General features: G+C 29.4%; 12 protein-coding genes across 16 annotated transcripts; 6 read left to right on the plus strand and 6 right to left on the minus strand.

Annotated features, from left to right (window-relative positions):
- Positions 1–4,670: 4,670 nt before the first annotated feature.
- Positions 4,671–16,999, plus strand: LOC123305517 (pyruvate kinase-like). 4 transcript variants are annotated; one of them, XM_044887260.1, is made up of 7 exons: positions 9,425–9,582; positions 10,021–10,138; positions 10,567–10,790; positions 11,921–12,745; positions 13,361–13,583; positions 13,701–13,857; positions 16,569–16,999. In XM_044887260.1, the coding sequence occupies exons 1-7, from the start codon at positions 9,535–9,537 to the stop codon at positions 16,582–16,584; spliced, it is 1,611 nt and encodes a 536-aa protein (XP_044743195.1). In that variant the 5' UTR covers positions 9,425–9,534; the 3' UTR covers positions 16,585–16,999. The 4 variants fall into 4 exon arrangements, with proteins under 4 accessions (XP_044743196.1, XP_044743197.1, XP_044743194.1 ...); XM_044887261.1 differs by lacking the exons at positions 9,425–9,582; positions 16,569–16,999 and adding an exon at positions 4,671–4,832 and having other exon boundaries at positions 13,701–13,924; XM_044887262.1 differs by lacking the exons at positions 9,425–9,582; positions 16,569–16,999 and adding an exon at positions 8,824–8,961 and having other exon boundaries at positions 13,701–13,924.
- Positions 17,000–18,128: 1,129 nt separating this feature from the next.
- Positions 18,129–23,262, plus strand: LOC123305521 (pyruvate kinase-like). Its single transcript, XM_044887266.1, has 9 exons — positions 18,129–18,234; positions 18,295–18,430; positions 19,547–19,773; positions 20,145–20,325; positions 20,706–20,915; positions 21,002–21,183; positions 22,033–22,278; positions 22,343–22,565; positions 23,040–23,262. The coding sequence occupies exons 1-9, from the start codon at positions 18,211–18,213 to the stop codon at positions 23,231–23,233; spliced, it is 1,623 nt and encodes a 540-aa protein (XP_044743201.1). The 5' UTR covers positions 18,129–18,210; the 3' UTR covers positions 23,234–23,262.
- A 5,081-nt stretch (positions 23,263–28,343) lies between these two features.
- Positions 28,344–29,230, minus strand: LOC123305538 (guanosine-3',5'-bis(diphosphate) 3'-pyrophosphohydrolase MESH1-like). Its single transcript, XM_044887289.1, has 2 exons — positions 29,040–29,230; positions 28,344–28,973 (listed from the first exon to the last, which is right to left on the minus strand). The coding sequence occupies exons 1-2, from the start codon at positions 29,155–29,157 to the stop codon at positions 28,546–28,548; spliced, it is 546 nt and encodes a 181-aa protein (XP_044743224.1). The 5' UTR covers positions 29,158–29,230; the 3' UTR covers positions 28,344–28,545.
- Positions 29,231–32,171: 2,941 nt separating this feature from the next.
- LOC123305516 lies at positions 32,172–53,236 on the plus strand. The gene is made up of 8 exons (XM_044887258.1): positions 32,172–32,608; positions 32,674–32,991; positions 35,309–35,513; positions 36,182–36,534; positions 44,543–44,738; positions 50,178–50,393; positions 50,468–50,677; positions 53,128–53,236. Exons 1-8 carry the CDS (start codon positions 32,242–32,244, stop codon positions 53,216–53,218), a joined length of 1,956 nt encoding a protein of 651 aa, XP_044743193.1. The 5' UTR covers positions 32,172–32,241; the 3' UTR covers positions 53,219–53,236.
- Positions 53,237–54,645: 1,409 nt separating this feature from the next.
- Positions 54,646–57,373, minus strand: LOC123305532 (Y-box factor homolog). The gene is made up of 5 exons (XM_044887279.1): positions 57,217–57,373; positions 56,692–56,755; positions 56,448–56,481; positions 55,728–56,384; positions 54,646–55,658 (listed from the first exon to the last, which is right to left on the minus strand). The coding sequence occupies exons 1-5, from the start codon at positions 57,272–57,274 to the stop codon at positions 55,614–55,616; spliced, it is 858 nt and encodes a 285-aa protein (XP_044743214.1). The 5' UTR covers positions 57,275–57,373; the 3' UTR covers positions 54,646–55,613.
- A 3,814-nt stretch (positions 57,374–61,187) lies between these two features.
- Positions 61,188–69,875, minus strand: LOC123305508 (nuclear pore complex protein DDB_G0274915). Of its 2 annotated transcripts, XM_044887243.1 has the most exons (7): positions 69,485–69,875; positions 68,607–68,759; positions 68,163–68,383; positions 67,171–67,328; positions 66,249–66,513; positions 63,958–65,367; positions 61,188–63,924 (listed from the first exon to the last, which is right to left on the minus strand). In XM_044887243.1, exons 1-7 carry the CDS (start codon positions 69,676–69,678, stop codon positions 62,351–62,353), a joined length of 3,975 nt encoding a protein of 1,324 aa, XP_044743178.1. In that variant the 5' UTR covers positions 69,679–69,875; the 3' UTR covers positions 61,188–62,350. The 2 variants fall into 2 exon arrangements, with proteins under 2 accessions (XP_044743178.1, XP_044743177.1); XM_044887242.1 differs by having other exon boundaries at positions 61,190–65,367; positions 69,485–69,874.
- Positions 69,876–77,651: 7,776 nt separating this feature from the next.
- LOC123305507 (uncharacterized protein PF11_0213-like) lies at positions 77,652–85,490 on the minus strand. The gene is made up of 2 exons (XM_044887240.1): positions 81,192–85,490; positions 77,652–79,836 (listed from the first exon to the last, which is right to left on the minus strand). Exons 1-2 carry the CDS (start codon positions 84,605–84,607, stop codon positions 77,847–77,849), a joined length of 5,406 nt encoding a protein of 1,801 aa, XP_044743175.1. The 5' UTR covers positions 84,608–85,490; the 3' UTR covers positions 77,652–77,846.
- A 36-nt stretch (positions 85,491–85,526) lies between these two features.
- LOC123296183 lies at positions 85,527–197,004 on the minus strand. The gene is made up of 9 exons (XM_044877679.1): positions 196,845–197,004; positions 170,602–170,645; positions 123,038–126,669; positions 99,902–100,036; positions 87,277–94,872; positions 86,689–87,174; positions 86,251–86,625; positions 85,622–86,061; positions 85,527–85,556 (listed from the first exon to the last, which is right to left on the minus strand). The coding sequence occupies exons 3-9, from the start codon at positions 125,850–125,852 to the stop codon at positions 85,527–85,529; spliced, it is 11,877 nt and encodes a 3,958-aa protein (XP_044733614.1). The 5' UTR covers positions 125,853–126,669; positions 170,602–170,645; positions 196,845–197,004.
- Positions 197,005–198,892: 1,888 nt separating this feature from the next.
- LOC123305519 (heat shock protein 60A) lies at positions 198,893–204,433 on the minus strand. The gene is made up of 5 exons (XM_044887263.1): positions 204,298–204,433; positions 203,785–203,945; positions 201,410–201,935; positions 199,839–200,707; positions 198,893–199,484 (listed from the first exon to the last, which is right to left on the minus strand). Exons 2-5 carry the CDS (start codon positions 203,938–203,940, stop codon positions 199,329–199,331), a joined length of 1,707 nt encoding a protein of 568 aa, XP_044743198.1. The 5' UTR covers positions 203,941–203,945; positions 204,298–204,433; the 3' UTR covers positions 198,893–199,328.
- Positions 204,434–205,056: 623 nt separating this feature from the next.
- Positions 205,057–212,479, plus strand: LOC123305513 (exocyst complex component 8). Its single transcript, XM_044887253.1, has 11 exons — positions 205,057–205,166; positions 205,229–205,384; positions 206,463–206,838; positions 208,494–208,647; positions 208,948–209,080; positions 209,140–209,339; positions 209,399–209,536; positions 209,604–209,784; positions 211,054–211,407; positions 212,003–212,190; positions 212,260–212,479. The coding sequence occupies exons 1-11, from the start codon at positions 205,112–205,114 to the stop codon at positions 212,443–212,445; spliced, it is 2,121 nt and encodes a 706-aa protein (XP_044743188.1). The 5' UTR covers positions 205,057–205,111; the 3' UTR covers positions 212,446–212,479.
- Positions 212,480–214,136: 1,657 nt separating this feature from the next.
- On the plus strand, positions 214,137–215,763 carry LOC123305525 (zinc finger protein 888-like). The gene is made up of 2 exons (XM_044887272.1): positions 214,137–214,350; positions 214,477–215,763. The coding sequence occupies exons 1-2, from the start codon at positions 214,216–214,218 to the stop codon at positions 215,737–215,739; spliced, it is 1,398 nt and encodes a 465-aa protein (XP_044743207.1). The 5' UTR covers positions 214,137–214,215; the 3' UTR covers positions 215,740–215,763.
- Positions 215,764–273,543: 57,780 nt separating this feature from the next.
- On the plus strand, positions 273,544–274,154 carry LOC123305539 (transmembrane protein 14 homolog). Its single transcript, XM_044887290.1, has 2 exons — positions 273,544–273,620; positions 273,847–274,154. Exons 1-2 carry the CDS (start codon positions 273,545–273,547, stop codon positions 274,131–274,133), a joined length of 363 nt encoding a protein of 120 aa, XP_044743225.1. The 5' UTR covers position 273,544; the 3' UTR covers positions 274,134–274,154.
- Positions 274,155–288,358: the final 14,204 nt, after the last annotated feature.

Here is a 288,358-nt window from a genome sequence, read left to right on the forward strand (position 1 = left end):
TTACTTTCGCATCCAGGTACACCACAATTGATTCCCATTTTTATTTATTAAATATTTTAATAATTCACAAATAATAAATTTAAATGTATCTATCAGTATCTATACAAAAATTATTTTGTAAATAAACATAATGACAGTAGACAAAACTATTTATAGTCGATAACATAGAGTACAACATATATTTTTTCTTTGTTTTTGTTTAAATCAGCGCTACAGGTAGCAGAATCGGAACTAAATTTATCTAAAAAGTTCCCATAATGTAACAAGGATACGAGATTTCAGCGTATGCTTGCAATCTAGAAGACTGTCTTTCTTAATGTTTGCATGATTTCTTGTTGGAACAATGCGACCTGGCAACTATCTAATACAAAATCACTTTAACTAAATTTTATGATCCACAACTTAATTATGATTACGGCTAATCGATTCACCATGCTTTGAACAGCTGAATGTCCATTGCATGAGAAAAATTTACCTGACTCTCGAAAATGGTAATTTAAATGTGACAAATAAATTTTGCGAACTCAATGAACAACTATTTGTCGTTGTACGTACAAAGAGAGAAAAAAAATTAATAATTGAGCATTCGTAAAAAAAAAAAAAAAAAAAAAATGTGCAATTCGTGCGAATTAACTTTAACTTTGTTCTCGTGTGTAATTGACAAATTATGGGAGTATGAAAAATCGTGGTAAACCGTGGCATATGGAAAGAGGAAGTCCAAATAAAATTTTAGATTAAACATGTACTTATTTTTTACAAAAAGCTCAATATTCCATATTCCTTTGGTTTCTAAAATAATGCTTAGAAAAAGAAAATTTTATTAAATATCTTAATAAATTTTGAAATAGAGTCTTTTGCGATCTAAGTTCGACGTTAGCTCATCACTAAGAAAATAATTTTTTAATGATACTGCAGTGAAGTAATTCAGAGCGCACCATTAAGTAAAAAAATATTTTAACATCTAAATACATGAGGCTTTCGGCAATCCATCAAATAAAACGATTTTATTAATATTACAACCATTTTGTTGGAAATCTAGATTTATAGCATGCTGATATTCTGACCCTTAATTATAGAAAACTTGAATTTTAGATCGTAAGAAGTACCCATTTTCAAAATCACATTGAAATAGAATTTGATGAGTTATATGAAAGAAATCTTTCTATTTTTAAAAACAGAATATGAAAAACGATTGTGTGTTTTATACCTAACTTAAATAAAGATTAAATTAGCTTGTATTATATTATAAAAATTTAAAATAGTAAATATTAAGATTTTTAAGTATCGTCTTGTTATTTATAAATATTACGAAATTTAGTCTGTATAAAAAACAAAGTGTTCTGCCTATATTTGAATTAAATGTGTAATTGTTCATAAAAATAAATTCTAAAAATTTAATACCATTTTTTCTTACTATCATAAAATGTATAGCGTTCAGCTGTTTTACTTTAACTACAAGTCTGGTTAGAAAAAAAGTTAAGATAAAAATAGTTGTCAGTCTCTTAAAAAATATGATTGAAGGCATAGAATTGTCAAGGATTCGAAGTTTGACAATTTGTGTTTATGATAAAAATAATATTTGCAAAAGTTATAAGAAAAATACCAACAGAAAACAAGGAGTGCCAATTTTTTTATTTTTAAAAGACTCAAAATTAAAGTTTTTTGCAATAATGGCATTATTGAGACACGTTAATAAAAATGCCTCATAGAAAAAAAAATTATCATCGACTAAAAGTATCTAATGTATACTAAATAATTTTTCTTGAATTCTCTTTTACAGCTAAAGTCGTTTATTCATTATACAAAAGTAGTTAAGTTATATAAAAGTAGTTAAATTATTTTACTTCTTACATTACTGTACAATTTATTATATTTCACAAAATTACAACACTGCGTGATTTATTTATTTTTTGTTAATTTCGATTGTTAATAACTAGTACTTATAGACTTAATAAATATTAAATATAGATCGGTATGTTGTTAGATCCGAATGTTATTTAAGTATTATTATTAACATTTAAGATAATTTATTAATAGTTTTATACTGTGTGTTTTTTAAATAATTTCCCTTAGTACATCACTGAGCGTGAAAGAGTACATATACATTAAGCAATGTGTATAAGAAAGATACTATTTTATATGCTTGCAAACAGTAGCAGTACAATAGTATCAATACAAGTATCTGATAGTATCATTCTTATACACATTCCTTAATGTGTATGTCCTCTGTTATACTCATAGCGAAATGATTTAAGAAACATTATGTATATTCGACATTGCATCGTGCTTCTACTTTCCTTATGCAATGCCTAAAGCTGAATTTTTATGTTGACACTGAGTTTTAGTGTTAAATTAGGTCACGTGGTCAGTTTAGACGGTGCTGCCATCTGGAGAAAAACAAAGCAGTATCAAATCGTAAAAAACTAAACATGATATAGCTTGTTATTCTCAGGATTGATTTTGACAGTATTGGGCTAAATAAATTTATATTCAATTATCGAATAGATGCATATTCACCAGGCATTATGAATATAATTGTTAATTTATCCTTACCATGTGTTAAAACTTACCATTAAAAATGAGGTAAGGAAATTACTTTTAGTATGCATATCGCGAGATATCGACTTTCGATATTAATAAACTTTTAGTCGGTCATTTTTACAATTTGACGCTGACGCTTGACATAACTATTAATTGTTTGTCTGCTAAGTAGAACACTAATTTGACGTTCAAAGTCAGCGTCAAGCGTCATCATGATGTTACATTTTAATAATATTTCTTCCCATATAAAAGAAACCTACGAAGTCCCTATTATAAATCTGTGCAAAACATTTTAATATGTACTATTAAAAATGTACTATTTAATATGTACTATTAAAAATATCGTTATAGTGTTGTAATTTTGTTAAATCTAAACCGTCATAAGGTTTTCTCGTAGCAAAATAATTTTAGTCAACAATTGCTCGCCTTTGGCAATTGTGATAATGAAGCCAAATTTATTGAAACGTTGAATAAGTAAATTGTAGTCTAATAGTTATTTTTTTAATATGAATTTTAACAAATTTTAATTTATTATATCGAAAATATGTAATTAATTAAATTTTTATCGGCACACGCTTTAAAATCGTGATTTGAAAAATTTGAATACAATCAATCTTACAATCAATTTTTAAATAGAATACAATCAATGCTCAATAGATTCTAGTCAAAAGAGGGCCACATACACGAAGATATGTTATAAAATTCGAGAATCAGCTGATGTTTGACGAATTTTTGGTACAAATTGTTGACAGATTTAACATGATATGATTATGATATTTTATTATTATTAACATTATACATTAGAATACCATAATATGCTATAATATCGAGTCACGATGGTAACTAGAATGAAATAAAGCTGTAATACAACGGGGTTTAGCTTAGTAGAAGAGCAAATATTTGCGTATACAGCTGTTTTAGTAGGAAACTTCCTATTTAATAATCATTTATTTACATGGATTAATTTTATATCTGAATTAATAATTTTCGATAAAAATTATCATAAAATTGATTTTTACGTATGTTGCAAATCAAATAGTTACAGTATAATAGATTTTATCAAAAAATTTAGCGCGGAAGACACTCACATGACTTCTATATAATTGAACTTTAGAGACAAAATGGCTGCATCAAAGTCGATTGGCTCAAAATATCTGTAATCTTCCAATTTCGATTAAAGCAATTTGAGCCTTCAATTTATCAATATTTGCACTTGTGGTTTGACCTATTATAATTAAATAAATCACCATCTTAATAAAGCAATAGTTTTATCTTATTTTCTATAAAACGATTCTACTTGAGATTATACAATCGAGAGAGCTGTAATCATTGTAGCTCTCTTAATCATGTTTTTTTTTTTTTTTTTTTTTTAAATTTAATATCCCAATTATTCGTTGCTTACAGAACGACGGATCTCGGAAATATCTAGAACTTCACTCTACTATTCATTATTATCAAATGTTATTAGGTAAGATTCTATATTAATAAAATTCTAAATGCTATGAGTTCATATACACATTAATTTTATCATTTGTAATTATATTACCTACAATTTTTAATAAATGGGAATTATTTTTTACAATGGGAATTTGTCAAATTATTCTCTTTGGAGCTAACTTTGTTCTGCACCAGTGCACCCAACTAATAGATCAAATTCAAAATTGAGGTATATATAAGGACTATTTTTCGATGAGAGTAAACTAATCATTCACCGTTACCTTTCGAATATAAATTCCAGTTTTTTATAAAATCATCGGACTTTATCATCGTTTTTTATATTATAAACGAAAAAAAAACGCGATAAAATTTGCTGTATGGGGAATTGCTCACAATATGATCGATATATATCATTCATGATTTCGATAAAACGTGCAGCAAAAATTTATGATCATAGTACAAATAACCATTTAAAAAAATTTACATTCATAAGCCATGAACTATTCAGCCAATAAAAATTAATTTAATGATCATATAAAAAATTAATTTAATAAAATCATATACACAAAACATTATTGAAAGCTCTATTAATGATAAGTGATGGGGGATTTCTTCTGATAAAATTTATCAATTTTGAATTTCTGTTAGGTATCACCTTGCAGAGTAATCTTTGTCGACAGCACATTATAAATATTTGTGATTAGTCAATATTTATGTGTTTAATCGTGTGTGTATATCATATTTAAAGGCTTACAATAGTTTAGAATTTTTTTTTTTAATTGTATTATTTTCGTGAAAAAATATTATTATAGTAATTAAATATGAAGGCTGTACATAGAAATACAGTTCAAACGGTTAGTAATTTTCATTTTATATGTAGAAATAGCATATTACTTTTACTGGAATTATTTAATCTAACAATAATATTTATCCTTTATTTGACCTCTATGTCATGTCTGTTATATGAAATTGTATTATTATATTTATAAATCATTTCTTAAATTATTTAGACTTAAATCATCATATTGATGTTAAGTTGTTCTAAAATCATTATGCCACGGAATAATTATTTGCAAAAATTGTTTATTTTAGACAGAATTTGATGAAATTTTGGTTTGTCTGTATTTATTATTTTCAAATGTTATTTGGTTGTAAAAATATCAGGTGATAGAAAATTTTGAGATTACAATTCAATTATGAAAATTTTTTGATAAAAACTGTGAAATTGTAAATTTTAAACGAACCGCCTCGAGCCATCTACATAATGGATGTTTTACATGTGATAGTTTGACCACTGATTGCCCTCCAGCACCGGTCTAATCCGAATCACATTGTATTTGTATTTTTAACTTTATAATTTGTCTATTTGTTTTAAGTAAACGACTAGATCTCTCGTATGCTGTAAAGATATGAAACGGCACGCGGCAATAATAACCGGTTGCGTCAATATTTCACGGTCGTGACTCATAACGTTAACTTTGGTACGACACGACATTACGTTATGAAATAACTAACCTACAATTTTAATTTCGTCATTGATTCGACAAACGCAAAGTGAAATTATCTTTATTTTATACGGCCACGTCTTCACGTGGTGTAAACTGGTATCGTTGAGTTAATTCTTTTACGTAGTAAGTTATTAGTCTTACAGCCACCCGTGTCAGGGCACTCAGGGCTATATAGAGGCATCGAGTCATATTTAACATTAACACGCTGCAAAACATCTGGGTAACGTGTAAGTCTGTAAGGCGCATTATAATTTTTAATTCCCTAAATATCAAATTTTTTTTTTATTGGAAGTTTTACTATTCTTCGTAGTCATAACGACATTTTTTCACTTCACACCACAAAGCGTATCCTGTCTAATTATATTTTAGAAAAAAAAATCAAATTTTTAGTCCTCAATATACCATTTTTGTCAATATATTGTCTACCACAAACAAGATGAGCCAGACAGCAAGTGCGAAGGGGGTAAATAAAAATTTTATTTTCAAATTTTGAAAAATAAAAATATTTTATTTGACGTTTAAAATGAAACTATCAAAAGTCGAATAAAAATTTTCCATTTCATTAGTTTATCAAATATCGTAAAGCTAATAATTTAAAAAAAAAAGTAAAATATAATCTGATAAATAACAAATTGATAAGAAATTTCCTATTTAGCAATGTAATCAAAATAATGAGTAATATATAACAAAAATATCTGATGATGGAAGTCGGAAGATTTTCAAAAATTCTATTTATGCTTCAAATGCGTATTATTATTTACCATAGGGGAGATTACGATTTCCGTTGCTCCGCAATTTAACCTCGATACACAATTTCACAGCAAATTTGTATAACTTCTCGCAATATACTTTCAAGATGATTTTTTGAATTAATTTTTGTTTTTTGAATTCGTTTAGGTTGAATTATTTTTGTCCTTGTGGTTGAGTTTTGTGCCGTCTAAATAGAGTATTTCTTAAAGCAACTGGCAATCCAAACTATTATCCCAGAATCACGAAATACTACCTTGTCTTGATAACTGGCTATATCTCTGAAAGGTTTTTCTTTTTATTATATGCCAGACTCTATATTTTCAGTATAATACATATAAGAGTTAAAAATAGAATAAAAAACTTTTGAGATACACTCTTTTATCAAAACTCGGCAGAATAGTAGCCGAATGGCCGAATCTCTCTTTCATGGACATACCGAGAGAGAGGATAGTTAGGGCAGCTGCGCCACTGGGTCTAAACTTATCATTGATTTAGTTAAACAAGTATGTGTTTATGTCAAAATACTGTTGAATTTATGCAAATTCATAGCTAAATTTCTCATTTGTCCCTCTCTCCTTAAGCCAAAAGTTGCCAAAAATATGCTCTTGCTGACGTTCATGCGTAATTTAACGTATGCGTAATTTTACGTATTGCGTTAATTTACGTCATGTTTGTATGAAGTCAGTGTTACCAATGTGCGAGTAGAAAGTTTTTCCCAAATACTACGAAAACTTAAGTTTAATAATACTGTGCACTAAAATGTGGAAAGAGAAAAACACATTGTTGCATGCAATCAATTTTTGATATATCGGTTGCTGGTATGTTTTATAAAAGAAACAAATCGTTTAAAAATTAATATTTACTATTGACCTTCATCTACTATAGTGATAATAATGTATCATTCAAATTACAATTTAAATCTATATTTTACTCAAAGATATGCTAAAAGTTTTACTTTAGAATTTCGCTCTATTGGAGTTTGAAAAGCACGTGAAAAAGCAAATTTTAATTGAATTTATTTACCAGCATTTGTGCATTTAGCAAACTAATCGATCCTGTTTTATTTAGTATACTCTGCCTTCTGCATTTTTTTATGGTCGCCTGGTCTTGTATACCTTCCTTCATCTCGATCGTGATCATAAATTCATAAGAGATTTAATAATTAACTACATGCCGTTTGGTTTATTCGAATTTTTTTGGGATAGTTGGGAGTAAGGGTCAAAAGAATCGATACTAAATCATATTTGAGTATTTTTTATAATATAATAAAACAGAAATTTTACTTTCGTATCGTACAGAGCAGATTTGCTACCAGAGAAAGAGAATATAAAAATCAATAATGTATATTATTTTTCAATCAATAGAGAATATTCATGAAATATAAATTTGGTTCAAATTTTTTTTTTCCGTAACTTTATTGGCTTTTTAATTACTTAAAATTAATTAATAAAAGTACAAATTCAGCGAGAGAAATTTAAATTTCTAAAACGGAAATTCAAATTTTGAAACGGATGTGACGTCATACTATATGGCTTGTCAGATTTGTTGACATACTGTATGGTATTAATTACTTATTTTGTATGGTATTACATTGAGTTATATTATTCTACAGCTTTTTATTAGAAAACTTAATAACGCGTGTAAATTACGTTATTACGATGTAAACAATGAATTAAAAAAATACTCCCTATGAAAACTATCGCAATTATAAAAGACTCGAGGAACAAATATAGCAAAGCACATTAAGAAGTAGGTATCTTTAGTCTTTTTATTCAATGAAAAAATCAGCTGAGTTTTTAAAGTATGGTTTACATCTTTTACTCGTGGCGTTGACATATTAGCGTTAAATTTGAATAGGGTGAAATTTTTTTTCTTCGCATAACACCACGAATTACGTATTCAAATATGAAGCCACTTTATGATCGTATCTTCAATAATAACGTTTAATTAATATTCAAATATTTGAGACTATTAGTCGTTTATCCTCTTAATATTTCAGTTAGTTGCTAACCAGGCAGCACGTGGATATATGTCAAACTTAATCTCAAGGATCAATCCAATTCGTCGACTTAATAACTAAATGGCTATCTATAGCCTGTAGTTGATGTGTACTTAATATAAACTTTTATATATAAATTATTATAAATGTTATCAATTATTAAAAATTTGAAAATCAGTTTTTTAAGTTTTTAACTGTCAAAATATGACTGACGGTGAAGTTTTTTATATGCAAGCACACATTAGTTAAGTTCTTTCTGCATCGTTGACTTACCGACAAATCAACGATGCAGAAAAAACGACTCTACTATTTTATTTCGCTATGTCTAGAGTTTATTTAAGATATTTTATCTACTCGATATTGTGAAGTATTTATAACTAATGTTTATGTTTTTCTAGTTCTACCTTGATAACCTTCTTCATATTGAGAATGAACCTTTATAATTACATCAAATTTACATTTTTAAAATTTCTTTCATTTACGCAATATACCAACATAAAATTTATTTTTTTGACAAATCTTTAAATAAAATACAAATTATTTCAACAGTTTACCCTATTTTACGTATAATATTAAAATTTTTAATCATTCATTTTGCACTGCTCTCCACTAGTAGGTGTTATTACCGTGTTTATAAAATAGTTTATGACCTTCTCTGTCCTTTGTTGCCCTTAATAAAGTTATAATAACTTTACACAAAATTTGTTAAACCGTAAACTTAAAAAGGTAAGTTGTATACAAATTAAAGTTTAATTTTTTATAACATTTAGTAATATTCCTATTTTAACTACAGGAAATTTTAAATTTCAAGGTAATATAAACTAATATGCGTAATTCGTAACTTTTTACTTGTTAACCGGCAAATGCAAAAAAAAAATTCAAAAGTTTTGAATAAAAAAACTTTTAAATTAATTAACAGGCGTCGTGACGCTGTTAGTTTATGCGTCGACGTCGAAACCTATTTTTATATTATACTCACATGGACTAATTTTATGGTCTCTTAATTTTCATTAAAAAAACTTATATAAAAAATTGTGCCTTAGCAAATAATAAAAATTACACCGTTAGTGCTTGAATTGAATGCAATTTTTCTCGAAATAAAATTACCTTCTTTGCATTAGAAAGAGAACCGTGCATTTATTTTATAATTGAATGCGTCTGTGCCAAATTGTAAGATATACACATTATTTTCAACAGAAAGTCACCGTGAAACGTACTATTCGATCATATTGTTACCGAAAGTCAGATTGTTTTCATTCTCTTTTAGTTTATAACAATTTTTTAAAAAATTTTTTAAGAATGGTGTATTATACGGTAGATGATAAACTCCCCGCGACCGGTGGTAAGGTATTGTCTTTTTTTTATTTAAATTTATTATTATGTAAAAATTGTAAATTTTTTAAATATATTATTTTATTGGCCTCAGTTCAATAATCAACCTTGAATGTATTTAAAAAAAAATCAAATGATATAATTTTACAAAGAAATCATTAATTTGAAAATAATTACAGATAAACCAATTAAAGTATTAAGTATACCGATCTTTCAGAAATTTTATATTTTAGGATTAACATTTTTTTTTTTTTTTATTTAGAAGGAAAACCCTATATCCATCCTATTGATATTATCGAGCTTCTGAAATTATTTTTTATTTTTAATTTATAAAAAGCGAATTGGGTTTTAAGTTTTTAACAGCTGATACTTTGTTATACAAAACATGATTTTAAAATATTTTACCATATACGTTAGATTAGAAAGTAACATTAATTGTATAATTTTTATTAGATGTCATCGACAGCCGTATTCCACCAGGATGCAAATTCATACTTAGATCATTTATGCAGTTTGGATTTCGATTCCCCAACCTCATACGTACGATTATCTGGTATAATATGTACAATTGGTAAGTAAACATTATAGGTTATTACCACTTTTAACTCCCGAATGCTTGGGGGCTAAAAGCACGGTTTGTAGAGGGATTAAGATTATCTTACTATCTTTGGAATTGTACCCCCAAACCAGATTGACCTATTTCAATATTCTTTTTATTTATAAATACTGATTTAAATGTTAGGGGTACGATATATATTTTATGAGAATCTAATTTGTTTGAAGATCACCTCTTTACCTAGTTATGTATGAACTAATTACAATGTGGAAGTATTGTTAATTTTGTATTACTTTCCGTGATTCTATAATAAAAATATAATAAATAATTAACACTCGATGTAAAAAATGGTTTCATTCCTGCTTTACAACGAGGGTTTTTTAAATTTTATTATTTTCACTTGTAAATCGTTTTAATAAAAATCATTTTATTATATTTTTTAGGACCAGTTTCAAAAGATGTAAACACTCTGGTAGAAATGATGGAAGCCGGTATGAATATCGCTCGTTTAAATTTCTCACATGGAAGTCATGAATATCATGCTGAAACTATCGCCAATTTACGTCAAGCTGCCTTAGTATACAGTAAAAAAATTGGTACAACTTTCCCATTAGCTATTGCTTTAGATACTAAAGGACCTGAAATTCGTACTGGATTATTAGAAGGAGTAAGAATGATTTTGTAACATTGTATGTCTCTTAGATGAAAATTTGACTCCCCGGTGCTATGTTCTTACGGTAATATGTAGGTACTCACACTTTTCGGTTATAAAATGGTTAATGAATCAGTACACACGTTCTCCAAATCTCACCCGTAAATCAGGAAGGGTAATAGAGATATAGAAAAATTTATAAGTTATAAAAACGTTTCTCATTAGAATACTATCACGTTTTGTTCGAAACATTTTCCCGAAAACGAATAAATTCGGCCCAAACCGAAAGAAAAAATAACATTACCTATTTTTTATGTAAATTATGGTAAAATTCAATTTCAAAGGATGATCTGTACTGAATTAAATTCTCGAAGTAATGTTTCGAACTATCGTTTGTTAGAATTTTCATGTGGAATAGTTTTGCACTCTGTCTCTTACTGCCGAAGAAGTTGCGTGTCTGTTTATTTTGTAATAATTTTAAAATTTAATCTACTTTTGGAGACCTCGAAAAAAGTAATAATACAGTAACCTTATCGCCTGAAAATACGGGGTAGTTTGCGTCAAATCCGGTAGTTTTGATTTATGCAGACTTGTTTATGATGTTAATCTAATGAAGCGCCGAACGCAACCTTGTCAAAAATTGGTAAAACCGCGAAAATTTCGGCTTTTTTTTAGATTTCAATGTAATAATGTAAGAGACTTGCAATTTGAATTTACTGTAGGGCCCCAAACAAAATACACTGAGCTATAAGGAGCGTAAATACAATTGTTTTCCATTTTCTAATAAAAGCATTCATCATTATTAAATTTTGAGTGTTTGTTTGTTTCTGATGAATACATTTCCGCTAGTTTTAGTTCAAACAAATATATTACTTTCTGTGTTTTTTATATGTGAAATCTTTTTTCTATGATAACGATACAATTTCAGTTGAGTAATTATTAAATCATAATTTTACTCATCACATTTTTACTTTTTTAAGTTAGAAAAAAGCGGCATTTTTTCTGTCTAATCAAATTCAATATATATTAATAATAATAATAATTATATAAACAGAATAAGTAACCGTCTAAAGCGTCTCGGACTAATTATAAATTAACTCTTATAAATTAGATTTTCCATTAATTATTTATTCCGTATAATTTAGGGCGGTTCAGCTGAAATTGAATTAAAAAAAGGTGCTACAATCAAATTGACCATTGACAAAGCATACGAAAACCGTGGCAATGCCGATGCGATTTATGTTGACTACGAGAACATCTTGAAAGTTGTACAAGTTGGCACACGTGTATTCGTCGATGATGGATTAATGTCATTAATAGTAAGATCTATTGGACCAACAGCATTGACTTGTGAAGTTGAAAATGGTGGTACGTTAGGCAGTCGTAAAGGTGTTAACTTACCTGGAACACCTGTAGATTTACCAGCTGTGTCTGAAAAAGATAAATCAGATTTACTATTTGGTGTTGAACAAGATGTTGACATGATCTTTGCATCATTCATTCGTACTGCTGAAGCCGTGCATGAAATCCGTAATATATTAGGTGAAAAAGGCAAGAAAATTTTAATCATATCAAAAATTGAAAATCATCAAGGTATGCAGAATATTGATGAAATTATTAAAGCTACTGATGGTATAATGGTGGCACGTGGTGATTTGGGTATTGAAATTCCACCAGAAAAAGTATTTATTGCACAAAAAACATTAATCGCACGTTGTAACAAGGCTGGCAAACCTGTTATCTGTGCCACACAAATGTTAGAATCAATGATTAAAAAACCACGATCAACTCGTGCTGAAGGTTCCGATGTAGCTAATGCTGTATTAGATGGTGCTGATTGTGTTATGTTATCTGGTGAAACAGCTAAAGGTGACTATCCAGTTGTATGTGTACGTACAATGGCTAATATTTGTAAAGAAGCTGAGGCTGTTATCTGGCATCAACAATTATTCCGTGATTTAACTTCTATAGTAAGTAATCCACATTTTCTTTTATTTACCTTTTCAAAACATTACTTCATTCCTAAGGGTATACTAGCTGAGCGTCGATGTAATCGGACGTTTGGGCTTCTGTTAAAATAACGTAGTAAAAAAGAAGTAAAGTAAATAGAGATTTAACAGGCGTTAAAATTAATGTCTGCGTGAATAGTTATTTAACACATTGAATTGTTAAAACATTAAATATTCGTTATGAAACATTCGTTAATAAGTTCGTATGACTGAAGCCTGAATAATATAATGAAGTATTTTTGGAGGTATAAAACTTTAAAATGAAATAAAACATATTATTGGGTTGGGTCCATTTGAAAGATAATTATATAATTAAAATTGAAAGATGATTTCTTACGTATATGGAGTATAATTTTCAATCACATTTTCGATTAGCTGAAAGATCGTATAACGGCAATATTGCAGCGAATGTTTGCTTTAAAATTAATCGCCTTCGTTATATTAACGTAGGTAAAGCACTGAAATCAATTAAATATTCGATCCATTCATACGAAAATTTCTGATTCATTCTGATTCTTAAATAAATCATTGAGGAATAGCCCTTTTTATAATGTTATAATTTATTTTGCAATTTAGGTTCAAGTGCCAACTGATGGAGCACAAACCGTTGGTGTAGCCGCTGTAGAAGCAGCCAACAAATGTCTTGCTAGTGCAATTATCGTTGTAACAACATCTGGACGGTCAGCACATCTTATTGCCAAATACCGTCCAAAATGTCCAATCATTGCTGTAACTCGGTATGGACAAACTGCACGTCAAGCAAATTTGTACAGAGGTGTAATTCCATTACAATATGAAGGTAAAAATTTATTAATCTTACTGAGATTTCTATTCTAGAAAGATTATTTCAGTTTAGATAATGTAGTTGAATAATGAAAAGAATGCAAACTACAGTTTTAATTTTTTATATTTATAGTTCCTCCAGCATCTGATTGGTTGAAAGATGTCGATGCACGCGTTCAAGCTGGTATCGAACTTGGCAAAAAAGGTGGTTTTGTTCGTGGCGGTGATTCAATTGTAATTGTGACTGGATGGAAACAAGGCTCTGGATTTACTAATACAATCCGTGTTGTGTATGTATCATCAGATCATAGAGAACGAGAATTCACTGGCATCATTGGCTAATTTTAAATCCCTTCCTATTATTTTGAGTGTTCTTTCCTAACATTTGTGAGTGTTCTTTCCTATCTTCACCTTTACCTTCCTTTTTTAATTCATATCATTGGTTTGTACATTATTGCGTCATTTCGATTTGTTTAAATTCTACAATCTCTCTCAGTATTTTAGACAGGAAATTTTATTATCCTAATTAATAGTTATTACAATTTTTGGCCTAATGTACACGATTACGGAAATTTGGGCCGAACGGTTTTTATGAAAATGGCGATACTTCCATCCTTTAAATTTGTAAGGATTTTGTGCATTTCATTCATTACGTGATACTGAATCTATTTTTTTTTATTAACTCCTGTGATTTAATACAAGAAACAATTCTCTATTATCTATCTTAAAGAAAAAAATGTTGAAATAATATTTAATTTAACTGTATTGTAGCAATAATGAATAAATTTAATGTTTATAATATCGCAAAAATAGATTAAAGTATACAAGAATTCATAAATTGGCCTTAGCCAAATAATATTAATATTACAACATCACAGTTTCAGCTTTTATAAAAGATTTCAAAACGAAAAATTCTGTGCGATTTTATAAACTTAAATTAGCATTCCTAAATTTTCGATCCTGTTCCTCCAATACTAAAAAGAAAACGTTTATGGTTGTTACTTTTATCGTTTAATGTTTGTCATTATATTCAAACGAAAAAATAAGAAAAAAACGAAATTGGGCCATAGATAGATACCATTAAAATATAAATCCATGAGTCTGTCCTTCCATGAGCACTATAACTCAAAAACGAAAGATATCTTTTCAATCAAAAGGTTACTTTTTAGATCGTTAGAGATAAAATAAATTTATTTAAAATAACTATTTAATCTTAATTTTTCCCCCGTGAACAGAGTTGTTTTAAAGGTATTTATCCATGTTTTAAACTACAATTTAAAATATAAATGCGATTATCATGTTTCATTTTGGGAAAACAATCTATGTAATATGCATTCATAAATTAGAAACTTTTTTTTATTTTTTTGCATAATTTATATAAAATAGGGTGGCCAGTTTACTGGAAAATTTGGAACTAAGGGAAAAATTTTATTGGGAAACTGTGGGAAATGTCACAGACGTTGATACCCAATAAGGTAATTTTTAAAATTTTTTTAATATTACAGGAAATTCTGTATCACAACTATAATTTACAATGCTATTCCAGATAATTATTTAGCCACCCTATTTAAAATATTTTGCATATTAATGCTGAACAATGGTGATTCAGGGTAGTTAATTTATTTTATTTTAACAGAATGAACTTAATAAAAATATTCATTTTAGTATCGTCAATTGATAGAATCAATTCTTGAATCAAAATTGCTTAGTCATACTTTAGCTTTAGAATCTATTATGTTAATTCATAATTTGAGCGAACTAATAACTTTAGAAGAATGAAATTGTATGGCATTTAAGTATTTATTTACATGACCTTTTAATTCAACGTTCGATGCGTTTAACTTACGTTTTAAAAAATATATTGTTCAAAATACGATTCTAATTTCAGTCGAATATCGTGTTTTCTGATTATGGACGCCGGATGCGTGCACAGTAAAGTATTAATAACCAAAATTTTTTTTTTATTTTTTATTGCGCTTGTGTCTGACATCCGATATTCGGTTCTATCTATCCTCTATCCACACCGTTTTAGTTGTGTAATCGTTTTGATTTTGTTATCTGATATTCAGGAAGTTTCCTAGGTACAAAAAATTTAAGAGACATTCTTGAACCAATTTTATGAAACAAGTGTTTCTAAAATATAGAGTGGAAAATTTTTAAGAAAAAATTCTTTTTTTTATATGTGTGATATCACTCTGTATATTTATGTTAAAGGTTCACACATTCTAGAAAGTGTAAGTGATATTAGAAAAGAAAGATTTTTTCTTATAACTTTGCCACTGTCTCTTAGAAACGAATCATTTACGAACATATGTCTTTATGAACTTTATTTCGTAAAATTTTCTGAAGAATAAGCTCTGAAATTTTTTAAAATTAGTAGTACAGTTGAAGATGTTACAGATTAAAAGAAAATGAAATATACCGCTCAATTTTGAAAAACCTGCTGGAATGTGTTTCTAAGGTGTCAAATGTCATTCGTTGTTAATAAACAATAAATTACTCAAAAAATGAATAAATAGGCAACTTGTATTACATAAATGTTATACATATATAATAGTTTTTCGATTATTTGATAAACATTTATATACGTAATACAAGTTGCCTATTTATTAACTTTTACATGTACCGTTTCATTTAGTTAATTGATTGTTTATTAAAAAATAGACACATTTGCGCAACTAACTCATGGTTTACGAATGATGTTTGACACCTAAGAAATACATTCCACCAGGTTTTAGCAAAAATGAGCGGTTTATTTCATTTTCGTTTATTAACCGGTTTTTGTAACATCTTTGACTGTACTTTTAGGCAACACTCTTTATATTGATAGTAATGTAGTAAATACAAATCTAAAAATTCTAAAAACTTACATCATTGGCTCAAATTACGAAACTAACGTAATAGCATTACGTTATTAGAAATATAATGATAAATATTTTTGCGTATTCAACATTTTGACTTAATTTGTTATAACTTATTGTTTTTTATTGTTATGTTACAGAACTTTAGAAAATTAAGTGGATTTGAAGAGATAGTTTGAACGATAAGTTTGAAGAACCAAATTTATATTCATGAAGGAGAAGATACTGATCAAACAAAAATGAATATAAAAATAGCAAAATTAAAAAATCTTGTATATACATATTTTACATATATTTATTTGTCAGTGCCGTATTAAGTAAGGGCTATCCTTTAAAAAGGATTGAAATTTGGCGCCAATAATAATAAACGATTTATTTATATATAATATAAGAACATATTTTAATATTTAAAAATGTTAAGTGTATTATTATTATATATATAAATTGAACAGGAGAGGTTGGGATATTCAGGCTCCAAAGTTCCCCTGAAAATACGGCACTATATTTGTTTGATGTAGACCTCGAATGATTTCATATTAATAAATAAGTTCGTACTAAATGAATATATTTTTCTTTTATTATTCAATAATTAAATAAGCATTTTCTCCAATTTCCTTTTATTTTATTTACATTTTTTAAAAAGGTTATACCGCGAAAAATTTTACAAGATCGTATAGTATTTTAAAAGTCATTCCTGCTGCTGTTTACGCCGATGTCTGAGATCTTCTATTGCGGCATGCACAATGGCTTCAAGAACTCGTACAGCTGGCATTCGCCATCCTCCTCTGCTGAGTGGCGTTTCGCGCTAATATCTTAGATATCTAGTATTTTTAATAGCTAGCAACTCTAATTTGTAGCTACCTTTTCTAGCTTTATAACATCATAAACTAATTTTAGTACAAAATCTAATATATCTAAAATGAGATATACATCCATTGTTTTGAGGTTGTTCTCCTACCCCGACAGGTTGCCTTCTGTGAATCTGTACTCTTATACTTACTCAGATTCACAGCGTTGCGGAAACTAGAAATTAGAATTCATAATATTTTGGCATTGCCTTAGGTCTTTTAAGAGGTAAAATATTAACTAGCAGTCACGCGAATAAATCAGACATTAAAGTTACCATAATAACAATCATTGAAATATTGTGAATTTTTGTTGGAAGTAGAACATTGTAATCAGGTCGTAACAATCTCTATAAATATTAGACTTACAGAATAAATTATCATAAAATTTAATCTCTACAACTATGCTTATAATAAATATTCCCATTTTCCTAATATCAACTAAGAAATTTTACTTTCTTTCCTTCCTCTGAACCCTCTATTCCGCGAACCAATTTCGCTACCTCGCTCGTTAATGAACTCGATCTTTAAAATATCAAAACCACTTGATGTCAATACCTTTTGAAGTAGATACCAATTCTAGGTATATGTACTCCGGGAGAAATTTATTCTTTTTAATGTCTTCTTCAATAAAGATAATTTTTCGAAGAAGTAATCAAATTTGATTAAACGCTTGAAACGTTTTTACCAACATTTTATTTAGAATAACTGTTTATAAAATTTTCTGAGAATGTCAAAAAATAACAAATTCTAAAAAGTGTATATTTTCTATGAGGAAACCTCTAAAATAACAGAAGAAAAAATTAGAAGTAATCTTAGAAGGCTATAAAATTGATTAGTTCAATAGTTAATTTTGGGCGAAAATATTTGTCATCAAAATTTTTATTAGTTATTATTTTTTTGGAAATTTTCTGTTTTTGTTTAATTTAAATTAAAAATGGGTACTCAAATGATGCCATGGGTAAATATCGAAAAATAAATACAAAAATCAGTACAATAAATGATTTGAGTGTATTTGTAGCTTGCAGGATTGGATGAAGATAAAAAACAAAGGTTGCAAAGTGCATTTGCAAAATCTCACATGGATAATATGGCATCTCTTCCACCTTTTGCTGCTACACCGATTACACAATTAACATCAATTATTTGCACAATGGGTTAGTATTTAACATAAAATAGATAATTCAAATTGCATCGCTTATCGGAGCATACAATTAATATTTTTACCGAAATTTTTGGAATTGAAAATAAGAAATTATTATATCTGTTAATTATAATAAAACATAAGAGGAGTACCGCAAGAAGGTTCCTGGCACCTAGACCATGGAGTCCTCGAGACGTCACGCAGAAAGGACACAGCTTCGGGATCTCTCCCAGGAGATTTCTGCAGGTGCAAATACCATGTAAGGACGTTTCGTCTTCCTCCATACAGGCCCCACAAGTGGGATAGTCAGATATCCCCATGTTATGAAATGTGATAGTTCAATCGACAGTGTCCTGTCGAGAATCCCACCGCCCTTATCAACTGTGTAACCAGTAAGTTTTAGGTGACCACAATCAAATGGCCTAGCTGTGACTATACACAGTTTGGCCTGTCGCATGCCCTGTGCAAAGTCACGGTAATCAAGACGGGCTTTCTGTTCCCATATTTTAAGTTATAGTTGAAATCGATGACCTTTATTAAAACAAGTTAAATTGATATATATTTAACGTTGATTCGATACCCATATTTATGAAAATTAGAAAATTTTGCAAATCACTTCTGGTAGAATCTAAAAGCTCATGGGATTAATTTTTATGTACCTAACTGTATTATTCTTCAATTAAGGGCGAATTTTAATATCTAAAATATATAGTCATTCGGGACCAATTAGCCCTTTTCCCCTGAAGGTTACAAAAAGATGCTCTAGATGGCACGATATATTTGTACCCCCTCCTAGTGTTGCCATCTAGCGGATCTTTTTTTAATCTTCAGAGGAAAAAGGCTAATTAAGTAAAATCAACACATCCATATACAGACTATCATCCATAAACATGATATTATTGGATTTAATTAGACGACCGTAAAACTTAAAATCCGTTGAAAATTCACCAAATTTTCGGGCGGAAAACATCACATTTATACCAGATGGAAACGAAGCGAGTTACAATTTTTTTAAATAGATATCGTATACATAAAATTATTTAAAAAAACGCTCTAATTAATTAAATAATTAATGCAGTAATTTGTTATAAATATTTAAATGACTATATCAAATTATTAATTTTTTTAGGTCCCGCTACAGCTGATATTGCAAAATTAATGAAAATGTTTGATGAAGGTATGCGGATTGCTCGATTTAACTTTTCACATGGATCATATGAATCACATGAAAAAATGTTGGCTACTGTACGAGAAGCAGTTAGCGAATATAGTCGTCAAATTGGTCGAATATTTCCACTTGCAATTGCACTTGACACGAAAGGTCCTGAAATTCGTACTGGAAGTACTTCGGATCCTGTATGTAAATATATCTTTTTAATAAGTTGAAATAGTACTTCAAATAAAAACACCAATGTATCGATAATATAAATTTAATTTTATGAGGGATTATTTGTCTTATAAAACCATGTCAATATACCCAATTTTAGGAAAATAGCATTTCACCTTTGAAGTTAACACAAAAAACTATTTCAAAATTTTAACTTTAGGGCTGTTGAGCTACCAATCGAAGCACCTTGGTACTGAGGCAAGTTTAGCTAAATCGACTTATTTTGAGTCGTAGCTTATGTTTGGTAGACCGCGGCGTTGTTCAGACATTTTAAGTACGCTCTGTGCTATTGAGTGTTCTTATATGGTAAATATTTCACAAATTTAAATATTTTCCGTAGTCTGGTAAATTTTTTGTAAACGCTGGAGATAACATAAAAGTAACAACCGATGAAGCGTTTAAAACTCAATGCAGCCCGACTACCTTGTATGTTGATTATAAAAATATTGTAAAAGTTGTAAAGAAAGGAGATTTAGTTTACATTGATGATGGTTTAATTTCTTTAAAAGTGTTGGATATTGGTAAGTGAGCTTTGATTTAGAGGTGCATACCGTGTTCCAAAATCATTGCCCAGCAATCGAAACTAGGTTTTAAAATATGATGCTACCGCGATGGTGGGTAGTTTTTACTGACTCTTCTCGCCAATCGGAGTTCTCAGAGACAAAATATTTCGTATTTTTTGAAGTAGGCATAATGTCCGAAATAAATGGAATAATTTTTTTAAACCTATGGAGACTACCAGGTGAAAAATAGTCATACCCGATCTCTCAAGTTTTGTTAGAGTTGTTTTCAAAGTAAAAGTTGTTGTAGGTTTTCGATTAAATGCCAGCACATTATGTATCATTTTAGTAATTTTTTTCTTAGTAATTGCATACTTAGTCATTTAAAAGTTTATTTTCAGGTGATGATTATTTACAATGTGTTGTAATTAATTCTGGTCTAATTGGATCCACTAAAGGATGTAATCTACCTGGTGTCCCCGTTGATTTACCAACGTTATCACCTAAAGATAAAAATGATATACTTTGGGGTGTTGAGCATGACGTTGATATGATTTTTGCATCATTTATCCGATCAGGCGAAAGTGTCAAAGAAATTAGACAATTATTAGGTATATTTATTATAAATTATGTAATTCAATTTCATATTATTTCAACGCCAAAATATTTGAAAATTGAAAATTTGTTCTTTAATTAGGAGAAAAGGGTAAAGGTATTTTAATAATTCCAAAAATTGAAAATCATCAAGGCGTTTTGGATATTGATAGTATCATTGACGAATCTGATGGAATAATGATTGCCCGAGGTGATTTAGGTATTGAAATACCGCCACCAAAAGTAGCTGTTGTTCAAAAACAAATAATTGGAAAATGTAATAAGGTATATGTTATATAAATTTAACTACCAAAAAGGTTTAAAGGGGAAATCTTATTATTCTAAAGAAAGCTATTCCCACACTCATTTATAGACCATAAAATAATATTAGATCAGTGTGTCTATAATTTTTTCTAAACTTTTTTACTAGGATTTTCACGAAATGAATTTTATGTTAGAAGGACATAAAAATGAAATACGATAGGCATAAGGATTTCAAGCAGTCAAAGGGTTCAAACGTAATTAAATAAGGTATTCCGCCGGACAGCTTTCTCTCTACGACTTTTTGAAACGTCATCTTTAAGCTATTGTTCTGAAAAAACGCAGCAGGGAATTTGTCAGACACTATGATCACTTGATAACGTTAATTCAATTATTAAACAATTCAACAAAAGTGAACTATATATGTATTGAAAAACAAAAATACTGTATTGAAAAACCAAAGTACGGGCATGTTCGGGGTGGTAGGCAAGCTCATCGGTGAAGTATTTTTGTCGGACAAAATATTTTATTGTTTCATAATTATTAATGTTATGAAGTGGAATAATTATTAATGTTATGAAGTATAGTATCCGGCAAATATCCTCCTACATTTTTTCAAAACGGTAATTTAAATATGACGTCATCATGCTCATTTGAAAGGCTGCATTTTCGAAAAAAGTCGTGGAGAGAAAGTTAGACTTCCAAAGGGAAGTTACTCGTGAAGTTTTAAGTATGTATTAATCATTTAACAAAAAGGGTGCTGTTCCGCGGAATAAGGGCGAAACCTTGAAAGTATGAAAGTTGATAGTGAAAGTAATTAAAACGTATTGTAGTTTTAATTTTTCTCCCGAGTTAATTTGAATATATTTTTAGAAAGGTAAACCTGTTATTTGTGCAACACAAATGTTAGACTCTATGATATCGAAACCACGACCAACTAGAGCTGAAATAACAGATTGTGCTAATGCGGTATTAGATGGTGCTGATTGTACAATGCTTAGCGGTGAAACTGCTAATGGAGATTATCCAATAGAATGTGTCGCAATGATGTCGAATATAGATAGAGAAGCTGAAGAAATGCGTTATTCAAAACAATATTTTCAAGAATTATGTGATAAGGTAATTTTTTAACAGTAACATTCATACTTGACGAAATTTTTGCTATCTCATGTCACTTTTGTAGACTTCACCACCAATTGATCCTGCTCATGCTGTAGCAATTGCTGCTGTATTAACTTCATTAAAGGTTGCAGCTTCAGCTATTGTTGTAATTACAACATCGGGTCGTTCAGCAAAATTACTATCACAATATCGTCCACGATGTCCTATATTAGCAATAACACGATTTTCGCAAATTGCAAGGCAGTTACAGCTATGGGGTTGTGTTGAACCTGTTCAATATATTAGTAAGTAAAGTATTTTTTCTTGCTTCCTATTTTATTGAAATGACAAAGGCAGAGGTAAATTGTTAATAGGACATTTTTCAACCATTATTCAGTATTACGTAAGAAAACAGACGGAGATCATTCAAGTATTACTTAAGCAGGCTTAGGGGGCGTGGTGTTTCTTCGTATTCTTCTTATACAGGGCGTTGGGGGTATAAAATAATAGGAAGTTTTCTTACATAATATTAAAACGTCCCCACACACAATTTTCTTAAATTCCTGTATTTTTTTTTTATTAAAAAGTAGTCCAATAACCTTGTTGATTACCATTAAAAATCGCTCGATCAATAGTGTAAAAAAATTTTTTTTATCAAATTCGAATTTTCAACACCTTCTTAAGATTTCGTGAATAATCAATTGCTTCTAAAATTTTGTTCTCTGTATAATTTTTGATCATCTGACTGACTCTCCTTATGAAAATTTTATTATTTTCAGCAACACCATTAGCCGATTGGCAAAAAGATGTCGATGCTAGAATACAATTTGGCATAACAGTTGGCAAAAGAATGAAATTTATTAAACCTGGTGATGCACTTGTAGTTGTAAGTGGATGGAGACAAGGTGCTGGATTTACAAACACGTTACGTGTACTTTATGCATCTGCTCAAGATTGTACACCGAATCCCTAAAATAATTTTTGTTCCATATTGTATTTTGTGCCAACAATTTTTTTTAAATAAAAAGAAGCTTTAAAAAAATATTAATGTATTTTAAATTGTTTTTCTTACAATAAATTTATAAAGTACCACCTGAGGTTAAAAAGCAAAAAGTCATTATAGGAAACAGATAATATGCTTTTATACATGAGAAATCGATCTACACGTTTACATTCTGAAAATGCTTAAAAGCCAAGTCTGTAAATCGTCTTGAAAAAGAAAAGAAAATTAATGTAAACGAAACAATTTTTCATGAAATCTAGTTTTTTTTTAATCCAGTTGGTTCAGAAAAATAGTACCCAATTTTACTGAAACCTTCATTGAAATCGAAACAATTTGATTTGAAAGACAAATTTCTATTCAAGACAATGGGAATTAAAAAATTCATTTTAATAAACTAAAAAATAGAAAATTAATGTTTTTCTTGGTTTCGTCATCAGAACTAAAAGTGTGTGCAATATTTCCAAATTATCGCTCTATTTTTTAATTAATTTTATCGTTGTAACGATTGTGTACATTTTTCCGAAATTTTGAAGTTGTTCAGTTTAATAGGTTTTTTTATTTGTTTAATTTCTTTCACCATATTCGAATATAATACAGCAAACAAGAAGGTACTTTTAAGTTTGTTTTACTTGGAATGTATAAATGTATTCCTGATTCCTGATAGCATCATTAATATAATTACCATAGCATAGAAATTATCACGGAATAAAATTTCAAATTAGTTCAATCAAATATTTTGTATAACAAATACGTTTTTCGGCTATAAAATTATCACCAATCATTAACCAAAGGTATATGATTCACATTATCACAGATTCAGATAAAAAATCAAAAACAAGCACGGTCGTGATTAGAAGATACAAAGACACGACACTTAAACTGCTCTCTCCAGATTTTAGCTCGACATATCGATAGCATATTTTTTATATACTCAACCCCAGTCTTAAAGAAAAATAGTTTAACATAAAATTTTATCAAAATTTAAAGCAACTGTATGTATCTCTGCGAAAAATCATCGAATTTGAAACCTCAATAGCTCGTTTGAAAACTTATACTTTTAAAAGTTTTGGAATTTATTGCTCAAATATTTTTGTTACCCTTGACCGCTTTGAGAGAGTTGAAATGGTGAGAAATATTATCCCTAAATTTTACATAAAATTTAGAAGCGTACCAAAATTTAAGAAATTATTTTATAACAAATTTGTTAAGACCACTGGAAAGCGTGTTTAAGTTTCTTGAAAAATAGGCATAAAAAACTCCCGTACATCAGTCTCCCACTTTCTATTTTAGGCGTTTTTCCACCTGGTCGCCATTTTATAAAAAAGCGTTATCTAAAATCTTATCATGCTCATTAGAAACCCTCCGTGCTAATTCCTCCGTTTTCAAATGATCTATTGCGGTTTCAAATTCGATGAGTTTTCGCAAATTCGATGATTCGGAATAAAGAGGTTGTTTGAAATTCTTTATTATTATATATTAAATATTAACTACATAAATGGCGCTAAATCACTTAAGAGACTTCTTCTAATCACGATCAATGTCTCTTCAGAGAGTCACTTTTAAAAAATAATTTAGTCAATTTGAAATTTTATAAAAGAAATCTATGCTCTTCTACAGACTATTTAATTAAATGCGTCATAAATTTTGATCACATTGAATATAGTAACTTAAATCTTAATTCTAAATGAGATGTAGCGGAATAAATGTAATGAGGCATTCTAAAATTTTTATTTAGCATTTCTATTATTTTGAAAATTACATTTATCCTCACTGCACCTTAGTTTAATAATTGTAAAACCCTGTGGCCACGATATGATTGCATTGAAATTATGATTACAAGTTTCACTATTTAATTCGGATAATCGGATACAACCGATGTGATACTATTTTCAAAAAGGCCTCAATCTGATCGATTTTTAAATTTTGCAAGCTTAATCTCAAAACAGTCGTATCGTGTGTGTCTGGCAAGTATTCTTCCATTATTTTCTTAAATGGAAGGATTATAGTTGTTCAAGTTTGTTGAGGTGCTACAGAAAAAAAATCATCATTATCTTAAACTTTTGAGAAATGGTTCTTAAACATGTTAAGATGTCACATTTAAATTTGTTTAAAGATAATCTGAAAGTTTTTCAGAAAATAAGTTATCGTAAAGTCACATGAGTTCTTATGAGAATTAATAAAATTTATATTTTTTTCTTCTTGTTTCTCCTAAATATCAATTGTAATTTTCAGTAAACAATCCTTTTTATACCATGTATATGAAATATATATAGTATATTAAGTTTAGTCCCAAGTTTGTAACGCTTAAAAATATTGATGCTACGAAAAAAATTTTGGTTTAGGTTTTCTTAGAATCACCTTCTCACGAATTACTCAAAAACGAAAAGAGATATCAAGCTGAAATTTTTATAGTGTGCTTAAGACGTAAAAAGTGAGATCGAGTTCGTAAATGAGCAACATAAGTCAATTGGCTCTTGGGTCCGTAGGACCCATTTTGTAAACCGTTAGAGATAGAACAAATGTTTAAATGTACAAAATTCCTTATAAAAAGGGCGCTAATTAGGTGAAAATTTTGTAGCATTTATGAATATGGGAATATCAGTTATGTGTGTGTAGTTATGCGGCTATTTAAGAGTGGAAATCTTTCTTTATTTAAGTGACGTCATAAAGCAAACGATTGCGTCATCAAAACTGTCTATACATGGTATTTCAACAATTAACTCAGTTAATTGTTTGCTTTCACTTGTTTATATAAAAATTTAAAGCTTAAATTATTTTTTATAGAATAAATTTAAAAAAACTTGTTTTTTTAACTATGTTAAACCTTTAAAAAGTATGACAAATTATTGCTTTCATATAAGAACAAATGTTAATTTACGTTAATTTATTTTATGAAAAACTTGCATAATTTTCAAACAATCTTTTAACAAAAATTTAATTGTGACTTCTTAACGAGTCTGTAGCGCCTAAACAACGTTAAGCATTCATACATTTTAGTGAGATAATGTAAATTTTTGTTCACGATATTGAGATTCCTGTAATATATAATTTATGAGAGACAACTTCACTCTTAAATTATGTCAGTATTTTAAATTATATACTAAGCCCTACTACTTTCAATATATTAGATAATAAGAGATATAAATTATCAATAATTGTACTAAACCTTAATTGCACGTATTTTTGGAAGACTGGAAAAAACGATTAAATTGATCCAAAAAATTATGATTTCAAGTACTTATATCACAGTTATAATAATACTGACGCCATAATTGCCAATGTAAGCGAATGACGCTTTTGCCATGTTATACAAACAGTGTTTATCCAGAACAGATTAGCTCTATTAAAAATAAAATTTTTGATTTAAAAATCTGTTTAAATTCTTATTTCGACCTTTTTATGTCGAAATTTCATTGTCAAAATGAAATAACCGATGCTAATACACGACAGGAATTTTCTATATGTACTAATCTCATTCGAGGTAGTTAATAAGATAAATTTTGTATTCTGTTTACTTTAAAATATATAAATACTTAGATAATGAACAAAATTGATTGTTGGCTTACATTGACAACTACAACACAACAATCGAGGGCATTATCTTTTAAATTTGGATCTGTCGCAGTCAATTACCTTAATTAGCCGTTCAGTTAACATCCTAACGTCTAATACAACATTTAATGAACTAGCTGTCTTAAAAGGTTTAAATATCTGACATTTAAAATTTTTTATTTTCGTAATAACATATTGTTATTTGGTAATCAGAAGATCAAATAACGCAACTTAACGCAAGTACAAAAGTAAGTAATTAAATAGTGTATTACACATCTAGGGAGCAAAAATAAAGAATGTCTCAGATCTCATGTAATATCTGAGACATTCTTACTTTTATTCCTTAGATGTGTAATATACTATTGTTAACGCAAGTTAAACATCCATGGAATTTTGACCCGGAAAGCCTCTCTCAAAGAAATTAGACTTTCTGAAATTTCGTATCCATAATATTGCAACTCTTTCAGTGAAAACCATTTTTTAATAGTAACATAAATTGTCACTACACTCTTCCATTGAACCTTTTATACGGAAACTCAAATTGTGAAACATCAACAAATTTGTGCCTTTCCAACGCCATATTGACAGTGTGTGTTTCAGCGCCAGATATCAGAAAGTGGAACTAAATTTAAATAACTTGATTAGGCAAGTAATTAAACGTTATTGATCCAAGTCATTTGACTAGTTGTTAGATTGAACGACGCTGTTTAGTAAACTGGCTAGGCTGTTATTTGAACGGCTAATTAAACTAGTTGGCTAAAATTTTTGAAAAAAATATTGCTTTTTCTCGTTTTGTTATTTACCAACACTTTAAACAATGTTTCAGCTCAAAACACAAAGTGCTTCGTACGTTAAGTAATGCTTTCAGAATATATAACTAAGTTTAAATACTATTATTTTGTCTTGAAGGAAAACTTAACGGATAACTTAGCTTTATGGAATGTAGAGGTAAGGAACACAATTTTATATGGCTGTTTGAATAAAAAAGTGTCCACAAAATAACATTAAATAAAGTGGCTATAATGGCGCTAGTGTAGCATAGGATATGCATAATATGTGACATGGACAAAAGAAAAGAAGGGACGGAGCGTAATTGTACCAGAGAGTGAGAGAGTATTATACAACTTTAAACTCCTACTACTTTTCCTATGTCTATGATGTGCATGGTACCAAAGTTACACCAATTCCATCTTAATTTAATGCAATTTTAGGGTCATTTTTTTAACACAGACATTGTGTTCTTTATCTCTACATTCCATATGTTCTGATACACTCACATTATCTAACTAACTTTTCTGATCATAGAACTATAATGTATGACAAAACTATGTGTTTTTTGTCATGGGCAATGTTCGTTTGGGACGTTTACACACTTTTAACACTTTCCAGCAATGCTTAATTAATTTTAATGACATAAGTAGTGTAAAATTTTAATTATAAAATAAATAACAAACAAAACATTTTTATTTTCATTGAAAAAACAATTTTACTCTTCATGACCGATAACAAGTGCTATAAACGTCCAGAACGAACACAGGAAATATAACTATTTCATCATATTTATGCTATAAGTCTATAATTCTAGTCAAAAAGTTGTGTATGTTTCTTTAAAATTTTTATTTATTTATTTCACGAATTGACATTTTTTAAACGCAAGTACACAACTTTATGTGGAAAATATATTTATGCTATTGTTATTTTGATTATTGCTATTATTTTGACGAAAATTATTAGGGTATTAAACCATATTTTCTAAATAGCTTATCTAATTCTTTTTCTATACCTTCATTCGTGCCCCGTAATCCATCCACAACCTTTTTACTAAATAAAAAATATTCATATGCTCGTGAACGAGACCATCCCCGAGGTATTGCACGTTCAATATCACGTAAATTATATAATTTATCAGCTAATTTTACCAATTTTGCTTGATGACTGGAATGTCTCGCACGTTCAATTTGTAAACGATTTTGTTCTTCTTTTGGTAATGACTTATCATCGGTTAATTCTTTAACAATATGCGTTACAGTTGGACCAAAATGTTCTTCAAGTTCTTCAAATGTTGTTTTTGTATCTTCAACGGTATCATGTAAAAGTGCTGCTTGGATTACTTCCAAATCGCCGATATCGCCTTCATTTGTTAAAATATATGCAACACCTGTTGAAATGTTTACCGTTAGTTTATGATCGATTTTTTTTATCAAATTTAAATAATTTCAAATACCAATTGGATGATTAATAAAAGGCGTAGATTGAGGATCACTTCTCCGTTGATTTCGGTGTTTTATTGCCGAAAAATTAATACATTTCATCATTTTTTTAACAATTTCTTCATTATTCATTTTGGTACGTCATAAGAATACAATAACATACACTTTAGGTAATTTGAGTATTATATAACCAAAGTTTTTTTAAAAAGAGAAATGAATCACATAGGAAATTTTGACAATTACGAAACTGACTTATTATAATTATTAAAAATTAGTAATCCAACTTAACATTTTGAAATTAGTTAATTATATTTTTTATAGATGGCCAAAATATAGATCCTCATTATTTATTAAACTGGAATGATCTATAATCTATATAGATCCTCAACAAAGAATACTTTCATTTATTTGCAAAGTGAAATTAGTTTTCATGCTAAAATCATTGATACGAGAAATTTTTATAATTAAAAAATGCAAAAAGAATTTTTTAGAAAAAAAATCGCGGTATTATAAATAATCTTTAAAAAATCTATTAAATATCGAATATGAAAACCACACGACCTCTATATACAGATTTAAAAACATCCGAAATTCCAAAAAACTAAAAAATTCAATTGGACCAGATATAGGAATATTATACAAGATATCTCAAAAACGTGGATACGACTTAAAAGGATATTATTAAGTTATCACAAAACAACAATGTATATGTCGCTGCCAATTTTAGCTTAATTACTCGTTCTGCAATTAACATCCTAGCCTTTTTACTAAACGGCGCCGTTCAAATAGTGGTCAGAACGATATTCACTCATTTCATTTTCATTTTGTCATTTAAATTTAGTTCCACTTTCTAGCTGTTTTGTAAACTGCTATTTGCAAAAAACCAATCCAACTAGCTCGAGCTCAACACCTTAACTATTAACGAAAATCAACTCATTGCGTCATGCTTAGTTGGTCTGGGTGGAGTTAGCACGAGTTAAAGTAGATTTTGACCCCTTTTGTTAGTAAATATTACAATTTTACTAGTCAGTTTGCAATCTTACGAAATTAAATTTTACGGTGACATATATAAACTAAGTTTACGTTGCGGTCTGTATATGGAGGTAACAATACAATTTAAAAATTAGAATGTAATATGAAATAAACACAACAAAACATTTTACCACATTACACAAGATAATTAATCGATTGTTAATAATAATGAAAACCAAGATAAAACATCAAAATTGTTTATTTTACACTAAGTTCCCATTTTAGTCATTTTTACGTATATTATTTGTGGTAGCTTAAAATCACCTAATAGTATAGTCCAAATGTATTTTATTTATCACTTCTAATCACTTGTAGATAAATTATACTTTTGAATTGAATTTACCAGTGGTTTTATAGGTCACTTCCTCTGATTTCTACAATTTTTATTTCTTTTATAAATAAATAATATTGAACAGAAAATTTTTATACAAAAATTGCTTATTTTCTACAAAAAAAATTCCTTTATACGGTTTTACCTGCATAAATAGGCTCCTACCTGCGTACCTGCATTTAGGTTTACCACAAAATACCAACTCTTTCCGAAAAAAATATTTCTCAAAATTTTTAGGTTTTCAATATAAAAACAAATGACGGAGTTAATTGTTGAAATACCCTGTGTTGAATGTCAGTGCTTCTTGCATTATTTTTAATAAATTAGAAAAGTTTAAAAAACCAATACAATTATGACATCTTTCAGCAGCCATCTAAGTTTTTGGAGTTTTTCGAAACTATTTTCGAGAATTTTTTTTCGTTTTTCGAGAATCTTTCACAAAGACCACTAGTTGAAGCTACTTGCAAATTTTCAATTCTCTATCTTTTATAGTTTTAGAGAAAATGGACACCAGAGTTTTGTCCTCTTTTGCGCCCTCACGGGTAAGTGATGATGTTTACGAAAAAATGTTTCGAACCAAAATTGTTTATTTTTTATATAGAAAATTTAAATTTTTTATCTATTTTTGACGGTTTACAAAATGGGTCCTACCCAAAATCAAATTGACCTATGTTTCTCACTTACGAACTCAAACTACTTTTTATGTCCTTTTTATACCATGTATATATGAAATAAAATAGTATATTAAGTTTAGTCCCAAGTTTGTAACGCTTAAAAATATTGATGCTACGAAAAAAATTTTGGTATAGGTGTTCATAGAATCATCTAATTAGTCCATTTCCGGTTGTCCGTCCGTCCGCCTGTGCACGATAACTCAAAAACGAAAAAAGATATCAAGCTGAAATTTTTACGGCGTACTTAGGACGTAAAAAGTGAGGTCGAGTTCGTAAATGAGCAATATTGGTCAATTGGGTCTTGACCTATTCTTGTAAACCGTTAGAGATAGAACAAAAGTTTAAATGTAAAAAATGTTCCTTATCAAAATATAAACGACTCTTGTTTGAAACATTTTTTTGTAAACATCATTGTTTACCCGTGAGGGCGCAAATTAGGCGTAAATTGTGTAGTATGTATTAATATAAATTGTATATGTATGTGCAATGTGATAGAATAATCAACACTATTTATGCATGGTATTTCAACAATTAACTCAGTCAACTGTTTGTTTTCACTTGTTATATCCAAGTTTTTTACGTTTGCTGATTTTCTGAAAAAAAAGTCAAGAATTCGATGTATTCTACATTTTAATAAATATTTCTTTTTGGATAGAATGTAAATATTTTTTCTATCACCTCCGTGTAGAAAGTGTCAACTTTCTGCCCACTGTGCAAAACCAAATTGCCGCTTTCCGCCTCCGTCGGGGATAAAAAAAGTATACACACCACGGGAGCAAGCAAGGAATGTCTCAGTTCTTATGTTTGTACTATTAAGTTAATTTTAGGAAAACAATTCGGCAACTATGAAAATAGATTAATAGGGTATTATGTGAACAACCTGTAAGATTAAAAACAAAAATTTAATTCGATATATTAAATTGGTCCCGAAAAGGTTATTTAATTTATAGAAATAACTTGAAAAATTAATAATATTAATTTGTTCAAACGTTATTATTCGGTTTATATCGGGAATACGTATTCCACACTTATTTTTAGATACAAAAATGAATACTTTATATATTTATTTTTAGAATAATTTTGCACGCTTCATCCACTTAAATCACTTTTTCAAATGTGTATGCTTTGAAACGTATAAACTATAGATTTTAATTTGTTTTAATTATTTTAGAAAAAAAAATGTCTAAAACACAAGATGATCAATATAAAACAATTTGCAATACTAAAACATTACAATCTCAACAAAGAGGATTTTTCTTAGAATTCGCTCATCAAATATTAAAAGCAGGTGGAGATGAGTGGCTCAATACGGCATTCGATAAAATAAAAAATGATCATGATCGTATTCAACATATTTTCAAAGAACATGAAATCAAAACGTATGTTTGTGAAATGTTAAAACATGTCACACATTTGTATCGACAAAAAAATGCAAAAATATCACAAGATAGACGTCTTCAGGCTGAAAAAATTTATGAATTTGAGAAAGATTTACAAAAGGCAAACATGATTTTTGGACAAGCAGTGTTACGAGCTCCTTCAAAAGGTAAAATGTACAAAGTATTGTTTTTTTTTTTTTAAATCATGTAAGTGTTTTTAACAATTTTGTAGAAGTTGATATCCATGTTGACGGAGGTTTAAGTTTAGCATTTGCACTTTGGAAACGATCAGATGTTTTATTAGAGTTAAAGGAGTACGCTAAAGCTCTCTCGGATTTACAACTTGCACTCAAAGAAGGCTTACCAGCTAAACATAAGGCGGAATTATATTGGAAAATGGCTAGATGTTATATGGGAATGGGAGAATTGAAAAAAGCTGAAGTTTCATATACTCTAGCAGAAAAATTAGAAACTGATAATGATAAGAAAACGGCATTAAAAAAAGAAATTCAAGAAAAGAGTAATATAGATCAAAATTTGAAAAAACCTGGTAAATATTTAGCATTAATTAACTATTTTGCCTGAAAAATACAAAAATAAAATCCAGAGAGTCAACCTTGAAAATTTTTTTCTAAATTTTGTTTTTTTAGAGTTGCTTTTATTTATCAATTTACAACTTTTGATTCAATGAATTTTTACATTAATAATTCGCCTTCGTAAGCTTTTTGGTTTAAATTTTATTAAACTTATCTTTAATGTCAATAAAAAAAATTGACATGCAATTTATACATGAAAATTACATGAGCATTGAGCAATAAATAAACCGCGATAAAATCCAATATGGCCTTCCTAGTTGCTATTCAGCCATCAAAGTAAAATTTTAAATCCTAAGTACTCAATATGCTCAAAATAGAGTAAAAAAAAATCCATAAAATTACAATGACATTTTTTTCAGTTGTTTCCTTAGGTTCGTGATAAATATTCTACAACTTCATTAATTATTTTTATATTTCAAGTAGGTTAGATTGTTATTGGCTGTCCATGAGAGTAGGCTTGCATGAAGGTTATAAGAAGGAGAACGATCGCTATAGAAAATATTGTCCCCGAAATATGGATAAAATAAGTGAGGCGCTGCGACCGCTAAGTAGTATCAATAAAAGCGGGCTGTTGTGCGCTAATTTGAAATGATATATCAATTTGTACATTATGCAACTAACTTCATCTACTTGTACTCATAAACAGCTAACTTCGCAGATACTACTTCTTGATGACAGCGCGGCTGGTGGCTGAAAAATGAACTATAAATTCTACAAATTTTCAGGGACAGACGCGCTAATGCTTTAACACGTAGCGATCGTTCTTCTTTTTTATAACCTTCATGGTAGGCTTGGGTAGTTCGCGAACGACCTAGTTCGTAAGAGCGCTCCTTTTGGCAAACTACGTGAACTACGTGAACGTTTTTAGTTCGTTAGTTCTTTTTTACAAATAAGTTATTTTTAAAGTGTCTGCGTGCGAGGTGACGCAAACTTTTCAACGAAAGTTTAAATATCCGACTGATGACTTTTACATTAGCCATTGACCATTGTATGGAGTGTAGAGGTAAAGGATCATAATCTCTTGTGTCTCTTTGGCTCAAAAAGTCTCCACAAAATACTAATAAATGGCGCTCGTGTGTCGGTGTGTGCGATCTAAACTGAATTACTGTATGTAATTGTATGTATGGTCCTATGGAACATCAACGCCATCTTAATTTAATGCAACTTGAGGGACACTTTATTAACACAGATTGTGCTCCTTTATTTCTACACACACGAACCCATATAACAATGACTTGAAATTTGCGTGGAGAGAGAAGAAGGGAAAGAGGCACCTATCTGGACGAGGTCTAGTTTTGGCTGTCTTGAAAGTGATTGAAAACAATTTCAACACCGCTTTCTCTCTCGTTCGAGAGAAAGATAGCCTGTTGCGCGGTACAAAGTACGCAAAGACCGAAGACTAGACAGGCGGGGTCATTGAAATACCATAGGTACAGTGTTGCAAACCAAAAATCTGTCTAGGTGGTAGATATGATTTAAAAAGGATGCGAAACTCAAATGGAGAGGGTAGCAGAAAAGGCGCCTGACTGGGTGAGGTCTAGTCCTCGATCGTTATATACTTTGTACTACGGAAAAGGCAAAAACAAAAAATTTCAATCAATTGAAAGTTGGTAGATCAACCTAAAAATTGATAAAGTTGGCAACACTGATACCATATACGTTATATCACCTTTTCCGCTGATAATTTAATTTATCAGCTCCTCATAATTATATTGAGAGGATGAGTGTACCTCCTTCATGCATATACCATGCACTACCAGCCCATCACAATCATTAAAAAATTAATTTTTGTTGTGATGGCGGGAAGCGATTCTGCTACCCTGAGCATACCGCGTACGGAATTGGTTACTAACGCTTTAACTGAGTTACTAGAGTTGGCATATTGTTGGCATAAATAAGATTTGTTAGTTTATTTCAAAAAGAAATTTTTTCGTATTTGTTCATTTACCCTTAACCATAATTAAGATTTAAAAAAATTGGTCTCATTGACTCACAACTCAAATGACGAATTTAGCGTGAAAATTTTCTTAATAGAAACTTTTTAAAAGTTACAAACACTTTAAATCAGTTGTCGATAATTGAGGTCTAGGAAAAGATATTTTCAGTTAATTGCTTTGCTTTAAATAAAAAAGTTACTTTAAAAAAAAAATTCCCCAAAAAATGAACAACCATTTGCTTTCTAAAATGTAAAGATGAATTTTTTTTTAAATCAACTTGTTTAGATCTGTATACAATTGTTTGTTTGTAAAAAGTTTCTTGTTAATATTTTAGAAGAACCCAAAATAAAAGGAGGATCAAATAAGAAATATAAAAATGCATCGAAGTTAATTCGCCTTCTGGAAACTCCTAAATTAGGTCGACATTTTGTGGCCAATGCAGATATAGAGACCGGTGATACCTTATTAGTCGAGGAACCATATGCTGCATGTTTAATGCCAGAATATGCGGGATCTAACTGCCATAATTGCTTTAAAAGGTAAACCTCAAGTTAACATATATTAAATAAATAACAAGACATTTTTTAAAACTTTTAATATCAAATACATAGAGTTGCCTACAAGGTTACGAGGTATTGAGATAGTTGTTATTTTGTTAGTCAACTATCAAATCTTATATATTTAAACAAGCAATTATTGTATGTATCAACAATCTTGGAATTGGCTCCAACGATTTTCATGAAATATATTTTACAGAGGTTTCGGGGGCAAAAAAACGATCTAGCTAGGTTTCATTTTTAGAAAACGTCGTTTTATCCGCGTTTTCAGGAAAAACTGGAACATCAACTGCCAAATATGACTCTTCCTGCCATCTATTGGCGAGTATATACATTGTACGTGGTTCGCTTCGTATATATTGTATAATATGAAGTCCATGTGGCTTTGTCAGTTTTGGTTGATATATACATGTTGTGATATATATGTATATCGTAGTTAACGAAATAAATTATATTACCGGGACATTCAAATTGGTATTTGTGTGGAGTCATTTTAGCAAAGCTCGGTCATCCAGGCACTTTTACTTAAGTTTCTAAGAAAACTCTTGTAGCCTCTGTTAGTATAACATAACCTTACAGGCAACTTTAGTAACAATTGACGGAAAAATTGGCCATTAATTCATGAAGTAACTAGATAATTGGTTTTTTAGAATAGTAGCACCTGTTGGATGTCCACAATGTTCTGGAATTGCCTTTTGTAGTACAAGTTGTCAAGAGATTGCTTGCAAAACGTATCATAAATATGAATGTAAAATTATGGACTTTCTAATTGGTTCTGGTATGAGTGTATTATGTCATTTAGCACTACGAATGATTACCAAACATGGTTTAGAGCAATGTTTGGAAATGTATAAGAATAAGGATAAATTACCAATATACAAATTGTGTACGTTAAGTAAACAGCGTGATTCGAAAGATTTTTTGTATCGAACGTTAATGGCTGCATTTATGTTACGTTGTTTACAAGTTGTCGATTTTTTCCCAAATAAAAATATCAATGAAGGTAAGTCGATAAAATATTACAAATTAAAAAACTCTTGTTCATCTTACGTTTCATGTGAGTGTACGTACGTACCATCCAATATAATATTTTAAATAAAAATTTTAATAAAAAATTATTTTTAAGGGACAAGCTTTTATTGTACTAAAATTTTTTCTATGAGTCACTCATGCCGATTATTTGTAAAAGCTTGAGCGCTCAATTTAAAATATCAAGAATAAATTGGAGCTCATACATACCAACTTATTTTTCGATTCCTTCTTGATATTGAGCCCCTGATCAAGCTTTTACAAATAATCCTGTATGAGTGATTCATAGAAAAACTTAATTTCTACTTTTTAGTACAATAAAAGCCTGTCCCTTAAAAACTTTTTTTATTGAAATTATTAATTTAAGACTAAAATATATATATATATATATATTTTTTTTTTTAATAAAAAAAACTTTTTAAGGGACAAACTTTTATTGTACTAAAAAGTAGAAATTAAGTTTTCAATGAGTCACTCATACAGGATTATTTGTAAAAGCTTGAATTAAAAACTTAAATTAAATTTTAAACCTTTTTAAAACTGTCAAAAACGCGGGCATCCAACTTGGTGACGTAATATCGGTATCATTATACAAAATAACACAAATAAGTTTGACAGATATATTCATAGACAACTGATTATAATAAATATAAATACTTATTATCTATGGATATATTATACCCAGCTGTCTAGATTGAACTAACTAAAGGTCTATGGTTCATGCCGATATGACATCACAGCAGGTCTTGCTCGCGTTTTAGGTCACGTGATATACAGTTTAAAAATTACTATTTTTAATTTTAATATTTTAAAAAGTGCTTTTATGAATCGAAATCAGAATATTTAAGAATATTTTTACATAAATATTAACTTTTTTTAAATTTCATCCTTTATTTTTGACTAACGATAATACCCTATTACCCTATTAATAATATTTGAATTCAACAAAACTCCCACTCTCTGCATGCACACAACAGAAGATCAACACATGTATATAATACCTCTCACTTAGATGCTTTGCTTAACGCATGTCTTCTGTCATACTAGTAATCAGTGTTGCTAATAATTTTTTTTTTCATTACCTGTTAGAGCTCGTCGAAATATCCGAATTTACGTATCAATTCTTTATCGTGTGATTGACTCATTTATTACTCCAAATAATTATTAGTAAAATTTATAAGCTAAATTTATTTATTCATCGAGGGAAATTTAAATCAAGAATAAAGTAACAAAGACAAAGCTATGTTTAGAATGTAAAAGTACAAATGTGTAGTATAACAAGTGAAAACAAACAATTGACTGAGTTAATTGTTGAAATACCATGTATAGACAGTGTTGATGCGCAATCGTTTGTTTTTTTGACGTCACGTAAATAACAAAAGATATTCACTTTTAAATAGACACACACACAACTGATATTCCTATATTAATACATACTATAAAATTTGCACCTAATTAACGCCCTCGTGGGTAAACAGTGATGTTTACAAAAAAATGTTTCAAACAAAAGTTTTTTATTTTTTTATAAGGAACATTTTTTACATTTAAACTTTTGTTCTATCTCTAACGGTTTACAAGATGGGTCCTACGGACCCAAGACCCAATTGACCTATGATGCTCATTTACGAACTTGACCTCACTTTTTACGTCCTGAGTACGCTGTAAAAATTTCAGCTCGATATCTTTTTTCGTTTTTGATTTATCGTGTCCACAGACGGACGGACGGACGAACGGACGGACAACCGGAAATGGATTAATTAGGTGATTCTATGAACACCTATACCAAAATTTTTTTTCAAGCATCAATATTTTTAAGCGTTACAAACTTGGGACGAAAGTTAATATACTATGTATATTTCATATATAATGGTATAAAAATATAACCTGAAGCTTTCAACGTTGGATCAAGATGACAATTACTGCTTATACCCTAAAATTTCCTATGATTGAAATACCCACTGTCTTACCCGCAAGAGATAAATTTACCCACAGTTCGGGTAATTGCCCGAGATTTGGTAACACTGCTAGTAATATTTATATATCTAGATGGTACAAACACGCATTGTATACTGATGGCAACATTAATCCGACCTGTTTTTCGTTTCATTAATAGAGCCCTAGTAGAGTGCTCATCAGTATTAAAAATACTTGACGATCACCCAGGCTCGTCCAAAAATTATGAAATCGTCTTCATACGACTTCTACCATAACGACAAATATTGAATATATTAATAATAGTAAAGTTCAGTGTTATATATACGCACATATTCAGCATACTTCTAGCGAGAGTTGATATAAATTTTGCATTTGTCTAGAACCAAAGAGCATAGGGTAGAGGAGAAGCAGCCCATATGAGCTAATGTAAAATCGTAGTATACGAGTTTCAGCGCCTCTACCGAGTAAGGCTTTTAAACTTAATAGATAATAGTCGCCCCCGCAAAGTAGTTAAACTTAATAGTCATACCCGCAAAGGCCTACAAACTTAATAGTTGATCGCCACAGACTCCAGATGTCACTTAAAATTATATTCCTGCTTCTTCTCTACCCTATACTCTTTGTCTAGAACCTTATCTATCTTCCTGCATACTAGCTCTACGTTCAACTTATTGAACTAATAATAATAATCCTAGTTTATAATTTAGGCTGAACGTTGATATATCAATCTGGACATTTTCTTTCCTCCTTCCAGATAATTCTCCCCTTTGAAAGGTTTCTGATTTTAAATAATATCCAAAAGAAAAATTTTTTTTTAATTATCAAAATCGGAGCTACTATTGAGGACTTCCGAGTAAAAACATTCATTAAAAGTGATACTACGGTAATATTTCTTATTAACTAATAAAAAATTAAAGTTTAGAATGAAGTAATATGTAATATCTCTCTAAAACCCCGTTTGTTTAAAAAAAATGTCCATATTCCATTTAAGAATTCAAGCAATTTCAAAAATTAAATTTGGTCACATTATTTTTTGGCTTTGAAAAAAATACCAAATTTACAATCCCCTCTTCTCCCTCCCTCGTGGATATGTAAAAAACAATCGAAAATTATTCCTCACGAATGCGAACACATTATAAATAATAAAAGAAGGCAAGCGTGTTGATATTCCTGGAATTACGATACACTAACACTACCTGTTTTTTAGTAAATTAGATACCTAGTATTTGATAACATCGTTATGACCCGTTAATTTAGTAGAATTATATAAATATATTACAAACATATTTCGGATGACACGAAGTAACGGATCGGTTTCGCAAAATTCCAGGCAAGCATTTTTCTTTTTAAAGTTTTCATGAGGCCCTTGAAATTCAACTACAAATTTATAATATTTTTTTTCAAAGGGGTTAAAATGATTCTTAATGTTGACATTTAAGGTTATTTGAGGGCTAACTTTCTTTTAAATTCTTTTTACCTTTGATAACTATATGAATATAAAATTTTCCACAATTTCGGTTAACAATGTACAAAAGGGGATATGTATTTATTTCGTTTTAACCAATCTTGATAATAACAAATTAATGTTATACAGGCTAGACCATTTTAATATATTATGGCTAATTAGCTCGTTTTGTAGTTAGTCAATAAAAAAATAACTTAAACAAAAGTTGCAGAGTTTGATGGGGGACATCATGTTCTGACATCAGATTCGACCTAGTTCTCCGGGTTGCTTTAATAATCAATTAAGATCCTAAAATGTAAGAGAACACTTTAAATTAGAAAGTGGATCCTTATAAAAAACTAGCATTTTTTATTTTTCTCGAAAATTGTTAGTTTTCGGAGGAAATACGACTTTTTCGAAAAAAATTTTAGATAAAAGTTATCAAGAACAATAAAGGCCATTCGTCTGTGTTACTAACTTTTAAGTCCAGGTAAATTTTCCAGGTTATTTGGAGATAAAGGTCAAGTGACCTTGGAACTAAAATTTCAGGTCAAAGTCATAGACACAGACGAATGTTCTCTATTGCCCTTGACAACTTTTGGCTAAAGCATTTTTCTGTAGCTTATGTATTTTTTATCGATTAAATGCAATAATGACATTTTTTTCAGTCGATTTTCGAAAAAATGTTAGTTTTTTTATTTTTATGAAGATCTATTTTCTAATTCATAGTGTTATTCTATCTCTTAATTTTTAGAATCTAAATTGACTATGAAAGTAACCCGAAGAACTAGGTCCAATCTGATGTGTGAACAAGATGACCCACATCAAACTCTGCACTTTTGTTTATGTTATTTTTAACCCCCGAATTAAAAAAAAAGGGTGTTATATGTTTGGCCGCTATGTGTGTGTGTCTGTCTGTCTGTGGCATCGTAGCGCCTAAAGGGATGAAAGGTAACTTAATGGAGAGTGTTCTTAGATATGTTTTAAATGCGAGTTTAGAGTTCCGTAGCCGAAAAATTTGTGGAGGTTTATTTTTAGTTTTGTAAATTTCACTTGTTTGACTGGTTAACTACAAAACGAGCCATATATAACATATTTAAATGATCCACCTGTATATTAATATCAAGATCAAATAATCTAGTAACCTAGAAATGATTTAGAAATAAAAGTTCGTCTAATTAAATTTCAAGGTGTCCTGCTATTTTAAGGGCACAGTTTTGCTTTCGATTTATGTCAAAACTATTCAATTTACAAATAAATTTTTTATTGGGCAATATGGGCAATAAAAAACGTAATTTCCATTTCAAGGTCACACAGTCCTTGTTAGTCCTTGTAACTTTTCGAAAATAACTTTTAGAAAAATTTTCATAAGAATGCTTGCCTGAAAAGGCCGTTCCGTTACTTATGTGACATTGCATATGTCACACTATAATACAAAATGAAATCGTTACGATAAATTGCGTAATTATTATATAAAAAAATGTTCATAACATGCTGAATAATATTAATCAACCTTGAATACCGGATAAACTTTTGACTAATGAAATTCATTTGTCCTTGAAAGTATCAATCATTTTCAAAATAAAAAAATACTGCAAATGATTACACTCCAACTTCTATTCCCATAATGCATCTTCTATTTATTAGAAAAAAATAATTTATTTAGTTTTTGATCAATAATTTATACAGAAAAAATTTCAAAATTTAATAAGAATTTAAAATTCGTTTCATACTTTCGTAGTCATAGTTTCATAGTCATATAAAATTAATTTAAAACTATCGTGGTTTATGACGTAAATAATCCGACTATTCGAAACTCCATCCAAATTTGCAACTTTCCCTCTTTAATCATTTCCTCTGAAAATAACCTTGGAAATCAGATGGAGTTGCAGCTATGAAATTAGAAAATAAAAAATAACTAGGGGAAAGTGGTCTATAATGATCCCTCAGGGTAAAATGATCCCTCGTTGTTTTAAGTAAACCACTAAAGCCTTCTAGTATATTTATAGATCGATGGTTTTCGCACGATCAAATTAATCGTTCAACAAAGACTTATAATGGTGATGGATAAGCTAATTTGTGTTTCGTACAAAAAATATTAATTTTACTGCTGATTATGATTTATGGTAATACAAATTTCAACGTAAAATTTCTTTTTTTGTATTAGTTTTTGCCGGCTGGCTGTTTTTTTTTACTCTTGGCTTTTTATTTTAATAATATTATAATGCATTTTCATAGGTAATATACCATGTCGTTACGGATAAAATGATCCCTTTTATATAGGCGAAAATGATCCCTATTTTGTGTGTAAAATTATAATAGATAAAATGATCCCCCATCATGTAACGGGTCTTGAATGTGTTGATTTAGATGAATTTACCAGTGATTTTTGTTTTCATACTAATCGTTGATGCGATGTAAAAGAACAATTAATATTTTATGTTAACTGTTTGATAAAAAATGGAATGGGATCATTTTACCCACTATCCTTACAAGGTCGGTCAAAACGATTCCTTTTGGGAAATATTGAATAGTTCTAAAAATTTGAACATATCAAAAGAAATTTACATACCAATATTGTAATATTTGAATAAAGACCTCAAAAATATTTCGACGTTGCACATATGTCGAATAGTTTGGCTATAAATTACATTTTTTCTTAGGGGGATCATTTTAGACCGCCTTCCCCTAATAGCTATTTTTCAACCTTTATCTTTTATAGTTTCGAAGAAAACTTCTGGCAACTAAATTACGTAATTCAGTGCTGTGAGGTACGAAGATTTTTTCCGAAACTGTAAGAGATAGAAGACTTCGTTTGGTAGGGAAGTTCAAGTTATAGATTTATTGTGTTACTAAAAAATTCGATTACAATAACTTCTAGAATAGCTATTTATCTTCTTTTTTTTCAAAAATGTAATTGAAGTTAAATCGACGTTGATTCGGATTTTATTTTTAATTTGTTTTTGATTTAATAAAAAAATGATAATGTTCAATTTTGTTTATTTATCAAATTTTTATTTCGTTTTACAATGTGTTGTTGAAAATACTGAATTCTTATTACCTTGAATTAAAAATTTTAAATTTTAGATAACATTTTTACTACATTTTTAATTGCGTCGAATACAATTAATAAAAATAAATAAATTTAAAAAATCAAAAAATCCGACTGCGTTAAATAAAAACTGAAAAAAAAGTCCAGCAGCTTACATTGTTGGGAAGATTTGAGATGGTCTAGATTTTAATGGATTCCGACTGTTAAGGTTTTTCTTTTCAAATTTTTTTTGAAAAAAAAAAAAAATCAAAAACGCAGTCGGGTTTTTGATTTTTTTATTTAACACCTTTTAGTAAGGATTTTCAAATACCTATTCAATGATACGAGTAATAAATTCACTTATATTCGCCGACTTTCATTTTCAGCCTATATATGTTTGGTCCTTTGTGGCACTCTAGAGACCAAACGCGTGAGCCGATTTTAATGATTCTAACGTCAATCAATTTGCTTATTGAATAGCTATTCAATGATACCCACTTAAAATAGTTCGTGGTAGTCGCCATATTGAATTTCCATTACTGCCATATCTTCAGTGACCCTCGGAAGATTAAGCCAAATCGATTGACGTAAGAATCATAAAAATCACTCCATCAATTAATCATCAGTTTAGTTTCTAGTGTGCCACATAAGAACACACATATTTCTGTGTCACAAAAAATCCACGGATTACATATATACACAATACAGTGTGTTCATATCAAAAGTATCCACCCTTAATAACTTTTAACCTGATTTGATTATTGTTTTGAATGAAAACACGTCGATTTTGATATTGAGGGAGAAGTTCAAAAATGGTATCTGGAGAATTTTGGGTTTCACCCCTTCACTCCTGGCCACCTCAACTTCGAAATTTCAAATGGCACCCCATACCTTTTTATGCATCATTTGAAATCGTATACAATATTCTATCCAAACATGATAAAAAAAATTAAATCGATTGATTGGTTCTTAAGATAGACTGCACAGAAGATGGAAGGTATCCACGCTTAATAACTCTTGACTTGGTGTAATTATTGGTTTGAGTAAAAAACACGCCGATTTAGATGTCACGAGATTTAGAATAAATTAAAGCCTATTAGAATTTGAACTATCGATTTATATAGGAGATTTTCAAATCCGCAATGACCGGTCTTTTGATGTCACCGGCTTACGGACTAAAATACTCGTTGGCTTCGGAAACAAAAGGTTTTCTTTTAACGTAACGTTCATTACAACTTAGTACCTGCCTAAATCCATAATTTAAAGTCGAATTTTTAATCAAAGAAATCAAAATCAATGTTATATGAGTAGAGGCAAATGGCGTATCCAACTGCTCTGACCTGCCCTCCAAAAACTGTTGAATTTATTAAATATTTGGCAAAAAATTTCAAATTTATAACCTCCTCCCCTACTTGGGACCGAAAATTCGATTTTTCAAGCGGAATTACGATTTGAACCATAAATTACTGGCATTTTTGTTACTTTTTCTTTAGGACAGCTGCTCCTCCTGTTTCCTTTTGGCAACCATCTTTCCTGTCGATATTTTGTATATATTGAATTCGTAATTTTCAGTTGAGCCCACCACAAATGAATTACAAATAGCCGAACTTTTATTGTTACAATTACAATTTTTACAATTTAATGCACATGAAATTATGGAACCAAGAGAAACTGTAAACAAACAAACAGTTAAAGAACAGCCAGTTGCGATTGCAGTTTACCCAACAGCTTCGTTATTTAATCATGACTGCCATCCTTCTGTTATAAGGTTAGTAATTTTATACAAATTAATCTATTTTATATTCAATTTGGTTCACAATTATCATATATAGGTAATCAATAAATATATATAATACTAGCAGTAACTCTCCCACTTTGCTAGACAATGTCACTTATTCACCACCCACCACCCCCCATGCATAACTCTCGAAATAAATGTGGCTTTCTATAATGAAACCAAATTTTTTTGCTTCTAGAATCGTCCAGCGAAGCGGGTGGGTAACTGCTATCTTTATAAATTATAGCCCATGTGCTATATTCTTATGTATGAACTATATTATTATAAAGTTTTATTAAAATTCATCCAGTCGTTTTTGAAATCGCCCAGCGAAGTGGGCGAGTAATTGCTAGTATCTTTATAATTAATACTGTTTTATTCTGATGTATGAGCTACATTATTGTAAAATTAGTTAGAAATGCTTAGAATTATTCAATAGTTCTCGGCAATAACTCGGTATTTAATGACTTTGGTCAAAACAACTAGGGCACTATAACTCTGGTAAAAACAACTCGACCAAAACCCGGCATCAAAACAATTCGGGTTAACCCTCCGACTGCATTCTCTCATTGATCCACGGGTGGTCATGCCTTTAATGGGATCGAGTTAGCACGGGTCTGCGGGTTTTTTTGTCCGCTTTAACCCTGTGAATGCGTTCACTCACTGTTCCACGGGTTGACCATACCTTTAATGGATTCGAGTTATCATGTGTCTACGAGTTTTTTGGCTTTTTGGCTAACCCTGTGATTACGTTCATTCACTAATCCACGTGGGTGATGCTTTTGTAATGAGTTTTTTTTTTAACCGAGTTGTTTTTGTGCCGAGGGTTTTACCGGAGTTGTAATGACCGAGTTGTTTTGGTGTATAAACTGGAAAGAGAATCAGTCAATTTTACTTTTAATTGTTTGGAATGGAAATAAAACTATTTATTTATTTAATATTACGAAATGGTTTATTACTAAGGTTTGGTATTATAACTGATACAAAGAAAAAGCAACCAGTATCTAATATACTCTCTATTTAAATTGACAGTAAAATAACGAAAAAAGACTATAACGTTATAGTTTTTTTTTAATGATTATTAACTTTAATTGAAGTTAAAATGATTGAAGTAAAAGTAATCAAAAATCAGTTAGTCAAAGCCACTATATTGACAACCTTCAATGGGCAAAAGTACATTTGACTGATGTTGCCAGTTAAAAGTAGTTTGGATCGGTTAAGAGTTTTGACTGTAACATATACACATAAAATATGCAATGTTATTGTTCCATAATGTTCCATATTTGCATTCATCTGCCAAGGCAAAAAATGTTGAGCAATCAGATTTAAATTCAATATCCAAACACGTATCTCATCAGATATATATTTGAAATTGCATTAAAAATATAGCCATATAAAAAAATATACAGTAGAACCTCGATAACTTAAACCTCGGTAACATAAAAACCTCTGTTACTTCAAAAAATACTATGTTCCCTTCCCATCAGAGCCCAAAACCTCTATAACTTAAAATACGCAACCTCTATAACTTAAATAAATAATCTCTGTATAGGCCCTCAGTAACTACATAGAAACATGTACATACCTCTATATTAACCTTTACCTAACATAGACCCTTGATAACTTAAAACCTCTATAACTTAAAATATTTTGTGTTTCCCTTTGACTTTAACTTATCGAGGTTCTACTGTATAAACAAACATTTAATAGTAAATTCAGGTAGCATTTGATTTCAATGTTAGAAATTTTAAAGACCATTGAAAATGTTATTGAAGTATTTAATATACAGGATGATCCAAGTTATAACAGCAGGACTTAAGCAAATGGTAGATAACGTTAAAATACTGATAATTTCTCATTACACTTACATACAGGTGTTGCAATTTTGAATTATATCAATAACGGTTGTTTAAAAAAATTGGAAATTTGACACACAGTATGGACTAAGGATCCTTCATGATTTAAAGCTAAGTAAGAATCCTGATTTGTACATAAATTATGAAATCCAGTGGTGAAAATATGGGTGTTCCATAACCCAGTTTTGAAGAAATTTTAAGCTATTGACTTCATTGCAAATATACAGTGTGTCCCCGAATAGAGGTAACTATACTTGTAAATTTTCTTATTTTGCATTTTAAGAAAAAAAGTCATTCTTTATAAAAAATTTTGTTTATTCTGAAAAGTATGTAGGAATATTTAAAACTTCTAAATAATGTATAGGTAGCCAAAAATTTGGTATCACTATTTTTTTTTTGGTAAACTACCCATCCTTTTTATTATTAAGTTGACAAAATGTTACTAAGAAAAATTGCTCGAAATTAACAATTATGATTCAAGATTCAAATTCATGACTGAATTTCAAGAAGATCTTTCTAACTTTGACAGTTCCATTCTTAGTGAATGTTTATCCGAATTTATAAAATTTCTTTTTAATTTTCTAAATTAGTCCACAAAAAAAATACACTCTCGAATAGTACATGTTAATTGATTTATTATTATTTTCTTTGTTACGTTTTTTTTTATAACTTTTGTTCAAATAAAAAATGATGCTATAATTAAAGTACACGGATCTTCTCGATATTTTGTATAAAGTTATAATTGTTAATTGCGAGCAACTTATCTGAATAACATTTTGTCAGGAAGGGTAGATTAACAAAAGGAAAAATAGTGGTTTCCATTTTTTGGCTACCCTGTACATTATTTAGAAGTTTTAAATATGCCTAAATACTTTTCAGTATAAGCAAAATTTTTTATAAAGAATGCTTTTTTTTTTCTTAATTTTCTTAATAAAATTAAGAAAATTTACAAGTATAGTTACCTCTATTCCGGGGACACACTATATATAGTTTTCACTGTTGGTTTTCATTATTTATCACCATAATCTTTAAATGATAAAGGATCCTAAATTCGTGCTGCGAATGTCAAAATTTAATTTTTCTAAGCATCCAAGTTGGTAGTACCACAAAAATTTCCTTTTTTTTCCAAAATTTCAACACTCTGTATCAAGAAAAGATGACTTTTTCCGACTATAACAGTATTGAGAAACTAACATTATTTAACGTTATTTACCATTTGCTGAAGTACTGCTGTTGCAACTTGGATCGCTCTGTATTATACAATGCTACGAGCATGAAGGTTATAAAGAAGGAGAACGATCGCAATAGAAAATATTGTCCCCAATATTTTGAAAAAATAAGTGAGGCGCTGGGATCGCTAAGTTGTATCATTAAATGCGGGCTGTTGTGCGCTAATATACTACTTACCGACGACAGCGCGGCTGGTGGCTGAAAATGAACTATAAATTCTACAAATTTTCAGGGACAGGTGCGCTAATGCTTTAGTACATAGCGATCGTTCTCCTTCTTTATAACCTTCATGGCTACGAGTATAATGCATATCATTTTATTAATTAAGCTGTAAATACAGACGTTGAGTCGTTGATTGACTTATCATAAAACATCCATCAAATTCAATTTATATATAAAATTTATTTATTTATTTATAATATGTTTGTACAAGTATAAGTAAGTGATAAGATTATTTTTAGCCTCCCTTATACTTTATTTTACCTACCCTGTGCTTTAATAACAAAAAAAAATCGTGAGCAACATAGCTCAATCACTAGAGTTATATTTCCTTCTCATTATAAAGGACCCTGCAATATTAGATAGGAAAATCGCCACAAAAATTTGTTAACAAGTAGTTTTCGAGCTACGGGCTATATAACTATAAACGTATGTGTAGCTTTGATTATCCGTGGATCGAAAACTACTTGTTAAAAAAATTTGTAGTCGTGAGAGTTTTTGATCAGTACGGTCCGAAAAACATTTTGGGGAGTTTTGCAAAGGTATCACCGAAAGTCTTTTTCCTAGTCGTATAGGTTCAATAATATAATATATGTATAGCTTTGATCGCATGTGGATCTAAAACTACTCGTTAAAAAGTTTTATTAGAGTTTTTTATCAGAACGATCACAACGACCCGAAGAACATTTTGGGGCGGTTTGAAAAAGTTTCACAGAAAGCCATTTTCCTAGTCATATACTGAAATTATAATTATTATTGTTAAAGTAGTCGTATAGTCACAATAAATATAATATATGTGTAGATTTGACCACTCGTAGCTCGAAAACTATTCGGTAAAAATTTTGTAGCCGTGACAGCTTTTGATCATAATGATCGAAAGAACATTTTATGGTGGATTAGAACGAGTTACACAGAAACCCATTTACCTATCTAATATTGCAGGGTCCTTTCTTATTAAAAGATTTGTTTGTCTTTTGTCAAAAACGTTATATGTCTGCAAAAAACTGCTTTAAAAACATGATTATGTTGTATAAAAAAGGGGGAACAGGAGTATAAAAGTTGCCACCCAAAAAAGCACATTTTTGACACTAACATCAGCTTAAATGCCAATTTTTAAACCCTCTAGCTTAGTCTAGTCGGGCTTTGGTGGTATGCAAAGGTGTAAAAACCACGAAAAAAACATAATTTTTTTGCCCCCAAAAGGCACATTCTTCACACTAACTCAACTCACATACTGATTTTCAACCTCGTAACTCAACTTGGTAAGGCTGTACAGATGTGTGGAGCCATAAAAATGTCTAAAAAAGCGGTTTTATCCATGGGAATCTCTTCCTAATTACCTTCCAAGTTCCAAGTTGCTGAAATAAGTTTTAGGGATGCCCAAAAATTTAAACAATACGAAGGCGTTGGGGAAGTCCAAAAATTAGCGCAGAATATATAATATATATTCAGTGCTGTAAGCTACGAACAGTCAAAACATAGGAAAGAGGTGGAGATGCTGGATAATTGACACCCTCAATACGATTTTGAGCCACCGTAGATGCACAAGGTCCTTAAAACGTCCAAAAATACCCTTTTTGAACAGATTTTTTTGAAACATAGACACTCTCGATCAAGTCACCTTTCAAAAAAAAAAAACCAAATCAAAATCAGTTCATCTGTTAAGGAGCTAGGATGCCACAGGCAGAAACGCTGATACTCGGATTCACACGTTAGTCTCATAAAATCTCTATTTTTGATGCGCCCGGGAGTTAAAAATGTAATAATTAAAAAATTAGGTTTCAAATTACTTTTCTCTTTGCGTGAATATTTAAGTGATAAAATCTCCTAAATTATATAATAATACTCCCTCCAAACCTAATGTCTAAATCACACATATGACGTAACAAGCACAGGAATCCCGACGGAAAAGCTGTGGTATTTCTGTTTCCTCTGCTTAAAATAGCTCCTCTTATACAGAAACGTTTCGCCTCCGGGTGACAAGCTGTTCTCAAGGAGTTTACAGAGGACCCCTTGTCTAGGTGGTAGAGACCCATTTGCGATACGCCTCTTGTTAGTACTTAGTATTTTTAATATTTTCAAATAGTGAAAATAAAATATTTAAAAAAAAATTAACACATTACAGATATTTTCACGACAATAAAATTGTCCTAGTTGCAAGTAGAATTATAAAACCTGGTGAAATGGTATCAGAAAATTATGGTCCAATGTTTACACGGATGCCAAAAGAACAAAGAAGTCGTAATTTAGAATCACGTTATTGGTTCAAGTGTGAATGTCAAGCATGTATTTTAGCATGGCCAATTCTATCAGAAATCGATGACTCATTTGCACAATTAAAGTGAATATTACCTCATTATTATTATTATTAAAATTTATCATATTAAAATTTCATCATGTTTTTGTTTTTTTTAGATGTCCAACATTAAATTGTACAGGAATATTCATTTTACCCGATGTCAGTGGTAAATGCCGTAAATGTGGTAATGAACCGAATTTAGATGATGCATTAATTCAATTAACTGAAAGTGAGAATAAATACCGTCAAGGGTATGATTTCATGATGGAAAAAGATTTTGAAAATGCAATTAAAGCTTTCACTGATGGTTTAAATATGTTTTATAAGTAAGTTATATAGTTAACTAGCATTAAACTACCCGCTCGCTGGGCAACTTCAATTTTGAATACAAAGATTAATTGTTTTATAAAACCTTCACTTCATATGCCGTCACTTACTTTTCTTTTGTTCACAATTTCGTTTAACCTTTAAAATTATCAGTGTTTCTCCACTAAATTATGCAAGTATTATACATAAAAACCTTAAATCACTCCATTTATTAGAAAGAACCGCATTAAAATCCGTGGCGTAGTTTTAAAGATCTAAGCATGCGTAGGGACATAGGGGCAGTATGTATTGATAGTAAATATAGTTGATAGTGAAATTTGTGAATGTGGCGATGAACAAGATCGAAATTGCCTATAAATACTTCGAGAAAATAAAACTTCTGGAATTGAGTGTAACGTACATCAGGCTGATTTAGAAAAGTTGCTTAAAACGCTTTTCTGCATTTTGAGCCCTTTTGCCATGGAAAAAATTCAGCTAAGCTTGAAAATTGTCTATAATAGAACTAATAACCAGAAGACATTTCTGTGTCCGGGCAATAAACGGTACCGAAAAAATACATGGGCTCTATCCGTGCTTCAGTTAGCCATCTCTTTTAACTTGTTATTATTATTATTAAAGCTCTGGTACGTATTCTTAGATACGCAAGCTAAATTGACTTTTAACTAGAAATATTATAACAAGTGAAAATAAATATAACTGATTGAATTAATTGTTGAAATACCCTATATATAGACAGTGTTGAGTTAATAAATTTAAAGAAACAAAAATTTCATGTAGTATATTAAAGACGCGGTCATTTTTATCCAAAAATTTCGAAAATGTACCTAAGTATTAACCACTTAATACTATCGGATGGGCTTAGTATGAACCAGAATCAATAGACTCACTCTATTCAACCATTCCCTTACCCCCTGTTAGGGGTAGGGGATGCAACTAGAATAAAATCAAATGGATAATAATAATTATCCATTTTTACTCTCTCACTCTTTTTGACTGTTTAAATTTTGGATTTCCATTGGTAAATATCGTTTCCATTTACAAAATTATTATTATCTGGTGCCTGGACGGGTGGTCTGGAACACCGTGTATATATGGCTATAACAAACACATACATAACACATAATATGTAACGTATAAATTTAAAATATATATTCAACACCTGTATACATACTATATAATGTTTCTAACGTAATTTGCACCCTCACGGGTAAACAGTGATGTTTACGAAAAAATGTTTCAAACAAAAGTTGTTTATTTTTTTATAAGGAAAATTTTTTACATTTAAACTTTTGTTCTATCTCTAACAGTTTGCAAGACCCAATTGACCTATGTTGTACATTTACGAACTGGACTTCTTTTTTTGCCTTTTAAGTACGCTATTAAAATTTCAGCTCGATATCTTAAATTTTTTCGTTTTTGATTTCTCGTGATCACAGACGGACAGACAGACTAGCAACCGAAAATGGACTAATTAGGTGATTTTATGAACACCTATACCAAAATTTTTTTCGTAGATCATTATTTTTAAGCGGTACAAACTTGGAACTAAACTTATTCTACCTTGATATATATTACATATATAAAGGGTATAAAAATACGGTCATAGAATTTAATTTACTTGAATTTTACATATAGAGAAAGATGGGTAAATACAAACCCTAAGAAAAAATACAGTGTTTTGTATTCATCATAACAAATTAATTACATTCTAGACAAGTGAAAACAAACAATTGACTGAGTTAATTGTTGAAATACTATGCATAAATAGTGTTGAATACTCTATCACATTGCACATACATATATAATTTATTTAATACATACTAAAAAATTTACGCCTATTTTGCGCCCTCACAGGTCAACAGTGATGTTTACGAAAACTTTTGTTTTATCTCTAACGGTTTACAATATGGGTTCTACGGACCCATAGGTCAAGACCCAATTGGCCTATGTTGCTCATTTACGAACTCGACCTCACTTTTTACGTCCTGAGTACGCTGTAAAAATTTCAGCTTGATATATTTTTTCGTTTTTGAGTTATCGTGCCCACAGACGAACGGGCGGACAACCGGAAATGGACTAATTAGGTGATTTTATGAACACCTATACCAAAATTTTGTTCATAGCATTACAAACGTTTTAAGCGTTACAAACTTGGGACTAAACTTAGTATACCTTGCATATTACATATATGCATGGTATAAAAAACGTAAACATGGAAGCGAACAACTCTGAAATTATATAGATGTCATATTATCATTATACCTATGTATCTTTATTTCAATTTGCATATTAAAATTATGATTAAACTATCTTACATTAAAATATGAATGACACATCTTTTAATAATCTTGGCACAAATACATTTATAATATTAATTTATTTTATCCGTATATAACCACAACACCGAATTATATGTTTAGAATTTTATATTAAAAAATCTACCTTTTAGGATTGGAGCACCACCGCATATGGAAACCCACAAGGCTGAAGATTATTTAAAAACATGTTATTTAAGACAATTAAATACTATTGTTGCTTAATATTTTTGTTAAATATATTTGAAAGTAAATTGTTTTATTTTACTTATTAAAATTTTTGTGTTTTGCATATTGCATTTATGTTTGTTTATCGATTCAACGTGTGCGATTTATTTGTGTACGTAGTTTTTTATTCCAGGAAATCGTATAGTAGTAAATCTCATTAAAATAAAGATTGGTTCACATCTTCTGAAGTTGAATTCAAATGTTTAATTCAGTTTCAAGGCACCTTATAGTAACACTGTACGAAAGGCAACTTAACCTTGAATAACCCTAAAATTATCTTCCAGGTTCTTTGTAAAGCAATATTAAAAGTGGTGCAAAATGTACCTACAAACAATGACTACCACCAAATCACATTGTGTGCGAAAAGGTTGCTTTTGGTTGCACTAACATATTTTCTATTTTTAGTTTTTTCGTCAGCAAATTCTAAAATAGAATGTTTGGATCTTGAAATTGATCGAAATTTTTGAAGAAAGCGGGGAAATGTTTTTTGTTAATTTTAGAATTTTGAATAAACATATCTTCCTAAATTGACATGGCTCCTGAATTTATAAAGACTAAAAATAGTACAGATATCATACACTACATATAGCTTTGTTTCTTTTTAACTTTTACCACGCACCCGCCGACCGGCAAATATAGATCAAAACTCACATTTCTCCTTAATAAAATTATGAACTTTTTTGTAAAACGTTTAAGAATGTCTAGCTGTATAAGCGTGTATGATTTAAAGTAATTTATGGTAAACAAATTTAAAAAAAATATTTTTTTACTTTTGATAGTGAATTGTAAACTTGACGATATAAGACGAAAAGTAAACATTTTTCGATACCTGACGTAATTTTCAAAATATTGAAAATTTTCTTCAATTATTCAGCTTTCGATATTTCGAAAACCAAGCCAGATATCGAAAACTTTTATTCTTATTTTTCGTCTTCATTCATGAAGTTGTAATAAAATTCATCAAAGTTGTAAATAAAATAAAAATAATATCAACCCTAAATCTACCTATAGTTCGTACATCTCTTATATGAATGGAGACACTTGGTTTTTTCTTTTCTATGTCATTGCTAAAAATTTGTTCCAAGTGAAAATTTTCACTTGGGGGGGAATATGACACAGAAATTCGAGGAACCTTACAGGACGACTTGGAACATTACCTACTATCATTTTTGAAAAGCCAGAGAAATGTTTTTATCGATTTGTTATTTTCATATTGGGACGGATTTTTCAGATATTTTCACAAAATTCTACATAAAAAACGAATTTTTTCCTTGTGAAATACACTCGGATAAAAAAAACCCAAATTATGAAGAAGTTATTTTTTTCAAATTTAATTAGATATTTTTTTTGATCCGGTGATATTTTCTCGAACTGTCAAGACTATTAAATTCTGAAATATAAAATTTGAAATAAAAAAAACGTGATTTATTAAGAACAGATTGTTTATTTCTCTCCAAATGGGGAAAATACAAAAATGAAAATCAACACAAATTATTATGATCGTTCAAAAAATTTTTTTATAAATTAAAGCTTAACTTTGAATTAATTAATTGTGGTATGTACAATTGAATCTTAATTTACAAATACAAAAAATAAATTAATTTTTTTTATCTTATTTTTTTTTTTCAGTAATTATAAAAGTTCTCCAAAATGTACATACAAAAAAAAAGAAGACACTTAAAAAACTATTTAATCTTTCCAGCAGATAAAAAATAAAAAAAACACATTCACAAATAATTTAAATAATATATATAAATATATATATTTTTCCATCTAAATTAAAAGAAAATTCGAAAAAAATTAGCACAATATGAAAAAAAAAAAAACTATCAATAATCAATTTGAATGCAAAAAGAGAGAAACTCTTACTATTCTTTTAAAAATATTTGTTACTTTTGAATCTGATTGCAACGCTTGTATATTAATGCCATTTTGAGTTTACTGGCGATTTATTAGGTGTTGAATGAAATTCACAATTTTTTTGGGTCCTTCCGTTACCCCGAACAGGTATCGAAAGGCTTTTGATTTTTTTTATATTTAATTTTTTTTTTTGTTGTTTTTAAATTATGAAAGGAAAGATGTTTATTTAAAAATTTCTTGCAGTCAGACTTAAGGTCTTGAAAGGCATTTCATGAACACACGAATAATTCAAAAATAATTGTCAATTCTTACATTTACATATTTTTTTCCTATAAAAAGTTCCATATAAACTTTACACTGTTATTATAAGTAAAAATCAGTATAAAAAATAACGTACAAAACAAAATCTAAATTTACTTTACGTTATGAAATGCCTTGGTCTGCATTACTTTGACTCACGCACTAAATAGTTGTTTAAACAAAAAATTATTTTAATAAAGTTTTTATAATTGGTCTCGCGTGAGCACTAACTTCAAGCTGTGCTCTCTGTAGTGGTGTTCTGAACGGGCTGGCTCTCCTATCAAAATAAATAACATTTTTAGATTCGACCTGTTAAAAAAAAGGGGGTGTTTAGTAGTTTTTATACCTTTGAATCAGTTGGTTCAGATTGACTGGTGCGACCGCCTTGTTGACGTTGACGTGGCATACGTCTACGATAGCGAATACGGGGGGGACCACGAGGTCCATCACCTTCTTGTCCTTCACCCTGGTTGTCCTGACTGCGAGGTCTTGGTCGTCCACGACCTCCACGGAAATTTCGTCTGAAGAATCGACGTGGAGGACCGCCTCTTACTCCGCCGCCTCCTTGTTGATTTTCACCATCTGTTTGTTCACCTTCGGTGCCTGTATCTAGACGACCTTGGCCGCCACCACCACCTTGACGACGTGGTCCACGGTAATATCCATAGCCACCACGTCCACGACGGGGACGATAACGTCTTGGTGGGCCGCCTCCTTCACCTCCTTCATTAGAGGCATCACCTTCTGTTTTACCATCTTGTGCATCTCGCTGACGACGGTTTCCGCCGCGGCCTCCGCCACGACCTCCACGGGGATAGAACCATTGACGAAATCCACGGCGCTTATCTGCAGCATAAGGTGAGCCTCTAACAGCTGTGCCGTCAGGACCTGTCACTTGTGCCGCTTCGTGCCCTTTCTCGCCTATCACTACATTAAATTCCACCACTTCACCGTCGCCCACCGATCGCACTGCTTTTTTGGGATTGTTTTTCACAATGGCTGACTATAAACAAAAAAATAAAAATTTTAGTTCAAATATTTTTTTTTTTAAATCTTCAATCATTACCTGATGTACAAAGACGTCTTCTTTGGTGTCATTTCTGAAAAGAAAAAAAAATAGGTTAATTTATTTAACAAGAATTTCCTTAATTATGTAATAAAACGAAAACAAAATATAGGTAAACTATTTACCCATGATCTAAATTATAAACAAACTATTTGTATACCGAGGTCAATGGACTAATAAACGTTAGCTATAAATATCTAACGCGATATGTGATTCAATTTAGAAAAAAAAATATTTCACTTACCGGTTAATAAATCCATAACCACTTTTTACGTTGAACCACTTTACAATGCCGGACACTTTGTTAGCTAGAATTAAAAAAAAAAAATTTTAATAATTATTTTATGTATTAATAAAACGAGACATGTGTAATTCGCAACACAAGGTAATATATTAAAACATTAAAATGAAAGACCTTGGGTTCAAATTGTTTTAGCATCCAAATATTTTATTGAATATAATATAAACTAACAGCGTCATACTGGCATCTGGCCACGCGAATTTATTAATGCACAATTTTCCACATGTTTATAAAAATTCATAAAAAATGTTTATTAACGTTATTTTCAAACAAAAAATAGCAGGAATACATTTATTTAAAAACCCAAAACACATTTTGTAATCAGAAATAATGAAATGAAATTAATATTGTAGCCATGTGCTTGAGACGCTTTAAGATGGACGCCGGTTTAAAATGAACCCACATTTAAAATTGATCTTTTTGACAAGGTTTTTTTACAAAAATATATTTAAAAAAATATGTATTTACCGATGACTTGCTTAGTGGCCGCCTTGGGTTGTTCGGGCGCCTGTTCCGGTTCAGCCATGGTGTTAATGGGCCGGTGGGAAGATGTTTTCACTCCGCTACCACTCCTGGTGTTAACTGCCTTCCTGTCTGTACGGTTGTTGAATGCTTCTTGAAAATACAACGTACACAGCCTCTTTAGTTCTATAATTATATTTTCCTGAATCTAGTCAACATATATGTGTTACTGTGCACTTTGTCTAACACATTATTTGTATGTACTTAACTTGATAGATAGTGAATAAACAATATGTCGTGGCTATGGATATAAATTAATACTTTCATTGCGCAAGTGTTTTTAAACAAAAGAGCTATTGAATTCATCTGATTGGATAACTTATCGCAGCCATCGATATATATAACTAAATTAATATTTTATAATTTTCCAAATAAAAATATTATTTTTGTAATTTTTAATGTTTGTTATTATTTTTTTAAATTGATATTTACAAAATTTCGCGCAAAATATTCCCTAATATATTTATTGTTTAAGGATGGTCATATTGGAATTGTTCTATGTACTGTTTCATTTTTAGGGCTCCGTATAGGTATATTCAATGAAAAATCAAATAAACCTTCTAAGGCTTCTTTTGATTAAAAACTAAAAATACAAGCTCCGTATTGTTTTATCGTTATGAGAGAATGGGTAATAGAAACTCTTGTCAATGTCAACGATAAAAATTAACTTTGAGAGTACATATACAAGAGACCGAGGAAAGTATTGCTAAAAAAGTTTCCAAGACTTGAATAATATCTAATTAGCAGACGTTTAACAGATGCTTCATGTGTACCTTATACTAATTAGTAACATTTTAGCAATATTTCGGTGCTCTTTAGGTGTACTGTTATTCTAGATTTTAAATTAAGAAAACTGTTTAATAGTACGCTTTAGCGCTTCAGTGTTAAAGGGAAAATATAGTCAAATATTAATATCCTAATTCACAACGCACGCGATATGAAAAGGACGACAGGCGAATATTAACAGAACTTTATGATTGAACTCTATGAAAGTATGATTGGATAATATATTTTTGAATGAATTATTATAAGTCAGGTGCTGATCACTTATCCCTCGGAACCTACCACTTTGTGTGTAAATTCACTTGTAGAGTCGCTTATAATATGTTCCAATATTAAGCAGCTCTAATTATTGTTTTTCATAGAATAGTATAACCTAACGGATTGTTAATATTCAACAATATATTTATTAAATTTATATTAAACAATGGCATTATTCTATGATGAATTTATTACATTTTGATATGAGTAAACGGCAAGTTAATCTACGTACGCAACAGTTTATTGGTTATTTACGTAAAACGTGTACTTTTTCCGCACGAGTAATAAAAATATTAAAATGATAAATTGCAAATAACTATGATAGCAATGAAATTTTTCTTTTGTATATTGAACATACTACTGAGCCCTGAGTGCAGAAGCTGAGATCACACTTTGCTAGTTTTTTTTTTATTAGCTAAATATGTATAATGATATAAAAAAATTTACGTTTTTCCACATTTAATTCGAATATTATAAATAGGATTCATTATATGAAGTACTGATTATTTTATAAATATGAAAAAAGTTTTTAAGACGCAAGAAAATAATTTTTTATTGGGAAAATTTTTGTTTCAGAACAAACCTAACACTAGAACATATAAATAAATAAAAAATAGTTCAACGCTCTATTAATTTGTTCTAGAAGTAGAAGATTCGTTCATTTACCTCTTTCTAGAGTTCATTACGTTTATGATTTTTTTTAATAGATGAAATAGGGAATAGAAAAAAAACTAAAAAAGTTTTGTTGGAAATTTATTTTTTTAATTGCACAACTTACAACATTATAATTGAAATGTACACATTTATTAATGTATGTATCTGTAAGCATGACTAAGGATTTTTTTATTAATATTTTAATAAAAATAAGTATAAAATTTTTCATATTTTCACATTTATAAAATGTATAACTTTTCAATAATTCTTCCTCTCTTTTATGAAGAATACTTTTATTTTTTATATAAATTTTTTCTCATTTTTCATACATTTTTGAAACAAAAAAAATAAATTTGTAACAAAATTACAAAGACAGCCTTCGATTTAGTAATTGCTTTGTATATTAATCTCTAATACAATTTTATTTTGAGTCCAAATAAATGCTAAAAACTAACTTAACTCATAAATAATAATTTATTTTCAAGAAACATTTTAACGATAATTATCGAATGGCGGACCCATATTAGATATCCAAACCCCCAATCCAAAATTTAAAATTGCTTAATAAACGATAAATATCAAAACCAGATATTAGAATGAAAATCTACAAAAGACCGACGAATTTTTACAGTCATTCTGTGTTAAATCCACCCGTTTGCGAAATTTTTAAAATAAATAATTTTGAATAAAGTGTTTTTAAATGCTCCAATAATTATGTTTTAGGCATTCCATAATATAAAAGCCTAATAAAATTATTTTAGAAATTAATAAAACAAACAAAAATTTATTCGTAATTTTGTTTTTTCATATTCACAAATAAAGTCATGCTAACGTCGCATAACAAGATCTGTCAAGGAGTAATATCACTCTAGGAACAAAAAATTTCACACAAATCTTATTGAAAAGAGACCCAAACGAATTGGTTGAAATTTTAATATGTAGTAGTTTATGCTTTTCCAATTAAACATTCGTAAAAATTGCAGTCTCATCGCCGCAGGGGATTGTAGTTGTAAGGAATAATACAGAAAAATGTCCTGTAACACAAACCCATTCGAATTTCACACAATTATCTGCTAAGGATAACTTCTAAAAAGAGACTTATCCATGTTATGTCAACCCTTCTTTTAGCAATAATTCGGGATAGCCATTTTTTGGTAGTTCGAATTAAGCCACTGGTAGTTTAAATTCACATAAATTCACCAATTCCTTACTGCTCTGAAATAATCTAAAGAGCCTATATTTGTTATGGCTAGTTTTCGAAATAAAGATGATGTTGCTAGGAGTCAAAGCGAACTATATTTTAATAAATCTGAATTGACCATAAATAAACTATTGGATCAATATTAATGAATTCAAAAAGTATTCTTAACAGTCAGTGACACACACCCGACAAAGCGATGGTCAGGCATTTCTTTAATACAAAGTAGGTAGCAAATATTTCACTGAACTGACTTTTCCGCTCGTGCAATGAAGTGTGTAGACGGACTTTTACGTGAAAGGCTTTAAAGTTAAACCTTAAAATTTTCTACACTTAAATTCAAATATTGCTAATCCGTATAAACTCTTGAATACCTTAATGATTAAAAGAATATTTTTTTAAATGGTGTTTTAAGCAAAATGTATCGATATTTTTTTTAATTCAATTAATAAAATATGTGATCGAGAAATTTTTCTATAAAAAATGCAATATTAAAGAGATAAAAAAAAATTGTAGCTAAATATTTTAATTACAGATAATTCTAATGCAATCCGTTTTTCATTAGATTTGTGTGAGATTCTTTAAATTTTGTATCAAATATGGGTAAAATATTTTACAAATTCTTGTTAAAATTCGAATTGTACCTTATTTTGAATACCTTAAGATACATATTTGAAAATTCTATAATATTACTCCTTAAACTTATTCAACGTAACTGATAGGAATAAGTTTCCTTTTTAATATAAATTAATTTAAATATTATTTTTGAAATAATAGAGCCTAACTTAAGGACTTTTTTTACTTCACTTATATTTTAAGTACGTACATTTGTGCGTTATTTCTTCAGTGAAGATACATTTATAAAATTTTATAATTAAAAATATATAACAATTTACAACATTTTCTTAAATTAAACTCTATTAAATACAAAATCAATGACGGATTTTTTAATAATAAATATCCAGTATTATCCGCCAAAGACTTTTAATAAAACAATTGATATTACATAGTTTTTACGAGATTTTTCAATAATCAACATGTATTCAAAAATTACAATAAAGTTGCCACAAATTCTTTTTACTTTGATTATTAAAACTCTTGTCTTAAATTTGATGTTAAATTTAACACTATCTATAAGATAAGACTCATCTTAAATATTTATTTTGATCATTTTTGAGTATTCGAAAATGAGTCATTTAATTTTTAAACACTGATTAGTACCCTCATGGAATTATAGTGGGTACGATTATTATGATATTACGCACGGAATATGTAAAAAATTTCAAAGAATGGAAAAAAAAATTATTTTTCTGAATATATCGAATAAAACCCATTAGAAATCGCGTCTTATTATTTAATAAATTATATTTTAGCCCGTTTACGATTCGATTTTTTAATAAAAACTGAAATTGATGGAAATATTAAATAAGGCTTCGTCAATCTATGATTCACGGACCACTTATCACATTTGAGTTTCGAAAAATATATAAATAAAAATTATAAAATGAACATGAAACGAATACTAAGAAAACGTAGAATACTAAGTAAACTGTAAATATATATTAAGATTTAACATATAATAAATTTTTTACAAAGTTGTGGTAACGAAAATTAGGCGGAATACAATGCTATTTTTTGAATGAATTTAAGAATAGTATCGGAATGATATATAAATATTGAGGTAGTGAAATATTTATGAAGGATTTTGCAATCATATTTTTGTGAGTTGATTTTACATCCAAGCAGAAAAATTGATATTGTCTGTTGATTAAATCGCTACGAAATTATTCAATGAAATGATCCTTGAAATTTATTTCATAATATAACTCGCGATGCCTTTCTTAATCTATCCATTTCTAAATATATACAGTATAAAGTTTTGTATCCATGGGATAGCAATCACTGTTTAATTTTTGATCAGAATCTAAGTGTTAATCAGTCAGTTATGTTGTCACATTTAGATTCTGATTGAACAAATTTATTTGATTATAGAATAAACTTAGATTATATAGCCCTCAATTAATTACCCTAAATTTGTATTAGCTTTGATTTTCACTTTTGATGTTTATGGATTGAAAAACAAAAACTTTTTATGAAATCATATAAAAAATAATTTAGTCAGATTTAAAATTACAAAAAAAAAAAAAGAATTAAACGTTATTTGTTTTTTTAAATTTACATAAACAATCATTTTTTTCTATTATATCGTGCTGTTGCGCGTGGTCTAGGTGCCGTTGAACCAGTACCTATACTGAACATATTTGGTGCACCTCCAGTTGCACCGAATTGATTTGCTCCAAACGCTGCAGGTGCAGTTCCTCCACTACTACCAAATGAAGGTGTCGTTGTGTTTGCACTAAAATTAAATCCTCCACTTCCAGCTGGTTTTGGTGCTCCAAATTGGAAAGCATTACTATTATTTGTTGAATTAGATGCTGGCTGTGATCCACCAAAAGCAAATACACTACTCGGTGAACTTGCCTGTGAACTAGTTCCGAAACCTCCAAATGCTGCGGGTTGTTTATTATCGGGTGTTCCGAAAGCAGGCGTTTGATTTGTTGATCCAAATAATGGAACTGCAGTGTTTGTTGTAGTAGAATTTGTACTTTGAGTTGTTGATCCAAATACATTATTATTATTATTATTTTGAGCACCAAATGCGGGAGGTGAAGATGCACCAAAAGCAGGAGTTGTTGTATTTCCAAAACCTCCAGTTGTTGATCCAAAAGTGTTATTGTTTTGTGTAGTTGTGCTTGCTCCGAAAGTGAAAGCAGAGGTTCCACCAAACGGTTTATTTGTCGCTGAATTGTTACCAAATGTACTTGTATTGTTTGTCGAGCCAAATGCGCTGGGAGTACTGTTGTTATTATTTGATCCAAAAATATTTGTAGTATTTCCTGTAGAGGTAGAATTACTTCCAAAAGCATTAGTAGGTTGTTGAGTTGTTGAACCACCGAAAATTGGTGTGGATTGCGTTCCAAAACCAGATGCTTGTGTGGTTTGTGCCCCAAATGCTGGAGTTGTTGATGACGTGTTTGATCCAAATGGTGATGCCACAGCTGATGTTGTTGATCCAAATTGAGCTGTCGTGGTTGGAGTACCAAATCCTGTATTTGTTGCACCAAATGCATTTGAAGTTGTAGTGGGTGTTCCAAATTGTGGAGCGTTATTGCCACCGAATGGAGATGCAACATTTGAAGTAGATCCAAAGGGAGTGCTACCAAAAGCGGAACTTGTGGTAGTTGGTGCTCCAAATCCTGATGATGTGGATCCAAATGCAGAAGTTGTGGTTGATCCAAAAGATGGAGTATTAGCTGTTGTATTCTGAACACCAAATGCTGGTGCGGCATTAGTTTGCCCAAATCCTTGATTAGTTGTAGTGGGTTTTCCAAAGGCTGAAGTTGTATTTGAGGAGCCAAAAGCAAAAGTATTTGATGCAGTTGTTGTACTTCCAAATAGCGGAGCGTTACTTGTGGTAGTGTTAACGCTTCCAAATGATGGAACTGCTGGTGCACTATTACCAAAAGAAATACTTGCAGTTGTAGCAGCAGGTGTCCCAAATGTTGGTGTATTTGTGGATCCAAAAGCGGGTGGATTATTTGTAGTAGGTGTTCCAAAAGTAGGCGCACTACTTGTAGTCGATGTTCCAAAAGTAGGAGCATTACTTGTAGTTGATGCTCCAAAAGCAGGTGGATTATTTGTTGTCGATGTTCCAAAAGTAGGTGCATTGGTTGTCGGTGTTCCAAAAGCAGGTGTATTACTTACAGTAGATGATCCAAAAGCAGATGCACTACTAGTTGTAGATGCTCCAAAAGCGGGAGTAGTACTTGTTGTAGATATTCCAAAACTGGGAACATTGGTTGACCCGAATGGTGAGGTAATACTTGAGGTAGTTTTAGGTGTACTAAAAGCACTATTTTGTGTATTAAACGATAAAGTGGTGGGGGTACCAAATGTATTCGATTGTACTTTGTCTTCTTTATTTGTAGCACTTCCAAAAGAAAATGATGGATTTGTAGCTGTAGTGATTGGTACACTTTCACTAGTAGATTTTGGAGAGAATGCGGCAGTACCAAATGGTGTTGCAAATGTGGATTTATTCTCCTCTATTTTATTGGTATCTTTTGTAGTACCTCCAAAGCTGAATGAAGGTGTTGTAGTTGAAACATTCGTTGAAGTCGATGTTTCTGATTTTTTGTTTAAATCGAAACTAAATCCTCCAGAAGGCTTAGATTCAGATGCTGGAGTCGTACCAAAATTAAGTGTGGGTTGTTTGTTTTCTGTTGGTTTAGCCCCAAAATTTATAACTGGTGTAGTATTAGTCGATCCAAAGCTGATAACAGGCGTTGCTGAAGTAGTTGCCGTAGCAGTAGCGGGTTTACTGACTTCGGGTGTACCAAATTTAATTGGAGCTGTTCCAGCGCTTGTTTCATTATTTTTCGGCGTATTTTCAAACATAATATTATTCTGAGTAGTTGCCGGAGAATTTATACTCTGACTTTCTGATGTAGGTAAACTATTACTTGTGCCAAAACTCATCGTCGAGGAAATTGGTTGAGTAATCGAAACGGATGTAGTTGTAATTTCTGGTTTACTCGCTACAGGACTCTCCGCTGAAGATGTTGAAACAGGTGTTGATGGTATATTAAATGTGACATGTTTTTTAACGGCATCTGATGGCTTACTAGTGCCTGGAGACACTAAGATTCCAGTAGATTTAGGAGAATCAACGGCATCCTCCTCGTTATCAGGTGGAAAGAATTTTTTTGTTAATGTCTTCACATCCCAATCTTCACCACTTAACGCACCCAATAAAGCAGCTAAGCGTTTACGTTTTGATTCTTCTGTTGGTGGTTTGAATGGCACAAATATGTCGTTTTGTTTTTCTGGTGGATTTGAGATGAATGTTAAACGACACACACCATTTTCATTGACTATAGTACCCTCATTAAAGTTTTCAACTTGTTTTTTATTAATTTCATCACCGTTGTTATTCAATGATTTTTCTTTTGTATTTTTCGAATTATTTTCTTTTGAGTTTGTTGTTTTTGTTTGTTTATTAATTGATGGTGATGTATTTTCCACAATTGTTACAGTATTTTGTGCTGAGTTGTATATTGTTTCTGGTGGCTTTATTGGTGATGATTTCATACTGCCTAATTTAATTTGTTTGTTTATGTCGGTATCTTTTGGTACCGCCATTTCTGAAACAGATAAATATATTAATTAAACGAATGTTAAAGTAGTTAATTAAAAAAGATGGCGAGTGGGGCTCCTTCAAAAAGTTATTGTCAATTAAAAGATTTTTTTATACACACTTAAAATTTTTTAATATACTACACTGGGTGTCTGCAAGAGCATAATATTATGCCATTGATAAATAATACCCGTGTAGAAAATCTAAGTAAGGTGTGTTTTTGTTTATTCTAAACAGTAGATATGGAATCAAGCACAAAAAACATTTCATCTGATAAAAATGTTGAAGATTTTCGCACGCGCTAATAATTTAGTGGACGTAGGCGATTATTTCATTTGTTATTTTATTATCTTCTTATTAGAATAAATGAAAAAACAATATGAATTTTAAGCTTGTCATTAAATTGAAAATTTTCCAGGTTTCGTGAAAGGAATAGCTCCATTTACGATAATTTTCGTACAGGAAAAATTTGGTAGGTCAAACATAATAAAGCCGCACAATAATTTCTGGAGATATATGTATCAATGGCATATACGGTCGGATACTCAATTCTAGCACACATTCTTGTTAAGACACCACACAAGGAATTTACTCAACACAACCAGGTTTACATCAGAAGAAACAATAGTACTTTTTCACTACATTGTAGCATTTATGTAAAAAATTATGTCAAAACATAGAAATACGAATAGTGGACTAATTTGTGGTCATTGTAACATCACAAAGACCAGCAATTACGATCTAATTTAAGGTTTAAGCGCAACTTTCATTTCTCAAATACTGTAATCATACTAAAATTTTCCCTTTATGACACCCGATTTGAGTCGATAAAGTTTTAAAATAAAATACATGGAAATTATCTAAATTTCTGAAATAAAAAATGCTTACCAGATTTACGTTTGTTTGCATACTGTTGTCTTAAATGTATACTTGAACTTAATGAACTAATAATATCATTGTAACCATGTTTGACTTGTTTATACTTCTTTGGGGATGGAGATGACCCATTTGATCCGTTAAATGATTGTTCGTTATTGACATCAATGTCACGAACACGTTTTGAACTTAAGGGTGTATCAATTGATTCTGTATGTCCATGTCCACTTGACAGCGAACTTTTTCTTTGTCTTTTATTCTTTTCTATACTATCGTCCTAGAAAACAACATAAAAGTTTAAAATTGATTTTCTCTTATTTACGTGGGCAGAGAAAGTGGGGACTCCCAGTGACGAAAACATCTTCAAATGAGTTAATTTTTGCTAATCAGAGAAGAAGCATCAGTGACACGCCGATTTTGTCTATTCTTAAAAGGTTTAAATTTTTAGCTAGAACAAGCTGTGAATTTTGAATGATGTTAGGAAAAATTCGTCTTCTGTTAGGATAATTTTTTATCAAGTGTGGCAACTTTAACCTCTTCTACGCGAATTAAAACCTCTCTTCGTATTTTTTTGAAAATATATACTTTTTGTAAAATCAATTTTTGTATAAGTTGCAAAAAACGAATTTTCATCATGTTAGAACGCCAAACTTTTTCATAGGTAATGAAATAGTCCCAAGATTCGATCAAGTATACTTGATGTTTACGATTTCACAGCTAAAAATTAGATTTGTGTATAAATGCAATACTTCGCGCATTAAAATCCTATTTTCAATCTGATAGAAAATCTTCTATAAATGATACTGAAAAGTTTATGTCCCGGGGCGCTTTCTCAACGCAAATTGGGTATCATTATATTATATAAATTAACTTCGCGTAGTTTTGGCACGGGAGTGCTGCTGAAATCAAAATTTAGGAAAAAAAGTGCACTTACTCTTGCATGAATTCGTTTTCTTGATATTTCTTTTAAAGCATCTAAAACACTTCGAGTACTAATTTCAGATTGTGTTGCTATGGTATTATTTACTTGTTGGTTTGGTGATTGTAATGATTGGTTTAAAATTAAACTACGATCCATATTATATGAATTATCTGCAAAAAAAAAAAAGGAAAAAGTTTTTGAGATTTAACTATTGATAAGTCGATCAAAATCAGTTAAAATGGATTATAACGACAAAATATCAAGGTTCAAGTCCAAGGACATATCATTTACGGAGACCAATCATCATTAAAGCTAATGGTCTATAACAGGGACGGCGAGCCAATTTTCACTATGAAGTATCAATATATTAGGAACTAGTTTTGTGTTGATAGTATAATAATAATAACAACAAAGAACAAATTTTTAGAAGAAAGGGGCGCCAAGTCGATTTACGAAGAGTAAAAAAAAAGCCAATATTTATGAGAGGCCGCACACAAGTTGGAGCCAAGTTGATTTATGAATACTAAAGAAAAAGGGGGGAGGGGAACAAAAAAAATTTGTAAGGAAAGGCGCCATATAAGGGAGCGGCAAGATAATGTATGGGCACGTCTATGGCAACATTAAACATGTTTTATAAAAAATGGCAAGTTGATACATAAAGATTCATCACCCCTGGTCTGTAACGTTCAAAATGTTATATTTCGAACACTATTAACTGAATTTTGTATCGTATTCACTTTATTTTGAATCAATCATATAAACAGAGTTCATTTTTTATTGGGAGCCCAAACTTTAAAAAAATCAGAAAAATTACAAACAACTATTTAATTTATAATCAAACTAGGTATATAGAATAATTTTGATACAAAATATTCAAATATAGGAGGTTATGAACCAAAATAATTTATGAAGCCTTATTTGAATTTATCAATTTCATAAAACAATATCAATTTTTAACTTCTTCAAAATGATGAAAATGAATTAATAAACATCAAAATACTCACCAGGTGGAGCTATTCGTACAGTAACTGGACGGTGCCCAGCCACTTTAACTGATTTTAAAGGTGTCTTATTTAAATTAACAACAGGAAATAATCCAGGACTACCATATTTAGCTAAATGTGTTAAACGTTCTCGTTCTCGTCCATGTTCACTTTCACCATATTCTCCACTATATTGTACTATTCGTGAGGCAAAGCCTGGACTGTGCATATCAGTATATGTGCTAAAATATATATACAAAAAAAAAATTAATACAATTCATGAGTTTGAAAAACATCTTAGACACAGCAAATTATGTGAACTACATGATTTAACTGCTCGTGTGTGTAAGAGACAATCCGCATTAATATCACAAATTTTTTTTTACGGATACGGATTTATCTCCACCTTTCTGCACGATTTTACAAATTTGGTGCTAATTGCTAAGTTAAAAAGTAAAAACTTACCCCATTCCAATATTGTATCGTGAATTTGCCAATAATGGTCCTGCAGCATTTGGTATTGATTTTGGTGAATTTTGGCGATCTGTTGTGGGTGATGTTGATGAATTCAATTGTGACGTGTTATAGCTAGTGTCTGATAATGAATATCTTTCAGGTCTAGAAAAATACAAATTATTATAAATTAATTTATTCAGTTCCAACAACCAAACGTTAATAATAAATTTGCTGGAATATGATTACGGTTTTATCAAATTATAATTTAAAAAATCATGCTTTAGACCACAGCGATTTGAACAGATACTTTGTTACACGGTTCGTAGTAAAGATTAGTTAGCGATTTATAATTATTTTGTAGGCTTACTGCAGTAAATGATCCCTACAGAGTCGCACCTTTACTAACGGAGGATATTAATTTCTATTTACTTAAATATTAAATGATATGCCTAGTAATTAGAACATTTTGGACATAAATGTTGAAATATTTAGATGATTCTCACTCAGATACATAATTTCAAATGTAACACTTACGTCATGTTACTCTAATTTGCTCAAAATGATTCAATTTTAAGTCGGCTAATGAAATAATCAATCTAATTATTTTTAGTATAATAATATCAACTAAGCTATGGTTGATATTTGTATAACTTTCAAACATGATGCTCGGCATTTAATACATCAACGTAAGAGTTATATACTAATTTTAAAGAAGCTATTTTTAAATAGCTTCGTCATGGACTCTTAAGCAAAAAGAAATTATAGGAAATCTGTATCAAATAAAGACAAACTTCTCTAAACATTCCTTTCCTTTCCAAAGATCTTGTATAATTAATTTCATGGCGGATTAAAATTAACTGATTAAAAATAACGAAAAATCTACTTACTGTTTGATTCTGTTCGGTCTAACCATTGATGAATTTGATGTTAGATCAGCTCCCCTATATATAATCGGTGAGATAGGTGTTGATGTATGTTTGCCAATATTTGCCAATGAATTCGATCCAATACATGGTATTGGTGTTAAAACACTAGCACTACGATTGACCCGTTTATTATCCCAACCACTTTGTGTGAACATTTTTGTAGTATTATTTGGTACAGTGTAATCAATATTATTATAAATCGAATATAACGATGGTATCGTTTGTAATATAAATATTCTAACCTTCACAATAATATTCTTAACCTTAGTAAAACCATGCCCTTGTATACTATTCGTATTCGGATTAAAATCGTAATAAATACCTAATAATATAATAATGTATATGAACAAAACAGACCAAATATAATATAAACTGAGCGACACAACACTTATTGAAAAAAACAACAGAATTTTATTGTCTATTTTCATCATTTCAAGGTAGACCGAGACATCTTGTACGATTACCAACCTCTAAAAATTACGTTGAACGCGGGAAACATGCGCAGTGTATCTTTCTTTTTTTAATTTCAAATTATAGGCGTTTATTCAAATTTTTTCATATTGTTCGTTTAATTGATTTTATAAATTAAAAAAAAATTAAATTATGTTCAAAATCCATGAAAATGCAAATTTTTCGAAATTACGTAGTTGCCATGATTATATCATGATATATTCAAACCGAAAAAATAGGATAGTTACAACTTTACTAGTAGGTAAGTGGCTGAATCAGTACAGTACTAATGAAATTATAATAAATTATGTATACAATATTGGTAATAAAATACAATAAATCCCATATTGCTGACTGTGTACTTTTCTCGATGAAAGGTTATCACCTGACATTTATTACATTTGTTTAGCCTTATATTTTGTTCCACTTTTCAGGATTCCGTAGAACATGAATAGCTAATGTCAATAGCTCTTGCCTATAAAAGTTTTATATTATATTAGACTCTAAATAATTGTATAATATAGAGATTGTATAATATGTATAGTCTGAAATAGAAAAATATACACCGTTTAATTATAATAAAGTATAAAAGTAATCAGAATAAATGGTTAATAATCTAGGAAGAGATAGGGTACACCGAAACAAGCATTTTGGTATGCGCCCTATCACCAGGGCCGTAGTCAGATATTTGGTCCGAAGGTGGCCCAGGACAGAAAACAGTTGCTGACCATGGCTAGATATCATCCCACAGGGTATTGATAATTTATTCTGATACACTCTATATAAGTTACCTTTGCCATCTACACAAGTTGGTATTATGCATAATGCCAGCAACTAAATATAAAATTTATTAAAATTTACTCAAAGATAATTAATCATTTTTTGCTGTTAGAAAAAGAAATAATGAATTTAAAAAATAAATTTAATTGTACCTACTAAATTTTTTAATTCAAATTTCGTCATTGGCATTTGTTCGTAGCATAGCATAGACACATATACGTAATAATCCTATATGGTCAGCTTGCTATGGGACAGAATGTCCCAACAGTGCGATGCCGACCATATATTATTCTCTCTATCCTCCGAGACGTTAAGCACGATGCGCAGGCTTATCAACTTGGCAGTTCTATATTCGTTGTGTGCGTAGTCATGGTAGGGACAATAAAATCGATGCCAGCGCTTCCAGTGAAAAATTTTGGCGTTAAAGGGGCCTGTTATTACTAATTTGCAGTTCTTTACATGTTAATGTTATAGAAATGTCAAATTAAAATTATTGTAAAACACGAATTAATTAAACTTAATGCATTAAAAATTGTGAAAATAAGAAATCAAATTGCACAAATATTATTTTTCAAATGTAAATTATCATAATTATTTATTTAAATTTGTGAGACAATAATATTAAATTTTCAATGTAAGTCTTAAATGCAATCCATAGGTACAATTATATATGCATCCATACAATTCTATAATTAAAGTAGTGTATCGTTACGATGGAAACGAAACACACGCACGGAGCGAATAAGAACCAAAGAGTTTATACAACTAGAGACCCTCTGTCCTTGTTTAATCTATATTTTTATTAAGTAAATAGTTAAAAAACGATTTATGGAATATTATTTAATACATTAAAATTTATTCAAAAAATAGAAACGTCAAAAGAAACTCAATACAAAAATATTACAAAACTGTATATAACCTCTTTGTACGAAATAAATAGAATATCAGACACAAAATCTCTGTGCTTCATATGATTATGACATATGACTATGACAAGGACACAGGGGAACTCACTGGCAGTCTTATCTCTCATTCATCATATCGCATCCACTTACAGGCTAGCAGATCCCTCGCGTTCTCTATGTATATAAACTCTTTGATAATAATAGTAGCAGATGTGCAGAACAGTCTTAGTCACTCGGAGATCAAAGAATAGAACACGAGACACCTTTTGCCTCACTTTATCGGAGCAGCTTCCACTTACAGAAACTAGCCATTTAGGAGTATTACATATATGTATAGACAAATATCCTAGCAAAGTATGTAGAGTTCGTACAAAACAAAGTGGCACTGAACAAGAGAGAGTGTAGATACGAGTGCACATACATATACATCATACACTCTCTGTTGCTCGGTGCCACTTCGTTTTGTACGAACTCTACGTTATAACATAGAGGTAGATATATACTTATAAAGAGAGTATGTTTCACAAAGTGTAGTCATTAAAATATATGATCTAAGGTAGTCATATTGGCTTGGCAATGGGTACTGTCTTGAACATTACTAGACAAGTGTATGGAGTATACTTTGCCCTGACCTGGTGGTTCTGGATGAATCTAGCAGAGAAGAAAAAATAATCGACATTGCATTTCAGGATGCCCTAAATGCTCTAGAGATTGCTCGGTAGCAAAAGCTTAAAAAATATAACCAACTTGTTGCTGAGTTAACCATGAAAGGCTACATGGTCTCGCTGGATGTATTTGTCTTTGGTTCGCTCGGTAATCAAGAATATCACCCAAGTATACGCAAACCATGGCTCGGTTGATGGTGTCGAACACGATCCGCTGGGTATCCGCAATAATTGGATGATCCGAACACCCGAGCCACTAAATAAATACTGATTAGAAAAGCTGTTGTAATAATAGAAACCACCAAGTATCAATACGAAAAATGTCCGATTTTAATATATGGAATTTAATAAATTTTTTAATACAGTTAAACCTGGTTAAGTGATACATCAAGGGACCTACAAAGTCACACTTAAAGAGGTATTCCACTTACCTAGTGTCTCGGATAGCCAGGTATAAATAAACATCTGTCTCATTTACAGAGAGTTCCATTAATAGAGGTCAGAATACAGGTTATTTCAGTTTTAGAGGTACGATTACCACGGGAACTAAAATTAATGCTTGCTGCTTTATAATTTACTTTAACTAGTCAATTGATTCTTGTTTAGAAAAGCTTATAGATTAATATTGTGGATCTTGCCAGAAACCCTATTGGTCCAATTTTTGCATAACCCCCTCCCCCTCCACAAAAACAGTTAAGGTTCTTTGGGTCATTTAACGTTAAAAAGGCTCTTTGTGATTTTTTCGTAAAGTTCTCCGTTTTCGGGATGTTAACAGTTTAATGTTTGGAAAAACTCCAAAAGGGCCATTTTAAAAGCCGAAAAACGGGGCTTAAAATTACAATTTGAGCTTATCAAAATTCTAAAATAATGTTTGAACATCCTTTATGAATTTCTGAAGAGTAATTACAGATTCTTTAATGCTACTAAAGCCTCAACCTTTAATTCTTTAAAGATGTTATAATTCTTATGAATAACAGTGTGTAAAACTGAAATGTTTAGTCTCTCTGTCTTACTCATTGTTAATGATGGGAATTAAACACCTTTTTAAGAATTGAAAATTGAGCCTCTAGAATGAAATAACCAGTATTACTCTTCAGAACTTTATTAAAGGATGTTCAAAATTTATTTTATAATTTTGATAAGCTGAAAAATCTAAATTTATGCCCCTTTTTGAGCTTTTAAAATGGCCTTTTTGGAGTTTTTCCAAACATTAAACTGTTAATGTCTCGAAAACGAAGAAGTTTATGAAAAAATCACTAAGAGCCTTTTTGACGTTAAATAACCCATAGAATCAAGAGTAATTTTTAATTGATCCAAAAAAATGTCATTGAACTGTTTCTTTGGAGGGACGGGGTATGCGAAAATTGGATCAATAGGATTTCTGGCAAGATCCAGAATATTAATCTATAAGCTTTTCTGATCAAGAGCGGTTCTTATATTTTGCACACTCAGCCCCATCCAGCGCCTGCTCTAAATTGGTTATATTCGTGCATAGAATGGATATTATTTCTAAAAATTCAATTAAACTTACCAGAACACTTTAACCCTAAATGTTAGAAAAATTATACTAAGAGGTAAATTATGTAAAACAAAAAAAGCAAGGTTTATATGAAAAGAATAACACAAATAATATAAAATAACAAAATATTAATCAAAATTTTTTCTTAAACAATTTACAAATTTTTTGTTTACTGAACACATAACTGGAAATATTAAATTCTAAAAAAAGAATAAAATAATAAGAAAAAAAAATAAACACATTTATACTGTCGCGATACGAGAAAATTGAGTAGCAAAAAAAAAAGGGATTAAGAGTCTATATGTGAAAAGGAATTCGTTTATAGAAGACAAAATTTTTATATTTACAAATACGATATAATATATCTTGATTTTTGATATTAATTTTCTTACAACAGCGTTAATTTTACAAATGATCTTACATTATTACAGAAAAATTAATCATTAAAAATAATTACAATTATCATAGGGACCTTATGTAAAAAAATATACGCAGACTTGAAATTAATTTCATTTATATAATCGATGATTAAATAAATGAAATTTTATTTAAAAAAGAAAGTGTATCTTGAAATAAATTGTATTTAATATCGAAAAGTTGATTTTATAAATAAGAAAAAATGGAATTATATTTACACACAGGTCTCTATATTAAATGCAACTAAAAAATTCCGTAAAACTAGCAATTAATCGTTAAATTAAATAAACAAAATTACCTATAATCCATTATTACAAAAATATTTCATATATTCTCAATCCTTTCATCAATCAATTCCTTATTTAAAATTTTTTTTTATAGAAAAGATAATTAAAAATTTTTTTAACTACATTTTTTAACGATTAATTTTAAGTTTTACAATATAAATTTCCATTGTTATGTCTAAAAAATATGTATATAACAAACGTATTAACACTGACGTCATTAGCTTGTATATATAGCACTAAGCCTTACAGAATACATCAAGGCTATATTGAAAGGGTACATTCACCAAACGCAAGCACGTATTGTAACATGAAATAATTAAACGAAGGATTCCTTAATTTTAGAGAAAAAATCCATACGCTGTGATATCTGTGGCCCAAAATATAATTTGAAACGAAATTTTAAAACGAAACAAAAAAACGAGCTGTTTAGTTTAATTAAAATTTTTATTTAAAGTCAGTTAAAAATTTAGTTACATTTTGAAATTGTTATAGTTACTATAACAATAATAATAACTATAGTTACTTTTGAAGTTACTTACCGAGATTAAAAAGCTTCTCTTCAAGTTATAGAGACGGATATTCAGAAAGTTTTAAAGCCCCCTTTTATTTGAGATGAATAGACATTAGACAACATTAAGAGATTTATTAAGAACTTAATTAGCTAATATATCTAGTATTCGAATTTCGATGTTTTTCTGATTCTAATTTAGGTAACACGAAAGTATATTTGACATGGATAAAAAAAAATGCTGTCTCGAAAAATATTTTTTTAGCTGATTATTAGCAAAGATATTTTGGCAAATATGTACTGTTTACTTTTTTCATCTCTATAACTCGAAACTTGATTATGCTACAAGGTTCCCTTCGGTCTCGTAAATTTTAATTTTTTGTATCGCCAAGTCGCAGTTTTCCCGGTCAAAAATTCTCTGATCTCCACCCAAATTTACGCAATATTTAGCACGTTCTAAATGTATAAAATTTCAAAAGACATTTCCCTAGCGCATCGCTGTTTATATTGTACCGGTAGATATAATTCAATTTCCTCTTCTTTAACCATTTTTCATTTTAAAATTAATTACTTTCACCACTAAAATTGTTGCTATTATAATTGTTATGAGGAAAGTATTTCGAACTACATCAACAAGGAGATATGGAAAAGTATATTAAAACTTGAGCTAATTTTTTTTTTTTAAATCGGGAAATAAGAATTCTATAGTGGAAGAAACATTATTCATGATAAAAGTAAGGTAAATGAAGTCACCAAAATTTTGCTGGCCACGTTCACGATTTTATTTTTTCCTCTTTACAATTTCTTTTTTTTTTCCTGTATAACAATGTAAATTTATAATTATCGAAAACAAAATGTAAAATAAAACAAAAGAGTTTGTTCTTGATGTAAAAATGGTTATCTTTGATATTTTTATCCCATAAATAATATAACATCGGATTCACGATGGCGACAAGTAGAAAAAATACTATTATAATTTTTTTTAAATGTAAATCCATTTATCCTGAGATATAAATCTAATAATATAATTTTTCATTTATATACATTTTTATCTTCTTTTTTTTTAAATACGTTTTTCTCTCTAGATAATAATTATTAATAATTTGCTAAAAATCTATCAAATGTGTTTTTTTTTCTTTTATATAATTATAAATCTAGACGCCATAAAAAAATGTTTCAATAATTAAACGATTGTATCGAAATCTTTTGTACGAATTGATACAAATTTGAAACATTTTTTGTTTTTCTAAACTAAATATATTTTTTATACACTTTTTTTCTGGTAATAACTCACATTTACTTATGGAAATTATTTGATACCGTCTGTGTGTGTCTTGCACAATTTCTATTGCACCAAAAAATAAAAATTATATTCTAAGTGCCCAAATAAAAAAAAATTTCTCTATATAAATTCAAGGCAATATACAAAATTAAAAATTACTTTTTTTGTCAATGGCAGTTAAATCTGTGAAACACATTTTTTTTTTGACTTAGTAGAAGTTTTCCTCACGCATGCGCCTTTTTAATTATTATTTATATGTAGTTTTAGGTATGAGAGTATATTTAATTGCTCACATTAATTAAAATTATTAACAATTACGTAATATTAGCAAATATGCATACTTAAATAATTGATTTTTTTTAACGAAATATGTCTACGCATACGTGATAAAAAATGTTTTATAATAGTTTTAGTTTTATTTGGTGTTACAAAAATTACTTCTATTAGATTAACTTTTACTCATCGAGCCCCAGGCAAATAATTTATATTTAATCAATACTAAAATTAAGTTTGAAACTTTAATGTAAAATTTCAACTAAACAAGCAATAAATTCTAAATTTGGGCGATTCTACGAAGAACTTAAAATGGCTATAACTCACGTATAAAAGCCTATTCTCGTAAATAAGTGACTTAAAGGCGATCAGTGGACAAAATAACATAATAATATAGAGCTAGCTAAACAACTGATATCCAAGCGGAATTTTCACACACATCCGGCGAAGGCTTTAATCAACCTGAAGTTCTCAAAGTCGAAGTACTCTTCAAGTGCCGATTTCTCACAGACGTTAAACATTCTCATTTTTACAATTTAAAAAGTTTATATAAATATTCGATAAACTTATTATCTTACATTTTATAAAATTTATTGTTCGAGAAAAATATTTTAGGAAGAAATTCTATGTTTAAATTTATGTTTTTAAAATTTTTTTACAAGTGATGCGGAACTGTTTCAATATGTAATAGGCATAGCACAGAAATTTGGAAGCATCCAGAATTAAAATGAAACTACAATTAAATACTTTCAAGTAAATTATTATGAACTTTTCAATATTTTAGTGAAAAAAATATACTCCGCTGAGATTGCAAACAATTTTTTATCTTTCTACCCTCAATTTATTTTTAAATCTAATTTTACTATTACCGAACTTGTGGAATTGTTAAATTTTCCATTAAGCAATGGTTACTAATTTTTGTAACATCAATTAAAGCTAAAGTTTACATAAACATAAATTAAATTTTCAAATCATTTTTCAACGATTGAAACGAAAAAAAAAAAATACAATTCAGTTCAAAAACAAAATAAAATTTGTTGGAAAATTTTTAATTACATCGAATAGTTTAAGCCCCAAGGCTGTAAATAAACTTAAAAAGGTTCATTCTTCAACATTTAAATTTTTTTAGCCTAAGATTAAATATTATATTTTTTCTCGACGCAAAAACAAAATATTTTTTTTATTCTTATTTTTTCAAAAATTTCAATGTCTCTATAATTAAATGACCACTACTATGTTATAAAGTAACACGGTTACGTTTACCCTGTTCTTTCACATACACTGCATCAACTTTCTTACTACCCTTTGCTTGTGCTAACATAGTCACTAACTTTTTGGGCGATTCACCAACAATCCAACCATGATGCATCGGACGATCCTCATCGTCTGGTGGATCATCACGTATTGGTTTCACTTCAATAAAATCCTCAAACTCGTCATCACTTGAACTGGACCAATAATATAATTTTTCACTAGCACTACGTTTACGTCGTGTCACCGCTAAACTGTTTGTTGTCGTAGTCTGATGATGATTATTCTTTTGTGTATCTAAATTATTATTATTTGGTAATAATTTTTTTCTGCGCCCACGCGCTTTAGTTTTATTCCGTATTTTCGAACATTTACGACTCACTTTATTCGCTTGTACACGCGATGGTTTACGTTTCGCATTTGTTACAGTTGTACCATTTCCTTGACCACCCGCTACTTTCGGATTTCGTATGACTTTTCGTTTAACATTATCTGGTTTCGCTATTTTTTCATCATTTATATTTACAATAGTTTCATTTAGTGGATTGTTTTCAATGGTAGGTGGTTCTGACAAAGGTTTATTATTCAAATTTTCTTCAATTTTCTCATTTTCTTTATTTACATTATTCTCATCAACAACGTTATTTTCGGAACTGTCTTTTATTCGTTTCTCACCATCAGACATTTCATCTGAACTCCAAAATTCAACTAAAATATTTTGTTTACCGCTTGTACATTTTCGTTGACTTTTACGTCCAGCAACTCCAATACATTCACGAATTTCTTGTTCTAAGTTAATTCCGCTTCCTGATTCATTTTCATCTTTTGTATTTGTATTACCCTTCTTTCGACGATTAATTTTCTTTGATGGTTTACGTGTTAAAGTGAAATCATCGTCGGAACTAGAATCAGCTGGTTTTGTACGTTTACCCGGTTTTTTACCTGTTTTATTTGCACTAGGTGCTTTCTTAACAACTGGAGCAGGCGTTTGTTGTTGTTCGGCAATAGGTTCAGGAAAAGTTTCTTGATTTGATTTTTCCCCAATTAAATTGTCAAAAAGAGTATTTGCGTCTTTTGTATTTGGTGAAGAACCAACTTCCGGCGTTTTCGATTTTACAACATGTTTAAAGATTCGTCCCATAATCATACCTTTTTTATTTTCATTTTTAACACCCTTTACTGAATTTTGTGCTTTCTTTATTTGTTGAGGTGGAGGTTCAATTTTTGTTGTTTCAGTATTTTCTTCATCGCTGGAATGCGACGATTCATCAACACTGAATGAATCAATGTAATCATGATGATCATCATCGCTATCGGAATTATTCTCAACAACGTTTGCCTCAACTGGTGCAGGAGGTTCAACATCTTTGGTATCATTGGGTGAGAATAATTTTTGATCACGATAAGTTTTAAAGTTTAATTGTTGATCAACTTCAAATTCATCCTGGGAATCTTCAAAATCGTAGATATCCTTTGTTTTTTGTGTTGATTTTGTTTTTGCTGTTGATACTGTGGATTTTTTATCAGATTTAGTGATTTTCTTTTTTGTACCAGATTTGTTCGCCGAACGTTTTGCTGATGAGGTTGTTGATAAAATAGTTGTTGATTCTTCTTCATCATCTTTGTCAATATGAGACGATGATGATTTTTTCGTTTTTAATATACTTTGTGATACTTCAACACCGTTTTTATATAGTTTTAGACTGTGTGAATCAACACTGTTACTGTTACTGTTAGTACTATGCAACTTTTTGCTATTTGCATCGTCATAATCGTCGATATTTTGTTGTTGATTATCAATTTGTAAGATTTTATTTTGTGTTGAACTTAAAACTTCAGCTAAATTGATTTCTTGTGTTGGGATTGATACTTTTATACCTTCAAATATTTTTAATGCACCTTTTGTTGGTATTTTCTTTGAATCAACAGTAGAATCATCTTGTTTTGATCCACAAAAATCGGATAAATCGTCAGAGCTAGAAAAGGAAACAAAAAATAATTTGTAACAGTTCAGAAATTAGCACCCGCTAACAAAAATTTTGTTTCAATCGAACCGCGTCTGCCCTTCAGGGTTTTTATTGTTTGAAAGTGATTAATGATTACGATAATTTGAAAACGTACAACGGAGTTTTTTATTTTCATGTTTCCAGGTTTTTTTATTGTATTTGGCATATGTCAAAACAAAAGTTATTGAGGACACAATACGTAAAAAAAAATTGCATTAAACATGGAATGCAATTTTAGCAAAACTAAAAACAATTTATCAACCCTTATGAGAGAGTTTCAAACTTAATTATTATTTTTTCTATATTGCGTTATCCCCCATTTATTAATCAATACCTTTCAAATAATACAAATACTGAAACGTATACACTTTTGATTAAAGCAACATTTTCGTTAAATTTTCGCTGGTCTAATAAAACGAATGAAAAGTCCGCCATGAAAACATTTTTTAACTGTGAAAAATTGATCAACTAGTCGCATCTGATTTTTATGAATCATAACTCATTAGTTTAGGCGGGCCCACGGGGATGATAATTAACGTTTGTTAGTCACAATCTTTGTATTACTGTCATTATCAAAGAATATATACTTAAAACAGAATAGAAACGTTTTTGGCAAAACGTTGACCCTTTCTTGCAATTCAATTAAAAATAACCCCAAAATTTATATAAAGGATATCTTTTTTAACTTGACATTTGAAAAAAATTAAAAAATAAGACAGATACAAAGAATTAATTGTTTCAAACACAATTTTGATCATTTAAAAGCATCGATCAATTCCAAATGCATGTTTTTTTTAGGTTGATATGTTCTATGTTAAATAGTAGTCAACATCATTTTTTCGAATGAAACCCTACGTTTTTTGTAGCTGATTTTTATTTTTTAGAGGCAAAAATATAACTTTTTTATCTGAAAAAATATACAGATATAAAATAACAGATATTTTCATTGATTTCTTTGGCAAAAACTGTTTTTTTTTAGCATATTCGTAGAATGTGGAGGTGTTTCTTATTTAAACACGAAATTATTAAGAACTTTTTCTTTCTTCCATATATTTTTTGCAAATGCTAAGTTAAAAAAAAGGCACTCTGTTTAATATTATAAATTGGAAAATTTGTTCGTTAAGTTTTGCTAAATAGCAGATGTAGTAAAAAATGATTATAATTATTTATAAAATATCAAATTATCCTTCAATATTTGAATATTGGCTGACTATTCCAGCAAAATGGCGTCTCTACTAATATATAACCCCTAGATTTTCCACTTTGGTTTAAATGTAAAGTCTTTGGTATTATTAAAATTTAAAAAAAAATTGTTTTCAACTTACTTATTCAAACTATCCTCATTTGATGTTGTTGAATTCGATAACGATCTTTCATCATGAATGCTACTTCTTCCAACAGATGTTTCCGAAGACGTTGATAGCAATGAATTGATTTCAGAAAAGTCATCTTTCTCTTTACTTGAATCTTTTTGATGTTCTGAGCCTTGATTCACGTTAATATTACTAAAGTCCATATATTCATTAACATTGAGAGCCATCGATTTAAATGGAATTTCTTCAAAATTCTGTGGTTTATTCTTCACAGTACCATCAACATCATCTACAGCGGTATTGGACATTGTGTTGAATTTAAATGAAGACATATTCGTCGATTGTCCTCTCTTATTGAAAGACGTATTATTATTGGAAGTTGTTGAACCACCTTTTTGTGATAACCAATCAGATGCAACGGAATTCGAATTAGACCAATCATCAATTCTTGCTGCTGTTGATTCTTCCACACTATTCGCAATCACATGATGTGACGAACTTTGTGGTTGTAAATCATTATTTCGCCCGTCGAATATTTTACGCGATTTTGAATTGTTTTTCAATAAACTACAACATTCCAAAAACAATTCTTCATCGCGATTTAACTTTTTACGGGTGAAATTCTCTTCAAATTGATTTGTTTGTGATATGAATTCAAAGGTTGATGACGTCGGATGATCGGATGACTTCTTTAGATAATCAAAAACAACATTATTTTGTGATTTTGGACGTGATTGTTCTTGAGTTGGAGGGATTTCAAATGTGGATGGTTCAATTTCATGATTTGATTCGTTATCTTCGTCTTCATCATCTTCTTGGATAATTGAATCAGGTATTTGTGGTGAGTTTTGTTCCTCTAGTAATTGATGATCTGGTGATAAAATTGATTGATTCGAATCAAAACTCTTGCGTTCACCTAAACTACGATATCGTTTTGGTTGATGTGATGTTACTAAATCGGGATAATTCACACCATTTCCAAGGTTGAAAGCATCTGTGGATGATGAAGCTTCATCACTGTTACCAATGGAATCGTCATCCATAAGACGATTCTTTCGTACAATGAATTTCATTGCTAATTCATCTAAATCGCGACTTGCTACATCATTTCCAAAATTTGATGATTCTTCAAATACATCGTCGTCATCATCTTCGTCGGTCATATTGTTATCATTTAATGGTGTGGTGTTGTTTTCTTTATTATCTCCTGATGATGTTGTAGGAATTGCTTCCACATTTTCCTCTTGTCGTTCCTCTAATCGACGCTTTTCCGATTCTTTTGCTTCAAGCTCAGATAGTTTTGCAATATGTGTAAAGGTCATCTTATGTTTGATTAGATTATCAGCGCGACAAAAATGTTTATTACAAATTTCACAATAATTTTCTGTATTATCGACAGCTATTGAAATTTTTTTAACTGGTGGACGCCCACGTTTACCTTTTGCTTTGAAGTTGGTTTTGATTCGTAATAGTAATGGAGAATGCCGTTCTAAAATAACTGCTTCAGACGGTTCAGGCACAGTAGTATCCGATAGTGAACTTACATCAGTACGATTGTCAAAACCATCATCACCACCACCAAGGCTAGAATTTCTGGACGCTTCATCATCATCCTCAATATTTTCTGTTGTTTTTTCTAAATTATCATTCTCAACAATTGGTGGAGTGATTGAACGTATTGTATCGATCGATTCAAAATCTGGAGTATTCTTAATACTTTCTTCAATAGGAATTGGTGCTTCAATTTCTGGTATGTGTTCAATAATTTCTGGTTCTTCGATAATTATTTTTGAAAGTACTTTCTTATATCGTCGATTTGTAAATTTCAATTTACCTTTACGACGTTTCTTTCGTATTTTAAATATTTTCTTGACTGATGATTTTTTCTGTTTGTCCGCATGAAGTTTTGTTGTAATTTTCTTTGGTGTGGTTTCAATTATTATTTTTGTTGGTAATTTTGAGTTAATTTTATTAGATAGTTCTTCGATATTTTGTATTTTCGATTTATTTCGAACATCACCAAGAGAATTTGAAACAGGACTATCTGGTTCATTAAAATCAAAAACGTCTATCGTCTTAGATTTTTCGGTATTTTCCACATGTATTTTTGTACAATCGATACTTGGTTCGTTTATATCTAATGTTGTCGATAAAGACTTTCTCCGTTTTCGACTTTGTAGTTCGGTAATTTCAAGTTTTGTTGAAGATGATTCATCTAAGCTATTTTTACGTTTTTTTATATTTTCTTCCAACGGTTTTGGTAGACCGAATCGACGCGCTAATGGCACATCACCTTCTTCGTCTGTCGTTTCATCAGCTGGTGTAAATATTGCTGGTGGTACTACAGTTTTACGTTTTTTCTGGTATGGTAATAATTCAGGAATTTCAGGTTCTTTAAATTGAAAAGCATCCGCCACCGTTTCTTTTTTCTTTGCAATTCTTAGCGCTAAGGGTATAATTCTTTCTTCATCTTCCGTCTCATCCGCTGGATTAGGAATTGCAGCAATAGGTGTTGGTTTCGGAGCTTCTGATTCTTGCCATGCTTTATTTAACTTAGCAATTCGTTCAGCTAACGGTATAATTCTTTCTTCATCTTCGGTTTCTTCAGCTGGATCAACAGGTAATTTTTTGAGATTTATTTTTGTCTTCAATGATTCAGTTTCTAATTGTTTTTTATTTTCTCTGGCTATACGTTCAGCTAAAGGTAAAATTCTATCTTCATCTTCAGTTTCATCTGCTGGATCGGGTAATTTCATGTGTAAAGATTTGGCCACTTGAAGTTGTCTTAATTTAGCTAAGCGTTCAGCTAATGGTATAATTCTGTCTTCATCTTCGGTTTCTTCAGCTGCTGATGAATTCTTATAGGAAGGAATTTCAGTTTTCTTACGTAATTTTTCAAGACGTTCAGCCAATGGTATAATTCTATCCTCGTCTTCTGTTTCTTCAGCGGCGTTTGAATTGAACACAGGTTTTTTAATACCAAAACGTTGAGCTAATGGGACATCAGCTTCTTCATCTGTGGTCTCATCAACCGCACTAAAAACAGCTGGTAGTGTATTTCGTCGTTTAGCTCGACTAAATGGTAATCCAGGCTGTTTAAATTGAAATACATTTTTATCGTCGGTATTTGATGGTAATTTTGGTTTTTGTAAGAATGTACGTTCAGCTAATGGAAGACTCCTTTCTTCATCTGTTTCCTCATCTGGATTATGCGATACGGATTTTGAAGGAGTTGCGGTGGCAGTCGATTTCTGTGCTGAATGGATAGTATCAGCTTTTGGTGTCGTGATAATCTGAACATTTTCAAAATCTGTTAATTGTAATCCAATTGTTGAATTCAATTTTGAAACTTTCTTAAACGTAATTCGCATTCGCAAATTTTCTTCACATTCTTTTGGTGCTGGAGGCGGAGGTGGTGGTGGGGGCATTGATATTTTTCTTGGTTTCTTTAATTTATGAATTATCGTACCCTTTTCAACTTCCGATTTTAAAGCATTTTCTTCATTATAATTCGTAACAACAGGCGCATCAACTTCATCAACTGGTGCAAATTCATTTTCTTGTGTTTTTAATTTTTCCCCGGTTTTAATTGACAATTTTTCTATTTTTTTATCTGTTTTTTTATTATCAATTTGCTCTAAATTTTCTATGTTTTGATTATTTTCAACCAAAATGTTACTCAAAACTACATTGGCATTTGTTGTAGATTCCACAGGATTTTCAGTTGTTATTTGTGTTGGTTGATCTTGTATTATTTCTCCCGCCACATCCTCAAAACTTCCATAAATTGATGATGAAACAATTGAAGAATTACTTCGCCGTGTAATTCGACGAGGAAATTGATAATCTTCATCGCTAATAACGTCTTTCTTTTTTGGACGACCTCGACGTTTTTTATTTTCCGAATCTTTATCAGACAAATTTTCTTCAGCCGTAGAACTTACATCTGTTTTATCTGAGTCTTCATCAACAGTTTCTTCTACTATTTTTTTAACTTCATTAGTTTTATCTTCGATTACCTTAGTTTCAGTGTTGTTTGAATTTGTGCTTCCAATTTTACTTATTCCAAAACGCTGCGCTAATGGAATGTCTCCTTCATCATCGGTAGTTTCATCACCTGGTGTGAAAACATTTGACTGATGTGAAAATATTTTGATTGTTTTAACTGGCGATAACCGAATTTCTGGCTCTTTAAATTGAAATTCAATTTGTTTTGTGTCTTGTTTTTTAGGTTTTTCTGGAAGAAATTCGTTTTCATTAACTTTATTTATTTTTACACTCAGTTTCTTAATTTTTTCAGGAATAACTTCGTTTTCATTAATTTTTTCAGTATTTGCACTTTGCTTTTTATTTTTTTCTGGAATAATTTCGATTTCCCTAAATTTTTCAGATTTAGCTGTTTGCTTTTTAGTTTTTTCTGAAATAACTTCGATTTCATTCACTTTTTCAGATTTTGTACTTTGTTTTTTAGTTTTTTCCGGAACAACTTCAATTTCATTTACTTTTTCAGATTTTGCATTTTGTGTCTTAATTGTTTCTGAAAGAACAGCAATTTTATTTTCTTTTTCAGGTTTTGTACTTTGCTTCTTAGTTTTCTCTGAAACAACTTCCATTTCATTTACTTTTTCGGGTTTTGCACTTTGCTTTTTAGTTTTTTCTGAAATAGCTTCGATTTCAATATCTGTTTCAATTTTGGCACTTTGTTTTTTAGTTTTTTCTAAAAGTTTTTCAATTTCATTTACTTTATCCATTTTTGCACTTTGCCTTCTAGTCTTTTCTGGAATAACTTCAATTTTTTCTAGAACAACCTCTATTTCATTTAGTTTTTCTTTGAATTCAGAATCTTTGCAATTAATAGTTTCTTTTTCAATTACAGGTTTTTCTATATTTTTATCAATTTGATTAACTCTTTCATTTTGTTTTGATAAAACAGCCAATGGAAGCTCATCTTCTGAATCAGATGTCGAAACTTTAGAAATTTCCAAATTATCTTTAGCAGAAGGTTCTAATAATGGTTTATTTTCTAATTCTTTAAATTCTTTCTTCGATTTTCTTTCCATTTTTAAAGTACTATTATCGATAGAAGCTGCTTTTTCAGGATCACTAAGTTCTGAATTATCAATAACAGGTTCTAACAATCTTGTTGATTTTCGTCGAAGTGTGATACGAGAGCTTGTAATTATAGGTTCCTGAACAATGCTTTCAGTTGGTACATTTTCGATTGTACTGTTATCGATTTCTTTTTCTACATCCTTTGATTTTTGCACAAGTTTTGAGCGAGTAGTTTTAGGTTCTGATGGTTGTTCCAATTCTGATTCGTCTTTCGATTGTTCTAAGAATTTTTTGGATGTTCGTTTCGATTTTGAACGTGAGGCGACTTGCTCAGAAGTACCTTCGTCTTGAGAAACATCTACTTCAATAGAATCAGACACTGGCTCCGAATTTTCTAAATTATTTTCTGACAGTTTTGATTCTAAAATTTTTTTGGGCGTTCGCTTAGATTTTGAACGTGTTGAAGTAGGTTCAATTATATCTTCGTCATTAGAAATATCCATTTCTGTGGATTTGAATTGTAAATCCAAATTTTCTGATTTATTTTCTACCAGGTCGGATGTTTTAATAGGTTCAATATGCACTTGAGGTATTAATGAATCGTTAAATACTAAATTTGAATTATTAATATTTGATAGATCTGAAATATGGGGCTGCTCCAAAGAACTCTTCGAAATTCGTCCAGATTTTCTTCTTGAATTATGATAAAACTCGTTATCTTCAATATTTTCAAATTCAGTAACATTTTCAACATGTTCAAATATTCTCTTAGATTTTCGTCCAGATTTTCTGGAATATGTTGAACATTTACTTGTATTTGAATCTTCACTAATTTCATTATCAATTGTTTCTGTTTGTTCCAAAATAATCTTTCTGAATTTTCGACCAGAGTTTTTCCCTTGGTATGAATTATCACTTAAATCATTTGAATTTTCACTTATTTCTGAATTAATCGTTAAAATATTTTCGTCTTTATTTTCTAATTGTTCACCAACAATTTTTTTGGATTTCCGTCCAGATTTTTTTATTAGGCTTGAATTATCACTTCGTTCAATTGAATTTTGATTATTTTCATTTTGCTCAAGTGAATTTTCGAGGATATTTTCAATTGTTTTTGAACTTTCTGGTTTATTTTCCACTATTTTTGGTTGATTATCTGAAGAAATTTTATTTTCGATTATTTGTTCCACTGACTTATTTTGTTCTAAATTAGGTTTCACAAATTCATTTGTGGTTTCTTTTGAATTCTCAATTGACGATTCGAATTTATTTTCTGATTGTTCCAGTGATTTTTTAGATTTGCGATTGGTTTTTTTCAATTGTAGAGATTCAATTGTTGGATCGATATCCAGTATATTGTGAATATCTATGTCTGAATTTTCAATTTTTTGTGGTCTTTCTAAGGAAGAATTTTTAGATCTTCGACCAGATTTTCTTACCAGCGTTGATTTGAATTCATTTGAAATTTGTTCTATTTCTGCAGTTTTTACAATTTCTTGTACATTTTCGTCTGACAATTGTGGAGTCTCAATTACTGGAACATTATCCAATATGTTTTGAACATCAATGTCCGCTTTTTCAACTTTTTGGCATCTTTCTAAAGAAGAATTTTTGGATCTTCGACCAGATTTTCGCACCGGCATTGATTTGATATCAATTGAAATTTGTTCCAATTCTGGAGTTATTACAGTTTCTTGCACGTTTTCACCTAATGATTCTGATTTTTCTTCCAATGAGTCTACTGTTAATTTTCTAGACCTTCGTCCAGGTTTTTTATTAAGGACATTTTTCAGCAATTCTTCTTCCTCAATATTTGGTATATTATTAATTTCTGAATCAAATAGTTTATCATGCGAAGTATCATCTTTTTCTGGCTGTTTCAATGATTTTTTGGGCTTACGTCCTGGTCTTTTAAATTGCGAGGAATCATTTATAGTTATATTTTCAGTTGATTCATTTATTCCAGTTTCAGTATTTTTGAATACTGAAGTATTAACTTCGAATGGGACTGAAACATTTTCATGATTTGAGATCTCATTTCTAGTCGAAATATTTAAATTTTCAGGTAAATTTTGTAATTTGTCGGGAACGTTAGAAGTGTTTTCATTTGTTAATTCTTTCGAAATGTCAGATTCTATTATTTCAGAAGAAACATTTTTAATAGATTTTTTATCTTCCGTATGCGTAACACTTTCAGGTTCATTCAAATTGTCATTTGAAGTGTTAAAAGATTGGGATATTTCCTCAAAAACTTTTTTCTGTTTACGTCCCAGTTTCTTCTTAGTAGCAGTAGGCGATTCACTTGTTAATTTATTCGTAATATCAGATTCCATTATTCGAGAAGAATCATTTTGAGTGCAATTTTGGTCTTCTATATTAAAAATACTTTCAGGCTCTTTCGAAATGGTACCAGAGATATTTAGATTGTCCGATTTATCTTCTTCTACGATTTTCTTAGATTTACGCCCAGGTTTCTTAGATTGTGAAGAATTTTTAGTAATAGAAGTTTCAATTGTTAATCCTTTCGAAATATCGGAGTTCGTTATTTCAGAAGGATCATTTTGGATGGAGTTTTGATGTTCTATCTTCAAAACACTTTGTGATTTTTCCAAAACGTCCGTTAAATTGTCTCCGTCTTTTGGAGATTCAGATTCTTCAACTGGTTTCTTATGTTTACGACCAGGTTTCTTATATTGTGAAGAATTATTTTCCGGAGACGTTTCAGTTAATAATTCTTTCGAAATATTGGATTCCATCTTTTGAGAAGAATCAATTCGGGAGGAATTCTGATCTTCTATGTTCAAAACATTTTCAGATTCTTTCAAAATATCACTCGTAACATCTTTGGTTTCCAATTCGTCTGAAATGTTCTTAGGTTTACGTCCTGGTTTCTTTGAATGTGAAGAATTCTTTACAGTAGACGTTTCAGCTAATAATTCTTTCGAAACATCTATTATTTGAGAATCAATTTGGGTGGAATTTTGATCTTGTGTGTTCAAAACTTTTTCTGATATTTTCAAAATGTCACTTGAAACATCTGTGGCTTCCATTTTATTTTCATCAACTATTTTCTTTGGTTTACGTCCAGGTTTCTTAGATTGCGAACAGATCGTAGTAATAGCATTTTCAGCCGGTAATTCATTCGAACCATCGGATTTGGTTATTTCAGAAGAGACATTTATGGTATTTTGATCTTCTAAGTTCAAAACATTTTCAGGTTCTTTTAAAAAGTCATTTGAACTGTTTGAAGATTCAGACTTTTCCTCAAAAACTTTCTTTGGTTTACGTCCAGATTTCTTCTTACCAGTAGACGTTTCAGTAATAAATTCTTTCGAAGCGGTTTGTATTTCTTTTCCGGAAATTTCGGATTCGATTATTTGAGAAGAATCATTTTGGCTGGAATTTTGGTCTTCTATGTTAAAATTATTTTTAGGTTCTATCAAAATTTCACTTGAAACATCTGATGTTTCCAATTGATTATCGTCTACGATTTTCTTAGGTTTACGTCCAGGTTTTTTCAATTGTGAAGAATCCTTAGTAACAGTAATTTCAGTTGGTAATTCTTTCGAAATATCGAGTTTTGTTATTTCAGAAGAAACATTTTGGACAGATTCTTGATCTTCTGTGTTCAGAACACCTTCAGATTCCTTCAAAATGTCATTTGATACGTTTGCAGATTGAGATTTTTCTTCTAGTACTTTCTTAGGTTTACGTCCTGGTTTCTTCCTTCCGGAATTTTCAATTGTTAATTCTTTTGAAATCTCAGTTTCTATTATTTGGAAAGAATTATTTTGATCTTGTGTATTCAAAACGATTTCAGGTTCTTTTAAAGCGTCATTTGAAAAATTTAAGTTTTCCGATTTATTTTCGTCTAGTTTTTTAGATTTACGTCCAGGTTTCTTAATTTGTAAAGAATTGGCTGCTGTTAAATTTTCAGTTATTTTCTCTGGAATATCGGTTTCTGATATTTGAGACGAATCAATTTCGTTGGACTTTTGATCTTTTGTCCTAGGAATATTTTCAGGTTCTTTCAAAATATCATCTGAAATATTTGAAGTTTCGGATCTTTCAGTTTCAGTATTTTCTACAGGTGTCTCATTTATCGTACTGCTTTGTAATGTGATAGAAGGCTCTGAAATATTCTCTAACTGATTACTTGAAGATTCCGATTTATTTTCGTCTAATCCTTTCTTAGATTTACGTCCAGGTTTCTTCGATTGAGAAGAAGTTATGTTTTCAACTGATTCTATTTTATCAATTTCAGTACTTTCTACTGTTAATTCATCTGCTAAGCTTTCACGTAACGTGGCCGAAGTTTCCGGTACATTTTCTGACTGAACCTCCTTCATTTGGGATTCCGTCATTTGGTTAATCTGATTATTTTCAATTACTGGAACTGGAGTTTGAATTTGCTCCACCTGTTTTCTGGGTTTACGACCTGGTTTTTTTACCTGTGTTAACGCATTCGAATTTTCAGTCGAAATATCAGTTTTTGGAATATTCGAGGAAATATCTAAACTGTCAGAAGGTTTTCCATCAATTATTTGTGGTGGAATTGAATCACTTGAAATATTTGTACTTTCAGTTTTATTCAATATTGATTCATTTTGGACGATATTTGAAACATTTTCAGATTTATTTTCAATTTGTTCCAGTAATTTTTTGGGTTTTCGTCCTGGTTTTAAGCGAGGACGTTTTGTTGTGTCAATTCCACTTGTTGATGGAGTTGTTACTTCAAGTTGACTTTTTATTGTATCAACCATTAATGTTTTTGGATCTTGTACAGAAACTTGTAAAGGTGATATTTTACCAACCGTAAACAATGGTAAAGCATTTTCTAAATCAAAATCATCTGTTATACAACTTGAATTTCCACCACACATGTCAGGAGTTTTAATTTCCGGTGTTGAATGGTGGATTACAACATTTGCTATCACTGTTTGTTCAGTAATTACTGTTTGTTCAGGTTTTGGAATCTCTGGTGTTTTATCCAAAGGCTCGAAAACACTTTTTGGTTTTCGACCCGGTTTCTTTCGTACCTTCATTAAATTACTTATTTGCTCTTTACTCTGACTTGTTTCCGATAATTTTTTAGGTAAATCAGATTCGATAACTTCTTTTGGTTTTTCAATTTCGATGATTGGTGGAGGAATTATTTCAATTCTTTTCTTAGAATCGTCTTTATTAATCGTATTTTCAGCAACTTGATTGATAATTTCCGTCAAATTATCTTTCGGTTTATTGATAGTATTTTTCGCAACTTGATTAATTATTTCAGTCAAATTATCGACGACGGGTGCTAGAGGCGTAACTTTTACTAAATTTTGAGGAATATCCTCTGATGAATCTTGTGTTTGAACTAATTTTATTAATGGCACATCTTCAAACGATGTATCAGATCCAATATCCTCGTTAGGTCGTGGGATTAACGCCACCTCTGGTTCTTCTTCATTTGAGTTACATTTTCTTATAGGCCTAGTGCGTACTGCACCAATTCTTCGATTAGTACCTCGTTTTCGACCACCTCGTTTATTATCATTTTCTGTCATTTGGTTATTTATTAAATTTTGGACATCCAAAACATGAGACGATGTTTCCTGAATTGGATGGGATGATAAATCGATAGGAATTTTCGCAATATTATCATTCGAACCGAATTCTGAATTTTTTTCTATTGAAGTATTATTTAGAGATAATAATGTTTTTGTGACAAGATCATTTGATGGTGGGATGAGTCGCTGTAGAGATGAGGGAGGTAATGATGTTATATTTACTAAACTTTGTTCACTTCCATCTTTTGTTCGATTTTCTACGTCAACAATTTCATTTTGATTCTTTTGTAATTCAATATTTGATATTGAAGCTGATTCTACAACTTCTGGTACATTTAATATAATGGGATGGTGATGTGTAATTAATTTTTCGGATACAATTTCTTGTTGTTGATTTCGTTCAGCTTCACGACGTTCATTTTGATTTGCAAGTAATTCCATTTGTCTAGGTAAATCTGAAAAATTGATTGAACCTTTAGGTTTCGTTGGTGGTTTTTGTATACTTTTTGTCTCGATAATATGCTCCACTTCATTGGCAATGGGTGCATCTACAAATAATTTCTTAGATGTTGTTGAACAAGATAAATCAATTGGACTTGTTTGATCGTCTTCAGGGACATTTTTTGGTAAACTAAAGTCTAAACCTTGTGAAATATCAACAGGTTTTTTAACCGGTGTTGTTGGAAATGGCGCTTCAGTAATTTTCTTTGGAATTGGATCAGAAAAAATTGGAGGTTTATTAAACTTCGGTGTTGGAATTTTTAATATATCACCACGCGGATTTGTGTCGGAATTTTCGGTGGATGAAGATGACATTAATTTTTGTTTTAACATATTTATACAATCGTTTAATTTCTTTATGGGTTTTTTTAGACCTTTAGATTTATTTTTATTATCTTTTTTCGTCGTGTCTTCAGATGTCGATGAATTTTGTGTTGAATTTTCACCACTGGTTTCACTTATTTGAAGATTATCAAATGCAACATTTGGTATACTATTCGGCGGCAACACTGGATATAAACCATTTTGTATTAACTTTTGCATTGGTGTTTCAATAACGTAATTATGATATTCTTTATTTCCCACAGGTGATTTTCCACTTAAATCACTATCAAGTATTTTCTCACTATTTTTACCAGCACCTGGTGATAGTGTATTTAATAATGGATTTGTTTTATCATTTGGTACAATATTATTTAACTGAAAATTATTGATCGAAGTATCCATAATTTTTTCGAGTAGATTACTGTTAATTTGTGTTCCTGTTGAAATAATAACATGCGACACAACAGGTAACAATATTGGTATGGTCACTATGCTATCTCCTCGTTTTAAGTCGTTCGGAGGACCGACGGCTTCTAATATCGGCATGGGAAAATTTTGATTTGATAAGTTTTTTGGAATTGTATCACATTTCTCTGAGCCAATTCCATTTGTATTGACTTTTAATTTCTTATTTGATTTTGTAAGCAAGTCATCTTCGGTGTCAGATGAAGATTCTACTGTATATTTTGCGATGACTTCTTCAATTGTATCCGATATTGTATCATGAATTGTCGCAGTGGTAACTGGTGGAATAATTGGTACTGGTAGAGCTGATACTGGTGGTACTAGCGGTAAAGGTGGGGGTATAGGTATTTGTGGGAAGAGTAATGGTGGTTGCTCTTCTTCGGGTAAACTTGGTGTTATATCTGTTTGTGTACTTATTACACGTTTTCGTTTACCCAATTGTATTTTCTCGGCGGCAGCGTCATTTTCACTAACTTCTGGCGCATCAGCTGCTAAATTAAGTGGTTCGTTCTTCGAATTATTTGTTATTTTTTTTCCAATATTTCGCATATTTTGTGTAAATGTTTTTAAGCTAAATGATGATTTTTTGGGTTCTTCCATACTTGAAACTGTGGTTGATCGTGGATATTCTTTATATGTAACTTGTCCAGTAATATTTGCTACGACACTCTCGATACAATAATCAATATTCGATTTTGGTTTTGTAGGAGCTGTAATTTTTTCTAAAACTGGAGGTTGATCAAAATTTTCATCTTTTCTTGTTTCTTCAACAGTTTTGAAAGCTTCCACATTTTCATTCGTTTTGTCTTCTGATGTTTTATCGATATTTTCATCAGAAGAAGGTTTTGTAGAATTTTCTTCAGTGGGAGAGTTATCCTTTTCATTTTTCTGTCCTTCATTTTTATCTTTATTACGTCGATTAAATGATGGTAATTTCCGTTGGATACGAGATAATATTCGCATACGATTCGAACGTCGTGCTGGCGATGTACTCGGTGTATTTTGTAAATTTTCACTAACTTCATTAATTTTTTTCTGAGATCGTAAAGTTTTTGTTAAAAATTTCAATGAACGCAATCGTCGTTTTGTTTTTGGTACGTCGTCTTCACTTTCTTCAACGGTTGTTTTATTATCATTTTTATTAGTTGATTTCTTTTTCTGGTTACTGTCTGGGTTGTCTTTAATAATTTCTTCGTCAATTTGTTGTTTTGCAACATGTAAACCTCTGGATCGTGTTAAACGCACAGTATTATCTGAATTAATATATTTTTGTGCTAATAATATTTTATTACGTAATCGTGTAACAACTGTTTCACCAAATCGTGTTTTTTTCCTACTAAATATTTTTGATTTTGGTCCCAATGCAGTGTTACTATCAATAATTTTACTAGCTAAAACTTTTTGTACTTTTGTTTTCCTATTATTATTAACAATATTTGTATTATCTGGAGTTTGTTTTTCATTTTTCGGTGAATTGGATGCTGAACGTCGTGTTGTACGTGGACTAACCTTACGTTCTACAGTTGATGCAGTTTCATTTTTCACGTTATTTAATTGATTTCTGGATCGTAGATTTCGTTGTAATGCTTGTTTCATTTTTTGATTAGCAGCCTTGATTGTTTCATTTTTATTGTTAGTTTTTGGTGATTTTAATAATTGTTTTGTACGATTTGAATTCACGTTTGTTTTATTTGGATTTAAACGATTTGGTTTACGTAGACCTTGTTCTTTTAGACTCATTATTTTTCGCGTTGCACGTTTCGGTGGTAAATTTGCCAGCATACGTTGAATTGTGTCAGCTATATTGTGGAGAAGGGGAGAACGTATTAAAAAAAAGAATTATTAAAATTATTTTTGAATACGATTCGTGTGTAAGCATGCACATGCAAATTATTAAGCATCTAAAATATTTTTGTGGTTTGTTAAAAATTTTCTTTTGTATTACGACTTTCAACTTTTTTAATTATTATGTTTAAAAATCATGTTCAAAATCACATTTAAAACACACAAAATAAAAACTATGTTCGTTTTGTAATTAATTATTACGAAACGGTTTTCCACACCAAATCTACAATATTGGAATATATTTTTGGGAAAATTCGTTAATATATTTATTAAATATGTGTTTTTTAAGTGATGAAAATTATCAATTGGAAACTTTTTAAAACAAAGTTAAGCAAATATTTACCTTCTTTGTTTGTTAAATGAAAATTTAATGAACTATGTTCCGAAAATATTATCAATCTAAGAGCCAATTTTAATAATTCCAAGTTGTTTTTATTTATTTTACTCCTAGATTATTGATGAAATAACAAATATATGTGTCGGTTCGTTAAATATATAATCGAGGGGGCTTATTAAAAAAATGAATATAATGTATTTCATGGATTTTTTAACGAATGAAAATTGAAAAAGTTATTAAGAACGAAAGAAATGAAAGTACCTGATACTCGATGATTTTTTCAATAACTTTTGCAATTTTATATTACTTAAAACATCATCCAGTGTATTTCAAGAAGTCGCAAATTTTGCAGAGGTTTTTCAATCTGAAGTACTTTTAAATCGAGAGAACTTTGTTAATTGTCTTAGCTAATTTCTCGATAAATATTGAACTTTTTATAGAAACAAAGTTGGACAAAATTTTAACTGCAACTCAACACATTATCATTTAGTTCCCTAAGTTTCATATTTACAGAGACTTTTAAGTTCTAAGAAATTCTAAGTTCTCAAATACAAAATTAGAATTTTTACTATTTTGGTGCATTGATGTTACCGGGCGATTATTTAAGCACTTAATGCCTGTTTATTAATTAATTATCTAATTAAAAATAAATTCCATTTCTAATTATTTTTGTATTGATTGCCTCTTAGAATGAAAAACAGAACTTTTTAAAGAATGCTACAATAAATTATTGTCATTTTCAACTTTTTTGAACAAATTTCGGAATTCCAATTTAGATTTATTATTCTTTATTTTCGACTTATTTTAACCTCAGAAATCCCCCTGCATATACATTATTCAGCTTTTCAATCCCGAATTCATCAGACAAATCTCCATTTTCCTATAGAAATCATATTTTCTCTAATTTCTAAGAAGATAGAATTTTTGATGACATGAAATTAGTAGCTCATAAAAGTTCGGTTGTTTGTTACGCTTTCACGTAAAAACTACTGAAGGGATTTGAATGAAACTTGACAAAAATATAGCTCATACATCAGAATAACACATGAGCTATAATTTATAAAGATATATTTAAAAAAATTATGCTTACTGTTTTGACATTTCATAAAACAGGGTGAAGGAGATACAATTTATGGACATTTGTTCAACAAAGTCATTAGACATACTTACATTTAAAAAAAATGGAAAAATAATTATTTGGATTATTGCATACTCATTGAAAAGTAGTAGTTTAAAAGAAATAACCATTTTTACATAATACAATAAAAAAATTGTTTTTTAACGGTTAGCTTTATTACTATTTTCTCTTTATTTATTTTCATTTTTTTAAGCAATAGTTAATAAGTTTCTAAACAAATTAATTTTTTTGTAAGAAGTATATCTGATAACCTTCGTTGAACGTATGTCCATAAATTGTATCTTCTTCACTCTGTTTTTTTCATATTATTTTATTTTCTCTTAATAATCTTTGCCAGTTATTTAAGCTTTTAAAAAAGTTTTTACGGCGAAGTTTAATATTATTAAATGATAAAAAATTGAAATAAAATACAAAAATTGATGATTATTTTTTATTCAACAACCCAATTGCCATTAGACTGTGGTTATTACTTGATCACAGCCTATTATAAACCTTAGAACATGGAAACTATTAGAATTGGCTATTAGATATTTACTAAAATCAAATGTTCAAAATAATATTATGAACGAAGAGCTTTTGTAGTCGTAATTCAAATTTTGAAAAAAAAAAAAAATTATTACACTAAGCATTAAAAAAATTATTTCTAAGAATGCATTACAAAATAAAATATTGAATGATTGTATACATAAAATAACAATAATTTTACCCTACATATGTTACATATTCTTTTTTTTTTTTGAATATAGGAAGAGGAACAAAATATTTTACACCGGGTGTTCAATACAAAGCATTATATATTTTTTTATCAATAAATACTATTGCTTTTACCACTAATTTGAAAATGTTTTAGTTTTAAATAACTGAAAAGAACAAAACCAAAAATTTTTTACTTTCCGGTATAGAAAGTTATTGAAAATCGAAATTTTCAGCATATCTTTACGTTTTATGGTTAGGACAAGACTTTAATAACAAGACCAATTGTGTGAGTGTGTGTGTGTACGTACGTACGTCCGTAGACATTTTTTTCGTCGTTGATATCGTGCGAACAAAAAATGATATCGAGCTCGTTGAGGTGTCGATGGAAGCGTATTAATAGAAATATGATCCGAAAGTAATTTTATAAAATTCGATCAAGTCGTTTCGAGTCGAGTGAGTTTTTTTTTCCCGATCGATATCGCGCGAACAAAAAATATCGATTTCTTTGAGATGTCGAACGAAGCGTATTAACGGCAATATGACCCGAAAAGAATTTCATAATTTCGATTCGGTAACTATTTATTATGTAGGGAAGTTATTTGTGTGGACCTCTAGGATCGCACCAGACCCACGGTTTGTTTTTATTAAAAATTGAATCAGACTACTTCGTCCCCAGTGGACGTAACAACTTCCAAAATATGTATTTTACAATTAGAAAAACTGTTTTGAATAAAACTAATAGAAAATTAAAAAGATCCCTACCAATTTTTCTTATTATTCTGGCAATTTCCGAGATATTAAATAAAAATACATTTTTCAAAATGTTGATTGAAGCAATGATATAGATACTTCTTTTTCAAGGATTCTAGATAAATTCATTATGGGAATCAATAGTCTTTGAAATTCGTTGTGTGACAGTGAGTCACCGTGTCTTGTCAGCTCAAAATGAACCGAGTTTTTGTTACTAAGAAATCACCTTCTTTTTGGAGTGCTATTAACTGTTTTGACAAGTATTCATTGTAAGTGTAAGTTAAAACATGTAGGCTAAGATCTTATAAAGGTCATTTATAAAATAAATTGAACCATGAATTTGGAAAAAAAAATAAATGATACATTTAAAAAAAGGCATTGTGTTAGTAATGGACAACCATTTGTATTAGTTAAAGTCGTTTTTTTATCTAATTCGAAATTAACAAAGTCGCTAACTTCGAATTCTCTTCAAGTTGCCAAATTTTTGTTTGTGTTAAATATTTTTGTTATTTTTTCATCGTAATTGAAATTCTGAAATGGACATTTATGGTCTAAAGCATTTTAGATTTTCGTAATTCTAAAAACGGCGACCATATTGATTTTAAAATCCAATTTAATGCTGAATTTTGATAAAACTTTACAGCGGTCATCAGACCGTCAGTCAGTCGTGCATTTTACATTTTGAGATACACGAGCGTATAAAAAGAAGCCGAATTCAACAAACATTGAATGTATAACGCAAACTTTCTTTCTTAACGTCTGTAATTTTCAACAATTGGTGAGTTTTCAGCTATTATTAATAACAAAAAGGGTAAATTGGCCTTATTTGAAACGGTGCTGATTAGATAAGATAGTCAACTTTTGAATAGTTAATATTTGAAACAATATTTATATTTATAATATATTTAAAACGCAAGATAGAAACAAAGCGTTTTAAATAAACATTTAAATGTCACATTGACAGCCTGTTTCGGGTAAAACTCGTTCGTACTCAAGGTAGTTATTATTGATAGTTGACAAAATTGATAATTTTAATTCCGTAAATCGTAATTTAAATTTGAAAAAAAAATTGAGGCTTTAAAAGTAAAGCATCGTGCTATACAAATAGGTAAAATTTAGAATTACTAAAACAATTATTGTGTCAATTTTTTAGTAGATAATTATCGTATATACAACTGGAAACTCCTAATTATGTCTTAGATAAGGAAATAAAGCATTAAAAACGGGCCAACTGTCGATTTTTTCAGCACTAATGATGTACGAGCGCCAGTGCAATTTTGGATAAAAGCCTTGGTTTTTTTGTTTATGAAGTTGGACTAAATAGAAATCAATTTTGAAAAAGACTCCGCAATATTAGAGAGGGAAATGGCTTTCTGTGAAACTTTTTTTAGCTCACACTAAAATTTTAATTGGATCATTCTGGTCAAAAGCTCTCACGGCCGCAAAAATTTTTAACGAGTAGTTTTCGAGCTACGAGCGATCAAAGCTACTCATATTTTTTACTCATAGTACCCATATGATTAGGAAAATGGCTTTCTGTGAAACTCTTTCAAACCGCCCCCAAAATGTTATCCCTGTGGTCCCTCGAGGACCCAGGGAATAGCAAAATTAGAATCATTTCCTTCGATATTTAGCTTTACTTTTCTTCACAAAGTTTGTAGACGCCCATGAATCAAATGCAAAAAACCGCATCCTTCCTGTCTTACTACTAAAAAAATCAGTTCATTCCCTTATTTCTCGACTATTTGTCAGATTATATTAAACGACGATAAACATTTGATAAATTTTGAATTAAACAGAGAATCTGAATTTAATCTTAAAAATTTGTTAAATTTATTTTTTTGCAAAATTGGTGGTTCAAATTAAAAGATTTTATATTTTATTAAAACTACTTATTCATAAAAATTCATAACACAGTTTATTGAACACCCTGTATAAAAAAAAAAAAAAAAATATATATATATATATATATATATATATATAATATTTTTTGAATATGGGAGAGAAAGAAATATTATATAGAAAGAAGCATTATTATATAAAATAAGGGTAGGGGTCTTACCGTCACTTGGTCGAGGTGGGCGAGGACCCTCCAGCTTGGATCGATTTCTGCGACGTTCAACAACACTCCGTGTTGTGTTCTCGCCAGTTGAGCTACTACCACCCTCCAAACGTACCCGCAACTTCCTCTTCAATTCTGTAAAGCATAATATACCATATACAGTTAAAGTATAATATTCTATGTGTATATACCACACGTTATAACAACGAAATGACATACATTTATATTTTATATATGTGTGTGGTGGGTACTGTACTGCTTTGATACCCTTAGTATACTGTATACTCATTCGATGTGTTTTATAGCTAGCAAGTAGTACGTTATTTCTCTTTTAACTTACACACAAAACTCATGTTCTTGATGCCTAATAACAAACTTTGTGAGATGTGAGAGTTTTCAAGAAATCAGTTCAGTAGAACCTATCAAAGTTGAAATTCTTAAAGAAAATACTAATAAAATAAAAAAGATTAGTCAAACACATAAGATTCACTGATAATAAAAGATAATAAATAATATGGTATTTAGGAGGACGTAAGATAAGGGTAATTTTTGGAAAATTGGAAAAGGGAAATCGAAATTAAGCTGCGTTAGCTAAGCGAATTCATAGAAAAGGTGCCTAGAGAAAAAATCACAAGAGTACTTTTTTGCTTAAGGTAGTACTATCGGGAATAGACTTTGCATTCAGAATTTAATGAAACTTGACATAGTTGTTCATTATTATATCATAATTAACCAATTAAATTTTAACGATGGCCATTTTTAGATACGGCTCAAATACGTTAATTTTTACGATAAGTACTTTTTTTCATAAAGCGCAAAATCCTAAATTTTAACAGTTTCTCGCAAATAACTCGAAAATCGTACATTCAATTGAGAAAATTTATTATGATATCAATATAAAGGTTTATTATATAACAAAAGATTCTCTTGTTTTTCGTTATTGTAAATATAATACTTTGCGAGCTGTGGTTTATTGAATGTAACATTTCGTCTTCCTAAAAGTTAGAAAGCAATTATATTCTCGTAATAATTCTGTGAATTGTCTTACTACTGACATCTAATATAGTTCATTTTGAACTTTAAAATACGTCCTGTAAATTTATACCGAATTATATTCCATTTTTCCACTATTAAACTTTGAATAATTCGACTTCAGTTGTCGGTGAAAACTGTTATTTTTACAGAAATGAAAAGCAATAGAATCGGGTTCATATTACAGAAAAATTATTTTTTCAATTTTTTTTTTTTAGATTTCCTAGCTTTAAAATTGACCAAGATATGCCAATTTTAAAATAAAATTTTTTTGCTCATTCAATCAAATGAAAAATAATCCATCTTGTAAACCGTTAGAGATAAAATAAAAATTTAAATGTAAAAGTTAATCCTTATAAAAAAAAAATTAACAACTTTTGTTTGAATCATTCTTTCGTAAGCGTCACTGTTTACCCGTAACCTAGGAAAAAAACTTTGGTGTCCATTTTCTCCAAAATTATAAAATTTTCAGGTAACTTCAACTAGTGATCTTGTAAAACGAAAAAAAATCTGATAAATATTTTCGAAAAATATTTTTACCCTCACCATTTGATTAAACGAGCAAAAATTTAGAAAATACTTCGAAATTTCAAAATTTTATTTACTTATAATTTCTTTTTGTTCTTCTAGAATGTTTTATAAGATCGCTAGTTGAAAGTACCTGAGAATTTTCAAGATCAAAATTTTTATAGTTTTGGAGAAAATTGACACCAAAGTTTTTTCCTTAATTGCGCCCTCACGGGTAAACAGTGAAGTTAACTGAAATAACTTTTACATTTAAACTTTTGTTCTATCTCTAACAGTTTACAAGATGGATCATTTTCCATCACTTATATTTATTTGATGCACAGTTTTTTATAATTTGTAAAAAAACTAATTAAAACCCTCAACTACTCGCCCCTGAGAGATCGAATTTTCGGTACGAAGTTATTACAACCTAATAAACAACTGTGGAAAATTTCAATGATGCATGACTTTTTTCTTTATTACCATGATTTTTTATTTAATTTTGTTGTGCTAGTATGCAATCAGTTTAAATAATAGCACGAAAGAAAGTACTTATCGTAAAAAGTAGCATATATCTTATCTTTCCAACTTTAATGGAAGAAAGTGGATTAAAAATTGAAAATGTGCAGAATTATGTCGAGGACAACTTTTACATTTGAGGTATCTATATTGTATTAGAACTAAATTTGATCCTCACATTTTTAAGAATGTGAAAATTATAGTTGTGCCCTTGCATCAAATGTAAATGCATCAAAAATAAGGTATTTTTGTTTTTTTTAATATGTTGTTTATAAAAGCAAAGTTAAATACTAGTTTTCGAACTCAACAGACGACCGGATCATTCTAAATTAAAAATTTTGAGCTTATTCCAGTTTTTGTTGATTTCTAGAAAGTCATTTTTTATCAAAGTTTGCTGATTAATTTTTAAAGTATGTTAAGTTTGTAAAAATTTGAAGCCTACGAGAGAAAGGGTTTCCAAGGAAATACTAAATTTTCATAAACTTGAATGGTATCGAAAATGATGAATTTTGTTAAATTGCTAAACTATTAAAAATTCCCAAAGCGAATCTGCGTTAGCTAAGCGAATTCCCTCAGAGATTGAAAAAATTTTTCTTTTTTGTTTAAAACTTATCAAAAAATACAAAAATATTTTTTATTTTGAAAAAATTCAAAATTTTGTACTTTGTGCATTATAAATGAAATTATCAGCGGAAAGGTGGTAAAACGCATAATGGTATCACAATGGAACCTATGGCCTAAGTGTGTCTTTCGCGGACAGCTAATATAATCTAACCTTACGTCAATGGCTTAGCTTCAATTTTATGGGTTTCTATAAAAAAAAAGTTTAGCTAAATAGTCATTTTTTAAAACTGTATCATTAGTCGGATAAAGGAATACATAAAATAGCCATTCTTAGGGAATCCCCAATAACAGCTTCGATTTTGATGATTTTATTTTAGACAAATATATCGAATCGAATTTTTCGAAATTTATCCCCTAAGAGGCATTCTATAGATGAAAGAGTTATTAATATCGGTTACGTAGTGAACTCAAAAATGTCAGTTACACTATTTAATAGATTTTTACCTTTGGGCGCGGAACCTTAATTTTTTTGAAAATAGTGTATAGCCCATTTTACTTGCTGATAATGTAGCATTCTATAGGTGAAAGAAATCGGTTAAGTAGTGAACTCAAAAATGACGATTTGTATATATTTCCATACAAACTTTCATCCCCTATTTCACCCCTTTAGGGGATGAATTTCGAAAGATTCTTTCTTATGTGACATTTACTGTATAAAATCAATATCTTCTCGAAATTTCAAACTCTTTCTCCCATCTGAAATTTTTCTGCTTTTAAATAATATACAAAAAGAATCATTTAAAAAAAAAAAAAAAACAACAACAAAAAACATCAAAATTGGAGCTTTTATTGAGGACTCCCGAGTAAAAACATTCATTGATGCGACTATATGTCTGGTAGAGCGTTGTATAACCCTTTTATAGATACCCCGTGTAATGTCTTTATGTTTAAACTCGGTCAATTTAATGCAAATTTACTACAAATAACGTATTATTCTATCTCATGAACATGAATAGACAGATTTTATGAAAAATTTTTTAACATGAAAGTTTTTCAAGTACCTGCGCATATCTTTTTTCCAGAAATATATTTTCGTTGTTCAAAATTTTATTAAAAAAATGTTTTTTTGATCTCTATATTATCGATACCACAATTTAAAAAAATAAATAAAAATTCAATAAATCGTGATCATGAGAGGTCATGAAATAAATAGATTTACATACACCTATCCTTTTCTGTTGACCTACAATACAGTACATAAGTGTATATTTTCTGGAAAAATATATAGATATTTTGTAAACGTATTTGAAGTTTATTGAAAAATACGGAGAAACACAGAAGTGTACTAACGCAAAGGCTAATTGGGCTGTAGTTCAGGGAGGCAAAAATTTTTTTTGTTCTATAACATTGAGCAGTTAATTTTGAGAGACTAGATTCATTAGTTTTGCTGTGGAAAGAAAGTAAGCTAAGGAATGATATGGATTATTCGATTTAATCGATTAATTCGCTTAACATCAGTTCCAAAAGTATTTTAAATTTAAATTAAGTATATTTATAATAGTTGAATAAATCTACCGAATTTTGATAAAGAATTCGATAAATTTTTGCAAATGACTAGTTGTTTTTAAATAGGGTTATTTTGTTGTAAAAAATACAGAAAATGTGTTTTTCGTTTGGACGATCCGCGCAAGCTTCTGCACGCGTTTTATCTAAACATTGTTTGCTTTGGTAACGTCTTCTTGAATATCTCTGCTTCTATTGAGACGAGTAAAAAAAAAGAATTGTTTATTAAGAATTTCTGCATTGACATTGTCTGCTGAACATAGTAAAATAACCTTAAAATCTCAAGAAACCGCTGTAACCTCATATTTTCAACTTTCTCTGATAACTTTTCTCTAATAACTCTGAAAATGAAGGAATTAAGTTGAAATTCTGAAAAAACATATACTTTGTAAATTTTATCCAAGACATTTCCTCCATTTTGTGAAAATCGAATTTTTCTGTGAGGCAAAACATCGTGTGAAATCAATTTTTGGGTTCAAAAACTAAGAAAATATGAAGGACTAGCTTTATACCCGCCCGCTTCACTGGACTTAAAAGCAAAAACCACCGCTTTATAGCCTCCAGTTTTCAATTTTTTAAATTGTAAAATAGTCATAGTTCACTGAGTATTTCAGAAACGTGGCCATGAATTGCGACATTTACTCCTTTAAATTTTTACATAAATCTTTAATTTATTGTTCAAAATGATGATCATTCTGCTCCATCTGTGATCATCATTTTGAACCACAAATTAAAGATTTCTGTAAAAATGTAAAATAGTAAATGTTAGATTAAATTTAATTTAATTTTTTTTTAAATATATATCTTTAAAATTTATAGCTCATGTGTTATGGCATCATAACGTGCGACTGCCATGGAAACTATTTATCAAAAGATGTTTTGCAAGAAAAAAAGACATCAGGACGAAGGCCTATTGCGATAACTAAGGCCAATAGGCGGCCAATTTAAAAAGCCCAGAATGGAATATATGGAATATTACATTTTATACTTGGAAATAGTAATATACCTACTATCTATCTACATAAATTGTTGTTGTATATAAAATGTGTTTAGTATGTTTGTGACGAATACTTCACAGCACTCTTGAGTATCATAATAATTTTAATGCGAGTTTTCAGCTGAAAAAATGACAGTAATGATTCTATTCAGCAGCATCAATCAATGTTCTTCAGAATATTTCATAGAATTTTAAAAAAAAAAACGAAGATAATAAATAGTTCAAGTAATGTGCATTCTGTACATGGGGTGTAAAACAGATACATGTACGTATGGAAATATGTAGTTTAAACAGTATTTTAAGTTTTTAAAGATCGATCGTTTACGAACGAATTTACGAACTTGACCTCACTTTTATGTCCTAAGCACGCTATAAAAATTTCAGCTTGATATCTCTTTTCGTTTTTTGAGTAATCGTGATGACAGAGGGACAGACAGACGACAGACAAACAGACACACAGCCGGAAATGGACTAATTAGGTGTTTTTATGAACACCTATACCAAAATTTTATTCATAGTATCAATATTTTAAGCCTTACAAACTTGGGACTAAACTTAATATACCTTTATTTTCATATACATGGTATAATAATGCTAATATAGCTCAAATGTTTCTTTGTATTGACTTGCATAAATTAAAAAAATTATCTAAAATCCTACCCGTCATGTTTCAAACATCAGTTTCTAGCCGTGTCCGTGCATCAAATTTTAGTATCTGAGGCCGTAAATTTCGATAAACACTAAATTAATAAATATTGTAAATGATTAATTAGAATCAGGAACTTGGCAAAAAATAATGCGAATGTTAAGTTGTCAAATGTTACGACGTTTCCGTTATATTTCATAACTTCATCAGGTAAACTACATAAAGAAAACAAAATGTTATTGACACTAAATTAATAACTTTTAAAAGTTAATAAGACTAATAAACATAAAATAATTCATCTATTATCAACATTTAATTTGAATTCTAATAACATTCACCGTACTTGCTCAAACAGTCGAATTACTTTAATCTAAAAATTTAATATCGTTTCATTCATGTTTACTTCGAAATATAACGATTATAAGCGCCATTTATTTATATCAATAATTAACTTACAATACTTGATAAATCTCTTATCTTATTACTTAACTTAAATTTAAAACCGTTATGAAAAAGAATCGAAACCTTGATATACATAAATTTTTAGTTGATAGTCTGTCTCACTCTAGAAATGCTAAAATATATAAAAACCATTCTGACGCCATTTACCAGTTATGCATCATTATCATTATCAAAACAAAGCAACCTTAAATCGGTATTTTTCGAAGTGAACGTGTTTGAGAATTGTTGGGCTAGGTTAGAGATGTTTTATTTTGAGTGATTCTAACATTTGATGCGGGTAGCGTCCAGATTAGAGTTCTGATTCATTTTTCGAAGTAATACCATTCAAATTAGCTCTTCTTAAAAATTATGTTAGTGTTAAACCATGGTGCCCCCCATCAAAGTCTGCAACTTTTGTTTAAGTTAATTTTTAATTGGTTAACTACAAAACGAGATATTTAGGTGTGTAGATTGAAATGGCATACCCTTTATATAGTTTTTTTTTCTTTTTTTTAAATTTTGGTATTTAGGGACTAGAAGACGATATTACTAATCCCATTTTAGAGCAATCACCGCCAACGTGTTTTACCATGTGTTTTTAGTCGAAAAAAAATCATATTTGTTATACTCTTTCTTTAATACTTGCATATTAGATAAAATTTTTTTTTGCCATAAATACTAGTTTTTTCAAAAATAACAATCCAAAAAACGTCAATTTGTTTTTTGTCTAAAAAACTGAAAAGAAAGCTTAAATCAATTTATAAGTTTAGGAATACTGAATTGTAGCTAAGGAATAATAGGAATATTCATGAAATGTATGTGAACTTTATACATTTGAACTACGTAGTATAACGCGTTGGTGGAGAAGTAAATATATAAACAACCAAAAATCGATAACTTACTATGTTGTTATGATGTAAGGACTAGAAGCAATATGCCCTTGTGTATATTTGGGTTGGATTATGTGAATATAAAAAATAATTTTGTGAAATATAATGCTATTTATAAATATGTTTGAATCCTGAAAATTAGTTATTTATTTGATCAAAAGACCCTATCCACAGCCTATTTAAAACAAGCCGTAGAGAATATGGCTTTTGGAAACCAGACCAATAAATATTGGATTCGTTACATTGTGGTATTCATTGATAAATTATAGGGCTCATGCAAGAAACTTATAGAGATAGAACTGTTGATAAAAACCTCTAGGGCTTATGCATGTTTAAAAATAAAAATAAAATTTTTATTTTTTCATCAACTATAGTGTTTAATAGATTTCATTTCAGATGAAGAATTCTCACTTCACGAATAGAAAAGTGAATTTGGGTTTTTAAAAATCTTTTCTACTATGCAAAATATGAACGTTTAAAATTTCTTATTAAACAAAGAGAAAGATAACCACTAGTGACGACATACCCCACAAATGGCGTGGATATCGCTATAGAGATTACATATAAAACTATGTTTTGCTAAAAGGAGATGGAAACCTTTGAATGCAATCTGTGCTTGCTTATAACTTTTTTATGATATCAAATTTTGTCATCGTATCAAGTCTAGTTTTACATTTTTATGGGTAACTCTAAAATAATATGTTAATATTATTTTATTACCAAATATTTAAAAGAACAAAATTTTACCTTTTCAAACAGATGTATTTCTGCGAAAAATCATCAACTTTGAAACATCAATAGCTCATTTAAAAAATTGTACTTTTTAATTTTGAATTTCGTTGCTTAAAAATTTTGATTACTCCTTGCTGCTTTGCAACGAGGGTTGAAAGGGTGAGAAATGTTACCCTAAACTTTATATGAAGTTTAGAAGCGTACCAAAATTTTAATAATTATTTTACAACTTTGTGAAAACCACTTAAAAGTTTGTTTATTTTATTAACCATTTATTAACCAAGAAATTTCAAATTTTACTTTAGCACTCGAGGAATTATTATGGCGAAAAAAATAAATCTTTTGCCAGGTAGCAATTTTTAACACTTTTGTCACACCATTTACAAAAGAACAACTACTTGAAATTAAAATAAATAAATATTAAGGTCTAGATGAGGTAACTGTAACTCACGGTAAACTCACGTGTTAGTTTTTATTAAATATCTACCAAAAGTTTAGTCAACAAATTGCAAATGGTGAAAAATAGAGATACTGCTCTTAAAAATATGTGCGATAGCTCGTTGCATTCGATATGATGTCTAGAAAAATGTACCGAAAGCGTTTTTAGCACATACAACACTGCAAAAGTGTTGTATGTAACACTGCAACAATTAAAATGAAAAAAAAAGGGTATATAGTTCTTTGCCAATCCCTATATATTATAAATGTGAAAGTAAGGATGTTTGTTTGTTTGTTACGTTTTCACGCAAAAACAAACACTAATATTGAACATTGCTCAGTATTTCAATAATTAAGCCAGTCAATTGTTACTTTTTTTGCTTAATTAAAAAAAACGATTTAATAAATTACACATATACATTTAGCGTAGCGGCTTTAATAAAATTCAATTTGACAAAAAGTTTTCTAAAATTATAATTATAGTTACAGGTAATATAGAAACTCATTACTCTTGTCCATAATGCATTAAATTACAGGAGTTATTTTATTATTTAAATAGGTTCAGTATCACGTACTGAAAGTAAATGCACAAAATCCTTTTAAAAATAGGCGGGGGAAGTGCCTCCATTTTAAGTAAAAACGTTTTAGGCAATATCTCCATAACCGCGAACTTTAGACCAAAAATGGTAATAACCTTTATTGTAAATAATTAAATTACCTACCTTTTTTGTAAAATAATTTTTTTTTTTTTGTATCAAATAGTCAAAAAGTAAACTGTCATAGTCGTATAAGTCATAAACGGTTAGTGATAAAAAACAAATTATTGTACAAAAAAGGTAGGTAATTTAATTAGTTATCTACAATAAAGGTTATTAACATTTTTGGTTTAAAGTGCGCGGTTATGGAGATATATCCTAAAACGGTTTTCCTTAAAATAGAGGCATGTAAGGATTTTGTGTATTTAATTTCAATACATGATACTAAACCTATTTAAATAAAAAAACAACTCCTACAATTTAATGCAGAAATAAAATTATCTGTAGTCTGAGGTATATAGTTGAGACTAGAAAATTTAGAAACTTTTCAGGTCTGCATTCAAACATGAACTGAATCGCGAAAATTATTAGCCTTTACAAATTTTTATTTCTTGAATTATAATTCCTTACTTCATTAGCTAACTTTTTTTTTGGTTATGACTATTTCCCCAATTTTAACTCCCTGTTACTCAAGAAGTATTCGACCAAATAACAAATATTTATAATTGTGGCAAACTTTGATCATTTAAAAAGTTTCCTTTACTTTACTTTACACCTCAGTAAACAAATAATTTTTTATTTTAATATATACAGAGTACTAAAATGATTAAGTATGTTTTTGTATTTTATTTATGACATCAATTAACAAAAGAATAAGTGAAAATAATAAGGGTAGAAGAAATGAGGTAAATATTTTATTTTGAGATAGATTGGAGAAAAAAGGATATACTTACATGTATAAAAATAAAACCGTATCATATACTAAAAGGTGAGTACGATATAATATTTATTTTATTTCGACTCAGATATTCATTAAATATATATCTCATTAAAATTGTTGGTGTTCATAAAGTATTCTAAGAATTTTCACCCAGAAAAAAAATATACGTAGAAATATTTCTCATTTTTTATTAAATCAGTGTATGTAAAGGAAATAAGTTTGAAATTATCTTAATTTTTCTACTTATTTTCAGTATTGCATTTTCAATCTTAGTGGAGAGCCGTAAGCGACTGCATTGTTTAAAGCTTACTTACTTAAAAAACTTAAAAACAAAAATTTGTGCGATCTTGTCCAGGGGGTGGGAGACACACCTTCTTATGCTAAAAATGGCAACGGGAATCGATATAGGAATGAATTCTAAACAAAAAGTGTCATTGAAAAATAATTCGAAAAGTCAATACTTTCCGAGTTATTGGCGATTAAAATTCGGAGTATTTTACCTCAATTAATAGAAAAATTTGACGTTTCTCGAAAAAAGTACATCGTACACTTTTTAAGGTACTATAAAAAATTTTGAAAATGAAAACAATCATTTGCACAAAAATTGGCGAATGTTTGCTGCTTTCCAATTAAGTTTATTTAGGTACTGGCAACAGGCTCAAGAAGTTCTAGCAGTTTCGGGTAAATGTTTTTTGAAATATTGCAATTTAAATGCAAACAATTTTTTCGAAAAATACAAAAAAAAAAATCATTTTAAATAACTTGAAAAATAATAAAGTTACAGAAGTTTCGGGGGAAGAAATATACCTTGTTTCAGCAAAATATTTTACCTTTTAAACTTTTTTTTTGTAACTTATCTGACGTTAAATACTCCGAATTTCAATCGCTAATAACTCGAAAAGTATTGACATTTCGAAATAGGTTTCAATGACACTTTTTGCTTAGAATTCATTTTCAGCACAAATTTTTCCACCCCCCAGATGGGGTGTCTACCACCCTTTTGGCAAGATCGCACAAATTTTTGTTTTAAACTCCTTAAAGTAAACTTTTAACAATGCAGTCGTACAGTTTTTATAAAAATTCATTGACTTTCCCTGGATTCCGAAATTTTAAGATATTTATACCTTACGGCTCTCTGTTATCTTTAGATTTTTTGTTTTAAGATCTTATAACAAGCATTTTTTAAAAGCTACGGATACCGCTCACTCCTTAGAAAAAGCTCGAGTAAAAAACTTCTAAAAATTTTTTGAGATATCGAAAACTTTTTTACGAATTTATTTTCAGTTAAACCAAAACATGGATCCTCGAAAAACTCAAGCTAAATAAGCAGCTGATCCGACATATGTATCGTTATTTGAAAATTAATTCCTGAAAAATTTTAGAATTGCAGCTCAAGAATTTTTATTCTAAGATCTAAAATGGTTTAAAAAGTCGTTGAAAAAATTTACTAAAAATTTTTCTTTTTTTGTTCCTTTAATATTGTCCAGCAGTTAACACAGAAAGTTTGTGTCATTTATGTATTAATATTGCCTACATTTAAAAAAAATATAGTACATTCCATGTTAAATCGACCAGTGATTGGAATCGACCCCATTTGATTTGGATGAATGAATTTGGAAAAAATTTAAAAAAATTTATATGCAGAGTTATCAAAATTCGAAATTTTACAATTTCTCCCTCGCCGAGGGAATCATCAATTTTCACAACATCATAAGCAAACCTACTAAAAATCAGAACTACCGGATTTGACGTTAGCTCTGATGTTTAAAGTTACGTCTCATGTTGTAACAAAAGTCTACTTTAAAAATGTTCTGAAAAGGCTTCATCAGAAATCTAGTCTTTTAGAGTTATAATCGCCAAAATCCAAAATTTTCACGGATTTTTCGATTTTTAACAAAGTTGCATTCTGCGCTCGTGGTCACAAACTCTATGACGGATTTGATGCAGACTGTGATGTATAAAGTTACTGTAATTTGTACTATTCTTTCTTCATTTTCGAGGTTGAAAAATTACAAATGTAACAGAAATTAATAATATTTAAGGAAGTTCCCTCACCAGTAATAGAAAAAAATAAATTAGTAGAAAATGATCCAAATTTTTAGTATGTTGCAGTTAACGATACATATTATTAAATCAAAAAAAAAATTGGGTATCTTATCGATCAATTAAGAGAGTAATTAATTAATTAAAAATACACTAAATAACATAGCATGATATGAGGATGGTATGTTATTTAGTGTATTTTTAATTAATAAAAACTCTCTTAATTGATCGATAAGATACCCAAATTTTTTTTTGATTTAATAATATGTATCGTTAACTACAACATACTAAAAATTCGGATCCTTATCTACTAATTTATTTTTTTCTATTACTGGCGAGGGAACATCCTTAAAAGGATAGCGTAAAATAATATATAAAACATCCATAGGCACTAGACAGCATGCTTAAAACTCTGTTTTTGCATGACAAATCAAAACTAAAGTTAGTAAAACTACACTATATTATACAAAATATATAAATTTATTAGTTTACGATTTATACCCATGAAAATAGAAATGCTTATTCATATAGTTGAAATAGTTTATAGGGTCTTTCCCCCTTGTTCATTTTAAAATAAATGAAGAGTTTATCGTATGGTATCGTTCGAGTTCGTTTAATGTTTTATGTTATCCCCATAACGACTAATACCAAACCAACTATCTAATTCTATAGTTACTAACTAAAAAGTAAAAACATACGAAAACGAATATTATCGTATTTTAAATTATTATTCAACACACGATTTTATTGAAAGTAAATCAATTCAATTTTCATGTAATTTTTTATTGTTTTCAGAAAGAAATCATTAGTTTTGTTTTAATGTTCTCATAACACTCAGCTGTCCCAGAAGGAGGGTCTTTTTTTATCCAAAATTGTGTGTAATTGTATGTAGGGTGCAAGTTATTCAGCTTAATATTTTAATGCTAACAGTTTTGAATATTAAGTACTTTGGGTATTTCTCGATGAATATTCGTATACAATTATATTAAAACCCAGTAACAAACAATCATCACTGAAAAAAATTCTAAAATTTTCTCAATCAAAAACTTTTTTTAGTTTTTGTCTTCTAAATGTTGAATTTTTAATAAATAACAGTTTTACAAATTACAATACCCTATATTTTGATATTAGAGACTTAATTAAACCTCTAAATTCTTTTCATAGCACCAATTTCGATGAAAATTTGGAATTAATCTTTGTTCACCCTCTGGATCAAAAATTATATGGTGCTTAGGGATGCTTTTTCCCAACGGAAAACCAACTCTTTTAGTGGGTGGAAAAATTTATGTTAAAAATGGCACCGGTAAAGATAAAGCGATGAAATCTAAGCAAAGAGTTTAATTATTTCGAAAAGTCAATAACTTCCGATTGAAATTCGGAGTATTTAACGTTAAATAACTGAAAAATTAGACGTTTTTTGAAAAAAGCACTATAAATAACCTTGAAAATGAAAAAAGTTTCAAGTCGTTTTTACTAGAAATTAACGGAGAATGAAAAGAAAATTTCTCGTACATTTTTTTTTGTTTTATTCAGCACAAGAAGTGATGGATTTACCACAATAACTAAAATTAATGCTTGCCGCTTTCCAATTTACTTTATTTAGATACTGAGAATATGCTCAAAAAGTTCTAACAGTTTCTGATGTATATAGTTTTCGAAAGATTGGAATTTAAATGTTACAAAAAATTATTGAAAAGAAAAAAATTATCTTTATCGTTAAATAACTCGAGAAATAATAAAGTTACAAAAAAAAGTTTAGAGGGAAAAAATCTAGATTGGATTTTACAATCCAAACTATTAACATTATTATTTTTCGAGCTATTTAAGAATAAAGATTTTATTTGTTTTTTGAACATTTTTTTGCCTTTAAATTGTACAAAAATATAAATCGGAAACGCCTAGAAATTTTTGAGCATATTGTCAGTATCTAAATAAAGTAAAGTGCAAAGTGTCAAGCATTAATTTTATTTCCCGTGGTAATTTCATCAGTTTTTGTACTGAATGAAACAAAAAAAAAGGTAAGAGAAATTTTCTTTTTATTATCACTCCATTAATTTTCGTGCAAATCACATTTTCAAGATTTTTATAGTACCTACTTTAAAAAGTGTACGAGATATCCTTTTCAAAAAACGTCCAATTTCAAAAGTATTGACTTGTCAAAATATATTTAAATAACAATTTTTACTTGGAATTCACCACTATATCGTTCTTCTTTGTCATTTTCATTTCCACCCTCTGGGCAAAAGTACCACTCGGCATTATATAACTTTTGATTTAGAAGGTGGACAAAGGTAAATAAGAAATTTTCATCAAAATCGGTGCTATAGGTCAAAGTTTAGAGATTTCGTTTTTTTTCTTCTCGTATACTGGAATATTTCTCATTTTTCAAACGATATAATAAATTTATTTTATAGAAAAAAACGATTTCTTAATAGGAAATATTGATCATGTCTAAAACTAATGAATATTAGTTTTCCAAATTAATCTTAACATATATAATAAAGCATTCCTTTAAAGCACTCCAATGTATAATCTATATGTTAAAAACGAAAACTTTAACAGCTCAAATCTATAAATTTAGCACCTTAAGGAATATTTAAAAATTTACGAGCTTACAAAGGATATTAACGATAGTGTATATACAAGATTTAAAGATGATCCTTTCCTAAGAAAATAAGATTTTGTGAAAACGTCCTTAAAGGATCAATAAAGAGATACTGTACTAATATTAAATATCAAACAACTATATATAACGAAAATTATAAGTTATTACTTATCCAAACTATAAAAAAGAAAAATAGGACGTTTAAATTTGAATTCGAGTAGGTTAAGTTAGGTTAGAGTGGCTGTCCTGGGGTGGGGCACATTTAGACCATAGAGTCCATAGTGATACCGAAAAAGGGTTGGCCCATCCCCGGCTACTACTCCATGAACCATTTGGAGCTGTTTAAAAACAGCAGGAGAGCTTTGACGTCGGCGGACTCCAGGTCGGAGAGGTCGTCAAAGAGAGGCTGGCTCAAGTAAGTCCATCTCTTCATGACAATAGCTGGGCAGTGACAGAGAAGATGAGACATCGTCTCCTCCTCCTCACCACTGGGACAGCTCCCGCAGTAGTCGTGATATACTGCCAGGCCCAGGCGTTTAGCACGCCTGCCGCCCAACCAGTGTCCTGTAATAGCTTTAACTTTGCGAACAGAGGCCCTTGGAAGTGATATAAGATCTTCGGGAAAGGCTGCGATTGTACTCAGACCATATCTGTCTTGTAGTACCACAAGTACATTCCTCCTTCCATCTAAGATTGGCCCTTTTTAAAATATCCTCTTTGAGGAGCAACTTGCAGTTCGCAAATGGAACTCCCGGATATTTATTGATGCTTGAGTCTGGCAGCATTGTGCCATTTCTGGCAAGCTCGCCGGGTTCGCAATTTCCCGGTCGATAATTTTAAAGAGATTAAATTAAAAATTTTATACATATAAAATTTGTTACTGAGATATTTGGTTCCAAATTCTCTGTACAAATAAGATTTTTCTAAGAAACATGAACCAAAACATCTTTTGGAATCCTTTGCAGAGAAACAACAGATCTTATCGAATCGTTTGGAGGTTTTTTATTGTAACTCCTAAAATGCTAATAATACTAAACAATTTGCAAAGAAATGAGTCGTTTGTTGCCAAAGTGGTCTAACCTAAAAATAAAAAATAAAGGAGTTTTTACTTTCATTACATTCCTTTGAGAATAATCTAAAAGTCTGACCTCATTCCACAAGAATGTAGTTGTAATGAAAGAAAAGTAGCTTTGGCATGTATAACTTGTAATGTATTTTGAAACTTTTAATCGCTTACATTTCAACACAGTATGTGTTGGATAGGCCACTTTGGCAATAAACGACTCAAAAATAATATAATAACTATATAAATAGATCTAACAGTATTCAAACGACTACTTCATCAGACTCTACACAAATTGTAAATGCTATAAATAGTCCGGGCAAATCAGTTTCACAGCGATCAGTTGCAGGTTTTTAATTTTTAAAAAGGATTTTCGGAACGCATTCTACTACAATAGACCTTTTTCATGAAAAACAGAAATGCTTTTTGATTATTTTTTATGAAAATATAGGTCGAGTAGAGCCTGTCAAACTTTAAATGACGTCAAACCAACCTTCGTGTATCATCGTGTGTTTCCAGATCGTTTTCGCCTATTTGAATTTAAATGATTTTCATTGTCTGTTTTCTCGGTCATATGGCTTCAAAAAAATCGGGGAAAAAAATTAGCCCATTTATCAAGACATTTACTTTACAAAATTGTGAAAAAGGTCTGCCTGGGAAAAATTCTCAAGAAGGCCTATAAATGTGGTTGTTTACTGCAATGTAAATACACTGAAGAAGTGAGATAGTCTTATGACTTTGTGTGTAAGAGTGACTTTCTTTTTTTATTTACATGACATAAAAAAATTAACGATTTCGTATCAACAATGTCTATGCATGGTATTTCAACAATTAACTCAGTCCATTGTTTGTTTTCACTTGTTGTATTTGAAATTTTAGCAAAAAATAAATAAAAATTGTAAAAAATCAGGGAAATATATAATATACTGTGTGAGAGCGAATATTTATATTTTACAATGTGTATAAGATACGATTATATGCCTGCTTGTAGTATTGTTCAGCTACTGTTCACAAGCATGCAGGAGGACATATAAAAATGTATTTTTCTTATACACATTGCTTAATGTATTTGTACTCTCTCTCACACTCATTGATGTCCTTGGGGAAATGATTTAAAAAACACACACTATAAAATTAATTTATAAAACTAATTTAATCAGTCTAAAATGTAAAAAAAAAAAACATCACAATGATAAGAAAATAATGTAAGATATAAAGAAATGTATGGGTCAAGTGTAAAATTTATAAAGTTGAATCATTAAACAAAAATAAAATTCACCCTTAAAGAATATCATTATTTCTTAAATAAAAGATCATTTTGTCCTGATATAAAAACTATACACCTGTTACGTAATATCTATTAAATATTAAATAACTTTTAGGGTTCCGTAAAATTACAAAAGAAATTTTTTTTTTATGAAATGAAGGTATCTGCTTTTTTTTTTTAATTAATCTATGTAGTCTGACAAGCAAACATAAAAAATATTATAAAAGCAAGGTACTCTTCTTATACATGTTTAAAATAGTTTTAAGGTCTTTGTTCCTGGATAATAAATACTATAAAAAAATTAAACCTGTGAAACCTGAACGAAATCGACAATTTTTTGTAATTTTTCGTGTCATTAATGGACCACCATAGATTAAAAAATATGGTATGAACGCAACATAATTCATGTTCAAGGTACTTTTTTAACTTGACAAATATGTGGAAATCGAAAAATAAATTTAATCGAGAAAATGCATGAAACGAAACATGTTACGTTTAAAATTCTAATTTGATATAAGATTTAAGGTTTAATTAAAAATGCACTCCGATGCATAATTTAAGACATTAAATTAAAAATAAGTACCTACACTTTATAAAATGGCTAGTTTTTTTTTGTGTGAAAATTTTTTTGGAAACCGAATAGTTTGGGCAGAAATTTAATGCAAAAATCGACTTTTTGTGTGTTTTTCAATTAATTTTTAAAAAAATTAAAAAACTATTACTAACACAAAAATGTTCTTAAAAAAACCAAATAACTTTTATTTGAAATTTTTTTCGAAAATCGCCTAGATTTCGGAGAAAACATGATTTTTGGGTAAAACTATGCAGATAGTTTTGTATCTCCTACCAGTAATGACCCAGAGAACATAGGTTTTCATTGAATCTTTAAGCTTGGGTCAAATCTAACGTCTGTGTAAAATGTTCTTCGATGAACCAAAATTTTGTTATTTGAGCATTTTTCGAGTTTCGAGTAGGTATATGCCAACTTAACCGTGTATTTTTTTTGCGTAACAGGAGGGGGTTCGTGAACTTTAGCCGTTAACTTGGAAAACACGTTTTATAAAATTTCTCGTGAACGCATTGGATGAAAAAAAAAGTAGGCATCATTTTCGTAGATAAAACCGTTTTCCAAGATGTAGCATGAAGCTCCCCTCCTCCGTATCAACTACTTGGATTTACATTCGGGGGATTCCTTTGAACATATTCCAACAAGAAATTCTCTATAGAAAATTTTATAATGAACCTATTTTTTTTTTGCTATGGCTACTGACTGAAATTTTATAGCAGATTCATGTTCTTTGGTAAAAAATTTAAACTTTTTTTTCGTTTTTTATACCATGTATATGAAATATACCAAGGTATACTAAGTTTAGCCCCAAGTTTGTAACGATTAAAAATATTGATACTATGAACAAAATTTTGGTATAGGTGTTCATAAAACCACCTAATTAGTTTCATTTTATTAGTCTGTCTGTTCGTCTGTCATCACGATTACTCAAAAACGAAAAGAGATATCAAGCTGAAATTTTATAGCTTGCTTAGGACGTAAAAAGTGAGGTTAAGTTCGTAAATGAGCAACATTGGTCAATTAGGTCTTGGATTCGTAGCACCCATCTTGGAAACCGTTAGAGATAGAACAAAAGTATAAATATAAAAAATGTTCCTTATAAAAAAATAAACAATTTTTGTTTGAAACATTTTTTCGTTAACATCACTGTTTATCCGTGAGAGCGCAAATTATGCGCAAAATGTATAGTACGTATTATATGGAAATATCAGTTCTATATGTGTGACATGTATGTATGTGTAATGTGACAGAGTAATCAACACTGTTTATACATGGTATTCAACAATTAACTCAGTCGAGCGTTTGTTTTCACTTGTTTCTTTTACATTTATCTAAAATACACAAAGATAATACGTAAAGTTTTGAAAAAAACATAATTAGAAAAATTTAAGGAGGATCCCTCACCAGTAATAGAAAAAAATAAATTAGTAGAAAATGATCCAAATTTTTAGTATGTTGTAGTTAACGATACATATTATTAAATTAAAAAAAAATTTGGGTACCTTATCGATCAATTAAGAGAGTAATTAATTAATTAAAAATATGTACACTAAATAACATAGCATGATATGAGGATGATTGTTATTTAGTGTATTTTTAATTAATTAATTACTCTCTTAATTGATCGATAAGATACCCAAATTTTTTTTTTAAATAATATGTATCGTTAACTACAACATACTAAAAATTTGGATCATTTTCTACTAATTTATTTTTTTCTGTTACTGGTGAAGGATCCTCCTTAAACAAATTAAATTATTTTTTATCATAGCAAGTTTTTTACGTATGTTTTAGCAATACAATATGTTAATCAGAGCTCTCCTTACAGACGTTATTATCAACGCACGTAAGAGATGTAAACATCACTATTTAATTCTAACAAACGTGCGTTTATATGAACGAACGTTAAAATCGATGCCCGTGTGACCAGCCTAAATGTGCAAATATTACATATAATTTTACTATAGGAAATAAAGATGAGTAATGATAGATAAATAAATAATACCGATCAACAAAATAATGTGTTTAATAGTTTTCTATTGTTATATATATATTTTTTTAATTGATAAAAAAAATATTTTTCTAAACTATCAAATATCAATAATATTTAATTTTTATTATCAACTATTGGTTTTTTAATTAATAATAATGTGATTTAAATAAACAGATAATAATAATACAGTAGACATACATATTTTAAATTTAAATATAATATTAATAAAATAATTTGATTAAATAATTATACCGGTTTTTATTTATTTTTTTACACTCAATTAATACCACAAATTAATTATTCATAAAAAATAATAATAGGTATTCAATTTATTTTTATTTCAATGAGTAAGTACCTACTTTCTCAAATTATAAAAATGTGATGATATTATATTTTAAATAGACGAGCAGCCAAGTGAAAAATTTTTGTTGCCAATTAAATCAGGTATAATTCTTTCGGCATTAGTAAAATATTTGATAGGTGTGGACTAATAATGGAACATTTTAAAATCCCGAGTCTATTTTTCGTGATTAACCAACATGATAGGTTTTAAATAAGAAGTAAATCATGGAATGGATAAAGGATTAAGGAAGATATATCGTATGGGTAGGAAAAACAGGCTAGCGAAATAATATATAAGACTAGCTGTGAACTACCCGCTTTGCTGGGCAACATTCCCACTTTCACCCCTCCCCCCATATTCCATATCCTTTTCTAGGTTACTATCTATCACCTAACTAAATTTCATCAAAATCCGTTCAGCCGTTTAGGCATGATAGAGCAAAACTCCCAGCAAAAGCCATAAAAAAAATCACTAACTCAATTCAGTTTTCTGCCTACTTCCTACCCCCTAAGTACGATGACGTGATCATTTTGATCTTATATCCGTTTTTAGGTAACCATCTATTACCTTACTAAATTTCATCAAAATCTGTTCAGCCGTTTAGACGTGAAAGAGCAAAAGTCCCAACAAAAACGACTAAAAATCACTAACTCAATTTAGTTATCTGCCTACTGCCCACCCCCTAAGAACGATGGCGTGATTATTTATAGCCTATGACCATTTCTAGGTTATCATCTATCACCATACCAAAAATCCGTTCAGCCGTTTAGGCGTGAAAGAGTAACAGACAGACAGACAGACAGAGTTACTTTCGCATTTATAATATTAGTATGGATAATATTTCCGGAAGTGAACAAAAAAAGATTTTGTAATTTGACAGTCTGGAAATTGAGAACGCTCGAGTGTGGACAAAATGATATTTGTATTTGTTATTCAGATTTTTTTCTTATTTGATTAACAAAAAAAAAAAAAAAAACGGATATTCATTAATTTTAAGCTCACTAAAGCAAATTATCGTAGAGGTTAAGCAAAGCAAAGGAGCATAAAAATAAGTATATTTAATTTATCAATCCATCTGGTGATTCTGGTGGTTGATGAACACTCATTAGCCAAGAATGGAAAATTTAGTGTAAATTTTCTAGTTTAATAAAATTTTCAAGCGTAAAAAATTGTTAAAATTAAGATAGTTTTAATATACAGGATGGTCCAAGTTGTAACAGTAGGACTTCAGCAAATGGTAGATAACGTTCAAATAATGATAATTTCTCAACACACTTAAAGCCGTGAAAGTCTTCTTTACTCGATACAGACAAGATTTTGAAATATTGGAAAAAAAATACATTTTAGGGAGTATTACCAAATGGATGCTTAGAAAAATTGAAATTTTGGCAAACAATATGAGCTGATTCATGATTAAAAGCTAACTGTGATTAACTACGTACAACAGCGAAGCGTACAAATCTCTTACGCCTTCGACTTTATTGAAAATGAAATAATAACAGTATTGTATTTGCAGTGAAGTCAGTATCGTAAGAGATTTATTCATAAATGTGTTATGAAACACCCATATCCTTACGGGTAGTTTTCGTAATTTACGATCACAGCTTTAAAGCAAGAAAAATGCTTAGTTCGTAGAAGTTAATATTTTAAGAGAAACAATTTTTCATTTGATTGAATTAGCAAAAAAATTTCATTTTAAAATTGGCATATCTCAATCAATTTTGAAGCTAGAAACTCGAAAAAAAAAACAAAAATGTGCACAATTAAATCATTTGAACTTTTCTTTTTATTTGAGGCATAGCTTTTTGTAATTTGTAAAAAGCTGATAAAGTAAACAACTTGGTGGAAAATTTCAAAGATACATGAATTTTTTCTTTATTACCATGATTTAATTTTGTTGTGCTAATAGAAAATTTAAAAATCAACAATAAGGTATATTAACATTTTTGGCCTAAAGTGCACGATTACGGAGATATTGGTGAAAAGGTTTTTCTCAATATGATGGCACTTCCACTTTCCAAATTTGTAAGGATTTTATGCATTTACATTCAGTACGTGATACTGAACTTATTTTAATTAAATATAGCTTCTCCTGTAATTTAATGCAAAAAAAAAAAATTCTCTATAGTCTGTATCTCTATATATTATAAATGTGAAAGTAAGGGTGTTTGTTTGTTTGTTTGTTTGTTACGCTTTCACTCAAAAACTAGCTAGTGGATCTGAATAGCACTGTACAATATAGCTCAAACATCAGAATAATACATAGGCTATAATTTATAAAGATAAATTTAAAAATTTGAATTCCGGTGACATTTCACTACGCCATCTATAAGCATCATTTTGAACCATTAATTAAATATTTCTATTGATAACTGACCTGAAGGCGTGGCTTAAAAAAATGGCTACGTATTATGTGCAAGCAAGCATTTGACAGTTTGTTTACATTTATTTTTTAATTAATCTAAATGAAATTTTGAATTAATTCCGATCAAATTCAGGTCAGAAAAATTTTAGAAAAGCTGAGAAAATTATTGCAGCTAGTTTTTATTTATATAATGTGGTAAAAATAATGAAAATAGTGATGTTGGGAGTTTCTCAGCACTGTATTTGCAAAGTGTTAATTTAGAAGATCGACCACATGGAATAAATGGATCAGTGACAAAAAATGGAATAACTTACCAGTTATGTTCATGAAAAGCGGGTTTAGGTGAAAAATGCAAGCATGTCGCGTTTTTGAGCTATTTTTTCGAAGCTTATTACTTTACCGAATCTTATTACCTTTTTTTTGTCATAATATATTAAAAAATGATTTTTTTTTAGAATAGCCACGTTTTTTTCTTGTACTGCCTTGAAAAGTTCCAAGATGGTGAAAATATTAAAAAAAAAAAAAATTAATACTATGAACAAGTGCAATTAGGAATGGCTGTGATAACAATAAAAAGAACAACATTTATGATATATTCGTCCTTTAAAAAGCAAGTTGTATTATATGTTGATTTGATAATGTATTTTTGTTGATTTGATAATGTATTTGGAAAAAATAATACAAGAAAGGCAATTATTCTATTTATTCCTGCACATTAAAACTAGTTTGATATTAAGCCACCAGATGTAGTGACCAAAGTGGTCCGTTATCAATAAAATTTTGAACGAGATACAATTCATGGCCACCTGTTTTGATACATTCAATGAATCAAGACTGTATAACACTTTACATATATTTTGCTAATGTAAAACAATGTGGATGAATAATTTCTTCTCCTACTTTGAGTGTTATAGTAGAGGGATAAGCGATAGCAAGAGAGGTGGAGGCTATGACGCGAGGGTCTTTACTTTTAAGCCTAGCGAAGCGGGCGGGTATCAATCCAGTTAGTATATAAAAATAAAGAGTATGTCATTTTTTACAACAATTACGTATTTAAAAAAAAAAACCCATAGAGTAAACTTACCCATAACTCGTCGACGTCTAGATCGTGCACCAAATGGACGATATTTACATTTCTTTTTCGCTAACATCCACGACCAATCACCACCACATTCTAACATATGTCGATGTAAATCACCTAACGTATTACACTCTTTTTGACATTTACTACATTGTCGTGCACTACTTTTCTCCCAATTACGTATGATCTCTTTCTTTTCATTCTCTAAAATTCGTCCTAAGCCCGGTATATTTAAATGTGGATAAAATTCCGATTGATTACCCACAAACTCATAATGAGCGCACCAAACATGTGGATGAATAAATTGTTTATGATCTTCTAATAGTTTTAAATTTGTAATTTTTACACCACACGCGCCACATATATAAATACGTGGTCGAGCCCATTCCCCACTTAGTTCCACCGATGAGGATACAATTATTTCATGATCGTTTTCCGATAAAAATTTATTCATTTGTTTAACATCCAGACCAAGTTTATAAAGTGATTCGGTTGTGGTTTTCATATCAATCGATGTACGTCGTGTTATCGACATAGATGTCGTTCCTGAAGTTGATGCTGCAGGTGTTCGAGTTAAATTAAAATAACTTAATGTTTCATTCTCAATTAATCTTTCATTTGTTGATTCATTACGTAATCTTGATCGTGTCGTTATTCGATTACATGATTCATCAAATTTTGTATCTTCGATTTTTAAAACTTTTTGATTTGATACATTTTTTAATCGATCACTAATAAATTTATCTAAATTCACAACGGGGTTATTCTCGTACGCCGAAGATGTCCCTTCTGACGAAGAAGGTACTTTATCAAAAACGTTGATTAAAATATCCTCTAAAACTGTTTTAACTTCATCTGTGGATGAATTATTTTCTTCATCATTCTGTTGCGAATTTAACGCTTCCTCGTGTAAATCTTGAAAAGGACCTCGAGTATCAAGAATACGATTTAATTCTTCCACTTGTTGTTCGGTTCGTCGATTAATTTCATCGTCTAATAAATTCGTTTTAATTTTTTGTTGGCGCATTTTCATTGCAACTTGTGTCCACATATCTAGTTTTGAGATATCTTTCGAGATATCCATATCACTTGGTTTTTGTTTACGACTACGGAAGTTATATTTCACGTAATGTTTACGTGTTACGTGATGTTTTGGAGCTTTGGATCCGTATTCAATTTGTCGATATGCATCAATACCGATTTGTGATGTTAAAAGCGTTGTGACCGGTGTTAACGCTGTTAATGCTAAGTTATTGACGTCATCGTCATCCTCACCATTTGCATTCGTATACGCCGAATTCGTTTCAGAGGTTTTCGAACCTTTTGTCTGGTGATAAGCATGTAGCGAAGACATCGGGGATAATTCATTATTCGTATGTAATTTCCCGTCGAGATGATTTAATAAATTTTCTTGGATGTTAAATGAAACACATGTGAAGAAGTTCTCGTCGAATTCGTAATTAGGCGGGGATGATGTTTCACATGAGGTCGATGTAACCTTTATTGAGATCGTTTCGGTTTTCGATAGAGAATTCTCTGATTTTATTTGATCCAGATTACCTTCATCGGGATTCGATACCGCAGTAACTTTATTCGTTTTTGATTTTGTTTTAACTGGTGTGGATGATGCGGATGATTTTGTCGATCGACGTGTAGTTCGTGGCGAAGATGTTGCTGTCTCGCTGTTATTATTATTATTCCGTGCACCTGAATTTGTTCGAGAACCTTTTTTCGTATTACGATTACTTGTTTTTTGTTTTTCTAATTCAGCTAATTTTAACGCATTTTCTTTTTCCATTAATTCCTTTTGTTTTAATATTTCCGCAGCTGATATGACATTTGCAACAATTGTCTCTTCAAAATCTTCTATCATTGGATTTTGTGGCGGGGGCGGTAATGTTTCAATGACAGAATTATCAATATCCGATTTTCTAATACGTTTCTTTTTCTTTTCGGTATCCATGGAAATAGTGTTTGTAATTAATGGAAGTACTTCCGTTGAGGTATTATTCGTAATCGAAACTTGTGGTAACTCTTTTTCATCATCTTCAATAGTGATCGTTTCATTCTCAATACCGTGCACACTTGAATTATGGATTTTTAAGCTTTCTTTGCTACCGAAACGTTCCTCACAATCCAAGCATCCATGATACTTCATAGAATGTTCGACTATTAAATGTTCTAATAACTTCTTTAAATCGTTCCCAACATTATCCACTTGACCACAAAACATACACGATGGGGATAGTTTACTATGCCCCGGTGTTCGCGAACTAGAACGTCGTAATTGATTCGCGGAATGACAACGTTCCACATGTTTTTGCCGTAAATTTGAACTCACAAAAATCCGATCACAGTATAAACAAAATAAACGTTTTTTACACGTAGAAGTCGGCGTTGAAGAGGTCGTAGGTGATGGAGTTGTTATCGCTGATGAGGTTGATGATTTAAGCGGTGTTGTGGTTGTCGAAGAATTTTCAACACTTTGTACTTCATCAGAACTAGATCCTGATGAAGATAACTCTTGTAAAATATGATCATCGATTTTTTCGAGTGGTAAACTACATCGTAAACTGTCTGTATCAGATGTATCTAACACAGCAGCATCGTCAGATTTAAGTGTTGAAGATTTCAGTCGAACATCTCTCTCCGTAACATCATCACTAGAAGATGGTATATCTGATTTAGGCTCTAAATTAATTTTCGAATCTTGTGTCATTATTTTATTAAAAACACGTTCGATTAAATCATTTACAATAAGTATCGCTGTTGATTCACTGCTTAATTTTTCTGTATCATTTTTTTCAATCACTTTCATTGCTTAATGCACAGTAAACAATATGTATAAACAATTTTTTTTATGTGTTTGTGTACTGTGTACCGTTAGCAGAGGAGTTTCCTTACGGTATTGATGTTCGTAGCAAAGCAACGAAGGACGTATAGATAGATAATATACACTCACTGGCGACGATACCAAACACATTTATACACACAGACACGGGGTCGGTAACTAATGTTATTTTTTTTCTAACTCACGTTTCGAAATTTCAAAGTTCCCTTAAAACTCTTTTTTGTTTGATAATAATAAAGTCCAGACCAGAAATTCTCTAAATAACGAATACATAAGCACTGTAAATATAAAATAGACGTTCTTGTCAGCTGTATGAGTTAAAAGCCGGTTTGAAGCAGGGGCGTGTCGATCGCATGCTTTGTGTAGCAGCTTATGGTGCGTCAACTGAATAGCATTGGCTGCGCTTGTGTGAACTGAACTACTACTATAATTCGCTTCATATGTATGTTTGGATGATGATGGTCGACTCTCGAAGCACAGCAACGAACGAAACGATACGACACACAATATTTTTAATATGATGTTACAAAATAAAATAATATAAATATTATATTTTGCTATAGTTCTTGTTGAATTTTTTTTTTGGTTGTTTGTTGATATTTTTTTGATATTAAAATATTATTTTGTTCACTATTATTTTATTTAGTAGCATTGTGGGAGGTAATAATTGTTTTTTGTTATTCTTTGTGAATAGACGATGATGCCAATGCCATGGTGGTGGTGATTAGTATGACCCATGGTGGTGTCGTCTGTTGCTGTTTCTATGTTGTTTTGAAGTTGTATTCTGGAAAAATAGAAAATTATTATGAATAAATAAAAAGGATTTTTTTAATGATATCAATTATTTAGTCTTGTATTCAATTCAAGCGCGGATTCAGAAAGAGGCACCTACCCACTCCAGAAAAAAGGAAATACACTATTTTATCTAAAAAGCGAATAACTTACACTTTTTATAGCTCGTAACTAGATTTAAATATCTGAATTTTTTTTACATAAGAATTTTGTCAAGTCCTTTAAGAAAATTGTAAATGGATAAAAAGCATTTTATAGAGTAATTCCAAAAAATACAAAATTCGTATACGAGGATATTCTGAATCAATTTCTTGTTTCGATATCTCAGATGTTTCCGAGATATTTTCAGTATCGCTAATAAAAACTATCCGCACATGATTTTAAGCGATATCTTAAAAACTATTAACTCAATCGTTAAATATATCCAATTTTTGTATTTTTTTGGATTAAAATTACCTTATACAAGGTGTTAAGTTATCTTATATACAGAGTATTGGTAAATTATACAAGTAAAAATTGCACATAACTATTTTAGGAGCGTATTCTCTAGTTCAAAATAAATAGAAATATTCATATAAAATTATGTCTAAAAATAATTTATATATCGATTTATTACATATGTTAAGTAAGTGCAAAATCAAGTAACCGTGGTTTAAAAAGCCTTAAAAAAATAATTGAATTGAATTTTTACCTTAAACAGCCAAAATCTTATGAATTTGACGATTGGGTGTATACTTTTTATTGCCTATTGTGGTCTAAGAAATAGAGTCGAGTTTTGTTTGTGATCTGTAGTCCTTCCAATATACTTGTCATATTGTAAAGGGGGTGTAGAGGGAACCGTTTTTTGTAATTTCGGATGACACCCCTGATGCGGATGTGGGGCGATGCGAGAGTTAAAGTGAAAATCTGCTCGTGATATGTAATATGCCTGTCCTTTTTCCAATATAAAAGAATATTATTTACATTATTATTAATAGATGTCCATAAATTGTATCTCCATCACCCTGTTTTATGAAATGTCAAAACAATAAATATACTTTTTTTAAATTTTATTTTTTAACTCCTTAGGCAAGACCTAGTTTTTCGCTCACTTCAATTTTCACTTCTTAGCCTCTTCAGTACTTAATCAATTTAAAAATGTGACACTCATTGATGCATTTTGTACAATATATTGTACATTGCTCTATGAGGAAAAATAACTAACTTCACTTCAAAACTTTTATGAAATAAATTTTCCAGTTAATATAATTATTTTTGAATATTAATTACGTATGCTAAATTTTTATGTACAATATATTGTACACCAGTAGTGAAGAGGTTAAGTGGCGTAAATTATATTGGAAAATGGGCGGACATATTGCATATCACGGGCAAATTTTCACTTCCACCTTTTATTCTCTATTACCGAAAAAGGTTCCTCCCACGACCCTTTTACGTAATGATAACTACATTGGAAAGACTTCTAGGCTCTATCTCTTCGTCCAATGTATGCAAAGCAATATCTCGGAATTTCAGCTGATATTTTAAAAACTTGTTTTTCAATTTCAAAATGAACCAAAATTTTATTTTGTATTTATTTTTCAAGTAAATCAATGGAACAAACTTAGTAAACGAAAAAATTAAAAAGTATAATGTTTACTACAAGTTGATATGGCCTTTACGAAAAAATTTCTGTATCCGCACTTGTTATGTAGAGTGAGATACATAGGTATGTTTTCAAAATAAATCTAATTGTAAGCCTAAAAAACAAAAATATTGTCCTTTGATTCTAGTTATTTTATTGTAAAACTGTTTTTCATTACTTCAGGTTATAGAATTCATTATTAAAAGTTTTTTTTTTTATTATGTATATTCCGATTTATTGGTACTGACTTTTGAAATACAGCTCCAGGAAATATGAAAAAAAGTTTTTGTATTTATAAAAATTACCAAAATATAAAAAAAAAGTTTAGTGTAACGCCACACAACCTCTATACATTAATTCACGTCACTATCGAATTCGGAGAGCACAGTAATGTAAGCAATATAATTCTAAAAAGACATTTTTTTGCTGTTTCTTAGTACGATGTACCATTAAGGACGTTCCCAAAAAAAAAAAAATGAGTGTATGAAAATATTTAATTTTGGGGGTGGATTCTGTTAGAACTTGGGAAAATAAGACGAAAATTAAGAGTAAAATTTTTCGATATATACCATAGTTTTTGAAACATTCATGCCCAAAGTTTTAGAGAAAAACACTTATAGAAGAAATAACATACAAATTCCATTCATTTCATCACTTTAAATGTATTTTATGGAAAAACGAGTGCCGCTTGTAATAATTTTTTTTACCGGAAATTATTTGTCATGATTTTAAGATTTCCAAATTAATCTTAAGAAAATTAGCCTTGTCGCACAATAAACCATACCTTTAAAAACACTTTTTTGTAAGATTTACGTGTTATAAACGAAAACTTTAAGCTCAAATCTATAAATTTAACATCGTAAGGGTTATAAAAAAATTTACTTGTTTATAAAGAGCATTAATGATAATGCATATATACATGATTTAAAGATGATTATAAGAAAACGTGATTTATGGGAACGTCCTTAAGGTAGGTATAGGAAGGTATATCCGTAAATCCACAGAATAAAATAAAATTTTGAATAGCCGTTAAGAATTCAGCCTCTTGAGGATTGTTAACTTTGAAATTTTTTGTCTGTCAAATAAAAAAGATATTTGCATGAGTTGGAACTTTTCGCATGGGTTAAATTTACCATTTGACTAAAACTGGCACATTATAAACAACTTAGGAATTTATTAACGATTAATTAATTTATTATTATATTAAATAAATTTTATAACTTATAAATAACTTATAATAAATTAATAAGTTAGGAAGTTAGGGTTTCGTTAATTTTTTTTTTTGAGGTTTGTGAGTTTTAATATTTAATATTTACGGATATATTATTTATATTCTAAAATATAAAATTTGTATTTAATCGAAAAATTTAGGATCTTTTAAATATAAAACTTTGAAAAATATAAAACTTAAAACATAAATATAATACTTTGAAAAATATTCAGAGAATAAATTGTAGTAAATTTTTTTAACCCCCGAACTAAAAAAAGAGATGTTATAAGTTTGACCGCTATGTGTGGGTGTGTCTGCCTGTCTGTGGCATCGTTCAAGTGCGAGTTTAGGGTTCTGTGTCCGAAAAATATGGCAGGGGTTTTTTAAATTTTGTAAATTTGACTTGTTAGAACTTTTATGTTAAAAAAAATTCAATTTTATTGATAGGAGTGAGTAATTTATATGAAAAAAAATTAATTTTACCGATTTTAAAATACTCTTGAATAACCGAGTTCAGAAACTATATCCTTAGAAAATGTAATTTTCAAAATTGAATATTACGGGTCCAATAAGACCTTATGTTAAATGAAAATTGCTATTTTAACAAAAAACTAATAAAGAGACGACAGATTAAAAAATACGGATCCAGTAACGCTGATTGTAAAAAAAATAATAGGGTTAATTAAGTATAATAATTAATAAAGTGTCCCTATCTCATTGATGGATGGTACTTTGGATCAAAAACTGCCAAGGAACTTTTTTCTTAGAATTTTATCCTCTGCATCATTGAATGCAGTTAAGGATATCTTGTTTGCGCAGATCTTATACGCTCGCACGAAATATATTTGGATTAAAAAAGAAATTTAAAGAAATAAAACTGAAGAGCCTACACCACGAAACCAGGAAAAGGATTGACTAAGACAAGAAAAACATATTATTTTGAATGAAAAACGAAATAAAACGTATTGAATATTTAAAAAAATGCTATATAAATAATATCACAGTCGTTCCCCTAGCCCAACAGCTTGGGCTGAGGAAGAGGATACATTAAAAACTTAAATGAAAGCCTTAATTTTGTATTATAAATATATTGTATTTGTGTAAGAAGAGATGTGAAATAATAAAGTACGAGTTCAATTACTTGAAAAATCATTCAATAGTGTTAAATTTAATTGACAATGTCATAAGAGGGGCAGTAAGACTTTCTTTGGATACAATGTTTTCGTTATTAGGCAAAAAACTATCGCTAAGTTGTGCGAAATTTAAAAACTATCCTTGTGGTTAAAAAATAATAGAGAATACCGATTTATTTTTTTTCCTTAAATAATGATTCATGTAACAAACAGCAGTGAAAAGTTTATATGGTAATAACTATAAAAACAAATAAGATAAAAGTCAGTAAAGATTTGTTTATATCTTTTTCTAGCAAATAGAATTTAGCATGGAATTCTTATGGTAAACATTCTTACGTCAAATACCATGTCCGCTTTCTCTGTCTATTGTCGAGTTTCTTTTGTCTTGAAGTCGATTTTCTAAGTTTTTTTTTATTTTGTGATTTTTAATGAATCTGAAGTACACTAATTCGTCCTCTTGTCGTGCATACTTAATGCAAATTTAAGACTTTTGTGGATTTCTCATGGATGTCGATGTCAGAACTCGACCAAAATGAAATATGACCACACGGAAACCACCAGTTTTCAAAAAGATAAAGAATTATCTTTTGATATTATTAATTATCAAAATCGGGTTACCCAGTCGAAAGTTCTGAGATAACAAACATAAAAAAAAATACAGTCGAATTGATAACCTCCTCCTTCTTTGTTTGAAGTCAGTTAAAAAACCAACATTAATTACGTCTTCTTCATATACCACCATGTGAAAAGGGCTGTTTTTAATAATTAATTTCGTAAAGAGAATCGACTTGAAATTTATACAGAAGACATACATATTAAATACTCATTAATTCACACACAAAATTTCAGTTTTTTGATAACACTTTCCTTTTGGTATCGAAACACCTTAATTAATATCATCAATCAATCTTTTCAACACATTTTGATGTTATTAATTATTAAAGATTGCTGTAAATATGAGATCGTTATCAGATTTCATTCACGAGAAATCGTAAACGAAAAAATGTCTCCCCACACACATACACACTCATGCGTATACACAGACAACAATTTAAAAGTGTTATTTATACATTGCCCTGACTTTGAAACGTAAGGATATCTTGAAAATTTCGATTAGAATTTTTGTACCCATTTCAAAAACTTTCCTACAGGAAGTTAAAAAATTCAAAAGAGGAACAATGAAGATATTTGACCAAAAAAAAAACCAACTATTAAAGATAAAATTACATTTAGGTTCTTACATTGTAAAATAAAAAAAATATTCACAATTTAAATATCGATCAAATTTCATTTCAGGTACATTTGAATTTTTATCAAAATTCATTATCTGGGCTCAAACAATAGAATTACAATCACAAAAGATATATCTATCTCGGTATACTACATTTTTGTGCTTCTTTTTAAATCTATTCTTTAAATTCATCTTTTGTTAAAAGTGAAATTGTGAAAAATACATCATCTATCAGAGAAAGAAAATTGCTTTTTCTTGTCTTTAACAGAAAAATACACCGAAAAAACATATTAAAACAACAACGGAACATATTTATAAAAAAAAACATATTTAAGTATTAGTATTCGAGCGTATATCGGCGTATGGATGACAAAAACTATTGGGTAAAAATAATTCTTCTACATGGGATATAGAAATACACGAATACATGTCGTCTCCGATTGAATGTAGTTAATTTACCTCCATCATAATTCGCTACTGAAATGTCACAACAGTCAAACTTGTTGGTAACAAAATTTTAGACTAAAAAAGTGTAAATCATCGTAATCTCGAAAACGGCAAGGTTAGGCGAAAAAAGTCATATAACAAAAATTATTTAGAAATGTCCAAAAGATAAGATCCAATTGTTTTTAAATCAAATATTTGTTCAAAATCGCATAATACTCGTTAATTCTGTCAGTATCAAAATTTAATCAAAATATTGTATGTCTCGAATTTTAGCATACATTGAATCAATATTATTGATCGTGTAAGGCTAACAATAAGAAATCTGATGTCATGATGATAAATAGATATGTGAATTTCAAAAATTTCGAAAACTGTGTTTTTCAAAAATCTCGAAAACTATAATTAGGTTTCATCCACTCCCCAAATTTTATTAGTCAGTCTTATATTGACAAACAGTTACAGATAAATCGAATTTGTTCCAATACTCAACGGATTTGGCATAAATCGAATGTCAATATCTGCTAAGGTAATATACGAAATCATATTTTTATACTTAAAAGAATTTAAAAGAAAAATTGTGGCATCAAATCGGCATTGCTTCTCCGATACAAGCTAGACTACACAGGTAGCGTATTATATTTTCATATCCAGTGTTTTTTCAATTTTAATTATATAATAGAATAAGTCAAGGAGAAAATTTTACTTCAATAAAAATCTAAAAATCGGACGAGAAAAATTGGGCTCAATTTCCTATTTTAATAAAATTTTGCTATATTTTTGATCATTTATTTATTTTTCAAATATGCAGGTTTAAAATTGTATTAGTACTGTTTCAAAAATACGAGCGCAAGATTATTCGACAATTTTACTAAGGAAGACTCTATATACCTATTTTAATTGCAACTCTTTTGCAAGTCACTTTATAGATACAGAATGTTATACAGATGTAATGTTTCGCCATAATAGGCTTTTGTTCACTAGGAATAAATCGGTTGAATAATAGTTTCTAATGATTAATCATAATATGTAGACAACAAAACACAAAATTAATTTTAATAAAATTTAAAGATCATTAATATTTTTAGATAATAATTTTCATAAAACTATACATGCAGTCACGTGACAGCAAACACATATCAGATGTACTTTCATGGTATTACGTCACATCATATGAAAGACCATGTAAGCTTACAAATACAAACACATATAACTTGCAAACATTTCTAAAAATTCATATACATAAATGATTGTATGTCATGAAGTGACATCATACAGGACGCCATTAAACTTTACACCGTTTTAGTACTTAATTTGAATTGGTTTTTTAAAATGCAAACTACATAAGGTAAATAGTTTTTTTTTTTTTTTTTTAAATAATACTTTCGTGGTGTAAATCAGATACTAATGTAACGTATATACCAATTTTTCAAATTTAGGACAAAAGCCTATTATGGTTATGAAAGTTTATACAAAAAAAACTACTAACTACTAAATATCCTAATTTATACGAAAGAAAGTACTAAGTTTGGAACCAGAAATTTTTTCAAAACATGCAGAATTATGTTATGGAATCATTTACATGATTTTTTTAAAATAAATAAAATGGTGATTGTTTTTTATTTGTTGAATCCTAAAATAATTTGTAAATAAAAATAGAATAATTACTATATCAGTGTAATGTATTACTTGATATATGTATATAAAAATAAAATATCATAAATAAATTTTAATTTATAATCGTACAAACTATAAATATTTTTTAATTTATATCGATTGGTACACATTGTGCTTATAATAAATAATGTTATGTAATACATAAATTTTATATATCAAATTGATCAAATAGTGAGTGCAATAAATTTATGATTACAATGACCAAGTGCACAAGCTATTTATTTCAAAAATAAAACCCTGATTGATTACAATTGATAAAATATTGCACTGCTAGGTGCCCATACACAGTCCTTATTTTGTGCAGGAAATTGTGCAGCCTATACGAAATCCACAAGCATCTAATTTTCAAAATATTTTATTATAAATACATTCAATAACTTTCAAAGCAGAAAAATATTTTTATATTAAAGTCGATTTCAACTTCGCTAGCTTATATTTATCCGAGACAACTTAAAACGAGAAGGAAATAGGAATAAAAGTTAATTCTGGTGATTTTTTCCTTGTACGAATATTACAAGGCTAGGTGCTGGCTTTTGAAGACGTTTTGCACCTAGGCTAAGAGGTCCTGTGGACTCCTTGTTGAGAATCAGCTTTCACCCGAAAGCGGGACGTTTTCGAATAAGAAGTGCTCTTTTAAGCAGATGAAGCCATACAATTCTGTCAAGTTTAGACGCTACAAGCCCACAGCTTCTCCGCCGGAATCCAGGGTTTCGGACCCAAAACTTCTATACCAGACATCCTTCAGATTTTTACAGGTGCAAATAAAATGTATGAAGGTTTTATCACCATACTATGAAGGTGGTAGTTTAATCGCCTGTTAAGTATAATAAAACCTCTGTAAAACTTTTTGTTGAAACTGGAAGATACATGATTTTTATCAACAATCTTTTGGTAGTACACAATTTAGGCAATATGTATTCGTTCCGTGCATGAGTTTCATTTCAAGGAGTTACCATAGTAACGATACACTACATTATTAATATAATTGCATCGATGAATATATAAGTCTATGGATTGCATATATTTTTTACATTGAAAATTTAATACTATTTTCTAACAATTTATATTAAATAATTATGTTAATATACATTTAAAAAATATTATTTATGCATTTTTATCTCATATTTTCACGATTTCTAATGCAACAAGTTTAATTGTTATTTTCCAATAATTTTAATTTGACATTTACTATACTTACCATTTACAAGTAAACAATTGAAGATTAGTCATATTTTAAAACAAACGCATGATTTATTGTAAATTTAAGATAACAGCGCAGCGATTGATTTAGCTGCCCCCTTCATCTCCTATGCACCCGGCCAATATAAATTCAATCCTTTACCTCCATAACGTAGAAACACATGATGATAAACTTAATATTTATGTGGGCTTCTTTTGTCCTATAAGACAATGTCAACTCAATTTTAGCAAATGGGTTTTGCCTTTTAATTTCAACTATTGGACCACTTAGCTCCATAACAAATCAGCTTTGTACTAAAGCATTATAAAGCGACTTATTTTGTACCACAGGGTTTTTACAAAATAATTACTGAATGAATTGAACTAAAATGAATATTGCCACTTAATAAAAATAGTTAATCGGATTATTATTATCTATTGGCGCTCGTGAAGGTTTAAATACTTGGACTGAATGGGTTAAAATATTTAGGATGAAAAGTGGGAAGGAGTAAATTAAGCTCTAGTATTTGATTTCTTTTAGTAAATTATGTTTGTATCTTAACATAATAAATAGTTTTCCTTACTATAAAACGAGCTATTAGCCATAATTACTTAAAATGATCATCCTGTATCTGGTAGAGCGTTGTAAAGAACTTTTGGGGAATACCTGTATGTTAACTATATAAATTTAAAAAAAAAATTATTGCATTTTGATAGGAAAAGAGGGTAGGTTAGAATTTGATTACCATAGGTATATACTTGCGGTTAATGAAATTGCAACAAAATTGTATATCAGATATATTTGGTGGCATTAAATATTAAATAATGTGTATTTTTCAATCACCAAATCGATTGTGTTGAAATTTCATTGACCACAAAATACATTATTTGATTGTATTGCAATTTCAATGACCACAAGATACATTATTTTTCCCAAAAATGAGAATGTCAAAATAGTATATCATTTAAATAAGACTGATAATTATGACCTCAGATATTAATGATACATTGGATTTGTCCAGAAGAAATCGCAGTGGCTGAAAAAGTTGTTTTTGTATGACCGTAGTCGCTATTTCTGTAATTCGACATGACTATGTCTTACTCAAGTTTCTTAATTAATGGTGAGCACCCGCGATTTTCTCTGAACAGAACCATTAATTATTTATTTACTGTGAACTTTTAAAAAACGTCTGAAGAGAACAGGTTTAAATTCAACTAGGTATGTAAATCAAAATATGAATCACAGATGTTGTAATTTTTTGACAAAATTTCAAAACACACAAAAATAAAAGAAAATTTTGTTTCTTTAAATCAATTATTCACTCAACCACCATTTTACTTCTCTTTTTACTTGAAAATTTGGTAAGATAAAGCATACAGAACAGAACATTGTTCTGCATTCATGTTTTGCTATTATGATGAATACAGAGAATACTACGAACTCCAACTAAGAGAGATGACGTATCATCATAATACAAATATTTTATTCTATTGTACACCCAATTTCTAAGAAATACTACAACAAAAGCCTAAGTTAAATATATCATACAATAATGAATGTAATGTGTGTGGATGTCGCTTGCTTATGCTTTAGTTTGTAATACATATTATATCCAAACATCCCTCGAGTTTCAGATAATTATCTTCATTCAACAAAATTTCAATAAGAACTTTGAATATGTATACAATTGATCAAAAATATTGAATCTATCTGTACAAGAAATATATTCAAAGACAGATTTTTCATAAGGCAAAGTAGGTTCCTGCGTACAGGTGCGAGTTTACAAAGACACGCGCGTGGAAGTTTTTAAACAGACATAGAATTAATTTGTGTAAGTATGGAAGCAAAGAAGTAAAAACAGTTTACTGAGTTAATTGTTGCAATACCATGTATAGACTGTTGATTACACTGTCACATACATATATAACTGATATCCCCATATAATACATACTATACAATTTGCGCCGTCACGAATAAATTTTTCACAAGACCACTACTTGAAGTTACCTGAAAATTTACCTGTCTGCTTTTATAGTTTTGGAGAAAATGAACACCAAAGTTTTTTCTTAAGTTGTGCTAAAGTTATGATCTAATTTGTACTCTCACGGAAAAAACGAAAATTTATTTCAATTTTATTTACGAAAAAATATTTCAAATTAGACTTGTTTATTTTTAATGGTTGCGCAAGATAATGCATCTTTTAACTCAAAATTTTGTATTTGAAGCATTTTTTCTCGATAAAAGTAATTTTTTGAATTTCGAGCATATTTCAAGTTAAACGAAAAAAACTTGTATAATCTTTAAAAAGTTTGTAATTATTCTAAAACCGCGTGCATTAAACAAAAAAATTGGGGTCATTAAATTAGGACTTAAAAATGAAATAGGATTTCATAACGCCACTAAGTAAAGTCTACTTACTATAACTCTACAAAAACAAACCAATTTTTCGAAACGCCATAAAAAATAAAATGGTTTGTTTATACGTACGTAATACAAATACTATATTTAAAATATTATTTAACTGTACATAACGGTATTTGATTGTATGTGGATACATTTATTTTAATGTATTGTAAAATTTGAATTTGAATTGTAAAATAAAATAGTTCGTTTCAATATATTTATTTTAGTTTCCTACCACATTAATAATAAATACTAGTACTAGTACTAATAAGGTAAACGTTGCGACCGATCAACTATACATTATACAAAATACAAACTATAATATGAAGTTTGATCGTTATAGTTTATACCACCTCTAACATGTCTCTCTCTTCATAGATACATACTAGAGAGACTTTACATACAACTGCTTTTTATAGTCTGTATTACTGATGGGACGAATGTTGAATGTTGTACATTCGCGTATGCGAATTTTGGAATTAGTACTGTCAATCTGGCATTTTGACTGGAAAAAATTTCAATGGTGGATCTGAAGTTATAGATCGTTAGGGGGGCATACATGATCGTTAGGGGGGCATCTCTTAATTTTTTTAAAAATAACTTTTAAAAAAATTCAACTCAAACAACTTTCTCATTTACACTTTTACAAAAAAATCATTTTTTCTTAATGAAAATCGTGAAAAACCCTTTTTTTGATACTTTAGCGCCACCTACTTTTTGTAATTTAACTCGTATGACGTTGCTCCAATGCCATAAAATGTAGCTGACAATGTCCTCTACATTTTTTATTTGAAAAACTTTTCCTTTTAACCAATAGATTCCAAGAAAAACGCATTCCAAAATCTTTTTGGATTTTCTCAAAAACAGCGGAACGAAAAATTATCTTAATTTTTTTTAAAGTTATTTACATGTCCCCTAACGATCTATAACCTCAGATGCACCATTGAAATTTTTTCCAGGTCCGGCCTTTTTTTCGTCTAGATTGACTGTATCAAATTAAGATGCAATTGAAGTGCTCACAAATTGTAATGTTTTAGCTAAAAATTAATCCTTTTATATTATTTCTCCAGCATGTTTTTTTCTCTTTATCAAATTCCATGATTCACTCCTCATTTTCAAGCTTATCATGTTGGCTCCTGACGAAAAATATACTCACGGACTAAAATTGTACTGCTTAGGAAAAAACAGGCTAGACAAAAAATAATTTTATCGAAAAAATATCTCTATATTTTAAATGAGTTAAATAATAAGTGTATCAGGCAAACATAATTCGAATGTAACAGTTTTTATAGATGTCTAATACTGAACGTATGTGATCATTTTCTATATCCATTGTCATTTTATAGTGTGCTTAAGGCGTAAAAAGTGAGGTTGAGTTCGTATATGAGCAACATAGGTCAATTGGATCTTGTAAACCGTTAGAGATAGAACAAAAGTTTAAAAATAAAAAATGTACCTTATAAAACAATAAACAACTTTTGATTGAAACACTTTTTCGTAAACTATAAAAGATATTTAAACTTCTTATTTATGAAAAATAATAAAAAGCACTGATATTTAACACTTTTTATACAGGGTATTTCAACAATTAACTCAGTCAATTGTCTGTTTTCACTTGTTATACAGGAAGATCCAAGTTGTTAGGACCTTATCAAATGGTAGATAACGTTAAAATAATGATAATTTAAATCCACAACACACATATAGTCGGAAAAGTATAAGTGTTCTAGATAGAGAATGTTGATATTTTGGAAGAAAAATAGGATATTTTTTTAAATATTACCAAAACACACCCATTTTAGAGACACAGATATGCCATCATTCCGTTCCGAGGGAAAAATCCCTAGCGCCACTACCTTTATTGCAAAGTAGCTTTTGCACCCGGCTTGGCACCCGATTATTATTTCTTTAGAGAACGTACCTTGTTCCCTTTTATCTCCTATATATACCCACTTGTCTCTGCTTAACTACCTCCTAAATACCAAGTTAACTTCCATATCTTGAATATTAAGACAGCGCTTCCAGTGGATAATTTTGGCAATTAAGGAAGCTGATATGAATAATTTTCATTTGTTTACAAGTAACTGACTGATGCAGTAAATGTAAACTCAAAATTACTGAAAAATAACAATATATTAAACTTGTTGCATTAGAAATTGTGAAGATAAGAAACGAAATTGCATAAATAAAATTTTTTAAATGTATACCATATATACAAACCATAGACTTATATGTCCATCCATACCATTATATTAATAGAGTATCGTTACTATAGAAACGCCTGAAATAAAACTCATGCACGGTGCGAATATGCACTAGTGTAGAATGTATAAGACTTCCGAAGTCGTTGGTTCCGCAGTGGTTCCGCATCACAGAAAAAAATATAATATCAGAACATTATTGATCTGACCATTAAAAATCATGTTAGTCAACACTCGCTATTATTTTATCCATGTACACAAAGAACGCTATTTACAGTAGAGATTTTGTTAAAGCTGTTAAATTCAAACATCTGCGTCAATATTTTTGACAATTTATCATTACCAATATTCTTTTCGCCCTATGTACAGGCCTAAATGTATTTAAGAAGGTCTATAAAGGTTATCTACCAGTTTTTAATTGTCGTTTAATCAGTTTGTAAGTAGAAGAGAATTTTTTACGGGTACATCTTAAGGTTTATTCCTCCAAATTTATTCAATTCAATTTTAGTGCGTTTAGTTTGTATTCGATAATTGCCACTTACATAATATATACATTTTGGGGAAAACCAATTGAACATCGGTATCTTCGATCGAAAGTGTTGGTCTAATCCAGGGCTTCTTAAAATTTTTTCATTTACGACCCCATTTATGATTGCGAGTTTCCTGGCGATCCCATAAAAATATAAAAGAAAGATAAATAAATATTTTTGGATGATTTATTTATTAGGTAACAATATACATATTCATATGAAAATATTATTAAAATTCGTTTGGAAACATACAAAAATATCAAATTAAAAATTGAACAAAAAGTTGCAAATTAAAAAGCACAAAAAGTTGAATAATTATTTAAATATTTGACATTAAAATATCTCGCGACACAAGAATTTTTCTACGCGTACCTTTTTGGGGTCGCGCCGCGTAGTTTAAGAAAGCCAGTTTAAGAGTCGAAAGCGACGCATAGTTTAAGAGACCTGGGCTAATCAATACCGGAATTTTTTTTCGAAAATCCGGTAAAAATGAAATTTTAAGCACATAACAAAATTATATTCTTTGTTTCAAAATTGGTATAAATATTCAAATGAAAACATACACCCAGCTCAATCAATAACTCATACATGCACATGTTTGTTAGAATATAATGGTAAAGTAAAACATACAGGGATGCGCAAAACACAATAAACATAGCTAATAGTCATTGTGTGAGAAACGCTCTTTCTGTAAACAAGAATTTATAAATGATTATTTTCTCGGAAACATTTCTAATTCTAACATTTTAAAAATTATATTTAAAAAATAATATTAGGTTAATTTCAAATAGGATGGAAAAATAACTATTCAAAAAATGATAGGTAAAATCAGTGCCGGATTTAAACATTGCACACTAAAGCGTGACCATAAATTTTTGTTTTCCTTATTAAAAAACTATGAATGATTAATATTACATTATAATTTATTTATAATTTTATGGCTCAAAAAAGCAAGCTTTAATCATCCGCAGAAAATTTTTCAAAAAGACAATTACTTTCTTTCAAATTTTTTTTTATTTGTATTTTTTTAACAAATTTACATTAAAGTAAAACACTGAACGCACTGAAAAAAAATTCTTAATACCAACCGATATGATGTTGTCTCATACTCATCGCGAGATCAAATATGTGCGAGTGGTGCCACGAATGTGATACAACTACCGTACGGGGTTGAGTGGTGAAGTTGGCACAAATGCATGAATTGTTTGTATGAAAGTAATAATATATACTGTCTAACAAATTTCAAATATTGTTGTTTTCAAATGCAACATAGTTTTAAACAATCTTTTTTTGATTGGTTCTACCACTTGTATATGTATATTATAACAAAATACTGATGTGATTGTCACAACTACACGAGCAGGTAAAAAAAATAAAAGGTTTAAACGTGCTAATAGGTTTAAAAAGTAAAATCTTCGATATTTTGAAAGTTATTCCAGATACCGAATTTTATTCTTACTTTTGTCGTTTTGTTTTTGTTTTTTATTTTCAATATTTAATTTGAAACATTATTTTGATAATCGAATATTTTCGGTGTAACTGCGATTTGAAAAATCACTCATGACCCAATTTTATCCAAAGAAAATACCTTAGAAATTGAAAATTGACCTTTAGGACTTTGTCATTAACACAGACGGGCGACATTGATTTTCCTGACATTTGTGATGACATTTCTGAACCTGGCGTATTTTCTTTCGATAAAAAATCAAGCCTTTTTTATCCTAAATTGACCTGACGCTCGAATATCCTTAAGTGGGTTTGATAAATGAAAACCCTAAAAAAGAAGTAATTAGAAAACGTAAAATTGTACACGGAAAAAGAAGATTGATAATAATTGTAGTTCAACTTCTAATTATTTATGGTATGTTCGATAATTTATGTCATTTCAATCAGTAAAATTATGATTTTAATGTTAAAGTGCTATTATTAATAATTAATCGTTGAAATACTGCTTGACTGTTGAAAATTACTACTTAAACCTTTAAAAAACTACAAGGCACTTGTCAAAAAAATGTATCTGTAATAATTAGCAGCTGAAACTGGAATATATGATGTTCAGCTTACGAAAAATTACTTTTTCAAATAATTAGATTAACAAAGTATTAGTTTAACATTTATAATGAAAACTTAAATGTATACATTTTACATTTTTTTCAAACGAAAAATTTAAATATTTTCGAAAAAAAAAACCGAGGTTTAATAAAAACAGTGTTTTTAATTTGGTTTGTAAAGTCAATCTCTTAAATTTTTCTTCAAACTCATAGGCCTCCACAAAATTTTGTGTCCATAGCTCCCTACAAGTTTAAATCCGTTACTAGATAAAATGTTTTTGAAAATAAAAATGATCTGGAAATTCAAGGAATTTGAAACAAAAATCGAGTCTTTGTTTGCTATGTTGAATATGTTTGCTATGAAATACGAGGTAAAATAATAAAAGGTAAAACTTGACGAAAAAACTCAAAATAACGAAAAACTATAATAGGTAAAGTTTTACCTAGATCAGCAGTCGTGGTTCTGTTTGCTAGAAGAAAATAATTTCCTTGGATGATCATGTTACTTGAGAGTTGAGACTTTTGCAATTGCCTCTTTACGAATAAAATAAACAACCATAAAACACATTTCCCAAATATAACACACGAACATTAACGATTCCGAACGCTTGTTTGTTATACGTTTTATATTTCACATAAATGTTATACCAAAAATTGTTAGGAAATTAAAACCAAAATCAAAGCAAATGTTCTTTGTAATACCCTTTTAGGCGTAGTTTGTATAATCAATGTTTAAAGAAATGTTACCTTAAGCTTCAAGGTATTTTAAAAGCTTTTATTTAACTCGCAATGTATGTATGTTACGGTGGATTCTTTGAACTCAATTTTGAAGTAGATATCTTCAACCGATTGAGCTGAAATTTTGCATGTACATTTAGTTTGGATGACAATGCATGGTAAGGTTGCGCCGTCCTGATTTTCCCATCGCCTCCACCATATTTTATATAAATACATTTTTTTAGTCTTAAATAAAAAATTTTAATATAAAATACTTTTTAACGAACAAGCTTTTATTGTCCTAAAAAGTAGAAAACAATTTTATCGATAAGTCACTCATACGCGAATATTTGTAAAAGCTTGAGGCGCTTAATATCAAGGATGAATCGAAAAGTAATTAGGCATGTGGAGTAGATGAAGCGTTTCGATTCATTTTTGATATTTTAAATTAACCACCTCAAGCTTTTACAAATAGTCGGCTATGAGTGACTTATAGATAAAATTATTTTCTACTTTTAGTACAATAAAAGCTTGTCCCTTAAAAAGTATTTTTATTAAAATTTTTTTTAATTTTAAATTCATTTAAACCTGATAATTTTTTAGAGGAACTTTAAACATGAAGCTTTGAAACTGCCATGTAAATGATTAAGAGGTTTTGTTTGATGCTCTTTAGATAGATAATTTTGAAACACAGTGTACATGTTATGTAAATATACATCGTATTTATTTATCTTATCAGTATCCGTCAATATTTTAATGGTTGATGATAATACGTCTGGATATTTAGTAAAAATTAAAATTATTTCTATAACTCATCAATAAATCTTAAATTCTAATATTTTATTATTTGATAAATGGAATTATTTTTTAAAATTCTAACCTATAAAATTAAGAATACAAAAATGTATTGAATATAAATTCCTATCACATTAATCGCACGATATCTATCGAACCAGCTCACACCTAAATAAAATTTGCTAAGCTCTTTGGCTTTCTCACAGAGCATAATTTAGTTATTTGAAAATTTGAAAAACCTTCTTCCGTTTATACCTGAATTCAACTTAGATACAATTAATGAAAATTTCTCATTTTATATTTTTATATCCATTAATTTAGGCGAAAACATAGTTACGTTAAAAATTGAAAAATTTTAATTGCGTACTAATTTAGCTTCAAAAATGATTTTTATCCAAATCGATACCAAATTTTTTTCATTTTTAAGGTTTAGCCTGTAAAAGTCTTTTTTAATAACCGGTAAACTTTAAAAAGAATAAACAATAATCCAAAAAAAAAAAATGTTGTCCTCTATTACTAAAGTGGCTAGGACCTAAAAATTGAAATCTGAAAATAATTTCGTGAAATCGATCCGAAAAATAGTTCGAATAATTCGATTCGTGAAATCGATCCGAATAATTCCCTTCGTATGGAATTTTGATTATCTTAGAAATATGCCTTAAATCAAGATTTTTGAAGTCTAAATTATCTTACAATTCATATTAAAATTATGAAAAAAAATATTATTGGTTTTAAACAATTTCCCTAAAAATGTAAAATATCGACAGGCAACTCCTTGTTTCACAGTCAAAATTCGGGATACAAATTATAGAGTAATTTTGAACTGAAAAATACAAAAATCTGATTTATTTGGCGATTATTATTAATTATTTTCTATGGAACTGAAGTTATATATACATTTTGGAGAGAATTTGACCGCTATCTCGGGAAATTACTGATTCATATATTCTTCAAATGAACGAGATATTTTTACCGATAAAATTCCGAAAATCAGGAATTTTTACAATCGAACAAATCATAAAAAAATTCTTTTGCGATTTACATAAAAATCATTCCCTATCCAAGGTGCTTGAAACCCTAAAAAAATATACATAAATTGGCAGTACATAGTCGGTTTGGTACTGAAGTCGTGTGAGTGCGACCCCTGTAGTCCACACGACTAACTTCCCATAGATTAGCCTTCATAGATTATTCTTCGAACATGTACTGCAGCTTATGCTGGAACGATCATTATCTCCATAGATAAATGATGTGTTTTATCCACTTTTCAGATTCTGTTTATTCCGTTTTTTCCAGTTTTTTTATTACCATTAAAAAACGGTTCAACTAGTTCTGCTGAAAACTTTTTCATCGAATAAGCCCAGTCAAGTCACGTGTTAATGTCATAACTAGTTCGCGAGATAATTGAGGCGAAAAATTCCGAACGAGCATACGCACACACACACAGACATCACATTGAAAAGGTTTGATTCTGATATTGCAGCCTTGAAATCGCAGAAATATATAAAACTGGAAATTTTCAAAATCGGCCCCATTACTTTAACTTCCTCTGGGAAGTTAATAAATTTGATTATTGGATAGTTCCCAAAAATTGTTGTACTTTTAAGATTTCTCTAATTTCCATAATAATTTCCTGATCGGTCATATTTCGTGATAATTTCCGACTTTGACGATTTTTTGGAATTCAAAAGAAATCTAAATAATATAGTTTTTGTTTGAAATATCAAAAATTCAATCATATAAATACGATACAACACAATACAATATTTAATTTTTTATTTATAAAAAAGTTATGTAAAAAAAAACCTGTTCACCTAAATAATGTAACAACGAAATCACATTAAAATTTTAAACTTGTGTTAAAAATAACAATCTTTTAACAAGTTCTTTGTTAACTGTAGTACATTTGATAATTCAAATTTAAATTTTTTTATTTCGAATGTTTTAATAATGTTGTATTGGTGTTTTTATAAATAAAACAAAAATTGTGTCTCTGGTTTAATCAAATTAAATAAATTATTTAGATTTCGAAGGAAGTCCCAAAAACTTAATCCAAATTTCTGTTTCTCATGTTTTATCCTTTCAATGAATTTTGGGTTTGTATACAGATTGTTAATAAATTTTAAAGCAAGAAGTTCTTTACGATTTTTAGATCCTACACATCTTTAACGTCATATGGGAGGATTCGTTAGGTATTATTTTTTTAATTTTGGGAATATCTTGATCGGTAAAACCTAAGTTTTTATAATTATCACAAGCAAATTTGTAAAATGTAATTTTAAAATATTTTAAAATCATTTTTCTCAAGTTTAATATTTAGATACGTAAATTGTCTTGTATTGGGAAAATCCTTTTTCTATGTGACAAAAGGAGGCTTAAAATAGAACTCTAAAAAAACAGACTTTAATTGGTTGTCAACAGACGTTTAATAAATAGATGTACTTTAAGAAACCATAGTAATTTATTACAATAATGTTCAACTACACGAATCAATTGACTAATAAAAAAAGAGAGTCCGTCATAGGGACTGTCGACGGAAGTGAAAACTCAAAACTTTGGAATAACTGCTTATTTTATTAAATTTTTTAATTAATTATAGCATGAATAATTAAAATTCTATAATTTTTAAATGGAAATTATTAACTTGCATATTAATCCCGTTTTTCTAACTTTATATCAAACGCCATCTATGAACAGTAATCAGAAGTTATCAAAGATCAGAATCACTTAGTTAATAGTAAATTGTACAGCTTAAATTATTATTACATAGGTGTCGTTTTTTCGATTGAAAAAATTTATATTTTCCTAGGTTGCAGTGTTATATCTGTAGCTATATTCATAGCATGCTGCTGGCGTAAAACCATAAGATTTTACCCTACCAAATATTATTTTTTATACATATATTACATGTCGTCTAGCTCGCCTATAGAAATTTTCGCTTAAAAAATAGCCCACTATTTTACCAAGCCAAACTAACTGCTTGACGCTATTAATGATTTTGCCAATAGCAAAATGTAGGTAAGTACACATCGAAGTTGTTACAAAAAATGGCAATCACTACCCCCCCCCCCCAATTTGACGAATTTTAATTGTTTTATAAAGTATTGACTCTCCCATTAAATCCTATGAGCTGTTAAAAATTTGTTAGAAGTCAGAATTATTTTGAGAATTCGCCTTATAGTCAGAACTTCTGGTCCATAAGGTGAATTTCCATAAGAAACTCAATATCGCATTTTTTCGCAAGTATTACATACCTACTTTCATTAATATGTATATATAGGAACCAAAAATTTTAATAAAATTTTTTTTAATATTCAAACAATCTTAGAGTGGTATTTCGAGTTGCAGAAAAAAAATTCATAATATTGTTAAAATTCATGCAATAAATCGTAGCGTTTATAAAAATAGGCTAAGTATGTATGTAATTATAATTACAGTTGCGTTTTCATGTTAGTACACTAATGATCATTTATAGGTGAAATACATATCATTTTACCTTGTATCCGAATCATCAATTAAATTTGTAATATAACAAAATGATATAGCCTACAGCAATGCCTCTGTGCTCTGTATGCCTGTGTTTTTGATCAACAATATTCAATTTCCGTGTTAATAATATGTTACCTATATATCATTTGATACAGTAGGTATTATATTTAGAGATGATCAATAAATAAAATTCGTTTACAGATATACTGGGTGTTCCAAACCACCCGTCCAGGCTGATTATTCTGAATAGTTTTTAAAAAAAATTGAAACGAAAAAACACGTATCAAATATTTTTTGAAACTCTATCTAACCATACCAAAAACACCCTCCACCCTCAACCCCTGTTAGGAGTAGGGGGTGTAACTTGAAAAAATCAAATGGAAACCCCTATTTTTTTCTGCAGATTTGAATTCTTCAGAAGAAAAGACAAACATTTTCTCTAAGAAATTTTTCCCGATTTTCGGTAGATCGCGCTACAATCGACAAAAATCGTTCTTTTAGATTTGGCATAAGAATTGCGCCGTTCAATGACAAAAATCAAAACGAAAAAGTAAAAAAAAATAAAAACACAAGCACACAGAACCAAAACAAAAACAAAACAAAAGCAACACAAAAGTTAGAAATTCAACGAAAATAAAAGAGAAGCGAAAATGTCGAATTGCGGTAATTGAGGTAAACCACTAGACAATTGGGAGGATACTAAATAAAGCTCTTAGAAAGAATTAGATATGAATCATTTTAGATTTAATTTTTTTTCAGACTTTCCAAAATAAAAAAAAACAGTTTTACAAAAATAATTTTTCTAAATCATAATAAAATATGAAAAACAAAACAGAATAGTCTTTTCTTCAAAAAAACAAAATTGAAAATAACTATTCTCGACTCAAAAAACTTTTCTCGCCTTCACTTGAACTGCAATTCTAATGCCAAATCTAAAAGAACGATTTTTGTCGATTGTAGCGTGATCTACCGAAAATCGGGAAAAATTTCTTAGACAAAATGTTTGTCTTTTCTTCTGAAGAATTCAAATCTGCAGAAAAAAATAGGGGTTACCATTTGATTTTTTCAAGTTACACCCCCTACCCCTAACAGGGGTTGAGGGTGGAGGGTGTTTTTGGTATGGTTAGATAGAGTTTCAAAAAATATTTGATACGTGTTTTTTCGTTTCAATTTTTTTTGAAAACTATTCAGAATAATCAGCCTGGACGGGTGGTTTGGAACACCCAGTATATACTTTGCATTATTTGAAAATAATTATTATCTTATATTATCTAAAAAAAATATGCGAATTTTTAGAATAGTTTAATATTACAATTTTCGTCTCACTGAAGTATTTGATATAATTGTTTAGCATTAAATAATACTTGCTCGACCCGTGGGGAATTTCGCAGTGTAGTACCCATGGCTAAAAACAGAGAAATAATATAATACTGTGTCCAAAAAATAAGGTGACATTTGAATTTAAACTGCGCGCGTTTGTTGTGCATTATGAATTCCTTCCGCTCGGCCAAACAGTCAACAAGGAATATTATTTGAACGTTATGCGTCATTTGCGTAACGCTATCCGCCTAAAAAGACCGGAATTGTGGAAAGACAATTCATGGTTTTTACACCACGATAATAAACCATCCCATACTGCATTCATAATTCGTGATCATTTCGTCAAAAACTCAACCCATATCGTTCCGCAACCACCGTATTCACCTGATCTGGCGCCGTGCGACTTCTGGCTGTTCAACAAGCTCAAAAGACCGCTTCGGGGACACCGTTTTGATATGATAAGAGGAGATTCAAGCCGCAGCGAAGGCGGAACTGAACGCAATCCCGGAAAGTGACTACAGCCAGTGTCTCGAAGATTGGCAAATCCGTTGGCATAAGTGCATTGCATCGGGAGGGGATTACTTTGAAGGGGATGAAATTGATTTGGAAGAATAAATAAAGAATTTTCAAAATAAATACAATGTCACCTTTTATTTTGGGCACAGTATATAGTGAATAATTTACTTTCATTTTATTTTTAGTAAAGATATGATATACAGAACAAAATTAATCTTAATATTATTTTTCTGGCATATTTTGTCCTATGCGTTACATTTTTAGACCATGTATATAAATGTACCGCAAGCCTATTTTTTGTCATTAGCCAGCACGATAAGCTTTAAAATGAGGAAATCAAAATCATGGAATTTGATAAAGGGATAAAGAAGATATCACCATGTGACAGAAAAACAGACATGACTTTTGAATTTAGGGGAATATTTGTTAAATCTTGTAAAAGACTGTTTGGGGTAATACATGAATATGGAGTTGATTTCAAGTTGTAGTTATTTTAAGTTCAAGAACATTATTTACACTATCTATTCGTAGAACAAGGCTAAAGTTCATCGCCACAGATTATTAATTTTACGAATTATAAATTTATTGAAAAATATAGGCAATATTATTACAAAAATGATGGAATGATTATGTGTAAGCACATATAGTATTTACAATTAAACATGCAAATTTTGAACCTTTCATTTCGGGAGGATTTTAATTTTAGCACATTATTTACATGAGGAATCGTTGAATACTATAATTTACTATCTAATCATTTTTAAAATTTACAGGTAAAATTTATAGGTATGAATTTTCAATGTCTTAAAAAAGTTGAAATTTTTATATGATATATAAATTATATTAAGGTATACTAAGTTTAGTCCCAAAATTGCAACGCTTAAAATTATTGATGGTACGAACAAAACCTTGGTATAGGTGTTCATAAAATCACCTAATTAGTTAATTTCCGGTTGTCCATCCTTCTGTGGTAATTGAGTTCGTAAATGAGCAACATAGGTCAATTGGATCCATAGGATCCATCTTATAAACCGTTAGACACAGAACAGCAGTTTAGAACATTATATTATGTATTATATGGAAATATCAGTTATGTGTGTATGACACATCTTTCTTTACTTATATGGCGTAAAAAAAGAAACGATTGCGTAATCAAAACTGCCTATACATAATATTTCAGCAATTAACCCAGTCAATTGTTTGTTTTCACTCGTTTAATTAAATTATTGCATTTTAAACTTCGCATTTTACAACATTTACTACAATATTTCTTTAAATAGTCAACAGACAGGTGGCCAGATGATAAATTTGTGGAAAAATTTATCTTCTTTAAATTTTTTTATAAAAATAAATAAAAGTTATTTTTTAATTAATCGAGAAAATTTTAAAATCCAACATAATTAACGAATATTTTTATCTTGTTAATAAACTAAGTAGTTATAAATCTCAAATAAAAAGCCTTAAATGACATTCAATCGAATTACATGTATTCATAGAACAGGGAAACCATATTAAAAGCCTTCGACAGCATTTTATCGATTAGGGATACTATTCGAGATTCGTAATTGTACTTGTTAGCAGTTCATATATTATTTTAACTCCACAATAAATTCACTTATGTTCAATTTTATTACCATTAACAAAGTATTTATTTTCAGTTAATTAAATAAATACCTGTACTAATTAATTAAAATGTTAATTAAGTGATGGAAATTTAAATGTTTTTTATACAACCTATATATATTTTTTAATAGTTTCAGTGTTTATATTTGATAAATAATTATATCAATCGTAAACAACCAAGTGATCAAAATTTTATTGATTATTAAAGAATCGATAACAATATTAAACAATTATATAAAATGATTTGATTATTATTAAATAAAACAAGAAATGTAACAATTAACTATGTTAATTGATGTAAACAAATCTGTACTGCATTCGATCAATCATTAATTCGATCATATTTCTTGTCAGTCGGACATGTTGTCGAGTATTAGTCTTTAAACTCACTTGATTTTTAAATTCCAAACAAAAATTATTCAATTCGAAAAATTTTACTCCCGTTTTCTGTTCGTCGATGCTAACAAAAAATGACTTTACAAATTTTTCAGTTATGTCATGTTTCTGATGATGTCCTATTTCATAGCAGTCAAAACGAAGATTTAAATTAAGAAAAGGGGAAACATCATAAAATATATTTTTTTACTATAAATACATCTTTCCAGAACCGCTTTACCGGAACTTTTTGCCAGTTATATGTATTTTATTCTCTTTGTTTAACATACTGATGTCAGTGCGTTAAACAAATATAGTCAAATACATATAAATGCTAAACAAATGAACTAATTATAGGCAAGAATTAGTCCAATAAATAAGTATATATTGTAAAATGTTAAAAACCTATAGGATAAAAATGATTTCAAAGCAAATTCTTTTTTCAACGTATAACTTATTTTAGAAACATTAGCCGAAAAAGAAATTGGGGAACTTTTAACACCCCCAAAACATCCCAATAAAAAACAGTCTATAAAATGAATATTTTGCCCCCTGAATTGGTTGAAGGGAGTTTTATTGGTAGCTGATTACGAATTCGTGGTCTGAATCTATAATACCATACCCCAGTACGAAATTCATTCCATTTTTGTCCAAATAAACTTACTTTTTTGAGTTAAAATTGAAATAATAAAATTTTGCTACGAGAATTTCTCCCAGAGGAACTTTATAAGTCGCTGGCCACAAATGCGGAGTATAAATTTTACAATGCCACATTCTTTTAAGAGATTCGTGCCCTTTTTGGACAGAATTTTAAATATAAATATTTTCTAATATTTCGTACTGAAGTGTGGTATTGTTGAATTCAGGCTCGGAAATCGTGATCAGCGACCATAAAAAACCCCTGAGAGAAATTCTAGCAGAAAAATATTTATATTTCAATTTTCGCAAAAAAAATAAGTTTTTGGCCAAAAATGGCTTGAATCCTCAAAGACTCATGATCAACGATCAAGAAAAACAACAAGTTCATTCTGGAGGCAAAATATACTGTTTTTGTTGGGGTGGTTAGGGGGATTTAAACCCCAATTTTCAAATGAAATCAGAGGTTAGTGGTGATCAATGTTCCTAAAGGTCTAAGGAACACGTAATTTTAAAAATCAAGGCTGTCCGACCGGTTTTCTACATTTTCCGGCTTATTAATTCGACAAAATATGAGTATCTGTAAAAAAACTTTGAAGACATGTAATTACTATTTTCAATTTCTGAGTCAATACCCTGAAAATGTACATATTTATCAAAATGTGATAAAGTAATCAAAAAATATAATTTCAAATACGAATTGCATGTGTATAAAACGAAAAATACATATTATAATTACAATATTGATATATAAGCTAACTATACTGCATAAAATTACCTTGAATCCTTCATACATAATACTTTTATTACCTACATTCATACTTTTATTAATATTATAAATGTTATGAGCCATATTCATAGCTCTATACTATTGTATTCCACACAAATCAATTTGCAATCTTGACTTCCAGATATTATCTTATATATTTAAACGAGCAATTCTTGTATATATATATATATATATATATATATATATATATACATATATATATATATATATATATCAACGATCTTGGAAATGGCTCCAACGATTTTCATGAAAATGAGTATGTAGGGGTTTTTTGGGGCGATAAGTCGATCTAGCTAGGTTTCATTTATCAGAAATGTCCTTTTATCCGTCTTTTCATGAAAAATTCATCAGACATCTATTGGTGTATAACGTAGTTAATGAAATACAATGCAAATTATAACATAACAAAAAGGAGGCGTTTGAGTAGTCTAAAGTGAAAAATATGATTCTTGCTGACATCTATTGGCGAATAACCGAGCGAAGCTCGGTCATCCAGATATTTACAATAAATTTAATAATAATTTGCTACAACTCTTAATACTGTACTGATGTATCAGCCGTCCATATCAACTGTCGTAGGGAACTGAAATGTTATGTCCACAACACCCATAACTACATATTTTCATAGATGTCAATTCCATGGAAACCACATTCTTTTTTTTGTTATTCGCTCTCTTAAATTTTTACATTCTTTCCAGAAACGATCTATCAGATTGGGTTGTGATTGTGGTGCTTCTGTTGGTTTTACAAACTTTTTACAAAGTGTTCAAACCATTGCATAAATAATTTAGTTTGGACATATTTTTCGCGGAAAAATTATCATTGGAGGGTCAAATATACCTGTGGGACTCATACAGATGACAATTACTAAGGACCACCTTTAATAAAATTTCATAATAAAATATTCCAAAATATGTTCACTTTCGGTATTCCAAATTAACAACATGTCATTCTAATCTAAATCTCCATTACAGATTTCTATTAACAGAAAAAATATTCACAAAAATTGAAATAATAAACTAATACGGTCACTTAACAGTTTAAACAATTTACAATGGCGACTTTGTATATTGTAGTAAATAATATTATTAAGGATTGTATTCTTGCCCAAAAAAGTTTTCAAAGCAGACGTTTTGTTTCCGCGAGGCTCACAGCAGAAATGTTATAGTAGCCCCGCGTTTTCAGTACTCATTGACTTTGTATGTCATGTGACGTTATATTTACGGCCCCATAACACAGATGACATTTACATTAATTGAGTTAACTAAGTATTCGAAATTATCATATTTTCCTTACTATTAAGTATTTCACAAAAAAATTTTAACCTAATATAAAACAGCAAAAAAAATTGTTTTCATAAAATTTGAGGTTATTTATACGTTGAATGCAGAACAGAACTGCTGTCATGAATTTAAATCAAAAACTTGATTTTTTTAAATGAAGTTAGACTAACAATAAGTCTAAATCGATACTGAAAATTTTAGGGGGAGTTGTCCGATTATATAAATAAATACATGACTTCAAAAGTAGGTATATTTAACATTGGTCTAAAGTTGAAACGGTAGATGGATGATATGTTTTCATAGATTTCTCCAAAACTAGTCGATGGAATTTCAAAAAATAACTATTTAAATTAAATATGAAATATTAATAAATTATTGAAAACAAAAAAAACCGTTGTGCACGGCTACTTAAAAATGTATGAGCACGATTTTGGGACAAAAATTTAAAAAAATATTTTTAAACAAACATAAAATTTAAAAAAAGCAAGGGCTTAAAAGAAAGTACTTTAAGTTTTCGAAAGAGATTAAAAAAATTTCAGTGCGATGATTATTTCTAATAATACAGAATTTTAATTCAGGAGTGTCAATTTCGCTTAGAAAGCAAATATCTTGGTCCAAAAAGCTCGTAGGGTAATTTTAAATTTATAGCTCATTTTCAAAATAAATAAATAAGCTTTCGAGTGGTATTGACAAATTAGTTGTAAAATTATTTTTAAAAGTTTGGTACACTTCTCTTCATATAAAATTTAGGAAAAACAAACATTTCTCTCCCTTTCAACTCGTCATGCAAAGCGGCAAAGGGTGAAAGAGTGAATTTTTGAGCAATAGATTCCAAAACTAGAAAGTACAAGTTATCAAATGAACTATTGGAGATACAGCGGTTTGAATTAAGGTAAAATTTTGTGTCAAAAATTTGTTCCTTTAATAAATTGGCGGAGTGTATTATAAAAAACCATTTTTATAAAATACACCACTTACAGTAAGTATCGTTTTTCAACTAATATAACACACAACGACACGGTCGTTTATCAAATTTTTAGTTGCATATTGTAGACGTCCCACTAATACTTTTAACTTTACTTTTTATAATAAATATACTACAAATAATGAAAAATATTATATTTTTATCATCAAGGTCTGTATGACAATGCAATTTTACAAAATTTTGTAAAACCAATCTTAGCAAAAAAATATATATAACTTAATAAAATCAAGGTCTTCTTAGTGACTATGAATACAGCTGAATATTTATGATTATTAATCTTCTTTGTAATGAAAAATTATGTAATTTTTTATTTTAACTTTGCATATATTTTGTTTACATATAACACATTCGTTTGTAAAATAAATGTACATCGAATATTTTCTATCGTTTATCTAGATATTTTTCTATAGAGAATTTCTATATCTTACAATATAACTTTAAATCAATAAGTAGGTACGCTATAAGCTGCGCCAAGGAACAATTTTGATTTTAACTTTTATCATTTTAAACACCACGTGTTCAAAAATGAATTAGCCCATGAACTTTATTTTTATCACTGTGGTAAATATATACAGGAAGAATGATTTTTTTGGTTTAAAAATATTAGAACAAAACGAAAATTTTTTCCACACGTAAATTTCTTTGCTCGTTTCAAGAACATTTATTCCTTTTAAATTTTTGATTCTAGAAAAAATTTCGTGAGTCAAGAAATTATTCTTTTCTGTGTATTATAATTAAGATTCTTTCACAACAATTCTATCCTTTACAATTTTGTTTTACGATTACATCGAAATGCAATTTTTCTAAACAAATTTTTTTTTTTTTGGAACAATATTGATCATTAACGTTTTATAAATAGTAGTCGTTAATGACCTCGCCGTTAAAAAGCGACTTTAAATAAATAAATAAAGAAATATTGATCAATGTTGGAGTCAAAATCATTCTATGAATATAAAATTTCAAATCTTTATTTTAAATTCATTTCCAATTTAAGATACAATTATATCTCATTTATCAAACACTTTCAATTTAATTTAGTAAATTGGTTAATTTAATCGTTATAATTTTGAAAAGAATGAAAATTGCCGGAGCTGAATAGTTTTTATGAGTCATCGTTAACGCAATGAAAAAAAAATGCAATGTTGTATTTAGAAAAAAAAAATTAAAATCGTAAATATTTCTCTACATTTAATAATCTTTCGATTAGGAAATTTTATTTGAATTGCATATATTTCCAATTAGCAATGTTCACAATAATATCCTTTTTTTAACCGACTTCAAACACAAAAAGAAGGAGGTTTGCAATTCGATTATATATATATATTTTTTTTTTTTTTTGTATGTTTGTTACCTCTGAACTTTCGATTGGGTGAATAGATTTTGATGATTCTTTTTCTATTTGAAAGCTTGAGCTTCCCGTGTGGTCCCATTTCAATTTGGTCTAGTTCTAACGATGGCATACATGAGAAAACCATATAAGTCTTAAACTTGCATTAAGTATGTGCGCGGCTTATGGACGAATAACTCAATATCACGCACAACCGATTTGGATAATTCTTTTTTAGTAACAAATTAGTTAGTGTACTTCAGATTCACTAAAAAAAACAAAAAAAACTGACTTCAAAAGAAAAACTACTCCAAAATAAATTAATATGCACTAAAAAGTAAAAAAATATCGATAATATAATGTAGTTACAATTATTATTATTTTTTGAGTCGGATGTCAGCCAAGGAAACAGCCGGGACAGAACCGTTTGCTACATTAATTTGGCCGACACAGGCTCCATAAATAACAATAATTGTAATTACATTATATTATCGATATTTTTTACTTTTTAGTGCATATTAATTTATTTTGGAGTAGTTTTTCCTTTGAAGTCGGTTTTTTTTTGTTAAGTTTTTTTTAGACATTTCATCCTGTTATTAGAAAAGGACGCGCTCCCAGCTATCAATGTATTAAGAATTTTAGACGGTGGGACAGAAAGGATGCTTTATAAAATGATCAATACACACTTGAAATTTCGTGAGTAGCTTTCTTTTGGCGAGTCTTCCAAACTTCTCTCCACGATTTTTTTCAAAAACGCTACGTTCTCAAATAAGCATGATAACGTCATATTTAAGCTATCTGCCTGAAAAACGCAGCAGAGAATTTTTCGGACACTATGACCACTTAAATCATTATTCTATCTATTAGATTGGCGTGAAACTTTCTAATTTTTTTAAGACTCCTCTTAAATATTCATTGGTGGAAAAAAATATTTATAAAGAAAAGCGGTTTTCCAAATAAGAATGGTTAAAGTTACATTTGAATTTCAAGCACCAACGAATGTTTAAAAGTCACGCTAATCAAATAATGATTTCACGCTATTGAAAAATATATAGAGAACCGTCTTAAATTATTAATATTTGTTTTAATTCAAAGGACCCCGCACGATTCGATAGGAAAATTTCTTTCTGTGAAACTCTTTCACCTACCCCCCCCCCCCCCCAAAATGTTATTTGGATCGTCTTGAGCTACACATATATTATAATTATAATATATGACTACCGTGTGCGATATGTGTTTGGATGTATTTCTGTATAGTTGTATTATTTTGCATTGCCTTGTAATTTGGTGTGTTATTAATTATTAACTCGAAAAGTATCACTAAAAATATTATATGGGCGTGGCAGCTTTCGCTCAGAACGACCCGAAGAAGATTTTGGGAAAGGTTTGAAAAAGTTTTAAAGAAAGCCATTTTCCCTTCTAATCGTACGGGATCTTTCCCACACCGTATTCCAACATAATTTAAACCACCCTGTACATTCATTCCAACATAATTTAAACCAACCTGTACATTTATAAAAATAGGCAATGTTCAAAACTTATTACACAATTCATATCATTTAAAACCTCTAATAAATATATTATACTAAAATATAAACTACTAGCTGTGAACTACCCGCTTTGCTGGGCAACATCCCCACTTGCACCCCTCCCTCCACATTTCCTTGCGTTGGATAACAGTTTTGTAATGTACACGTCATGCTCTTTTATTTGATACCCCACTTAGGTATATTTGTAAATATTCGATAATTCCTTCCCACTTTCTCGCTACACCTTTCTACCCTCCGAATGTTAAAAGTAGATAAAAACAATAGATCTTTGAAGCTGGTTGTATATCGTGTCAATATTTTAGCATAATCGATGCACAACTTTTTTAGTTTTTGAAGCATATCCCTTTCAACCCCTATTTCAACCCCTTACTCAACTATAATATGGATGTATACATAAAAACCTTCCTCTTGAATCACTCTATCTATTAAAAAAAACCGCATCAAAATCCGTTGCGTAGTTTCAAAGATTTAAGCGTACATAGGGACATAGGGACAGAAAAAGCGACTTTGTTTTATAATATGTAATAGGTTGGCTGATAAGTCCCCGGTCTGACACATAGATGGCGTCGCTAGTATTAAATGCATATTATTTTTATATAGTACCAACCTTCAAATGATTCGTGTCAAAATTTGACGTCTGTAAGTCAATTAGTTTGTGAGATAGAGCGTCTTTTGTGAAGCAACTTTTGTTATTGTGAAAAAAATGGAAAAAATGGAATTTCGTGTTTTGATAAAATACTGTTTTCTGAAGGGAAAAAATACAGAGTCCGGAAACTCATTATCAAGCCAAGTTTTTGCTTCCACTGTATTTTTTCCCTTCAGAAAACAGTATTTTATCAAAACACGAAATTCCTTTTTTTCCATTTTTTTCACAATAACAAAAGTTGCTTCACAAAAGACGCTCTATCTCACAAACTAATTGACTTACAGACGTCAAATTTTGACACGAATCATTTGAAGGTTGGTACTATATAAAAATAATATGCATTTAATACTAGCGACGCCATCTATGTGTCAGACCGGGGACTTATCAGCCAACCTGTTAGTGATAAGTTAAAGTATGTAGTTGTATATAATGTGTTTTAAAAAATCCACATAACATAAACGTCCACGTAATAAATAATTTCAAGGTATTCCTTTTATTTTTTTATAAGAATAATATCAACTCAAGTAAGTATATAGGTTTCATTATCAGTTAATGACGTAACATCATCGTATCATGTTTGGTAAGGTATTATAGTTTATAGCAGGGCTTCTTAAACTTTTGTAATTCACGACCCCATTTATGATTGCGAGTTTCTTGACGACCCCATACAAATATAAAAGGAAAATAAATTAATATTTTTTGATGATTTATTTATTAGGGAACAATATACATATACATATGAAAATATATAAGTTTAGAATTCGGTTTGAAACATACAAAAATCTAAAATTAAAAATTGCACAAAAAACTCTAAAATTGTGTTTATTAAAGTTTCAAAAATAAAAGTGGATTCTGACCGTCTTAATTCTCTCGAATATATTCAAGTAGTTGCGTGGTAAGTATTAAATTAAAGTGTAAGTTAAAAATTTAATGAGATGGATGTGCCTGTTTTTTATTGTATAACAAATAAAATCTTGGTGGAATGTTTGAAACTGCTGGACGTAAGACCTCTTCAACATTTTTTATCGCTGAACGATATTAGGATTTAATATGTGTTAAAGCTGTTTCTTCAGCAATAATACCTAGAAATTTTGTTGATAATTATTTTTCGGGATTATTTCGACTTTTAGAGATTGACAAAAATAAATTTATATTTTTTATTAATTCCAATAAAATTTAATAATTCATAGTAAATGTTATTAAAGTTATTATAATACTCTTAATAGAAATGCAGGTACAAACAATCTTTCCGAACTAGAAGATTTTATGATATATTTATCTACGATAATTGTTATTTTATCTTTATAACAATAATTTTACAAGTTAAAAAACATTTTCTGTTAAATTGTATTTTTACCTCTCGCGACCCCAGAATTTTGCTACGCGACCCCAAACGGGGTCGCGACCCATAGTTTAAGAAGCCCTGGTTTATAGTATTTATGTACGTATCTACGTATGTTATGAGTGACTTACTTTGTTGGAATAATGTGATAAATTATATTGATAACAAAATTTTAACAGAAATAAATATGCCGTTTTGAACATTATACTTACTTATTCATTAACATTGTATTTATAAGAAAATAGTTTTAAAACATGGTATTTAAATAATGATTATCAACAAATTTTATGACCATTTATGGTCGATTTTTATTTTAGTAGAATTTAAATTTGTGATATTCCTAATTTCATTGAACTTCTTTTATAACATAGTATAAAACAAAGTCGCTTTCTCTGTCCCTATGTCCCTTTGTATGCTTAAATCTTTGAAACTACGCAACGGATTTTGATGCGGTTTTTTTTAATAGATAGAGTGATTCAAGAGGATGGTTTATATGTATAATAACATCCATTAAATAGTGGAGAAGTACTGCTATTTTTGAGGTTAATAGTAAAAAATGTAAAAAGTTAATATGTAAAAATGTATAGTGTATGAATTTAGATATTCCAAAGATAGCAGGAAATCTTCATGGTATAGGGAAAGGGGGATTGTTTTACTCCAAATTTAACGCGTGCGGGCCACGGGCAGTAATGAATAAATCAAAACTACTGGATCGATTTTAATCACATAGGCTATATATTTTATAGCCGTGCGAAGCCAGAGCGGGCCGCTATGTTTTTATATACAACGTTCACAGTTTTTCTGTAGTGTATTTAGTATCAGCATTGCACCCGTGCTAAGCCGAGGCGGGTCGCTAGTCTTTTATAACAATGATAAAACTGAATGTATAACTTATTTACGCGAAGTATTCAAATTTTAATCGAAATTTTTTTTAGCAAGTTGTCAAGAGTTTTGAAGTCTAAAAGTTCTTTAAGACCAAATACTAATATTACAATAAGACAGTCCCGGTTCAAGAGGAGGGAACAAATCGTAGCACTTGCCCCGTCAATTATAATATAATGTGTTTGAATAACAAGGTTTTAAAACGCCCAATGAATTTTTAAACACACTCTAAGTTGATTTCGAACGTATCCCATGTTGGATCCAAGGATCAGAAGATAATTGGAGTAGATCTAACACGAAACTAGAAATGTAGTTCAGGAAGAATTTTTAGTTGACCCTTTTTTTTATTCGATACATAGTTTTTTTGAAATTTGTAAAAAAAACTGATTGAAACCACCAAATTTAAAAAAAACTATGTATCGAATAATAAAAAGGTCAACTAAAAGTTCTTCCTGAATTGTGCACATTTTTATTTTTTTTCTTAACTTTCTAGCTTTAAAATTGACCTTGATATGATACATTCTAGTTTTTGATCTGCTCCAATTATCTGCTGATCCTAGGATCCAAAATGGGATACGTTCGAAATCAACTTAGGGTGTGTATACAAATTCATTGGGCGTTTTAAAACCTTGTTATTCAAATACATTATATTATAAGTGCTACGATTTGTTCCCTTCTCTTGAACCGGAACTGTCTTATTGTAATATTAGTATTTGGTCTTAAAGAACTTTTAGACTTCAAAACTCTTGACAACTTGTTAAAAAAAAATTTCGATTAAAATTTGAATACTCTCAGGCGCGCTCTTGAGAGGTCGACTTTTTTATCACAAATAAACAACTGTGGAAAATTTCAAAGATGCATGAATTTTTCCTTTTGAGATATTTAGTTTCATTGTGCTATTAGCAAATTTAATCTGTTAAGGATAGAGATAAAATATTTATCGTAAAAATACCATCAACTTTTGTTAGAAACAATTTTGCGAAAGGTCAACAGATTAGGCAGAAATTCGACACAGTATGCATAATTTCTAACATCTCTACTCTGCGAGCGAGCGTTTCTGGTCACAAGTTCCTTACACCAAAATACTTGTTATGTACCCTACCATTCCCTAGATTATTGATAATTTATGCTGATACATCCAATGGGCAAGTTGTTCAAAATTAAATTTCTTTACTAGAACGACAATAACCCTTAATAACGCAAAAAAAACAGCCGATCTGCTTAAAAAATCCAAGTTTTTTCACCAGGATTATCTTTATTTGGGAATAAAAAATGACCTATGAAAAGTCCATCGCAATATCATGAGCGCAAAAAAATTATTCAAGGTCAAAAGTCGCGAAAAAGATTTTTTTCAAATATTTCGTAAACAATTACGTTTATGACCGTTTTAGGAAAAATTTGTTCGTTAGTTAATTTTACATTAAAAAAAAAGTTCTGGACAAAGTATCGGTAGAAGCAATAGTTCTCAAGATGTTTGGCTGCAAAAAAAAATATACTTAAAATATTTTTAATATTTACAAAAATTAAAAATTTTTACTTTAATATATTTTTTAATCTTTATATTTTCGTGTAATATAGTAAGCAACTTTCTCAGTCAAATATTGAAAACTATTGCTCCTTCGAAAATTTTGAAAAAATATTTTTTACATAAAATTAACTTCACGAATAAATTTTATAATAGCTAAAAGTGCTACAACTTAATTGTTTACGAGTCACTTGAAAAAAGCTATTTTTGCGACCTTTGACCTTAAATAATTTTTTTTGGGCAAATGATTTTGCAATGGAATTTTTATGAGCCATTTCTTGCATCCGATTAAAGATAATCCCAATGAAAAAATTTCGCTTGGATTTTTTAAGCCGAAAAATCTTTATTTTCCTGCGTTATAGCTTTATGGCTATTGTTTTTAGTACTTTGGTTTGTGCTAGAGTTGGTAAAAATAAGATTATCTTAAATATGAGTTTCTTCAAAAAATATTTAGTGTTTTTTTCGTTAAAGCGGAAAAACACGAATGTGTGTAGATATACTTTGCCTAAGGGGGAAAATAATGGCCCAAAAAAATATTTTGTCTGGCATTGAGCTATGTGATGGAAGAACGAGCGATCTTTAAAAAAAATATTGGTGCTGTGTATTCAGTTACTACGGGTTCCAACGAAATTTAAAAATCTAAACTTTACGTAAACTTGAATAAAATAACTTAATCCAATTTCTTTGATATAAACACATCTTAACAGACTGAACTATAAATCTTTCTGATCGTTACAATTTTGTTGCAAAAATGTACTTCAACTTGAAAGGACAAAATTACTTATGATAACATTTTTAATTGCACTTGTATACTCGAGACATTTTTTGAATAGAAAATTCAAAAAAAAAAAATAAAAATAAATTTGAATCAATGAATTTCAAGGAGTTTTTTTAAGTACAGTAAAAATAGATAGGTAGTAGGTACGTCCGTACACATCCATCCATACATTTAACATTCACTGAATTTGATGATATATTTATTTTTATTTTTTTTGAATGAAATAAATATAATGTCTGTGTCCACATAATACAGAACATAGAATTTACAGTACTGAGTACAGTACATACAAAATACAAACACATACATATACGATTCAACAGAACTACAGAACCCAATGAACTACCACTACATGCAAAAGAACGTATCCCAAGTAATATACATACATGTAGAAAACAGAACACACAAACCAAACCTGGAAATCGATATAAAATGTCCAGAGAAAAGGATGGATAATAACTTTGTGTGTAATAATAATGATGGTTCTATGAATGTATGTGTGTGTATATGTGTGTGTGTGTGTGTATATATAGACTATTATACTACAACACAACAGTGTTTTTGAAAATATCTATGAGTATAACTAGATAGTATGTTCTCTGCACGATTTTGTCCAAAATATCTTTATCAAACGGCGCTACAGCTTGGGATTGGCCTTAGCCTCCTCAACAATGGATCTCCACACGGTTCTATCTTTTAACTTGGAGCATCAACTAATTACATTCATGGTTTGGAGATCAGCGCAGATTCATCTCATTTTGGGTCTCCCTAACCTTCTTGTGTAAACATTCGCATAAATCACTTTCTTCGGCAAGCAGTGTTGCCAGGTTGGGGGATTTCCCCCTAAATTTAGTGGAATTTAAACGGTCTAGTGGAAACTCTAGAGGAAACATTTTTTTAGGGGATTTGTTTAGGGGATTTCCAGTGTAGAAAGATCATTTTCTATCATGAATATTGTTAAGAATAAACTTCGCAATCAAATGTCAGTAAAGACTGCTGAAGCCATTTTGCGAGTGAAAGATAAATTGCCAAATTCTGCATCCTTTGAACCTACAAAAGAAATGTTAAAAAAATTTTGTAGTTCAGAAATGTACAATAGTGAAGTTGATGAGACTGTGATAAATACATTATCTGAGATTTAAAGATTTAAGATTTAAAGATTTTAATTGTTTAACAATTTATGGATCGTAGGTGAAATTATTATTTTTATTTCAACATCTGTTAATATATTTTCTTTAAAAAATATTTTATATTTGTGATACTATCGCTTAAGCTAAAAGATGTTTTTTTTTTTTTAATTTTAAACTGAAAAAAGAAAGATTTTCATGTATTTTTGTATTTTGAATTATAAGAAAATACTATTTTATATTAAACGTAATATTTATTTAACAATTAGATCCTTAATCCTTGATAATTTTAAAATTGTTCGAGTTAGGGGATTTTTTTCCAATCTAGGGGATTTTGAGCGGCGAATGTTGCATATCTAGGGGAATGAAAATGAGTAAATCTGGTCGAACTGTCGGCAAGCGAGGGTCTTCCATTCATTGTATGTGCCCATACGATTCAACGCTACTTGTTTAATAAGGAATATATCTAAGTTTTCTAAATCAATTATACATATCTATATCTGACATTCCATTCGTTGTTCACTTTCACTCCATCATTAGTTTAGTATATTTATAAAAATCGAAGAGGAATGACTAAAAAGTTGGTGACACTAGATTTTTTTATTCATTCATTCAATAGGGCTTTGTTTGCAGAGCTTAAATCTGATTTTGCGTAATCACGAAATTTACCCTTTCGCAGCTATCTTGGAAAATGATTTTTTCTGGGTTTTGACCCACATCTTGAGTTTTATCTTCAAATCGATTAATATCAAAGTACACGCTACGATTGATAGAAAATAAGTTATTCGTGTTGAAAGTGAACAAATTTTTCGTGAGATTTTTTTTGTAACGGTTTTTTACAAATATTTTATTAATGGCGTACCGCAGCACTATAGAGATATCAAACTGAAATTTTTATAGCGTGCTTGAAACGTAAGAAGAGAGGTCGAGTTCCTAAATGAGCAACATCTATGTTGCTCATCGTTACGAATCCAAGATTGACCTATAGGTCAATTGGATCTTGAAACCGTAAGACTTCTTTTTTAAACCGTTAGAGGTAGAACAAAAATTTAAATGTAAAAAATGTTGCTTTTTTCAAACAACTTTTGTTTGAAACATTTTGTCGTAAACATCACTGTTTACCCGTGAGAGCACAAATAATAATTATGATTAAGCCTACTGGACTATATAAACACAATCGAATCTCAAAACCTAGGGAAATGTTAAATAATTTAAGTTATCAAGTCTTTATTTTACGATTACGGTTTAAGATAAGGAGTTTCTAATGGTAAATATTTTTACTTTGTTGCAGTTTTTGTCGAAAATATCCTAAAAAATACTGTCAATTATGATTACGACTCCCGGACTATATAAATCCAGTAGAATCTTGATAGGTTAAAAACGTATTGAAATGTTAAATAATTTGTATTATCGATTTTTTTTTCTCTTACTAAGGGTTTAAATTAAGGAGTTTTTAATGATCAGATTTTTACTTAGTGAGGTTTATTTATGTTCTTTGTTTATTAATTATAAATATAGTTATATCTATATGCCAGGGCAAGGTTAAATTATGAATAAAAATAGATGCTTTAAGTTATTATTGAGGTCATGAAGGTTATAAAGAAGGAGAAAGATCGCTATGTACTAAAGCCTTAGCGCACCTGTCCCTGAAAATTTGTCGAATTTATAGTTCATTTTTAAGCCACCAGCCGCGCTGTCATCAAGAAGTAGTATCTGTGAAGTTAGCTGTTGTTGTTAGCATAATGTACAAATTGATATATCATTTGAAATTAGCGCACAACAGCCCGCTTTTATTGATACTACCTAGCGGTCGCAGCGCCTCACTTATTTTATCCATATTTCGGGGACAATATTTTCTATTAGCTGTTGTTGTTAGCATAATGTACAAATTGATATATCATTTGAAATTAGCGCACAACAGCCCGCTTTTATTGATACTACCTAGCGGTCGCAGCGCCTCACTTATTTTATCCATATTTCGGGGACAATATTTTCTATAGCGATCGTTCTCCTTCTTATAAGCTTCATGATTGAGGTCGTCAAAACATTACTTCAAGTTATTGAGATATAATGCCTAAATTATTTTTTTAAGTTATAAATATAGGAGTTATTACTTGAAGTTATAGAGGCTTTGTATTTTATAGAGGTTATTCATTATCGAAATTCTACTGTATTTATTTACATTTTTTTCAAAGAAATTCTGTGACCAAAAGTTTTATATGTAAAAATTTGTTTCTAAACATTAAGATGCCAAACTCCTTAATACCATTGTACGGAATTTGTATCAATAATAACATCCGATCAGGCTGAAATATAATTAGAATAACCAAAAACTCGAAGAGACCCAAAAATTTGGAAAAGGTCAGTCATTGTTACGTAAGGATGATTTTAACGATTTTTGACCCCCTACCCCGATGAAGGGGCGAACATTTCTCGAAACGTCCGCCACCCTTTTCTTACGTTAGGTTCTCGTTTTGAACAAATAAAAAATAATTGTTTCCATATAATTTATAATAATATTGTAATTGTTATTTATAAAAATTATAACCTCAGTTTTTCAGATATCTACCTATAACAGTCTCATTCAATCCAATATACATTCAATATGCAATTAAATTTTTAAGATGTGGGTGTAGTCAGTTACCTTGTTCTTATCCAAGCGACCACATTATGGTCAATTTTACCGCCCCATTAATTATAATTGCTCACACTGCCGCTGTCTGGATTCGAGACTGCAACCTCCCAGTCAGTAGCCGAACGTTTTAAAGACGATTTAACTCGCACGACCACTGAGTCGATATGATTATTATTTATTACATTTAAAATGAATAAAAATGAACTAATTTAAAATTTAAAAAAAATATATATAAAATAAGATATAAATCGAAGTGTACATTAGAGAAAAAAGAAAGCCATTCGCCATCGGAACTGGAACTAGATTTCTAACTTATATCTTATTCTTATTCTAATTAGATTATCTATTTCTTATTCTAATTAGATTTTGACTTACAAAATATTACATAAGAATGGGTTTTACAACCCATTCCGCTTAGATAAGGTCATTTAGAGACTTTTTAAACATTATAATAATACCATAGAAAAACTTAGCCATACTTAGCACGATGATACTTTAAACTTATTTTTTTTAAACCGGGGCACCCGGTAATCCAACTATTGTTTTTGTATTGAAATATGATTTGTACTTCAGAGTAACATATAGAATCTTATCATTGGGTTTGTGATATGTCGGATTACAACGTACTCTTTTGTAAAAAAAAACTGACGAGCTATAGAGGGTCTTAGGCCGTACTCTATAATCCGACAAATTCGATAGTTCGATACTACCCTGTAAAACGTTTGTCGGAGTACCGGGGGTCCACTGTATTACTAAATAAGCCATTTTACTTGGCTCATTAGTGACAAGATTTGTGACCGAAGATTTTATTTCATAATACAATGTTAACTTTTGTTGCAAACTTTGCATTATATTGCATATACTATGTTCCGTTGCATATGTACAACGTGAATCAAAAACATCGAATTATTCATACCCCCAACAATGAATTTTTTATCACGAAAAAACTAACTATAACTTAATTAATTCGCATCACTTATTTTATCTCGTAGTTACGTACAAATAGTTAAAGGATGGCCGTTTCGGTGATTTTATCATACTAATGTAAACGGAATAAATATTTTAAATATCCAGTTGATTACATAGTTGATTTTTCAACGAGATTCAACTAATATGTATAGTTGGTACTACTGCATTAGATTATGTGACGTATATATCTCATATATGTGTGAGTGGGTATGGTTTTCATACACCAAAAGGGCAGTGGTGACAAGGGGGAATAATATAACAAATAACATATACACATACGGAATGAATATACATGCATACATATATCCAAATGACGACCTCCTTCTTTTATATTATTCATGTCCGTCAATCCATCCTATCTATCTATCTATATATATATATATATCATGATATTTGTCTGTCCGTCTGTCTGTCCCAAAGATTTCTTTCTACATCATCTCTTGTACGTACATGAATGGCTTTTATCATCATGTAACGAGTTAGTATGTGTGTAATTTTTGTATTAGAAATTTCAATTTACTTAGTCTAAATAATGATATTGAATGCCCCTGTTGAATGCTTAAAAGGTTAGAAATTAAATTCAAAACATTTTACTAGAATCGGTTGTTTTGGCATACAAAGAATTCTACTCTTTATGTTACTGCACTATTTTCCTCCTTAAATAAAACTATTTTTAAATAGTTTTACGTTGAAATATTTCTATTCCAATATAATATATTTCTACTTTTTAAGAATTATATATACTTTAGACTATTCTCTTAAATCATGGTTACTCAAAGTGGGGTACGCTAGCCCTTAGGAGTTCACCTTTTGACGCTAGCAAATCCGCGACAAGTTTTATGTAACGGTGGCTTGATAAAAGCAACAGGACCATAAATTTCCACAGATGAAACTCTTCAAGCTGATTTAAAAATGGATGTCTCGAATTGATTTTGGCCAATAGACAGGAAGAATATCCTGAAGTGTCAAGCAAAAGCGGTGAACAACATACTTATGTAACAGTGGGCTTTTACACACGGTTATAATAAAACGAATTATAGAAATCGGCTTGATGCTGAGTCAGAATTATGAATAAAATTGTCCAAAATTACTCATAAATTCGACTCAATTTACGACAAAATGTAAGGCCATCCATCACATTAATACTTATAACATATTTGTTAGCTTTTATATTCAAATAAAAATCACATTTTCTTTTATAGTTAGATTTTCTTATTTTCAATGTCGTTTGGGAACTTCAACGGGGGTTGCTGGAGGCTATAAAAATAGTTTTTCTTTCAAAATCCGCAATTGCACCAGATTATTTTGGAAAGCAGAGGTTGGAAGCCTTCATTGGAAGATTACAAGTTATCATTTAATGATTGACTTGTAACGATAACTCAAAACCGAAAATAGATATCATGCTGAAATTTTTATAGCGTGTTTAGGGCGTAAAAAGTGAGGCTAAGTTCTTAAATGAGCAACATGAGTCAATTGGGTCTTTTGTCCGTAGGACCAATCTTGTAAACCGTTAGAGATAGAATAAAATGTAATAATGTTCCTTATAAAAAATAAACTTTTTTTGTTTGAAATATTTTTTCGTAAACGTCACAGTTTATCCGTGAGGGCGTAAATTAGGACAAAACTTTAGTATCCATTTTCTCCAAAACTATAAATGATAGTGAGTTGAAAATTTGCAGGTAGCTTCAACTAGTGATCTAATGAACAGTTTTTGGGAAAAAAATTCTAGAAAATAACTTGAAAAATTTACGAAAAACAAATAAATGTTGTCCAAAGGCCGCCATAATTGTGACGATTTTTTAAAGTATTCTAATTTATAAAAAAAATAATGCAAGCACTGATATTCATTTCTATTCAGAGTATTTCAACAATTAAGTCAGCCAATTGTTTGTTTTCATTTGTTATTTCAAATTTTTTACTTTTATCAATGAACGAGTTGTTTAATAAATATTCAATTTTACTAAATAAGCTATATCCAAAGCTTATGAAAAAAAGTTTCAAATAAGTTGTTTGTGTTTTTAAAATATTGTATACAAATTTTATTTGTATTTCAATTGAAATCAATTGGTAAATTTTATTTAGAAAAAATTGAAAAAATTTTAATGAAAATCCACAGAATTATTTTCATAAATCAATACACTTGAATTTGTTTTTCAAACGTATAGAAAACAAGGGAAAACAAACAATTGACTGAGTCAATTGTTCAAATACCATGTATAGACAGTGTTCATTACTCTGTCACATTACACATACATACATGTCACACACATATAACTGATATTCTCATATAATACATAATATAAAATTTGCGCTCTAAAGGGTAAACAGTGATGTTTACGAAAAAATGTTTCAACAAAAGTTGTTTATTTTTTTATAAGGAACATTTTACTTTACATTTAAACTTTTGTTCTATCTCTAACGGTTTACAAAATGGATCCTACGGACCCATGACCCAATTGACCTATGTTGTTCATTTGTTCATTTACAAACTCGATCTGAGTTTTCAGCTTGATATCTCTTTTCTTTTGTTAGTAATCGTGATGACAGACGGAAAGACAGACAACCGTAAATGAACTAATAGTATCAATATAAGCGCTACAAGCTTGGGAATAAGTTAGTATATCTTGGTATATTTCATACACATGATATAACAAGAATAACTGAACAATAAGCCCGGGAACTGAAAAGTGAAATTTGCACTAATAAAAACGAACGCACTCAATTAATCAGTCTAATTCGTCATAAAATTATTTTAATGGACAAATATTGCGGTTGTTTGAATGTACCCAGTATTTTATTATACCCACGTTCTCCTTACTTTAAAACCTATGAATTTAATATGAATTTCAATATTAATCATTTAAAAATTTGAACGGTGCGAAAAGTCATTTTATCTATTTTGTACAAAAAAATCTTTAAATTACACTTACAAAGAAAATGTGATGAAGGTACTGGTTGTTGTTGTACAGACCACCTAAAAAAAAAGAAAATATAAGTTAGTCATATTGACAATTTTATAATCATAATTATATGAGAGAAATTACTTTGTGCAGACTGAAAATTGAACTACAAGCAAATTAAAGAAAATTTGACCCTTAGAAAAATCTCTCAAAATCTCTAACTTTTCGAGTAAAACTTCTTTTAATTTCAAATTGTAATAAAATCCAGAAAAGGTATTGTATGGGTTTTTGGATTTTCTGGAGAAATAAACTACGAGTTCATGCTAAAATTTTTCGGGTGAATTGATTCACCAAGAATCATGTTCATTAAGATGATCTTTTACATGTAAAAGTAAGTTAAAGCACCATGGCGTCAGTTTTGCGCGGTACAGGTGAGTAGAGGTGAGAATAAGAATGTCAAATCCTTGCACCACCAAATATGTACAGCGTTGCTGAATACTAACTCTGCATAAGTATTCGAAGTGAATTACATTAATGCCATATAGAAATAACTCCAGTAACTTCGGTACCGAAAAAAATCTGTCAATTTCCGTAGCCTTACGTGATTTTCTTCTGTACGGCATTTTTGTAATTCGCTTCGAATACTTATACAGAGTTGGTATCCAGTAACGTCGTATATATTTGCTGGTGCAAGGGTGAGCCATCAAGGGATGTGACATTCGTATTCTCACCTGTACCGCGCAAAACTGACGCCATGGACCCGGCTAGTAAGGGCGACATCACCTTTAACTGTTCAACTACTTAGACGTAGGTTGTGAGTTCGTATCCAAGCAGCGGCAGTCTGATCAATTATATTTATGAGGCAGTAAATTGATCACACTGTCGTCGCTTAAATAAGAACCCGACTCCACCCAAATCATAAATTGAATATATATATGTGGGTGATCTCTGTTATAGACGTATATGTCTGAGGAACGGAAGTTAAACTCCATTATTATTGTTATTATTTACTGACGCCATGTCAACACAAATTTTAGCATGGACTTATGGTCTATAATTAGGAGTCAAAAACTACGAAAATTCAATTAATTTAAATATTAAGCGTATATATTTTGAGAAATTGTCTGAAATCGTTCCGAGAAATAGATCTTTGAATAGAATTTTGGATGATATCTAAAAAACTATTCAAACAACAGCGAATCCGTTTTTTGAATTTTTTGAGTAAAAGTTACTTAGCATATTGAATTTTATCAAAGTTGGAGAAAACAAAGTTGGCGGAAAAATATTTTATCATTTATTTGTCATTTTTTTAATTAAAAGAATCACTTCCTTTAAAAAATCGAAAAATTCGCAAAAAATATTCGAACTTTGGTAAAACTCGAAATACCGAATAATTTTGAACCAAAAAGTACAAAAATCGGGTTCGTTTGACATTTGGTAAAGTATTGTCAATGATATCGTTCAAAATCCTATATTTTGAAGAGATTTTCGGCGATATTTCGGGAATAACTCTTTTAATCGTCAAGTTAACTGGATTTTTGTGTTTTTAAACTTTTTTTTATCGTGAATTTTCCACAAATGGTGAAAAGAAAAATGTTTAATTTCTTGGTTTAAGAGGTACCAATGAAATTCTAAAAACCAGATATCGGTTTAATCATAAAAAATCATAATAAGTTTGCCTGTTATTTGGAAATAAATCATTATCCCGAAAGTAGTTGAATAAATACACGTTGGATGATTTCTAAGATTTTTAGATATACTTCTTAAATTTTCCTAATTATCCTAATAACTCTCGATCAAAAATGGCCATATACATGACTAAAATAGAAAGAATTTTAACATCTGTTGAAAACTTATAACTAAATTTTCGATCGATATTTAATTTACCTAAAAATAATGACACCAACTATAATATACATAATAAAGAATTTAATATTCAAACATTAGTACTATGTCACTGAATTCTTAGTAAATATTGTTATCAAAAACATAAGACAAATTATTTATTATACAATCATTGTACACATATGAAAGAAAACATGGCCTTATCCAACTCAACTCAACATAAAATAATATAAATTTGAATAAAAAATATTATTATTACATACATTAAAATAAATATGTTATGTAAGCGTAGCATACCGTTGTTGGTTGTATAGAACATGTTGTATTTGTATGTGTTTTGTGTTCATATGTTTGTTGTACAAGTTACAAGGTAAGGTGTTAAGAGAACTTTTATATTACAGTGCAACCTTAATATAACGAACCTCAATATAACGATTTCCTCGATTTAACGAATTTTTCGTAATCCCCTTGAATTGTCCATAAGAGTCAATATAAAATATACCTCTACATTACGAATATTCTTTGCGTACAACCTCTATATAACGAATTTTCAACTATCAAGAAATAGTAACATACATAGCAAATACATATACATATGTAGTAATTTGATAAAAATGTGTTATCATTTATTAGTATAAGTACGTAATACATATTGAGGTGAATAAAACTATTCTTTTACCTCTTTATAACGAATTTTAGACCAATCTAACCTCAACATAACGAACCTCAGTTCAACGAATTACTTGATATAACGAATATTTACTGGTTCCCTTCAGATTCGTTATATCGAGGTTGCACTGTATTACTTATATTCTAATGTGTTCACAGTATACAAGGTCTCACATAAGTAATGGAACGGCTCAACAACTTTCCGATAAACAATTTTTTTTATATGTTTCTAACAAAAATTCTAAGAAATGATCATGTAAGGTCTTACGAAAATCAACTTTAGGGCTAATTTGACAGTATAAAAAATGATGTCAGCATAGAGAAGTTGTATTAATTTTTTTTTGCCACAAATTTATATAGTTAGTCGCATTTAAGATGAAGACAAACTCATATTTTCGTTATTTAAAGGAATATCGATTTGAAATTATGCACAGTCGTACAGAGTGATGGGTCAAATTTTTTCAGATACTTAATCAAAATCTGAACTTTAAATTCAGCCTACTACAAATTGACAAATAATGCCGATTCTTAATATTTTGCCTAGCGTCAGAGATGGTTGCAGATACCTATCGAAAAAATAAATTAGAAGAAGTTGCTTCGAATATTTTTTTATACCGATTATATGTACCGATTTTCATGGCAAAATTCGCATTTTTTAATTTTTTTTCATTATACAAAAGTTGTTTATATTCTTATAAGGAACATTTTTTACATTTAAACTTTTGTCCTATCTCTAACGGTTTACAAGATGAGTTCTACGGACCCAAAACCCAATTGACCTATATTGCTCATTTAGGAACTCGACCTCACTTTTTATGTCCTGAGTACTCTATAAAAATTTTATTTTGATATCTCTTTTCGTTTTTGAGTTATCGTGTTGACAGACAGACGAACAGGCGGACAGACAACCGGAAATGGACTAATTAGGTGATTTTATGAACACCTATACCAAAATTTTGTTCGTAGTATCAATATTTTTAAGCGTTACAAACTTGGGACTAAACTTAATATACTATGTATATTTCATATATACATGGTATAAAAACAAGCAACTTCTCTATTAATGATATCTGCATGTATAATTAGTTTTACAAATGAAATTTTAAAAATCCTAAACAAATTTTTCGGATACGGAACCCTAAACTCACACTTGAAACATATCTAAGAACACTCTCCATAAAATTACCTTTTTCCGTAAAGGCTTTTCCAAGCTGTGTCGGTTTTGCTAAGATGAAAAAATCAAAAGCGGATCATCTGTTTTGGCGCTACGATGCCACAGACAGACAGACAGACAGACAGACAGATAGATAGACACACACACACATAGCGGTATAACACCCCTTTTTTATAAATCGAAGGGTTAAAAATCAATTTGCATAAATCTGATAAAAAATAAAATGGATTATTTATTCAAAATAATGTGACAAAATGAAAAATTGGCAAATATTTGAAATTTTCAAGGAAGGCTTAGTTAAGCCAATACAATTTAATTTTTAGTTCAATCATTAACAGAATGATCATAAGTCTACGATTGGGTGTAGCAGGAATGGCGAACCAATATCACAATAAAAATTTTTAAATTTTAACTTTATCCTTCATAGGACCTTTCATTATCATTTCAAGATCACACAAATATGACCTTTCATGATCATTTCAAGATCACACAAATATGCTAGATTAATTTTTTGACTTTTAACTTTGCTTTTTTAAAACTTGTTTCAACCAATGCTTGTTTGGATGATTGTTAAGTCGCTTCGCTACTAATGTTACACCTTGTATAATATATTATATTGAAATACATACTAACTAATGTAACATATGAGAGTAGTATAATATAAATGAATATTGTTATTTTAATTCTGAAAATATACGCTTATGTATTGTAAGCATAATATTGTACGGAATAGATATACTGTAAGCATAATATTATACAGAATAGATAGATCAGCTCAACATACGATCGAAATGAACCAGTATATTAATATACACCAGAGTACCTACTATATTATACAGGCTGATTTTTTAAAAAGTTTCTAACTAAATTTTTCAAAAACAGATTGGAATATAAAAAAAAGTAAATTGTGGATCGTTTTATTTTTGGGTGGAATGAAAGAATGAGTCGTATTTTATTTTCCGAGGAAGCTACTAATTATACCATGTATATATGAAATATACATAGTATATTAAGTTTAGTCCCAAGTTTGTAACGCTTAAAAATAATGATGCTAGGAAAACAATTTTGTCACAGGTGTTCACTAAATCACCTAATTAGTCCATTTCCGGTTGTCCGTCCGTCCGTCCGTCTGTGGACACGATAACTCAAAAACGAAAAAAGATATCGAGCTGAAATTTTTACAGCGTACTCAGGGCGAAAAAGCGAGGTCAAGTTCGTAAATGAGCATCATAGGTCAATTGGGTCTTGGGTCCGTAGGACCCATCTTGTAAACCGTTAGAGATAGAACAAAAGTTTAAATGTAAAAAATGTTCCTTATCAAAAATTAAACAACTTTTGTTTGAAACATTTTTTCGTAAACATCACTGTTTACCCGTGAGGGCGCCAATTAGGCGGAAATTTTATAATATGTACTATACTTGATTATCAGTTATGTATGTGTCACATGTTTGTATGTGTAATGTGATAAAGAAATCAACACTGACTATGCATGGTATTTCAACAATTAACTCAGTCAATTGTTTGTTTTCACTTGTTTTTTTTTTAAATTTTGCGCCACAAAAAGTCATCTTTGTCTGGAAATTTTTTTCCTTTAGGCTACAATTTTCGCTACCTGATTTTAGAGTTTGTTAAGGTTTGGTAAGCTTCCAACAATAAATTATCGGGGTGACGAATCAGATGCTCCTACAGAAAATAAGTAATTCCATTTAAATAAAACAAAGTTGTAATCGTTTGACCCAGAAAGTGTACTCGAAAAATAAAACTGGACACATTCATTTTTTCGAAAATATGAAAACTCGGATTTTACCGTTTTTTGATATTACAATCACTTTTGAAAAAATTAGCTAGAAACTTTTTAAAAAATCACTCCGTATATGAATACATTAGTCTCCCTCATCCAATTCGAATTGTTTGACAAATATCAACGTTTTAACGCCATTCAACGATTTTATTAGTATTGTATATGTTACCAATAAGTTGAAAATGATCTAATTGTAAAAGCAGCTTTATCGAAAAGAGTACTCTTAATACAATAAGCAATTATTTTAACGGTCGAAATTTATTGATATAAGTAATAAAAGAAAGAAAAATGTAAATGTAATTAATCTCTTAAAAACAATCAAGATTATTCTACCAAACTCTCCTTTTTTCGCAAACAAGGTAAACTTTTGATGGCATATACAGAGATTGATAAGTAGATACAATAAAAAAAATTTGGGTCTTTTATACACAGAAAAACTTTGAATGCAAATATGTCAAAAACTGTTTGAAGTAAAAATAGTTGTATTACCGATTTAAAACACATAAAATTCTCTCTTTTCGAATTTCCACTTTGCTACCTCGTATCCTTGCCGCTTGCGGCTAATTATTGGAAAAATGGCGTCGAAAAGCAGTTTTTTGACGATCTGTTTCCGAGTCATTTTACGAGGAAAAAATCTAATTACAAAATTAAACTAAAAGAAATTATCTAAAATTTATATCCAGACCATTTTTTTATAAATTAAATAGTTTCGGCGTACGAACGCCGCAAAGTGTAACCACCCCTTCTAAGGGGTAGAAAAATATAAGTTGAAAATAGAAACGGGAATTGATAGAGTGATGAAATCTTAGCAAAAAGTATCATTTGAGTATATTTCGAAAAGTCAATACTTTCCGAGTTATTGACGATTTAAATTCGGAGTATTTAACGTTAAATAACTCAAAAATTGGACGTTTTTTGGATAAGTAATTGGTACACTTTTTAAAGTATTATAAAAAACCTTGAAAATGAAAAAAGTTTCAAATCATTTGCACGAAAATTAACGGAGTTATAATGAAAAGAAAGTTTCTCGAAATGTTTATGTTTTATTCAGCACAAAAACTGGTGAATTTACCACGGGAACTAAAATTAATGCTTGTCACTTACCCATTTTTAAGGTACTGACAATATGCTCTAAAAGTTCTCGCAGCTTCGGATATGTATTTTTTGAAATATTCTGAACTTTTTTTTGTAACTTCATTATTTTAATTAACTATAAAGACAATTTTTTCGTTTTTTTCTAAAAAAAATTTTTGCATTTAAATTACAATATTTCGAAAACTCTGTATCCAAAAATGTTAAAACTTTTTGAGCATGTTTTCAGTACCTAATTAAAGTAAATTGAAAAGCGGCAAGCATTAATTTTCATTATAACACCATTTAATTTTCGTGCAAATATCTTGAAATTTATTTCATTTTCAAGATTTTTTATACTACTTTTAAAAGTGTATGATATACTTTTTTCAAAGCACGTCAAATTTTTCAGTTATTTAACGTTAAATACTCGAATCAAAATATATAATCTTTCACTTAATCTAATCACTTTATGGCACTCGTACGCCGAAAATGTTGATTTTAGGAAAAAAATTGTAAAGACATAAATTGTAGGAAACTTTCTGATATTTAATTTTGTATCAGTTTTTTTCCCTCGTAAAATAACACGAAAATGACATATTTTATTTTTCCAATATAGCGGCGCAAGCGACAAAGATACAAGTTAGCATAGTGAAATTCGAAAAGAGCACCTCAAAATCTAAAAAATCATCCATTTTGTGCATGTTTTTGGAGTCGAACTTATGTTTAATTTATACATAGCTTTTAAAAAACAATTATGAATTAAAGTAAAATATAAAAATTGATTTTTTTTTTAAATTCTATAACCCAATTAGGTATAGTATTATTAAAACGAAGACATTTCTCATGTAATGATACATCGGATTGAAAAATATCCCATAAACTTTTCTACTTAAAATTATGTTATAAGAATAAATTTTGAGAATATCCTCAATTATCAGAAAATAGAAATAATAAAACAAAATTGTAGAAAAATATAAATTTTATTATAATTCCCATTTAGACTAAACCTCTCGCAGGATCCATGTGCAATTGAAAACGGAATAATTTCGGTACAAATCTCGCCTATATCCACATCGATATCGATGCAGTGCATTAGCAATGAAGCAAGAAGCATTCACATAATATGTGTTTACATGTAATCGCCTCTTTATTATATAAAACACATACAGAATATCTCTATATTTTCTCATTTGTAAAGTAAAAATATTTTTAAACGTTTAAAATAACCAACCATTCTAGCATAAGTATCGAAGTACAAACAAACATTCATTTAATTTTATTCAACGGGTCAATAACATATGTTTTGGAAGTGTATGGAAAAGATACGATTATTTTGTTTGGAAAAATATGCTTAAAATTTTATTCATTCAAAATAGCTGATTTTTTTTTTATATTTTACAAACAAATTAATTTAATTTTTAAAATACTTCTAACAAGTGAAATTATTTTTTTAAATAAAAATGCAAAAAACATATAATAGTCCAGGCATCGGTCGCAGTTACATTTGCAAAAATCGAGGGCCTAATTTTTAATAAGCAGCCTAAGCAACTGTAACACTTTTGATGATGCTCTGACCACTTTCCAAGTATCAATTTTTTCTAATAAAAAGCAAAAAACATTAATATTCTGGCAAAATTAACACGCTTTCTTGCCATAAAATTAAATTAAATATTTTTTAAACCTTTTTTATTCTGTCAAAAACGCTGTCATTCATTTTGGTGACGTAATATTGGTAAAATCAACAGTCATTACTACAAAACATTTCGAAGCAGTAATTTTCCCCATAGCGAAACTCGTACCATAATCTATTTCTATGTTGATTCTTGTTCTCTTTTTCTAGGTTTCTAATATTTATGTCATTAAAAAAATGTGCTACCTATTTGTTTCAAAAATGCATCACAATCATTGGCGGAGAACGGACCTCCTTTAACTTTTATTTCTATTCGATATTAAAAATTTCTATGATACAAAAATTGTTTTTGGGGATATATTTTTTCTTATAATGCAATGGACCGAAATCAAGAACAAATTAATAAAGGTTTAAACAATCAGTTTAAAGGTACGAAAAAATTCATCTGAGATTATTATGATTAATCTAGAATCTTTTTTTTACACGTGAGGTAAATTTTAACAGCCAATTCATTATGAATAAGGGATTAAGGAAGCCGTTTTTGGTCAACAATACAATCTAATTTTTTCTTTTGTAAAAGTTCTTACTATTATTTATTAGAACTTTTTTTTTCTTTTATTAAAACTTTTACTATTATTTAGTACAACTTTTTTTTTATTAGAACTTTTATTATTACTATTATTAGAAATTAAAATATGTTTATAAAGTTTACGAAAGGCAATTTACTATTTTATGAATATTTTCAATGTTTCAATTTTTTAAAATCATTTTATATTCAACTTCAATTAAAAGGTCTTTCTCGTAAAGGATTCGTCAATAGGGTATAATTTTAAAGAACTTTTCAGTCTATAATTTTATCCCAATTTACATCCTTAATGTTGTCCATGATATGAGCATTGCCGTATATCTTATTTAAATAAAAAAACTATTCCAACACAAATATGTTAATATTAATATTTTTTGTTAAAAGTTTTTTATTTTGTGATTTTTAGGGAATCTAGTACACCAACTAATTTGCCACTAAAAAAAGAATCATCGAAATCGGTTGGCGTGATATTGAGTTATTCGTCCTCTTGTCGCGCATACTTAATGCAAATTTAAGACTTTTATGATTTTCTATAGTCAAAATCGGTCCACCTAGTCGAAAGTTCTGAGGTAACACACATTAAAAAAAAACAGTCGAATTGAGAACCTCCTCCTTTTATATTTGAAGTCGGTTAAAAAATTACATTGGTATGATTAGTGAGAAAATCACTAATGACGCCAAGCAGTCAATATGGCAGACATTAGCAGGTCTAAGTCTTAAAAAAACTGATCTGCGGAATGACTAGATCTTTAAAAGCGTGGGATATTTTAATTAGACAGTTCTTTCATATATTTGAGCAGTATTTTCCAAATTGCTATTGTTCCTTAATATCCTTATATGTATTCAACGCCTGCTAAAACCCAATTTGAGTTATTGTAGTTCTAAGCTATCGGTTATAGCAAGCCAAAAGTCTGGTTGCCACTTGATCAAGTGAAGCTCTATCAGCCTTAAAAAAATATTTTTTTAAATAAATTTCTAGATATTATGTCATAAATAAACTAATAATAAATTATGTAACCATCAAAATCATAATTCATAAACATTGATTTATAAAAATCATTGTTATATATCCGGTTTTAGGGTTTTCTATTTTATTATTTGTATATAATAATGATGAAAGTGTGTTCATCTGTTTGAAAACAACAGCCATTATATCTGTAAAAATTAAATACTATATTTTATCGATATACGCTGTACTGGATGTACACACCTCTTCAAAAAGAATACGCCATATATTTATATTAAAAAAATTATGATTCGGAAATATTAAAATAACGTATCAATAAAATTGTTTGAATAAATTAGATTCAAAGTAATATACTATTAAAACGCATTAACGGGATTCACCAACTTTTATCCCGACGATTGCTCTGCCAATTAAACTACAGAAATGTTTATAACACCTGTTTTATCGCTATATAATATAAATGTGAAAGTGCGTTTGTTTGTTTGTGTACTATGATTACACGCAAAGACTACTTAATAGATTTGAATGAAACTTTACAGTAATATATGTAGCTCGTACATCAGAATTACATACAGACTATAATTTATAAATACACTGGCATTTATCCGCTCGCTTCGAAGGAAAATTTCTATTTTAAAAGCAAAGACTAAATATTTTGGATTCATAATAAAAAGTATTTCGAATTTAGTGGGAGAGGGAACATATTTTTCTCAAAGTCACCCATATGTGATAATTTGATAAAAAGTTTAAGGTGAACAAGGGAAAAAAATTTATTTACTAATTTTAAATTAAAATTTATTTTTTGGTCCAGTGTGTTGGTCCTACCCTGTAAAGTAAATAAACTAAAAATAAATATTATTTTATTAAATACTTATTCAATAGACAACTTATATACACACACTTCGTAATGCATAGTTTATTCGCGGGAATCGCGGTGCGGATTTTTATGCATGCTACTGTATTGAGTAAATGAAATGTTTATCGTATAAGCTAGATAGCCGTCGTGTATAGAATAGGCAAAATCCGCCATTGAGCTTGAGTAATTTTGGCATGGAAATTTTTTGCAATATCTCGTTTAGAAAATGCTCCTAAACGTAAAAGTGTAGGGTGCCGGTGGATAACCCGGAAGAACATTATTTACACTAATTTTTTTTAAACAAATAAATAATATTGACCGAATCGCTTCGGAAAAAATTTTATCATATAATTGGGGTCAAAATTAGACCTCTTAGACAATTTTCTCTATGTGTAAAATTTGTATTTGTAGTAAAAGACTTACTCAACAACATCCCGCAAAAATGTTTGGCCTAGTTGCATTTTAAGTGATTGATTATGAATTTTTAAAAGAGCGCAAAAATAACGATTTTCTGTTCTATACAAAGATGGGATTTTCACCAATCGATTCGAAGTAAAGTCAAATTAACAATATTATTTATTTGTTAAAAAAAATTAGTTTAAACAATATCCTATCGGGTTATACTTCGGCAACCTGCACTTTTACGTTTAGGAGCAGTTTCTAAACGGGATCCTGTAAAAATTTCCCATACGAAAATTACTCATGCTCAATGATGGATTTTGGCACAAAAAATTTGTTCCCTCGAATACCTTATATAAAATCAAAAAATTAAAAGTATTCTTCTATAAATGTTCATATGTATATCAGACTAAATTTGGCCATAATTATTAAAACTTCAACTTAAAAATGTATGACTTAAAATGATACTGAAACAAAAGAAGTTAAAATTTCAAATTAACAATTTATGTATGAAGCTACCCATTTATGTACTTTTTCCCACGTTTTTGGACAAAATTCGAAAAATCGCGAGACCCAAAGTTTAAGGTTTAATAGCAAAGTGTAAGATATATCAAATTCAAATTATTGTATACAAGAAGTAGGAAAAAAACAATTTTCTCTTATAAGGAATCAAAAAAAATTTAAGCGACGGCTAAACACAATTTGAGCAAAGAATGAAATGATGAAATTTAATGTTGAAAATTTTCACATTGAAAATTAACTAAGCTCATTAATTAATGGCTTAATTTTTTTAATATATTATGCAAAAAGGGTAAAATTGTCAATTACATACGACACCGGATTAAGAAGTCGACAGCGGTATATAAACTCAAGTCTGTAAGAAACGTTCCGCGCGAGTTTCATGCACTTTTTTTTACGAATGCAAGATTAGTTCTCTCTTTTTGCACGTTTTTCCATGCAACGACTAGTAACTAGTTTCCCGTTAAATGAGATAGTTTGCTTATCATGCAGTACGTCAAAATTAGCTATTTAGCGCATGTAAAACGCGTAGTCATGTTTTATTTTTAAGTTTTGAATCAAATTGTTTGATGTAGTAACTAAACTAAATTTCACAACAGTACTTTCCTAACCAAAATCCTAAGGAATTCCTTGAGAAAGAAAATAAAAATTTCCAAAATAGTTTACATTTTGGAAATTTTACACTCTCTAGTGAATACAATTTGATAAGGGAATCGAAGTTAACTTGAAATACAAATACTTTCGAATTATGAATGAAAAAAATTACACTTACAAATAACTTTCCTATCTTCGTAGTTCGTATATCAATTTGCTGTTAAACTTGTTCAATTATAAGAAAAAATTTGTTGCTCTAAAACACAAAAGATTCTAATATTAGAACAGTTAGTTATATGCTGTTCACACAAAACCCGAACGTAAGCTGGTGGTAGTTTGGTTACTATTTGCTTGGGCTATACATTAACGTATACTTCGTAAGTAACGTTTTATGTTACAAAATACATAAATACACTGATTACCAACAGAAGTAAGACACATAAATTAAAAAGTTTTATAAATGCTTTTAATCAGTATTCAGAGCACTGTAATATTTATAAAATCCGGTAACAAATTTTACTAAGACGTCGTCCATAACCATTAAGGGAATTGAGGCTATTAGACCAAAAAATGTATCACTCCTTGTATGATATTTTGGACGATTTCTCTGAAATTTTGCATCTAATCATTAAAAGAATCTCATTTTTTTCTTTTTGGATCAAAATTACCTTGTGCACTGAAAATTTTACTCGGATAAAATCGGTATATAGAATAACTTCGGCTCAAAATATACAAAAATCGGGTTCATTTGACGATTGATCGAGTAAAAATCAAGAACCGGTAAAATCGGATTAATCACAAAAAGTTTGTTTGTGATTTAGATAAAACTATTTGTCTAAAGTAATAAAAAGCTACAAATATAAAAATGTATTTTATTGTTAGATAAAGATTGAAATGATGCATTAGAGAGCTCAACTTAGCGCTTAGATTAATTTACTTTGGGCTGTGAACTCTCCGGTTGTGGTTACTTTACATCTCTAAGTAGAGAAATGATTTTTGGAGTTTTAAACATTCTAGTTTAAAAAAAAATATATATATGTAAGCATTTTGTTAGTATCTATGTTAGGATAAACAATAGTACAGTATTGAATAAGGCTATCCACCAGATGCATTGTGAGCATCGTCAACCAGTATGGGCCTGACTCACATACAGCATTGACCCGTTAACCATTAACTATTGCTCAAATTACTATTCCCACCGATACAGTATGGCGTTCATCGATACCGTCCATGAAAAAATAAATCCTTCGATACAAAAACAGCTGATAAGTTCTCTAGTTCACGATTCTTCTACTATTTTTCTAGTTCCTACCAACTGTCAGGCAGAAAATATACTTGAATACTTTCTGAAAGATGTAAATATATAAATATGTATAAATATAAACTTAAGGTTAATCGGTCCAATCGAAAAAAAGCTGGACGCACGGTGGAGTATTTCTATCAAATTTCTGGACCAAAGTGAGAAAATTCAACTCTTTTGTTTTGCATTGAAAGTTGTTTTTTGATGCCGCCTGTTTTGTAAGCCACAATTTAACTGCTCTTACGGATGCATGTTATTATTGTTGTCGCTCTTGAATTACCGTGTCATTCAATTTACGTTAACTGTGTTTGTTAGTTCAATTAAGTAAGGAATTTTTTTTAAATTGAAGAACAATGTTCGTGCTTTATTTATTAATATTTAATGTTAATGTTTCTATTAATACAATTATTATTGTGGTTCGTATTTGCTGTTAAAAAAGGTTTTTTTTTTTCATTAATTTTATCACACTCAAAGCTTTTTGTTTATGTGTCAGGTTTTGTCGTACAAAACTTTTTCTAACAAGGCAAACGTTAATTATTTTTTTATGTGATTATGAACAACAAATATTGGGCTAACTTGCGCCTTTTTAAGACAAGGATATGTATAGAGATGAAGGTAGCTTAAGGCAAAAGTCAAAGAAAGGAGCAAGCAGTTTTCCAGTGAAGCTTTGAAATTTATAATTCCAAAATCACGTTACGTGGAAACAAAAGCAAGCATAAATAAGACAAAAAGTGCTTCAGAAGCAGAAAAAGTTTTAAAAAAAGTAGTAGAAATGGTTTAATTGAGTTTGAAGGCGAATATGACTAAAAAATTTTATTCTTGCCTAATAAAAGGTACTTTTGATTCTAAATAGTCTTTTGAATCAATTTTGAGCATAAAGCTCAGAAATTTGATATAAATACTCCACTGTGGGAAACCTAATAACCCTATTTTAGTATGAATGAAGGGCAAGGCAACATGTTTCAATTTTAGTTATATGAAGTATAGTTAAATGTATTTGCTTTGCTATACGTTAAAAATGTTAGCTTTACCATCAGAATAATATAACCTAACCAGCTACTAGCTAGCTAGTATAATATTGTGCCATGCTAGATGGTTACTGGTTCATGTTTGTATTCTACACATTATACAATATTACTATATTCGTTGTGTGCGTAGTCATGGTAGGGATAATAAAATCGATGCCAGCGCTTTAAGTGAAAAATTTTGGAGATAAAGTGGGCTGTTATGACTAATTTGCAATTCTGTACATGTTAATGATATAGAAACTGTCAAATTAAAATGATTGAAAAACACTAATTAATTAAACTTAATGCATTAAAAATTGTGAAAATAAGAAATCAAATTGTACAAATATTATTTTTCAAATGTTAATTATCGTAATTATTTATTTAAATTTGTGAAACAAGAATATTAAATTTTAAATGTAAGTTTTCAATGCAATCCACACAATTATATATGCATCCATTAATTCTATAATTAAAGTAGTGTATCGTTGTCATGGAAACGAAATTCACGCTCGGAGCGAATAATAATATGTAGGTATATACTATATAACTATTCGCTCCGAGCGTGAATTTCGTTTCCATGACAACGATACACTACTTTAATTATAGAATTAATGGATGCATATATAATTGTGTGGATTGCATTGAAAACTTACATTTAAAATTTAATATTCTTGTTTCACAAATTTAAATAAATAATTACGATAATTAACATTTGAAAAATAATATTTGTACAATTTGATTTCTTATTTTCACAATTTTTAATGCATTAAGTTTAATTAATTAGTGTTTTTCAATCATTTTAATTTGACAGTTTCTATATCATTAACATGTAAATAATTGCAAATTAGTCATAACAGCCCACTTTATCTCCAAAATTTTTCACTTAAAGCGCTGGCATCGATTTTATTATCCCTACCATGACTACGCACACAACGAATACCTACATATATAGTTATAGTACTGCACAGTACTATGTTATAGCGACACACAACACAACGACTGCTGCCTATGCTCACAAACTCCAGTGCAGGGTTACCAACTTAGGGGTTTTCCCCCCAAATTTAGGGGTTTAAAAAGTCTAATGGGGTTTTTTTAGGGGTGTTATATTTTTAGGGGTATTTTTAGGGATTTTTTTTCAACTTCGAATATTCACTTTTTTAAGGTTTTCAGGTTAAAAAACGAATAATTATATTATTTAAATAATTCAATTTGGTATTTGATTATTGATTAATTATTTATAAACGATTATGTAATTAATGTAATAATACTTAATTGTTTATTTTATTAATAACATTTATTTATATTTTTATAATGTTTTTTTTTTTTTTTTTTTTAAGGGAATCTCGCAGCAATTGTATTTTAGGGGATTTTAGGGGTTTTTGGTTGAAGGTTTAGGGGGAAAAAATTTTGAGAGTTGGCAACACTGCTCCAGTGTACTGTGTACGTACAACAGTATATATACTGGCCTACACAGAATAGTATGGTATATAGATATACTATACAGTATACATTATACAGTATACATAGTATTCACTATACATGGGTATGGTGTGCTCTGTTGATTATTGATTTTACACCATCATCTTCAACATATACACACTACACCAAAACAACATACGTATAATATATACAACACACTGAACAGAACATACAACTAAAAACTCAACTCAACTCTCCTAACTATCCTTCGTTGTTCCTACCATTCGAGTTTCTTTGTTTGAAAAATACATTTTTTTGTTTTATGAATCGAATGCTACTGTTATCAGTGTGAAGCTTTTCAATTTGAGCTTTTTCCCTTGGAAAAATGTCATTTATCTAAGTATTTTATTTCATTGTATTTTTCCAAAATAAATATGAAAAATTTTTCCTCATAATCAAACAAAAAAATGTTTGACTATTTTCTAGAAATCACCTCAGATTTGAATCAGTCAAATTATATATGAAAAGAGGGTGAACTTTGCATCAAATCAGGTATTTTTGTTTCATTGATATCTTGTTTGCAATGTAAAGCCAATGTTAAATCCAAGTTTTTGATTTCGACAAACGACTGGATCATGCCGAAAAAATAAGAAAAACTTCGAAAATTTTGACCTTATTCCAGTTTTTGGCGAATTTGACCCAGAATGGTTGATTTAAAAAAAAAAAATTAAAAAAAAGTTAAATTTATTTATTTAAAAGCAGGTTAAATTTGCAACAAATTGAGATAAGACCGGCTTTTATGGGACCGATAGTTCGATCGGAGATATAGCTTTACAAAGTTTTGTACTTTGTTGAATTACACGATTTTACGCAAAATTTCATCTTGTAAACCATTAGAGATAGAACAAAAGTTTAAATGTAAAAAATGTTTCTCATAAAAAATAAACAATTTTGGTTCGGAACATCTTTTCGTAAGACCAACCTTTTTTGGCTACCTGCAAATTTTGATATAAAATGATTCTTTATTATGTCCTTAAAAAATAAGTTATTAAGCATTTTACGATAAAGTGAACGGAAGACCCCTTTAGAGCAAATTTTGAAAAACCTGAAAAATTCGAAAAATTTTTTTCCGCCCGACCACTAATTCTGTTAAAAAATGAGTCCTTATTATGACCGTCACCAAATAAACAATGAGTAACATACACAATAGAGTTATTGCGACTAGCTTATTCATACTGATACTACTTAATAGATGATTACTTGGTTGTCGAAATACGTATTTATATAATACAAATATTAATCTAGGAAAATTGGGGCAAAAATCAAAATTTCCTAGAGATAATTTAATTATCTTTGATAATATTTATATTTTCATTTTCTATTTTTAGGTATTGTAATTAGTAGGGATATGTTCAACTAGCCATTTCTAAGACTACGAGTATTCCTCTTGAGTCAGAATCCTCATTTTAGCCCGCTGAATATCTCGAATTTTCGATTTTTCATATGAATTTTGTAAGAAAACATGACGTGATAGAAGTTTTTTAATATGTTGTCCAGTTTTAGAGTGTAAAAAATTTATAAGAAACCGTTAAAAAATTTTATACAATTTTTGAACTGCATAAAGGGTTTACCTTATATATATATGAACTGTTTTACTAATTATTTTATGTATTTCATTAAAAAAGAACAAATAAAAATACTTGATTTAAGGACGTAGGTACGTTCATGAGACTTGATAATAGAGAAATCAAAAAAATTATGATAATTAAGGGTGTACGAGCACCAAGGAAATTTTAAATAAAAAGCTTGATTTTTTCTTAATGAAAATTTTAGAGGGAATTGCCTGATTATTTAAATAAATAAATGACTTCAAAAGTAGGCATATTTAACATTGGTTTTATGGTAAAACGGTAGAGATGGATGATATGTTTTCATAGATTTCTCCAAAACTAGTCGGTGGAAATTTAAAAAAAAAAACTATTTAAATTAAAGTTAAAACCTTAATAAATTATTGAAAACAAAAAAAAAAAAACCCCATTGTGTCCGACTAATTAGTGATGTATGAGCACGGTAGTGGGGACACAAATTTAAAAAAATACATATTTTTAATTTTGATGGTGAATTCTGTTATAACTTGACAATATAAGACGAAAAGTAAGAATAAAATTTTTCGATATCTGGTGTAATTTTCAAAATATCGAAAATTGAAAAATTATTTAACTTTTGAGATTTCGAAAACCAAAGCAGATATCCAACAATTTTATTCTAATTTTTCGTCTACATTCATACAGTTATAACAAAATTCATCATTAAAGTTGGAAATAAGATACAAACAATTTCAACCCTAAATCTAAAATTGCCTTAGTACTAACCTAAGTTTAAATGGTTTTATATGATTTAAGGACATTCCTCGAGAATGTTTTATTATGTGTGAATGCTATGCTTTATTATGTATCAAGGACATTTTTTTTAAGATTAATTTGCAGGATAAAACCATGTAAGGTTTTTCTTATTCCGACTTTACTCAGGCTAGCCTGACCAAAAATTGATCAGAATTGCACATTTAAGGCTTCATTCAGTCAAATAGATCCGGCTCGGATGAATTCAAATCAAAATCTTCTTACTAGGATTCCACTATAGTTATTTTGATCCGATCCTGACGGAAAATTCTTAATTACTTTTTATTCATCCGGCCCTGATCCGTCTTAAATCCAATTTTCCATTTAGGAACTGCCGTATTGTCACCGGACCCGGCCCGGGTCAACTTCCGGCCTGCCTGATTTGAATTTCTACTCGGGTGGATAATTAATATTCATTAGTCAAAAGCATGACAAATACTTTCCTATAAAGAAAATTATAACAAGCGACACTCGTTTTTCCATAAAATATATTGAAAATGATGAAATTGCATTCAATTGTGTGTTATTTCTTCTAAAAGTGATTTTCTCTAAATCTTTATTTATCTCTAAAACTATGGTATACATCGAAAAAATTTACTCCTAAGTTTTCCAATTGTAACACCCTGAAAATTTGAAACGCACATCTCAAATAATTGCATACTTAAGAATTTCATCACATACAATTATTAAGATAAAACAATGCCGCAATTTTGCCACAAACAGTTTTGGCATCTATCTATAGTAACATAAAAGCTATAGACAATGGTAGTATTATCAGGCTGTATATGGCCGACAAATAATACATTATTTTTTTGTGAAATTATGGCAAATTGATTTAAAAACCCAAAAGATTACAAATATGACAATAATAATATTTTTCATACAATCAAATAATCTGTTGTCTATTTTGTAAGAATGCCTGTTCCACTTAATTTTAATACCAAAAGGGATATTTATCAGTTCCAATTTTTTATATCTATATTTTTTGCCTATATACGGGTGTCCCGAAACTCATTAGAAAAGCAGAATGATAAAAAGGATTAAATTTTAAGATAGTCGTAGTTTATCCATAGAGAATGTAATAGAATCGGAAATCCAAGATAACAGTGCGAATAACAAAAATAGAACGTGAAAATCAAGATTGTAAATTGATTTTGTGTGGAATAATTAATGTACCTTTCCAATATAAAGTATTGGCAGATAGCATAGTAGGTGGTAAAATCGACCGTAGCGGTATTATCTTATAAAATTTGCAATATATCATGTGATTTATTTAAAATATGCCTAAATCTGAACTTTCCATTGTTTACATGTAAATGGTATAGTAAATGTCAAATTGAAATTATTGAAAAAAAGACCCATTTCTTTAAAAAAAAAAAAACTGTTATTATGAGATTTACGTGCTTTATTCGAGTTTAAGATTTTAATTGATACATTTATATTCAGGCTGATACACACATTTCTCGGCAATTATTTATTCGATTTCGATAAAATTTCTTTTATTTCATAAAAAAAAAGTCCGCCTCTCATGGGCATCCCCTTTTTTGGGAAATAGTTGAGGATTTCAATCAGTTTTTTACAAATTACAAAAAACCGCATCAAATAAAAAAAAATTCAATTAAAAATTTTAGCAGGAGTATTTGTGCAAATTGTCGTTTTTAATCGACTTTCTAGATTCAAACTTGACCGAGATATGCGAATTTTAAAATGGAAATTTTGTTTGCTCATTCAATCAAATGAAAAAGTATAAGTTAAAGATTGAACAAAAGTTTAAATGTAAAAGTTATTCTTTATAAAAAAATTAATAATTTTTATTTGAAGCATTCTTTCGTAAACATTACTGTTTACCCGTGAGGGCGCAATTTAAAAAAAACTTTGGTGGCCATTTTCTCAAAAACTATATACAAAAAAATTTCTTTATGTTTTTCAGGTTAACTTCAACTAGTGAGGATAAGAAATAAAATTTCCCATTTACTTTGCTTAGTCCACTTTTATTTTTTAATATTTTAATAATTTAAAATATTTTGACTCGTTTCGTCTAACATAGACATTTTCATAACTAGTCAAAATATTTTAAATTATTAAAATATTAAAAAATAAAAGTGGACTAAGCAAAGTAAATTGGAAATTTTATTTCTTATCCTAATTATGGAGTTCCACAAAGTAAATACTTCTACAATTCTAATTCTCTACAATTAATTAATTTAACTAGCGATTTCGTGAAATGTTCTAGAAAAATTAAAATTCGGAAACTCAATTTGCTTCGAGAAGAGCGTGTGTGTACTTGGTGGTACTAATTGGGGGTGCGAAAATTTCGCACGGATCATTCATCTAACAATTTTAATTAGTATTATCCGGGTCATCTAGTGATCTCAATTAGTATTATCGCGTTAGTACATACGCGGATAAAATTTCATAATCAGTTTTTGATGATTCATAATAATAATAATAAAAACATTTAATTTAGACTCAACTGTTTGCATAAAATTTGAAATATGGACTAAAAATTACAAACAAAGTTTTTAAATGAACGTAATATTCAATGAAAAGAATTGGTAAAGCTCTCGATTGTCTATTGACGATTTTTCACAGTATTTCTTCCGTCATATGCCAATACGATTTGATTGCTATAAATCGCGTGAAATCTTATGAGGATTGGGTCTCGGTAAAATTTGCTCATACTGCGAGCTTTTGTAAATCAAACTTTCACTAATAATTTAGAATCCTGATCAAAAGTCTTAATGAGCACAATGATCCAAATGTTAAGATGTAAAGATAAGATGAAGATACCTTCATATTTTCGTTATTTATAGGAATATCGATTTGAAATTTTAGTCATACATGGTGATGAAGCACATTTATTAAGATACTTAACCGAAAGCTGAACTTTAAACACAGCCTATTACAAATTGACAAATAGGGCTGATTCTTAATATTTTGCTCTAGAGATTATTAGAGATATCGAAAAATATTATTAGAAAACATTGCTTGGAATATTTTTTTTATACCGATTTTCATGACAAATTCGCATTTTTTATTTTTCATTATTTTGGTCTTTAGTCAAAATTATTATAATGTTTATTTATTAATTTTATAGTTAATGTGCTATAGATAGTATAAACTGGGCAAATTGATAATTTAATAGTGTTATGTATTCAAATATTCCAATAATTTTGTAAAAATTTTGAGTGTAGATCAAAATAATGAAAAATTAAATATTTTTTTTACAGAGTGATTCACATTCCAACGCCACTAACTTAAAAACGCTTACATTTGGATCATCGTGTCCATTGGGTTTTTTGATCAGAATGCTAAGATCTACAAAATGTCGCAATATGAGCATATTTGACCGAGATCCAATTCCAATAAAATAAGTGAGAGATCGTTTATGATTTTTTTATCATATTAAAAGTTTTGATAATTACGGGTCAAGAGCTTGTTAGAAATAATCTAAATATAAGCATTAGATAAACATGATTATGATGGAAAAACCGCTGACTTAATCAATAGAACTATTTTCAAAAACTAAACAGATTTAAAATATTATAATTGTAGATAAGGTCCTAATTTGAAAAATGATTCGGAAATCTGATTTGGACGCCACTCACATCAATTGTTAGAATCCCTCCAAAAAACATTTATAGCCAATACTCCAAACAATACTCCAAATAATTTTCATTCACGCTTACTTCGTAATATAACGTTCTAAAAAATTTTTTTGTCAAATCTATGCGCCATTTATTTCAATACAAAACTGAATAAATCGCTTGATAATCGGATAAGTTATTTAACTTACATTTAAAACCGATTCGAAATAGTGCCGATTATTTGATATAATTAGATTTTGCTTAAGAGTTTGTTTCATTCTAAAATATGTTAAAATTCTAACGCCAAGAATCAATTATCCTGGCAAAAAAAAAACATTCGTTAGTTATATTACGAAGTAAGTGATTGTAAATTATTAGAGTAGGCTATAAATGTTTTTTTTTTTAAGAGAATTCTAACAATTGATGTGACCTCGACTCATTGTTTGGACCAGAGATGAGTCTATCATATAATAATAATAATATGATTACAATATTATTCTTATTATAAAAACATCAATAAATTCTCATCATTTTTTTAACCTAAGCCATAAGTTCCCTGATTTCGCCAGATTGCTCGTGTTGGTCATTTGATAACAGAACTCTGAAGAGAGATATGAATATTTTTACTATCTTGTTCTCTTTTGAATTTGGTAAAAATAAGATAAATAAATATTATACAGCTTATTAACTTTATCATGCGTACAAAAATAAATTTCAAAAAATACTGCAAAATAAAATGCATACCTCTCTTCAGAGTCCTGTTACCAAATGACCAACACGAAAGATTCTATATTTTATAAAATGGGGGTTCTGAGACTCTGGCAAAATTAGGAAGGGACCTTTTGCTTAGGTTAAAAAATGATAAAAATGTATCGATGTTTTTATAACAAAAATAATATTGTAATATTATTATTATAATATAATAATAATAATTCCTGATCGAAGATTATATTAATATTCCTAATCAAAGATAGTCGAAGATTATCTCGTGTCATCAATTTTTTCATTTTGCGTAAATAATGGTGTTTTTGCACACACAAAAAAATATTTTAAAATAAATTTTACTTTTTCAAATAAAATAAAGATTTTAATAAGTAAAACTGCATGCCATACTCATATATAGGCGCTGAAATTGCCTTGTGATTTTTTCGTTAAGTTCGCCGTTTTCGAGATATTAAGGTTTGGAAAAACTTTAAAAATGTCATTTTAAAAGCTGCAAAACGAGGATGAAATTAGATTTTTGAGCTTATCAAAATCCTGAAATAATGTTTGAACATCCTTTAATAAAGTTCTAAAGATTAATATATGGAGGCTCATTTTTTAATTCTTAAAAAAATGTTTTATCCCCATTAATATCAATGTGTAAGATACTAAACATTTCAGTCTTACACATTGTTATGTAATTATAACATCTTTTGAAGAATTAAAAATTAATGCTTCAGAATTAAATAATTTGTAATTACTCTTCAGAACTTTATAAAATATGCTCAAAGATCATTTTATTATTTTAATTTTAAAGCTAAAAAATTTAAGCATTGTTTTTTTTAAGCTTTGAAAATGGCCTTTTTGGAATTTTTCCAAACATTAAACTGTCTTTATTTCAAAAATGGCGAAATTAACGAAAAATTCGGGCATTTAACCCTTTTGATGTTAAATGCCCAAAAAACCCTAGAGCAGCTTTACTTTATTCAAAAAATTAAAATTTAACTATTTCTGTGGAGGGACAGAGTATCAAAAACTTCTACCAATAGAGTTTCTGGTAAGATTCGGAATATTAATCCATAAGCTTTTCTGAACAAGAATCAATTGAAAAAATGCGGTCCTCACATTTTGCAAACTCAAATACTTCCACCGCCTACATTACATGCATATTTTGTTACGAAAACAAATTGAAATATGTTCAAATATATATTTATTCAGTAAGAAAAAAGCCTTTAATCGAATATTTAAATGTTTTCCAGAAAAGAATCTTTAAAATGTCCTTAATATTTATAATCAACCTATCGACTGCGTATGCCCCCTTAAAAAATACTTACAATGTAAGTTAAAAATATTTAAATTTTAAAATATAGGATTATTTTTATTCAGGTAATTGATCTTAATGCAGGTAAGAATTAAATTAGATCACTTGACATGAAATACCCCAAATCAAACATAAACAAAAAATTTAACCTTGTATTCTTTTGTTCAGAAGGATTCAAATAGTCTGGGCGTCCATCAACATTATATGACCTCATTCATAAATAAACCTTAAGAAATTGACACTTATTAAAAAATAAAAATGATAAAGTAAGCTAAAAAAATTTTTTGTATGAATTTTATTCGACTTCTAAAAAATGACTACTGTCATTTTCGTTCACATTCGCATTAATGCAGTGTTAGTTTCATTGCAAATCGGTAAAGGACCTCGGACACAATCCATTAACTTTTGGTTTCGGTTAAAAATTTTGGAAAACTATCGATTAAGGTAGTTTTCATCATGCTGATTAAAAGTTGTTCTGACCTCAACCCTCAAAAACCCTTCCCTTCCGCGCTACGGCCCTTCAAAGGTTTTGCTTACATGAGATATTTATTTTAGGTTTCGGTTAAAATTTTTTGAAAACTATGGATTAAGGTAGTTTTTAGATTAAGCCACAAAATTTTTAGACATGTATATCAATAACCTCATCATATGCTGGCGGGAATCGAAAGTTTCCAAAATTTCTATAACAGTTGATCTGTATAAAATTTTCTATTCGTTCTAAATTAAAAATTTTTTTAAATATTAAGTAGGTAATATAAGTACAAAACGTCTAAATTGAACTCATACGAGTTGAAGTAACGCTATACATTTTCATCAATTATTTTAGAATCAAATAATTCTCTTACAAACTAAACAAGCATTGAAATAAAAATATTATTACATATGAAAAACTTGATGGAGAATTAGAGACAAAATTTATTTTTATTGACAATAACATTAGTCATAAAAAAGGTAATAATAGTCCTAAGGGATTTTCATCTATAACTTTTCTACTATAGGTACTTATTAAGAATTTATCTCAATTTATAATAGGAACAAATGTGTAAAGCTTGCAATCGCTTGAATGAAAAGCTTTATACAAAATTTATAAAGCATAATTGGAATAATTTTGAAACAAAGAAATTCAATTTCAAAAAAATATTTCATAACATACAAAAAAAAATTGACGTGGAAATTAAAATGGCTGCAGAAGCCTTCAAGAATAAAATCAACTAGACCCAAAATTCATGCAAAAAACATAATTTTTTTTTAAATTGAAAATATACCAAAAAAAATTGATTTTTGTAAATTTTTCACTACCTATTTTATAATTGATCTGATATATAATTAAAGTAATATGTATGTTTTCTATAGAAGAAAACTGCAATGAAAATTTTTATCCTCGAAAGCAAGAGAATGATTTCTGAATTAAAAGCCTTAAAAACAAGAAATATTATCATTTTTAATACCTATTTGAAATCAACATGGCGCCGGGCTGACATTACAGGTACTATCTTTAGGTCGTAATAAAATAAAAAGAAGAACCATGTTTTGAAATTTTATCAAAAATATCCGATTTCATTTTAAAGAAAGATCTTACAATTAGGAACAATTATTTTCAAAATTTTCCACCCACTTTTTAAATATAAAGATTTTAGTGGCATTAAACTCAAAATATGAGCTTTATTAATTATTGTCAGAAATATTATAATTTTTGAACAACGTGGTAATTAATACTATCAAAATCAAATGACAGAACTGAAGAAAAAGAAACTTCCTTTGTATTACGGGATGAAATAAATTGGATTTGAAATATGATACTAGACTACTCCCGACGCCATTTTGGTGATGAGAATTAAAAAGGGAATTATTTACTATGTATTCTAGGATAATAATATTTCCAATGTTATTTTTAAAAAAATTACAAGAAAACAAAATTTGTTGTAGAAACAATTGAATATCCAATAATTTTGTTTGAAGGGGATGCAAAAACTAGTGACTTTTTAATTGAAATTGTTCCTTGAATTGATTACAGAATTATTTTCCAAAATTGTTATTGTTAATGATTAATTAGTTAAAGAAATGTAAATTAAATTAAAAATTCATAATATTTTGATTACAAGTTTAATTACATATCATAAACATTTATACTATTAAATATTATTGATTACATGAAATAAATCTATTTATTTTTATATCTACATATTCAACAACAAAAGGGTAACGTCATTACATAAGGGATTACATGTTTCGATATCGAAAATTAAAAAAATTTACATATTAGGTCACATAAATTAGTTAACAACAAATGTCTATTATTAATAGATAAATGTATTCAAAAAAGCACATTGTGTGTTAGATCAGTTTTTATTACTGAACTAGAATTTAAAAAAATAAATTGTTTAATGCTTAAAGAAATGAATTTAATTGAATTAAACTTACATAATTCTATCCATTACATAATTAACTGTTCATTATTTATTACATACACAAAAACAAACACTAATTAATTACAATTATAATCCGTAAACAATTTTTATTTATGACAATTAACATGGGATTATTCCACACAAAATTTTCTTCACTTTCACAATAAAGTGCAGATTGCACTGATGAATGAAGTGTATTATAAACCGAAGCTAGTTGTTTTTCAACCTGCATTTCTCCTGCATTAACATATGATGTTTATAATCGAACATAGATGTCGATCTTTTAAAGAACTATATAAACTTAGCGGAATTTTTGAATAGTACCTCTAAAAACAATATTATTTTCGATTATTATCTGAATTTGTTCAATTTACAAAATAAATTTTGTTCGGTTCAATAAATTAGTGTTATCTTTAAAGTGTTAGTCATTAATAAGTAGTTATTTTTAAACAATTTTCTCAATGAAACTATCACTGGGAAAAAGTTTACCTCTATATTTATAAAGTGTTAAGTCTGCATACGTAATATTATATCTTAAAAATAAATACTAATAAATTCAAAAAGATCAGATGCGAATAAGCATCTTATAATAATGGATAGCATTTCAGGATTTTGAGAATCAATTTTCATAACAGAGAAAGTTATATCATTAAAATTTTTTTTAATTTCTATCAAAATTTTTTGTTGTATATAGAGGTTGTGTGCCAATTATAAAATGCATTGCGTATTTTGGTTTTTTTCCTTTTTAGTGAAAAAGTAAGATACTTGCGTAAAATTCATTTAAAAAAAAGTCAAGTGCGAGTTTTAACAACCAAGGTTCCGTACTTTCAGAATGAATAAAGAGCAGATATGTTCTATTTTTTTTAAAATTATTATAGTGCAATAGAATTCTAAATTTTTGTTGTTTTTACATAAACAGCTCTTTGCTATAGCTTTGATGATTTATTATGTTATTGTTTTGTCATTTTTAGGTACAATTAGAAGTTTCAGCAGAAAATCGGGGTTGGTAGTAGCATCACATCACGTTGGTACTACATATTCCAAGTTTAAGATTTTTAGAATAAAAAAATTTAAGTTGAACTTATGAAGAAGTTGTTTATTTAGATAATTACAAAATTTCCTAATCAAAGATCGACATTTGGAACTCAATTCTTCATTCACCTTTGACCTGTTCCAATACCTCTGCTAATAAGAGCAACACTGCAGATACCAATTTTGAATCCGTACCTGTTTTCAATGCTGCAAGTTTAACGCAGTACAGGTTTGAATTGACTTTCACACTCCGTGGCATCTCACTCCTGCACCAGCAAATATGTACGGCGTTGCTGGATATTAACTCTGAATAAATATTCGGAGCGAATTACATAAATGCCGTACAGAAATGAATCCGGCAAATTCGGTAGCGGAAGTTGAAAAAATTTTTAATCACCCGTCAATTTCCGAAGCTCTTCGTAATTTATTTGTGGACGGAATTTACGCTGGTGGGTGTCATTTCACCCGAAAAATTTAAGCATGGGATCTGGCTAGTAATCTTAAATTTCAGGCTTTATGGTCTCGATGTCATTCTAAAAGTTTTTTTAGTTTGGGTTATTTTGGCTTATTGATGGAAGGTTTATTTTTTAGGTTGAGTGCACCATTCAATGTTGTCGCTAATTGGAGTTGGTTAAATGCCATTTTCAATTGAATTAACTCTGATTAGCGCTTTTCCACCGATTGGTTTATTAACGTTTCCTAGTCCAATCCGGACTCAAAATAATGATCTGCTATATTCAATGCTTTTGTTCTTTAGTATAGTTTAAATATAAACTGATCCAGGCATATTCGATACGGAGCCCTTAAAAGTATCATTTGATCGGAATATTATTATAATTTATTAATTTTATAAGTAATACTTTTAGCAGCAAAGAGATAGGACATGGGACTTAATCGGGACATCACATAGATTCTTAAATCATTTTATTCGAAGTTTTCAACTTTCGTAATATTTGTTTTAAGAACCTATTCTAAAATTACTTTAGATCAATGATACACTAAAATAAGGTAAATTAAATTAAACAAAAATTTATAGAAATACGTTTTATTTTAACAAAAAAAATGCCTAACCTACAATAATTAAAATGTGTATAAAGAGATAACATTGATAACATTTGCATTAAATGAACAAGTAATGAAACTGTTCCACACATTGACATCACCACTCGACATAATAAAATTTTAAAGCTCTTTTTGTTTACAAATTATGTACATTTAATTTTTGGCCTACATTATTTTGGGTTTACACTGTGCAACGGATTTTTCTAAATCGATAGTAAAAAAAAAATAGTACAAAACAAAATTATTTCCAAATCCAGATCTAATATAGGAATTATTTTCACCACTAATATAGCAGAATCGGAAATAAAAATAATCGTATTAGATCTCAATTTAGAAGAATACCCGAGATACAAAAAATTTTTCAATGGAAAGTATTTTCGATGTTATGTCCACGTTTATATTTTTACATCATGCCGCCCATTCCACCCATACCTCCCATACCACCCATTGCTGCCATTGGATTTGGTGCATCTTCTTTTGGAATGTCTGTAATTACAGCTTCGGCAGTTGTTAATAATGAGGCAACACCTGAGGCATCTGTGAGTGCTGTACGTACAACCTGAAACAAAAATCATTGATTTATATTGGGTGTGTGAAGTAGGAAGAGGGAAACGGTTGATTTATATTACGCCCGCCTATAGGCAAACTGTACTAAAATAGAATATGGTTCGTCTACATTAAAATCGGGCGATTAAAATTTACAAACGTGTATTCTTTTTGTAATAGTTTAATTATAAATCCAAAATTTTGTAAAGTTATGAATAATAATCAATTACAATTTATGTTCCCCGAATTAATTCTGAATGATTAAACCTTTTAGAAGACTGTTTGGGATTCAAGCATCAGGAATATTATTGCTTGTCTAAATTATGATTTTTTTTAAAAGCTTGGTGGTGATCTACTTATTACTGACCTTGGTTGGATCAATGATTCCTTTTTCGATCATATCTACAAATTCATTATTCATCGCATCATAACCGTAATTGCCACCCTTTTCTTGTACTTTAGCAACAACGACTGCACCATCAACGCCAGCATTCTTGGCTATTTGCATACATGGCTGTCTTAATGAATTTATAACAATATTAACACCAGTTTGTTGATCGGGATTTGCAACTTTCAATTTTTGTAAAACATCAATACAACGTAAAAGAGCGGTACCACCTCCAGGTACAATACCTTCAGCGACTGCGGCACGTGTTGCATTTAATGCATCATTTACACGATCTTTCTTCTCGTTAACTTCGACCTCGCTGGATCCTCCAACTTTTAACACGGCTACACCAGATGCTAATCGTGCCAAACGTTCTTGTAATTTTTCTTTTTCGTATTCGGATGAAGTATCTTCAATTAAAGAACGTAATACTTCAGCACGTTTTTCAATTTCAGCCTTTTTGCCTTTGCCTTTTAACATTAATGTGTCGTCTTTTGTGATAATAATTTCACCAACTTCACCCAAGTCTTGGCGTTGAACATCCTCAATTTTAATTGAAGTACCTTCATCACCAATTAAAGTTCCGCCAGTTGCAATTGCCATATCTTCCAATGTTGCTTTTCTATTATCACCAAATCCTGGTGCTTTAACTGCAGCTATTGGTAAACCTATTTTAATTCTGTTTAATACGATGGCACTTAAAGCTTCGCTATCAATATCTTCTGCAATAATTATAAGTGGTTTTCGTAAGTTATGACATAATTCTAAGGCGGGAAGAACCTGCTGATGGGATTGTAATTTCTTTTCGTAAAATAGGACTAGCGCATCTTGATATTCTACTCGTTGACCTAAACAAATAAAAAAATTGTGTTAGATTTAATAAACAAAATTTTGAAATAAGAAAATTAGCTCCAAAAATTAACAACTTTTAATTTATAGTCTACGGTACAGAGGAGAGGGTATGACTTCGTGACTAACACACTCACGAAACTTCGTGGGTGGCTTCATTTCAATGAAGTAACTATTTTTAACTTGCAATTATAATTACGCTCATAATTGCCAAAATCTAAAAATAAACTTGGAAAACGCTATACATACGATCTAAAACATTTATTTTAGAAATATTTTGGAATTCATTTTTTATCTATAAAAACTTTTTATATATCAAATGTTAGCCAACCACGCATAAACATAGCGTTCTGTTGAATTCAGCAGAATTCAGTACCAAACTATTATTTCAGCAGAATTTTGTAATAAAAAAAAAGATCATTTACAGTTCTATTTTCAATTTCGTGGCTGAAGAAACCCTAAGTTAAACGGTAACTTTGATGTTTAAAATTTTTTTAGAGTAATTAATTGTACGACAAAGCATTTATTCGGATCAGAATTTTGAATTCGAAAGGTAATACTATTGTCATGTTGATGATGTAGCATACATTCGACACCTTGCGAATTTATTGATAAATATACAAAGCTCTAATTGTATGCAAATTTTATACGATCCAATTTTGTTTTAGTAAAAATTATACTTATTTGAAAAGCGCACATACCTTTAGTTGTATTACAGAAGAATGCAGAAATGAACCCTCGATCGAATTTCATTCCTTCAATAACTTCTAATTCATCTGTTAATTTTTTGCCATCTTTAACTGTTATAACACCATCTCGACCCACTTTTTTCATAGCGTCACCAATTAATTTACCAATTGCACTATCTCCGTTAGCTGAGATGGTTGCAACTTGTGCAATTTCTTCAGGTGTTGTAACAGCTTTAGACATTCTTATCAATTCTTCTTTGGTTGCGTCAACAGCCAACATTACACCTCGACGAATTTCAATTGGATTTGCACCTTTTGACATCATTTCAAATCCTTCTTTTGCAATTGCTCGAGCAAGTACTGTGGCTGTTGTTGTTCCATCACCAGCTTCTTCATTTGTGTTATTTGCAACATCTTGTACTAATCGTGCACCAATATTTTGAAATTTATCTTTTAAGTCAACGCCTTTTGCAACGGTTACACCGTCTTTTGTGATTTTTGGTGATCCCCATGATTGTTCAAGAATTACATTTCGCCCCTGTTAAAACAAAAACCGTTAATTAAACAAATGAAGGAAATTATAAGGGGGAGTATAAGGAAAAAAAATTCCAATTTTCAAAAATCGACCCGAGTCCGAATGATTCAAATGTTTACCAAATTAAAAAAAGCGTTATAAGTCTAAGATCGCATAAAAATTTCTTATATGAAATCCGATCTAGTCGAAGACTAATCTAATCTCAATCAGCGCACACATTCTTACGGAGACGCAAATATACTACGCATCAGAACAATATGCGCTGTGTATTAACCAAAGTTTTTATAGTGTGTTTTCAACCTTAAAATAAGATTACGGTGTGAGTTATACACTTTATTCGACACGATGCTACGTTTCTGTATTTCTGGGATCGATGGAGGCTTATTGGTTGTACTTACAGGAATTATCCTGTAAGTATATATATAATTATAGAGGTTGTAATAACAAATTTATCAAAAACAATGAACAGTTTTTTACAATACCTTGTGTTTTTTTTATCGCAAATGTTTGTTTTATGTTTCAATTCTGATTTCCGATTTGATTTAATAGAAATAAAATATAATAATTCCGGTATAATCCTATAATTTTTACTTATATTTTCTCCGCGAGAAATAACGATTTGAATTTTTTTTGTCAAAAAATTTTTGGTCAAAATATTATCAAACTATAAATGATTCGAATTAAGTCACTTTACGTTGAATATCATCGAATAAGAATACAAAACAAAGTTAAAATATCGGCCATATTGGTCATGAATTTTTCGCCCACATTAAAAAGATCGGGAATTTGTAACTTCCTATCGTGCCTGAAAATCACTATAAATTCAACGTAAAGAGGTTAATCCTTATTCCATTTTATCAATTTTGTTCTTTTGTAGTCGTGACCATTGCTATCAAATTTAAAATTACTGTCAAATTTTCTTAAACTCAGTAATTTCATTAACTAAAAGTTAATTAAAATTGTCTGATGAGTTATTCGTAGAAATTCAAACATAACACCTTTTACTTGCCAAGATAAATAAGCGAAACTATGAAAAAAAAACACCTCTACCTCTAAATTCACTCTCGAGAGCAGTGCTGTCAGATATCTTATTTTAAAGGGATATAATTTTAGAATTTGTTTTATGTGAAATTTTTATGCAAAATGAATCTTACAAGTCTGAACTTTCTTCAGATTGAAAGGAATGCAATTTTAATAAAAATTTAATATTTTATAATCAGTTAGTAATTTTATTTTTTATTTTTTTATAATTTATCATTTAATATTTTAAATAGATGAAATTTCGCTTTTTTATTCCGTTGAAAATATCTTCTTTGGTTCTCATTGGAAAATATAACTAGCCTAAAAAATTGGTTTTTTTAAGTACCAAACGTGAAACGGAGATATTTCTAGTGGTATAAATATCATAGCGGGTTTTAATTGTTAAAATAGGAATTATAAAAACACTGAGGTAGGTAAATATAATAAATTAGAATCATTGAGTAACATTTAATCGTACAAGTTACTATAAATTTACGTAATGTTACATCATATAACACTTAGAATATTTCAACTAGTTTAATTTTGGTTTAAACTGTTCCTCTTGTATAAATGTACGATAAAGCATTTATTCGAAAATATAATTGTTTTCGAAAAGTAATACCAATATCATATTGATAATTTAGCATACATTCGACACCTTGTGAATTTATTGAAAAAACATACAAAGCTCTAATTGTATGCAAATACAGTCAAAATATTCTTAATGAAACTTACATAATCGTTAAAAGAATGTAGTGTGATTTTAGGTCTAAAATTTTAGATTTTTTAATGAGAAAAAAAAATGGTATAAGGTTTTTAACGAATTAAATACCTTTGGCCCCATTGTAACTGCCACGGCATCGGCTAAAATATCCACTCCTTGTAACATTAAAGCTCGTACTTCAGAACCAAATCGTACATCTTTTGCGTATGATCTGGCTAAATATGTGCAGCAGGGGCGTAATTTTGAAGCAGCAACACGAAACATCTTATCTAAATTTAAAACAAATATATAATTTATTCATCTGTAGTATTCCAAATGAACCCCGCAGAGATCAAAGTACAAAAATGGATTTAAAAAGTAAAAGTAAATACCTGGATTTAATAAATTATTTGATATGTTAACAAAAAGAAAAAATTATCGAAACACGATTAGAGCAAATAGTACAAAAATTAATTCAAATTTTACTTCCAGCAAATAAATAATCAGGAAAACCTGACCTAAAGTTTGTGTCGTCTTACTTGTTTGTTAGAAATAATAACAAAATTTTAACACCTACTATTATTTAATTTATACATACAGCAATTGTTTCAATAAAAAATTATACTTTCATTTTTCACTTACCTAGTTTTATTGGAAAATTGTTACAAAATAGATTATTCTAGACGCCGGCGAGCACGTTTCACGTTACTTCTCGTAATGTTCTAGCCTCACAAATGAAACGAGTAGTTTAATAAATTTAAATAGAAGGATGACTAAACGAGATTATTATATAAATGAGGGAGATAGACGATGGATACAGAAGAAAGGTCACATGCGTGCATTTGTTTCATGTTATCAATAAGTTGCCATGTTGAATTCAATTTAATAAAAAAAATATTTTTATTCAAATAATTAACCAATTCTTCTAAAACTTTTAAAAAGGAATTAGAAAGAAATTTTTAATAAATATTAAAGGCGAAAATTCATTATTTCAAACTAAAATGAAATGTTCATTTGAGGATTACATTTTGAAAATGTATCGATTCTTCTAGAAAGGATATGATGCAATTTATGAAATTATTAATAATATCTTTTGAAAATTATCCAATATTTTCATATTTCGTCTAAAACATAGATTATACAATTAATTTTAGTCAATAGGTAAAAATTATAAAAGATCCGATCGAAAAAGAAAGTTTAAAATTAAATAAGCGGGAGATTTAAAAATTTGATTTATTTTGTACTATATATAATTAATTATGAAAAGAATATTAATTACCAATTAATAAATTAAAATAAAATTGAAAATAATATTTTTCAAAAGTTTAATTTATTAAACTTTCCGTACATATTGAAAATTAATAAAATAGTCTTTTTTTGACAGTTGTAGTTGTTTGATAACATTAAAATGACATTTGTACTAAGTATCAAAATTTAATTTTGAAATAAAATAATTATGACTGAGCCAAATTTAAAGAAATTAGGAAGTCCTGATTTTAACGCCGAAAAATGTATGAATTTATAATTATTTACGGAATTAATTCTTTTCATTAATTTTAATTAAAATTTTTAGATGTAAAAGAATTAACACAAAAGTGTGTCGGTGGGCAGGAACTTCAACGAGTACGAAATAAAATTCAAGCTTTGACTAGCGAAGCTAGTGGGGCCTTAAAAAAGAATGTATACCAAAATTATGTTCAATTTATTGATACTGCAAAAGAAATTTCTCGTATCCTTTTTAAAATTGTTAAATTTAGGAAAATAATTTTTTGGGTAGGACAATTAATATTGATGATACAAAATAAATGAATTCATAAATTGTATTTTATAGTCATGGTTTGACTTATTTCCAATATTAAAAGAAAAAAATTAAGGTCATTTCCAGTACAGGATTAGCCACGTAGCAATCTAGAGTAGGAAAAGTTACGGCCTCCGCGCATTGAAGCGCTCCGCGCCTGAATAATTTTTATTCCCAATAAGTTCTTAACGAAAAGGATAGAAATATATTTAATTTTTGAATCCAGTTTATCTATGATTCACGATTGAACGATTGATCATGGTGATTTTCTATGAACGAACCTTTTCTTTTTAATTCGTTTCAACTGACCGATACTTTGTCTGTTGTATGAACGAAATACTTCCGGCGATGATATCGTAAGCTTTCTCCTGACTCCGGATTTTAAAAACAAAGCTTACACTAACATATTTTGTAACCAAAAGCAACTTATTATTCAATGTGTACCATGGAACATGGGCCTCGAGGCTATAAAGAGGATCCTTGAAGAGCACTGATGCCACTTTTGTAAATTATGAAAATTCCAGACTATGTCCGTAGATCTTGTATGAGAATGATAGTTTAATTTATCATTATGTCTTTTCTGATTGAGTTTTATTCATTCTCAGTCAATATGAATTTGGAGTAAGCGATCGTGGCTAGGAGATACAAGAGGAGGCGATGCTTAAATCGTTTCTCCATCCATTTAGTACCGCATATATCAATAATACTTTTTGGGGTCCCGTAATCACGACCAGTACAAAATTTACTCTTCTAATACGAGCTACCAAAAAGGACGAAAACGTACTAGATAAATCCAACTTGAGTTATGAAGAATATTATCAATGCGAAATATAAGAATTGATTTACGTTATTTGACTTACATTTATTACAAGGGAAAGAGCATAATATTATTAGCTTAACTTTTAATCTCTCGCTGTCTGTTGTTTTTTTATGCATTTTAGGTATAAACCTAATTAAGTCTCTATAACTCAAAAAATACATTCGATGAATCCTTAATACAGACGTTCAGATATGGAAAGTGAAATGTATCAACTTTCTCATATGCTAACAGAACAACGGTCACTACTAGCAGAATTGGCATCCACATCAATTTTAGAAAACGATAATATCAAGGAAAATGTTAAAGAATCAAATGAGGAGAAAACTGATGATAAAGAAAAAGAATCAGTAACACAGGAACAAGAGGAAGAAAAACGTCGTCGAACTTTAACTACAATATTAGAGAAAGTTGAGGGATGTATGAGTCTTTTAGAACCATCAAGTCGTTCCTTAACTCACGAGGGTGATTTACTAGAATTGGATCCAGTTGAGAATACAGCCTTGCAACGATGTCATGCGTATTTATTTAACGATTGTTTCATGTTAACAACATGGATTCCAAATAGGTAGTTTGTTTTAAAAATTTAAAATTTTTGAAATTTATTTTTATGAGAACACAGAATGATTAATTAAGTTCTAGATTTTCTAACAAGATTTGTAAAATATTGCTTTCCTTCCCATTACCTCCCCGATTTACCAGATTATCCAAAAGATTATTGAAAAAATATGCAAATAGGTAAGACTATCAGTAGTAAAATTTCTGTTTGACTCAATTACGATTAGTTCAAAATTTTATTAAAAATAAGATGTTTCTAAGGAATTCTTCTTTATTTTTTTAAAAATTTTGAAGGAAATATAATTGGCCGAGAATTACTATGGAAATCAGGAAAATCTAAGAAGTATCAAAAAATCTTGGAAACTATCCCACAACAAAATATATTTTTAAGGTTTTTTGAGTTTTAATTACCTTCGGCAATGATTTTTATCTAAAACACAAGCAAATCTTTTAGTGCAGTAAATACTTAAGAAAATCCTCAGATTTTAAAATTTCATGAAAATACAAAAATAGGTGCTTTAAAAAAGCTGTGCGTGAAAATTTTCCGTTTTTCTTTACGTTTTTATACCATGTATATATGAAATATACATAGTATATTAAGTTTAGTCCAAAGTTTGTAACGCTTAAAAATAATGAAGCTAGGAAAAAAATTTTGTCATAGGTGTTCATAAAATCACCTAATTAGCCCATTTCCGGTTGTCCGTCCGTCCGTCCGTCTGTGGACACGATAACTCAAAAACGAAAAAAGATATCGAGCTGAAATTTTTACAGCGTACTCAGGACGTAAAAAGTGAGGTCAAGTTCGTTAATGAGCATCATAGGTCAATTGGGTCTTGGGTCCGTAGGACCCATCTTGTAAACCGTTAGAGATAGAACAAAAGTTAAAATGTAAAAAATGTTTCTTATCAAAAATTAAACAACTTTTGTTTGAAACATTTTTTCGTAAACATCACTGTTTACTCGTGAGGGCGCCAATTTGGCGGAAATTTTATAATATGTACTATACTTGATTATTAGTTATGTGTGTGTCACATGTTTGTATGTGTAATGTGATAAAGAAATCAACACTGACTATGCATGGTATTTCAACAATTAACTCAGTCAATTGTTTGTTTTCACTTGTTACGATTTCATAATGCATCTACGAGGTTAAAAATTTTGTAGAGATTTTAGGGCAGCTGTTAATGAAGAAAATACGTTTTTGTATAATTAACACAATTTTTTATTTTTTAGGTCGAAATTACTATGTATATCGAGTTTTATCATAATTCGAAATAAAAATTTATTTGTATTTTTTTTTAAATTTTTGTAAGGGCTCTTTTAAGGGACCTTACTTCCCACATTGAAAATTCAAAAATTTTAACAAAAGTTTTTACAACGAGATTCTTTTGATTACTCTAACGAAAAACAAAGAGTATTTGGAAATTTATAATAAATAACGCAATAATCTTATAGTTAGTCTTCTTTGAGGAAACTGAATTTCATTACTCAAAGAAAAGTTTTAACTGTTTTAAGTAATGAAATTAAGTTCCTCAAAACCGACCTACACTTGGTAATTTGCCAACATTTTTCATATGACGTTATTCATGGGGAATCAATTTATTTTAGGAAATTGTTTTTAATAATATGATTGCATTAAATTTAAATGTTCATGTTTTTTTATAGACGTGGTCCTATGCGGTATAAATTTGAAAAAATGTACGAATTAGGAAGTTTGGCTGTTGTTAATGTTCGAGATTTGGGATCAGTGAAATTTGCTTTTAAACTCCTTGCATTTCCAGACACCAAAGTTTTCCAATGTTCTTCCAACAGCAGTAAAGTAAGTGTGTTATTAAGATAAGTTACTTTACGACCGAGTTAATATAGCCTTAAACTATAAAAAAAAATTTAGTTTTTTTTTTATTAAACTGTTTATTTATTAAAACAAATATAATATATACAAATATGATGTTTTAATTTAGTTACAAGCTACAAACAAAAACTAAACTGCCTAAGATTATCTTTTTCTGTCATCAGACGAAACCACATTTCCATTATATTTCCCAATTTTAAGAAGAAGGCAATAATTTTATTGTTTATCTAACTTCACTTTGCGCGCATTTTTTATTAATTTTTACAGAAAGAATGGTTAGACAAATTTGATCAAGTAAAGAAAGCGAGACGTACTCAAGAGCAAATAAAAAGAGAAGGGACCACTGGAACAGAACGATCACCTTCACGTACCGCTTCTATTGATTCGCCGATCGGAAATCGTAATAAAAATGATTTTATTTGTTGGCGAAAATGAATTAATAAAATTAAAATTTTTTAGCATTTTTAAATGAACCTGATTTTGAGGGTATCGAAATTCCTGAATGGGTATTAGAAGTGGCTGAAGAATTGGACGTACTTCTTGCTCAGAGACATCATGAAGAGGCTCTTGAATTATTGGAACGTGCTCAAGAATTCATAACCAACCTAAAAACACCTGATCATTCCTTGGATAATAAAATTTTAGATATAAAACAAAAGGTATCTAGTATTACGTATTTTAGTGGAAATTTTTATAACTTAAAGTTTTTGTTTTATAGATGGATGTAAGGCGACGTTCCTTAGTAGATGTTTTGATGAAAGAATTGGAAGTTAGCCCAGGAAAATCGTTACAAGGAGGTTTAAGAGCAACTAGACGTCCAGTTCGATTGTTAAAGATGCTAGGAAAGTCATCACAGGTAATAATAAATTAATACCAAATGTTTGGAAATTTAAAATTAATTTCTTTCCTTTAATTTTAACCAGGCATGTGATTTATTTTTACAATTATGCAGTAGCATACTTAAAATTCATACAAAACATGTAAAACGTGAAGGTTCAACTACAGTGTATGTTAAACATTTAGCGGCTGTCGTATTTTCAAATATGGCTGAAATGACTGAAGAATTTTTACGTGCTTTTCCAAATTCACCTCCATGCGCATCAGGTTTGTTTTCAAAAATACAAAATTGTAGCAGCCTCATATGAGGTTCTACTTAAAGTTCATCGGACATTAAAGCAATGTATGAATCAAAATCTGAATTTTCGATATGTTATTCATTGCTAACTCATACATATGAAATAATTCTTTTTTGAAAAATTTTACGAAGTGCTTTTGTGTCATTAATTATTAAAAAGCACAATTTTATCTAGTAAATGTTAGCTGAAAGCATATATTTTGAATAATCTCGCTGAACCTTCTATAGATAAAAAACGAAAAACTATTATTTTTATAAATAGGTTTTCGTAAATTAAATTAGAATTTAAAAATATTTTTTGATTGAAGAGTTTTATTATTATCTTAATAGAAAGAATTTTTATTCACAATTAACTACAAGTAAAAGTGGGCTAGCGATAGAGAGTAGAGAGAGGCAGCATTAGTAAACGAGAAAGTAAGCAATAGGATAAACTATCTTCGTACCCGATCAATTATAAGTTACTCTGATTACAAAATTAAATATACACGGGTTAAAGAAAAGTTGCTGAGTTTGATGGGGGACATCATGTTCTGACATCAGATTGGATCTATTTCTCCGGGTTGCCTTAACAGTCAATTTAGATCCTAAAAGGTAAGAGATAGTATAACACTTTAAATTAGAAAGTAGATCCTCATAAAAAAAAACTAACATTTTTTATTAAAAACATTTTTATCAAGGTCAATAGTGAACATTCGCTTGTGTCCATGACTTTGACCGGTAATTCTAGTTTCAAGACCTTGATATTCAAATGAGCTTGAAAATTTACCTGGGCTTAAAAGTTCTTAATACAGACGAATGATCTTTATTGTCCTTGATAACTTTTGTCTAAAAAATTTTTCTAAACCTAGCGTACTTTCTTTCGATTAAATGCAATAATAACATATTTTTAAGCCGCATTTCTTCTGAAAGCTTAAGATTTTCGAAAAAATGTTTTAGATTAAAAATGTTAGTTTTTTTATGAGGAACAACTTTCTAATTAAATTTGTTTCTATCTCGTACCATTTGGAATGTAAATTGACTATCGAAGCAACCCGGAGAACTAGATCCAATCTGATTTCAGAACATGATGTTCCCCATCAAACTCTACAACTTTTATTTGAGTTATTTTTTTATTGGTTAACTACAAAACGAGTTAACCCATTACCCATAACAGATTAAAATGGCCCATCCTTTATAATAATTACAACAATTTTAAGTGTAGCAATTAACTCGATAAAATAACTCGCTTCTTTTTACAGCTTTCATAGTTTGGGTTAGTACAGAAGTTGGTATTTTTACTTCGCATATTATAAAACAACTGTTTCATTCACAACAAACGATTTCCGTTCTTGCTGAATGTATTTTGACGACAAGAACGGAGGCTGAACAACTTTGGGATTATGGTATTGATATAGTTTACCAAATAACTGGAGCTATTCGTGCACCATTGTCACGATCATTAAGTGATTGTCGTGATAAATTAGTTGATGCTGCGCGTTTACGTGCAGCCGAAGATTTATGGAGACCTACTAATTTAGGAACAAATACAGCTTTAACAAAAACATTAAATCAGTATTCGGATTTAGGTTTGGATTTAAGTGGTTATACTGCAGGTTAGTTATGAAAAGGAAATTTATTTTGGTATACGCTCGTAGCTCTATAAATTGTGACATTAACTTAATGTCACTGATTTGGTATAGGAGTTAAATAAATTTTATAAATGGAAATACAAAAGTTTAAAAAAATTTTTTCCCGTCAATAGACGTCTAAAATAATTTTTAAATTTTCCCACAAAAAAGTGGGATGATGGTATTTAACAATTTAAAAAATATAATAAAATTCAAAATTTAAATTGTTTCTGTTAATGTAAGATTCTAACATGATTTTATTCCATGTGATATGGGATTGTATTTCTGCTTGAAAAGATGTTATCTGTCAAGTTCCAGCAACAACAATGTTCCTATAACATGAGGTTTTATAAAGCTTAGATCGGATTTTTCAGTACTACGCCCCGTTTTTGAATAGTGAGGACGAGTAAGGTTTAAGCCCCAATTAGTTGATGGGTGTGGGTAATATTGAAAATTTCGATTAATATATAAGGTTTAAAAAACTTTCCTAATCAGCAATTCTAGCGTATATCGGAATGAATTCAATGACAAATAGCAAAATATGTATTATTTTTAATAATAATTAAAACATAATCTCTAGGTGAATGTTGGATTGAGTTAACAAATAACACTTTATATTTTGTGAAAATGTATTTAACGTTGTTAGAAGATTGTTTAAAATTATCTTCGCCTGAATTACAATATAACTTAGACGAAACGTTATTTGATGTATTTCAAGCACAATTAAAACATGTTGAAATATCCATACGAAATGAAAATAAACCAGAGGTAATTACTTTAATATCAAATATAAAACTGATAAAAGAATTGATTACAAAATATTTTTATTATTTTTAGGCGAAAAAGTTTATGATCAAAAATGGACTCTTTCTTTTAAACGACTTACTTCCATTAGTTGAAAAAAAATATTTGACGAGTTGTAATTTTAACTGTGAAATGTTAGGACGTCTTCGTGATGAATTTTGTAATATTAAAAAAATTACAACACCAATTACAAAGTATTCTAGTAACGAATATTTATAGAAGTAATTGTCACTGCCTATATTATTATATATTCTTAATTTTAATGTAAATGAATGCAATAAATTACACATTTCAAATTATTTATAGAAATAAATTCTTCAAAAATTAATGTAAAATTATTATAATAATACATAAATAAAATTTCTAATCAAATCATGATTGCGTTATTTTTGGACTAGTAAACTACACATTTAATGGTGTACGTACTTAAATCCAGCGAAAAGAGACAATGTATATAAGTCCAATTCTTATGGAAGCTCTCCATTTTACTTCCACTCATACGAAATGTAAACGATATTCACTTCATTCGCAATTCATCGAATACGAATATATTCATTCGCCCTAGTCAACCACTTTCACCGATTTTAATATGGCTTTGGATTTCTATATATAATTGTCTCTCTTCTCTGCGTAAACCTATCCAACAATTACACTAGCATGTTATGTTATCGGATGTCTGACGCATGCTTCCAACCATATCGACTGTCTAAAAAAACTGATAGAAACGATATTAATTACCAAACTATGCACAATAGCTCAAAATTTTTGCCGTTTTTTCGCTAGATACTGCAGTAAGTTACCATTCGTTGTGCCAATTCAGACTACCATAATAGTGCAGTCATTGAAGCGAAAAATAAGGTCTTACCTCCGAATTTTTTACTGTGAACCGATTTGCATAAAATTTTGGAATTAGGCTCATCGTACCTTTAACTTCAAAAGTGAAAATAATCTGAACTCCGCACCCACCCTGGAGGAGGTTGCCACCCCTTCTCGGTAGTGTAAATTTTTTTTTTTCAAAATAACTTCGAGTATCGATAGAAGGCCTAATTTTACGAAAAAAATGTTCTATAAAGTTTTTCAAAAAACCCAATAGTTTTCAAGTTATTGGCAATTGAAAATTCGGAATTTTTTCACGTTTTTCATCGGTTTGCACTGCACTATAAAGTTCGGACTGCACTATAAAGAATGTTTACATTTGTATCGAATTTTGACGATTTGAGTTCTTTGGTGATAAAAACATCATTTTTATCACTTCCTTGTACAAAGTAAAAGTTCTATTGTAATTGCAAAAATTTCTACCTTTAGATTGTAACGGAAGTTAACATAAATGTCTAAAAGTCCAGCTATTAATGAAAGCGATAGCAAATGCCATTAGAAAGTAGCAGTAGAATTTTCACACACGCAATGATTAATTAGCTGTATTGCGTAGTCAAGTATTGTGAACATTCATGAATCTTATATCAACAATATTAATAGTGATTGTGAAAATATTTTCGAAATGGGAAAAAAATGATACTTTACTAATAGGCCTTTTCATCGATTTGCTTTTGTATTCGGACAGTTGTCAAAAAACTATATTCAAGCTAAGAAATTGTAATATATTTTATCTTTATCGAACAGCGCTTTTTGAATAGGATAGAATAGATACGAATAGAATAGATATGACTAATATTTTTGAATAGATATGTGTTATGTCTTTACTTGATTGAAATCTGTCTGAAACATAAAAGAATCATTTTCTAAATGAAAAACCCTATTTGCTCACATTTATCGTTCCAAAATGGCTATTGAGCTATGAACAAACCAAAATCAAACTCCGGCGCTGTATATATGAACAAACCTACATGTCAATTTATAAACATATAAACATCTGTCATTTTATAAACTGACAGCTGAACATAATAAATAGGTTAACTTTAATTAACTATGTGTTTAATATTAGTAAATAGTTTATAAATATTGAAATTGTTAATATTTTACCGAAAAATAATGTCAACTATAAAGTACCCAAACAGTGATATCTGTCGATCTTGTTTATCGAATCATCACAATTCGATGGTAACAATAGCATCATTAAATGTCAACACAGAAATGGAATCGTTACTAAAATTTTTTGACTTAGAGGTATAAAACACATATTTGCCCATTTAAATGCCTTTACTCGAGAAGGAGATCTTAGTGAAAACGCATTCTTAAATTAAATATTTATTTGGAAGTATGATTTAAACGTTGTTTTTAAATGATTTTTAGGAAACAGAAGGTATGACAACTTCTTTATGTGACAACTGCGTAACTCAATTACAAAATATCCTTATATTTAAAAATCAATGTGAATCGTCGAAAATATTTTTAGAAAAAGCTTTATGTGATAATCTTGAAGATAAAAATGATTTGCCAAATTTTGTATCACCAGATGTAAAATTGAACGATTTCGTAGATGTAGAAAAATCAGTTAAAACTGAAAAGTTAGATGAAAATCAAGAGTTATTTGATCAAATCGATAATTCATCGCCACAATTACCAAACGATATTAAAAATGAGATTGACGATACAGATGAGATATTTAACACTGTTGAAGATGACGACAGATCAATATCACCATTACCAAATGATATTAAACCTGAAAATGATGAAACAGCTTCTAAAGAAACTTTTAAATGCGATTTTTGTAGCAAAGTATTTCGTTCGGATAGTAATTTAGTACGTCACAAATATTTCACGCATGGAGTCGTTAAGAATGTATTTCCTTGTAAAAATTGTAGTCGAATATATAGTTCAAAAGAGGATTTAGATAAACATTTTCTAAATCGACATGAAACAGTTTGTAATGTGTGCAACAAAAAATATAAGAATAATTTAATTTTACGGCGACATAAAGTGCAACATCAAGTCGATCGACCAAATAATTATTGTCGAATATGTCAGAAATTTTATGCGAATCGGGATTCGTATAGTATTCATATGAAAAATTATCATACAGAAGTCCCGAAAAAGAAAATTATATGTTCGGAATGTGGACGTTCTGTTTTCGATATTGCGGCACATATGGCGAATGTTCATAAAAGTAAGGAGTTAAAATGTTCGTACTGTGAAAAAACATTTAAATATAAGAAAACTTTATTGGCTCACGTCGATATGATGCATGAAAAATCAAGTAACGTACAATTTTTATGTCAAATATGCGGGAAAGTGTTTAAAGAAAAGGGTGCATTAAAACGACACACAAAAGCCGTACATTCCGATGAGAAAAATTATCAATGCAGTTTTTGTGAAAAGAAATATAAAGCAAATTATTTGAAAATCGAACATGAAAAAATTGTACATTTGAATTATAAGCCACATAAATGTGAACACTGTACGAGATCTTTTTCAAGGAAATCAATTTTATTAAATCATGTTCGGACACATACTGGTGAAAAACCATTTGTATGTTCTATATGTTCCCGGGCATTTGGACAAGAAATTACGCTTAGAACTCATCGAAAATTGGTACATGGAATTCATATGAAATAAGCAACAGAAATGTTTACTCATTTATTTGGAACAAAACTTGATGAAATCTATTTATTAAAAAAAATATATTAAAACTGTTTATGTTTTTTTTTACCCCGAGATACAATGGCGAAGGTTATGTGTTTGACCCATATGTATGTATGTTCATCTGTTCGGACCTAGCTTCTAAACTACTTATCATAATTTGACAAATGAGGTATCGTTAGAAGCTTCTTGATCTCCCGCTGGTTATAGCTATGTGTCACATTAAATTGAAAATGGCACCCTCTATAGGACATAAAGTTAAGATCGAAAAAACAAATTTCGATTTAATTGTAACGTGTTTGGTATCAAATTAAAGGGCATAATTAGCACTTTTCAAAAATATATATATTGTTATACTTAATCACGAAATTATAACCGCAAAATAGTTTAAAGTGAATGCATTTTCGTCTGTTCCCACCTAGCTTCTAATTTACTTATCATAATTTGACAAATGAGGTATCGTTAGCAGCGTTTTTATCGTCCTCTTGTTATAGGCTACCGTCACAATTGAATATGGCGCTCGCTAGAGGACATAAAGCTATGTAGCACTTTTCAAATATATATATGTTTTTATTCTCACGAAATCGGCTTAACCCCAAAATGGTTAAAATAAAATAAAGTTCGAAAACTAAAACCCCGACAGTTACAGAATCGCGCTCTTAAAATTATGAAAACAAGAAAATATTATTATCTGAAATTGTTATGATAAGTAAAATCGTCATTCACCTCAAATTTTCAGTCAAAATGTTTAATTTTTTAGCCCACCTCTTTTAACTTGCATAAGTGGACCCCTCAAAATAGGACTTTGAGTGACTTATAAGGAGGTTTTTGCAGTCGCTGATTCCGAATTTTCAGTCAAAATGTTAAATTTGTTGCCCCTCCCTCTTTTAGCTTACCCCCGAAATTAAAATTACCATTTTTTTGCAAATTAAGACTTTAAATGACGTATAAAAGGGTTTTTGGGGTCAGCTTCACTCTCCTATTAGCTTACATAAGTAGACCCCGAAATAAAAATTACCATTTTTTTGCATATTTAATAATGAATAAAGGGGGTTTTGGGGTCGCTGATAACAAATTTTCACTTCAAATGTTTAATTTGTCACCCATCCTCTCCTTTAGCCTACATAAGTAGACCCACGTAATAAAAATTACCATTTTTTTGCATATTAGATATTTTTTATTTCGGGAGTCTAATTGTGTAAGCTTAAAGGGGAGGGGGGTGAAAATTGAATCAATTTGATTATAAATTCAAGATCAGCATCTTTAAAAACCCTCTTACATGCCTTAAAACGACATAAATTTTCAAAAAATTGTAAAATTTCAAAAAAGCACCCCACAAATATAATTTCGTTACTAATAGCACAGGAGATGGTGGGAGATTGACCTTCACTCATCTAATAACTAGATGAGACATGTTTTTAATGGATTTTTATTGATTGATAAACACGCCTATGATAGCTTGTCTATCGAAAAGTGTTAATGGCGTCAAAATCGGCCCAAGCGTTTGGGTTCTAGTGTGTCACATAGAATTACACATACATTATTTTGCCAATATGGCGTCTATTGGTCGCCATATGGAATTTTCATTACTGCCATATCTCCAGTAGCACTCAAAAGGTTAAACAAATAGAATGACGTCAAAATCATAAAAATCGGCTCACGCGTTTGGTCTCTAGTGTGCTACACAGAATCACTTACACTTTATTTTTTCACAATATCGCGTCTGGTGGTCGCCATATTGAATTTTCATTATTGCCATATCTTCAGTAGTACTCGCAAGGTTAAGACAAATCGATTGACATTAGAATTATCAAAATGATTCAAAAAACACGTTTGGCCTCTAGAGTAGGCCTGTACACAGGAACGGGCATAGACTGATAAACATATTTCACTCCTTTGCGTTGCTCAGTCGTGTAAAAATAAAAAATTCTATGCAGTCAACACAAATTTTCGTATATATCACACATAATCAAAATAATCGAAATAATTAAATGCACAAAATGGGACGACCAATTCCAAATATTATTAACGAATTAAACGTAGTTATTTAATTATAAACGCAGTAATGACTTGGAGGTGTTTAATACCAAATAATCCATCGAGATTTTCATTCAGCCACAGCTGTTGGTAATCGAATGTATGTATTTGGAGGACGTGGTGATCTCAGTGGTGCATATCATACACAAGAAGAAACTAATTGCCCAGAGATTATGTATTTGAATTTAGTTGCAAATGAAATGAGTGGCATAAACCAAAAATTAAAGTCGACAAACCACTGGGTAGAAGAAGTCATTCAGCTTGTAAGTTGTACATTTTTTTTAAACAGAAAGTTAGTTGACTTCTATAAATAAGAATCAGTTTATCGAAAAATTGACTCGTATTTAAACAGTATTTTTTTTGGAGTAAAAACTGGAAACTCTGGAAAAACGTATTTTACTGAAGTTAGTAAGAGACAGATAATGTATGAGGGGCCAAATTCACAGAAAAAGCATACAATATTTAAAATTCCAATTTCGAATAAATATAATTCGCATAAATGATTTTTAATATATTTCTTTTGTGTATAATTTTTTTACTTTTTTAATTTGTTTTTATAAAACTAAAAAAAATTAATAAATCTATTAAATTAATAAGTATCTAATATAAAAAAAATTTATTTTTTTTCCGAAAACTTTTATTTTAAAAGGCTGTTCAAAAAGATGCTACCCTCTCACATGTAAAAGTACACGGTAAGAAATGCATGGCGTTTACTGCAATGTTGGTATGGTATAGAGACAGATACTATAGTATCTATGTTAGCATAAGTAATATTACAGTATTTAATAGGGCTATCCAAAGAAACATTGTGCGTATCGTCAGCCAGTATGGACCTGACGCTCATACTGCATTGACTCGTCCGACATAACTTCTGCTAATGTTACTATTCCCTCAATGGTCAAATCAGTATGGCGTTCACACCGATACTGGCATAGTGATATCCACAAAAAATTTCTTACCGTGTAAATGTCAAACAAAGAGAGTCAAATATATGTAAGTGATAATCTGGTCAACCATAATCTTTATCCTTAGCAAAAAATCCATTCTTTGGAGTCGAATCTAAAGCTAATTGCTCACAAGGAAATTATTATTCACTGGCAGTTACCTACCCACTACCGCGCTATAGTCTTCACTTCCCTTGCCTTTAATTGCTTCCCCTTTTGTTCACAAATTCATGGGTTTTAATTTTTTTCTTGGGAACCCTAATTGTTTAGAAAACAAAGTTTAGCCCATGTTATTTGCTGACAAAGCATTCTATAGGTGAAATAATTTATAAAACAGGTTGAGTAGTGGATTCAATAATGACGGATTTTTATCCAAAATTTCATCCTTCTCTTGACCTCCTTAGGAGTTAAATTTCTAAAAAATCGTTCTTAGTGAGCGTTTACATCGCGAAATAAGTAACTATGCTAAACAGTCAATCAGGTGCATAGTTTTAGAGATCTCGTGATTCACGAGAGTTTTCAAATCAAATCAAAAAAAATTTTTATTGAGTTTTTTGAATTTGTGGAAAACAAAAATGGAAAATTTGAATAAATTTTAATTTTTCAAAAATCAATGGATTTAAATGTATTTTTTGATGCGGAATGGTTGCAACGCTTACTCTTACGGTATTTTAAGGATTTGACGGGTCCCAAAAGAATGAATACGTAAAACTTATTTGTAAGGGTATAAAATGTTTTTCAACTTATAATAACTAATAATATTAATTAATTTTTTTAAAGCCTATCTAAAAATAATTTAAGATAAACATTTGACTGAGTTAATTGTTGAAATGCGTGCAGCAGTGTTGATTACGTAATCGTTTTTTTTAACGCCATGTAAGTAAATAAAGATAGCCACTCTTACACACAAAGTAATAAGATTATCTTCCTTCTCTCTTAGATAGTTACGGTCATATGTATATAATACGACTGTGACATACACACATTGCTGATATTCCCATATGTTATTTAATTTGCGCCCTCACGGTTAAACAGTGATGTTTACGAAAAAATGTTTCAAACAAAAGTTATTTATATTTTTATAAGGAACATTTTTACAAGTATACTCACAGACATGTACAAAAATATCCCATATATTATAAAAATGATCAATAACTTTAATTCAAACTCTTTGTCTTTTAGTAACAACAAGCTTCATGGGGTTGACTCAACCCCACATTTAAATTTTTTATGACGGTGAATTTTCTTACTTAAAGTATTATTCTATCTCTTGCCTCTTAGGATCCAAATTTGCTATTGGATCATGACTTTAAACTAAAATCAATATCTTTCATAGAAATAATGATTTTGTTTATTTAGCTTCAGTGATTTTGTATCAATGAATTCATATGTTAAATTCAATCCCATTCTATTGTAAATACAAATATTTAGTTGTACTTGTTCCAATTAATTAGGAAATTGTTTGAAAGTGTTTTTACCTTATTTCAAAATGAAACGGCCAACTGTGAGATGAGGTTGTCATTATTTTACATTTTTTTTCAACAGTAAATACGTTAAATAGTCATTAATATAAAAAAATAAGATGAAATCATTATTGAATTGATGAAAATCGGTTATAAAAAACAAACCACGCGAGATCTCACCAATAAAAATACGTTATTTACCTTTGACCTAAATATCAAGTAATTTTAAAACGTTAGAGTACATAATAATAATAATAATAATAATAATAATAAAATATTTATTCTTATTTGGGAGAGTTAAATTTAATATACAAGATTCAGCATCTCGTTTATTAAAACAGCATCTTTAACGAGAGGACCGGACTGTGTATAATATAATATGATTTACATTATACAATGTATAGGTATGTTATAGGGGTACGTTGTTAACCCCTTACTTATATTTTGTTTTGTATATGTAGTAGCTAGCCATTGTCCACTCTCTGTTCATTTGACGACACCCCAATGTTCATGATTTGAATATTATTGATATTTTGTATACAATGATTTTTACATACAAAAAAAGAATTGAAATTATTCCACATGCATGTATGCAGGGTATTGAATTAAAAATAGGCAAAAAATAACAATTTGCTTATTTGTTTATGCATTTTTTTTTTTTTGTATTCCGTTTAAAAAGACATCGAATTATTTTTGTATATTTAACTGTGCCAAATATTGTAAATCAGTTATTTCGATAGATCGATATATAAATTCCGGTTTTTATTTATATATATCTAACGTTTTGTATTTATAAATTTTTTTGGTCAAAGATTTATAAATGTCTAATAAAATTAAATATAATATCATGGTAATATAGAAAAAATTAATGCATCGTTGAAATTTTCCATGGTTGTTTATTAGGTTGTTAAAACTATGTACAAAAAAGTCGACATCTTAGGGGCGTACATATCCCCCTTTTTTATGGTGTAGTTGGGGGGTTTTAATCAATTTCTTTACAAATTACAAAAAAACTATGCATCAATTAAAAAAAAAGTTCAATTGAAAGTTCTAGCTTAAGTATTTGTGCACATTTTCGTTTTTTTGACTTTCTAGCTTCAAAATTTACCGAGATATGCCAATTTTAAAATGGAATTTTATTGCTCATTCAATTAAATGAAAAAGTGAAATTATCTTGTAAACGGTTAGAGAAAGAACAAAAGTTTAAATGTAAAAGTAACCTCTTTATAAATTTAAATATAAAAGTTATTCCTTATAAAAAAATTAACAACTTTCATTTGAGTCCATTTTCTTCAAAACTATAAAAAAAAGTATGTTGATTTCTGATATTCTGTCATTCCATTTTTATACTCTGTATATATGAAATATGCAAGGTATACTAAGTTTAGTTCCAAGTTTGTAACGCTTAGAAATATTGATGATGAGAACAAAATTATTGTATAGGTGTTCATAAAATCACTTAATTAGTCCATTTCCATATGTCCGCCCGTCTGTCTGCCTATCTGGAAACAGGATAATTCTAGAACAAATTAGGCTATAACATTAGTATCCATTTTCTCCAAAATTGTACAAGATAGAAGGTAGGTAGCTCCAAATACTTATTGATTCTAATTTAATATAAAATCTGTCGGAAAATATTAAGGAAGGAGGCAAATCGAAAATTTTATTTGACATAAAAGTTTTTGTTTTGTTTTTAAATTTCAATGCAATTTTGTTATTTATAAATTGAAAAATAAGATAAAAGTGACCCTCATTAATCATAGATTTATAAGAACCTGTCTTAGTGTTATCATAGATCATTACTATTTAAATACCAGTTTTTTATATCAGCTATACACATACACATATTGTATTAAATAGGGTGGATTTCTTATTAATTTAAAAAATCTCTGATTGCTTCTTAGATCCTTTCAGAAGCTGTTAGTGACCTTGAGGTCATTAAAATAATCGTTACAGAAAACTAGTTACAAAAATCATTTAGTCATAAATTTTCTCATAAAAATTTTTTATTGTAATTATTTATTCTCAAGGTATAGTTAAAATAAATTTTTTTCGTTTAATTGTAATGATTTTACTTTTTACCTTTGTGTAGGATTGATATCGCTGGGGAAGCTGGAATGATGAGTAAGCTTATTGACTTTGAACATGACAAGAGATTTTTTCGACGCCGGAAAATTGTCTAATGTCGATTTAAAAAAATTGAAGTCAAAATTGACAAATTGCATTCTCTCTCTAACAAATGAAAACAAATCTGAGAAAAATTAGAATCCGCCAATCTATTATAGAGTGGCGGATTTAAAAAAAAGGCATACGTCAACAAATTTTAGACCGTGGGACAGAAAGGGTGCTTTGTAAAATGATTAATACATGCTTTAAATTTCGTAAGTTGCTTCCTTTTGGCGAGTCTACCAAATGAGCACGATGACGTCATATTTAAGCTATCGGTCTCAAAAAACGCTGTTGGAATGTGTCGAACACTATGACCACTTGATAACATTAATAATTATTAAACAATAAAATATTTTGCCCGACAAAAATACAGCAGCGATGAGCTTGGCTACGACCTCGAACATGCCATACTTAAGTATTTTTGCCTTTCAATACATACGTTGTTCATTTTTACTGAAGTATTTAATAATTATTAATTTTATCAAGTGGTCATAGTGTCCAACAGATTCCCTGTTGTTTGTATATAAAACTTCATCGTGCTTATTTGAGAACGCATCGTTAGCGAAAAAATCGCAGAGAGAAGTTTAGTAGACTCGTCAAAAGGAAGCCACTCTCGAAATTTCAAGTATGTGTTAACCATTTTACAAAGCATCCTTCCTGTCTCACGGTCTATTTTATCTGTAATTGAAAACAAACGTGCTGGGAAAATTATTCTCTCGATTGCTTGAATACTAGTTAATAAACTTTGTTTTTGCATAGTTGCTCTCTCATACTTACTAATATCTTTCAAGAAACTATAAGCGATCCAAGGTACAAATGACTCGAAATTTCAACCACGTATAATCATCAAAATTGTTTGAATAGTTTTCAAGAAAGTCGTAGTCATGAAGAAGAATTATTATTCCAATCATAGAATGATCAAAATCATTCGAGTGGTATCTAGGAAAATTGTGGTCATATAGGAGGCATACATACATGTGAAATACATAGCTTTCTTGTTTTTTAAAGTTGATAGGTATATCATACTCGTTTTCCTCAACAATTCATAAAGTAATGAGCCTAATGTATTATATCTTCTTCATTGCGCTTCCACCATAATTTTATTTTGTAGCGCATTTTATCGCATTTCAAAATTTCAATATAATCTAATTTTAAGACTTTTGGATACTTATATTAGTTTATATGCTTTTCTTGGGCATTTGCATATTTTTTTATTCATAATAGTAAACACATTTGTTTTTATTAAGAAAGTAAACAAATTGAAAATTCTGTCATGATTTTTTTGATAATTTTTATAATTTTTCGCTAATTCGGTACAGTGATGTTTACAAAAGAATGTTTCAAACAAAAGTTGTTAATTTTTTGATAAGGAATATTTTTTACATTTAAATTTTTGTTCTATCTCTAACGGTTTACAAGATGGGTCCTACGGACCCAAGACCCAATTGACCTATGTTGCTCATTTACGAACTCGACATCACTTTTTACGTCCTAAGTGCGCTGTATTTCAGCTTGATATCTTTTTTCGTTTGTGAGTTATCATGCCACAGATGGACGGACGATCAGCAAAATTTTTTTCGTAGCATCAATATTTTTAAGCGTTACAAACTTGAGACTAAACTTAATATACTATGTATATTTCACATATACATGGTATAAAAATTGATCAGAAATTAGGGTGGATTTTAAAATTGATTCTAAATCGTTGTTTTATTTTGTAATTTGTCTTGATATTTGTTTATATTCCAGATTCCAAATAAAAAAAGGATGTTTCTTACATTCATTTTAAGCTAATAATTGTTAAACAAAATTTGGAAATCAGTTTTGGAAAATTTTGGCAACAATATTTTATGACTATTATACTCATGGTAATTTTAGTTTATGACTACAAACTAAAATAGAGAATATAGACATTCATTTAATTTTATAGCTCTTTTTTCATTATTAATACTTCATTACACAAATGAAACAATGTATGTGCATAATTGGAACCAACAAAATATTTCAATATAAAGTTGCTTTTTGAAAATTGAGAAATAGAAGTATCATTTTATCCCAAAAATTGTATGTATGCATAATAACTTAAAAAAATTTCAAATTGGAAACACAATAGAAATGGTATCCGTTTATGGGGCACTGTTATTCCTCAAAACTCAAAATTATGTATATTTTCAAGAACTTAAATATTAAACGAGTCAATTGATAAAAACGAGTGAGTCGTGGTATATGCAGTGTGTTTTCTTTAAAGAATCTTCCACAGCCGCACCCAATACTAAACTTGTTACAATATCATAATGTACTTTGGGTCATACCTAATGTACCTAGAAGCACCTTCATTGATTGGCATCTGTAAAGTTCACTGTAAGGAATTACTTCATATAATATACATGAGTGTAATATTGAAAACCTTTCAAGTTTCTCTTACAGGCATCCTCTTCTCTGAGCGTCTAACAACAGGTTCAACTCGTATTTTTATGATTCTCAAGGCAATCTGAACATGGTGGCAACCTAAAATAAATGAGGAAATAATTGCAAAATTTAGTGAGAATCTATTTCATGCATTGAAGATATAACACGTTGCTTGATCACGGTGCGTCTTTTCAAACTTTACTTTCTCAAAATTTTACGTTATGATTAAAACTAAAATATGGAATAATAAAATACCTATCAATAAAGAATGATTTCGGTGGAATGTGATTTATTTGATAAACAACTTAAAAGTGAACTGAATTTATATTTGGTTTTAGGTGGTACATACTATAATACAACAAATAACTTTATTATTGGTGTATGACTACAAATATTTTTTTATTTTCTTAAAAGTTAATTTGTTAATAATTGAATAGTAAAAGCAAGATTTTGTTTTTTGAAACATTAAAAAATGTTATTTCCACTTTACCTAAAAACAAATGCACATGAACATGAACCAAAGTATATTTGATCCTTTGTACTAGATCTTATCCATCTTCTATACATATAAAATGCTTTGTCCTGAATGAATGACTAACTGACGGATAAACGTACAGACTAAACTGGTTATCGTAGAGACCTAAAACTTGGAGGGTGTGTCATTTGTATGACGTAAGCATCGGATAAGAAATTTCCGAAATTCTTCACCTAAGAGGGTGAAAAACGGGGGCAAAATTTGTATAGGACAACGTGATTCCTTGTTTCAATCTACTTCAAATTTTGCATAAACATTCATTAACAGGATTGATTGAAGTATTTCTATGTATTTAAAATTCGTGACCCAGCGAAGTGAGTAGGTAACTGCTAGTATTACATGTAATATAAAATAAATGAAATTAAAAATAGTCGTCGAAATACGAAAACCGAAACATAATAATTCGAAAAATCGATTTTCATAAATTCGACACTATTAAGTTATGGTTAAAGTCTAATTTCTCTTTATTGTCAAACTTAGCTTATCAATCCAAGCTTAGGGTCAAATTGATTTATTTCTTATAAAGCATAAATATGAGCATATTTGTACAACTTTATCAACGGCATATAAATGCCTAAGCTTTATTGATCCTCCAAATTTTTCATCAGTAACTTTCGTCTTTGCTTTTATACTTTTATAATTATAATTTTTTTTACATTTTAGTATGTTGCCAAAAAAGCATGCCATTAATTTTTACCCGACTGCGCGACAAAAAGGAGTGGTGATGTATTTATCAGTCTCTATATGTATGGCTGTATGTATGTATGTTCCTTTCAGGCACACTAGAGACAAAACGCGTCAGCCAATCTTGATGATCATACCGTAAAACGATTTGTATAAATCTTGCGAGTGTCGCTGAAGATATGGTAGTAATAAAAATATGGCGACCACCAGACGCGATACTATAAAAAGAAAAAATTGAAATTCGCCGAGCCATCATAAGATATCATTGAATAGCTATTAAATACACAAATCGATTATCGAAAGAATAATTCAAATCAGTTAGCGCGCTTAGTCTCCAGAGCGCACCAAAGAAACAAAAATACAAACATGAAAGTCGACGAAATATGGTAAGTTGGGTATCTTTGTTTAAGTATTTGAAAATAATCTAAAAAGTTAAAAATGAGAAAATTAATTTGAAAAATCCAAAAAAACCCAACTGCGTTAAATAAAAATTCGAGACATCGACTGTAAACTACTGGAATTTTCAGATTTTATTTAACGCAGCCGTGTGTTTTGATTTTTTTAATTAATTTTTTATTCAACCTTCTTAGTCTATCATTCGGTCATCACTTTGAATGAGGCTTCTTTATTCGAAACCCAAAATATTTGTATGCAGGAAAGTTCTATATTATCTGACGTTTCTTTTAACGGTCGTCGGCAAATTTTTAACTGATTGAAAAGGTGGCTATTAAAAAAAATTCATTTTTTGATATCTTTATAGTTTAAAAAATTTGATTGGAAATATTTTCGTAGTAATTAACTGTACATATATTATTATCATTACAAAGCGTATCATTCAAATGAATGTACAATTGTGTATCTTTGTAACAAATTCATGTTACAGTACATCGTATAACTTCAATAATATGGAATAAAAGGATAATTAAGGATGTTCATGCGACAACAGTGTAAATAGAGAAATAAAAATAATTATGATAGATACAAAAGTTTAAATGATCTGGTATGATTTGAATTTTGGAAAATTTTAAGTTTAAAAAATTACGAATGCAAGGTTTAATATGGGACTAAACCGACAATATAAGTCGTTATTTCTAAAAAAACTTTGATAAATATACTTGAAACTTACAAGTTAATAATCATTATCTAAATTTTCAGTATTCCTCAAAATTTTTCGATTTTCTATTAATGTAAAATTTACATACTTCTTCTTATAAAAAAACTCAAAATGTGCATCTTTATTTCATGTTAATCTATGGTGATCGTAAAAAGTTTTTCCAGAAGAAATTCTTAGTTACTACTTTGCGGAAATTGAAAATAAAAGTTAATTTAGGGTAATTCGTCATCATTTTCCTAGAAAATTGAAATTTTCGTGTCTAATACATATAAATGGGATAAAATCTTTTTATACCTTATTTCTTTATTTTCTGAAAGTTATTTGGTTCTTTTCTAATCTTTTTTTTAAGAAGTTTTCGACGATGTTTCAAACTTCGGAGAAAATTTTTGTAACTATGATTGTGATCAGGATGCATTATATAAGAATGCATATTTTACTCAGAATTAATTTTTTTACAATCTGTTTTGGTTTAATTTTTTATTTATTACTTTTTCAAATGAAAACAAACTAAATAAGATATATACAATACTTGCATACATACTATATAATTTTTCTAACCTAATTTGCGCCCTCACGAGCAAAGCGTGATGTTTACGAAGGATGTTTCAAACAAAATTTGCTAATTTTTTTATTAGGATTTTTACATTAAAATTTAAACGGTGTAGACTTGGACTTAGTGTACTACTTGTGTTATTGTATTTGCAATGTAGTCATATTTCCACCGCTTACTTTCGAAATGTATGACCATAGCTTTAAATAGTAAAGGATTCTGTGTTTAGGACTATGTGCCAAATTTTTAATTTTTCTAAACCACCGTTAAACAATTTGAACACTATGTACCTATCTAGAAAAGGGGGTTTCTTGGCTATAATTGTATTGAGGAATTATCTTTATTTTAACATTATCTATCATTTACTGAAGCTTTGCTATTAGAATTTGGACCATCCTGTATATTTGGATATTATGGAGAAATATACAATTTTTATTTTAGAACATTTTCTGATTTTTTTTCGTTAGTAAGGCTACATTTATGGACAGCAACTGCTAAATTATAGACTTAAATGTGTTCATAAGTTATTTACTGGATATTTAAGTGAGTGATTTGAAAGTAAATATTCATTATGTCTCTAGTTAGGATACAAAAATAAAAAGTTACATTTCGTAGCCATAATTATCTATTTATTTATAAAATTGTAAGTCATTTATACGCCAGTTAAATCTTTCAAAAAAAAAAAACTAAAATCGATGAAAAGTTGATTTTTTGGTATGTTATTTGGACTCTTTACGGGAGTGTGAAACCATCAAGCAAAAAATAAGTGGTGCTACCTACATAATCCTCGTAAAACCGCAAAATTTTCTTATTTTTTTCAGTTTTTGCAGTTTAATTCAAAAACTATGACATTGACTTTGCTACAATCATTTTGAAAGTATATTAAATGTAAAACTATAGAAGCCAGTCCACAGATCTGTATGTCTAATAGTTTTTGAGAAATGATTTGAAATTAAAATTTTTTGAAAAAAAAAAAACGAAAAAAAGTTTTTTTGAAAATACTTTTCGAATACTAGTATAAATGGCGGCCAGAAGGTTATGTGAAGCTGCTTTTTTGGTATGTTATTTGAATCCCTTAGTGAAGTACAAAACTACGTTTTGCAAACAGAAAAAGTTGCGCTACTCGTGTAATAGGTGAAAACTGAACAAAAAATCCAAAAATTTGGAGCACAAATTTTTAAACGTAGCTTCAAACCTCTAAGAGGTCCAAATAACATACCAAAAAAGCAGCTTTACACCGCGTTTTGCGATTTTAATGTAGACTTTGACTGGCGAATTATTGCTTTTCCAATTAAGTTTTAACATTATGGTGGAAGTGTAGGTAAAATATATGTTGTATATTGAAAATCTAATGAAATTTTATTTTGATCATAAGAGACCTACGATCAATTTTTGTTCCTTAATATTTTATATTAGCATTCAAGAATCCTGTCTTAAGGTACTTAGTCACTATTGATGTGTTTTTTAGCCTAAACGGTTCAACTTCTTTATCAATACGAAATTGAATATTATGAATTAATAATAAATTATACCAGAAAAAGATCTCCGTGTACAAATACTACAAATAATGGGAGTAAAAATGACTTATATACATATAGCCCTATAAAACAAGATGGTGAAATACAAACAGTATAGAATCGGCTCTTTGTTTTTCACTCACTATAATATAAATGATAGTACACACATATATATACATATATAAAGTATATTTATATGTATAGATATATATGAATGAGTTACCACGTTTTAAGCATCATATAGTGGTTTGGCGTTTGGGGGTAACAACACAACAGTAAAAGCTGTGCTTTGGTTATTTACCGACTCAGTACGGGACAGATCGTCCCATCAGTGTGTATAATAGTCGTACATTGGTTGGTTAGTTATACCATATACATACAATACCAAGTGTATAGTATACAGTTTAGTATACTACTACCCATCATATAGTATACATACAACATACAACAACACATCGGTATCAGTTTAGTAGGTAGTTAGTATACTAACAGTATAGAGATACCTACTATAAGAGTGTATTATTATTATTATTATCATAAGTTACGCGCATATGTTCAGATTCACACTCTCTATCTACTCTTCATACTAACTCACTCACTTTATACGTGTATGTCATTGTTGTCGCGTTGTCATAGTTACTATATGCTTACTCTACTCTCTGTATATACATACAATTATTATATATATATTGGGTACCACGTTGAAGTTTATTTTGATTTTTTGGGGTTGATTGTTCAACCCTGGTTACGTATACTTACGTCTACTGTTTGGAAGTAGTTGTTGTATAACAAAAGCGGATGTTTGATTTTTCTTTCTACAATCAATTTTGAATTGTGGGTTTGAAGGGTTTGTTGAAAATTTTTTATTTTTTTTTTTTAGTTTTTAATGGTAGAGATTAGTTATGTGTTGTATTTTTGATTAAACTTTGATTTTTTTTAAAAATGTTTGTTTATCTGTTAAAGAGGAAAGTTTTTAAACGAGGGTTTTGATGAGTATTGTTTCTTTATTGAATCGATTTTATTCTTTATACGATCGATTTTTCAGTGAATATTTAATATAGAATTTAATAGATTGTTTGTTTAACTTTTAGCCTTATTTTTTGGAGTTTAAAAGCTTTTTCTTGTGCAAGGACAGTCCATCAAGGATTTTCACGTGTTTGTGAAAAGTAGTTCGTCCTATAGAAATCGGCTTACTTTTATTCGTCTTGAACAAATTTTCGGTTTAGTTATTGTATCTGAATTAATTGTTTAAGCTATCAAAATAATTTGGGTTTCTTACTCAGTTATCTTAATGCTAACTTCTAGACTTGTCATATTATAACTCGATGTTACACTTAATTATTCAAACACATTGCGCCGAAAGCTTTTTGCATTCGTCGTCTGTCGTAAGTTTGCTAAGCTACAAATGCATAAGTCAGTGCATTCAATCTCTAGATGCCGAGATGCGCAGTGTGATTAAACAAACTTGTTATTGTAATCCTCCCACGCTTATCATAGTTGGCTTTTATGTACGCCCGTAAGATAAGTGGTATTTTTCTCAGTATGCATGGGAAAAGTAGTTCATTACCGCATTACGGTGATAATGAATTCATTACCGCACTAGTATCGCAATTAATTCATTACCACACTCCAAATTACTATCAAAATGTAAACTAATAAGAAGTTACTATAGTAAATTTTTATTTTTCTCAATAAGCCATAATAAATTTTAAATAATAATTATCGTTTATTTGCATATTTTAGAGGCGTAGATAAAGTTTTGTACGATACATCTATGATAACGCATTATTAACGTACTTCTGTGATTATACAACTGGCGCTACGCACTTTACGTTCAAATTTCGCAGACCTACTTTAATGATACTGTTATTCGACTAACATCGTAAATAACTATTATAATCACGCCTACGTAGTTTATGTGTGTTACGTTTTATGTATATATTAGCCGGCTTTACTAGAGTTTTCTCTTTGTTTTGGACAGTACAATAAAAGTGCTTAAAATATTAAATCTTTCATTTCATTCTTAAGTTTAAATCTTAATAATTAAACTAACTTCGAAAAAGTCATCGTAAAATTTTTAAAATTGTTGAGAAATTTTAGAAAAATTGAGAAATTCAATCATGAATTTAGTCAAAACTTATTGTTCAACCCTTTAAGGGTTATTTTGGTATAAATTCGTAAGCTTTATACCAGGAAATCTTACAAATAGTTTTCACTCACTTCTAATTATTTTTAGTAGTAGGTAAACTATAAATTTTGAAAATTTAGTGAAAACAATAGAAAAATTAAGGCACAAGTATATTATTGTTCTCAAACTTTAATTTTATAAGCAATTTTGAGAAGATGCTTTTATTGAGATATTGATTAAAAGTTTCCTAAATATCTGTTAAATTTGTGTTCGTAAACTTATTTTTGTGTTTTTACAAAAATAAATAAAAAGTAGTCTTGGTTTAATTTAACTATAGTTTTTTGATTTAGGATCAAAAAATCAATTTACTTTCTAATGCTTCCACCAAATTGTAAACGTATTCTATTGAATTTTAAATTATATAATATCGAATACAAAATCGATTAAGAATTAAAAACGATGTTCACACACATTTTTTAACAAGCGTTTATTTTTTGGAAACATTTGTGATAGGTAAAAACATAAATTTTTGACTTATTGCACGCAGAAAATGTAATAATAAAAATTCAGTTTAAAAAAATCGACTAGTTAGTCGCCCTTATATAGACTAACAAAATTGATAAAAATAAAAATTTTAGAAAATATATTTTCCCTAAACTTTTAAGGATGTATGAGCGTGTATAATCAAGTAATTTCAGGTAAACAAAAAAAAATATTTTTTCAATTTTGATAGTGAATTGTGTAATAACTTGACGATATTTGACGAAAATTAGGAATAAAATATTTCGATATGTGGTGTAATTTTAAAGATATTGAAAATTGAAAATTTTCTTTAATTATTCAGCTTTCGATATTTCGTAAATCAAGGCAGGTAACAAAAAATTTTATTCTTATTTTTCGTCTACATTCATGAAGTTATAATAAAATTCATCATCAAAGTTGAAAATAAGACAAAAATAATTTCAACCCTGAGTCTACTCTGCTCGTATTTCCCTTATATGGAGGAGTTTTTTTCTTTTCTATGTCATTGCTTATTTGTTTATTTATTATTGAAAATTATTTTTTTAAATTTGTTTTCATTTGTTCCAAGTGAAAATTATCAAAAACTTTCAAAATCGTTTTTTGAGATTTTTTCATCCTCGATATTCAATGATTGTTTTCTAAGCTGAAATTTTAACCACACATTCTTTGAAAAAAAGTCTACATATAAAAAAATTTTGAGATTTTAATCAAAAATTGTTATCATGCTAATATATCCTTAAAAAAAGTAGTTTGCTGATTCAAGTAATGAACGATTATTATTGATCGATCAATTATACCCTATTTCGATTAACAAAATTGATTTTAAAAAAAAATTGCGAAAACATATTTTCCCCAATTTTGAAACAATTATAATAATGATAATTATTATATTTTTATATATAAATATTATTATAATATTGTTGTTGTTTTGTATCAGATAAATAATAAATTATTTTCGTGAATTTAACAGGTGGCAAATAAATATTCGTCGTGTCATCAGAACGTACAAGACCATAACACATATACTAACACACACAACACATATCTCATCGTTACAGAGCTATATATTGGTGTATCCAGTATAGTATACTCTACATTATTCCCTTTTATTTCAACGTTTTCATCGTCCTCGTGATACTTATACTGGTGGTTTTGAATTCAACAACAATTTTATATAACATATAAAAAGGGATCGAGATACAGTTTGTTGGATGATACATGACTACAACTTTCATGCTGATAAAAACGGGGATGAGTTGAATCATCAACATAAACCACCACCCCACACAACCCCTTATATATATCATCATCATACAGAGAAGAGAAAAGTTTATAGTGGAAACAGAAGAGCTTAACTTATACAACATACATATAATATAATACAAAAAAGTTTTTTTAATCATTCTACAATCGGACCCCATTACATAAAAATGGTGTCATTAGTAACAGAACGTGTAATTCGTCGTAAATTAAAAGATGAAAATGAACAACAACAGATAATGGATGATTTAAAAATAAAACGACCAAATGGTATTAAACGTAAAGCAACAACCGAACAAAATAACAATGAAAATACAACAATTGAATCAAATGAAAATGAGAATTTATTAAATTCATCAACACGATTATTAGAAAATTTAAATAATAATAAAAAATTAAAATTAGATTCGAATATTGTGATGTTTAAAAATTATCAACCGTGGGTGATGAAAACATACGGTGATTTTAGTAAAACAAAAACAGTGACTTTACGTAAATATGCACGGATTTTACGGGCATTACGTGGTGAAGAAGTACATTCAGCGGATAGTTCGAAATTTCGTTTTTGGGTGAAATCAAAAGGTTTTCATATTGGTAAACCGTGCGGTTATGATGCTAAGCCAGCGGATGCGATTGTTGGACGATTTACGATTGATGATATTGATAATGGTGATAATAATGATAGTATTTGTGATAAAGTGTACTTTAATAATGATGATATTAAACAAGATCCTGCATTGTATGTGCCAACTGTTCCAGTTAAGGTTAGTAGTACCTATATTCATTAATTTGTGTATATTTTAAAATTTTTTTTGAATTTGAAACATTTTTTAACGATTTCAATTTAAATTCAAAATATTAAGTTTGAAATCCGAAAAAAATAGTATGCGCATGCGTTGTATATGATTAGATCGCGTGTGCGTTTAATGTACAAGATGAAACAAAAGGTGTAAAATCAAACTGTTCTAAGAATACAGAGTGTACACAGGAATGAATTCTGTAAATAGAATGCTGTACCAATATACCAAGGTTGTATAAAAGTAATTTTACTAGTGAATTGTACAATTTCAACTTTGGTGCGCTAGTCCTACTCGCACTTAACGAGCTTTTTAGCGAATTTCCGAAGGAAACGAAGCTATTGCTTTAGTACTGATGATGGAATTTTGAAAAAATTTCTACTAATGTTCATCGATCCTACCTAATATATGTCAAAAATGCAAAAAAAACCATCGATATATATATATATATATATATATATATTACAGATACGTTAATGTGTATGTAAACTCTCTAGCGGTTGCAATTTAAGTCTGATTTGAATAAAATTTGGTATCGAGAAGGGTTTTGGTATTTGAAAGGTTAAGTTCGTTAATGAGAAAAATCGATTAGTAAACAAGGGGTGGGAGAATGAACAAATTAAAATTTTGAATTTTTCAATTTTTATATTTAAAAAAATTTCATTTTTGTATTTTTTTATCAATTTTAAGCAAGAAAATACTCTTGTGATTTTTTCTCTAAACGCTTTGTTTTCGAAATAAAAATTCTTGAAACATTAAAAATGCAATATTCGAAGAAAAATGTGTTATTTTTTCATAGATCACGCAGGTCCTGCGCTAAGAATTTTTTTAATATTCATTCTAATTTGTCATATCTTTCGTTACTGAAGTTTCGTTATAAATGTAAAGCTCATTTATTTAACGGTTAAAAACTCACCGTTTTTTTAAATTTGACTTATTCTTTGAAGAAAAGAGAAGAGTTTAGTTACTGTTCATGTTTCCTTCATAAAATTATGGTTGGTTTTGATTATTTTTGCACCTTTTTATGGATGTTCAGAGTAATATACCTAGGAAATAGTCAAAAGCTCTCCTGCTAATATCGAATAGCAGAAATATGAATATTTTGCAAAAACAAATATTTTATTGAACATTTATCAAAAGTTAAAAACGAAATAGAAATAAATTTTCTTAAAGTGAAAATAAACAATTGACTGAGTTAATTACTGAAATAACCTGTATAGAAAGTGTTGAATATCAGTGCTTGCATTGATTTAATAAATATGCGGAGATAAAAAACCCAATGCCTTTTGACCGCCATTTGTTTTGGTTTTCGTAAATTTTGAAAGTATTTTCTTTAATTTGTTTTGTTTCTAGAATTTGTTCTAACGTTTTGACACTAAAGTTTTGTCCTAATTTGCGCCCTCACTGGTAAACAGTGATGTTAGCGAAAAATGTTCGAAAGAAAAGTTATTAATTTTTTTATAAAGAACATTTTAACATTTAAACTTTTGTTCTATCTCTGACAATTTACAAAATGGGTCCTACGGTCTTAAAACCCAATTGACTTACGTTGCTCCTTTACGAACTTAGCCTAATTTTTACTCCCTGAGCCGGGCAGCCGAAAAAGGACTAATTAGGTGATTTTATGAAGACATAAACCAAAATTTTGTTCATAGCAACAATATTTTTAAGCGTTATAAACTTGGGATTAAACTTATATGCCTTGTGTTGTATACCTTGATATATATTACATATATACGGGGATATAACAACTAAATAGCCGGCGAAAAATAACACAAAAAAAGAAATTGTACGTTGAAATTTGTCTTACCATAGATCAAAAGCAGTAACATATATAATATTTTTGCTGCGAAACATCAAACATCTAATAAATCACCATAAGTCTATGTCAACGATTACTTTAATCTCGTGGAAGGCATCTATCGATAAATATAGTAGATGGCTTTAATGGTTCACTTAAAACAACGAGGGACCATTTAACCCTGCTGGCACCACTCTGTACATACCTCTCTGCCCACTCTGTACATAGGTGGGAAAGTTTGAATATTTCAGCAATTTATTTAAAATTTTGATGATGTTTTCCCATATAAGATCACGCATTAATATTTTGAATATTTTGCATTTAGAGATCAAACATTTATTATATCTTATTAATGAATGAACCAGTTAGTGTTAGTTAATTTGATCATAAAATATATATAAATATATAATTAATTTAAATAAAAACAACCATTTTAATGTTTTTAATTTGTATTTACATAAACTAAATAATTACTAATTTGATATTTTAAATAAAATCAAATTGAAATACTCACCATAAAACCACAAAAAATATTTATATCATGTATAAATTTTAATCGCAGTTAAATATTGGATAAATATTTGGTCAAGTTAATTAACATAAATTTTAATATGAATGTTGAAAACTGATTTGGTAGTCATTAATAACAAAATAGGGGTTCAATTTTTATCTCTATATCTGGTCCTATATTGATAATCATATATATCACGTGATTTAATACATGTTTTTGCTTCCATCGCCTACGATACAAAACGACGTATCTTAAAAATTTATTATTTTCTTATACAAGTTTGGTTATCTTAAAAGAGATAAAGCTCTCACACGACAAGTTCTCCACCCAAAAGTAATATTTGCCGCCCTTTACACTCATATCATCCAGGCTGTTTTTTTAAGTTGACATATGCTTGAAACGAAAATTAGTTTTAAAGGGACACATCTTATACCGGCATCGAAAGTTTTCAGGTTCAATTAAGACCTTACTCTGATTCATAACTGACAAATATTAAATTAACACTTTAAATTAGAAAATTGTTCTTCATAAAAACGCAAAAACTTTTTTGTAAACCGAATAGTTTAGACAGTAATTGATAGCAAAAATCTAGCTTTTTGTGCGCTTGTTCATTCAATCTGAAATAAAATGGTCTTTATAGAAAAGGACCACATTTATTGGAAATTTTCAACTTTCGATATTTTGAACATTACTCCTTATATCGAAAAACTATTCGTTTGTTTCGTCTTATCCAAATTATAACATAATTCACCATCAAAATTGAAAATATATATTTTACATAACGGGTTATTTTGTTTTCAATAATTTATTAAGGTTTTAACTTTAATTTAAATAGTTTTATTTTTTAATTTCCACCGACTAGTTTTGGAGGAATCTATGAAAACGTATCATCCATCTACCTTTTTCCGATAAGACCAATGTTAAATATGTCTACTTTTGAAGTCATTTATTTTTTTAAATAATCTAGCAACCACTCTTAAAATTTTCAAAATTGATTTAGACTTAGTTCAACTTCATATAAAAAAAAATAAAACCAGACCTTTTATCCAAAATTACCCTGGCTCTCGTAGTACAATAATCCTAGATTTTCAAATCGCATTTTTGGTGGTCAGAGACAAGTTTAAATTTGAAAAGGCGGGATGCTACCTACCCCTTGGGGGCAGGCGGCGACCTCTTGGGTTAAAGAGGTGAGTTCTTGCAATTATTGCTACACTTTTGATTTTAGCGAAAAAAGTCTCTAAAACATTAATAACGCTATTTAACAGTAAAGTTTATATGTTGCTGTTTTGGAATTATTGCAATATGAGCATCGAAAAATTTCAAAATGATTTGTTTCCAATTTTGCATCAACTTTCCAGTATATTGTTTAATATGTGACGCTAAAAATGCAAAGGACTTTATTTCTAGAGAATTTTATTTTCCACAAAAATTATCTCGGCAAATTCAAATTTAAACTTATCTTTGACCCCCCTCCCCCCAATCTTACGATTTCTCCCAAAAAATACGATTTACTATATAGCATTTTGGCTGGGATTACTGTAATATCGTACATTTTTAATATTTACCATACATAATTTAACAGGATCCTGAGAATTTTTAAACAAAAATTTAAAATTAATCGACCAAATGCTAAAATTTGCCACATTATTAACTTATTTAGCAAGTATTTAACTTATCAGGATTCTGAGAACTCGGTTATCTGATTACGAAGAATCTGATTACGCAGCGACTTCTTCCGTTGAATTTCGTATGTACAAATTATTCACCTGAACGTGGTTCAGTCCTTCAGTGTATAATATACTGAATTTTCGCTTGTTTTACATTGAACTGTATCAGGCCCGAAAAAATAATAAACTTCAAATATTTTAATTTATGGCCTTAATGCCGTAGGAAATAAATCACATTACTGAGAATCAGGCTCTCTTAATGCTAATTATACTTGAAGCAAATGGTTTTACCAACTAGATACAGGCCATCAATAGGTCAAAATAACAGTATGTTAGAAAAAAAATTAGTTTGTAACATATTTTTCAAAATATTTTGTCTGAGACATCGAAAATCCCTTAGTTTGTAGAACTACTCATATAGTATTTTGATAATAACATTGTTTGTTTTCTATCATCTTCTAACTTATTTACGTCGTCAATTCTCTAATTCTTATTTCTGTTTGTTTGTAAATATTATGTATATTTCTTTGATCTAAACACAGTCTATTATAAACTTGTATACGTATAAATGTATATTTTATAACAAAAACAGCATTTTTTTCTACGTTTCATTTTAAAATCTGCGTATGACAACTTTACTACATCAAACTCGCATGATGAGAATATCACAATATGTGGATTGGGTCTTAAAAACGTTCTAAATCGTTATTGATTCATCTATGAATTATAATACAAAAAATTATTTTCTAAGTTTGAGATAATGATAAATGATTCCAAGTAAAAATTTTTGGATTTGTATATTAAGATCGTAAATATCTTTTTACAGTAAAAATGATCAGATTATAAATAATAGTCGTTTAGGATGTAGTATCGTTCCTAGACTTCTAGAGTACAATCTACCTTGAATCATTTTGTAGTTTCTCGATGGATATTATCATTTGCTGAACAGCATTTGTTTTGAAATGAGAGTATTTTATTAGAATGTAGGTAGGGTGAAGATTGATTGTCAACGTTATTTTGTTTTCGAATAAATAAAAAATAAAATTGGTGAAAAAAGTAAAAAGATTTGATTATTCTGATTGCCTATTTACATGCTGACAATTACATATTGTTTTATAAACTATACGCAACATAATCGGTTAGTTGGTATACTTTATTTATAATCTAAGTGATGTACCTTGAATCTTACAACACAATGTACCCTGGGCATGCTAATATGCATGTAATACATATTAAAATTGTTATAATAGCTTTTATGGGTTTTCCAGTATAAGAAAGCGAAATATTAGTAGAAAAAAAAGGTCAAAAAATATCAGTTGAAGCTATTGTAGGGTTTTATAAAAATGTAGGGCTTTCGAGAGTGCTATTCCCTAGAGTGAACTGTATCGATTTCACGTTGAAGAGAGCATCTTGAGGTGCAATCGGAGGAGATGATCCTAGCTATATTATGGCGTCAATCAAAATGATGCCGTATCTTAGTTCACACAATATATATGATGTTTTACCTTGGTTCACACATCATTTACCAAGGCTCACATGTTTAAATACTCAAATAAATATTTTGTGTTGGGGAATAATATAATGCTTTTATACAGAGCAAATTTCCATTGCGATATTTTACTATATGGCTATAAAAAGTCCCCTACTGAAATTGATTTTGCAACTTATGATAAATATTTATGCTCATACCTCCTTATTATGCTTATGGTTTGGATAATTACATTATTTATATTATTATTAATTTTAGATCGTCCTTTATTTGTTTAACAACAATTTGTTCAATAACAATTTTTTTGGTTTGTTTAGCCAACTTTTGTTTGAATAATGTGCATTAGTACATTTTAAGCAATTTTAACAAAAATTCATATTGTGATATTTATAATTAAAGTGCGTATAATTTATATGAAACGTTAAGGCATAAAAAACACATAGTCTGTTGTATATCTTAAAAATCGTTTTTAAGAATGCTCTAAAAACTTATTTTTTTATCGATTTGTCGAAGCGATAAACCAAAAAATTACTTATAAATATGCAGTTGTGTAGTTATGCGTGTGTGTTGAGTATATATAATCACAAACTACGTTTAAGTATTATATACAGTCACATGACTGCCGTCAAAAAAAGCTAGATCCGTGATTCCAAAATATGGTAATCTTGGCTAAAAACAGGCTAGAGAAATAATATAGTTTGTTTTTTTAACTAGACATTTGTAAAAAAAAAAAAAATAATAAAAAGACTGTATCACTGAAATTTGAAAAAATTCTCAATGATTTTGAGTTTAAATAAGAAACACTTCTTGAACTGTGAACACATTCTAATAATTTTTGTAGTGAAAATTTCTTTTAGCACGTTGAGTACTTTTTGGGTGAATAAGAATCATTTAACTCGCTTCACCGGTGTTTGTAATTGAACTCCTACTAAACGGATGGACCAATTTTGATGAAATGTTTCTTGTCTGTTCAAGTAGATGCGAGGATGGCTTAGATTCACAGTTCGATCCACTACAAAATGTTTTTTAGGGTTCGGAGACAAAAAAAATTAAAACCCATGAAATAAATGGTGGAAACGCATATACATATTATATTACATTACTATTCAAATGTGGTTATTTGCGCTCCCACCATAAAAAAGAGTCGTTTTTAAAAAAAAAAAGTTCGCAGAACCAACTCGCAGAAAAAATCAATGAAAATATTACACAAATTTTTTTTTAATGAAAGATATCTTTTTGCCTTCTAAAATACGAGTTATTTACAAAAAAAAATATGGGGTACCATTTGAAAAATTAAGTTAATTACCATTAAACGTAGTACCGATTCATTTAAAAATAAACATGCATTTCACTATCCTGGCTATCTTCACTGTGATGGTCAAAATACGTTTAGTGAGAAGCGTGAAAATGAAAGTATGGTTATCAATATTGAGGTAAAAACTAATGACCCAGAACTGGAATCCAATCGTTGCACAATTTTTCACTGTTCATTTAAAATCTGCTTACGACAACTTCATAAGAACAACAAAATATGTATTGGGTTATAATAATACTTAATAGATAATAGGTATATAAATTTAAAAAAAATAAATAAAACGTGACAAAAAAATCAATTTCTCGTATTATTGGTTCAGTGTTCATGTATTGATACCACAATTAGTATCTATATGGGGGTTGATTTGGGGATGATTTTAATACAAAAATCATTACAATGTATGTTGTGTATAGGCATATTATATATGCGCTTATGTAAATATTGTAATAGTTCTCGTTTTTGTACATTTTTTGTACAATGAACGTTGTTACATTCGTATTTTAATTATTTTGTAAATTAATTTTACACATGTATTGTAACTAATGCAATCTACCTGGTTTATTTATTGATGCAGATGATTAGCGTTTGCTTGCTTTGACATTAAGGTAGTTTGGCTGTAAACTCATTTTTCTTAAGAATTTTATGAAATTAAAAAATAGTACCTATAGTTGCATCAATGAATGTTTTTACTCGGGAGTCCTCAATCGCAGTTCCGATTTTGATGATTTTTTTTCTTCAAAATGATAATTTTTGTATATTATTTAAAATCAGAAACATTTCAGGGGGAGGGGAAGTCAATGTCCCGACTGATATATGGACGCCCAGCCTAAATCACTAATGATATAAAGTTTGAAATTTTGAGAGGGTATTGATTTTATACTGAGTCTGTCGTTTAAGAAAGGATTTTTTGAAATTCATCCCCCAGAGGAGTGAAATAGGGGATGAAATTTTGTATGAAAATATATAAAAATCGCCATTTTTGAGTTCACTAGCTTATAAATTTCTTTCATCTATAGAATGCTACATTATCAGCAAGTGACATGGTCGTATTTTCTTTTCAAAATAATTGGGGATTCGCACTAAAAGTTAAAATCCATTGATTATTGAACAAAAGTGAAGGTAAGAGAATTGAAGACTAGAACGTGGATTACTGCTAGTTATTTATATTGTTTAAACAATATTTGTTCAACTCATATAAAAAAATCACATTTGTGTGATTTTTTTCTACAAAAAATGTATTTTAACTTAATAACAATGAAAAATGGATTTCAGCTTTTGTAACGGAATCAAATTTTTTTTGAAAATAAAATACAGCCCAAGTTACTTGCTGATAATGAAGCATTCTATAGGTGAGGGAATTTTAATATCGATAACTAGAGAACTCATAAGCGAAGATTTGTATGTATTTTCATAGAAACTGTCATTCCCTATTTCACCCTTTTAGAGGATAAATTTCCAAAAATCCTTGAGTTGAGGTAACTCAAATAGCCTGTTTGTGATGAAGTGGTAATCTGACTACACCAAAAAATTACTTTCAATGCAAAACAAAAGAGTTGAGTTTTCTGACCCTGTGCCACGGTGCGGTGACTTAAATATAAAAATCATATATAAACACAAATGGCATAAAATTGGCATTCACCCACGCATCATGGTGATTGATATTATTTGTATGAGTTTAATTTACTTTTTAGAGGAAGTGAATGTAATGGAGCCGATTTTAAAAATCTCCAGTTTTACATATTTCCGCGGTTTCAATGCCGCAATATCCGAATCAAACCTTTTCAATGTGGTGTTTGGATTCTTTCGCCTCGATTATCTCGCGAACCAGTTATGACATTAACACGTGACTCGGCTTATTCGACGCGTAATCGTTTTTAGCAGAATTAGTTGAGCTTTTTTTTAATGGTAAAACAAAAACTGGAAAAAACTCTATAAACAGAATCTAAAAAGTGGATGAACACATCATTTATCTATGGAGATAATGATCGTTCAAGCATAAGCTGCAGAACATGTTCGAAGAATAGTCTATCAAGCATACAAGACCTTTTTATACCATGCATATATGAAATATACATAGTATATTAAGTTTAGTCCCAAGTTTGTAACGCTTAAAAATAATGATGCTAGGAAAAAAATTTTGTCATAGCTGTTTATAAAATCACCTAATTAGTCCATTTCCGGTTGTACGTCCGTCCGTCTGTGGACACGATAACTCAAAAACGAAAAAAGATATCGAGCTGAAATTGGAGCTGAGTACAGCGTACTCAGGACGTAAAAAGTGAGGTCAAGTTCGTAAATGAGCATCATAGGTCAATTGGGTCTTGGGTCCGTAGGACCCATCTTGTAAACCGTTAGAGATAGAACAAAAGTTTAAATGTAAAAAATGTTCCTTATAAAAAAATAAAAAACTTTTGTTTGAATCATTTTTTTGTAAACATCACTGTTTACCCACTAGGGTGTTAATTAGGTGCAAATTTTATAGTATGTATTAATATAGGAATATCAGTTGTGTGTGTGTGTGAATATCTTTTGTTATTTACATGACGTCAAAAAAACAAACGATTGCGCATCAACACTGTCTATACATTTTTGTATGTGTTATGTGATAAAGAAATCAACACTGACTATGCATGGTATTTCAACAATTAACTCAGTCAACTGTTTCTTTTCACTTGTTTTTTAATGTTTTTTCTCCTCTGGGAAGTTAGTCGTGTGAACTACAGGGGTCTCGCTCACACGACTTCAGTACCACACCGACTATATACTGCCAATTTATTTTGATTTGAAGTTCAAAACAGCCGTAGCGATTATAAACGAAGGTAGTTTCGTGTAAAAGCTAGTAATAAATGCAGATTGTTGAAGTATTTATATAATTTAAGTTCAATGTTACTAATGTTAATGTTATGCTTCACAATAAATACCTACAACATACTTGTACATACATATATACATAATACATATACAGGGCGTTCTGTTATTAACTGCAGATCGTCGGCCTATAGAATAAGCTCATAAAGACGAAGGAAAAAGTCATTTACCAATTTTGTATTTGAGCCCTAGTTTGGGCGCTACAGGTATGACAGAAATTGATAAATTTGTTCATTCACTGACTATGATTCGATAACCAGCAGCCAATGATAATCAGTAGATATTAGTATATTTCATTCAAGAATATTAAACTAAAGAAGGGATATGAACTGATTTCAATTGGATTATATCATTTTGAAAAAACATTTTAAAAAAGTATTTGATTGGTTTGGTCAAATCCTACTTTTTTTATTTTTATTATATTTTTCCAAGAAAACATTAGATTCTATTAGAAAACGATAAATTAAAACAACGCCTTTTATGGCGTAATTTGTTTTTTTACTAAGAATCTAATGTTTTCTTGGAAAAATATAATAAAAATAAAAAAAGTAGGATTTGACCAAACCAATCAAATACTTTTTAAAATGTTTTTTCAAAATGATATAATCCAATTGAAATCAGTTCATATCCCTTCTTTAGTTTAATATTCTTGAATGAAATATACTAATATCTACTGATTATCATTGGCTGCTGGTTATCGAATCATAGTCAATGAATGAACAAATTTATCTATTTTTGCCATCCTTGTAGCGCCCAAACAAGGGCTCAAATCCAAAATTGGTAAATGACTTTTTCCTTCGTCTTTATGAGCTTATTCTGTAGGCCGACGATCTGCAGTCAATAACAGAACACTCTGTATAAAGAACAGAGGTATGTTTAGTGATATGTTCATCAAAGTGTGTATTCATGGATGGATGTTATGCCATTATATCCCAATAGATAGACACAGATACACATATACATACATAAACATATTATATGTTCACATAACAACAACAACAACAACAACAACATGGGATTCTGTGAACAAGTAAATAATTCGTTTACAATTCTAGATCTATTGTGTGTGTATGCTGTTATTTAGTTTATTTTAAAGTTAAACTTATTTTAAATATATTTCTATGTACAATGGAGATATCATCATGCAAAATTGTAGTAATGTTTTTACAAGCTGCTATCTTCAGTGTCACACTTGTGTCTTATATATATGCATATTAATGGGGGGGGGGAGACATGGTGGAGATGGTTCAACTGAAATGGTATATCATTATTCTAAATTCGGTAGAAAGGACTCCGCACTTTACACATTTAATTTGGTTTTTGGTTAGATTTTTTTTATCATCAAATTTCAAATGAGCGGAATCTTCTAAACCGCGTTTCGGATTTACAGCCCTTAGAAATAGTCAAAATCGACTTTCATATTTCTAAATGAATTAATGATGTAAATAGATATGTAGTTCAATACATGCAACTTCAAGCATTTAATGTTCAATAACATATACATTTACTGTATATTTACATAAAGGCTGCAATTCAATGAAGCAATATGAGTTTTTATGGCACCCGGCTCAAAATGTTCGTATGAGTGTGTAGGGCAAAGATATATTGGATAGAAAGTGTGCTTTTACTATGCGCACGCTTGTGTGCGCTTAGAATATATTATATTGGCTGTCCACGAAGGACACACTTAGGTTATAGAGCCCATTTTGATACCATATATGTGTTTTACCACCTTTCCAGTGATAATTTCATTTATCAGCTCCTCAATTTCAGAGGCTGAGTGCGCCTCCTTCATGCATATACCATGCGCACCAGCCCATCACAACTATTAATTAAATTAATTTTGTTGCGACGGCGGGAATCGCATCCGCTACCCTAAGCATACCGCGGACGGAATTGATTATGCCTTAACCAACTGAGCTAATACGGCGATATTTTAATAACCGTATAGCGAGGTGACAAAAGTCAAGAGACAAAAATTATTTAAAATTATCCAAAATATGACATACGACAAGTTTGAAGTCAAATATTGGATCGAAACCACACAATAATCGTTAATTTCGACAATATTGTCTAAAAATTTAGGTTTCTTTTTTTTTCAATATCATTTGTATTCAAAAACAGTCAGTTTAAGGTAAAAATGTCGTAAGCCAAAAAATGCTTAAAATACTTCAAAATATAAGTTCCAATGACTGTTTTTGTGATTTTTCAGCAGAATTAGCGATCGTGCGCATAGTAAAAGCACACTTTCTAACCAATATGACTATGTTCCACACGCTCATATGAATATTTTCAGCCGGGTCCCAACCCTTATGACCTTTTTCGGGCTTTATTTCTAATACAGTAATTACATATAAAATTTTTTAAAAAAACAGTCCAAATTCTTGGGGATCGGACCGAGAAAGTTTACATGTGGGTTTCTTTGACACTGTAGGTGAAGACTAAGGAAAAATTAAAAAAAATTTAACTCTTAAGGTGGGATTAAAATTATTCCACAGATAGAAAGCTACAGTGAATAAGATAAGCTGTTTTCAAACAAATTAAAACCAACAAAATTGTGATCAAAAGGGGTATAAGTGACGGCAAATGAAGTGAAAGTTAATATTGTAACAAGTATCTAATTCTTTAAAATTGAAGTTATATTACATAACTATTCTCGTAGGTGAAACTCCTAAAAAATTATTTCCATATATGTGAAAATATATAAAACTTATTTTTGAAGTTTTTGAGGGAAATGATTACATGAATGGGTTGAAAAGGTCTTGCCCTAACATGTGTTATTATTGAACATTAAATACCTGAAGTTACATGTATTTAACTACATTAACGGGTTTGTATAATTAATTCATTCAGTAATACGTAATTCATTTTGTAATTACGAAATGAATGGTTTTAGAGAGTTCTACTCATTTTGATCAAGATGATAATGTCATCCTTTATCTTGAATTTCAGGAAATTATAGTCAAAAGTCAAATCCAATGTAAAATGTGCGAGGTCCTTTAACTGAATGACAATGCTAGATTCTTTTGCTAGACAAAAAAAAAAACAAGACTTTGCTTATAACAGATGAAAAATAGAAGTAAAAGTTTTGTTTATTTTTTATGTGCTGTTGAAAAAAAATTCCAAACAAAAACGCTCTTCACAGTTTTTTGATTTAATGGCATTAATGAGCATTGAATCAGTTATCTAGTTCAAAAGCTGTGATTTCTCGCTCTTCACAGGTGATAGAAAAATACTACGGCCATTGATTATATTTCATTTGTGGTACATTGGATATAAAGCTTATAACATGGGATAATTGGACTGTATTTTACTAATATCGATGTAAAACAATTTCTTCAATTGCTTTTCATTTATTTATATTATAACATTAATTTAATTGCCAACGAGCCGTGATAAAAATGACCTTTTAAAGATTAGCCAAATATCTTAAAATAGTGTATAGGTATTATATTATAATTTATATCCATTCGTAAATTATAGGAGAAATGTATTTCATACATACAACTCTGTTTATGGTAAGTGATTTCTTCTTTCACCTAAGTCCTGCTATTTAAGGTCAATATTGCCATTTTTTAAATTTTGTGTTGATTGTATCTTTATTCCGCGAATTTTATATTGACTAATCGGCGAAAAAAATTTACCACTAACATACCAAAACACTTAAAACATAAAGATAATATATAGGTAATTTCCTCGCAATTGTATAAGAATTTCAGAGGTAAATCCTGATGAACATGAAAATCTCTTCGTTTGTTGAAGTTGGTTAAAGTCACGATTTTTACACGACTGAGTTAGAAAAAAAAATTATTTTTTTTGTCTTTTAACACGCTTTTATTAGCTTCATACGTATGTTAGTATGTTAGTATGTAACGGAAACTTTGAACATAATTTTAACCCCCTTTAAAACGTCCGATTAACGAAAATTTGGCATACTTATCAAGGACTAATGACAATACAATCATTTAATAAGTTTATTTTATTATCCTGATCAGGATTTTCAGGATTAACGACTTCCATATCTGAAAATATATACATTTACTTGCGCTCATAATAATACTGAATTTTTTATAAGTAAATAATAGTCGAAAAAACTAAAAACACAAAATAAATCATAGTTTTAAAAACTAAAAAACACGCCTTTATAACTAGCTGAACTAAAAGGTAGAAAATAATTGGTTTGAATTCAAAAAAATAAAGATATTAAATTATGGAAAATAATATTGCAAACTTGAACTCCTAAAACTTTAGTTGCTATCAAAATTAAAATTTCCATAATATTATTCGAGAAATTTTCAAAATTAAAAGCGATAATTTTCGAAGTCTTATTTGATAATTGGGCGTTAGATCAAAAAACACCAAAGAATATTCTCTTCTCAGAATATTGTAATGAAGTTCTCAGTTTCTGGTTGGTACGGTGATTTTGGAACACCATTATGGTCCGGGAAACCAAAGAGTTCTTTCGAGAAGGGTACGCTAGTCGGGATTAAGCTAATCGGACAAAACGATTTTTTAATTTATTATTTAATAAAAAAATGAAGCTTGTACGTTCGATTAAAAAGTTTTCGAGCCACGTGAAAATGAACATACCACTTTGCAAATAAAAAAGTTGCTCGTTGAAACGAACTTACAAAATATTAACTTGATGCTTATCATCCCGAAAAAATCCTTTGCTTCCCGAACTAATAGAGCATTACGTACTAGATAATCTAGAATTCGTAGACATTCTTCTTAATCAACCATACAAACGGTATTATGTTAGTTTCTAGAAATTTTCTTTGAATGTGTTTGTGAAGACTTCCACTTTAATAATCTTCTCGTGGTAATTATCTTATTCTTTTTATATATGTTCCTTTATGTTAGAAGGTTTTCTGGTTTGTACTTGATCCATGTTGTTATAAATTTTAGTTTTCAAAGCATAGTTTAAAACATGATCTGCTAGTAAGTAAACAATACTTATTCTGCTTCGTTACTATTCTAAGAAAATATTCATTTATGTATTAATAATGTATTCTACTAGTTCACTATTTTATGAAATCGAGCTTATACTTTTCTTTGAAACTATTTTGAAAAGTAGATGTTATGGATTGCTTGGGAAATGTAATGGTTCGATGTTTATTTAGAAGTTTCTTTGATGAAAAATTTGAGCTGGTAACGTCACAAGAATGTTGATTTTAAGTCTGCTAGATTTGGGAAATTACTTTGCTTACTAGCCATTGATGAAGAACGACGAGTACCGGATGCATTAATTTCGTTTATTACCGTGTATGCTTCAAACTTGCTGATTTTAAGATCATTTTATGATATTTATACCATGTATATGAAATATACCAAGGTATACTAAGTTTAGTCCCAAGTTCGTAACGCTTAAAAATATTGATACAATGAACAAAATTTTGTTACAGGTGTTCATAAAATAACTAATTAGCCAATTTCTGGTTGTCTGTCTGTCTGTCGTCTGTCTGTCCGTCTGTCATCACGATTACTCAAAAACGAAAAGAGATATCAAGCTGAAATTTTTTCGCGTGCTAAGAACGTAAAAAGTGAGGTCGAGTTCGTAAATGAGCAACATAGGTCAATTGTGTCTTGGATCCGCAGGGCCGACCTTGTAAATTGTTAGAGATCGAACAAAAGTTCAAATGTAAAAAAGGTTCTTTATAAAAAAATAAACAACTTTTGTTTGAAACATTTTTTTTATACATCACTGTTTACCCGTGAGAGCGCAAATTATGCGCAAATTGTATAGTATGAAGAAAATACGTCATTGAGATATAAATTTGGTGGAGGGACTGGGAAATATAACTACTAGCTTTCTTAATAAAAGTTAATAAATTTGATTTCAAAAGATAAAAGTATTTTATGTATTTTAATCTCATGTGTACGAATTTTTTGAAATAAAATTCCCTTTAATTAAAGTTTGAACGTTATGAACAAAATTTTGTCCGAATATTAATATCATGAAACAAAAGCACTTTTTTCGCTAATCAAAAATACTGTTTCAAACAAAAAAGCCCTCTTATGGTTTTTTTTTTACCTAAGGTAGTTTTCGAAATTAAATTTATGTGGGTGCTTAAGGAGATATGCAAAGATTGAATAATACTAAAGATTTTAATAAAATTTTATAAATACATTTTTTGATTAACAAAGTTTTTAAAAATCACAAAAAATTCCTAGTTCATTGGGTTTTTTATTATCATTTTATTGATCAAAGTTGGCTGAAAAATGATGAATTATATGGGTTTTCCTTTTCAATTGGATAATTCTATATTAAAAAATCTAGAGAGTGTTATAAGAAACTATCTAAAATATTTAGACAATCTTGTAGTTTACAATAAAACCATAAAAATATAAGGTTGCCGATGATATAAACACAAAATTTTAATTTAATTATGAGTTCATCATTTTATGAACAGAGACTATATCATCAGGCTATATTGATGACTGAAAAGTGATATCTATATTATCAAATTTATAAGCCTCATTTGCACACAATATTTTGTAGTTGCGTGGTATTGTAAAGCTAAACAAAACTCATTACTTGACTACAAAGCATATATTTGGTTTATATGTATGTACCGTGCAATAAACCGAAACTTTTTTACATTCACCTTAAAGCTCAAAAAAATGATCCATTTTTTTTTGCTTGGTAATGAATGCTTAATTTTTTATCTTGGGTTGAACTTGTTTGGAAAAAAAATTGAAATATTAAGTTATCAAAGAGATTCAACTGCGATCAATTCATCCGTTAGATAAACCTCAGAAAAAACAAAACTATTTTAAGTTACAATGTTTCGTTAAATATCGATATCGAATTTTGTGTACATGTCCATTTAACAATAATCCTACACATGTACCTACACAAGTATCCTTCAAAATAGGACACCATAGTAATAACTATTATGGACCACTTACTAAATAAATTCAATACTACACACTTGACTACGTTAAACATCCATATAATATTATTGTTAGCCTCACGCTAAACATAACCCATCAAAAGGGCTCTTCATCACATACCTAGCCTATATAGAGCTAACACTGTATAATACAATGCAATACTCTATCACTATAGTTAAAGAGGTTTAACTATATCATGATAGATTGACGTATACAGACCCACAGACATGTATTTAGTGTATATATGACAATAAAGAGTAATAGTATATAAGGTTATATATATATAGATATATAGGAATCGAATTGTATATACATGGATTGTATTGGCTATATAGGACGTATATAGGTATATATGATAACTACATAGGATAATGTGGCAAACGGCACGGCGGTCGATAGACACTAGGATATATCAGGCGTGTGTGTGTATCACTATATTCGTTGTCAAAATGTATATTGGGTGTATCAGATAATTAATTCTTAGAATAGGTCTTCTAATGGATATTATCAAACTAGTATCGATTATTCGGTCGTAAATTTAAATATAAATTGGTCTTAACTATTGTAATTGGATGACATATGAAAAATAGTCTCTAAAATTCAAAACAAATGTTGCATTTATTATTAAAATTAGAAAGAGATGACAAAAAATGAAATTAATATCGGCCAAGAAACATGCATGATATAAGCATTTTAAACTACTAAATAGACAGGTATTAGACAGATAGATCGGACAGATACTGTGACGTTTGAGGTTACTACGGCCATATACTATCAATAATCTTCAAAAACGAAAAACTTCAACTTTTTCATTGCAATCCCTCCGGAAAATTGGAAAAAAACCTCAATTACTGTTTTCTGTTCTATACCTACATGTAAGGAAGATGGGGCTTTCACCAGCCTTTTATAAAGTTAAATTAACGGAATACTTTGAAAACTTTCATAAACCACATGGAGGCCACTCCGGAAAATCGAAAAACATCCCCCAAATTACGTTTTTCTTTTGTATACATACTAGAATAATGGGATTTTCACCAATCGACTCGGAATAAAGTCAAATTAACAGAATTTTTCATTAAACAGTTCATTTATGTATTTGAACAGTATTTTTGTAAGATACTATGGTTTCTTAGCACCCATCTATTTATTAAACGCTTGCTGAAACACAATTTAAGTCTATTATCGTGGTACTACTTAAAGGCACCGTTTTTCGCAGGGCAAAATGATTCTCTCTACAGTACACAAATTCAAACTATTCGATCTTCAGGTTTTCAAAGTATCGAAAGATAAACATTGATTATTTCGATCTTTGGCCTAATTTAGTATGCATTCCTTCCAGAATTAGCAATATTTTTTCTGTTTCACTCAGTATAACTAGCGTGTATCATTTCATTCGTTGTCAAAGTGTATATGTGTACTATATGGATTAGGACGTATTCACCCATGTATAATATAACATGTACGTATTCAGGGACATATACCATGCATTGTGTTGAAATAAACACGTATAATTGTTTGTAGCACATAGGCAATTGTCATACACATACATAAATATAGGGATCACTATTTGTTGTTGCTGAATACGCCCATTTTGTACATTTATGGATGGATAAACTTGTAATGACAAATGCATGTGAAATGTAGAGTTTAATACTGTGGTATACTAAATACTATATGTATTTTGTATACTATGTTATACAATATTTTATATATGAGCTGATTATTCTTGAAAATCTTCACATGAATTTTATGGAAAATTGCTTTTGTTAAAATATTGTGTAATTAGATGGATTCTGATGAATCGGTTCTAGTTAGAAATTCGAGTTTTTAAAATATGAAATATAAACCGTAGTTCAGAGTTAATAATAAAATCTTCGGGGGCTTATATCTGACATAATACTCGCCTGAAGACCAAAGTCATAGGTTGAAGATTCTATTCTTAAAATCCAAATTTCTCCAAAGATATGCACAATATCGGGCATCAGCAAAAATTTCACCTGTCAGTTTTATTCACGTCACCAAAACCTAAAGTTAATACTCATACTAATAGACGTAAGACAGGCTGGGAAATGTACGTCAATAGTTTTCAAAATTTACTTCCAATAAGGGCTCCGGTCCGTCCCCCCTCTAAGGAAGAGCTGGACAGATTAGTGAAAACCCTCACTACGGCATGCAATGAAGCTACTAGAGCATCATGTCCAACAAGAATAACCGAGGGGAAATCAAAACCTCCATAGTGGTCTCCCGAAATTGGCATCCTAAAGAAAAATTGCCGACGCTTATTCAATCAGGCCAAAAAACTAATCAGTGAAATGCTTATAAGGCCAGTTTGAACACTTTCAAAAAAGCATTAAGGTTTGCAAAAAGGATCTATTGGGCAGACTTCTGCGAGAAAATTAAGCAACCTCGGAGACGAGCCGACCAAAAAAAATTCTCTCTACAAGTCCAGTGGCTCCAAGATATCTGGAAGACCCTATCACTGGCCAATGGACGGAATTTAGCTTGGGAATTCTAGAGCTTCTAGTCAATTACCATTTCTCTGGCCAAGAGCAGCGGGAATATTATAGCTTCGAGGCTGCAGCTACTTCGTATAACATTGCCCAAGCGCTGATCGATAAAGAAAAGATCAAAGGGGCTATCTCTGAGTTGAGTCTTTTACTTTTAACATCATTTTAAATATTACAAAATACATTTTTAATTACAAATAATTAGGTAATTATTACAAAAACTTGTAGGCTATTCTCTTTTTAAAGTTGATTTTCAAATTCTACATGAAAAGGACTCTCTCGGGATAATAACACTCCCCTCAAAATATTTTCTAAACAGGTAAATCGATTAGTACTCTAATCATCTCAGGGTTTCAATCTTTTGTGCCCTCTAAAATCTTCTGTGCTCTCTATTCCAAAAAAGATTTCAGGCAAAATTTGTAGTGAATTTCATCTTCTAAAACATTTCTAATAACAGTCAACACAATTGAAGGCAAAGGAAATGAGATATTCTCAAAAAACTGATTTTCTAGATCTTTTACCTCGAATATCTAAGGACACACACACGTAATGTGACTTTTGAGACAATATTTGTACAATTAAAATAAAGGTTTGTATAAAAATTCAGCTTATTACGTTGGATTCCTAGATTGTCCACTCTTTTGACCAAGATGATTGGGCGGTAATCCAATTTTTTTCCCTGTAAGATAGATAATGGAATTAGCTTCAAAGTATGAAAATAATATGATGCGAGATTTAACGTTAGCAAGTTTTGAAATGATCATCCCGTATGAACATAGGTGATTCAAAATGTGATTCGATAAAAATATTGTGAAAATTCTATAATAATAATAATGAAATTAAAAATATATAGGAATTTAGTTGATTTTTGTTATTTAATTAACTATGCCAACGTTTCAAAGTCAATAAAAATGTATTTTATGGACGAATTAGATTATTTTATAAAATTTTGGTTGTCAACCGGCGAGATAATATCCATATCATATACATGGTTATATATTGCAAATATCATTTTTCAGTTAAAAAAAAAAATTCTCAAACGTAAATATGGCATCGGCTCAAGTCTTGTCGAATACGATTGTAGAAAATATTATTTACCACGTTTAACAGTTTTTTACAGAAATATTAAAAAAAAAATCGTGCGTTACTTTCACTTTTTAGGAATGCGTGTGTATAGCTTGTGCATTTGTGTGCTGCAGACAAAGCTTCTATTGTTTGAAACTCACAATAACCGGACGGACAAAGCACACAGTGTTGTTGTTACCTACCGATACAGAATGACTATATGGTACATCGTATACTTCGGATTTTTTCGGATTACGATTTACATTGATTACGTATAACAGACAAAGTATCTTTTGTTGGAAACTGACAATAACCTGACGGATACAGCACACTATACAACACTTGAGGAGTAAACGTCAGTCGTGCATTGAAGCTGATACAAACAATTTTTCAACAAGACAAGGGGTATAAAATTATTGATGGTTAAATTTGTTATTGAATTATTTTATTCGAAAATTTTATTCTAACTCTGATTTTCACAGTGAAAGGCATATTGAAATAGCATCCTTTTCTTATTTCTGTAATAATTTGAAATTATACAATTTTTTGCAGTCTACAAATTTAATAATAATTTGATCCGATCTGTAAAATTCGTTCAAAAACATATTTTGAAATATAAATTTGGTGGTGGCCCTGTGTGATTTAATTTTATCGCTTAACTAAATAATAAAAGAAATTATATATTATAGCATTTAAAAAACTTAAAAGCACCTTTGATAGTTAGTTGCTGAGAATATATAATGATAAAATATAAGAAAAAATTATGTTGGAATAAATTAATAAGTCACAGTTAATTCATATTCGATTAAATCACGTTTTACGACGCTTTATTACAATAATTAAGTAAGTGCCTATTATGTTTATATGATGAATTGAATAAAATTGAGCATTTAAATAATGGAAAATATATGAAGATCGGTTTTCAAACAAATTTCATGTTAATATTGCAAGAAATTGATTTAAATAAAAATTTTAAATATGTAGATAATGGACATTGAGCCCTTTTTAAAGGGTAGTTTCTATGATTATTTTTGTTTTCCTTTTGAAGAAGTGATCAAAGCTCCATTAAAAGATTTTTTTGTTAAAAGAAAATCATTCAAATCAATTCATTCAAAACTTTTTTTGATATTTTTTGTATTGTGTTATAATTAACCCTCTTTTAACACATACAAAAAACAAAATAAATCATCGAACAAACACGAAAATTAAAAGAACCCGGTTAACATTTTATTTTTTATCAAATTTACGTTTCCCTCTTTTCGAAAACGCACACCAAAAGAATTAAAAAATTTTATTTCAGTTTGGACTAACTATTTGGTTTTTGATTTATAGATACCCTTTTCGTCGATTTGTCTCTGACGTACTAAAATAGAGAACACTAAATATTATTTCAAAACAAATAAAACCCATGGTTAAAACTATTTTTAGCAGTGATCGATCAAAAATGTTATTTTCTACATAACCCGTCTTATATTATGTTGACTTCATATCCTTATGTCTGGATACGGTAGCTTTATCTGACACTAGTTTATTTCCGAATTGTATGTATATGTAATATGTATGTAAAGCGTTTTCCATTCAGTTTGTCTGAACCTTAAACTTAAATAAAACAAGTAAAAGGTTGGTATAATAAAATATCTTAAAAAGCACCTCACGCTTTTTTAGGATAAAATGATTTTTTTTAATTTAAAGAAATTATTTCTTACCTTTTAGTTGAACTAGTTACACAGGCGTCGTGTTTTTTCGTTTTTTTAGACTATTATTTATTTATCCAAAATTCAGTATAAATATGGTGGGAGCGCAAATAAATTTATGTATTTTGAGATAAAGAAATCGTTTATCTTGAAAATCATGATAATCAAATAATCTTATTAAATTATTGTATTGTCATTGTCCTTGATAAGTATGAAAATTTTCGAGTTAATCCGACGTTTTGAAAACGGTCAAAATCGTGATCGAAAATTTCGTCACTTACTAACATACAAACATACTAACATACTTACATACGTATGAAGCTAATAAAAGCCTGTTAAAAATGGGAAATGTCCACGAACGACACTTGCTTGGTACTAGCTCGATTTGCATACAGTTATTTATCCCTCTAGTTCAATTTGCGGAGGCGAGCACAGCCTCAAAAATAAAAAACTGAGAAAATTCATCGTATTTCGACACAAAAAAACGGGTAGAACTTCTTGCCAATAACCTTTCCCGTTGACTTTTGATACAGTGTATATGTCTTTTTTTCGAGGAAAATATGACTAAACATTTTTTTTAAAATATGACTAAACTTTTTTTAAGATATTTGATATTATCATGTACAACTTGTTTAAGTTTAAAGTTGGGAAACTCTGAATGGATAACCCATTAAAACCAAAATCATATACACATATGGTATGGTTCTGGTAAGTCAACGAGTCAGTTCAGTTACTATGTAGTCAACTAACTGTTTTTGATCATATCATGAAGTGTAGTGAATGTTATGTAGTAGTATTATATAGGGTATCGTATCACATGATACTAATACAACTCTATTGTTTACCATCAACATACAGGGATATAGAGTTTAGTTCTATATGGATATTATCTCATTTTAGTCGAACGAAATAGAGATAGAAAATTGTATAGTGTAAAGTCTTTATATTGATATTAAGTTTCTGCAGATCTTGAAAATTCTTTCGAAGGAACAAGAAAACTTTCTATCAAAATCTTATTTCTTCAAGTAATAAATTTATACATGAAATTGATGTTCTGGTATCATTATTTTGTTAAATGGTATTCACAGATATTAGTATAGCTAATGAAGCAGTAAAAATAATGATCAATCATAGCAATTTTTACTATGTGTCAGAGTTTGAATAAAAGATTTGAAATGTTTATAATATTATTCCCCCATATCGGAGGCTTGTTTCCCTGTCCTCTGTTGCAAATGATGTAATTTGACCAAAGCCACTTGGAACTTAAAAATTGTGCGTTTAATAAACGCATGATTAAACTTAACGAGAGAATGTTTGGAACAAAAGTAGCTTCAGATTTAGCACAAATCCAAATTGATGTGTGAAATTTGTGACGCCTGTAGTTCGGAAGAGGACCGTTTTAGGACCTGTGTTCGTTCGCATGAACTTTTTGTAATGTTTTGATGAAAAAAATAAGTTCCTAAAATTACGGACACATATTTATATACCTCCTGTGTAATGACGTAGAAAAAAGGGTTTTGCTTTTCTTCTTGATTTTAATTTATATTCCGTGTCACTTTTCACTTTCAAGTTTAGAAACACCTAGAGGTCTTTAAACTTTTTTTCTCGGGTCCTATAAATAGTACAAAAATTTAAAGTCCTATAAAAGGTATCATTTTTATACATTTTATGTTGGGCTCACGCTAGAAAAGTAAAATTTTTGGAGTTGACTCCTTAAGAATCAATGGTCATAGAAGGCGCCCATATGAAAAAAATATGAGGAGTAAAAATCTAATGCTCGAAGGACCTTGCTATGTTTTTTGCGCGCGTAAACGTATAACATACAAAGCATATTATGTGCGAAACTGACAATGACCAGATAGACATAGCACACAGTGTAGTTGTTACCTATCGTTATAGAATAACTTCGTAGTTACTCAGCCAACGTACATCGCACGTCTTTGGTTTTTTTCGGGTTGTCATATATAAGTTATACTACATAGTAAGTATAAAAAACAAAGCATCTATTGTTTGAAACTGACCGCACACTGTACAACCCTAAAGGAGTAAACTCCAGTCGTGTGTCGGAACTGACAAATATAATTTAAAAAAAATTAGATTTTATTATTCAAATTCTTTGTTACCAAAAGTTTCCTTGCATGCAACAAGTGAGAGGATTGTCGAATTATATGATTTTTTAATGACTGGCATATAATGTTCTTAGAAGTCACAATAAAGAGTTTTCTTCATAGATATTTATTTATATGTGATGTGTTTGTATACACATATATTGGTGGTATTGGTATAGTTATAGCACTGTTTGTGTGTAGTCACAGGATTAAGAGGGATGATGATGACTACGATGATAATAATATGAGAGCATGCTTGGTGTAGTAAGTAAGTACCTACATACAAATGTAGATATAGTTCATATAAGTGAACTGTATGTTGTATAAATACAGGGTGTTCTATAATTGATAGTAGAAAATTGTACCAGTAAATTAAACTTATCAAGACAAATGGAAAAGCTCTTTACCAAATTTCGATCCAAGGCCTAATTCGGGAGATATGACTATAGGGAAAATAGAAAGAACTGTGCATTCAAACACCAATCAAAGTCATTAAACGTAATAGGTGTCACTTAAGAATATAGAGGGGATTGTCATAAAACTATAATTGATTGTAAAATGATTTATTTTTACAGGGAATTCTAAAAAAATATTTTTTGTCTTTATTTAATTATCAAATTATCTCACCCATACAGAGACACTTAGATGTAGGAGATATCACCGTATTCATTTCTATACTATGATGTGGGGATTACATTGTATATTAATGTTAGTACATACACTGATATTAATATTAGTATTTACAGATCAGTATCACATAATGTCTTAGCATAATACGACAACTTTGATAGGTGGCAACTCTGTATTGGTGAGAAAATTTATAAATAAAAATAAAGACAACCAAATATTTTTTTCAGTATTTCTTACTCAATTTAATCAATTTACAATCAATTATAGTTTTATGATAGTTTTCTCTATATTATTAAGTGACATCTACTACTTTTAATGGCTTTGATTGATTTGTGAATTCACAAATCTTTCTATTTTTTCCATAGCCATATCACCCGAATTAGTCCTCAGAACGCAATTTGGTAAAGAGCTTTTCCATTTATCTTGATAAGCTTCATTTACTGATAAAACTTTTTTCTGCATCAATTATAGAACACCCTGTATACTACTATTCTGTATGTATGTATGTATAGTGACTGTTGTTGGTTAGTGGTATAACAACTTCACTCACTCATTGCTTTACTGTACTGCTTATGTGTGTGCTACTCTGTTACTTCACTGTTATATAATATCACATCACAGAGCAATCTGATGTGTGTATTTGTGTGTGTTTGTACACCGTAAAACGACGAGCTATATAGTTGTATCTATGCCACTATTAGTTAGTATACCAGAGAGCTATAAGTATATAGGGTGTCAATGTTATGCCAACAGGCTAGCGGTAGTTGTAGTCTCGGACCCACAGGCTCCAGAGCCTCCACATGCTGATGGAAAAAGTATACAAAAAAAAGAAGCTTATGAACAGTAATAAAAGGACTTAGTGACAATTTCTAATGCTACTTTTTAACTGAACATATCATTTTCATTGAAAATATACAGACCGTTTTCTAAAGCATTTCTAACAGAGAGACAATGTTAAATAAATAAATAATACGCTATTAGGCTTCAAGTTGTATCGTTTTATATGTGATTTGTTTAGAAAGAAAGGTGTATGTTACAATGTTACATATTTTTTTTCTCTTTGGGGTTTTATTTTTCTTTTAGTTTGTGTGGATTGTTGTTTTATGATCATTTAAAGAATTTCCCAAAAAATCAAGTTTTTTTAGTATCATCTTTAAATCTTGTATATGTATTCTCATTAATGCCCTTTATGTGCAGGTAATTTTTTTAATACCCCTTGATAAATTTATAGATTTGAGCTGTTCCTATAAAGAAAATTATGTCAAGCGGTACTCGTTTTTCCATAAAATACATTTAAAGTGATGGAATGAGTGGCATTTGTGTTAAGAAAATAAGTATTTCTTCTATAAATGATTTTCTATAAATCTTTAGGCATCAATATTTCAAAAACTATGGTATATATAAAAAAAAATTTAACTATTAAATTTTGTTTAATTTTCGCCCAGGTTTGGTTTCGATCGGAGGGGTTTTCAATAGCATTCCAGCAGCGATTCAACCCTCACGAGAGATTAAAGCCTTTTCCCCATCCCAAAGAAATTTTCACATCAAAAATATTTTATATTCGTGAAAGGATTAAGATCATAGCCTGAGACTCTTGAAATATTAAGTTAAACCAGCACGACTCAAATGAAAACATAAATAAGGTTGTTTGGCATAAAAACCGCATCCAAATAATTAAAAATTTATAATTTTGGGCAAATATATTAACACCAGCGAAAAATCGGTTTTTAAAATAAATAAATAATGAGTATAATTCTAGACACACTATATTTGCACATATTAGAGTGGGCCTATATAGGATATGGTATAAGTTGTTATATATATAGCAAGTGTATGGTTACAGCCACGGGTTAGTTATTATAAATGCTGTACATATAGAACTTAAGTGGAAGCTATGTAGAATGTTAAATTTGTGGATAGAAAGTTTATTGTTAAACGACGCAAAATTTCTCCTTTATTGTATACCTTTGAGCAAATAATAAACAAATATATATGAAAATGGCATGCTACTCATTAATATGTTTGTTAAATAAATTTTAGTTTGACAGTTAACCGGTAATAAGAGTATCTACATGATTTTATTGAACTATTTACTGACGCGCAGCTATAGGTTTTACATGGGAGGGGACTAAAAAATGTTTACTGGTAAAATTTATGAGGTATTATTACAATTATTCGCGACTTTTAGATACCATAGAAATCACTGTATGGCAGTTGCCGAGGGTGTAAACATTATTAAATGACAAAAAAGGAATTTCTTCTAGAGAACTATAGCTGTGAATGATATACAAGAGAAATTCACAATATTAAAAAAAAAACCGACAATTTTTTCGGGTACGGAACCCCTAAACTCGCACTTGAAACATGTCTAAGAACACTCTCCATTAAATTTTCTTTTTCTTTAGAGTTTTCTCCAAACTGAACCGATTTTGAGGACCACTGCCTATTTTTTAGTTCTTTCGGTTACGGAACCCTAAGCTCGCACTTGAAACATAGCTAAGAACTATAGCAAACACAGACAGACAGACAGGCAGACAGACAGACACACACACACACACATCGGTCCACTTTATAACACTCCTTTTTTTGGTTCGGGAGTTTAAAATAGATTATATGTTCTATGATATTTTGTATGTTTATACTATGAAGATAGATGTTTACACTCTCTTCAACCGCCATTACTTCTCAACGTGGTAGCAATTGAATTTGGTTCAAGCAAATGAGCTTGATATAAGAACATCAACAGTCCCAAATAAACGCGTTGGCTTCAATCTAATAATTCTTTTACGTTTAGGTATCTGTGGATATTGTCATTATCTAATATGGATATTGAAAAAAATCAAGAGGAACCTTATCGAATATTGGCGTTCTTGATTTGCCTAAGAGAGGGATTTGTACTCTTTATACTTCTCAATTTACTAAGTTATTGTTAAATAATGGACCAAGGGCTCAAAATAAAGCGAAATTTCTAAGATTCTTTATCGGGCCGGGTATATTCGGCAAGTATGCCATAAAATATACATTCTATCTATACTGGTGAATAATACTCTATGGTGCAAATATTTATTTCGACAAACGTGTTTACTTGTTAACGTAAAATGTACCGTCAACGTTAAAATCACGATTATAACAGTGAATATAATATAAAGTAAATTTACAATGAACAGAAATATATGTCGTTATACATTTATCAGTTTTTTCATAGAAGTAATAAATACTCCATAATATATCTAATAATTTTGTAGAAGTCTTGCAAACTTGCAAACTTAAAAGCTTGAGGTGCTTTGAATCATTGTTGATATGAGTGCCTCAAGTTTTTACGAATAGTCATGTGTGAGTGACTTTTTTTTTGTAAATTTATTTCTTAAAAGTAAAAAAGGCATGCATATCAAATATGGTGGAAGCGATGGGAAAATCAGGTTATACTTACGTTCAAAAAGAATGAATGAATTGTCATCGAAACTAAACGAGTATACAAAACATACTCATATATACAAGCACTATTTGTAACAGCATTCGTGTTACTGTACATAATACTTAGACGTAGTGTGTATATCATATACTTAATATACACGCTGCACTTTTTTTTGTTTATATATTTTCAATAAAGGATAAAAAATAATTTTTATTTCTTCCTAATTCTTTGTCTTATTAAATATTAAATGAACATGTAACCAGGGGCGAATTTAGTTTTAAAGCCGTCGACCCTTAGTCGTTTATGGGCGCCTGTGTATTATAATAATATATTTACATTTACAGCTTGTAAATTATTTACATTTAAAAATTTTGAATATCTATTAATAGCTCAAACTCAAAAAAAAAAATGTAAATTTTGTTAATTTTATCAAATATTTCACTGAAAATTAAACAAATAATTATAATTGAATAATTATTTATGATTTGGTTGCCATGAAAAGTTTAAATATGCAACTTTTAGATTAATATTGCATTAGTAGGTATCTTCCTTAGATTTAGGAATAACTATAATTACTATCATAGATAATAAATATTTATTTTATACTATTGGTTGTCTATGAATACTACATCCGTGGTACCTTTTCATAATTAATTGTATGTTAATTAATAATTTTTTTTCTTTGTTTAAAAACCCTGCGTCTCTATATGCATGCCTAGTTTGCTTGAGGGATAATCCGCCTCTGCACGAAACTATGTCTTTTTTTATACTTATCGGCCAATTGCATTGTAATTATGTTCACTTTAATCATAAATATTACACTTCACAATCGATTAAAATTAAAAAATTCTTAAGAATAGTGGATTTAAGGCCAAACTATTTTAATAAACAGAGCAATGATTCAAGGTACATTATCACGACAATATTTTACATTAGATTTGTTGCCATTGAGGTATTATTAATTATTCTTGTAGTCCTATTGTAAACGTATACTTTAAAATGTATACATATTAGATGGAGTTAGATCATTTTATACCGTTCTTGTTGTAAGGATATTTAGAGATGAATCGTTTTATTTTATATAAGCATTTCATGATGATCCTTTCTTCTGTATCATCCACCCACCCACTATTTACCACCTTAGCTACATCATACTTTGGTTTTGTTTTGTTTTGTTATATCCGTTCAGTGTAAATGAATAATATTTTGAATAAATCAGAATTTCGTTAGATATATTGTATTCGTAGGTATATTATTTTAGCCTCATAAAAAGAGCTACTAGCAAAAACATTCGTATTCAAATGAATATTGTTACGAAAATTTGGAATAAAACTTAATCCATTTTTGCATGGAACTTTGTGGTTTGTGGTCTCATATTAAAGTGGAACCATTATTGATTTCAGTTTAAATGATGCATGCAAACTGGTTTGCTTTCAGACTAACCCGAAACACTTTCTGTTAGATAGGCACTGATTCTTTTTGATGAGGATAGAATTTTTTCAAATATATAGGTATTAGTCGTAATAATTTATTGAGTATATCAGAAAAGATGACCGTGAAATATTTGGATTGACTACAGAAATCAGTAATTTATGGTAATGTCAAATTAAAATAATATTTTTTTTTATTAATATATCTTTATAAATTATATCTCATGTGTTGTTCTGAAGTATGATCTATATTGCTGTACAGTTTCATTAAAAACCATTCGCTAATTTTAGCGTGAAATGAAAGTGTAACAAACAAACAAACAAACAAACAAACAAACATGCTCACTTTAGCATTTATTATAGATAGAGATAGAGATAGAGATCGAGATCGAGATCGAGATCGAGATAGAGATAGAGATAGAGATAGAGATAGAGATAGAGATAGAGATAGAGATAGAGATAGAGATAGAGATAGAGATAGAGATAGAGATAGAGATAGAGATAGAGATAGAGATAGAGATAGAGATAGAGATAGAGATAGAGATAGAGATAGAGATAGAGATAGAGATAGAGATAGAGATAGAGATAGAGATAGAGATAGAGATAGAGATAGAGATAGAGATAGAGATAGAGATAGAGATAGAGATAGAGATAGAGATAGAGATAGAGATAGAGATAGAGATAGAGATAGAGATAGAGATAGAGATAGCGATAGAGATAGAGATAGAGACAAATTATAAAACCGATTTAATTTTTCATTTAATCGAATTAAAACGAACTATCTATTTGATACTTTAGAATTTATTAAAAGGCACTGTGCCTCCAAATACTGTGATTCAGCTTACCTTAAAAATGTTATAAAGATCCATACTACGTTCCATACTACATTTTATGGTACCTCTGTATTTAAAAAAAATGAAAGCTGTAAGTTTGTGTGTGGAATTTATGGACGTCGAGTTAATCCATAAATCCGAAATACGAGCCACGTTCAAAATTTCAATTTTCTTTATTACCTTACTTACCTTTTAGTGATGAGCCAAATCAGTGACGATCTTGCAGTCTTGGTCTTGGTATTTCAAATTTTTAAGACCAAGACAGGTATCACACATAATTTTAAGCAATTTCGATGAACGGTTTTTGCATGCAAGGCTATACCATTATCTTTTTAAATAAATTATTATTGTTTTGATACCAATTAAGATTGGTTAACAGATCGGTGTAGCTACCTGTTCATATTATATGAACAGATCTACACCGATTTACTAACAAATCGAAATTGATATCAGAAGGAAGATAATTTAATTACGAAAATAATAATATATACATGGTTGACAAGAACCGTTCATTCGTAAAACGTATCTATTATCTGGTTATCAGATGGTCGGGTGAACATCGACGTTATATCGTCGATATCTAATCTGTCTTTGACTAAGATATCTAAAAAATCATTGATATCTTTTTGGATATTATTGAAATAGATAATTTTGTGTTAGGTGTAAAGTCGTGCAGTACTACCAACTGATAGATGATGACGGTGACGATGTCATGACGATGATGATCATGAGAAATGATGATGTTGGATATTGTATCTGTAATGTGCTTTCAGTTTATATATCTCTATATCTACATTAGTATCTAAAGTACTATCTGGTATAAGACGATACTGCTGCATCGAAAAAATAGAATATTTTTGATCTTACGAAGACTTTTTCATGGCCTTACAAGAAAAACCAAACTTTATATTTATTTAATTTATTAACTTCCCACTATAGGAAGAAAGTTCTTGTAATCAGTCCGAAAACCGAAACCGAATATTTCAGTATATCTTTACGATTCATGGTCAGGACAACGTGTTATCACAACACGTTGATTGATGTCTGTGTGTACGTACTCGACTCTGCGCCAATCGTTGCATAATAACATTAAGATGTTGAAAAGACTGCCAAAAGTGGCACGCACTTTTAATATAAAAAAAACTGATAATTTTGATCATAATAATTTATCCTCTGTTTTTTTTTCTTCTGTAAAACTAATATTTACAGAAATATTTACGATAAATGATTTTTTGAATTTATATAAAATCAATAAAATATTTTCCTTACCTCAGTGCATAAAGTGTCAACTTTCGTCCCGCTGTGCAGAATGAAGTCGGGGAGAAAAATAATATACACACCACGGGAAAAAGTAAAGAATGCCTCAGATCTCATGTTTGTCATGAATGAACATGAGATCTTAGACATTCTTTACTTTTGCTCCCTAGATGTGTAATATACTATATTCCAAAGTGCCTCGTATTGATAGCTGTATTTTTTACATACAATCCGCGTATATAACCTCTAAAGTATACACCTCTGTTGTCAAACAAGGGTCTCCAAAATTATTGATTAAAAAAAAAATGGAGAAATTGAAGGAAAGTGGAACGAAGTAGAAGTTTTTTTTTTATCTATGTATAGTTTTAAAATTATTTCAGATTATTCTGAAAAAAATTGATTTCAATCGCCATCTTTGGTATATAACTCACAGATTTTGATTAGAAAAATTAAATATCAATCAATATGACCGTACCGTGTCATACCGATTTAAAAATACTGTATTCAGTGAACGTTTACTGATTTGTTTGGTATACTGAGATACTATACATTGCTGCTTCTGCTCCTACTACTGATGATTCATAGGAATCATAAAATGTATATAATGCAAAACCTACCACTACTTACTGCTTCTACGAGTAACAAGCAGCAAGAAACGTTTTCAACATCAATGTTAAATGTATTTTATTCGTTAAAGATATCAAATTGATGAAATTTGTCACATCTGGTAATGCCTGATGTCTCCAAAGTCACACTTATACCTTAGGTTTAATAGTACATACACGATTCAATACATATCTATATCACTTGCCTATTATATTAACACTAGCTTTTGCCCACTTCTTCGCTCGTGATACTGATTCATTTTAATGGATTCCGTAAATGATTCATTTAGTGAACCATTCATTCATTTAAAGAACCTACCTTTACCTCATACATCCGCTCTATAAACTACTCGCAATATAAACAATGCCAACTTTGAAGATACATGCTATTCTTTAATCGGCTCCTTAAACTTCATCTTTACTTCCATCTCCTTAAAAAATAACGCGGCTTTCGAACATGGAGCTCCGCTTTTCTCAAACGATGAACACATACATTAATTTTCTTGCTTTCATTTTTTACTTCTAAAACCCGCGTTTTCAGCTGTGCGTTGATCGATCATTCAGTGAATCAGCCAGTCTGTTTCTTATTTGATATATATAGAAGAAAATGATTCTGTCATGGTTACACTATCTTTCAGTTAAAACATTTGTATCATATTGGCAGCAACGGTTATTTTGTGTGAAATTTCGTTAATAAAACCAATAATTTAAGCAATTGAAAATTTCTTAAATACCGTTCCGCTATAATTTCTACTGTCTGTATAGACCATGTAATTTTATGTTATTTCAAATTGTTTATATCATGCGTATATCTGCATTAAATAATTCGTTTATGCTCTATGGATATTGAACAAACTTTAATACAAACAGGTTTAAGCATCTTTTGGAACTATGTTCCTTATCATACGTTCTGATTTGGTTACGGATTGGCAGGTAAAACCTAGAAAAGTGTAATATAATAAACGACACCAAAAATCGACCATTTTCCCCTAGGTTGTCTAGAAAACTAAAACCTTTGTAATCGATTCATTTTATGTTTTTTTCATTTAAAAAAATGAGTTGTGAGAAGAGTGAGGAAGTGAGTTATTAGAAGAAGATAATAAAGATTTAAAGTAATAAATATTCTGATCAAATCAAATGTAATGTACGCACATATTGGGTTGACTACTAAATCAGGCGCCTTTTTTACTAGTACTAAAATTAATTAATACAGTAAAAAGTAAAAGTAGCAAGAAAATTAAATTCTTTAAAGAATAAAACGAGTAGGTATTTGACTTCTAAAATTAATACCTTAAATTTTCAGAAAAATATCTTGTAAATAAAACATTAAGCGCTACAATTAGTTCCTACCGGGTGTTCACACTTCTCGTTCTTTTTATTAGAAGGACGTTTGAAGATCATATTTCAAGGTATTCAAATTCTAGTATAAATCCTATGTAGGAACAGGAATTAATGTTTGAAGGTGCATAGAAAGACATCAACAAAAATCCAAACAACATAAATTAACAAAAACGAATTTTTAAAAAGTTTCAAAGTAAAAATTGCAAGATTTTATCGGAAATTAAACAAGTCGATTTAAAAGAATTAAATATTATTTGGGGAGTAATGATATTAGTTAAATGTTTTTAATTACACATACGGTAGACTTTATAAGGATTGATGCATTTTACCTTGCGGTTAAATGTTACTAGGATATAGGTATACGTCGTATAGAATGACTGTTGTAACAGAGCTTTCCCGTTTGTTTGCTTGTTGGCAGCCCGAAGACAGACACATTGGTACTATAGCACAAGTAGTATAAACTTACTATGTATATGGAGTAATACAAAGAAGCTATCGTATAACTAAATTTAGTGATGATATAATATTCTGAATGATTCTATTTTTAACTCCTAACTCAATCGGGTAAGGTGTTATGTGTTTAACGTCTATATTTGTTTGTCTGTCTGTGGCATTGTTGTTCCCAAACGGGTGAACTGATTTTGATTCAGTTTTTTAAATGAAAGGTAATAGATCGAGAGTGTTCTTAGCTATGATTTAAGAAAACTTGTTCAGCTTAGAGAGATTATTAGAGAAAAAATAGTTTTTTCGACATTTTATACACTCTTTGTTCATTTCTAGAATCTCTTCAAATTGGGATTTAGAGTTGTAAATATGTATGTAACTAAAGATAATATCTAAGAAGTGCCTATTGAGATTTTTAGCAAAATATACCTAATGCTTTTTGAGATTTTTACTTCTTAAAGGTTTTTGTAATGGGAATTTTCTTAACCCTTCTCCACACTTTCGCGAAGTAGCTTTGTGCATCTTCGCTAAAAGAGCGGTGTTTCTACCCGAGTAAAAAAAGCCAGAGACACCTAGAAGAATACAAGGCAAGGTTAATCTCCACATTCCCGTAACTACTTGTTTAGTTCAGCTGCTGTTGTGGCTTGTATAAAACATTGTTATTCCAAAGTTCTTGTTATTGATAACGTTTAATTTCTTAATAAACCTTTTTGCCAATAAACAAATTAATTACTTTATAGGACTACGTCCATAGAAACTATAGCAGAAAAATGCATACTGGCATTTGACACACAACGAATACTTAATGGAAGTGTTGGGCATTTTCTTCTACGCCTAGGTTTAAAAAACAACTTGGAGACGGATTAAAAAACTCAGCCACAAAAAATAAATCACCAAGTATTTACGTGTACCATCACTAAAACAGAATATACAAAGAGCTATATAATACCTAACAGCTACCATACAACTGTGTTATACATATTGGGGCACATGATAGTCAAAAGGGATATACAGTTGTGTGTATACTACTAAAATTCTATACCTAAAAACAACCCCCCAATGTACTTATGCCTTTACAGCACACCACTATCTCCTGGCGTGACTATATGCTTGTTATCTGACGTATGTCCCGTACCAAGTAAAATAGTTTAATGGTAAATCTTCACGATTTAATACATTTTATACTAGGTGATTTTTTTTAAAATTTCCACCATGATAAAAATGTCAAAAACGAATAGAGAATCAAGTAACAATAAAAGACATTTACATTCCAATTCTCCAAGGAATTCAAAATAAAGTTGTTAGTTTTTATTTATGTGGACTTTTTGAAGGTCAAACCAAACAAAGTTCAATCGGTTTTTCGATACTTTTAATACGGCTTAATGATGTAGGAAAAGTATAGAAAAATTTTTCCCTTGCAAAACGTTATTTGTGTTCCACAATACTGAAAATCTATGACTATATTATTTAAAAAGCATTTGATGGTTAAAAAATGTTATTGGAAACTTGTATAAAATCACCTTTATACATATTAAATGTATGATTTTCTTTGTATTATACAATGGTTGGGTATAGTTGTATTATATTGGATTTTCTGATTGGTTTGATGTTTTTCTTCTTGTTTTTGTTGTTGATTGTAGCAGACTATCGATAATTCGTGCTTCTTCTTGGAATACAGAATTTGAAGACTTTTTAGTTTGAAATGTTCGGAGTGAGAATATTTCTAATTTGAAATATAAACACACAGAATTGGAAAAGACTTGATTTCACCTTGATTATCTACTTCTGTTCAAAAATAAATAGTCATTTATTATGTACTAGCTTGACACCTGACCGCTTCACAGGGATTAAAAATAAAAACCACCGCTTTATAGCCTCCATCTATTGATCTCAGTTATCCCTCTTCCATAACACTTGAAATAGTAAATGTCAGATTAAATTTATTTTTTTTATATTTTTTATGTATCTTTATAAATTATAGCTCATGTGTTATTCTGTTGTATGAGCTATATTGCTGTACAGTTTCATTAAAAACCATTCGCTAGTTTTAGCGTGAAAGCGTAACAAACAAACAAACAAACATGCTTACTTTCACATTTTGCAATATATAGGGATTTTTCTCTGAAAATTTTTACTACAAAATTGGTCGAGAAATTAATATTACTGAAATTTAAATACAAAAATAGCGTGCCAAATCATACCATGTAACTTTCCATTGAGTTTATGTACGCCTTCATTAAAGGTTCTGCCTTCATAATAAGTGCTGCAAAAAATGTTTATCGAATTTATTTTATTTATAATCAAAGTGCTGTTTTTAGTTAGAATATATCTTCAACACCATAGAAACAAAATAAAAAACGTTGAAAAGTATTGATTTGAGTCAAATAAATATTTTTTTCTTATAGGCCTTTTCATCGATTTGCTATTGTTTCGGACAGTGGCCGAAAAATTATTCATGTAAAGAAATTTAAATACCCTTTTTCTTTATCAAACAGAACTTTTTGACAAAGATAGAAGATATGTCGTTACTTGAACATTGTTTTGACATCTGTCCGAAACAAAAAAGAATCATTTTTAAACATGAAAATAATACCAAAAATTTACAATTTTATTCATGAATTAATCACCCTTTTATGCGTCTTGAGAAATTAATTATTAGAGTCATAAAAAAGAGTGATTAATTAATAAATAAAATTTTTAAGTTTTAGTATCATTTTTATTTTTACTCTTTTTCAAAAAAAAAGCTTGTGTTTTACTATTCTAAGTGTTAAAACTATAACATTATATGTATTTTCTTATTTTTGACTGAGTACCTATAATAATTTTAATTTTTAATTTTTATGTACAATTTTATTTAAATTATGAAATAATGAGACTGAGAAAGTTCTTAATTTTGGTAAGATTATAAATCTTAAAACTTGGAGAAATATTGATAAAAGTTTTTTGTATGTAAATGATAACATTTTTAAAAGCACATTGACTAAAAAGCATTAATTACGACTTCTTCATATTCCACCATGTAAAAAAAGGCTGTTTTTAATAATTAATTTATCGTAAACCGTATATAGAATCTACTTGAAATTTACGGAAAAGACGTTTTAAGGATGTATGAGCATGCCAACAATGTTTGATTTAAAGGCTCAAAATTTGTTTGTAGGTAGTCTTTTACTCAAAGAATATGTGGTTAAAATTTCAGCTTAGGTATCCGTGCAAATTTTTAAGAAAAAAGTCATTAAAAATCGATATAAAATACATTGGCTCTTATGAAGGAATCTCAAAAAACGACATATTTTGGAAGTTTTTGATAATTTTCATTTAGAATGAATGAAAACAAATTTTAAAAAAAATTTTTAATTGAAAGTAAACATATTAGCAATGAATTAGGAAAGAAAAAAACTAAGTGTCTCCGTCCATAAAAGGGATGTAAGAGCAGGGTAGATTAAGGGTTGAAATTATTATTTTTATCTTATTTTCAAATTTGATGATGAATTTTGTTATAACTTCATGAATGTAGACGAAAAATAAGAATAAAATTTTTCGAATGTGTCTTGGTTTTCGAAATATCGAAAGCTAAATAATTAAACAAAATTTTCAATTTTCGATATTTTGAAAATTAAGCCAGGTATCGAAAAATTTTATTCTTACTTTTCGTCTTATATCGTCAAGTAATAATATAAATTTATCATCAAAATTGAAAATATCTATTTTTAAATTTGTGCCCCCACTACCATGCTCATACATCCTTAAATTCTCATTAATTGACAAAAATATTTCAAATTTTTGGGGTGGGATATCTCCGGCACTGTTGTTAATGTATAATTTACGAGCGCTTCTTACCATGAACTATTGTATATGCGCTCCTTACAGTTCTTGGAGTCGCGAATACCTGTTAATAAAAATAAATGAAAGGACACTCTGTACTTAATGGTATTGTGAATCGTTGACGATGTAACTATATCTGCACATACATTTCAGTTACATTAGGTGTATAGTTAGTTTGCCTTTGGTATACATCAAGGAGGGTATGTAACAGTATACACATACGTACTTACGTACATTTGTATGTATAAAGATCTAAAACATTCTATGTTTAGTATAGTAGTTAGTATACTGTAAGTAGAGAGAGAGATTCAAGTTTACTTGTGTGTACGATATTATACAGAACTTTTCCTTACTCATTCCATCAATGATATACAAAACCAATCCCCTTTAACATCATTCTAGAGGTGGTGTTAAATAAAATGTAGAGAGTGTTTAATACGGAACTGATTCTTAACTAGCAAGGGAAAACATCTTTGGAAAAATATTTCACTCTATTTCTTTAACTTGGGGTCATTCAGGGTATAAAAAGTTCGATAACATCAATTTAACGAATAATAAATCAAAAATGTATTATTCTTTCCTTGCTGCCAACGCTTATAAAATTTGTGTTTTTAGAACATTTTTTAAGATACTTCTTAAGCTTAAATGAATGTTTAATTTGAACTAAACGAATATACGAATATTGATCATTTGAATAGTGGCTTAGGAGTTGTCACAAAATTTCTGGTTTAAGGCCGCAAACTCTGGTAACCAGGACATTCTATATACTCTAATCTTTTTCAATATTAGGTGATAAAGAGCTTAGGAAATATTCATGTTAGGAGGGAGAGATCAGGAGATTAGGAGATATTCATGCTAGGAGATAAGAGGGATGTTTATGTTAAGTATATATATCCAAATATTATCTTTTAATCGTTCAAAAGCCAAACTTAGTGCAATCACGATTACCTGAAGGTAGATCTGATTGAGACTAACTTGATGTGCAAACCCTTATTTGTTTCTCATTTTCTTGATGATTAAAAGTTGAAAGTTTGTATTTACTAAAATTTAGGTTTCAACAAGATACATCAGAAATTAGGGCTAAAAAATATTGTTGATGTCGTTTTTCAAGAAAAATAAATAAAAATCTCGATTTTCATCCCTTCAAGATTTATTTCTAAATATATTCTGATATATAATATTATATCAAAATGTTATTAATTTAAATATCGAATTGAATGAGTCAGATTAAAAAAATTAAGATGCTATTTTCTAGAAATTTCAAAAAATCTAAAGAGCTTTCCCAGTGCACGCCTGTACAAAAAAATTAAATAACTTTCGTAGGGGAAATTTTTTGTAAACTCGTCAAAAGGAAACGAAGTTTCAAGTTTGTATTCATCAAAAAAACGTCTTGTCTCACGATCTATTTGGTCCATTAAAGTATTGTAAATTTTTTCCAAATTTCGTGTCTATTGAAACAATTGAAAAGTATAACAAAGATAATGCCATCAATTTTTCACATAGACCAGTATTTAATAAAATAAGTGTGCTAGGAATTTGATCTGAACACCATATTAATTTTTGACCCATACGGTAATTTTTTTTACGTTTACTTTGAGGAACAATTGCGTAGTTACAAATTGGAACTGATTGTCATCTAAATCAACGATGAAGAATACGAAATCGATAAATGTAGTATAGATTTATGTTTATTTTAGAAACAATTAATTAAATTAGAATCCGCGAAAAAATTTTTATTTTTTATAGCATGGATGAGATTCAGAATATGAGTTTAATGGAATCTTAACAATTAATTTACTTCATATACTTAACAATAGAGTCTCGATCATATCGAATCCCCACTCTTATTTTGGGATTAAAACCGGTCTATTTTTTTTTTGACAATTCAAAACGTCATTTAAAAATTTTTTTAATTTGTTAAAATTTTTTTGAGTGAAACTAAGAAGTTCAAGCATGCCTATTGATTTTATTGGCTTTGCTTTCGCTATCACAATTGCGGCTGGAGGAATTATGGGCTATGCAAAAGCAGGTGAAATAATTAAGTTGTTAATATAAAATTTATGTCATTTGTTTTTTAAAAAAGATAATATTAAGAACTAAAACGAAAATAGATTACGACTTATTTTTAACCAAAAATTGACTGGACATTTTTTTGTTCTAAAGCTAATAATATTGTGATATTATTTTGAACCAAAAATTATGAACTTATTGTGTACATTGAACAGTAAAGTTTATATTTCGTAATTATTTTACAGGCTCGATTCCATCTTTAGGATCAGGAATATTATTTGGACTACTTTTATCATATGGAGCATATCAAGCATCCAAATCTCCACCAAAGTATGGTGTACAATTATTAACAATTGCCGCTCTTGCTGGTATTATGGGATTTCGATTCTATCAAACTGGTAAAATTATTCCAGCTGGTCTTATTTGTATAATGGCTACAGTTTTGTTGTTACGATATATTTTCAAATCATTATTGGGGTTTTTTAAGAGATCACAAGAGTCAGTGGATGATAACTCGATCCCAGCAACATAAATCTGTTCTTAACATCGGAATTGAAATGACATATATAAGCGTTATTCTTTCTTAAGATGTACTTTAGTAATTTTTTTAATGTATATTCTTTAATCATTTATGTAATAATTAATTAACTGTTACTAAATAGTATTTAGGCATTTTCCTGTGTTTGAAAAACAATGAAAAAAAATGATTTTTAAGTTTGGTAAATTCTTTGACAAGTTTTTCACATAAATTTAAGAAATAATTATGCTGATGCCTTAATTTTTACCAAAATCTGTAACTAATTTTTTTAAATTATATTTTATTAAGAAGCAGAAGACTTAATTAAAGATCAAAAAAGGTATTGAACACCTAAACACTCAAAAACTTCCATACTGACCATCTTTCGATTGAGGAACATCTTGTGAAATATTATAAGAGATATTTTAAAATGAAACACTTGTCCAACTGGAAAATTAGGACAGAAATTGATCCGCATTCTGTTAGTTTACCGTAACTTATATACAGCTCGGATCGAGTTATCGGATCCGACTCAAATAAGAAGTGAATATTTCATTTGACCCGTGTCGGGAAAATATATTGTAAACGGTTCTGGTTTGAAACCCAGGGCGGCGTATTTTTGGAAGATATTATCCGACCGGGAACTATCGTAAATGATCTTGATAAGAAACCTTTTCAGGAAGATATCCGAAGGTATTATAAAGTGCAGATCAGGTAATCCAATTCTTATTAGAAATGTAAGGACATCGATATAAGAATATCAACAGATATCGTCAGGATTTCGGATTCCATTCTTGTAAGAAATACAATAGAAAGACCTGTTTCGAGTAAATGTTTGGTAAGCAGTTCTGGTCAGAAACTCAGACCTGGACCGTTACCTAGGAATGACATTGCTTGAAACGATTATGATGAAAAACCTTACCAAGGTCTTATCAGTGAATATCATTAATCTGGAATCTGAAATATGGTCATCGGATACAAAATATCTTCGATCTAGCTGGAAAGCGAGTCTTGATTAGATTTTTGTCAGGGCTACCATGATAGATTTTTGTTGGAATGATCTTATCAGGCCTTTTAATACGGGATTACTTTATTTTAAGCATTTTTTTTTAAACTATAAGATGACTATGGTTTAAACTGAAAAATAAAGAACTCAAGCTTATCCAAGTTTAGAAACTTACTTTATTATTTCTAAATCGTGAATACTATCCCATAATTCAATATATGTATAAATAATATGTGTTATAAAGCTTATGGGTTATACCAACGAACTTTGTAGGTATAGCATATATACTTATGGTATATATTACTATGCTTGTATAGTATAGTTATAGTCAAACCATTCAAATTCAGGGAGTATATTTGAAGCTTTAGACACTCTTATGTTATGTTTGGGCTCATGGTATTAGTAGTACTAGCTATTCGTTGTGTGCGTAGTCATGGTAGGGATAATAAAATCGATGCCAGCGCTTTAAGTGAAAAATTTTGGAGATAAAGTGGGCTGTTATGACTAATTTGCAATTCTTTACATGTTAATGATATAGAAACTGTCAAATTAAAATGATTGAAAAACACTAATTAATTAAACTTAATGCATTAAAAATTGTGAAAATAAGAAATCAAATTGTACAAATATTATTTTTCAAATGTTAATTATCGTAATTATTTATTTAAATTTGTGAAACAAGAATATTAAATTTTAAATGTAAGTTTTCAATGCAATCCACACAATTATATATGCATCCATTAATTCTATAATTAAAGTAGTGTATCGTTGTCATGGAAACGAAATTCACGCTCGGAGCGAATACATAGCACTCACTGTTCTTGTTGTGTCCAAGAGCCAAGCGTAAAAATACCTTATATTAGGAATAATATAAATACACGTGTGTCTCTTGAAGATTTTTACAATGCTCTATTTAAGTATTACAATTAGAATTGCTCTTTTCAGTCGCCATTCGATTCAAAAATGGAAATTTCAGGTTGTCAATCGATGCGATGCTAAAAATAAGTGTGATAGCTCGATGGATTGGGAATGAAGTCTAGAAAAGTTATAAACAATAAAAGATAAGAAAACAGTATTTCGTTTTTCGCCAATATTTCATAAAATATTAATAATTAAGAAATACTTACAGAGTAGGAAAATAGGCCTTTTTGCGCCATTTTTAGATTTATGGAATAGCGTCAGAAGCGAGTATAATTTTTAACACTTTTAACACTTAACACGAATATTAATTTAAAAATTTGAAAAAATTATGGTGTAGTATTTATAATAAGTACTTAATAATTTATTTTACCCTTGGAAATTTATCTTAAAGTTATTATTTCAACAAGTTAGACAATTGTCTGTTCAGAAAATATTCTCGAATTTTCGTTCTCATTGTAAACTAAAAAAAATGTTTCAATAATTGGCGTAACATTTTTTGTCTTCGAGGAGCACTTCTTATCTATTCACTTAACAAGATCACGTCGAAAGATTTTAATGCTCTGTTTATAATAATTTTTTTAAATTGCCAAAAAATGCTTAAATATTAATAATTTATGAAATATTGACGAAAAAGGAAATTCATTTTGCAATTTATGTGCTGAAGAGCACTTCGATTCATTTTTCTAGATCATTCCAAATAACATTTATTTTTACGACCAGTATTTCTATATTTCACCAATTTGAACTTTTAATCAGACGGACAAGAACTAAACTATTTTAATTAGACGGGCAAGAACCGTTTTCTTGGTAATTAGTCATAAATTAAGAATTAGAAGTATTAAAAAGTTGTTTTTGAAAATGATATGATTTAAATGTGTCAGTTTTCGTCAACTAGTACATTTAACTCATGAACATTAACTCAAGCTCCAACTTTGATAAAGTATATGCTTTTTAATTGGCGGGTAAAAGATTTTGAAAAACCATATGTACGGAACAAAATCGTATGTACGGATAATCTACCTTACTCTGAACTTCAGGCTTTAATTTTTATTTGGCTAGAAGCTATAAACCTCGAACTGTACGTTATGACTGCATTATAGCTGTGAGATCAGGTTTTAGTAAAAGCCATATTGGCAAGTTTATTGAAACAGGAATATTATCCATATCGAAAATTCCATTACAACACTGAAAAAAAAATTAAAATAATTTCAACCTCATCCCGAAGAAATAAAGTAAAAATACTTTCAAACAATTTCTTAATGATTGGAAAAAGTATAGCTAAATATTTGTATTTACTATCGAATGAGATTGAATTTAAAATATGAATTCATTGATACAAAATCACAGAAGTTAAATAAACTAAATCATTATTATTCTATGAAAGAGATTGATTTTAGTAGTCATGCATTTTATTGATGGAAAATAAAATTGTGACTAGTTGGAATATATAATTAGTTAGTGCAAATAAAGCGAATCGACGAATTAAAAGAACATAACTTTACGTTTGCTTTATATATAGGACTTGGTTATTACAAACACATAGCTGTTATGTCTAGTCCGTATGTGATTGTGTCAACTACACAAAGATTGTTGTTAAAAACTTCAGTGAGTTTGTGATATTTAATAAACTTAGTGATCATTTTTATAATAAATAGCATATTTGTTTAAATATATACAACATCAGTAGCGCAGTCGGTACAGCAATGGACTTAAGACACTAAAATCAATAGCAATCCATATGTCGCTGGTTTAAATGCGACTCGATGAAATCGAATTAAAAAAAATAAATAAACTTAATAAACCTGTTCATGTGGTTGTGACAATCACATCAGTATTTTGTTACCACTTATAATATTTATAAGTGGTAGAACCAATCAAAAAAGGATTGTTTAAAACTATGTTGCATTTCAAAACAAGAATATTTGAAATTTGTTAGACAGTATATGACTTTCATACAAACAACTCATGCGTTTGTGTCATCTTCACCAATCAACCTCGTATGGTAGTTGTATCACATTCCTCGTCCCATTTGGCATATTTAACTTCATATCGGTTGATATTTTATTTTTTTCAGTGTATGTAAATAAGACCAATGTCTGATGTCAGCCTCTTGGTCTATGAAGTCCGATGTAGCATTATTTTCTCATATAATATTATCTGCAGCGTGTCTTGCCCATCTGGCTCTTAGAATAACTTGTATGGAAGATAGTGTAATACTTGTGTACCAATTCATTCACTAGTATTCTCTTATGCTTCATGGATAACTTTTCTTTAAATTATATTATTATATGGTACAATACGAATACTCGATTTTACTGGGTATACTAGAGTGTTAGTTGTCAGGTGCCAACTATTTTTTCTAACAAACATCTTTCTTGAGAATCATCGATTGCTTTCTTTCTGAGTACATTTCTATTTGAGAATCATTGATTGCCATAGTCAAAAGATGCAAGGAATATAATATATAAACACATGTTTCGAATACATATGGAGTTTCTTCAACTTAATCACCCGACTTTGATCGAAGAGCATGGCTTGCATGTCTTCGGAGTTTAAAGTTTAGGGAAAATTGAACAAATTTATAAGTTTTCCAAGAATGGAGCTATTTGTACTCTGAACCAGGGATCCTTTATATATACGACCTAGGTGATATATTACCAACGTTTTTCTTCCATTGTTCCTCGGAAAACAGAAATATCCAAAATTATAACGACAATGAAGTCGTAATTTGCACCGATAGTCGTTATTCGCACCGTGTATGAGTTTTCTTAGTAACGATACACAACTTTATTAATGTAATTGTATGGATGGACATATAATTCTATAAATTGCATATATGGTTTACATTGAAAATTATATTTTATTTTCTAATAAATTCAAAAAAGTAATTATGTTCATTTACAGTTAAAAAATATTATTATTAATTTCGTCTCTTATTTTAAAAATTTCTTATGTAACAAGTTTAATAAATTGTTATCATTCAATAATTTAAATTTGACATTTGCTATTAAATTTAGATGTAAAGATTTGAAAATAAGTCATAACAGCTCTCTTGAACGCGAAAATTATCCACTGAAAGCACTGGTTTCGATTTGATTGTCCTTGCCATGAGAAAGAATAAGCGATATATAAATTTTTATAATTAAGTGCAGAAAGTATTTGCATATGTACTCATATTGTTCGCTATTGCCAACTAATTCCAAAAACAATTGGTCGCTATAACCAATATACGAGTTAAGAAGGTCAAAAATATAATAAATGAGGCTGAAAATAAAGTTCAAATAAAATTATGATGTTGTTTTCCTAAATTGAAAATGTATATACATGTTACAAAAGTACCTATGTAAGAACATACATACATGAGTTGGTCGTTATAGCCGATATATTGGTTTATAATTTCAATGAATATTGTTCGTTATAGCCAATATGTCATTATAACTGATGTAGTTATAGCCGAAACATAATTATAAACGTTTAAATAGGGATTTAGTCGAGAACTTTCATTTTCGTCATTATAGCCGGCTCGTTTGTCGGTCCGTTGTTGTAACTGATTTTGACGAAGTTTTTTATCATAACTACTTTTACCTGCACCCTGCTTTTTAACGTTTTCAAAAAAGCGGATGAACAAGTTGTAGATAGCGCATATTTTAGTGTCTATTTAAAATCTACCATGAAACACTCCCGAACATGCCTCCTAAAATGGCTTCAGAAATACAACCAATAAAATTTATTTAAGCTAGTAATATTTCGAAAATGATTCATTTGAAATCAAAATAATAAGCTTTGTAAATCAATAAAATAGGCTTAAAATTTTCGATAGCTTTGTTTATATCATTAATTTCAAATTTTCAAATAATAATTAATCAAAAACTTAAAAATTGAAAAATTAAAAACGGTAACTATCGAAAACATTCCTTAGTTAAGGAAGATGACTCCAATAACAACAAATATTCTAAGGAATATTGGCTGAAAATTTTTCTCATGAACTACAGCGGTATGTTTCCTTTTATTTCATAAATACATAAAATATTACATTAAAAATTAATAATTTTGATATGATAAAATTGCGAAATGATGAAAATAAAATTTCTTCATTGAATACAACGGTTTTTCTTAAGAAAATACGGAGCTTTTTACTTATCGTAGCGACAAACCAAATATTTATAGTTAAAGAAAATGTTAACAGATGGCATTCATATATTAGTTTTATTTTGTAAAATTTACACGATATGCGTGCGTTTCCAGACAATATTCATATTCCAGATAACCATTTTCGTATACTTTCGTAGAAAATCAATATTCTAGTTCGTGCTTCTGTGCATAGATGGATACTTCTGTATAAATATGAACATGAAAATCGTTCAAATAAATTAGAAAGTTTTTTTACTAACTCATTATTTATATTATTTTAGTAACTTTTTGTTTCGTCTAATTAAAAGCTTTTGCACTTACTTTGGGCTTTAATTTTGCGTTCCGGTTCTTTCTTTATCCGTACTAATAAGGCAAATAAGGACAAAATAGATACTTATTAGTATTCATAGGGAAAAAAGACGAATTAGAGAGTCATTATTTTTCGTGAACTGAAGAAACAGGTACCAAACGTCGAATGGCATTTATTTCGTCTAAAAAGTTCATCAAAATGCTAATGTTCATAAATTAGGTGGAAGCGAAAGGAAAATAAATTTTGAACTATATAATCAAGCTTTTTTTTGTATCAGTATGAAGCTTTTTGAGTAATTCGACTGCATAAGTTTCAATAAAATCAACAGTCGATAAAAGATTAAAGATCTTTGGATATTTTAGTATGCTATGGAAAAAGTTTCATGATGTTACGACCAAATACTAGAAACAACTTGCTGGAAAGTAGAATAGAATGGAGTATTTCAACCGGAAAAATAATTTCGCATAGAAATGTTTTTAAATAACACATAAATATTCGAAACTTTTTAACGTGTCTTGTACACTTTTGAACTGGAAAAATTTCAAAAAATCATGCTTACCATTGCCCTCTATAAACTTTTAAATCTTTTAATCTAGAGTCAAGTTTAATGAGCATCCGAAAAAATGTTTTAAAGAAAATGAAAATTGATCTATATCACCACATACGTTAAAATGCCAGATCATTAATCGCTTTAATTGTAATTTAAACTTAAGAAACAATTACTAAAATTTACGACGATGAAAATTTCCTTTCGTAAATTAGAGTGGTTTATTAAATATTCTTTTTAATTAAACTGTTTTAATAGTCACGTGTCAGTTTAATATTTTATTCATATAAGTTTCGGTGAATTGAGGTACGAAATGGACCATCTTTATCGATTAATGTTTAAATATATACGATAAGGGTAACCTACACAAATATAACACAATCCTTAACAAGTTATCACAATAGATTCATTCTGGTAGAAGATTTTTAAAAAGTTCTGTGTTTATTGAGGACAAAACAAGGGATAAAAGATTATTTCAAAGCAATGAACACACAATGATGAAACTAAAAAATATATGTTCTTCTGTAGCCCTTAAAATAGTAAGTTCTTGCTGATATTCGGTGATGACCAAATTATATCGTTAATGAAGGCAACAATACGAAACCAACACGAATTTACATTTTGCCATGTATGTCTTTGCAAATTACGTAATCGTTACATTTAAACTTCTTGCGTCTTTATAATATTAGTAGTTTAATTTAATATGCCCCTTACTTTCCCAAAAAAACATAGTTAACGCGTTTATTTGGCTGTTGATGTTGTTATACCAAGTAAATTTCTTTGGTCACCGATTTTAATACTTGACTCAAGAAAAAGGCTGTTTAAAAATTGTCTTGAGCCAAATAAATATTTACTTGGTGCCATGGTAAGAACATACTTTCATGCAACTACAGTTAAGGTAGTACGAGCGCCAAGGAAAATTTAGACTTGTGGATGAAATTATTTTGACCTCATTTTCAACATAGATGATGAATTTTATTTTAACTTCATGAATGCAGACGAAAACTAAGAATAAATTTTTTCGATATCTACCTTAGCATTCGAAATATCGAAATGTAAATAATTAAACAAAATTTTCAATTTTCGATATTTTGAAAATTACTTCAGATTCTTTAATTCACCATCAAACCGTGCTCTTTTTTTTTTAAATAATTTATTAAGCTTTTAACTTTAATTTAAATCGTTTTTTTTTTTAAATTTCTACGGACTAGTTTTGGAGAACTCTATGAAAACATATCATCCATCTAACGTTTTTCCATAAGACTAATGTTAAATATGCTTAATTTTGAAGTCATTTGTTTATTTAAATCATCGGACAATGCCCCTAAAATTTTCAGAATTGATTTAGACTTAGCCCAACTTCATATAAAAAAAATCAATCCTTTTATCCAAAATTGCCCTGGCGCTCGTACATCCTTATCGTATTGTTAACTAATTCCAATGACGATTGGCTGTAATCCATAATAAGGTCCAAAATCAAGCTAATCAAATAAGTCAAAATAAAGTTTATAAGGATCGACTTATATATCGGTATTACGATGGTGTTTTGTTTAACTGAAAAATAATGTACATGTTAAAAGTGCTTTTTTACATACGGTGGTCGCTATAGCCGATATTTTGACTTATAAATCCAATGAATATTGGTCGTTATAGCCAATATGTCGTTATAACCGTTGTTGTTATAGCCGATACATTCTTGTTTATATTGATTCTAGCGGGACCTTTTATTTTTATGGCTATAACTCTTTTGTCCTTATAACCGATTTTGATTTATTAATTTACTTTACGGTTTTCTGTCTCTCTGCCTGTCTGTCTGTCTGTGGCATCGTAGAGTAAAAACGCATGACTCGATTTAAATTTTTTTTGTTTCGTTCGAAAGGAAATTTAATGGAGAGTGTTTTTAGTTATATTTCCAGTCCGAGTTTCGGGCTCCGTACCCGAAAAAACTAAAAAATTGGTGATGATCTTCATAATCGGTTCAGTTCGGAAAAGGCTTTAAAGAAAAAAGTAATTTAATGGAGTGTGTTCTTAGATATTTTTTGGTTAATTTGATCAAAATAACTCAAAACACTTATTAAGGTTAAATAGTATGTCATAATAAGAAAAAAGATAAATCTCTCGGAATTCTTTGTAACTTCATGTAGTACTTTTAATATTTCGATATCTATTTTAAAATTATTCGATTGTTTGAGGCATTTTTTGATTTTTATAGTAAAATAATAAAAAACTTTCGTTATGAATATAATAAGTGGCTAAACGCATTGAGTTAATCTGGAGAAAAGCATGAAATTATACAATATGAAAGATAATTATCCACCAATGGCATATGATCTGCGAAAGAGTAGTTGACTTTATTGACAATTTAAAATAAAAAACTACCCTCTTTACAGTTCGTGGTTACCATAGTTTATAATAAACAGAAATAAATATCATTATAGACTAAAAACTTTTCTCCGTGTAAATAATACAATAAATAAATAAATAAATAAATATGAATGTACAATAAACAACAATAAACAAAGTTTTTGAACGAAAGAAGAGACGGACCAACAATTCATATAATACATAATATGTATAAAACTAAAATACATCTCTGATGACGTTATAACATTTATTACGTAAACCAAACCATCAATGTACATAACATATATAACGTATATATATAACGTAACGTAACGTAACGTAACACAACGTATGTAGTCTATGTCTACCTACGTAGCGTAGGTTCTCTCATCACACTAACATCACATCGTATGAATATTGAATAGTAAAGTTAAAGTGAGGTATTTATATATATTATATTATTTTTAGTCATATTTTTATCGAAAATATACACTTATGCATTGTATCGAGGGTCAACGGGGAAGGATGGGAGTGTCTTTAAAATCTGTTTCATGATCCCTAGAACAAGGAAGAATACATACTTTTTTCTGTTATTTATCGGTATCCTTAACAGCCTTCTTTAGTTCAAATGACTTTAATTCGATGTGCAGAGTTGTTTTCTAGGATGTTACAAATTTAGAATTGTTTACTAGGGCAAATTGGTTGAGTTAATGCCAAGTATTTTATTTCGATTCTTCATATAGTCTTCATATATTAAGGTAGTACCTACACGAAAGTGATATTTCAAGAATTTCTCAAAACTCAGAATATAAAATATTTAATTCATAATACACTTGCTGCTAAAATTAGAAGATGATTTACCATGTCATACATGAGATATTAGCAATTAAAAGTGACGCAATTTGTACGTGTACATGGGAGAAGCGTATAAAAATACACAAATTTACAAATATTATATTTATTTATCAATGAATGACGTTCACCATCTCTATGAAAAACTAATATAATGTAGAATACTATATTTAGAAAATATATTTAAAAAAATAAAAATTATTTACCATATAGTTTCGATAAAAAACTTAAATAAATAACTCGTTTTAGCGATGATTTTTTGTGGAAAGGATAGGAAGACTAATGTTAAAGGTATATATCATAGTGTGTGTGTTTATATGTATAGGAGAAACAGTAGTGAGGAACTACAGTCTTGTGAAAATAATATATGGTATAGTCATAGCAGTCATAGCACAGTTAATGCGCTGAATGATAGTATTAGTCCAAAACTTTTTAACTGGACTGTCGCGGAGGAACTACCTTAATGCTCATTTTCACAGCTATTATCCACTCACATTATCCCACACAATATGTTAAAATTCTTTATTATTATTAAGGCTATTGTTTCCCAACAGTATTGTAAAAACCTTTTGGTTATGCTCAGTAACAGTATAACATGCTTGTGGTCAAATAATGTGTTATTTTTAACTTTACAATACCACGCAACTATTTCTCATACAATATATTGTACAAAGTGCTATTTACAATTTTGTTAATATATATATATATATCTCTATTCAACCACCAATACTCTAACTATAATTGTTTCAGTTCAACAATAAAATTGACAAACTTTGCGTTCTCAACAATGTTAATAATTTTGTTTGTTTGTTTGTTTAGTAAAATCCAGAATAAATACATCAATGTTCAGTTACTTTTTTTTGAAAATATCTGAAGGTTAGGTTTTTTCTAGAATTAAAAACTCAACATCTCCCATGCACTCCATGTTAATTTTCCGAACTTTAATTAAATTCATCTCGAGTTAGAGACGGCTAATCGACCTAAAATTTTTATGGTAATTGTATGTTAATATCCTTAATAAGGATATAAATATTTAAAATTTTCTGACACTATGCCCAGAGCGAGTCGACAGCCACACCAAACTTCAAACTTCTTTAGCTCCATCTTTATCTAAAACTAAAATAAAAAAAAATTAATATACATGAAGTGATTCTGAACGCTTAGCTCCGGTGTCGGAATCCAGTGTTCTGCTACTAAGCTGGGTCACACTTTTCGTAACAAGCTTGATCACACATTCTTATCATACATTATCCAGCTTACTCCCCAAGTCAAGCGTATCTAAGGAAGTTTTACCTCAAAAACTAAATTTTTAGTATTTTTTTTTTTTGCGTATCCGTATACAAATAATTAATGGCAGTTAATTTTGAACTTATTGATAAGTAAGTCTGTGCAACGTGTCTAATGTTTTAATTCTATGAATTTCATTAAAACTGAACATTGTTTAGTTTTCAACATTTCATCGAAACAATAATTGACGTCCTTTCTGTCCTCTCGTGCGGCTCACAGTTTAATTATTCCATACTTTGGTATTATATCTTTCTTTTCGTGTGCCAGACGTTTTTACTCGCACTACATATAAGTTGTATGAGTACTGCGCTTCTGCTTATCGCACGAGGAATTTTATATACAGTGACAAAATAAAGTTCGAAAACTAAAACCCCGACAATCACAGAATAGTGCTCTTAAAAGTATGAAAACAAGAAAATATTTTCATCTGAAATTGTTATAATAAGTATTTTATTACGATTTTACGATTACAGCCGGGAGACTTCTTTTCGGTCCTGTGAAAAACTGTTAAATCTTCCCTCCGACTGTAATGCCGATTTTACTTATCATACCAATTTCAGATGAAAATATTTTCTTTGTTTCATACTTTAGAGCGCGATTCTGTAATTGTCGGGATTTTAATTTTCGAACTTTATTTACATAAACCATTTTGGGGTTATAATTTCGTGAGAAAGTATAACAACATTTATATATTTGAAAAGTACTATCATAGCTTTATGTCCTCGGACTGTATGTCAAATTACGATAAGTAGTTTAGAAGGTAGGTCCGAACAGATTGTATAGTCGGGTAAAAATCTAAATAGTTCAGCCAAGAGTTTCAATTGTTACGCCATCAATTTGTTATTATTGAATTGGTATTTTGTCTCTTTTCTAAACCTATGAAACTGGGCACTAGTGCCCTTAAGATACAGCTCCTACTGCTTTCAAGCCCCTTCTTTCCTTCTTACTGGTCTTTTATGTAGATATCATCTTCATAACCTGGAAAAGACCAATTTCAATAAAAGCATCTTTGAATGAGGGGGGAAATATGACATTAGTGATAGACTCTGCTGCTGACGAGTTTTATTTTTTTAGTATATATAGTAATATAAAAAGTATACTAGCTAGTAGCTATGTTAGCTAGCATAATATCATCGTTGTCGACGTTTTTCGTTATCGTCACAATATGCAACAGGTTTTTATTTACACGTTATATATTTTATGTGGATGTAATGTCTTCTATGTGTGTGAGTGCACTGGAAATTTATTTGTATATAAAATAGATTTATCCTTAGACAATGTGTCTTAAATTTTATATTTAAATATATGTATAACATCTGATGTGAGCTACATATCAATTCCATATAAATTGTGTGGGAGATTGTGCTAACTTTGTTTTCTTGAATTCATACTGCAGAATTGCTTTAAGATAAATATATTTTTAGAGTCTAGTTCTAGTCTGAAAAATTGTGTTCAGAATTACTTTCTAAGATTAATATATTTTTAAACTCTAGTTTTACTCTAAAAAATTGTATTGGGACTCTGATCTGGATGCCCCTCACATCAATTCTTCAAATTTCTGCAAAACATATTTAAAACCATTTTTGATAAGTAATTCTCAATCATGTTTACTTCGAAAAATATCTGTGCATTATTAAAATGATCCCCTTCTAGCCTAGAAAATAAATTGTGATCCTGCATTAAAACAATAAACAAATTTGGTGGAAGCGATGAGATTTTTTATCATTTTACAATTGGTACGAGAACTGATTGATATTGGCAGCGTTTACGAGAGTTTATTTTAAGGCGGATAAATTTTGGATATTCCTTTCCTTATTAAACAAGGGCAGATAAGAAATAGGTCTTACATCTGAGAATGTTTCCTTAGATAGCGATGTACAAAACTAAATCATATTAACATTAAAGCCACGCTAAAATGATTGGAAATTATTTTTTTTTATAATATTATCTGACTCAATGTTAGCAACGGTATATTAATCTGACAATTATAGTTGCTAAAAGGGCATGGAAAATGATTTTAAAACAAGTGAAAACAAACAATTTACTGAGTTAAGTGTTGAAATACCTTGTATAGACAGTGTTGATTACGCAATCGTTTGTTTTTTTACGTCTAGTTCATAAAGAAAGATAGCCAGTCTTAGAGACTCTTACTGATATTACCATATAATACTATATTCTCATATATACTTACAAGATTGGTCCCAAGACCCAATTGACCTTTGTTGCTCAATTGCGAACTCGACATCAGACGGGCGGACAGACAAAAGGACAACCGAGAATAGATTTTATGATCACCTTAATCAAAGTTTTGTTCGCAGCATCAATATTTTTAAGCGTTACAAATTTGGGACTAAACTTAGTATTCCTTGATATATTTCATATACACATGGTATAAAAATTATCTTATTCGTTGTGTGCGTAGTCATGGTAGGGATAATAAAATCGATGCCAGCGCTTTAAGTGAAAAATTTTGGAGATAAAGTGGGCTGTTATGACTAATTTGCAATTATTTACATGTTAATGATATAGAAACTGTCAAATTAAAATGATTGAAAAACACTAATTAATTAAACTTAATGCATTAAAAATTGTGAAAATAAGAAATCAAATTGTACAAATATTATTTTTCAAATGTTAATTATCGTAATTATTTATTTAAATTTGTGAAACAAGAATATTAAATTTTAAATGTAAGTTTTCAATGCAATCCACACAATTATATATGCATCCATTAATTCTATAATTAAAGTAGTGTATCGTTGTCATGGAAACGAAATTCACGCTCGGAGCGAATAATGTTTTTAAAATCAGCAATTTTCGCAGCTTCTTTGAGAAGAGAGAAT

Source organism: Chrysoperla carnea, chromosome 1 (assembly GCF_905475395.1).
Source record: "Chrysoperla carnea chromosome 1, inChrCarn1.1, whole genome shotgun sequence".
NCBI classification, from domain to species: domain Eukaryota; kingdom Metazoa; phylum Arthropoda; class Insecta; order Neuroptera; family Chrysopidae; genus Chrysoperla; species Chrysoperla carnea.

Bases quoted from the DNA above. Each gene is read 5' to 3' on its own strand.
- LOC123305507 (XM_044887240.1), bottom strand. From the start codon at position 84,607: ATGCCCCCACCACCACCTCCGCCTCCAGCACCAAAAGAATGTGAAGAA. The intron at 79,837-81,191 runs GTAAGTTGAAAA...TTCCTTTTCTAG, and splicing joins AATGAGGATAGTTTGAATAA to CTCTGACGATTTATCCGATT.
- LOC123305513 (XM_044887253.1), top strand. From the start codon at position 205,112: ATGACTGAGCCAAATTTAAAGAAATTAGGAAGTCCTGATTTTAACGCC. The intron at 205,385-206,462 runs GTATCCTTTTTA...ACAGACGTTCAG, and splicing joins TACTGCAAAAGAAATTTCTC to ATATGGAAAGTGAAATGTAT. The intron at 209,081-209,139 runs GTAATAAAAATG...AAAATTTTTTAG, and splicing joins TGATTCGCCGATCGGAAATC to CATTTTTAAATGAACCTGAT.
- LOC123305521 (XM_044887266.1), top strand. From the start codon at position 18,211: ATGGGTACTCAAATGATGCCATGG. The intron at 18,235-18,294 runs GTAAATATCGAA...GTGTATTTGTAG, and splicing joins GTACTCAAATGATGCCATGG to CTTGCAGGATTGGATGAAGA. The intron at 18,431-19,546 runs GTTAGTATTTAA...TAATTTTTTTAG, and splicing joins ATCAATTATTTGCACAATGG to GTCCCGCTACAGCTGATATT.
- LOC123305508 (XM_044887242.1), bottom strand. From the start codon at position 69,678: ATGTTCACACAAAGTGGTTGGGATAATAAACGGGTCAATCGTAGTGCT. The intron at 68,760-69,484 runs GTAAGTAGATTT...GTATTTTTCTAG, and splicing joins AGACCGAACAGAATCAAACA to ACCTGAAAGATATTCATTAT. The intron at 68,384-68,606 runs GTAAGTTTTTAC...TATATATTTTAG, and splicing joins CGATACAATATTGGAATGGG to CACATATACTGATATGCACA.
- LOC123305517 (XM_044887259.1), top strand. From the start codon at position 9,535: ATGGTGTATTATACGGTAGATGATAAACTCCCCGCGACCGGTGGTAAG. The intron at 9,583-10,020 runs GTATTGTCTTTT...AATTTTTATTAG, and splicing joins TCCCCGCGACCGGTGGTAAG to ATGTCATCGACAGCCGTATT. The intron at 12,746-13,360 runs GTAAGTAATCCA...TTTGCAATTTAG, and splicing joins TCCGTGATTTAACTTCTATA to GTTCAAGTGCCAACTGATGG.
- LOC123296183 (XM_044877679.1), bottom strand. From the start codon at position 125,852: ATGAAAGTGATTGAAAAAAATGATACAGAAAAATTAAGCAGTGAATCA. The intron at 94,873-99,901 runs GTAAGACCCCTA...TCCACAATATAG, and splicing joins CCCACCTCGACCAAGTGACG to CTGACACAATTCAACGTATG. The intron at 85,557-85,621 runs GTGAATGAAATC...TGAAAAATTTAG, and splicing joins AAAGTACAAAATCTGAAAAA to GGAAATCGAAATTATTCCAG.
- LOC123305525 (XM_044887272.1), top strand. From the start codon at position 214,216: ATGTCAACTATAAAGTACCCAAACAGTGATATCTGTCGATCTTGTTTA. The intron at 214,351-214,476 runs GTATAAAACACA...AATGATTTTTAG, and splicing joins TAAAATTTTTTGACTTAGAG to GAAACAGAAGGTATGACAAC.
- LOC123305538 (XM_044887289.1), bottom strand. From the start codon at position 29,157: ATGAATAATGAAGAAATTGTTAAAAAAATGATGAAATGTATTAATTTT. The intron at 28,974-29,039 runs GTATTTGAAATT...ACATTTCAACAG, and splicing joins TTTTATTAATCATCCAATTG to GTGTTGCATATATTTTAACA.
- LOC123305519 (XM_044887263.1), bottom strand. From the start codon at position 203,940: ATGTTTCGTGTTGCTGCTTCAAAATTACGCCCCTGCTGCACATATTTA. The intron at 201,936-203,784 runs GTATTTAATTCG...TTGTTTTAACAG, and splicing joins CAGTTACAATGGGGCCAAAG to GGGCGAAATGTAATTCTTGA. The intron at 199,485-199,838 runs GTCAGTAATAAG...TTTTTGTTTCAG, and splicing joins GAATCATTGATCCAACCAAG to GTTGTACGTACAGCACTCAC.
- LOC123305516 (XM_044887258.1), top strand. From the start codon at position 32,242: ATGTCTAAAACACAAGATGATCAATATAAAACAATTTGCAATACTAAA. The intron at 32,609-32,673 runs GTAAAATGTACA...ACAATTTTGTAG, and splicing joins GTTACGAGCTCCTTCAAAAG to AAGTTGATATCCATGTTGAC. The intron at 32,992-35,308 runs GTAAATATTTAG...TTAATATTTTAG, and splicing joins TCAAAATTTGAAAAAACCTG to AAGAACCCAAAATAAAAGGA.
- LOC123305532 (XM_044887279.1), bottom strand. From the start codon at position 57,274: ATGGCTGAACCGGAACAGGCGCCCGAACAACCCAAGGCGGCCACTAAG. The intron at 56,385-56,447 runs GTAATGATTGAA...TTTTGTTTATAG, and splicing joins AAGACGTCTTTGTACATCAG to TCAGCCATTGTGAAAAACAA. The intron at 55,659-55,727 runs GTATAAAAACTA...TTATTTTGATAG, and splicing joins CTGAACCAACTGATTCAAAG to GAGAGCCAGCCCGTTCAGAA.
- LOC123305539 (XM_044887290.1), top strand. From the start codon at position 273,545: ATGCCTATTGATTTTATTGGCTTTGCTTTCGCTATCACAATTGCGGCT. The intron at 273,621-273,846 runs GTGAAATAATTA...ATTATTTTACAG, and splicing joins TATGGGCTATGCAAAAGCAG to GCTCGATTCCATCTTTAGGA.